Source organism: Metopolophium dirhodum, chromosome 5 (assembly GCF_019925205.1).
Source record: "Metopolophium dirhodum isolate CAU chromosome 5, ASM1992520v1, whole genome shotgun sequence".
In the NCBI taxonomy this organism is placed as follows: Eukaryota; Metazoa; Arthropoda; class Insecta; order Hemiptera; family Aphididae; genus Metopolophium; species Metopolophium dirhodum.
Window position 1 is genome coordinate 35,573,399 of NC_083564.1, and position 230,685 is coordinate 35,804,083.

At 28.5% G+C, this 230,685-nt stretch overlaps 12 protein-coding genes and 1 pseudogene across 15 annotated transcripts; 7 read left to right on the plus strand and 6 right to left on the minus strand.

The window, feature by feature from the left end:
• Positions 1-21,263: 21,263 nt before the first annotated feature.
• LOC132944117 (autophagy-related protein 2 homolog B) lies at positions 21,264-33,426 on the plus strand. Its single transcript, XM_061013294.1, has 30 exons — positions 21,264-21,738; positions 21,817-22,142; positions 22,985-23,153; positions 23,225-23,377; positions 23,707-23,809; positions 23,863-24,010; positions 24,599-24,950; positions 25,032-25,134; positions 25,193-25,236; positions 25,295-25,674; positions 25,739-25,875; positions 27,064-27,172; positions 27,236-27,330; positions 27,400-27,681; positions 27,848-28,195; positions 28,255-28,388; positions 28,458-28,612; positions 28,713-28,863; positions 28,945-29,126; positions 29,201-29,388; positions 29,452-30,175; positions 30,244-30,488; positions 30,566-30,644; positions 30,710-30,850; positions 30,907-31,074; positions 31,137-31,305; positions 31,369-31,735; positions 31,806-32,082; positions 32,158-32,313; positions 32,724-33,426. The coding sequence occupies exons 2-30, from the start codon at positions 21,975-21,977 to the stop codon at positions 32,946-32,948; spliced, it is 5,952 nt and encodes a 1,983-aa protein (XP_060869277.1). The 5' UTR covers positions 21,264-21,738; positions 21,817-21,974; the 3' UTR covers positions 32,949-33,426.
• A 393-nt stretch (positions 33,427-33,819) lies between these two features.
• On the minus strand, positions 33,820-37,407 carry LOC132944118 (molybdopterin synthase catalytic subunit 1). 2 transcript variants are annotated; one of them, XM_061013296.1, is made up of 3 exons: positions 34,575-34,708; positions 34,231-34,488; positions 33,820-34,113 (listed from the first exon to the last, which is right to left on the minus strand). In XM_061013296.1, exons 2-3 carry the CDS (start codon positions 34,473-34,475, stop codon positions 33,915-33,917), a joined length of 444 nt encoding a protein of 147 aa, XP_060869279.1. In that variant the 5' UTR covers positions 34,476-34,488; positions 34,575-34,708; the 3' UTR covers positions 33,820-33,914. The 2 variants fall into 2 exon arrangements, with proteins under 2 accessions (XP_060869279.1, XP_060869278.1); XM_061013295.1 differs by lacking the exon at positions 33,820-34,113 and adding an exon at positions 37,168-37,407 and having other exon boundaries at positions 34,350-34,488; positions 34,575-34,830.
• A 332-nt stretch (positions 37,408-37,739) lies between these two features.
• Positions 37,740-39,846, plus strand: LOC132944119 (protein yippee-like 5). The gene is made up of 3 exons (XM_061013298.1): positions 37,740-38,042; positions 38,161-38,344; positions 39,206-39,846. Exons 2-3 carry the CDS (start codon positions 38,184-38,186, stop codon positions 39,393-39,395), a joined length of 351 nt encoding a protein of 116 aa, XP_060869281.1. The 5' UTR covers positions 37,740-38,042; positions 38,161-38,183; the 3' UTR covers positions 39,396-39,846.
• A 3,030-nt stretch (positions 39,847-42,876) lies between these two features.
• Positions 42,877-49,615, plus strand: LOC132944860 (uncharacterized). The gene is made up of 7 exons (XM_061014383.1): positions 42,877-43,317; positions 46,488-46,705; positions 46,878-47,339; positions 47,404-47,597; positions 48,287-48,452; positions 48,893-48,986; positions 49,062-49,615. Exons 2-7 carry the CDS (start codon positions 46,507-46,509, stop codon positions 49,144-49,146), a joined length of 1,200 nt encoding a protein of 399 aa, XP_060870366.1. The 5' UTR covers positions 42,877-43,317; positions 46,488-46,506; the 3' UTR covers positions 49,147-49,615.
• LOC132944859 (uncharacterized) lies at positions 43,345-46,467 on the plus strand. Its single transcript, XM_061014382.1, has one exon. The coding sequence runs from the start codon at positions 43,979-43,981 to the stop codon at positions 46,133-46,135; it is 2,157 nt and encodes a 718-aa protein (XP_060870365.1). The 5' UTR covers positions 43,345-43,978; the 3' UTR covers positions 46,136-46,467.
• Positions 49,616-73,668: 24,053 nt separating the features above from the next.
• Positions 73,669-75,586, minus strand: LOC132945709 (uncharacterized; annotated as a pseudogene).
• Positions 75,259-86,777, plus strand: LOC132944501 (protein-cysteine N-palmitoyltransferase Rasp). Of its 3 annotated transcripts, none has more exons than XM_061013871.1 (10): positions 75,259-75,888; positions 76,812-76,989; positions 77,067-77,239; positions 77,324-77,521; positions 77,589-77,798; positions 77,861-78,007; positions 78,080-78,300; positions 85,786-85,996; positions 86,334-86,475; positions 86,541-86,777. In XM_061013871.1, exons 2-10 carry the CDS (start codon positions 76,872-76,874, stop codon positions 86,636-86,638), a joined length of 1,518 nt encoding a protein of 505 aa, XP_060869854.1. In that variant the 5' UTR covers positions 75,259-75,888; positions 76,812-76,871; the 3' UTR covers positions 86,639-86,777. The 3 variants fall into 3 exon arrangements, with proteins under 3 accessions (XP_060869854.1, XP_060869856.1, XP_060869855.1); XM_061013873.1 differs by having other exon boundaries at positions 75,259-75,685; positions 75,789-76,989; XM_061013872.1 differs by having other exon boundaries at positions 75,259-75,685.
• Positions 80,319-82,348, minus strand: LOC132944504 (gamma-glutamyl hydrolase A-like). The gene is made up of 4 exons (XM_061013877.1): positions 81,884-82,348; positions 81,709-81,820; positions 81,267-81,499; positions 80,319-80,860 (listed from the first exon to the last, which is right to left on the minus strand). The coding sequence occupies exons 1-4, from the start codon at positions 82,111-82,113 to the stop codon at positions 80,491-80,493; spliced, it is 945 nt and encodes a 314-aa protein (XP_060869860.1). The 5' UTR covers positions 82,114-82,348; the 3' UTR covers positions 80,319-80,490.
• LOC132944503 (gamma-glutamyl hydrolase B-like) lies at positions 82,846-85,038 on the minus strand. Its single transcript, XM_061013876.1, has 4 exons — positions 84,457-85,038; positions 84,279-84,390; positions 83,933-84,165; positions 82,846-83,361 (listed from the first exon to the last, which is right to left on the minus strand). Exons 1-4 carry the CDS (start codon positions 84,684-84,686, stop codon positions 82,992-82,994), a joined length of 945 nt encoding a protein of 314 aa, XP_060869859.1. The 5' UTR covers positions 84,687-85,038; the 3' UTR covers positions 82,846-82,991.
• Positions 86,778-90,126: 3,349 nt separating the features above from the next.
• Positions 90,127-141,520, minus strand: LOC132944502 (trace amine-associated receptor 1). The gene is made up of 8 exons (XM_061013874.1): positions 141,447-141,520; positions 106,414-106,654; positions 105,931-106,056; positions 98,838-98,954; positions 92,670-92,963; positions 91,474-91,629; positions 91,238-91,363; positions 90,127-91,172 (listed from the first exon to the last, which is right to left on the minus strand). Exons 2-8 carry the CDS (start codon positions 106,633-106,635, stop codon positions 90,927-90,929), a joined length of 1,287 nt encoding a protein of 428 aa, XP_060869857.1. The 5' UTR covers positions 106,636-106,654; positions 141,447-141,520; the 3' UTR covers positions 90,127-90,926.
• A 14,344-nt stretch (positions 141,521-155,864) lies between these two features.
• LOC132945769 (prominin-1-A-like) lies at positions 155,865-177,627 on the plus strand. Its single transcript, XM_061015529.1, has 14 exons — positions 155,865-157,009; positions 163,914-164,107; positions 167,974-168,161; positions 172,491-172,586; positions 172,660-172,862; positions 172,948-173,080; positions 173,936-174,106; positions 174,206-174,305; positions 174,969-175,202; positions 175,296-175,527; positions 175,862-176,035; positions 176,113-176,241; positions 176,572-176,730; positions 176,790-177,627. The coding sequence occupies exons 1-14, from the start codon at positions 156,029-156,031 to the stop codon at positions 176,949-176,951; spliced, it is 3,156 nt and encodes a 1,051-aa protein (XP_060871512.1). The 5' UTR covers positions 155,865-156,028; the 3' UTR covers positions 176,952-177,627.
• Positions 177,628-200,181: 22,554 nt separating this feature from the next.
• Positions 200,182-201,363, minus strand: LOC132945816 (uncharacterized). The gene is made up of 2 exons (XM_061015588.1): positions 200,955-201,363; positions 200,182-200,525 (listed from the first exon to the last, which is right to left on the minus strand). The coding sequence occupies exons 1-2, from the start codon at positions 201,313-201,315 to the stop codon at positions 200,491-200,493; spliced, it is 396 nt and encodes a 131-aa protein (XP_060871571.1). The 5' UTR covers positions 201,316-201,363; the 3' UTR covers positions 200,182-200,490.
• A 24,439-nt stretch (positions 201,364-225,802) lies between these two features.
• On the plus strand, positions 225,803-230,249 carry LOC132945711 (tigger transposable element-derived protein 4-like). The gene is made up of 2 exons (XM_061015466.1): positions 225,803-227,185; positions 230,214-230,249. The coding sequence occupies exons 1-2, from the start codon at positions 225,803-225,805 to the stop codon at positions 230,247-230,249; spliced, it is 1,419 nt and encodes a 472-aa protein (XP_060871449.1).
• Positions 230,250-230,685: the final 436 nt, after the last annotated feature.

Consider the following 230,685-nt stretch of genomic DNA (forward strand, 5'->3'; position numbering starts at 1 on the left):
TATATGTTATTCTCTCCTTCTAATATTCTAATGACTATAGGGAATTCCATAAATAATGTAGATTTATTTCACTGTTCACTTAATGTTCTCTCTTCATATATTCATTAGTTTTCAATTTTTATGTACATATTTTTTTTTTAAGTTTTTTCTCTCCTTAAATTATATTATATTTTATTATGTACAGTACACACACAACTTGATTTATATAAATTTATTTTTTTCTCTCTCTCTCTCTCTCTCTCTCTTTTTCCCCTAAATACTCATGCAACTTTCTCGTATATTTAAAATGTAATTGGAATTTATTCTGCAATAGACAATATTATTATTATATTATACATTTTTAATGTTTATTACTACAGGCCCATTGGCCTGTAATACATCTTAATAGTTTTAAATATTATCAATTATCATCTTGTAAACTTCATTATACTAATGTGTAATAATGTAGATAATGTTTATCTTACCTTCAAGTGCCTTCTCTAAACATGAAATGTTTTCGAACAAAATTAAGTTTTAATTGCACATGGGTACAATATTTATCTACTACAATACCTAGGCACTGAGTTAATAATACTTACTTTCTGAAGATTTTGTAAATAGTTCAACTAATAAGTAATAATATTACTAGTTATTAACTATATATTATATAGTTAATACAATTAATAGAAATTAGTAATAAAACAATTTTAATTTTTGGATTGGTATACTCAATATAATATAATATAAAGGTAAACAAATTGATTTTTGTTTTGATACATAATACATTTTAATGTTTTTAATCGCTATTGATTTTTTGTAAGATATTACAGTAAGATACTACTTCTGGTATAGCATAATAGTAAATAGTAAATACCTACCAAAATAAATTTCATTCAGTGACTTTATAATTTGAAAATCGGGAATCTAGATCGTGTTTAGAGAAGTAAATGATTTTGATTCTTAATTTATGATTAATTTACTTCAATAAAAGATAATAACTTATCGTCAAAGTTCTAATATTATATGGTACTACCCAGTGGCCGACTGACGTATCGGAGAACGGATGACGTAATTTTTGTGGTAGGAGAACCCACAGTTGCGTATCAAAAAGTTGATAACATACCTATTTATTTTGTCATGTTTGGAATAGTATCCAAAGCAACATCACTTTATTTTAAACTTCAATACAATTATCCAGGAAATGTATACAATTAATGAATGAAATTATTATAATAATAGTTCATATTAATACATATATTTATGAAGGATGACCTGTAACACATCTCAATAATTGTAAATATTATCAATTTCATCTTGTAAGCTTCATTACATTAATATGTAATAACTAATAATGTAGATAATGATGCTTACAACTCCATTTTGCATCTAAACATTTTTTTTATCAAAATTAAGGTGTCTGACTGCAACGGTACAATATTTTTCTACAGCTATATACTGGGATATTAATACTTACTTGTAGATTTCACTATAAATAAGGATAAAACAAATAATTTTCATCATGTAATAATTAGGCTCCGGATATAAATGCCCCAAAACCGACCAAAAAGTAGCTACTCTTAAAATAACATACAGCGTATTTTGATAGCAACAATCCCCTTAATTATGACCCAACATTTTCTCAATATTTTTAATAGATAAATGATAAATCGGTGGTTTTGAGTGTTGATCGGTGAAAATATCACTTTTGAGGCTTTATTATTAATATAAATTAATATAATATTGTTATTATAATAACAAATAATCATGTTCGCATCTTTTTTTTTTAATTGATCTTGAGCCCGGCAGCTGAGGCCATTAGCTATATTTAGTTTTACTGTAGGTTATTAAATCGGTAGGGGGAGGAACACGTGTGTGTTTTGTTTGGCAGAATTTTTGATTGGGCACCCGTAGGTATCTGCAATGTCCGGGTGGGGGGATGGCGGCACTTGTTCTCCGGACACCGTGACTTGCACGGAGAAAAATGCCGCCCAATGGTCGAGGATCGAACTCGGACCGGCTGTGCCGAATCCGTCGCGTTAGACCGCTCGGCCACCTATATCGATACATAAAATTCGAATGTAGGACGTAGTCTCTTAAGCTACTCATCCTAAATACGAAAAGGTTAGATTAGATTTGAGAATTTTGAGAAGTTCATGACTTTTCATAACACTTTACATAGATCATTCACAGAAATTATTATTCTCACGTGAACATAAATGACGACGAAGTAAATAAAACATAGTATTTAAAATAATTTATAATACAAATGGAATACATCATAATTACCTCCACTAATATAATCAAATATATTACACACTGTAATAGAAACCACAAATATAATAATATTATAACAACTAAAACGAACCATGATTGCGATCGTTTTCAAAAGTTAAGTTATACAATATACAACTGATGTGATCAAGCAAATAATAATATACTGTTTCAAACGTTCTTTTCTAATATTTCCGTTACATTGGAGGTACCTAATGTTGTCTATAAAATGGTATACCTACTATTTACAACAGAATACTCTCGACGAATTTTACAAAATTATTTATTGGACAGAACTACACAATAACAATAATAATAACACATTTTTTTTCTTGCAGTTGAATAGGTATAAGTACGCTGTGATGTTTAAGCTGTTTGTAACATTATATAGACCAACAATTGTTTGTAATAATATTTTCCAAAATTATTCAGCTGTGTAAACAATAAATATACAACTACACAATATTGATTATGTCCTACATACCTATTACCTACACGTTATAATGCATAACTATGACATGTGTTAAACCTAATTGCTGCAGCCCACAGCCCACAATACAAGCATAGACAATTTTAAGTAAAATATTGCACCTACGATCTACAGAAAATTTTAACATAAATATTTAGTCAAAATATCCTTACAGTTATACCTTCATAAACTACACATTGGCGGAAATCGGGGAGGGGGGGCTTAGCACCCCCAAAAGTCCGTCAAGCCACCTCCTTTTTTAGTTAAGTAGGATCGAAGCCCTCCCGTTCACATTGATGTTAATTATATTAGCCCCCCTGCAATTTTAACGGATTTCCGCCTATGAAACTACAACAAAAACATCATAACCGGTGTTATAGTATTTTCATTTTTGTTAGTTTTTCAGCCAATTATTGAAAAGTACCCCAGTATTATTGATGCTTTAATGTTTTATCTAATTTGGTAAAATAAAATGGTCTAGTACACCAATTACATCAATAACTATACAGGGTAGGTATAAAAGGAAGATTAGGAAGACCTAACGAATTGTAAACCTAATCGCTCCGCTCAGAATCTAGAATAACAGTTAGGTATTTTAGATTCTGAGCGATGAATATATTGATTTTACAATGATGTGTGTTTTTTTTAATTTTTTGAAATTTTTTTTTGTGTCTGTCATCACCTTTTAGGACAGTAAAAGTACTTGGATTTTCTTCAAAAGTAACTTTTCTGATAGGAAAGTGAATCTAGTTAATACTTTAGGGGATCAAAAGTAAAAATTTCTCAGTAGTTTTCAAACGCGAGGTGAAAACAAAAGAAAAATTAAGGGAATAATTACGAGAATTTTTACACATAATCTGTTTTCAAGAAAATCGATTTTGGTTTTTGGTGCAACTCTAAAACAAATGACCATAGGTGCATGAAATTTTGACTGAATGTTTATATTAGCATTTTCTATACACCATAAAATTGTCCAAATATTTTGAGCTGTTTACGGACATTTTCAGTTTCCATTTTTTTTAGTTTTTTTTTCTATAAATATCAATAAAATTTTATCTGTTGGGTAAAAAAGCTTGAAAATTTATTAGAAGGCTCCTAGGTTATTGTTTCAAAGGCAGATAAAAAAAATTAAAAACCCTTAGTCACAGTTTTTATTTATAAGCATTTAAAGTTCAGATCTTGACAAAATACGAAAAATCACGAAAATTACCAAATTATTTTGAGTTGAGAATTCATGAATATTTTTCTTTTTAAATCTAAGATTTGAAAATGTAATATAAGATTACTCGTAAGTTTGTCTACCTTTATCCAAAAACAAATGTCTACAAGAAAGTCAAATTACATTTTTATGAGCGTTTAAAAATCCATATTTTTACAACATATTTTGATGTTCTTCGATATCTCATGTAACGATTTTCTTATTTTGTTGTAATTAAAAAAAGGTATGACTTTAGATACTTGAAAATATCACAGAATGTTTATATCAGCATTTTCTATACACGATAAAATTTTGAAAGTAATTTGACACTTTTTTAGCTGTTTACGGACATTGTCAGTTTTCAATTTTTTTAGTTTTTTTTCTATAAATATCAACGTTGCATACAATTTCACACGCAATAGTGTTTATTTTTTTTTCTTAAAGGTATTTACTGCCCATCTTCAAACATACGCAATCGTGTTGTCAAAAAGGACAAACGTACGCAATCGTGTTCTACTCATATAAATTACCCTGAACCCAACTAAATTTAATTTAATACAAATTTAATGCAGCTAATGATGTCAATAAATGGTTTTTTTAGATTCTGAGTGGAACAATGAATGTTAATTTTACAATGTTGCGTGTTTTTTTTTTTTATTTTTGTGTCTGTCATCACCTTTTAGGGCAGTAAAAGTGCTTGGATTTTCTTCAACAGTAACTTTTCTGATAGGAAAGTGAATCTAGTTGGTACTTTGGGGGGGGGGGGGGGGGGGTGTCAAAAGTAAAAATTTCCAAGTAGTTTTCAAAAGCGATGTGAAAAACAAAAGAAAAATTAAGAAAAACGGGAATTTTTACGCAAAATCTGTTTTTGAGAAAAAGGATTTAGGTTTTTGGTGTAACTCTAAAATAAATGACCATAGGTGCATGAAATTTTGACTGAATGTTTATATTAGCATTTTCTATACACCATAAAATTGTCCAAATATTTTGAGCTGTTTACGGACATTTTCAGTTTCCATTTTTTTTAGTTTTTTTTTCTATAAATATCAATAAAATTTTATTTGTTGGGTAAAAAAGCGTGAAAATTTAATATAAGGCTTCTGATACATCGTTCTCTAATACTAGTTGAAAAATATTAAAAATACATAAGTACAATTTTTTTTTATAAGCATTTAAAGTTCAAATTTTACAACATTTATCAAATTTATAATTTAATAATTATTTTGTAGTTAAAAATTTATAAAATGTTCAACTTTCATAGCTAAGGATTGAAAATTGAAAACAAGGCTCCACGTAAGTAGGTTATATATAAATTACTTTATTCACAATAATATCATCAAATATATTTGGTACTATCATAGGCTGACTGACCGTTTTCGCTCAGAACCGTTTTTCTTATACAATGATATTATATCATTGAATTCAAATTTAACACCATCCATTACAGTGACCCACTTGTAACCTACTGTACATCAGAGCGACATCCACTTACCCACTTTTTTAATATTTATATTATTATTTATTAAAGTAGAATAAATTTGTTTCAGGACCCTACGGACTATGACTAAATAAAATATGTTCATACTTTATACTGTTAAAAGTTCATATATTTCATATTTTTGGTAATGAGTTCTGCCTAAGAATGGTAATTTATTATTACTATTGTTTTACAAATTATAAATTATGAATGTATGAAAAACTCATTAAAATACAAATGTTTTTTATATACTTAGTAACTATCCTAAGTTCTTAGGAAATATATGAGACAAACCTAACTTACTAACAAAGAAATGCATGACAATTACTGACAGGTACAGCGGACTACAAACCCATTTTGCTTGAGAAATAATAAATAAAATATAATATAAAATACGCCGCTCGTTGGTTCACGGGCAAGTCCGTGTTGGTCTATCTACCGCGGTCTATCTACCTCGATTTGTGAACAAATTCAATCGTGATGGGCAATCGGCCAACTAGGCGTGGGATGCGGTGGATTGGATACGGTCATATTATACTATATAATATTATATATTATACTATAGGATTTAATGTACTTTGGTTCAATGAAAATTGGCTTAGGTCATAGGTACAATTATCTGTGAAAGTTAATAACATAATATATAAATAACGGGTTTGAGTTTGGGCGAATTTTTAAAACATTGTAATGTGTTTAAGCGATCTTTTTTAATATCCTGGGATTCTGTATTTTATCAATTCATTTTTTCTCTCATTTTGAGACCTGAGTTGTTCATGAATTCCATGGGTATGATTAAAAGTGGATTGTTTTTTTTTGTTGGCGAATTGAAATTATTGAAAATCAAGTTAAAATATTATTAAAATTAAAATAATATGTAAAAATTAAATAATATAAGTGTGTGCAATTCAAAATTGAAATTATGTGCCGTATTTAGATTGATATAAAATTCCCAATAGATTTTATAATATATTATTTTTATCTTTACAAACTTACAATTTAATATTTTATATTGTATCATTTCGCCCAAACGCATGACGCCCAGATTGATAGAACAATCTTAAGCCCAGACTTATACCTACATCATACACCGTGTTAAAAGTCTGTTATTTATAGGCGTCTTAATGATAACACGGTGTATGATGTAGGTATAAGTGGTTTTATCTTCTGTAGACTGTAGAAAATTGTTGAAAATAGTCGCTGTAAAAACGTGACAGATGGCGCGTATTCTTATGTTTTGCTATATTTTCCTCGTTCAATATTCCATTGAGTGGAATTGGTTAGTTTAATCTACATAAACTATGCTTCAAGGTCGCCCCCCCCCCCTTTTGAATTTTTCGTAACTATCAGTCGGCATTTTCTAAATAACAGACAGCTGTCAGAAATTGTACGACTTGTTAAAAACTATTTTCCTAGATTTTCTTAGGTTATAATTTTAATAATAAAAACAAGAACGGGTCCTAAGCAGTAAGCAGTATTTGGATTTCTAAATTGGTAATTGCAGAAGATGACACTTTTAATAGTTTACTATGTTATACAAATTTTAAAATATAAGTGGATATTTATTATTTAATCAATGGCTATTGACTCCACAATAGTGTTATATAAATAAGGGGAAGTAGAACTCCTGGTTTTCCTTATTCCCACTGACTTCAACTATACACGCTATAATACCTATAATAACTTTTTTAGTACCGTCGTCCATCAGTATGCTATCGCTAATCGCTATCTCAAACACCTATCTGTGGGCTGTGGGTGGTAGGCCTATATTGTTATTATTACAATTGGTGGTGTCATTTCAATTTTTAATAGAGGGCGTAAACATTTTGACCAGCCCAAATGGGTAACTTAAAAAACAACCACAGGCAAGCACATATTAATATATTATATGTTCCTAATAAATTTTTACACGGCGCGCGGCGGTGATTTACCGTAGTTCTTCCATAAGTGTAACATGCAGATGACGAAGTTTTATTTTAAATTTTGGTTCCTATAACCTTTATCATATATTGATTTAATAATACACAATTATTAAAGTTTAAATAATCCAGACAATCATGTATACCTGTACGGCTAGCGGCTGTATGATAGATAAGTAACAATTAGTATAACAGACTATATATGTGCATAGAACTGTTCAAAATGTTTTAGTTCAATATTTTTAAATTTTTTTTATAATGTTTTTTAGTATTATATTTACCAAATTTTAATTATTTTAGCACACCTTACCTATTATACAGAAAAACCAGGAATTTGTAACAACCACTTAATTTCCCCTTTGGAGACAGATTTTTTTATATCACATCGAATAACATTAAAATAAAAAAAAAATTATTGTATTTTAGAATTGTTACTGAATTAATTTCGTAGGTACCTATCACAATGCGGTATGAACCAGGAAAATCGATAAGAAAATTGTCGATTCGTATATTACATGTTCATCTTCAACGTTTAATGAATAATGTATAAAGTTTCTTAATCATAGGCAACATCATCAAAATTGTAATGAAATATTGTGATCAGCTGTAAGTAATCACTCATTGGTTTGTCATTTAAATAGTATATTATGTGGCAAGGGAGGAAATTGCCTTCCCGCACAAATCACACATACTATTTTTTGTTACGCTCCGCATTCAATGATCTCGTCATCACGATTCACGGCAAAGGTAATTCAGGCTGGCATCTATGCAACAACCAGACTACTATACGAAAACAGTTTCATGAAAGAAAAATTACCATTACAATTTCCATTACTATCACAACTTTCATCACCATCAACATTTCCATAACTTTTTTCCTATTTTCCATTTTTATCACCTTTTTTCATTTTTATCACCTTTTCCAGTTTTAACACGGTTTCCATCACCCTTTTTCCAGTTCATCACCTTTTTTCCATCACCTTTCCCCAGTTTTATCACCTGCTCCATCACCTTTTTTCCAGTTCATCACCCATTTTCCATCACCTATTCCCAGATTTATCACAGTTTACATCACCCTTTTTCCAGTTCATCACCTTATTCCAGTTTTATCACCTTTCCATCATCCTTTTCCCAGTTTATCACCTCTTTTTGTAATTTTCAATCACCTTTTTTCCAGTTTTATCACTTTTTCCCATTTTACAACAGCCTTTTTCCAGTTCATCACCTTTTAGTAACTTTCAATCACCCATTTTACATCACCCTTTTTCCAGTTCATCACTTTTTTCCACTTTTATCAGCCGTTTTCCACTTTCCGTCACCATTTCAACCACCTTTTTTCCAGTTTCCATCACCTATTTTCCAGTTTTATCACCTTCTCCATCACCATTTCCAACACTTTTTTCATCTCTTTTCCACATTTTTTTTGCTTTATTAATTACCCTATTGACGAATTCTTCACCATTAATAACTTCTCTATGAATCAAATTATAACAACAATAAATAACATGTCCTTTTAAATTCATACTAAAAAATAATATTTTTTACGAAAAGTGCTCTTAAATATATAAACTTGTTAACAATTGCGTTAAGCTATAAATATCAGCTATTGCGTACATGCAAATACAATTTGTCAGGCACAGTTGTGACTGTAAAAAATCACAACACACCTCTTTTATTTCTTTTAATTGCAAGAGATTTGCAGCTGGTAACAAAACCTAGAGAAATAAACGTTATAAAATATAAATATTTTTTTTTGTATATAACTAATTTTAACTATTACTTATTACTTAAACATTATCTTCAGTGACCAGGATCTTTCCCGAATAAATAAAGTTTGCCAAAAGCTGTAAAGTGGAGAAAATCGTTTTCGTATAGTCGACGAAGTCGGATTGCCTACCCGCACCACTGAGGTGACTGACCTGCTAGACACCCTAAAAAGACGGTGGCTATATAATTTGCATAAAAGCCCGAAATGTTTTGAATTTTTTTTCACGTAATTTATTACTTAATTTTGCGTTTTCGGCGACAGTAATGAACGCTGTCCGCGATTCGACGCAGTCGGATTGCATACCTGACGAAGTGACGACGTGACCAGGCCGTCGCAAATTGTCCGCTATCCGAAGTCGGATAGCCTACTCTTATTACTACGGCGAACGTCATTCGAGGTGACTGGCCTGCTAGACACCCATAAAAAGACGGCAGCTATATGATTTGAATGGACGCCAAATATTTTGAATTTTTTTCACGTAATTTATTACCTAATTTGTAGTTTCTGCAGCACTAAAGAACGTTGCATACCTGTTGCCGAGACATATTATTCCAACTGACCTGTTAGACCCCAAATAAATTGAGGTGGCTATATGATTAGTTGGACCATCCACAATATTTGAATTTTATTACTTGATTTGGCGTTTTTGACGGCAGTAAAAACTTACAGCTGTCCGGTTAACTAATTTACCATCCTTATCACAAATCCAAAATCCTTATCACTAATTTTCATCAATAATCCCATAGATAATATAAGATTGGATAGGACATGACTATACCAGTTCCATATGGGGCCGTGTGCTTTTTTGGGGAAGAGAGAACGTAAAGAGAGAAAGACGATATGGGGCTTTTTAAGGTTATGTGCAAAACTATTTTATTAAATAATAATGATAACATGATAGTCAGTTATATTTAGATATTTGTCAGATTGTATTTTGATTGTTGTGCCACTTGTGCCTGGAAAATTACTCTAAACTTTGTTAAATATTTAAAATATTTATTATTATTTATCAATTATCATATCAATATTTGCCCCATATAATCTTAAAAATAGTATCACTAAAGTTTCATGTGATAAGTTCTTATGTCCTATCCATTCTTTTATTATCTATGAATAATCCACCATCCTTATCACTAAACCACCATTCTTATCACAACTCCACCATTCTTATCATTAATCCATAATCCTTATCACTAAACACAGATCCTTATCACCATAACTCCGTATGATGGTAGGGGGCAGTTGTCCGAAAAATGATAAGGCAGCTTATACCACAATACCATACCAGCATATACCAGCATTTTACAGTGACACCAATTTTAAAAAACATCGTACAGTGATGCCATGCTAGCGGCACTCGTCGCTACGCTCCTCGGCGCCGTCGCTCCGCTCCGCAAATCGAAAATATCCCCCGACTTGCTGTGCAACACCACCTCAAGTTGGTCACAGGGTAACCACAGGTTAACCACCGTACAACCACTCTTATCGGTCTTTATCATTATTCGGACAACTGCCAGCCACCGTCCGTATGACCCTTACACCGTCTAGCTCGAGACCGACGACCAGACCACAAGACCACTGCTGCTTCCTACATCGACAACACTCCTCGCCAACCCCGAGGGGTTTGGGGTCTCCCCCAGCGACTCTCGAAGAGCTAGTACTGTATAAAGAATAAACACTAATCACTATATTATAGTCTATAATTTAGTTTTGGGTCGGAAAAAAATTAAGTACGCGAGCGTCGCGCGTCGTATACAAGCCCGGATTAAGGATCAATTGGGCCCCAGGACCAGTGTTCGGACTTATCTAGTTAAATTTATCTAAACGAATATCTAGATAATTATTTGTTCATATTTTATCTTATCTAGATAAATAGTTACAAGATATCTAAACGTTCATCTTAAATATTTTTTTTACTAATCTAAATAAATGCATTTACATACATTTTTTATTGATAAAAATCGCGAAATTGTACAAACACATTTTAAATATTTATACAGATTCTCAAACCAAGCTTATAGTTTATAAATAATGTAATTATTTTTATTTATATCATTATTATTATTATTTTCCTAGTGCCCAACTAAAATATACCTAAATTTAAAACCCATTTAAAAAAAAATTGTATCTTTTTTTTATGTAGATAAAAATGTATTTATCTTTATCTTTATCTAGATAAATATGAGTTAAGTTATCTTTTATATCTATCTAGATACATTTGAGTTGCATTATATTTATCTTTATCTAGATAAAAAAATACTTATCTAATCCAAACACTGCCCGGGACACCATACATAAATACATTTGGTGGGCCCCCTTTCAACTTGAGCTTCAAAATAATTGTCTCACTACATTTTAACGACTGTATATTATTGTATAATTTTGGACTATACAAAAAATATATATTTTAAGACTAATAAATAAATTATTATGTAATAATGCGTTAGTGGTTAATGGTTAGTGTACTACAAACTCCACTCCGTCTGTATAACCACCCTTCAACCATTACGATTGACCGAAAACGCTGCAGTTATAAATTCTATTTTTAGCGTTAGGTTAATTAAGATACCTTCATAGATAATAAAAACTTGGATTGGACATACAAATTATGATATTATTAGGCATCACATGCGCGTAGATCAAAAATACCTAATATACACTATTACCATGTACAATCATAGATAATAAAGATTATCAGCTATGCGTACAACTCCCATCCACACTATCCACTGAATTCTATATAGAAATCTGTGACTTCGTCATAGTGTATCGTACACCCGCAAATTTTTTTATTATCTAATTATTTAATTTTTTTACCTTGCACACCAAAATGTATATAATATTATCTCAAAAAAAATGTCTTCCACTAATTACTATAAATAAAATATAATTTTTTACGATGGACTCGTTAGTAGATTCGATAGCTTTGATAAGCTTACAATTTTTACGCACTACAAAAAAAATATTACAACTCACACAACGGTGGCTTTTGCTGCTTGTTCTGTCATCATATCTGTTGTCTGTGGTCCTGCGCTAGCGATTGCTACGTAAGTTCTTTACCCTCGAAGTCGTTAAAAGGTGATCAATCTTCCAACAGTGGTTCTGATGAATATTGCCTATGTGGAAATCCATGAAGTCAAAACAAAAAAAATTTTCGGAGAAAAGACGGGCTCCTGGACCATGCCCCCTGGTCCCTCTTAATCCGGGTTTGGTTGTATAAACAAATTAACTTTTTTTAGCTTTTAAACAAAATATGTGTTCAACTTTTAACTTTTTATTATTGGTTAATATCCTGGTATATCCCCCCCTTAGAAAAAACTGTGCACGCCACTGGTCTAGTTACCTTAGATTTTAGAATATATACCTATAGGCTTTTATAAATAGAAATACTAAAAGTATTAGGTATTTATTATAGTAAATTATAGTTGATAATCACGAAGTCACGAAGATATCACTCGTATATACATATGTGTCATGACGAACAAGTCGTAATTAATACGTTAAAAATCTTCATATTTAATGCTACTTATCTTAAGTGTGTTATAAATGTACCTATATATAGAACGCGTAGTCAGATAATTGGTAATGTTCCTATTGTTACTTGTTACTTTTTCGTATTTATAAATTCCGTAAAAAGAACATTTTGAAAGACGTCAAAACATCTTCATAATACATTAATACACTGGTACTTATATAGTTATATATAAAAAAAATATATGAGTATAGATAGGTACTAAATTTCAGAAGGCACCTATACCTGTACTTATAGCCTATAGGCTATAACCATTGATTAAATATATATATATATATATTAATACTATAACTTAGAAGTACCATTGATTAAATATATATTTAATCAATGGAAGTACTTATTAGTTATTAATTATTATTGATTTATATATGACATAGTACGAGTCGTATACTTAGGCAGAAATCTAGTACTATTATCTTAACTAACAATAAACTACAAAAAAAAAAAAAAAAATGTTCTTGTTTCGCGTGAAACTACGAACAGTTATTAAAATATATCATTGTAAGTAGGAATATCGTACACAACGCTACAAAATTAATTAGTTTTAGATTCAGAGCGTAGGGAATGAATGTATTGTATATTTTACAATGTCACAAAAATTCAGGATATGAAACCACTTATGAAAAATTCGGTTACCGGGTCCGGTAGGGCCAAAACAATTTTTGTAAGTGGTTACCGGTTTTAGGGGTTTTTAGAATTAGTAGTAATTGATTACCAGTTACCAAAATGATCCCTAAAAATGTGATTACCAGTTATCAGTTTGGAAGCGGTTTTAATTCTTCAAGATTACTGGTAACCACTTCGAAAACGGGTTTTTTTGGAAAATTTTAGTTTTACTTTAATTTACATAAGCTAAATTAAAAAATAAATATGCTTCTAAACATTTGGTTTTTTTTGTTTTTTTCATTTGCTTATAAAAAACGATTGGATAGTGCATATTAAAAAAAAGCACGCTGTTGCACAGATATATCAGTTCTTCTTAACGTGCTGTGAGTATTTGGTAGTTCTACAACAAACATGGTGCGAGAAAAGTTGTCCCGCCCATAACAGTTTTTGCTATGTTCTACATTTGTAAGACTGAGACAACACATGCGGGTGTGACATCCTCTTATTACTTATCATTGCGGCTACAGACAGTATACCATCTTTAATCGTACCTATTATTACATCACATTTATTACCTTGTAAATAAAATTATTAATCAAAAAAATAGAATACAATTTTCAAAAAAAAAATAAAAAAATATAAAAATCAAATATAACGTTAATTTTTTTTTTGATATTTCCGGTTTCGTTGAATTAACGGTTATTAAAAAAAAAGGTTACCGCCACACGTTACCCCTTAATTGAACTTGGTGGTTACCGGTAATTATTAACCGCTTCTGTTTGAGCTATTTATAGCCTTGAGACTTTTTTTAATTTTGTAATTTTTTTAAAATTATTCTCGATTAAAACTTTACAACCTAGTAAAAAGGATTGAAGACTTAACACAAGGGTCCTCATTCCTCAAAAGATTATAGCAGTGCAGCAACATCAAAGATACATACCTAGTCACAATTATTTTTTATACGCATTTAAAATTCAAATTTTAACAAAATTCATCAAAACCCTTAAAATGCATTAGTTTTCTTTTCATAGCTGACATTGGACATTTTAATAAAAGAGTCCCCTCAAGTTTTTCTACAGTTTATAAGCAAACAAACAAGTTTACTGGAAAATGCCTACATTCATTTTTAATGAGCGTTTGAATTTCAATTTTTTACTATATTTGATATTCAGAGGTAACGAATTCCAACTAATCGATTTTTGATATTTTATTCTATGTGTGTAGGTAATACTTACACTATAATTTTCTATATAATACATATAAATCTTGGAAAGTATATTTATAAAGGAAAATAATATTATGCAATTATTTTAGATTCTGAGTGGAGCAATGTATTTATTTTACAGTGATTTTTTCTGTCTGTCATCACCGTTTGGGCAATAAAAATCCTTCGATTTTCTCCTTCAGTATTTTTTCTGGTAGGAAAGTCAATCCATTGGTACATTTTGAGGTCAAAAGTAAAAAGTTCCCAGTAATTTTCAAAAGCGTCGGGACAACAAAAGAAAAGGGGAATTTTACGCAAAACCAATTTTTTAACAAAATCTCTTTTGTTTTTTGTAGCACCTACCTAATTCAAAAACAAATTACCGTAGATACTTAAAATTTTCAAAAAATGTTTTTATAATATTATGATAATTTTCCATGCAAGCTTGAAAATTGAATACAAGTAGGTATTCAATACTATATATATCAAATACTAAATGTTAAATGTCTATAAATAGTTTCAAAATATTTAGGAAATATTATGTAAAGAAAATGATTAAATAAACAATTTGTGAAAAATTCAAATATCTACCTACTGTTACTCGTTTTTGAATTACAACAAAATAAGAAAATATTGTTTGACGAGAAATTATTTAGTCACGAATCTGCAATATTATATTCATTATTAATGATAAAAATGTCGATCGATTTACTCCAGGTACTAAAATATTATTAATAGCTATTGAAATTGACTCGTCAGCGCAGAGCTCAGCAATTATTGTTCGTGTTCTACATCTATAACGAACCGACGCGAGGTAATCACGAAGTTTATGACGTATACATACAACATATACCATGTACAATTAATACTATTATAGTCGTATATTATTATTGTTGAATTTTTATTATTAGCGTCGCAAAATGAACGTGAGCCATTGTGCGTCTACAATCTACATGCGTGTACACATCGAGGTCCGTCGTACAATACTACAAATTACAATAAGTCAATATCAGTATATCACTACAATATAGATTATAGTTATATTTATATATCATATAATATACACTAAGTCTCGTATAATAATAGTAAATACTAAACACAACGATAAATTGGTTCGCGATATTACGAGTTTCGTGAGATGACGCGTACCTATTTCTTAGATCATAATATATATTAGTATATGATCTAAGACCTATTTACGTATAATATAATTATCATAAATACCTGTAACGAGATATATGATGTCAATATGGTACCTACGATTTACGTTTATAAATATGCATATAATATATCCATAAGCAAAAATTTCACTGCAGGGGATAATATGTCTAACATACATGTACGGAGTGTTGGTGGTGGGGGGAGGGAGTGGGTCATCAACCATCATCAAAAAATTATATATATATTTTTCTTTTTTTTATAAACAAAAAATATTATTAAACATTAAAAATAATATAATTCCATTATATAGTTATAGGTACGATTGTATAATTATTATTTATACAATTAAATAAAAATTTATTTATTTGCATGTATTATAAATTAAATTTGTTGTTATATGTATAGACTGTTAGCATATTAAAAAATCTCAAACAACTTTCATAATTTCCCTTTGCTTTTCAGCCAATTTTTCAATAATGTCTGCATTATAAACACATTTTGACAACTGCTTTTCAATATTTTGGATAGTCGAATTATAGTCCGATACATAAGTCGGATGTTGAAACAATTTAAAACCATTAAAGTTCTCGTTCATTTTTTTATTTAGTTATATTATACCTGTATATAATTTATAAGTTATATCAATATAAATATTAACCATTGTTCATCACTCAATAGCTAAATATATTATAGATAGGTAATGAATTATCAATAAAAAAAAAAACATTTGGGGGGAGGCGCTAATTGAAAATTTGGTAGCCTAGCTGTACCTTTTCCACCATCTCCTTCCATAGTCGTACAATTCATTATGTAATGAATTATCCTATATGTAGTATAATATTATAAATTATAATATAGGTTACAGGTATAAGGTAAGCCGTAAGGGAGATAGTATGTATAGATAGCCAGATAGGTACATATAACTTATATAATATCGTAATATAATGCATATTGCATATTAATATTATATTATTATTAGGCGTAAATACACAATATAGGTAGACTATATAGTTATATTATTAATATATATATATAATATATATTAGAAACTATAATATATGATATAGGTATACAATAGTGGTAAATAAATAAATATAATAGTACCTACCTATATAGTACTAGTATAGTAAGTATAGCATGGTACCTACAGCTCCGAAACAATGGCCAACGACGAAAAATCGTGTTTCCGTCTAATTAAACGACCCTGAAATAAAAACCAAATAAATATAATAGGTAATAACGAACGACCATATAATATATAATATAATAATGACGACGAAAAAAATACAACGGTGCGTATGACGGGAGCCGTTGGACGAGAACGGATTTTCTGAATAGTATGACGTGTAATAATATTATAATGATGATGACGATAACATTGAAATTTCAGACGATTGTAAAATAAGTAAGTTGTCCTATTGCCTCCCTCCACCACCAACTATACTGATCTATCGTCGGTGACTATCACTCGTCCATCCAATCAACAAGAACACCTGTTCGGGCTGTTCCGCAAACGAATTTCTTTCACCCATTCACCTGAATACCTGATCTATTATAATTTATAAGTATTAAGCCATTTATTATTTAGGTACCTACCACCGCCACCGCCGCACCTTCACAGACCACCAAGTTCCGTTATTTTATGTATATTATTATGCTTTATTAATCATTATTATAATATCCGTTGAGAGCTTTCCTAACGACGGCTCTACTTTGATTATTTTTCATCTGGGTTGTGTATGCAGATAACACAATTTTTTAATGCGTATAATTTACAATTAAAAAAATTGACTACGTCTTAGTCTTATAACATGAAAAAATAACTGTTATATCTTACAATATCATAAGCATAACATACATTTATTATTTATATGTACATATAGTAGTGTATAGTACAGTCAACACTCAAGAGTAGGTACTATACCTATCTTATATTTATGTATGTGTATACAGAATAAAATCGTGACAATAATTAAAAGTGATAGTACCTATAGAAATCAAACGTCCGAACATCAAAAAGTGACACAAATACCAAAAATGTAATAACGTCCACCAATAGGACGCAACAGTGGACTTGCGCACAGAGTAAGTAATCGTTTCTCCCCCATCGACCAAACGTATAATTTTGCATTTGCTGCACATACCGTGTAGTGTGTACAGTGAATTCTCAGCGTAAACCAGTACCTCATTTTAATCAATAATCATTGTCTTCGCAAAATGAATGTACAGAGGTAGGTAATATTATCATAGTTAAAATATAATATATGAAATAGGAATAGGGAATTTTATAATGTAATACAATATTAAACATATACTATGCCATTATACAATTATTATGATATAGGTACCTACCTACTCATTGTTGCACAACCAAACTCATTTGAACGTATAATTGTATAAATAAATTGTATTGACAATACATTGTTATTACGAAAATTTTTTTTTTTTTTTAATTGATCATTAAGCCCGGCAACTATGGCCATTAGCTGTTTGTTTGTTTATTTGAAGGGGAGGATACTGTTGGTTGGTAAACACGTATATGTAGTTTTTGGCAGATTTTCAAGTGGGCACCCATAGGTATCTGCCATGCCCGGGTGGGGGATGGCGGCACTTGTTCTCCAGACACCGTGACTTGTCCGAAGAAAAATGCCGCCCATGGCCGAGGAATCGAACTCGGGTCGGCCTTAGTCCGCTCGGCCACTCCGTCCCCCTTACGAAAGTTTATCCTAAAAAAATATGCGTATTTTCAAAATTATGTTTTTTTAACCATGTTTCAAAATTCTCACGAAAACTGCCTATTTGTACATTATTATGTGCAGTCGTAGGCCGTAGGGTGTTTCCATTCCCATATAGCCATATAGGCAGAGATCATGCGGAAGGTATATATTAAGAACAAAAGATAAAAGATATAAAATATCTATTAAAAATCGGTTAAGAATACTCTGTAATACTATATTATATTCATATAGTCATGTACCTACTGGCTACTATAAATTATAATCTGTTGTTGGGCACTCGGGTCTATGTACTTTTATATTAGTAAGCCAGTAAGGTATATAAGTATTCAATATTAATAAATATTATTATATGCAGTATAATATAGTATCTCAGTAGGTATATTATGCAGTATGCACCAGCCGAATGCATAAAATGGTAGTGTTTGTTGGTTGGGGGTTTGGCGCAATTGTACCAAGTGGCAAGTATAGATCTACTAAAAAGCTACCGACCATCAACCGACCCGATTTAACCAACAAAAGTTTCAGGAAAACAAGCTAAAAATACAAAAATTGCAAAATACAAATTAATGAATACCTATCACGAACTTTATGGAATTCCATGATAAATATCTACGTACATCAAATATGGCGGAGGTAAATATAAGGCCCTAGGTAGTAGGTACTATACCTATATTTAGTATAAACTATAATTATTAATAAATAATTTTATAATAACACAAGTCACAACTATTATTTTGATATAAGAAACAAATTGTTATGCCGAGGTACATAACTACCCACTAAATAATTTAATGAAATAAAAAAAAAAATTTGGAAGGAACTATCGCAATTGCATATTATGCCCTCGTACTGGCATCCTCTGTATAATGTTTACAGTGGTTCTTAGAGATAAAAACAATTTGAACCCAATTTTCGTGTGAAAATAAATATATAGGTAATGTTAATCTGGTATTCTGGTAAATTGTATATAATGTATACAATGTATATTACTGTATTATATAATTTTCTATAATTTAAAAATCATTAAATCCTGTATTAACATAAAATACTTACTAACAGAAAAAAATCTTATCTCTAATATATAAAGACAATATAATATAGTTACATAATATATTGTGGTAAATTAATATTTCCTCCCCGTAAAAAAAGACCAGTCCACGGAAGTTTTGTCCATAGGACGTTATTGTCCCGGTATTTTAATAATCACTAAATTTAAAAATTACATTTTATTGATGAAAATTATACTTTAGGTAATGAATTTAAATTTAATAATTATACTGAAATTTTATATTTTTGGAAAAAGAATAAGTGATATTAATGTAGGTAAATTAATTCAATATGGTATTGAAATTTTGAATTTAAAATAAATGGTGACTGAAATATAAAAACATGAGTATAATTATATATTTATATGTAAATGTATTCATATTGTACCTACCTAAATGTATTATATTATATGGTTTAATTATATACATTTTTTTTTTATTGAACAAAAATTGTATTTACAATTTGTATTTACAAGTAGTACAATAAGTAAATGGGATGTGGGTTGATTGGGGGGAGGGGGAAGTCACCCAATGGTTGCACCCCGTACACTTATATTTTTTAAAAATTAAATTTGACTAATGACACTTTTATAACTTTTTAAAATGTTTATATTTTATTAATATAATAATGAATCAGCCATATTACGTTTTATAAAAATTATTAAATTTAAATTTAAAAAAAAAGTGATTTAAATTCAATCAGTTAAAATACCGGGGTACCAAACGTCCGTGGACTGGTTTTTTGACGGGTATGAAACGTCTAAGATATCATAATTGTAAATGCACCCTATGGTCCATGGGCCTAGTTAGGGGGGGCATAGCCATGGCCCATATTGCCCCCCCCCATATATAATATTATAATCTTTATAATTCTATATAGTGATTAGTGGTACAACTATGCGTACCTATACTTATTTATTTTACTTAATATTAGGGCTGGGATTTTAATGTCCTAAAAATTCTGAATAATGCACTTAAAAAAAATGCACAATACATTTGTTTTTTATTTTTTATAATTTCGATATAAATTTTAATATAAACTTTGAAGAATTATGAAAAAGTTTTACAGGCAGGTCTGATCGTTTTGGTCTTCTATAATCTGGATTCTGGAAAAACAATTATTTCTTAATACTTATAGTTTGTTAAATATTTAAATGTATATGTAAATCATGTAAAAGCATGTGTCTTAAAATAAAATTTCAAATTCAAATTTTTTATCTAAAAATCCTAAAATATTCTGAAATGAAAATCTTTATCTTAAAATCGTTACACAATGCAAAACATGCAAAATAAAATCCTCGTATTCTGATTCATAGTAAATATATGATACGCGTATATTATATAAAAGGAGTATCGCGTAGTTAGATTTGGAAAACAATGCAAAGTGCATCAACGAAATCTCAACCTTACTTATTAATTATTATACGATATTATACGATATTATACATTTATACCTTCCTATACAGTTATACGACGAGCACGTCGTCGACGAAGAGGAAAATGATTAATGAATAGTTTAATTCCGCGACCGGGCGCGACATCGTTATATTATTGACGACTGACGTTTCGTCTGTAGGTAGAGGTACTCGGTGTACGTAAATAAAATAATAATATAATTTACACAGAAGACAGAAGAACGCAGTACCTATACAATTGTAATATATGTAGGAAGGTGCGCGCGCACCGCGGATGTTTTGATCGGATTGGCCTCAGGCAGTCGAGCGGCGGCGGCGGTCAAATCATATGTTTTTTATTATTGTTTTTGTTCGGCGCGTGTGTGATAATAACCGTGGCCGCGGCGGCGTTCGGCTGGCTGTAGGTCGGCGGAGTGGTGGGGAGGCAGTGGTGGTCGGTGGTACACGCACACACACTGGCACACGCACTGTGTGTGTTTACTGTTTTCCTTTGTTCCGCGCGCACGGCCGTCGACGACGTGCGTACAGTGGTCTATACCCGAAACGCAATAATAATCGCTCGTGTTCTTGTGTCCTGTGACGACTGTTTTTACTTTTTTTTATTATTAATGTAATATTTATTTTTTTTCCGTACGCATACGCATATTATAGTATATTGTCTTTATTATTGTGTGCAACAGTATAATATCCAACATAGTATACCTATTATTATATTATTATAGTTGTTAAGAAAACGACAGTGTACAAATTTTAATATAATATAATATATTCTATAATACGTATATTTTAATATAATATAAGTATTTTTTATACTGCGATGTTTTTGTACGAAAAAGAAATATAATAGTACCTGTAATACACCAACCATTAGATTTCGTCACTGTGATTTTCTGTCCGAAACGTCGTCGCAGAACATTGCCAAAGTCGAACGAACGGCCGCAACGGAGACGCACTCACGGTTTCTATTTGATTTTTATTTATTTATGTAATACTTACGAGTTATAATATATAACTATATACACGTATTTACCCGCAGGGTTCAGATCAAGAGCTGTGCGTGGGCGTCGAGGATTATAGCAATAATATAATATAAATAAATACATATATAATTATATATATATAGTACAATAGCAATAGAGGTTCTGTGCCAAAAAAACCTGAACTCCACAAACTGCCTTACATGTGCTGCACACAATGTCGTGGTTCAATTTTTGCACAGAGAACCTGCAAAAAAGGTGCTGTCGGTACCTCCTGCAGAGGTATGTCGGACGGTTCCTCGAGCACAAGATCGAGTCCGACCAACTGTTCATAAATGTGCTGGACGGAGCTGTATCTATCGAAGAAATCGTACTTGATGTCCAGGTAAGTTTTTGTTGTCTTTCCTTGCATTCAACATCAGCTGTGCTGATATTGCAAACAATAGATTACTAAATGCGTGTTACATTTGTCTGATTACATCATTAGCAATGATTCCATTGGTAATAGATTATATATCCATTGTCTATAAATTGTAGGTATTATCTTAATTTTTAATTTGTAAAATTTAATTTTTAATAGGTAGGTGCCTAACCTATTAAAATAATAGGTACCTAATAACTTTTGTTGTCATTATGTAGCACTATTAGTTTTTACTTTATTAATTAACAGTAGGTATACCCACTCTGCTACTTATTACCTAATATACTTATATTTAAATTATGGTTCAATTGTTAATACTTAAAAATTATTTCACATTTTCTATTATACAGGGTGTCCCGTGAAGATATACCAATTAGCTGTAGAGGGGTACTCACCGCCTGGACAAAAACCGATTTTTTGCCGTTTTGCCATTAAACTAAAAAAAATGTTAAAAATCATGAGATTAATGAAAATTAAATGTTGAAATCAAAATTTTCACAAAAATAAACTCTATATAATAGCTTTCTTCAATTGTTTAAAAAATAAAATAATCATTTTTTTAAACTTTACCAAAAAATTAAATAAAATTAAAAAATAAAATATTTGTAGTCCTTGTCTCTGTAAGTCTAATAAAAAAAACAGATTTATTATATATTTATTATCTTAGAAGTTATCGCAATGGGTAAATACTCACTGGACACCCTGTATATTAAATTTTCAAAATAAATAATTCGACAGACATGGATTTAGGACCAACTACTCATGATTTTAATTTATAATTAAATGTGAATACCTCATATGTTAAGGCACTGAACGATGTGGGAGATGAGCATCAGCTACCATTTGAGTTTGTCAAAGGTAGTGTGCAAAAAATATCTCTTTCAGTACCATGGAGGAACATGCTTAAAGAATCCAGTGTTATACACGTTGAAGGGCTCAGCCTCACTGTTAGACCAAATGTAAAAGAAACTGAAGGTAAACAAAACCCGGCAATAACTTGATTTTTCGAGAAATCAAAAATTGTATCCTTAATTATTTTTTTCCAGGAATACCTAGTTCTATGTTGGAATCTGTTTGGTCGTCCATGTCAAATAGTGTATATTCTTCGCCAGATAGTGATTATGAAGAAAGTTTTGATAATGCACCAGAATCTGAACAAGTTTCAGGACTAGAAGTGTTCACTCAGGCTATAGAATCAAGTAAATTTGTATTAAATTATTTTATATAATATAAGTAGTAGGCCAGGCCAAGTGGGACCCAAACCCTAAGCCACGCACCTTATGTTAAGCCTTAGGCTCCACACCTAGCAAAACTAATCATTTTCTTGGTCCTGAAAATTATGGGGATTGCCTTGTCAGGAATGCAGAATACAACAAGTACTAAACATTTTATGAATCAATGAAGAGCTAATAGCTCTTTAAACATAATTAAGTAGCAAATCAATTAAAATGTATTGTTTTATTTAATTTATCAAATTTGTATATAACTCAGCAAATGTATAGTAATTATATATATTTTGACATTTTAGTATTGAACAGAATAAAAGTGAAATTTTCAAATACTGTGATAAAGTTAGAATATATGCCAGATTTTATGAAATTAGGATTAGGATTACAACTGCATATTATAAGGTAAGTGATGAATTAAATTTTCAGATTATTCAATTTAATCTCTGTTCTTACAGTTTAGATTATATTGATGAAGTGGCAGATGAATCAAAAGAAGGGATATTATATGATAGCTTAGCTTTTCTGACTAAAAAATTAATAATTGAAGGAGTGTTCTTACAGACATACGAGTTAATATGTCCAAAATTTAATAATGAAAAATCTGTAAGTTAAAATAATAATTATTTATTTATTTACAAATCAAGAATCATGTATAGGTATTTTAAGTACAATGTAAAGTACAAAGATTTGCAACTCCCCTGTAGGCATAGGTTGTGTTGCGGAGTTATAATTTGAATTCAGTTATTGACAATTAAAAATGTATAATACTAATTGTTATCGTTCATAAATTAATTTGAGAAAGGTCAACATTATTTAAATACAATTTCAGAGCATTCACAAGTAGTCTGCATAGTCTAAAAGTTATTTAAAACAAATTATATGGTAAGCTGTTAAATATAAAAAAAATTTTAAGTGTTAAATATATTATATATATAAGATTCTGAGAAACGGGCTGATAACTATATAAGTTGTGCAGTGGTTTTTTTATTTATATTCTTTTTTGTGTCTGAAGAAGTTCTTCTAAAGTCGTATTGATTGAAATTATTGTATTTATTGGTTTTTTTAGTAATACAGAAAATAGTAGAATTTTGAAGAAATGTCAGCTAGAGCCCAACTTTATCTGAGTTCTGTCTACTCAAAATCTTTTCTAAATTGTATTTACTAATATTTTTATTTTTATTTTTCATTAAGAATTCAAGAATAAACATGACAGAGCCAATAACTATTGCTGAACTTACCGGTACTCAAATTATCCGAATGGTACTTAAACATAATCCTAGTCTTCCCGGTCCAAAATTGAGCTTGGAAATAAACTTTGGACCTCTTAATGTTATTTGTTCTCCAAGACAACTGTATTTAGTCATAGAAATCTTGCGTGGCATATCTAAGCCTTTAATAGAACAAAAACTAAGTGTTCCTGTACAAAAACCAATGAGTGAATCAGACTTTAATCGTATAGAATTAGATTTATTTAATCATGTTGAATCTAGACCTGATGCTGATGTTGGTTTGAGAGGAATGCAAGGATGGTCAAATTTGCATGGTAATTTACAATAACACAATTTATAATTTTTGTTGTTTTTTTTTGACATTTTCAAAGATAATTTACTAATTATATATTTAGATGATGAAGAAGAATTTTTCCCATTACAAGGTGCCAAAAGTAAACCTTTTGCACCCAGTATGAATTCATCGATGACTTCTAGTATGAGTAGTGTAGCTAGCAGGTAAATAAATATATTCAAATGCTTTTTGTTCAAATATTAATACTTGATGTTTTGTTAGTAAATCTGAATTGTCTTCACGCCACACTAAGCATAGAAATAAAGGTAATTTTTTTATAAATATTAATTTTTTTTTTTGTAATTTTAATAATTTTAATTTTAGGCAAAAATGAATGGTTAGGCGAAACAAACCATTTTAATATACAATTAGCTTCACTATGTGTGGTTTTACTACATGACGATATTCTTGCTGTTTGCCCGGAGACTGATGTTATTACACAATGTTCCCTAAATGAGATGCGTAAAATATCTCATCAATATCTTATGGCTGTTCAAAATGTGGACATTATTAAAGATTGTGATAAGATTACTAAATCTTTAGAAAGAAACCATTTAAAGCTTGTGGCTACAAATGTGATTTTGGAAGGTGATGAAAAAACGAACGAGACTGTAAAAGATGTTAATATAATTGCTTCAGGATCTGATGTATTATTAATGGAAGTTCTTGTTGACACTACGGAAGAACCCACTCAATATATTCCGGTAAAATGTTTTCCTTGTTGTTAAATCATAATTAGTTTTGACAAAAGAACTTTGATATTGGCAGATTTTAAAATTTGTTCAAGATGACAAGTGTTCTCCAAAAATATCAAATATATCTAGTCATCAGCCAGACATTCAAATTCAATTCAAACATAATACTAAGTCTACAAGATATTGTAATCCAGTCTCTTCAGAAATTAAGTAATTTTTTTTTTTTTGTTTTAAATCATTTTTAAAAAAATTAATTTTTTGAATAGATATATTTTTTGTTTAAATTAGTCATATTGTAGGAAATACTTAAATGTTACCTATTGTTATTTAGTAGTTTAGTAACAACATTTTTTTGAAGTTAGTTATTGAATTTTTTCTTTTTTCTTGAAAGTTTAATTTAAATTTATATATGTTGGTTCTTGTTTATAAAACACAGTTTCTTTAATCTAGTCAGTTGAGTACTGAAATATAGGTTAACATTGATAAATGTCCACTATATTATTTTATTTAAAGTGTTTAAAAAAAAAGTTTGTTCATTTATCATTAATAATATCAGTTTTAATATATATTTTGTAGTAAATAAAATAAAGAAAGAATAAAATTAGGGAGAAGGGGTTCAAACGTTAATACACCAATTACTATTTGGCATTTATAGAATCAGATTTTATATTGTATACTTTTTAACTTTCAAATAAGCTAGATGTTATAGGTTTTTTATACCTACAGTTCATAAAGTTGAATAGATAAAAAAAAAACTGTTGAGATTTTTAGTAGCACCGAGGCAGTTAGGTATAACTGTGAAGTAGTGGGATTTAAAATGAAGAGTTTGCTACACCCTCTTTTGTTTTCTCTGTCTTACAAATGCGTAACATGGTAAATTTACGTTCAGCAGATCACATTTAGCTTTGTTAGTTTAAACATCAGAGTGAATCAACTTATTATGATACTTAATGGTAAGAATATTACCGTCAGTGTTTGTATGTTGGTTTTATTATAGGGTTTCAGTTTTTAGCAAGTTTCGTATTTAAAATTGGAATATTTAAAAATGTTCATAACTTGCTTAAAACTAAATTATTATAAAAAACCAATAAACAAACACAGATTATGTTCTTAGCATTAAGTTTCATAATATGTTGATTCCCTCTAGTTTTCAAACTATCGAAGCTAAATGTGAACTACTGAGTGTAAATTTACTATGTTACAAACCTGTGAAACGAAGACAACAATTGCGGGTGTAGCGTTCTTTTAATGCCAAGAGCCAAGATATGGTTCGGACGGTTCGATTACTCAAAAACTTCTTATTATTTATAATTTTTATTTTTTAGCATTTTATATTCTATTGTACTAGTTATTTATATTATATTTTTTATATTAATATCTTTATCATATTTTTTCCAGGATAACTATGCAAAAAGTATTTTCTGAAGTTGATATTTCAATTATTAACCGCTTATCATCATATATTTACAGTCCAGATTTTAATGTTTCTAAAAAAAGTACACTCAATGTATGATAATTGTATTATATATAAATAAACAGTATGTTTTAATATTTTTAAATTTAATTTTAGGTTAGTCAGCCTCAGTTTAATGATGTAATTGAATCTATCAATGATACAAATATAAGTTGCACTTTAAATTTTAGTTATCTAACTATTAAGTTTCGGTAAGAACTTATTGTAATTCATTTAGTGACAATAATACATTTTTATACTACTAACTATTTATACATTAGATTTCCTGTTCCTGATTTACGACCACTTAGCGATATAAATCGATTACCCTGGTGGAAACGTATATTAAGAGATGATATTTTATGGTTGTACTTATCTGATGCTGAGGGTTCATTTACAAAAACATCACAACAAACTGTTACCACAGGTTATGAATTGCAATGTCGGTCTATTGAAGCTTTATTTCAAGAAGGAAACACCAATAATATAATTCCCATTGCCAAATGTAAAGGAATTGATGAAGAATTAAAATCTATTAGAATGGATGCTAAACGTAGACCAAAGTAAATATTTGTTCTTTTCATGTTCATAATTTTTTTTATTATAATTGTTCGGATATTCCCCCTCACAAATAATGAGATAGTTGAAATGTTAATAATTAATTATTTTCCTATAATTGTAAAATTATAAAATTTGTCTCACCATATATAAATTTTTTTTTTTTTTTAGATTAATTTTAAAATTGTGTCCAGTTATTAAATTTGAAGATGAAAGAAATAATGGAAATTCAAACGTTGAACATAACATGACGAGTAGTGTCTATGTTGAGTCATGTAAAAAGCCGTCACCGTTTGCTTCCAAAAAAATTATGAGACAAAGAAATCATCATTCTGACGGTCAAGAACATGAACGGAAATTAGGTGATGGGGAAATACAAGTAGTTCCAGGTTCTAGAGAAGAAATTATGGAATTCGTTGAACATACCAATGCTAATGCTAAAGTGTATTTAGATATAAACTTACCATGTCTATTTGTCACATTACCTTCCAAACATCTATATGAAACTATTTACAACAGGTTAATAATAATTTTCATGCAACATTAATTTTGTACTTAAAATATATTTTTCTTTTTAGATTTACAAATGATTTATTTTTTTGGTCACCATCATTTCCGACTCCTGCATCATCAGGAGGTGATACTAATCGATTATCAAATATATTGGATAAGACTCGTTATTTTGCACCTTGTAAATCCGGAATTCAATTTGGTAAATTAAAACAAGTTTAAGGTTAAAGTCTTTCATTAATATATATATATATATATATTTACAAATTAGATTCAGAAAGTGAATCAGAAGATGAAACACCCACTAATTATTATTCATGTGGACAATCTAGTATGAATATTGCTGATCCTATTGTTAAAAGAACTGAATTTTGTCTTAATTTGAATGTGTCACAAGGCTTGTTTACTATTATCACACAATCTAGGGTAATTATTAATTATAAAATTATTTTTTATAAAAATAATGATGAAATTCCTAAAAAATGTTGTAATAATAAATTTTTGATTACCATAAATATTTTTATAGGACCGTTCGGGGCGAGTTATACCACAACATTATGGTGAATTACAAATTGCATTTGACGATCTTTATTTATACACGGCAGCTGGATATGAAAATACACCTAGACATAATTTTATTTGTATTCAAGCTAATAAATTCTGCTTGAGTCATGAAAGTAAGCTTCAAACAATTTTGATGATCAATAATTATTGATTCAATGTTTATGTATATATCAATATGAAATATGTTTACTTAGATTTTTCCACAAACGGTACTGATATTTTGACTCCAAAAGAAGTTGTGTGTCGAAAAAATAAATCATTACAACGTGTGTTATATAAAATACCTGATGGTATGGATTTTAAAGAACGATCCGATATTAATAAGTCTGATATGTTGACAGTTGTGGTAGAAATATCTGTTTGCAATCATATAAAAGTAATATTATTTAATACATTTTAATTATTAAATGGTTTCATATCCTATTTATGTAAATTATTTATATAATGTAGACAATAAGAGTAGCAAATGAGATCTATGGAACCACTTTGAGGCATATATTTAGTGTTGTTTCACAGAGTTGGTATTATCAACTATCTGATTTTTTTGATGTTGTGGATGATCCTGTTGCTGGATATGAATCACCTCACGTAATCACGGAACTACATCAGCATATTAGCGATTGTATCATTGATTATAGGTTAGTAATTGTTTAGTTCTATTTAAATTGAATCCATTATTTAACCATTGAAAACCCTTACAGGCCACTTCATTTGCCATACCAATGTGTGCTTTCTATTGGCAATTTTAGTTTATCAAGTAATATTGTTGCCAGATCTAAAGCATCAACTCTTCAAATTGTATCTGAGGATGTAACTTTCTATATTTCTGCTCGTTTGTCTAAATCAGAAAATTTAGATTTAGTGTCTCATTATGTTTGTGTAATGGACTTGGGGGTTTTTGAACTTTCTTTGAAGCTTAGCAAAACCCCTAAACAATCAAATAATTTGGTGCAACCTAAAGTCGACTTAAGAATGGGTGTTAATGTTATACACATTAGAGTTTGTGCAGATTCTGCATTTGCTTTTTGCCGTATACTTAGTTATTTGGCTTCTGATGGTGATAAAAGTTCTGTAGAAGAACAAGCAACTGAGTTTGAAGGAGTTGATCAAGAAGATCCCATTTTGTTAGACCAAGCGGATTCTGACAATAATTCATTGTCAAGTCTTATAATGGAAGCTATGCATGAAGAAACTACAGGTTTAAAAAAATCTAAGAACAACCCAGTAGATCCAGTTAAAAAACAAATCTCAAATCACCCAACTTCTAGTCAAAGTGATAAGGGGATTGAAGTATTTTATTTTCCGGATGAAACCAATAAAATAGTTTCCCCTTTGGATAATGAACCATTACAATATGAAGTAGAAGATGATTTTATTGATAAAGAATATTGCTTTGTTGAACATGAAGTTGGTTCAGGATTAATGGTATGATATTAGAATTATAATAAAATATATAAAATTTTGAATTATTAATTTTCATTAATTGTAATTAGCCTCGAAGTAACATACCAGAAGTGCGTATGTTAATAGACACACAATTACGTTTGGTTGACAACTATTTTAAAGCTCCTGTTGGAAAAATTGATATGCTTCAAGCTCCTAAAGAATATCCAACTCCAGTAATTAAATATACATTACGAGAAATGACTCTAATTTTGCATATTTATGGTGGAACTGATTTTAGTACTAAACCTATCCATAATGAACTGACAAAACATGTCACTATAGTATCAGAAACGTAAGTAAATTTGATTGAATATTAGAATATTAAACAACAATTATTTGAATTAATAAAATGGTGGGTATTTTGTTAAGGAATTCTTGTCCAACTTCTCCAAATACACTGAGGCCTTCTCTTTCTCGATATTATTCTCAAACCAATATAAACTCTCAGGTATTTGATAACCATTTTTTTAAATTATGATTCATATTATAATTGTTAATATTTTTTTTTATTAGAAAAATCCTACTTCAAAAAAAGGATCTAATATATCTCAAGCCAGGACAAGATTTTGCTGTAGTGTTTTACCTACTAGTTGGCAGGCAAAGGGTGGTACCGGACGACAACACCATGTATTAATGCAACTACAATTGAACAAGGTATGTTTTTAATGTTGTATTAATTAGAAAACAAAACTATACAATTTTGTTATTAGGTACGATTCCAGCATGAAGTTTACCCACCCCATACAAAACAAGCAATGAGGCAAGTGATTCTGATTCAAGACTTAGAAATTCGCGATAAACTTGCATCATCTAACATCAATAAATTTTTATATCTTTACTCAAGTGAAGCAATGCCCAAACAACAGAATGCTAATATGGTAAGCGAGGTCAATAGGTAGTTAGTTTTTTTTTCTCTAAAAAGTGATAAATATGTTGATAGTTTGTTGCCAAAGCTGTCCACATGCGTCCTGATTCCAATCTAAAAGTTGAAGAATGTTGTGTAAAAGTGTCTATGTTGCCATTAAGACTTAACATTGATCAAGATTCATTGATATTCCTGATCTCATTTGTAAATCAATTTAATGCACTGGGTCAAAAAACCAAAGATGGTATTATAACTTCTCTATTTCAATAAATTGTTATTGTTTTGTTTTAAACTGTGTCTTTTATAGAAATACCAGCTGAAAAGAAAATACCCACAAAATCTGAAGAACCAATTATGACATTAGGAAATACAGCTGACGGCCAGCAAGATATTGCACCTAATCCATTGATTCAGTTAAACGATGAATTTGATCAGCATTTTGGACTAAAAGATATACCTGTTATTCCCAAACCAGACACCGGCACTAGTTCAAGTGACAGTAAAGCTCCTGTTTACATAAGACAATTTGTGTTTTCTCCAGATGTTACTATACGTTTGGATTATGAAGGACGACATATTGATTTGAGACAGGGTTCATTGGCCGGTTTACTAATGGGATTAGCACAGCTCAATTGTTCAGAGATCACTTTGAAACGTATTGTTCACAAGCATGGGTAAGAAAGCATGATAATCTTGTTATACGTTTTGTGACCATAGATTTATATTAATGATTGATTTGTATAGTTTACTTGGATTCGACAAACTATTGACATATGTCACCCAGGAATGGTTACAAGATATAAAAAAACATCAGCTGCCGTCATTACTTGGTGGTGTGGGTCCAATGTATTCGTTTGTCAGACTAATACAAGGCTTCAGAGATCTAGTGCAACTCCCTATTGAACAATACCAAAAAGATGGTAGAATAGTTAGAGGTTTGCAAAGGGGTGCCAATTCATTTACTACATCTACTGCAATGGCAGCTCTTGAAATAGCCACCAGAATCGTAAATCTTATTCAGGTATGTTAGAGTTAAAGGTGTATAGGGGTAAATAAATGGTATTTACTATTTATATTTATTATAATTGTTTTGTAGAGGGTAGCTGAAACTACTTTTGACATGGTAAACCCAGGACCTAGTATGCGTCAACTAAGGCTACAAGAAGGGAAGAAGAGAAATCGTCATAATAAACGATCACATCCTGCCGACATTCGAGAAGGAGTAGCAACTGCTGTTATGTTGGTTAAAGAAGTTAGTGTTTATAATTTAAAATTGCTTTATTGCATCACTTATTAGATATTAACAATAATTAAAACTTTTATATGATGGCGTTAAAAAGGTTAGAATTCCATGGAAATTTGCTTACATAATGACAGTAAGAGTTACTAGTAAAAAATAATTATACAAGTATTTGTGTATGTAAAACCGTATTAACGCCATTATATAAACTTAAGAGGATCCCAGCCTAAAATTATGGAAATATTATTTAATAAAAATGTATTTTATTAAATTTAGCCTCATACTGTATTAATTTAATAATTCCAAAAAACTGTTCATTGATATTAAAAATGAATCAATTATTTTACTATAGTTATGTTTATGTCTAAAAACAATATTAGTCTTTGTCTAAATGTAATTTAATATTGTTGTTGTTGTTTTAGGGTCTGGGTGAAACAGCACAAACTATAGTTAGAGTGGCAAGTGAAGAGCACGAAATCAAGGGTACTGCTGGTATGGTTGGTGGTGTTATGCGGCAAATACCTCCTACTGCTCTTACACCCATAATACTCGCCAGTCAAGCGACATGCAATGTACTTCAAGGCGTTCGCTGTCAACTAGCGCCAGATGCCCGTGTTGAAGCAATGCAAAAATGGAGGTGCGACTAAACATTGACTATACATATCAAAGACCAAAATACTTTTATTATATTTTCATATATTTTTTTTAATTTAATGATTCATTTGTGCATTTTGTTTTTAACAATCAAAACTTTTGTCTGACAATTGAATAATAGAATGTGATTGTAGTATATTTTTGCAAAATCTATAGCATGTTCATGTTCTATGTATTTTATTTTTGAAAAAAAAACTATATTGAATGGTTAACAGTTGTAAGTAAACTACTTAAACACCAAATGATAAATATAGCAAAAATGAAAATGCAATCTAGTATATAATGTTTTTTTTTTCCAATTCTAGTGCCATAATATTGTGGTTCCATTATTTTTAGTCTGTTTAAGGCATAATTGTTTTGATTTGTTATATGTTAAATTTTATACTATTATCCAGATGTTTAATTTGTCATTTTGAACATTTTGTACAGAAAATAGGAGAAAAAAAATAAAAATATTAATTTTGATGATTATTTTGTTGTATTTTTTGTTATAATGTAACTCAGTTAGAATACACGAGTACAAATAATATTTTAAATCAAAACCAGTTTAAGAACTTATCAAGTTGAGCATATAAATTAATATGAATATACATACTACAGGGAAGACCTCAAGGAACATTATTATTTCTTACTTCCCAAAAATTGTATATATTAATACCACGGTTGACTATACCGTCTATACCGTGTTGATAGTGGTTTATACATATTATTAGTCTTATTGTTCAAGAACATACTTTCTGACTTGAGCGTATATATAGCAGCTTGTAGGAGCCAAAAGATTTGTAATTAATATAACTGTACTGTAAACTAATATAAATATCATATAAATTATGTAATTTCTGAACTCAATTTACTATCGAGTCATCATTATTATGGTTATTTTAATTATTAAATAATCAAGTATTCAACTAAGAAGAATGCCCCATTACGTAGTAATATATTAAACGTTTAACAATATATCAATTGTTGCTCTTCCAAGCGCATTCTTCATTAGCTTTCCATACACCACTGCCGTCTTCGTACTGTTCTTTTTTAAAAATGGGAACGGTGGTTTTTAGTCTTTCAAGTATAAACGAGACAGCTTCTTGAGCATGTTTGCGATGAGGAGATGATGCGGCAATCACTACACTAGCTTCTCTGACTTTTACTTCACCAATCCTTACATAGAATACTGGTTATTATTGGTTTTTATTAGACAAGCTACGTTTATTATACATAAAATATAAAAATATAACCCTATCAAGTATGAATGTAATTTATTAATCTTTAAATTACCTGTGATGTATTGCAATGTTCACAACTTCTGGCCATTTTTGTCTAGTCAACACAGTGATACTTTTCATTTCATTCAACGCCATTGACTCGTAAGCTTCGTAAAATAATGTTTTTACTTTATTCCCATTAAAGTGTTCTCTAGTCGTTCCAATAAATATTGATATAGCTCCACATTGTGGCGAGTTGACAGAATTCATAGCAGAGCTAATGTCCAGTTCAGAATTCACAATCTTTAAATCAATCATTTTTTTTTTTAACCTGACAACAAATTCAATAATCAGAAATATTGGATTCTGTTCCTAGGGTTATAAAAAAAACATTTTTGAAATACAATTGATTACTACCTCCACTTATGGGCGGAATAACAGCCACAATATCCTTCTCTTTTAAGGTAATTTGCGAACTGTCAGATATATAATTCTCATTGACAGCTAATATAAATGTGTTTCCTATTGCCAATAAATTAAATTGGTCCACCAACATGGACCGTAAATTGTGTCCAAATAAAGTTTGTGGTAATTGAGCAGTCGTACTCTTTACTTTTGACAACTCACGAGCTTGAGCAAAAAATATAATTGTAACATTTACCTCTGTCATCACCTATAAATATAAAATATATTTTAATTACAGATCCTGATTAATTTGTATTGAAACATTTTGTAAATTATAAAAAGATATATTTGGTAGGTACTTATTTGTTATCTTTTCACTACTTGCCAGTATCGGAATGTTTGGGCTCATCGTATTAAGTATTAACTAATACACTAAGTATTGCTATAATTTTTATATTATAATTATAATACTAAAAGTAAAAACGAATACTATTTATAATAAAAATAAATATATTTTTATGCGATTTATAACCTATTTCATATTTTTTTTATTTAGCTACCTACCTATTGATCTATCGCATTATTTACTAGCAAAAATAAATGGACTAAAAATACCCATACCCTGAAATGATTGCCGTCACGGCGTCACATAAATTAAGTCATCTACATTTTCAAAAACTCACAATCAATGTTTGTTGCCTCATTTGGCTTGACATTTTAGATGTTAGCATTCAGGCCTCAGGGTCTACAGAATTGTATTCATAGTTGCCTGATTTGAGTTCAAACCATAGATCACTCCTGAATTTTGATATACAATTACCAATAATGGTTAAAGAGTGGCGTAAAGATAAACAATAAGTAACACATACCTAATATAAATATTCATGTTTTTAAAAATTTTAAATACTAAAACTTTTATATAGTGGAAACATGGAAAGGCAATATTTTGAAATTTTGAATAATACGTGTAAGAATGTTTTTGAATAAAATATAATAAATATTCACATAGTAATTGGTATGCAGTTAAAATAGTTACATTTTTTTTCGAATTAATTCTTTATTAGTTAAATCTTAATTTTAAAAATTGTTCTATTGGTTAATTTTTAAGACACAGATAGGTAGCTGTGTAAAAATACTAAATTATCTCTTAACATACCTGTAGTTATTTATTTAAATATTAAATTAATTGTATTTAAAAATATTTAAAAAATAAACATTTTTGACTATAAACAAAAATTGTTAAAATTGTTTTAAACTGAAAATGTATAACGGTTAAACATCAATTAATAATAGGTATTTCAATTGTGTATGGTTTGAAATTAGGTAGCCACACCTATCAATTAAGTTTTAATTTAAAAATGTACACTTTACAAGATAAGAGTAAGTACTTACTAGTACTACTAATAAAAAAACATGAAAATTGATATATTTATCTGAGTTTTATCTAAATACCTACTCAAAAAATTTATATTTGTCTTATATAGTGAACCACATTAGTGTATTGCATAGGCTAACTTATGCACCTAACCTCTGAGTCAGATATGGCTAAATTCAATCTGATCACCCACCCTTTTGTATGGTCACACAAGAAAAAATTTATTGATATTTTCACTACAAACTTTTAAGTGACCCTTTTGCTGGCGACTGTGGAAAATATGTAAACAACCAGTTTTCATTATTTCACACATACAAAATTCATTAATATTGATTAAAAATTTTAACTAAATATAATCTAATAAAACAATTTATTCAAAAACGTTCAAAATATAATATTAAAAATTGTCAATTAACATTTATATTTATTTATTATTATAAATTATTCATGGGAAATTGACTTTAGGGCTATTAGATATAAATATTTAAAGTTTAGAGGAGCGGAGTAGTGGACATAAATTTCACGGGGTAACCCCGTACCACTCAACTCCACTCATCTAAACTTTAAATTCTTATAAGTTATAACTATTATAACACAAACTACTCGCCCTAAATTCGATTGTATCGAAATACTTAGAAAAAAAATTCTGATTTAGAATATAAAATTAAAACTTGTTGTCATAAAAAAAATTAAAAATTAGAAGTATAAAAAATATTTTTTTATAAACAATTTTTTAATAACAAAGTTGTTTTGTAAATGACTTGAAACTATGTGAAAAATATTTTCAAAAACAATTACACTTTTTGAAATAATGAGAGTTCAATTTTAAATGAATCACCCTGTATATAGTCTCTCGGGTAAACACAAACGTTTAAAAACTAAAAGGGCTACTTTAAGTCATATCTTCATAAGGTACCAACCCACTCATGTATAAAAAAATCTCAGATGGGGCTAAAGCCCAATCAGCCCTACCCGTGCACACGTCTATGGTGTATTGTAAGTAAATAATTAACTACATAAAAAAAAAATTTAATTGATATCTAATTGAATAGCTATAGATATTTAATTTTTTTTAATTACATATTATTAATACAATAATAATGAATTTATGGATATCTATAGACCGTAGACTATAAAAGGTTACCCTTAATTGTCACAAAAAATAGAACAATCAATACTTAACAATAAAAACAAACTAAAATTGAATTGAAAAAATTAATATTCACTGACCTTGATGAATAATTTTAAACACTCGTTTGTTATTTTTATAAAACAAAATGATTTTTTATTTAATGTTTGACCATTTATCATTTGAAACACTAGAGAACGACAGGTTAAACTGTTTGCCATATTAAATAACAAATTTCCTAAGGCTTCCTTAGTGTTACGTAAGAAGTGCCCAATAATAATAGTCATAAACCATGCAAGTATTTAATTTCTAATTTCTATATTATAATAACTTGAGTCTCTTAGTACCATTGACCTATTATACTATTTCCGATTAAAGTTAACCGGAGTTTAATTGGCAGAATTTGCCCGGTTAAATATCTGTTATCAGCTGATTAAGCGTAATCGAAGTTTAACATTGACTATATACCTATTGCATGATTTAAGATATACATGGTTTAAATATACCTTAGATCATATTATACATAATATGATCTAAGAAATATACTTAAAAAAATGTACTATCATGTACTATGACGTGACTCCTAACCAGTAACCGAGAATATGTCGTAGGTTGTTATTGTTTTGGAAAACAGCTGATCCTGATCGCCAATAGTTGATAACGCTGGAAAGTAAACACAAAAAGACGTAAATAATAGTAAAAAGACACAATTTAATATTTATATATTTTATACCTTATTAGTTATTACGTCTCAATTTTTCGCTCTCGTGTTTGCTCTTCTCGTTCGTAATATTCAATATTATATTTATTACCGAGAAATGTTTGTTCACTTACATTACTGTGAAATTATTTCATGTAGCTCGAATAAATTATTTCGATAAAAATAAAGGTTTTTTTAACTTTCAATAACGATTTGGTCGAACGGTCACGAACCCTCTATTCTATCGGATATCTTGTGGATCGCCGACCATTAGGGGTAGGATATTTGGATATTTATCTTAAACACTATAGATCGGCAACTTAATGACAAATTAACTTACTACATAAACGGGCAGCAAAGTATTTTATTCCTAATTGTTTGACGTTTTTTATAGCCCAACAAGTCGAAACAGATCCCATGGGTCGAATATTCCTTGATCACGTAGGTGGTGATCGACTGTACGCGTGTGCTGCGTGCGACACTAACCTGACTAACCGAGATGAGTTGATTAGTACCAGATTCACAGGTGCAACAGGTCGTGCATTCCTATTCAACAAAGTTGTAAACCTCAATTATAGGTACGGACGTATGGTATTACTAATTTATTAAAACAATGTACATAAATGATAGGTAGATATTCCTAAAATGTTTTTATTTTAATAGGTATTTATGGTAATTAGTTTACTAATTACTAATTTTACAACAGTAAATAAACTAGATAAATACAGTTAACTAAATTCATTTGATTTCTAAATAACTGAAAAGATTAGTCTGTAAATTATAATGCTTATCCATTAATGTTTTTATCTGCACTTATGTTAACAATATATTACTTTATAGTTTCTATCAAAATTCTTCACTCCAATGCATTTCTTTTTGAAATTTTTAATTTCTTGTAAGAAAATTGTATAACTCAACATTACTTTTTAATGACAAATCGGTGGTTAAAAGCAATTTATTTGATTTTTTTTCAAGCCAGTCTTGATTGTTAAAAATACAATACACAATATCTTTTCTATGGACTTATATTGTGACGATGGAATGATTGTTGTTTAACACTTGGTACAATTTATTATAATATAGAACATATTGAAACACTTATGCATATAACATTATTAGATTATTATTTAGTATTTACACATAAGGTACCCATATTACATTTGAAATAAATATTAAATTATAAATCATGATCTAGAAAACTTTCTTTTAGTGTTTAAAAGTAGAATTATTGTTTCATTCATTATTATTGTACTCGTGGTTGTGGCTAATGGATGGATACTGCTGAATAAAATAAAAATAAAATGTATTGCTAAATGTTGTATACTGTAATTAGTTCTATATTTATATACATTTTAATATTTTTAATTATTCAACCCTACTTAGGTATTTATTTATTGTTGCCATTATTATAAACTGAAAATTATCTAAACATTTTTCAGTGATGTGCAAGATCGAGTAATGTTAACTGGTCGTCATATAGTGCGAGATGTATCATGCAAAAATTGTGACACCAAATTGGGATGGATATATGAATTTGCCATGGAAGAAAATCAACGTTATAAAGAAGGACGAGTTATATTGGAAAGGGCATTGGTTACCGAAGGAGATGGTCTTGAACATGAAATATAAACGTGCATCAAGATGTTGATTTGTATAGATTTGTTTTTTTCTCACTAAAATTGTATTATATCGATGTGTAATATAAAATATAATGTACCTATAGCTTAAATCTAATCAAAAAATATTAAATACAAATGTTTTGATGTTCCATACAAAATACCAATAATGGTTATGTTATTCAATATTTTATACGCCAAATATTAAATTTTGAACTTAAATTAATTAATACATTGAAAATGTATGTGTATATATTTGTACTAATTATATTGCATGGTTATAATGATTAAAATTCTAAAAAAAAAAATGATATTACCAGTACGTATTGTACTTTTATAGCATTAAGTATATTATCTATTCATTTATTTGTTTTAATCTTATTTTGTTGACACAATTATTTTTCATGTAATTGAATAATAAAAATAATAAAATGGCTTGTAGTGAGACACAGTCATGAAACCAATTCAAAGTTTTGTGATTTTATTTATTAAATAAGCTTCTCCTCATCTTAGACTTAAACACTACTAACCGATGAAGTGCTTGAAACGCACTGAAGAATCAGTTTTACTCTATTTTCAATATAAGAGCGAATTGGCCTATTATCACAAAAACTAAATATATTATGCAGAGCATATAGTATGATTTTTAAATCTAACATTTTTAAGTTATAATCATTTGAAATTTTAAATTATTTGTAAACTTAAAATGCTCATAACTCATTTCAAAATAAAAATATAAAAATGTAATAGACATATCCCTCATGGATATATTCAATGAACTTAACAATATTAATTTAAAATTATATGCTGGTCCAGGTAACCTCTTCCCAAAATGTTTATTTGAATACCGCTGTATATGATCATATCCAATACACTAACTATTCAACCAATCTTTAACTAATTACAATCTCATTTTAATAAATTCTCATCTTTAAGAAATCCATGTAAAATGTTGAGAAAAAATGACTATAATGAATACTTATTTAATATTCAAAACTCAATAAAATATAATCCAAAATAATTCTGGAAATTATTTAATGATAAAAAATCTAATAATAATATTCCTAACATAATGAAGTATCAAGATGGAGAATTCGAAGGAGGACTATCTATAGTAAAATATCTTTGAAAAATATTTTTCTAGTATTTACACTAAGTCATTACCCCAACCAAATCTAAAATCTGTATATAATAATTATACATTAAATTATATTTGTAATATAGACATATCCCTCATGGATATATTCAATGAACTTAACAATATTAATTTAAAATTATATGCTGGTCCAGATAGCCTCTCCCCAAAATTTTTATTTGAACGCTCTTTATATTATCATATCCGATACACTAGGTAACTATTCAACCAATCTTTAACGGTGTCTTCCCTAGCTTCTGGAAAACAGTTTTCATTTCACCAATATATTTAAAAAAGTGATCAATCATCTGTAACAAACTATCGACCAATATCTAAGATATCAATTACCTATTCCAAAAATATTCACAAAAATTATTAATTCAAAATTATTTCCAATGTCTCAAAATAATCTTATTAATGAACAACGCGGCTTTCGATCGAGTCAATTTACTGTTACTAACTTAGCTATTTTTCAACCAAAACACCTTAGACTCATTCTTGAAAAAATCACAAACAGATGCAATTTACACCGATTTTAATAAATCATTTGATCGAATTGATCATCAATTATTAACTCTAAAATTAAATAAAATGTATAATATTTATGACTTAGATAGGTAATTTTTGCAGTTGGTGCTTACAAAACGGTATGGAATTAAATCTAAGTAAATGTTCTGTAATAACTTTTTCGAAAAATAAAATTCTCTTACATATAATTATAATTTATTAGCACATTCACTTAAACGTACATCACTCATTAACGATTTAGGCATTTGTTTTGATACAAAATTAAAATTCAACGATCATATTAATAAAATAAAAAATAAAGCAGCTTCCAGGTTAGGTTTCCTTAAACGATGTTGCTCTGATTTTTATAACCCATTTGCTTTGAAAAATATATATTACTCTTTAGTTATACATCTCAATTGGAATATTCTGTACTAATTTGGTCCCCAAACACTATAACCTCTATTCAAACTTTTGAATCTATTCAAAATTCTTTTTTTACGATTTCTTTCTTTTTAATGTAGAGTAGATAGACTCCCTCATTTTGGTTGTAATAGGATTTTAGGATTTTTTAATATAACTTCTCTCAAAAATCGTAGAAATTATCTTATCTTAAATTTTCTATTTAAATTACTTAATAATGAAATAGATGTGGTCCTTTACTAGAAAATCTTAATTTTAAAATTAATATTGCTAAAACTAGAAACAATCATTTATTTTTCTTAAAGCACATAAAAACCAATTATATTCTAGATTCTCCTACTAACATACTCATGTAACATAAATGATATTAAAAACATGAATAATTTAGTTTAATTGTATTATATATTAGCAATTAAGAGTACCTACTGTGAACTAGTATTATTATATTATTTTAATTCTTGTCTTTATTTTACTTTATTCTTATATTCTATATTTTTTTTATTTTTTATTTTTATTTTATCTACTTTTGCTCGTTACATACACTTATTATATAAATCACTTATTCACTTTGAAACACCTCATTATACAATACATAATATATTCATACCTAATTAATAATTATTACTTATACTCTTAAATGTATCAAAATACTTTATATGACTGTCAAATTTATACACATATTGTAAATGGAGTTTTGCTTCGTATATTAATAATAAATAAATAAATAAATATCGAATTTCAATGAACAAATTGTTCCTTAACACAGATATAAAAAGTTGCATTGTATTATATCCGTGGATTCATCAAATTGATGTACCTGGTATAATATCTATCGTTTATATTCTATGACAAATCTCAAAATCGTTGCTGCCCTATGAACAATAATATGTTTTTTAAATGTTTTTTTTTAATTACAATGTTGTGAATGTAATGATTTTAACAAAAACATTTTGAATATATTTTTAAAACATTTTTTTTTTACATTAAAAAAAAAAATATGAAAAAAACCTTTTTAATTTTTTTTAAAAACATTTTTCATATGTATTTTCTATGTGCTTATAATTATATATATATTAATGTACATGATTGTAATTATCTTTAAAAAAACATATTAAAGATGTTTTTAAAACATTTTTTTAAATTAAAAAAAATATGAAAATTATATTTTTTTATTTTTTTAAAAACATTTTTTATATGTATTTTCCGTGTGTTATTTATAATTACATATATATAAATAATGTATATAATAATAATAATAATAATTATGTATATAATGTATATTATGTATATAATAATTATAATGATGTAATATTATGATCTACACTATTGATAAAATTACACCTAATAAAATATTATGGGTTTTCTTAACGGTGTCGTGATATTAATATCCGCAGACCTAGTACTGATGATAAGCGCCTAAAGCGCGGACCAAGCGCTGTGATTGGCCCTAGCGCGTAACAGAGTAACAGACATTGTCATCTATCGATAGACGCTGTCGATCGACGCCACAGCGTTGTTTATAATTTATATGATGTAACTGATGTAAGTTTTATAATTAATGTGCGTCGTTGTTGTTTTTGTTCCACCGCCATTTGCGACATACGGATATTCTTATTTCTTTTATACGGTGTGTATAATCGGTTGGTGCGTTCGCCGTTTCGGTATACTTATTGTAACTCGTAAGTTTTGGTTTTACAAACAATCGGTCCGTGGTCGTGTGTATTGTGCTGAAACGCGTGTGCCAACGTCTTACCTCATCAGAACAGCGACATTCCGTTGTGCGTGCAGTGGTGTCGATACTCAATTATTGAACAAGTACCTAGTCGGAACTTGGACAGCGAATGCGAGGGCTTCGACTGCTTCGAGACAGGTCAGTCATAATTAAAGTCATTTAACAAGTGTTTGTTAACACATGCCTCGTGCAGTCGTGCCTACCCCGTGTCTTTGCACAGTCCTGTCAAACTAAAGGCTTAACTTTAGTATTCATCTGCCGTAAAAATGTGCCTACAACTATGTATAATATAGCATAATATATACTTAAGTACCTACATACATACTAACAATTATAACTTACGTGTCTTTTCATATTATATGTATGCAAGCTGGGCAAGTTACTAATTTCTTTCAAATAACTAGTTAAAGTTTAACAAAAAAGAAATAAATTTAGAATTTAAGTTAGTTTTTGAAATTTTCCAAACTTCTATCTATTATAGTTAGTTTAGTTAAAACAGTAGACAACTTAAATTAGAGTAGGTAGATGTACCTAAAGAGTTAGTTTTTTTATTTATAGTTTAAAAATCCGTTGGTTCAAATGTAATGTAAACCTATAACATTAAATTAAAAATTTGGTGATTTAATATATTGTAGTTTAGGTAATTGATAATTTTATCAAATAGTTTGAGTAGGTACTTAATAAATAATGACTTTAATTTTTTAAAAACAAATTAGGTAGTATAATATAATTTATTTTTAGCAAAACAAACAATTTAGGTTCTGATTTAGGTTATTAGAATACATATAACATAAAAGAAATGCCAAGGAAACGGGAACATTTTAAGAACCTCTCCAAAAGAAGTCAACGTAGGCGCATAAATGAAGATTGTCATAAATTCAATGAGGCACCAGAAAGTCATGATGAGTCTGAAGAACCAATGACAAATCTTTTAAATAATGCAAAATGTTCTAATCGAGGTTCTAATTCATTTAATGTTTCCTCAATTGATTTTGAAGCTTTACCTTCTGAGGAATGCAAAAAATCTTCTGATGAAATTTTAAGTGATGAGGTTGAGTTCATTTTGAGTAATATAACTTCTGATTCAGAGTGTTCTTCGGCTGAAAGCACATTTTCTGATGTTCCATTAATAATAGATGCAAATTCTGAACAACCACAAGAATCTCCTTATGTCTTACAAAAGTTTCTTCAAAGATGGTCTATTCAACATAATGTAACTCATAATTGTCTATCTGATTTACTACGGGGATTGAAAGATACAGTTCCTGGTTTAACCTCTGCTTTACCAAGTGATGCTAGGACATTATTGAAAACTTCCAAGACTAAATTTTGTTCAAAAATTGTTTCTCCTGGAAAATATATTCACATAGGACTTGAGAAACAACTTCAAAGAATTATTTCTGGTCCTTTTCAAGATTCAATTCATAGTTTCAAACTAATAATTAATATAGATGGTATTCCAATTTTTAAAAGTTCAAACATACAAGTCATACCAATTTTATTTGGGATATTATCAGATATAAATGAACTACAAAATAAAGTGTTTCCAATTGGTTTATACTGTGGTAAAGGTAAACCTCATGATATGGATTCTTACCTAGAAGAATTTGTTAATGAAGTGAATAATTTATCAGAGAAAGGTATTTTACATCAAAGTGGAAAAACAATACCAGTGAAAGTTGTTGCTTTCTGTTGTGATGCTCCTGCAAAGGCAGACATTCTTGGTATAAAGTCTTTTAGTGGGTATAACTCGTGTACAAGATGTGTTGTTAAAGGTGAAACGAGTAACAACCGTAGAATATTTACAGATCTTGATTGTGTACTAAGAACAAATGAAGATTTTCATAATTGGTCAGATACAGAATTTCGTAAAACTAAAACGTTACTTACAAAAATCCGAGGACTGCATTTTAACAACTCATTTGTTTTAGATATAATGCACCTTGTTTATTTAGGAGTAACTCGAACTATGATTTTAACATGGAGTACAGGAAATATTCCTCACAAATTGTCTAGTAAACTATGTCTTAGATTATCATCATTATTAGTTGAATATCGTTCATGTGTACCTATTGAGATTAATAGGAAACCAAGAGAGCTGAAACTTATACTTCGTTGGAAAGCTACTGAATTTAGAACATTTTTGCTATATTTAGGACCGGTTGTCTTAAAATCTGTTCTAACTAGTAAAAAATATGAGAACTTTCTAACTCTTCATTTTGCAGTGACTATTTTATTGTCACCTAAAATGTGTAAAGATAGTGAGATGCGCAATTATGCAAGATCGTTACTACAGCGTTTTGTTGAAGACTTTATTCTTCTGTATAGTAAAGACTTTATCACTCATAATTTTCACGGTTTAATTCATTTAGTTGATGACTCTGATTATTATTCAGGAATAACATCAAATTTTACTTTAGAAACAATATCTGCATTTCAGTTTGAAAATTATTTGCAAAAAATTAAATCAATGGTGCGAGGATATAATAAACCAGCTGAACAAATCTGTAATCGATTAGGTGAATGTTTTTTATTAGAAAGCTATTTTGAAACTCCTCAACAATCATCATTGCCAAAAATATCACATATTCACTGTGATGGTCCTCTTCTATCAGATTGTTGTGGACCACAATACAAGATTCATATGTTTCACCACTTTCAATTAAGAATAACAAAACCTGATAATTGCTGTGGGTCAAAGAATGGTGATATTATAATGGTGCACAACTTTGCTTATTCAAAATCACTAAAAACTGAAGTTGTCATTGGTAAAAAATTTGTATCACAAGAAGATTACTATTCAGTGCCGTGTAATAGCTCATCACTTGGAATTTATGTCGTTCAACATTTTTCCACCTTAAAAATGTGGCCAGTTTCAGAAATTTGCTTAAAATATATATATTTTCCATACAAAAATCAGTCATATATTGTCTTACCTTTAATTCATCTATGTTAAATACCTATTGTAAATGTAAAGATTATTTATTAGGATAAGTTATTTTTTGTACTTTTAATATTAGGTTATAATATAAGAGTTAGATTTATGAACAATAAGATGAAGAATATTATTCCTAAAACATGTAAAATATTTGTTCATTTAATTTAAAACTTTAATGCTGAATGATGTAAATTTAATGATTATGTATTTAGTTACCTAAGTATTTTGAATTTTAAGTATAAGGTTGTTTATGTTTATTTATGAATTATTTAAGGGAGAGAATAAAATAGAAAATATATATGTCTATAGGTATGGTATATGTGTAGGTACAAAACAATATATTTTTTTAAACTTATTTTTTCCAACTTAGTTTCAGATAATACGTAACAATGTGGTCATTAATCAAAATTATTGATACGGATGAGGTAACATACTATGATGTAGTACCAAATAAGTGGATAGTGAATGATAAACACTGCTTATACCCCGTTGCTCGAGTAAGCACTATAAAAAAGTTGGCAAAAGAAAACACAGATTGCAAAGATGATTGGGAAGTTTTCAATATGGTCATTATTGAACAAGATATTAGTAAGTTTAATTTTAATAATTAATTTAGTAAGAAATTTGTTTTGTTATTAATCAATTTACTTTGTTCTTATAACTACAATATTCAATTAATTACAAAATAAGCATTGAAGCTGGCTACTTTTTATAGTGAGATTTTTAAAATACTTATGTCAAAATTGATTTATTTTTATAGGTGATTATGAGAGAGGATATAAAATGATGATAAAAGCAAATAAAAAACAAAGTGAGTCTAATTTAGATTCTGAGTTTGAAATTAGAGGTAAAGGTTGCCGAAAAAAAACAACTTCTTCAAAGCAACTTTTTGGAATAAGTAGTAGCGATGAGGATATTGCTGTAGATAATAATGATCCACATCCTTCGACCAGTTCTATTGAAAACTTAGGACTACAAGCCAGATTACCAGTAAACATTGAACGTCAGTTTCCTACTCCTCCACCTGTATTGTTGAAATCTGCTACAAAGAGAACATTTAATTCAATATCAACTTTGTCACCTTCTACATCAAGCTCTAGAGCTGTTATGAGTACTCTAGTTGAAGGTGATAAGTCTTCTAAACCTGTATGTCCTTTAATTGGTACACGTTACAGTAAAAACGAACACCGATGCTCTTCATCAGACCTGTGTTTCATTTCTGGTGAGTTAAAAATCTTAAATTATTTTTTTTAAAGTTCTTAATTTTAATTGCACCATTATTGCAGCCGATTTAATGAAACTAAGGAATACTGTTTCTTATATTAAACATCATCTCATTGATAATAAGGATACAACTGATGATAAAAAAACTGTAGTAGTATCTAATTATGAAATGGACAATATATTTCCAATAAAAAGTGAAGATGGTCTTAAGATGTTAGAAAACAAACTTGAAGATATTGAATATTTTCATAAACTGGTAATTATGAAGTGTTAAAGTAGATAGCTAGTTTACTACTTTATATTATTTTCTATTCATAATATGTATTAGTTAAATTATATAATACATTTTGTTTTAATATTTTAGTGCATATATTCTTTTAAATTAATAAGCCAAGGTTAGTGTAATATTATTAGAAACCAATTTCTAAGTTGAAACAATATATATATTGTATAAGTATAAATAAAATAATACCTAAATAAAAATTTTCTCTTAAATAATATAATTTCATTATACCTATATTAAAGGGCATCACCACACTAAATATATATTTTAATATATATTAAATTTTAAATCAATAGCTCGTCTTAAGCACATAGATATACTTCGGCTTATGAAAAACAAAATTCTGAAATACTGTGTTGTAAGTTATTAAAACCATTGTGTAAATCAAAATACATAAACATGTAACACATTGGCGGCTACTCACCCGTCGGTTCTATATATAGCGCCACGCGGCATTTATCGACTCATTATCTTGATAAATAATCATTTTTTTCAACTTTGGATTTTTACTAAAACGTTTTCAATAATTTTGGCTACAATAATACACCAACAGACTCAAAATTAAAAAAAGTTAGTGGTGTGATATTCTTTAATAAAAATATATTTTTTGTATTTTAAAATATGTTAGACCATGCATTAATAATGTACAATTAACTTAATAGGTGTCCACAATTGCATTTACAATTGGTGGGATAAAGAGTTTATCCAAAATGACAACATCAACAATGAGGATAATGTTTTCAGATGAATTTATTGCAGATTATAGTTGGAAGGGGCAAAAAAAAAAAAAAAGTCTTGAAGCAAGTCCAATTCACAAAGTCATAATAAGTAGGCAATATTCATATCAATTATTTTTTATTATTTACAATTTTAATATTTATGAACAAGTTTCGCATCCTTGAATTACAAACAATATTGTTAATTCTCTAAGGTTAGTTCTTATAAGAATACAATATCCAGTTAAAGTTGGCAGACTCTTATAACCGCCAGAATTCTGCCTGTAATAAAATCTATTATCAGTCAGTTAGTATTAACTGAAACTTTACTGGACATTGCGTAGGAACGACTCTAACAGTAATAAACAGTAATTTTGAATAGAGTTATTAATGTTATCATATAACTTGTAGTATTTCTAACACTTTTATATTATAATATTCAAAATTGTAGAGAAGCTTGTTTCCAAATTAAATGTTTATTGCTCGTATTTTGTAGGTATTAGGTACATAATTTTATAGTATATATAATATTGTTTTATATTTTATTATTAGGTGCAATACAACACAAATTTCCTACCACTACAAAAGCTAGTATTATAGAATTTATAAGCCCATGGATGGCTCAGAGCGTAACCAGAATTAAAAGGCATACCTACATTTTCAGTTATTTTACATTATTATAAGATTTATTTTTTAATATGATTGTATTTATTAATTATAGAAATGCCATTAAAGTATCTTCTTTGACTACTTCAGCAATAATAGATGATGATGATCCTGCCACATGTTCTGACCAGCCTATCTGACTTATAACCAGTTATTTGTTACATCTAAGTGTGGTTATTGTTTTTATTTTATTATACTTATAAGTTGTTATTTTCTTTTATAAATAAGTATTAATTCCAAGTGTGGTTATTGTTTTTATTTTATTATACTTATAAGTTATTATTTTCTTTTATAAATAAGTATTAATTTCAAGTGTGGTTATTGTTTTTATTTTATTATACTTATAAGTGTTATTTTCTTTTAAAAATAAGTATTCAAGTATAGCTATAATTATATACATTAATATATACACACTAAATATACATATCTTATTAGGTGTATATATTATTATTTTATTTTGTATTCATTTTATACATATTATTACCTATGCCTAACTATCAAGGTTCTTTATTATTTTATTTAAAATTAATTTTTTTTTTTATGATATTGAATTATAAATTAATACATGTTTTTTTTTTAATAAACAAATTCTTGCAATTCTATAACGGCCTATGTGTGTATATGAAAAATTAACATAATGTACCTATAACAATTATTTTAAATGTTCTTTTTAGCTGAAAACACTGCATTTTTAACATTTATGCATATGTTTAAAAAAAACATTTAGGAAGCTTTTACAAAATATATAAAAAATCTTTTTTGTTTATTTAAAAACAGCAAAAAAATAATTTAAATAGATTTTAAAGACTATCAAAAAATATTTTTAATAAATTTTAAAAATGTTAATTTAATATATTTTTTTTAATGAAAAAGTGGCCATCAAAACATTGCTGCATGTGTTTTAAAAACTTTTTTTTATTCTTTTTTTTATATTTTTAAAAACATTTTTTAAATATTTTATTGCTCATAGGGTGACGACACAGTCGATTAAAAATTATAAAATTTCAATAAGCAAAAAACTAACTGCGTTCCGTATAGTTTTATTTTTCATAAATCACAATAAATCTGTGTTCCGGAGCATTTCCTCATCGGCGTCACAGTTCACACACGTCACGAATTCCGCCGAAAGAGTCGATAATTAAAGTAAGTTAGTTTTCATATTCTTTTGGGGCTTAAATTTACTTAAATTTTTCTAAAATACATGATAAAAAATAAATCATATTTCGCTATAAAAAAAATAATAATAAGTAAAATATTTTAAATTTTCATGGATTCGTGGTGTCCTCTAAGAATGATCCTCAAGGAATATTCCTCTATGGAATTTAAGGCGTCGTCAGGGAATGATCCTCAAGGAAGTTGTGGAGTCCTCTAGGAATGATTCTCATGGAATTTGAGGAGTCTCTAAGGATATCCTCAAGGAATAATCCTCTTGGAATTTGAGGAGTTAAAAAGAATAATAGTCTAGAAATTTGAAAAGTCCTCTAGGAATAATTGCCTAGGAATTTGTGGATTCCTCTAAGAATGATCCTCAAGGAGTAATCCTCAAGGAATATTCCTCTATGGAATTTGAGGAGTCATCAAGGAATAATTGTCTAGGAATTTGACAAGTCCTCTAGGAATGATCCTCAAGGAAGTTGTGGAGTTCTCTAGAATGATCCTCATGGAATTTGAGGAGTCTCTAGGGATGTCTTCAAGGAGTGTCCTCAAGGAATGATCCTCTTGGAATTTGAGGAGTTATAAAGGAATAATTGTCTAGAAATTTGAAGACATCTAGGAATAATCCTCAATGAAATTTGAGGAGTCCTCAAGGAGTGATCCTCTATGGAATTTAAGGAGTCGTCAGGGAATGATCCTCTATGGAATTTGAGGAGTCCTGTAAGAATGATCCTCTATGAAATTTGAGGTATACTCTGAGAATTTAAGGAGTACTGTGGAATTCAAGGAGATGGAAATGAATTTAAGAAAATGAATCATCTTGGAATTTTGGGAGTCCTCTGGAAATGATCCTCAAGGAAGTTGTGGAGTTCTCTAGGAATGATCCTCATGGAATTTGAGGAGTCTCTAGGGATGTCTTCAAGGAGTGTCCTCAAGGAATGATCCTAATCACATTTAAAATGTTATAATTATTTTATAGTTAAAAATTTATAAAATGTTCAACTTTTATAGCTAAGGATTGAAAATTGAAAACAAGGCTCCACGTAAATAGGTTATTTATAAATTACTTTATTCACAATAATATCATCAAATATACTTGGTAATATATAGGCTGACTGACCGTTTTCGCTCAGAATCGTTTTTTTTATACAATGATATTATATCATTGAATTCAAATTTAACACCATCCATTACAGTGACCCACTTGCCACCTACTGTACAACAGAGCGACATCGACTTGTCCACCTTTGAATGTTTATATTAGCATTTTCTATACACCAGACAATTTAGAAAATATTTTGACTCTTTTTGAGCTGTTTACGGACATTGTCAGTTTTCAATTTTTTTAGTTTTTTTTTTATAAATATCAATAAAATTTTATTTGTTGGGTAAAAAAGCGTGAAAATGTAAATAAGGCTCCTGATATATCGCTCTAATAGCAGTTGAAAAATATGAAAAATACATAGGCACAATTTTTCTTTATAAGCATTTAAAGTTCAAAACTTGACAAAATACGGAAAAATCACGAAAACTAGCAAATTATTTTGAGTTGAGAATTCATAAAATTTTAGATTCTGAGCGAAGCGATGAATGTATTGATTTTACAATGATGTGTGTTTTTTTTTTTTTGTGTCTGTCATCAGTCATCATTTTTTTGGACAGTAAAAGTGCTTGGATTTTTTTCTAACAATAACTTTTCTGATAGGAAAGCAGTGGCGTAGCCAGGGGGGGGGGCAGAGGGGCCATGGCCCCTCCATCGACCGTGTTTTTTATTATTATTGTTTTTATATCAGTACGTCCATAGTATAAAAAAAGTAGAAATGTTATTCATTATAATATCATCAAATATACTTGGTAATATCATAAGCTGACTGACCGTTTTCGCTCAGAATCGTTTTTCTTATACAATGATATTATATCATTGAATTCAAATTTAACACCATCCATTACAGTAACCCACTTGTAACCTACTGTACAGCAGAGCGACATCCACTTATCCACCTATTTATATATAATATTATATTATAGGCACTCAAATGTATTCATATGTTTATTTTTAGTTTAGTTGTAGGTATTTAGTAAATAATAATAGGTACCTATACGAAATTGTATTTTCGAATAATAATTCATTGTTTTTATTAGTACCTACACCATAATAAGAAACGTAAAATTTTAATTTGGTAGGTACGTCGTATGTAGGTAGTGCATAAATGATGTAGGTACAAATATATTTTTGGTGTTTTAAGGCTGCTGTAAGATCAATTTATGAGAATCCTTGCATTAAATTGTTAGGATTATTTAATATGAGTAATTATTTTATAGAAGGTACTTACATATATGTAAGTCGATCAGAAACAATATTTACACTGAATGTTAATAGAAAAAATCCATTAAAATATCTATTATTTGTATTTATTTGTTAATAATAATTAAGACTTAAATATTAGCAGTAATCTTGTTCCTTTCACAAAATGTTTTTTAATTATTTTTAATTTAATTTATACGTTTGGCATTTATCCCAAAGTGATCTCTGAATAATAATTCAATGATTCAATTTAATAGTTACATTATATGGATTATAAAAACTACTGTTCCAGCTTCTACTACAACATTATTTTATGTTTTTATTTTTTAAATTCAGTCTGCACCTTGTGTCGGTGATTTTACACGTAATATAATACAATTGATACTAGGTAGTGATGAGTAGGTACGGTTTAACGAACTGTCCGTTTATATTAGTGGCTTATTATTTTTTTGTTCACTGAAATCAAAATATACAATATATTATATTTATAATACAATAGTATTTGCTGAAATTATTAGAATTGTTAAGCGTCGCCGACGAATTTCGACAATTGACGATTGCCATAGATATTATAAAATATATTATTTACTATGATAAATCCATAAAACTTATATATTATAGTATTATACTCAGTACCTACCTATACGGTATATTGATAAATCGTATGTTCTTTTACAGAAATCTTTGTCATCTGCAATGCACCTATTCTGGTTTTCTATTTCAATTATAGTTCGCATGCCAAATTTAACTATACAAACTGGTCCGCAAGTTTATAGACATTCTAATACATTCTCCCGGCAGTGCCAATAGACACAGTGTTTGAGAAGTTATATTTTTTTGGTACCTAATTAATTTACAATATGAATTATTATAAGTTACCTATGTAGGTACTTGTCCAAAACTCTACTACCGGGAAACCATTGGTATTGTCGTATATTGTAGACAGTCGTCAAAATAATATTATTTAATATATATGTAATATAGGTGGGAATATTTCAAATTGTAAATTATTGACATAGGTCAGGCCAGCGAAGCAATATGTGCTGAGGCGACGATAATATTTTCTATATAACACCGCTGTACAAGCAGGCTGCGACGTGCGTGTGAAACGCCGATCGTAGTACGGGCTAGGCGATCTGAATTGGCCAAGTGTTTTATTTATGTTTGTTTTAATACAATAAAAGTGTTTCCGACCTGAAAACCCGAGTTAAACATTATTTTAGTCATTTTTATGTTCTTACCTTTTATATGAACAGCGCCGGGATATACGTACTATGTGTCAATGAAGTTTTATTAAACTGAATAGTGCCAAGGTATATGTAATCTTTGAGTCATTTCAACTAGATAGGAACGAACTAAGAATTGACAAGCGCATACCAAATTACCAACGTACCTCAACAAGTTAACAGTGTCATTCTAATTAACTTTAGAGAGTGTCATTACCTAGAGAATACGAGGGTAAGGCGTATAGTTGGTTTACCACGTATTGTCTAATACGGGTGATACCACAGTATTTATAGTATAGCCTTATGAAGTTCACGATTTTCGGTGTTATACGCACCCGTACAACGCTTAAAGTTTACCGAGCTTAAGTATAACAAATTAATTTTTTTTTAATCTAGGTAAATCAACGTTTTAAAATTGATGGTGCAAAAATAATTCTGACACCCACCCATGGTGGATTTACAAAACAAGTCGAGGGATGTTTTTGATTTTAATTGTTCGAGCAAGCGCAGTGTGCGAGTGACTACACCGGATACATTATATGAAAATACCAAAAAGTTCAATTAGCTATAATATAACTTAAAAATAAGACAGACCGCCAAATTCAGACTTCTCTGTCGTTTTCAGTTAAAAACTAATGATTTTCGGCAGTTAATTTTTGAAATATCGTTCATAATTCGTTGTAACTTGTAATTTATATACCTATTTTAAAAATATTATTCGTGGGTAATTGAAACGTCTAAAATGTATTGTTATATACAAATATGATAATAAAGAAATAATAATAACTCAACTTAACCGGCTACGGTATTAATAATATTTAATAATATCAATATAAGTATAGTATACAATATTCTAGGCTGTCAAATCGTCTCCACTTGGAATCGTTTTTCGTATACAATGATATTATATCATTGAATTCAAATGTAACACTATCCATAACAGTCACCCACTTGTACTCTACTGTTCCAAATTCACAGTCATCCAGTCACTTCCAAATTTTATTTTTTTTTAATTGACCTCCCTTCTTATTTAAATTCTGACAAACGAGTTTTGGTTAAGTACCTACCTACATAATAGGTACCTATATAACTTATAATTCATATTTTAATTTAATTAGGTACCAAAGAAATATAACTTCCCAGGCACGCCCGGAAAACCGTTGTCTGTCGAACTTTAGTACATAGTGTACAGTGATGAAAGAACTGTAATATCACGCGTCTCTTAATACATTTATTTTGGTCAATGATATTATTATTAATTTCGTTAATCCATAGACATAAAAACAACATTTTTTAATTGTTTTATATGCCTACGGTAACATCTTATATTATACTATAATTTATTTCTTCTTACTTAATAAGAGTTTCTTATTTCGCATGAACAAAAAACTGCTGCAATATTAGGTATAACAATAAATTACAACAAGTTAGTCATATATTTATAAATCTTAAATTACGATCTAACTATAAATAAGATAAATATAAAACTATGATAGTATAATTAATAAAGATTTTTAATAATTTTCTCTTTAATTCTAAAATTTAAAAATAAAGTTTTCTTATAATTATAAATAAGTCTTTAATAAATAAGTTTATTCACAAACATGATTCAAAAACAAATTTGAAATTAATTATATTGTGTGAATACACATTACAAACTTCAAACTAAAATGTCCAGAATCTCAAACAGAAAAAACTATTCAAAATATTTAGTTCGTTAAAGAAGGTTTATTCGTATAGCACCAGGTTATCAATGTTTAAAAAATTCGGCTAGAGTTAAAATCATAAAAAAAATTTGTAGGGAGGTGTTGGCGCCCTCAGGCAAATGCTTTTTAGAAAACCAAAAAAAAATGTCGAAAAAATTGTATTTTAGGAATACACATTACAAAGTACAAACTAAAACGTCCAGAATCTTAAAAAGAAAAAAAAATAGTTCATTAAAGATGGATTATTCGTATGGCACCAGGTTATTATAATATTTAAAAAATACGGCTAATGTTAAAATAATAAAAAAAAATTGAAGGGAGGTGATGGCGCCCGCAGGCAAATGCATTTTAGAAAACAAAAAAAAATTGAAATTAATTATATTGTGTCAATACACATTACAAACTTCAAACTAAAATGTCCAGAATCTTAAACAGAAAAAACTAATAGAAATATCTAGTTCAATGAAAAAGGTTTATTCATAGGGCACCAAGTTATCATTTCCAAGTCTATAAAAAAATTCAATTAGTTACATAACAAAAAAAAAATTGAAGGGAGGTGTTGGCACCCTCAGGCAAATGCGTTTTAGAAAACCAAAAAAAAAATGTCGAGAAAATTGTATTTTAGGAATACACATTACAAAGTACAAACTAAAATTCCCAGAATCTTAAAGAGAAAAAACTATTCAAAATATTTAGTTCATTAATGTTGGATTATTCAGAGGGCACCAGGTTATCAATGTTTAAAAAGTATGTACGAAAAATTCAACTAGAGTTACATAACAAAAAAAAAATTTGAAGGGAGGTGTTGGCACCCGCAGGCAAATGCATTTTAGAAAACAAAAAAAAATTTAAAAAAAAATATTAGTGTAGGAATGCACCAGGTTATCAATATTTAAAAAATTCGGCTAATGTTAAAATCATTAAAAAAAAATTGAAGGGAGGTGTTGGCGCCGGCAGGCAAAAGCATTTTAGAAAACAAAAAAAAAATTATACTGTAGGAAAACACATTACAAAGTACAAACTAAAATGCCCAGCCAGAATCTTAAAGAGAAAAAACTATTCAAAATATTTAGTTCATTAATGTTGGATTATTCAGAGGGCACCAGGTTATCAATGTTTAAATAGTATGTACGAAAAATTCAACTAGAGTTACATAACAAAAAAAAAATTTGAAGGGAGGTGTTGGCGCCCGCAGGCAAATGCATTTTAGAAAACCAAAAAAAATGTGGAAAAAATGTTACCGTAGGAATGCACCAGGTTATCAATATTTAAAAAATTCGGCTAATGTTAAAATCATAAAAAAAAAATTGAAGGAGGGTGTTGGCACCTGCAGGCAAAAGCATTTAAGAAAACAAAAAAAAATTGAAATTAAAAACTTCAAACTAAAATATCCAAAATCTTAAACAGAAAAAAACTATTCAAAATATTTAGTTCATTAATGATGGATTATTCAAAAAGCACCAGCTTATCAATGTTCAAAAAGTATATACAAAAATGTCAACTAGTCACATGACTAAAAAAAAATGAAAGAGGGTGTTGGTGCTCGCAGGCAAATGCATTCTAGAAAACCAAAAAAAAATGTCGAAAAAATTGTATTTAGGAATACACATTACAAAGTACAAACTAAAATTCCCAGAATCTTAAAAAAAAAAAAAAATTAGTTCATTAAAGATGGATTATTCGTATGGCACCAGGTTATCAATAATTAAAAAAATCGGCTTATGTTAAAATCATAAAAAAATTGAAGAGAGGTGTTGGCGCACGCAGGCAAATGCATTTTGGAAAACAAAAAAAAATTAAAAAAAAAATATTAGTGTGTGAATACACATTACAAACTTCAAACTAAAATGTCCAGTATCTTAAACAGAAAAACTATTCAAAATATTTAGTTCATTAAAGAAGGATTTTTCATAGAGCACCAGGTTGCCAATGTTTAAAAAATGTATTCAATTTCATTACCTAAAGATAAATTCATAAAAAAAAATTGAAAAGAAGATGTGGGCGCCAGCAGGTAAAAGCATTTGAGAAGGCAAAAAAAATTTTAGATGGCACTGGCTTGTCAGTGTTTAAAAAATCTATATAAAAAGATCAATAGGAATTAAATAACATAAAAAAAATGTGGAAGTGAGCACGGAAGCCTGTAGACAAATTAACATCATAAAGCATACACAAATGAGATAAAATTTAACATTTAGTATTCTCTGAAAACTTACATATTTGAAAATATTCATATTAAAAATCAATTAAATTAAATTTATGAAAAAAAATTGATAGGGGAACGTGGGCACCCGCAGGCAAATTTTAAATAAATCATATGCCACCAGGTTTTAAATGTTTTAAAAAAAGAAATATATAAAAAAATCAAAAAAAGTTAAATATATAAAAAATTAAATTGAATGGGGACGTGAAAGAACCTAGCCAGCCTCTTTTCAAATTATATAGTATGTACACAGGTACTTAGTGTACTCCCAGGTATAGCCGGTTATTGTCAAAAATTATTTATACAAAAAAATCTACTAGAGTTCAATGAATCGAAAAAAAAAATTGTTTGAGAAACCTGGGTGAAATAACACTAACCAAAAGAATACGATGGAAGCTAAATACTGCAATACATGTTAACTACAATCCAAAAACTAGGTATTGTTTACATTATAATAATACGAACAATTATTATGATCAGAGGTGTATCACCGTAATATATGTATAAGAAAATGTATAAAAATGAATGTAATTTATAAAGGATGCAAAGAAATTAAATGAGAAAAAGGTCCTGTACGGACTCTACTATGTGATTGTTATTTATGAAGGACATAAAATAATGTTTAATTTAAAATAATATTGTGTTTGGCTGGGTCCACAGTCAATATTAAATTACGAACTATAAAGTCTAAATGCAAATAAAAACATAGTCAAATATCTATCTACATTTTATAATTTGTTGTGGTAAAAAAATCATTAATTAATGTTGGCTGTATTTAATAACTATACTGGTACAACTCTAGCTGACAGTCTTTAAGACCGAGTTAAAAACTATGATAATTAGTTAACGTCTAATTTCCTGTCCTATTCTCACCTTACTTCATCTAACCAAATTAATAATATTTAAATATTTTCTTTCATTGTTATGTTTACAATATCGAATACCTTGATAGTTAGTAGGAAAAAATCATCGCAAAGCTCACGACCAGTGATGATAGTCGTCTATCATCACCGTAGTTTCAACTAACCATAGGTTTACCTAACTAACCTTCGTAAGACTTATTAGGAAACATAGAATAAAAAAATCCTGAGTTGCAGGTTGCTGAACTTAAGTGTTTGATTATCAAGTTGATCCTTTGATTGTTGACACCTTAATCCATGCTGAGGGGAAGGCAAATTGAGGCTCCTTTATATTGATAGTCGATACTCGATATAGGTATACTTTATTTGGCCTCAATTGTTCCCCTCGAAGACCGCTGATAACACCATTATGTCCTATCCATATCTTTATTATCTATGGTGGAGCCATATCCAGCTCACTCGTGTAAACAATTTGAAACACATAAAAGCGATCAACGAGTCTCTATTAATGATTTATCAGCATCTATCCTCTCACAACACACACTTGGAGACAACACATACACATGAAAGGTTTTTTTTAAAACAACATTTTTAATGATTTTTTTTAGCTTCATGTTTTTTTAAAAATACCTGGATAATGTCGAGCACGGGAGAGCAACTTTATAACTTATTCAATTAATTTTATTTTGGACTTATTGAAACATGCTATGGAGGATGGCCCTTTTGGTCGTCCAATGTCCACAAATATTTCAATTCATTATATGAAATCCCAGCCCTGTCCCCCATACTCTGATATTAAAAGCCCAGCCCACCTTCATATTCTCTATGCAAAAAGTAAATTTAAGACAAATTTGTAAATCAATGCACGGTCTCTCTATTGTATTAATATTTGTGATTTCATTAATTTTCAGTATTTTGTATAATTAGAGTGGGAGAACTTAAGACAATATCATTTACACAAGACTGCGACTAACACAATTATACTTTGATAAAAGTATATGATATAAGTACCTTCTATATTTGAATTAATCGTTTTTTTTTCGGTACTTTATTGGTGAACGGCACTTTAACTACGGTGCCTCGTCCTACTGATGCAACCTTGAGGCATTTCCTTTTAGGAAATTAATTAAATCCTCAAACATAACTCTTAATTCAAGAGTTTGTAACTAATACAATCATAATATAATATATGTTATGATATTTATGGACGACACTTGCACCATGGCCCCTCGATATAGTGATTTGGCGACCCGGCACATCTCTTTTAGATAAATGATTAAATACTTAATCAAGTCTTCCAATTTACTAAACATTTATATTTCGTAGATAATTTGAAGAAAAATTTGAAACTGAAGAGAGACTGTGTGAAATAACAAAAATGTGGTGTGAAATGTACATTTGAACACCTGTTATAATGTATTATATTGAACTTTAGTTAATTTTTTATTATGTACTATAGTAAACATTTGAACATTTATTACAATATACGTATATTATACATAGATTTCAAGTATGATTTTTTTTAGTTTTTTTTTTGAAAGTTACCCATCTACTACAATATTAGACACTTTATTTTTATATTTTGAAGCAATATATGTTTTGGATTATTTACATCTATATAAACTAAATTTCATACCCATAGTTTAGTATTTAAAGTTTGTATGATCAGAGTCGTGGAACCAAATTTGTTCAGACTCTACTAGAATGTTGTAGTTAAATTAAACTTAATACATTTTCTTAATATTTTAACAGAAATTATAGAGCTAAAAATATAGAAATACCTATATTATGTTACGGTCCATAGTTCATAGTTTTGTTTCATTTATAATAATAATGCTTTTTAATATACTTTTTCATAAATTAATATTTATTACAGTTGGCTTTTATGATTTGTTTGTACGTATTTTTTTGGGGAGATCCCTATTATTACAACACCGTTACCAATATGCGTATCACTGTACCCCGGTTCCCACTACAGATAAATCATAACTTATTACCAGGGCTGTGAATTAAATGCACAATTTTTTGCTACACCGGATTCAGCGAAAATCTTATTTTACATAATATTTTTTTTTTTGGTTAGTTCATATTAATTGCATGATTTCATGATTTCTTCGGTTCATCCGTTTAGAAAAATAAATAGGTATCTACCTACCAAGTGTGTAAATAAAGAATTTTTTTTTGTAAACCAATTTGAATCATTATTTATTAGTTTAAAAAATTTTTAATAAAAACGTTTTCATTCAGTATTTTTTTGAATTTGAAGTGCATATTTTGCCTGTTTTTAGTACATACATGCAGACAAATATTTAACACTTTTTCATTGCATTAAATTCACAGCCCCGCTAATCAACTTTACTTCCAATCATGATACCTACCACAGTTAAGAGGACGTTATACCCGCATGTGTTGTCTCCGTCTTACAAGTGCGTAACATAGCAAAATTTACGCTCAGCCAAACAATGTGTAGCTCCGTTAATTTAAAAATTAGAGTGAATTGACCTCTTATAAAATCTAAAGGTAAGATTTTTATCTAGGCTGCCTAATGGGTTTTTTAGTATATTTTAATTTTAAAGCGAGTTATGAGTATTTTAAATGTATAAAAAATTAACAATTTTAAAATACTCATAATTCGCGTTAAAATTAAAATATAATAAAAAGCCCATGATGAGGTTGCCTAGATAATAATCTTACCTTTAGATGTCAAATTGTCAACAATCAACTGCGTCTTCAACTTGATAACACTTAAGAGGATGTCAGATTTTTAGCGCACCATTTATTTCTCTCTCTGACCCACGCACAATCATTTTAGTGTTTTCTTAATCGTACATTTGGTATGCTACGCGTGGATCAAAGATGGAAAACAAATAGTGCGCTGACATCACAACCAGCAACAGATATTTTTATTCTATCCTATAAGTCAAGGTCGTAAACCTATATCAACTGATAACGGTAGTTTCAGCCAAAGAGTCAAGTGGCCTTTGCAATTCAAGATCCTTTCCTACGTATTCGGCATTGTTAACATAACTATTCTACCTTTACACTTTTTCTTTCCCCGTCTCTCACAGCTATATACAGGTTCAGCCACTCTCATTCCACACCTCCATATGATCGGTTTTCTATATCTATTCATCTCTTCTTCAGTCTTACCTACCCTAACCTTACAATTCTTTTTCATCTTTCCGTTTCATACACCAAGCATTCTGAAATCCTGTTGACCCATTTCCTTATATCCGCCATATCACACACTTCCTAATTCATATTCACTCAGTCTCTAGTTACCTACAAGTCGTCGTACTTGATTATCGGTGTAAATATTTAAATATCATTGAGCTAATTCCCTACTCAAAAGAATTAGTTAATAAAATATCATACCACACCAATTTTCTAATTTTGAACACGACTTTATTGATAGCCCGAATAGTGTTATACCAGTATAGTTACAATACAAATATTGAAAATTTTCGGGCAATACATCCCCTGATCAATTAAATATAATAAAAAAAAACCTACTGAAAAATAAGAAAATACATACCCCGTGACGGAATCAAAATCTCCTACGAAACTTAGTCTTCGAAACACTGAAACGCTCACACATTTCAGTCTGCTTATGATATATTATTCCCAGATGGAAAAAGTTCACTGACGAATACCATTTCTGAAATAACACGCATCTTGCAGTAAAATGTTCTACAATATTCTAATGACATATGCGTTAGAGTCTACAGATATTATATAAACCTACCAATAAATACCTAATATTAATTTATATTATACAGAGTTTGTATTTTTAAATGTTGTATTCAAGGATTTATTAGTTTTATTTTTATACCTAACAAAAATTACATTTATTCACAAGTCAGTTATCAACTAGAACTCGATTACGAGTAAGACAGCGTTTGGATTGTTCGAACTGGCGTATAATTTATTATTATTATACATCCTTTGGTAGGTAGTAGTAAACGTATGTGGTTCTACGTTACCGAGTTAACAGATTTTCCGTGACAACAAATATTTAATTCAAGTCTAAAAAGTAAATTTAAGCCCCAAAATAATATGAAAACAAACTTACGCATAAACATCGACTCCTCCAGTGAAACCTAGCTGTACTGCAGCACACGCTGTCGCCGAAGAAACAGCTATCTTCATCCGTCTACAAATCGCTCATTGAAACTTATCTAGTATAGAATACTAGTATCTTTATGATCTGTAATATATTCTGGTTTTCTATTTCAGGGGGGTTGTGCGATGAAAAAAATTGAAATAAGCTAAAAATACATATTTTTTTGATTTTGAATATGAAAGCTGTGAGATGATCGATATGAATTTCGTGAGAAATCTAGAGGTACTAGAAAACTGAGACGAGTGTGTCGAATGAAATAAATTAAAAATTGATTAACACAACAATCGGTTAAAAATTAATTTAATTCAAATAATGAGATGAACCTTATTAGATCATTTAAATTGTACAGAACAAGCCCCCAGTTGTTGGTCGCATGCCAATTTTAACCATATACTAGACCACAAGTTTATAGACATTCTATAATGTATTCTCCTGCCGGTGACACTGTTGGGGAAAATATATTATTTTAGTAATTAAATTACGTAGGTACTTGTCCAATACTCGACTACCAGAATTTAAATTAAAGAATGTGATATACCTATAGGTAACCTATCGATCGATTCTAAAACAGAAACTTAACCTAGACACAATATCAAAATATCAAATAGTGAAATGTGAAAATTTCCCTTAGGTATATCCCGTAAAACCCCCCCAAAAAAACTTACGTTTGAGGTGTTCTCTAGGTATGATCTGCTATGTACTTACAAATCATATTAAATAACATTAATCATTATGTATTTTCTTATTTTATTAGGTAGGTATAAAAACCTACCTTCCTACTTAAAAAAGCATTGCCTAATCATTGATTTCAAATTTTAAAAATTATTCTACTATAACAATTAATTAACAGTTGTAGGCAAAATATTATAATTTAAGGTATTTTTCATAATTTTTGCACACCTATAAAAATTGGAATTTAAAAAATACTCTACGTCTAGCGGTTATATAAGTTTGTCTGACAATAAATATTTAAATTAGGTTTTCCGCTTCAACAGAGTAGAAGGACAAGACTTACGTAATTATTTATTCTTCGGCGAAACGCGTTTCCTTCGAGTGTATAATATTGTATAGTGTCTGCAGAGCTGTGCATCTCCGCCAAGGAAAATGCAGCGCGCGTCTTCATATCTCCCATCCAAAAGTTCAGTCTGGAAGTATTGAGATTAATGACATTTATAAAAAGAGGCACCTAGTTTAATAACCAGAATGGAACGAAATATGTGAGTAAGTATTGGAATCGCTGTTCGGCTCAGACGATTGTCATTTGCCATAGATTATTTATAATTATAACCTCACCGTCCTAATCATAGAAAATATATATATGGTCCTAACCGATGGATGATGGATATTTTTACATTATTTTCAAAAAAAAACATTTATTTGTTTCTACTAGACGCAAATGAGGTAAATTGAATTCAAATTTATAATATAGATAACGGTTTTTTTTACTTGGTAATCAATCATTTATTACTTGGTTTATTAACAAATTCTAATTGATATAAAATAGTAATTGAATAAAAATAGTTTTATTGATCCCAATATTTAAAAATAATGTTTCGAATAAAATAATAAAAAAAATTTAAGAAATACCTATTAATTACCTAACCTAACCTTACAAAATAACTAAATAAATTCGTAGCTTAATAAAATGTCCAGAAAAATTAAAAGTCCAATTTAAATGAATATAAAATAGAATTTAGATAGGTGTATAGGTAGTGTATTCGTTATATTTTGAGTTTCATTATAGCACATCAGTCAATCAGATGCTATTTAATATTTTATAATAAAAAACTTCGACAGTAATTCCATATTGGCAAGTGTTGTTTTCTATAACTGAAGACCGAAGTTATAGTATCGAGCATAATGGGTGCGTAAAAAAATAGAAATATAATTAAAAAAAATTACCTTTATTTAATTGTATTTAATTTTTGATTCTACAATGATGTGTGTTTTTTTTTTTATTTTTTTTTTTATTTTTGTGTCTGTCATCACCTTTTAGGACAGTAAAAGTGCTTGGATTTTCTTCAATAGTAACTTTTCTGATAGGAAAGTGAATCTAGTTGGTACTTTGGGGGGTCAAAAGTAAAAATTTCCCAGTAGTTTTCACAAGCGACGTGAAAAACAAAAGAAAAATTAAGGAAAAACGGGAATTTTTACGCAAAATCTGTTTTCGAGAAAATTGATTTTGGTTTATGGTGTAACTCTAAAACAAATGACCGTAGGGACATGAAATTTTGACTGAATGTTTATATTAGCATTTTCTATACACCATAAAATTTACAAAATATTTTGACTCTTTTTGAGCTGTTTACGGCCATTGTCAGTTTTCAATTTTTTTAGTTTTTTTTTCTATAAATATCAATAAAATTTTATCTGTTGAGTAAAAAAGCTTGAAAATTTAATAGAAGGCTCCTAGGTTATTGTTTCAAAGGCAGATGAAAAAAATTAAAAATCCTTAGTCACAGTTTTTATTTATAAGCATTTAAAGTTCAAATTTTGACAAAATACGGAAAAATCACGAAAATTAGCAAATTATTTTGAGTTGAGAATTCATAAAAATTTTTCTTTTTAAATCTAAGATTTGAAAATGTAATATAAGATTACTCATAAGTTTGTCTACCTTTATCAAAAAAAAAAATGTCTAGAAGAAACTTAAATTAAATTTTTATGAGCGTCTGAAATTTATATTTTTACAACATTTGATATTTACTCGATTTCTCATGTAACAATTTTCTTATTTTATTGTAATTAAAAAACGAATGACTGTAGATACTTGAAAATTTCAATGAATGTTCATATTAGCATTTTCTATACACCATAAAATGTTGAAAATATTTTGACTCTTTTTGAGCTGTTTACGGACATTGTGAGTTTTCAATTTTTTTAGTTTTTTTTTCTATAAATATCAATAAATTTTTATTTGTTGGGTAAAAAAGCGTGAAAATTTAATATAAGGCTCCTGATATATCGTTCTAATAGCAGTTGAAAAATATTAAAAATACATAGGCACAATTTTTTTTTATAAGCATTTAAAGTTCAAATTTTGAGAACATTTATCAAATTTATAATTTATTAATTATTTTGTGGTTAAAAATGTATAAAATGTTTAACTTTTATGGCTAAGGATTGAAATTTTAAAACAAGGCTCCACGTAAATAGGTTATATATAAATTACTTTATTCACAATAATATCATCAAATATACTTGGTAATATCATAGGCTGACTGACCGTTTTCGCTCAGAATCGTTTTTCTTATACAATGATATTATATCATTGAATTCAAATTTAACACCATCCATTACAGTGACCCACTTGTAACCTACTGTACAGCAGAGCGACATCCACTTATCCACCTTTTTTTTAATAAGTTTTTATAATATTGATTTCAACCCATATAAATGTTCTTATTTCATTTTTTCAATTCGTTGATAATATATGAAACGAATTCTTTGCTTGGAAAGAAATGCTTAAAAAATTCAGAAAATGCAGTTTATATTTAAATCCGTGGCCTAATTATAAATTATAATTTCTGATGCATTGATGCTGAAGAGTGAGGGAGGTGCACAATCAGCCGAACCGAAATCTAACATCTTAAACACCTAATATAAACAATTTTTCACACACGCGTCATGGTATGAAAATAAAAAATATTTATAATTCATATTTATACCGATTTTCTACCGATTTATACCGATCTTCTATATTAATAATAATTATAAATAAATAGCAATAACAAATCATTTTTTAGTAGCGGCTCACCGGGAAAGTTCCCAGTATCCCGCCGGCCCAGTCCACCCCTGGTTCATATTGTAACCGAAAAATCTAAAATATAATCTATTATAAACACAGTTACTTTTTACAGATATTATAAGTTAAAATTTGGACGAAATTACATATTAAAACCAAAAATAACGATTTTAGTTATTTTGTTGTAATTTAAAAATAGTAAGTATTCGCGGATTAATGAAACTTTTAGAGTATATTATTATAATTTATAGACACGATGACACTTTCAAATGTTATTATTTGGGCAAATATGACTTTAACCTACCTATCGTAGGTGCTAATGTCTAATAGTAAAATAAATTACTTTAATCTCAATATTATTTATGAGTTAACGATGTCTTTGCTCAGAATCGTTTTTCGTTTGTTCGTTCTGTATTTTAATAATTTATAGATAGATATATTATTATTACTAATAATTATAGTAGGTGTGTTTGTTTTATTTCATTAATTAATTTAATACTATACCAATAAATTATATATTAATTAATAATTTTTGAAACATTGTGTTCGAAAAAATAAAAATAAATGTGATTTTAATTAGAGTCTTGTAATGTACCTACCTATATGTAAAAAATAAATAAATATAATAATAACTGTTGAACTTTTAGGGACATAATAGGTAACACATTCGTGTATGTAGTATTACACTATTTATATAGGTATATTTATATACCTATACGAGTATAATATGAGTAGGTATGTTATTCATAAGTGCGCACACGTCAGGTTAGGCAGTTGACCATTCCGTGAATATTACTTTTATGTATACATGGTTATACGGCCCTAATCCCTATGATATATAATATAGATATGAGGTGAACAATAGAAGTTAAGTATGTGACATTAAATTAATAGCTACCTATAACTTATAACGTTGTATTTGGAAAAAAAAATACCAGTTATTAATTAAAACTGTATCTTATGACTATTATCAGTTATAAGTTATAACATATATTTCTATAAATTAAACCAAAACATATATATTTATATATATTGAGTAACCTATAAAGGTATGCACCTATTAATTATAATTATTCTACGAACAGGGACTGGAAAAACGACGACGACGTTTATATCTCACGTATTTTATACATTTCTAGTTCGGAACTAAAATATGGGCCTACAACACTTGGATAGCACATTTTTCGTGACATTAAATATTTATTTTAAGTCTTAAAAGTAAATTTAAGCCCCAAAAGAATATAAAAACAAACTTGCTTGAATTATCGACTCTTTCGGCGGAATCCGTGACGTGTGTGAACTGTGACGCCGATGAGGAAACGCTCCAGAATACAGAACTTAAAATATCTTCTTTGCTTATTGAAATTTTAGAATTTTTAGTCGAATATGTCTTCTGCAACGACTTTGAGATTTGCCATAGATAAATAAATAAATGATAGATATTATACTAGGTACATCAATATGATGAATACACGGATATAATATAATGCAAATTTTTATATCAAAGAGTTCCGTGTTAAGGAACAATTTGTTCATTGAAATTTGATATGACAATAAACCAAAATAGTTTATAATTTTGATTATAATAATATGATATGGGTATTATTTAAATTATTATTTTCGTTTATCAATGTAATTATTGATTAAGGTGGTGAATAGATATCAGAAGCACAAGAATATTTTTTTAAGAACATATTGTATTTTATGAATTATTAAATAAAAATGTAATTACTGGATTTTAGAGTTAACATAAAGCCATCAACGTATACAGTAAATTCATCAAATACTATAATACCAACTATATTTCTAAAACTGAGCGAATCGATGACTGTATTAATTTTACAACGATGTGTTCTTTATTTTTTAATATTTTTAATTATTTTTTCTTGTGGTCTGTGTAAACGATAAGTATTCGTAATAAAGATTCAATTTTCATATATAATATTATTTTATAGGCACTCAGTATATGTAATCATATGTTTATTTTTAGTTTAGTTTAGTTGTAGGTATTTAGTAAATAATAATAGGTATACGAAATTGTTTTTTCGAATAGCAATTTATTGTTTGTATTAGTACCTACACCATAATAGGGAACTAAAATTTTGTAAATGATGTACCAATGTATTTTTGGTGTTTTAAGGCTGCTGTAAGATCAATTTATGAGAATCCTTGCATTAAATTGTTAGGATTAGTTGATATGAGTAATTATTTTATAGAAGGTACTTACATATATGTAAGTCGATCAGAAACAATATTTACACTGAATGTTAATAGTAAAAATCCATTAAAATATCTATTATTTGTATTTATTTGTTAATTTGACTTAAATATTAGCAGTAATCTTGTTCCTTTCACAAAATGTTTTTTTAATTATTCTTAATTTAATTTACATTTATACGTTTGGCATTTATCCCAAAGTGATATCTGAATAATAATTCAATGATTCAATTTAATAGTTACATTATATGGATTATAAAAACTACAGTTTCCAGCTTCTACTACAACATTATTTTATATTTTTATTTTTTAAATTCAGTCTGCACCTTGTGTCGGTGATTTTACACGTAATATAATAAAATTGATACTAGTGATGAGTAGGTTCAATCAATCAAATTATTTACACGATTTCAATTAACTATAAATTCATAATTGTATGAGCTATACATGTTACATATATTTTTCGAAAAAATTATTTAAAAAAACAAGAATAATTCTCTATTTTACGCCTAATTTAAGTCTAAAAAGTAAATGTAAAATAGTAGGTAATAATATGAAAACAAACTTACTCGTAAACGTAGCTAAAGTGCCGCCATCGCCGAAGAAACAACTATCTTCATCCATCTCCATCTAATCATCTCATTCCGATGAACTGAAACTTGAAAGTATCGAAATACTTTATGAAAATAACCTGATCCTAACGAAGTTAAAAAAAATTGAAATTAATTATATTGTGTCAATTACAAACTTCAAACTAAAATGTCCAGAATCTTAAACAGAAAAAACTAATAGAAATATCTAGTTCAATGAAAAGGTTTATTCATAGGGCACCAAGTTATCATTGTTCAAGTCTATAAAAAAATTCAACTAGTTACATAACAAAAAAAAAAATTGAAAGAGGGTGTTGGTTCCCGCAGGCAAATGCATTCTAGAAAACCAAAAAAAAATGTCGAAAAAATTGTATTTTAGGAATACACATTACAAAGTACAAACTAAAATTCCCAGAATCTTAAAAAGAAAAAAAAATTAGTTCATTAAACATGGATTATTCGAATGGCACCAGGTTATCAATAATTAAAAAAATCGGCTTATGTTAAAATCATAAAAAAAAATTGAAGGGAGGTGTTGGCGCCCGCAGGAAAAAGCATTTTAGAAAACAAAAAAAAATTGAAATTAAAAACTTCAAACTAAAATGTCCAGAATCTTAAACAGAAAAAACTAATAAAAATATTTAGTTCAATCAAAAAGGTTTATTCATAGGGCACCAAGTTATCATTGTTCAAGTCTATACAAAAAATTCAACTAGTCACATAACTAAAAAAAAAAATTGAAGGAGGGCGTTGGCGCCGGCAGGCAAAAGCATTTTAGAAAACAAAAAAAAAATTATACTGTAGGAAAACACATTACAAAGTACAAACTAAAATGCCCAGCCAGAATCTTAAAGAGAAAAAACTATTCAAAATATTTAGTTCATTAATGTTGGATTATTCAGAGGGCACCAGGTTATCAATGTTTAAAAAGTATGTACGAAAAATTCAACTAGAGTTACATAACAAAAAAAATTGAAAGAGGGTGTTGGCGCCCGCAGGCAAATGCATTCTAGAAAACCAAAAACACATTACAAAGTACAAACTAAAATTCCCAGAATCTTAAAAAGAAAAAAAAATTAGTTCATTAAACATGGATTATTCGTATTGCACCAGCACATGGAAGTTGAACCAATGAATTTTTTTTACTTGCTTCACACCGTGCACGATTAAATACGATAAAAATGACAAATAACAGGAACCAATAAATAATAAACGAACTACATGAGATAAAACTATACATTCAAACATTCGATAGCGTTAATTGTACACTAATCGTACACTGTATTAGTGTACCTAATTAATAATGATTAAATATTATTACAACCAGAAATATTTTTAGGTATCTAATAAAAATATATAATAATATTATTATTTAGTATAATACCCGGAATAATATATAATATTATATGATTCACGATCCAGTACAACACTGCTCGCGGCCCACGGATTGGTATCCGCTCTGATCTAATTGATTGGTTAAATAAACATAATCTATTTACCTAGGTAATTTTAATCTCAGGATGACGATTGACGAAATGTTGGAAAAGGTCTATTGTATTTTGATGTTCTCACTTATCGTTGTCTCATACATGTAATAGGTTTGTAGATGTTTATAGGTAATCTTTAATAGTTTTTGAAGGTTTTTTTAATTTTATTAGTTTTAACAAAATAATAATTATAATAAATGTATATCTCAATAATTATAGCTACTCATATCGTAAAGATAATAAAATAATTTTATGTTGAATTCACTTACCCCCTTTTTTAGATTCTGAACGGAGCGATGAATGTATTAGTTTTACAATGATGTGTGATAACTATTGGGAGTTTTAAATTTTAACCTACCGAATGCACCAATTAGATTCACTTTCCCATCAAACAAGATATTGTTGAAGAAAATCGAAGCAGTTTTACCGTCCCAAACGGTGGTGACAGACACAAAAATAAAAAATAATAATTAAAAAAACACACATCATTATAAAATCAATACTGTAAAGGGTAAATAGACTCTACGTATTAATATTATAATATGTTAACCGAGCCACAGCGGTAAATCTTGCAATGGACTATACGTCCATAGACCTGGCACAATGTATATGTTACGGGTAAGGTCCAAAAACGGTTAATTATGTACATATTACGCGGATAATGTGAACCTTATCCATATGAACAGTGTAATGTATACATTATCCACCTTAAGTATGTATTATCCAATCAATTTATACATTATCCGGTGTGCTGTTGATAAAGTATTTGTATTGTAAGTATTTGTAAGTATTTGTAAGCACGAATTTCAACTGATTTTTTATCCTATTTAGGTTTTTTTTTAGATTTTTATGGAAAATTAAAGGAAAGTTAATAAAAAAAAAGGTGGGTAAGTGGATGTCGCTCTGCTGTACAGTAGGTTACAAATGGTTCACTGTAATGGATGGTGTTAAATTTGAATTCAATGATATAATATCACTGTATATAAAAAACGATTCTGAGCGAAAACGGTCAGTCAGCCTATGATAATACCAAGTATATTTGATGATATTATTGTGAATAAAGTAATTTATATATAACCTATTTACGTGGAGCCTTGTTTTAAAATTTCAATCCTTAGTCATAAAAGTTAAACATTTTATACATTTTTAACTACAAAATAATTAATAAATTATAAATTTGATAAATTTTGTCAACATTTGAACTTTAAATGCTTATAAAAAAAATTGTGCCTATATATTTTCAATATTTTTCAACTGCTATTGCAACAATATATCAGGAGCCTCGCATTAAATTTTCACGCTTTTTTACCCAACAAATAAAATTTTATTGATATTTATAGAAAAAAAAACTAAAAAAATTGAAAACTGACAATGTCCGTAAACAGCTCAAAAATAGTCAAAATATTTTGATAATTTTATGGTGTATAGAAAATACTAATATAAACATTCAGTGGAATTTTCAAGTATCTACAGTCATTCGTTTATTAATTACAATAAAATAAGAAAATTGTTACATGAGAAATCGAATGAATATCAAATGTTGTAAAAATATAAATTTCAGACGCTCATAAAAATTTAATTTAAGTTTCTTGTAGACATTTTTTTTTTTGATAAAGGTAGACAAACTTATGAGTAATTTTATATTACATTTTAAAATCTTAGATTTAAAAAGAAAAATTTTTATGAATTTTCAACTCAAATTAATTTGCTAATTTTCGTGATTTTTCCGTATTTTGTCAAAATTTGAACTTTGAATGCTTATAAATAAAAACTGTGACTAAGGATTTTTAATTTTTTTCATCTGCCTTTGAAACAATAACCTAGGAGCCTTCTATTAAAACTTCAAGCTTTTTTACTCAACAGATAAAATTTTATTGATATTTATAGAAAAAAAAAACTAAAATAAATGGAAATTGACAATGTTCGTAAACAGCTCAAAATAAGTCAAATTATTTTGAAAATGTTATCGTGTATAGAAAATGCAAATATAAACGACCAGTGAAAATGTCATGTATATACGGTCATTTGTTTTAGAGTTACACCAAAAACCAAAATCAAATTTGTGAAAACCAAAACATACGTTATGTATATGTCTATTTCAAGTACCTAGGTATGCACCTATTAATTATAAATATTTTACGACCGGGGTCTAGAAAAACGACGACGGTGTATTTTACGACCGGGGTCTAGAAAAACGACGACGGTGTATTTTACTATGTATTTTATACATTTCTAGTTCGGAACTATAAAATATGCGCCACTTGCAGGATAGCACATTTGTCGTAACATTAAATATTTATTTTAAGTCTTAAAAGAAAATTTAAGCCCCAAAAGAATATGAAAACAAACTTACTTTGATTATCGACTCTTTCGGTGGAATCCGTGACGTGTGTGAACTGCGACGCTGATGTGGAAACGTTCCAGATACAGTTGAACTAAAAACAGTGACGTGCATCATAAAAAAATTGGTGTTGCTCAAATAATTTTAGGAGACGTACCCCTCATAATAATTTGTTATACCGACCTATAAAATGACCTATTTTTTCATCTATCAATACCCAGTACCCACCCACCCATATTAAAGGTGTTGCCCGATCAACACTTGGACCCTATGTCCATGTTATGAAAATATTGAAAATACTGAAAATATTGTGATTTATGTAAAATAAAACCTATGGAACGCAGTATGTTTGATTTAAACGTCTGCTTTGCTGGTAACGGTCCAAATTATGCGACCTACGTCATAAATGTAAAATGCAAATAATTTTAACTAACCTATTTTTTATTCCACTTCTCAGTGTCGTCAATAACTGTATTGTTGTGAAACGTCTTTTTCATATCGGTCAAAAAGTCATCAAAAATGGTTTTAGGATTTTGACACGATCTCCACCACTCTTCTTGGAGTTGTCTATCTAATAAAGAAGACGCTCCATTTTTTTAAATATTATATTTGGATTTTATAATTCTCAATAAGCCTTCGATTTGTTGAGTGTGTGCTCCTGTTTCCGGGTCAATGAAAAATTCAGAGTTGTTAACTGTTTGATGAATTTATCCATGATGATTTAATGTTGAGTACACTCGCCATTGGTCACTATAAATTATCGTTCTAGTTTTTATTTCATTTTTAATAATTTCTAAAAGAGTTTCTCGGTCCCGTTTTTTCTATGATAAAAAATCGCTGTTCTAATAATAAGTCTGACCGTAAATTCCAAATACCCATGGGCCTACTACACGATTAGCGTAATTTTTATTTGTATGTATACTATTTCATTTTCGTCAGTCTGGTCAGAATCTTCGTTGTTGGAATTATTTACTTCTCTTAATGGCTGATGGTCCCCACGTTGTAATCGACCACGGTTATACTTCCTTTTACCTAGAAAAAGGGATTCGTCAATTTGGACAATACAACCACGACCACCCATTTTCTCTCTCTTTGAAAAACAATATACTGGTATATCTCTGCAAAGATTATACCAATCAATGATGGTGTTTTTGCTTCTGCCAGTCCAATTTACAGCTTGATATACAGGAACTAAATTAACCCAGAACCAAACTATTTCCATTGTTTCACATAATGATAGCTGACTACAACAACGGCCGTTAAGATCCGAGTAGGTAAAGGAGTCATTATTTTTATGAATCGGTTGGTAAGTCTGGCAACCTCGTTTTGTACATCGTAATGTTACAACTATTTTCATAGTGCCATCACAATTTCGTTTTTTACTATTTCTTACATTTTTGACAAGTTGGCCATTATATACAACACCCTCTTTCACCTTTATACATGTCATCGGATTACCGACTATTGGCCAGTAATATCCCTCTAACCTCGGTACTTTAAATATTGAACACATGTTGAAAAATTCACACGCACAAATTAAAACTCACATAAAAATTCACAAAACGAGCGCACACGAATGAAATCGGACCTGTACTGTCTGAGGACAGTAAATACAAGTATTAATGATTGTAAGTATTGGAAACCAAGAATAAAATAGAATAAAATGCCCATAACGACAATTACCGCGATATAGAAACCTGTAGATCAACAAAATCTTATCGGTAGGTCGAGTAACATTTGTGGGTCGCATATTGGACATAGATAATATAAGAATTATAAGATTCTTATATTATTATCTATGATATTGGACCGTTACCGCTTTGCTTAATGCTTATTGACATTTTAAAATTTTTAATCGACTGTGTCTTCTGCAACGACTTTGGAAATTTCCATAGAATATAAATGCGATAGATATTATAACACGCCATATTGATGAATCCACAGATATAATATAATGCTACTTTTTATATCAAAGAGTTCCGTGTTCGTGTTAGGGAACAATTTCTTCGTTGAAATTTGATATGACAATTATAATCAAAATAGTTTATAATTTTGAATTTCACTTAATTCGTGGTCGTGCATGTTCCCCAGACATGGAAAGAATAATATAAAATAGAAATGTAGATTACAATATTTTAGCGTTTATTCCAAGTCTGGGGAACATTTTATCACAATTTTATGCGCAATGCCGCAATGTTATCGAGCAGCTCGACATGCCTGTTTATATATTTAGTCATGCATTATCTATGCATTGAAATATCGAATATGATTAATAATATTTAACATTTTGAATTAATTAAGAGTTTATGCCGTTTTCCGTTTATTTTATATTTTATACTTTATAGTTGTTATTACTTATTACTACTATGAGTAATTACTTGTTACTTATTGGCTTTAGTACCTTATTGTAATAATACCTTGTACCTATTATTCGAATTTAAATTGCCAAAAATCCCAATAATATCAATCTTTTAGTTATCGGATTTTATTTTTTATATCTTAATGACTTATTAGAAATCGACTATTAATTTTAAATAAATAAACTGAACCATTGAATATTAAACAATTTGTCTACTTGTTAATCTTTTCACCATTGATATGTTTCGCTTTGATGGATTGTGACATATTTATTACTTTTTAAAGATAATTAATAATACTATGCATTAGAGTTTCCATGCTATTTAAATTTTATTTTGAATGGACATTATGTTAAAAACAAGTATTGTAAGTAGATCATAAAATTTATATTATAAATTATAATCAATTCAATTAAAAAAATAAATAACAATTGGAACATTGTCATGTACTCATGTTGCTTATGCAATAGATTACACATTCTTTGATTGTCTATACAGTGTTTTTGCTGTAGTTCAGCTATTTAAAAATCTGATACATCAGTCAAGTAATCTAACTTTCTTAATGAGTGGGTAAGCCTAAAGGTGTATTATGTTATTATTAAGTACACTATGTATACTTAAGTATACTAACAACAATATCAAAAATATTACTTGGTACATACTTGTTATTAAATTACAATGTTTACTGTATACACTTGATGTAATATTATACTCTAACCCGGTGTTGTTAAACTGGTAACACATTGTGCAATGATTTACTCATGGAAAATGTTGTCTTATATCATACTATCTAAACAACTTACATGATGCACATCAGATTATAAAATGTTGGTAATTTTTTAACTACTTAATAATTATGAGATGTGACTATATAAGATTAACCGAGGACAGACCTACAACACTGTGTAGTTTGGCTGAATGGGCGATTGTTTTTTGCTGAGTATGAAATCAGAATTGATACTAATGAAATAAAAAACAATGAGACTGACGTAAACAAATTTACTTTGTTTGTGAAATCATAGACCTATAAAGAAGGTAGATCTTTATAAGGTCTATGGTGGAAATACAAAGGATTACCTACACACACAAATATTGAAATATGTAACTAGCAAATCTTAAACAATCAAACCTATGAAACTGTTAATAGTTTTAATGCTTGTATTTAATGAGTTAAAGAAAATGGGATTACAGCTTGATAATTTTAAGTAAATTATGTGATTATGCTAATAACAAATCATTCCTGACTAAAAAATAATGTCCATAGAAATTTAACACATAATTATTGTTGTCTGTAGGTAGTTGTAATAATTAAGTAACAAATTTCCTATAATAGGTAAACTTTTCCAATAACTTGACGTGATCAGATTCTAGTATTAATTCTACATATTATATTGAATTCCCAAGTATATACTGTATATTTATAAGAGTGAATAATAAATATAATATATTATTTATATAGTAATTTAATACTTACCGGATTTTAATTTTTTTAGGTATTACGTTCCATTTAATTTAAATATATATATATTATATTATATTTACCAATATTTAAAATGAAAAAGGTGGAATATCAATATGTGCCATTGCATCGTTTTGAAATATTTTGCTATATAGTTATATGGGCTTCAGGCATAATTTGTGCTGCTTATAATTTATTAGATGTCAGCTTCAGTAAGAACTTTATGGAATATATTTAATCTTTTGATTTTTCATATGCCTGCATAAACGTATATATTTTAATTTATTAGGTTTGAATAATTCAGAGATACCCGACTTAGTACCTGGATGGTCTTGGCTTGGTCGAAGAAAAGATACTTGTTCAGAATGGAAAATATGGACTACATTTCTTATTTTCTCATTAGGTCCATGGGTTATTTTACATTCGTCAATTCTACTAATAATACAACATTATTTTTCAAAGGTATTTTATTCATAATAATTTATAAAATCTTACAAAGAATTAATAAATTATAAATATTAATAATTTTGTTCTTGTTTTATATAGATACCAACAATTCGTGATGTATGGTTTATTACTGTTACAAGTTTATGTATAGCTTATAATTTTGGATTATTATCAGTCTTCTTATTTTTTGGTCTGACTATGATTTATTACTGTTTATTATTACTTGGTAATCAATTTTCTATTTGGATTACAAGCATATTGTTATTAGGAGTTTGGTCATACAATGATTCTTTATTTGTAAGTGAGGGAGTGAAAAATTGTAAACTTTACTATGTATATATTAATAATTATTGTATGCTTTTAGACCATTTTCGACCCTAGTTCAGATGGAGAGATCGCATATTTATTACTTTTGACATTATACTGGCATCAACTGCGCTGTATAAGTTTTTCACTTGGCTCATTGGATAAAGCTAAAAGTAAAACTTTGCCAAATTGTCTACACTTTTTAGCATATTCATTTTACTTACCATGTTTTTTCTTTGGACCAATAATTATTTACAAAAACATTAATGTAATTTAATTTAAAAATTGATTATTTTAATTCCTTTAATATATATCTTTTTTTTACAACAGGATGCAAATACAAATACTACCATGAAACCATTATATCAACGTTTGACAAAACTCATAATAAATTTGATTAGATACTTTTTTTGGATGTTTTTTACTGAGTTCATACTACATTATGTTTATATTAATATGTTTTTACAAAATATTAAAGTATGTTTTGTTTATCTAATCATAAAATTATATTTTTAGTTGTAATTATTTAATTATTTTTTTTTTTTTTAGGTATTTAAACATTTTGGAATTACTGCACTTAGTGGGTTTGGTTTTGGAATGGGACAATTTTTTTTTATTAAGTACACATTCATTTATGGTACTGTTATTACAGTTGCAACATTTGATCAATTCATTGAACCTCCAAAGCCACCAAAATGCATTTCACGGATTTATTTATATTCTGATATGTGGCGAAGTTTTGATCGAGGACTTTACAACTTCTTAAAAGAGTAAGTTTAAATATATTTATTTTATAAATGTAGTTATATATTATAATATATTATGTTACATATTATATGGAAGTTTCAACCTTATTTAAAATAAAACATCTAATTTATAGTAGGTATTATGAGTTTTAAGTCTTAAAAAAGAATATAATATTTAGAGGGGCCAGTAGGTGCCATTGCACCACTGGGATTATTTAATTAACAAAAAAATCAGTGTATAATAATGTATAACATAAATTTAATATTGCAGCCACTGAGCTGATTTTCTGCAGGCACCCCTGAATATTTAAATTATTTATAATTATCCACAATAATGTACTCAATTACGGGTACATAATAGGTGTTAATGGTAATACATAAAACTATAGAAAAGATAGAATAGTATTTTATTTTTGATATCAGTAAAATATTACTGAGAAATAGGTACAATTGTCGTTTTTCTATTGCTTATCCAATTTATTTACTATTCAGGCGTTCATTAGATTTAGGTATTTTTCCTAAGGTTTGGAAAATATCCTCTATAGCACCTGTTCTGAAATCTGGTGACGCTTCTGATATTCAAAACTACAGACCAATTTCTATAATACCACATATTGGTAAATTATTTGAATCGATTGTATACTCCAAAATAAAGCGTAGTCTTAATCATCTTATTACAAGTGAGCAGCATGGTTTTAGATCACATAAATCAACCGTAACAAGTGGTGTTGCCTTCTCTTCTTATTTATCAGAAGTTATCGAACACAGAGGTCAGGTAGATGTAATCTTTACAGACTTAAATAAAGCATTTGACACAGTGGACCACAATTGCCTCATAATGGTGCTTAAGTCTTTAGGCATTGGGAATCCCCTACTATCTTGGTTGCACTCTTACATCACAGGTAGAAAACAATTCATAAAATTCAAAAATGCAATTTCAGAGTTAGCTGTGATACCATCTGGAGTCCCTCAAGGAGGCCACCTTAGTCCTCTTTTATTTATTCTGTTTGTAAACTCGATAACCAAATGGATCACTAAGGCTAAACTCCTTCTTTTTGCTGATGACATAAAAATATTCCTTAAAATAGACAATCTTAATCAATGTCATATCCTACAGTCAGAACTAGATATTTTTGCAAGTTGGGCGTACTCCATTGGTCTTAGCCTTAATATAAGCAAATGTCATGTTATGTTGTTTTCTAGACAGCAATCTCCTATCTACCACAACTATTCTCTTAATGGCTTAGGTATTCATTACTCACCATCATTAAATTTTGAGCACCATATAAATGTCACTGTAGGTAAAGCTTTAAAAGTATTGGGTTTTATTAAACGCAATACTAATCAGTTTTCTTCTGCTCGTTGTCTCTGCACATTATACTTCTCATTAGTACGTTCTATATTAGAATACGGTGTGGTGGTGTGGCATCCCTACCTAGCTAAAGACGAATTAAGACTCGAGCGTGTACAAAATAGATTTCTTTCCTACATTGCCTACATAATGAAGATACCTCACCCTATGCATGACTATTCCTTAATTCGTAGTTCATTGGGAATACCAATGCTGTCAACTCGTCGACAAGATGCCGATGAGTGCTTTATAACCTCGCTCCTAGGTGGCACCATAGATGCACCCGATCTCCTCTCTAAAATATGTTTTCGTATTCCTTCCTTCTTCTCCAGAAATCACGCACTCTTCCAAGTTCCAACTCACAATACATTATACGGACATAATCACCCCTTGCATAGAATGCTTCGTAATCTTAACAATCTTAATTTTGATTTTAATAAGTAATTAAAAATATCATTGTTATAAATATGTTATATCATATATTTATATAGCTAAATTAAGGTATTACCATTAAGCTTAAATTATGTTGTGTTTTTCCATATGTTCTAATTTTGTGTGTATTTGTATTATTATATTATTGTTATATCTATTAAATTTAAACTTAATCTGATAATTTTAAATTGCCGTTTGGCGTTTATATATTATAAATAAATAAATAATTACAAATAAGATGTTATCAAATTAATATTTTAATGTGGTTAATGTGTCAGACACTTTGTTCATGTGCATAGTGTAATAAACTATTAAAGCATAATTAATAATTATCATTCTATACAAATATAATCTTAAATTTGAATGAAGAATACATTAAACTATTTATATTCATAAATTATTATGATATTTTAAATACACAATTCATACTTTTATTCATCAAATAAGTATACTTGTTCAAAAACAGAACTTAATCTTCCAATATATTTAGTAGGATAATTATAAATTAGTTCATTTTCTAGTATACTATTTTTCATATATCTATGCTTATTTTGACGACATTCATTGACAAACCAATCATAAAAATAGCGTGCTGAATATACTGCTGACCAACTATGAGAGTCATTTCTTTCCCATTCATAAGCATTTTTTTCTGGATGGAATTGTAATCCCACAAATGGATAATTTTTAGCTTCTACTGTGGATATGAATGTCAAATTATTTTCATCTTTATTTACTGTTATGGGATTCCAAAAGCGATCTAACTTCATTGATATAAAGTTCTTTTTTGTTACACAGTAACTGTAAAAAACACAATACCAATTAATACAATTATTAAAACGTAAAAAAAATAATTCAATAAATATATTAATAAAACCATGTTTATCATATTATTAAGTCTAGAAATATTTAATTTGTTTTGCCATCTTTTCTGTAATTATATACACGAACATGATATTATATAAATTGCATAAAATATTGAAACCAATTGGTAATGTATTACTAGGTTTGATAAAAGTATATGTATAGATTAAAAACTTAATAACAACCATGTCTTAAAAATATTAAATTTAAACCGCTTCCCCTAAAATCTGCCTATGTGACTATGATATAGACACTCCTACTGTGTTAATAAGTGATTATAATTCTAAGTGTATCTATAATATTCTAATATTTATATAAAAGTAATTTTAGAGTTAATTCATACTTATGATGATTTGCTGTGACTGGTTCTGTAAGTAATATGTTTCGAATATCCTTTGGCATTGTTTTGAATAACACACTTTTATCTTCCATTGTTGGTATTAAATTTAGTGGTAAATTCACGTTGTTCGAATTACAGCGTATCAGAGGATTTTTTCCACCAATTGATGCGATTAAAAGAAGTTCAAATCCTAGACAAATTCCAAGTATTGGAAATCGATCTCTGTTATCATTTATCTGAAAAATAAATTAATAGCCCAAGGTTTTTTGGAAGTAATTGAAAAATAAAGAAATTAAAAAGAATTTAAATCCCGATTATGAGAACATTATTATTTATATTATTTATTTGAAAAAAACAGACAATATTCAGTCCATGAATAACAAAAGATTTCAACCATGAACAAAATATGTATTTATCTATTGATCTCCTTAATTCTATTATTTACATGTTTTGCAATGTGAAAAATTTCATTTATTGATTGACTGATTCCAAAGCTTATATTTAACGCACATCCTCCTCCTGGGACTAAAATACCATTCACTTTTTTCACTATATCCCTATAACATATTATAATTTTTAATTTTGTATATTGTTTGAAATGTAATTTTACTGTAACATACGTGTAATATTCAGTAGTCCTATTGGTAAAAACTGGTACAACTCGACCACCAGAAGCTTCAATTGCCTTAACATAAGATGCAGCTATATACGAGTTATTAAATGGTATTACATTTTTAAAAGTAGACCAATAAACTTCTTGTGTTAATATTCCAATCACTGGACGTTCGTTACAATATGTTAGTTTTGTTACAAAACTCAAAATTAAAGTAAGAAAAACTGGTAAATACATATTTTTGTTTGTAACTACTCTATGTACTAAATTAAAATACTAATTGTACAAATAAAAGGCAAGTTCAAAATTATTTCAAAATTTGTCTTATGTGTATTAGTTTAAATGTTGTAGAAATGATGATAATTTATGAACTTAAGTCTAAACCAAGAACACCTTCTATTGATAATTTATTTACTGGCTATTTTATCTTACTTTTTACACAGAGTTTCCAATTATAATATTTTAATCAAACATATTATTAAAACCTTTCAATGTCAAATTAATTACTTGTAATTTAAAATTTCATTAATTTAAGCTGTGCATAGTAATAAATAATAATATAATTTATAGTAGGTGTGTACATATTATTCAGAGCTGTAAAACATTAAAAAAAATATTCCTTTTTTTTTATTGGGTTGAGATATTATAAGAAATGTGCTAAAATAAAAAAAATATATTAATATAGGTACTTTACTTAATTTTATACTTATCTGATGATCACTAATTCAATTTGATACATTATGCTTTAATAAAATTCAAAAATTTGGTCTATAAAACAGTTCAGACTCTTTAGAGTTGTAGTGAAACAATTTTTTGTTGATATACTTAAAGAAAATTGTTAAACATGATGTTATTGAAACTCATGTAAATGTTTTTAATCAACCGTGTGGATATAAATAATTGATTTTATAGAAATATAAAAATATTATTTTTAAATTATCCATTGTTTATTATAGTAATAATAACATATTATTGTGTAAAATATTATTTATTGTATTAAATTCTACACTTATTTTCAATAAATATTATAATACTCTAAAGAAATTGAATTATATATTATTTAAAATTATATCACTATTATGAATTATGACATTTAAAATAAACAATTAATACTTTTATTCATTAAAAAAGTAAACTTGCTCAAAAACAGAGTTCAATTTTCCCACGTATGTGGTAGGGTAATTATAAATTAATTCATTTTCCAGCGTACTTTTTTTGATAAATCTATGATTATTTTGACGACATTTATTGACAAACCAATCATAAAAATAGCGTGCTGAATAAATTGCTGACCAACTATGAGGGTCATCTTTTTCCCATTCATAGGCATTTTTTTCTGGATGAAATTGTAATCCCACAAATGGATAATTTTTTGCTTCTATTGTGGATATGAATGTCAAATTATGTTTATCTCTATTTGTTGTTATAGGATTCCAAAATTTATCTAAGTTCATTGATGTAAAGTTTGCTTTCCTCATACATTTACTGAAAAAAATGATAATTACATAAATAAAAATATGTTGAATTAAATGTAGATTAAATAATATTCCTGTATAGTTTACTAAATAAAGTAGAAGTGAGATCTTTTTCAAAATGCCTGGGTACCCCATATCCTTTACAGCTTACATGTACATACTTAACCAGTTAAAATTATAAATATTTGGAATATCTCTTTTATTGGCCTCTACACTAATACTCTTGAAACTGATTTGTTTTGTGATGAGTAGTGTTTGGAGCTACAATAGACAGTATATACATGCAAATTTGCACAAAAGATGTAAGGAAAAATGTACAAATATTATGCAATAAAATATATAAATGAAGAAACAGGGACTTTTTTGATTTTTAAACTCGTCATTGTATAGAATGGCTTTCTATCATGGTTTGCTATAAATTAAAAGCACATAGAAAAATATTTATCTCCTACAACTTCAGAGTCTTAATAATGAGTAATCTGTTATTATTTATACATTTATAACAGAAATATTCCTAATATAATAGTTGATTTTTTATGTTGTTTGAATATATCTAAATAAAATAATTAACTAATACATACAAATGATGGTTTGCTGTGACTGGTTTTGTAAGTAATATGTTTCGGATATCTTTTGGCATGTTTCTAAATAACACACTTTTTTCTTCCATCCCTGGTACTAGTGTCAAAGGTAAATTTAGATCTTGAGCATTACATTTTGAAAAAGGAAATTTCCCTTTAATAGATGCCATTAAAAGAAGTTCAAATCCTAAACAAATTCCTAGAATTGGAAAATGATCATTTACACGGTTTACCTGAAAAACAGACAAAATGTAGACAATGAACAACAAACTATTTTGACTCTGAACAAATGTATTTATCAATCAATGTTCTTCTCCTTAATTTTGTTACATATTATATTATTTACAAGTTTTGCAATCTGAAAAATTTCATTTGTCGATTGACCTATTCCAGAACTCATATTAAATGCACATCCTCCTCCAGGGACCAAAATTCCATTAACTTTTCTCACAACATCCCTATAACATATTATAACTGTTAATTGTGTTACAGAAGAAATTATTATTACCTATATAGTTACACACATATAATATTTAGTAGTCCTGTTGGTGAAAACTGGTACAACTCGTCCTCCAGAAGCTTCAATTGATTTAACATAAGATGTAGCTATATACGACTTAATAAATGGTTTAACATTTTTAAAACTAGACCAATAAACTTCTTGTGTTAGTATTCCAATCACTGGTCTTTCATTACAAATGGTTACTTTCGTTACAAAACTCAAAATTAAAGTTAGAAAAACTGGTAAATACATATTTCGGTTCGTAACTAATATATGGACTAAATTATAATACTAATTGTACAAATAAACAGCAAGTTCAAAATTATTTTAAAACTCGTCTTATGTGTATTAGTTTAAATTTTGTAGAAATTATGATAATTTATGATCTAGAGTTTAAACCAAGAACACCTTCTATTGATGATTTTTTTTTACTAGCTATTTTATCTTAATTTTAGACAAAATTGAAATATTAATCACCAAATATTTAAACATAAATTACCAGCACTTACAAAAGTAGAATGAACATTTTTTCATTGTACTTATATTAATTTTTTAAGCTTAACGATTATAATTTGTATATAACATTGAAGTATGTAATTGATTGGTTGAATAAACATATTTGTATGAGTATATAATCTTGGCTCACAGCGCCACACCAGGATCTGTTATCTTCTATGAATTTTCTCACTGTCTCTAGTGCGTAATAAGTATGTAGATTATCTTTAATAGTGTTTGGAAAGTGTTTTTGAGTTACAAAGTTCAACAACTAGGTATATTACTAATTAGATAAAACAATATTCTCTGACTCAAGAGCATAGACTATCAACCTAACTTAACCCATCTCGTTGCTACTCTTTTAATTATGAAAATCAATTTAATATTCAGTAGTTTTGATCTGCAAGACATTTTTTTTATTATAAGATATTTAGAAAAAAGGTTATTAAACTCACTGGACAATTTTATTTTAGTTAATTTTACTAAATGAAAATTGCTCTATGCATTGGTTTTTAAAGGATGAGTGTTTTTATTATTTCTGGATGACAACTGGAACCTTTTTTGATGTAATTACTAAAAATAATAAAAATATTTATGTGGTGCTTGTTTATACATTTACAATGGAACACAAATATCCCTTCAACTTTACAATAAAACTATTTTAGAATAAAGTAGAATAGATAGTAGAATAAATTCTGTAAAATAAATATTAATTTAAAATATATTAATATACAAGTAGATAAGATATTTATAATATAATATAATTTATTATGTATGCAAATATAAAAATATAGAAAGAATCAATAAATATGTATACTATATTCTCTCTTGTTTATATTTAACTGTTATTTTTCAGGTACATTTATAGACCATCTGGATATCATTCTGAAAATGTTAGAGTTGGTACCAAATTAACTAGATCATTTATGTGTTTTGCATTTATTTTCATTTGGCATGGATTATCATGGGAAGTTTTCTTATGGACTCTATTCAACTTCATAGGCATCACAGTAGAAACCTTAGCAAGGATTTTTGGAAAAACTTCTTACTATTTCCACTATGTTAAAGTAATTGAAATTGTTCATTTTAAAGGTCTTAAGTATAAGATTAGTGGCCTCTAGTTTATGTAGTATTTTAAAATAGATTAAGCGGTGAATATTATCTTGTTGATGTATAGTGAAGTACAGTTGATGTACAAGGTGATGTACACTATATTAACTAATTTAATACTGTTTTCCACATAGCAAACAATATAAACTACAGATGGTTATAGATTGAAAATTTGGAAAAGGATCAATTAAAAACTATTCCTAGTTATAACTTAAATATACTTAAAAATAATATTATTTATTAATATATAGATTAGTCAATTGTTGATAACTATTGTGTATTATATGATTATAGTGCAATCTAAGTGACCCTAATGAAAGGCGGTTTTTAGCACTTATAACCAGTCCTTTAACAATGCTATCGGCCATTTCAAACTTTTTCTTTTTTGGTGGTATTGACGCTGGTTTGAGTTATTTTGAAGCAATATTTTTACTAAGTAAGTAATTTTTACCATCAACAATTTTACAATATTACATTGTTTCATTAAACATTTTTTTTTAGATACATGGATTGAAAACATCATTATTATCATAATATTTTATTCAATGTGTCAAATATCTATAGAATTCAACCATTATAAAAAATCAAAAAAACAATAAATTATATATATATATTATATCTTAAATAAGGTACATATTTTATTCAATTAACACAAAGTATTAAATTTAAAATAAATATTAATCGGTACAATTTATATACTAAATGTACTGTATTACAGTTCCTATATTTGATATTGTATTACTGTAAATGCAATGATTTAATAATTAGTATTTAGCCTACGTATGTATAATAAACAAATTAACTATAAACGCTAAGTATTAGAAATGAAAATCTAACTTATTAAGTATTATAATTTTATTACTAAATAGTAAATATAATAATGATTAACATGTATCTTATTATAATACAGATTCAAATTTCAAAAACGCTTGTAACAATTACGTATTTTTATAAAAAAAATGTTTAGTTATAGTAACTTTATGAATGTATTTATAATTTCCTGTAAATATCTATTTACAAATTAATTGTATAGCTTTTTTATGAATTGTACCATTAGATACTTATGGTATAATATTTTAATAATTTTATTGTTATCATACCTACAAATGTATTTCAAAAACAAAAATTGTTAAGTATTAATAATAAAACATTTTTATGATGTGGACTGCTATTTTATATTTTTTATCATAATATCTATTATTTCTTAGTGTATTTATCCTCTCTATTAAGTGCTATTTAGTTCATTTCAAACTCAAGTGTTTACATACATTTTGTAGAAGACTAAAAATATTTTTCTAATCTTTTTTTTAAGAGAATATGAATGTGTAAAATGTAAATAACAATAGTCTATATCATAATATATTATGTTATGTACATTGGTTTTACGGATTGAAGTAGATTGAGAAAAGAACAAGTGCAGTGAATCATATGCTGGAAGTTGTCTTATTTTTTATTAAGCTAGTTGTAATCGTTTAAAAATATAAATGAATAGGTAGGTATAGTGTGATTAAATTAAATTAAAAAATATTTAATAAACATTGCGAAATACATTTTTATTTTTGAGTTTTTCTTGTTAATAGTTAGTTAGGTAACATGTCAGTTTGTATATTTTAAACATTAAGACATTCACTACTTCAAGTTAAAAAAAATATCAAGTAACAAAAATGACATCTAAAATGCTTTAATCAAATCATTTGTAATGTATAATATTACAAATAATACGTTTCTTTTCTACATTAAAATATTTTGTAAGTAATTGATTTGCTAACAAATTCTTAAATGTTACATATCTAAAGAAGTTGTACACAAGAAGTGGTTGAAATTTGAAAGTCAATTATATTAATGACAAAATAATTGTGAACGCCCTTCTCAAAATTACGCTGTGTTATCACATGCATTTCAGTATGAATCAACAAGTAGATACTATTTAAGTAGGTACCTACTTAATGATCTAATTTTTATATATCTTAATATATTAAGATTCAGTTCAATATACATAAATAATAAAAACTAAAAGGAATATCATATTATTAAACATATATAGATAATCCGAGGTTTGAAATATGAAAACCTCTATATTATTATAATTATATTCAGAGCCACCCTGTTAACTCTACAGCATGGTGGGTTAAAATATGGCCCACCATATCGTTAGTAGTTATGACTCGTTTATTTATGTAAAAAATACAAATAAACGTGTTAGCTGAACGAACAATTTCTCGTTCGGCGATTACCTATATGTTATACAATTTTTTTTTTTTAATTATATTTTTTTCTAAAATCAACGAGTCCTCTGGCGACTAAGACGATGTTTCGGGCGACGTTGACATCTCTGTTCCAATGGATTCTGCATTTTTGGCAATACTGAAATCGGTGATTATGTCGTCGGCGTCCGTCCTTGTCTCGTGTGTGTTTTGGAGGCAAAGGCATAGGTTCTGCGCACCGTGAACAGCACCGCGTCGCAATGTACTCGTCCACATCTATCACATCGCATCGATCTCGCCTTAAGATGAAACGCTCGACGCAACGAACACACTGCTGGTTTAAATTTTTTCCGTAGCTCATATTGTCCTGTAGTGACCCGTCGCCGAAACACACCAGTCTTTCCGCACCGCGACTTGTCTGCATTCAAATCTAACAGCAATCCGACCAACGAGTCTTCGGCTTTCCGTTTTCAGATTTTTCGGTACCACAGCAGTTTCAAAAATTTTGGTTTTGAATACACAGTTTGTGATTTTGCGTGATGTTTCAAACGATACTCAGTGTAGCGTGACGATTCGTCATAATCGTATGCACAATTCGACGAAATGGTCACGTTTTCGTTACACATACGATCGTCGAGTAGATATTGTTCGTAGCGTCCCACGAGTTTCACTCGTCTGCGTCGGATTGACCGTTCGGCGCACGCTGTTAGTTTAAATCTTGCAGTTTTCACTACGACATTTATTTCCGATACGGCGTTTTTGGACATGGAACACGCGCCAATGAAATTAACTACACCGGGATCTATACCCAAAAATCCGAAATATTGGTCCGGATTGTTTGTCCGGGTTATCGAGGTCGCAACAACCGTAGTTTTTTGTTCGGCTTGTTCGGTATTTTTGATTTTATTGAGGTGCCATCACCATATCGGTTCATTGCGATAGAGCAGTATACACCGTTTGTAGTGAACGACATGGCAAACGCCGTGCGCCCCTTGTGCGGTGTGCTGTGGTTCAGGTTGAAATACCACCACCAGTAAAATGGTGTGGACCCCATGAATTTGGGTTTGTTACATTTTTGATTTTTAGACTTACACGCAACAGTTCAAAAAGAGCCATGGCGTTGTACCGCAAGTGTTTTGTTCCGGGGTGGAAAACGAGAAACACTTTAAACGAACGAGATCCACGTTCGGAAAACCATACGCCCAATCGGTGTATGAACGGCACAAGCGACCACCAGCACTTTTCCGAATCTCGGAATCCCCGGAAGTCTTCAGGTAAGTTGAATTTTCGTAGAAAATCAACGATTTCCAAACTACGAGCCGTCCTGTGGTCTGGTGAAAACAATTTGGGGTTTTATGTTCGCAGGCTTCGTAAAAATACAGTACTACCCGGCTATACAAATGTACGCACACGCAATTTCTCATAGTGGTCTCATGTTGTACGGCAATGGATTGTATGAGATACGACCGATACAAATCGTCATATACCGTCTCAGACAATCCATGTTTTTGCCGTAAACCGAAATATTTTTCATCACGTATAACTCGTTCTTTCCGCTGCCGTTTTCCCTGTAAGTGGTAATAAAAATCCAACAAATGGTTGAACGTGAAATCTAGAGGAAACTGTGCGCTGCGGTGTAACAACTTTGTATAGTGAAAATGCACGTATAACGAAGCCTCTACTGCCAGAGCAGATACCTCGGCGACGTCTCGTTTAATGCGTTCACGTAATTCCACGTCTGGACAAAACTTTCCGAAATTTTCTTGTATGGTAAATGTCGAGGTAAATGTGGAAACGTCTTCGTCGCCGCTCTTAACAGCGAACCGTCTTTCTTGTGAAAGTATTCTTTCTTGACATTTTGATGATGACGCCCTGACGTGATCGTCTCAACCACGTTTTTTACACGACATATTTTATACACTAGGAAAAATTATAAAATTATATATATACAATTGCATAACACTAACTTATCTACGACTAACGCACGGATTCGGGATGACGTTAGTATGCCTGCTGCTAGTTGTATAGGAGCCACTACTGCCACCCTCGATCAGTTTAGTTTAACCACAAAATTGTTTTATCGCATATTATTATTGGCATTAAAATTACTGGCTAGGTGAGTAGATCATAAATAAAGCTAAATTGACGATGTAAATAATTATTACCAACTTTAAATTCTTGAGATTATTGATTTTTCTGTTAAACGATTATGTTGTTTAATATCTTTTTGAAAGTTTTTCGTGGAAAAGGACCCCCGCCTGCTCCCAGCGTAAAGCCGTGGCCCGCGACCCGTCCCACCCCGATTCTCAAACATTGTCAACGCCGCCCGAAATATCTTCATGGTCGCCCGAGGAGTCGTTGATTTTAAGAAAAAATATAATGTAAAAAATAAAATCGTATAACATAATCGCCGAACGAAAGATTGTTCGTTCGGCCGACACGTTTATTTGTAATTTCTACATAAATAAACTAGTCTTAACTACTAGCGGCATTGTGGGATATATTGTAACCCGCCATGCCGATCGATACCTATTATAATAATTATATGATTCATATAATAATTGTATAGTGACCATTCTTAAATCACTCTAACTATAATTCTATACACTGATTATATGTACAGTTATTTGATTGATCAACTTTACTTAATAAGTACAATAAGTAATATAATATTACAACTTATTCAGTATCTCCTTGAATGACAATGTTGTATGTCTCCTCTGTGATAAGGTGGCGGCGGGGGTGGAGTTGGGGGAAACCCTCCTCTGTCTTGAGATCCTAATGATTGCCTGTCCACCTCAATAATATCCTCGTTGTCTTTCTGGAGGGCCGCAAAACACATGTCTCTATTGGCGCAACAACTTTCCTGATGTCCAACATTGCAAGACGACGATATCACGCTAGAGTTATATTTTTTACGGCGAAAAATCTAAAAGAAAAAAGGATTAAAATTAATATATTATGAGAAAAACTCGTATCATTGACATTCGTTACTTTGGTTTTGATAATGCTGCGGCTGATACGTCTAAACTTTCGGTTCAAAGCCCAGTATATGAACGGATTCCAAAAGCTATTGCTTAGTGCTATCCAAGTGATTATGAAATCTACAGCCGGTGGCATCTGTGTTCACGGTAAATGCGTAATATCAAATATACATCGTCTTGGTTTATTTCGCAGTATTTATTTATTTTATATTTATCAAAAAAAAAGTTTTAAAAATAGGTACGTACTTTAGTGCCTGTACACGCAGTAACGACTTCTTGAATTGTCCAAGGAGTTACGGCTACTATAAAACCTAATGCTACTGCTCCCATGGCCCTGGTAGTTCGAATGCTTTGTCTCAGTTCTTTCGATGCTAATCGATCGGATGCTTCATCGAGAGTGGTCTAAATTAAATTAATTTTCTCCAGCTAATTATTTAATTTCTATAGAATCTTATAAGCCTAACCTAAGGGAAATCATGCTCAACTATATATAAAATTGCAGTTATCTATATTACGACGACACGACGTGTGCTTTTAGTTTTTTTTACCGGTCGATGTTCCGTCGATATGCAACTATATGTCTATATATATACCTACATTTTTGTTTTAGATTTCTTCGTATTTAAATATCGTCAAAACTTTTTCCACCACTTCGAGTAATCAAAGTCTGAATCGATTTTTAGACAAATAGTGTTTAAACGTTTAAAATTGCATTCATAGAAATAAAGTCCAATCTAATTTTTAGTACGTAGGTACCAATAATTTTCACTAAAAGTTGTTTACTACAACACAAATCAAATATACCCTATACCTGCCTAACCAGTAATCAGTATTATAGGTACATGACATAATTAATTATAATTTCCAGTTGAAATTCAGAACCTATTTAGAATCCGTAGGTAAACAACACCAAGGGAATTAAAGAATTGTATATGACTTTCTAGTTTCTGTCTAGGAAAAAGGGGTACAAGTTACAGTAATTTCAGAGGAAGTTAGGCACCATATATGTATCTACTATGGCAGACTATTTTACGTTGTTATTATATATTGTCATATTGAACGTTTTTACTATATATTTTACAAACTTAACTGTGTTTAAAATATATATTATTATTATTTAACTTGATTACTATAAGCTGTCTAAAATTATTTGCCCTACACTTTTCGGTAAACATCACACGTCCTAGCCTAACCTAACAGCTGTTGACTCTACAACATCCTAATCAAAGGCCATCGCATTCATGGTCGGTGAAAACAACACTAAATATTATATATATCGTGTTTGATCTTGTAATTTTGAACGCGAACATCGATATTGTCGGAGTATAACTCGCACATATTTAAAACTCGATATTGAACATTAACACTACTATAAATTATTATTAATTACATTTATACAAACTGCGTCTTTATAATAATATAATATAATAAGTATAATATACCTTTCCAGCATTATTAGGCAACATCGGTTGCACTAGAACGGCGCATATGTTGATTTGTTGCCTGTGCCGGAGCCTGTCCACGTGTAATGCCGACCCGTAGAAATACATGAGTGCCATTGTCGTGGGGAAGTAAAACAGGCAAGCGGCCAATATTCGCAAACTCGGCCTTTGGTAAAATGGCTCGCACGCCATTAGTCCATTGCCGTTATAGAAATATCCACCTCGGCGGATCACAGCCGCACCGAAAGCGGTTAACGAACCCACTAGAGTCAAACTCAACACCAACATGCAGCCCTGTAAGAACAAAAGTCAAACTAGTTATTGGGAAACGGCAATAACCAATAATATAGTGTCGACCTTTGAACGTTTCAATTGCATCATACGATGTACAATATTATATTCAATGCAAACGTACCAGCTGGAAGTTTATATAGTTAAAGGTAGGTCTACTTAATTGTTAATCATGTTAAATGTCAATATTGTTAATCAAACGCGATATGCAGATACTAAATATTATAACAATAGGTAGATTATTAATTATCCCGGTGAAAACATTGAGTCGAAAAGCACATTGAATTCTTATTATTGTCCATAACACGTGGAGGTGAAAAGAATATTAATTGTTCTTTAGATTTTTTATTATAATAGGTACCATTTATAAATGTGGTTATAATTAATGTCAATCTAAGGTCTAAACTATACTTAATCAACTGAAAAATAGAAATGTACTTCAGTCGTTCTCATGTGGGAGAATTCAAATATTTTTTCATAATCGTAAAATTTCAGAAAATCATAGTTGGTACCTAAGTCTAATGACGACTGACGTTGACGTAGGTATTCTCAGAATATATAATATGTATATTTGAAGTTTAGAGTGAAGAATAAAATATTTTCTTTTTATCACAAAATATATTGATGGCACAATTGTGTATGTGAGTGCTTAAAATGTAGTACGTTTATTAGTTACTACAACTGCGGTATACTTTATATGCATTCTAATGATCATTTATGAATATTACGATTTACGACGTAAAAGTAGGCACTATTTATCAATTATCATAACGACATGGACGGTGGTTGAAAAGTGAAAACTGTAATTGAATCAAGTCGCAAAGGATAACTTCCTTTTGTGGATTTTTCTCAAGTTCAACCCACATGACATAATATGGCTACTATAAGTGGTTATTCTAATAATTGTTCACTATACCTACATGGTTTTAACCATATAGCTGGGAATGCTGGCCTTTTGTCATCAAATTGCACAATACTACCTCTTGGCGTACCTATACCTAAACCTATCAGCAATTCACACCTTTTCTATTTCAAAACTCATTTTTTTTAATTTTAGGACCGGAACTCGATGTTGACTAGCCAGTTCTTAAACCTGAATAGTGACTAGAAAGAGATTGCATCTGTAAAGTCTAAAATTCAATTTCCAATTTATAGAAGTGCTATTTTCTAAAAAGTTACGAAAAAAAAACAATTGCTCTCTCGTTTCAATCAGAATCTTAAATACCTACTCAGCCGTTTAAGTGTTATAGAAAACAAAAATTTGAATTTGTTTTAAATTCAACTATAGGAACAAAAAACCTAGGTAACTACTACTTATATAGTTATACCTACCTACCTACCTACCTACATTGTGAAATTATTACTTTGAAGTTTGAAATATTTAAATAAGTTAGTGATGCAAATAACAAATGAATCCAATGTAGGAATATTGTATTTTATTTTAATATTATTAATGTATGAAGTATTTTGTAATGTTTTAATCGACTACGACTTATGTGGTCTCTAGTCTATTCATCTATTGTCTGAACACTCTGAACTCAGCTGTTGGTTAGATTAGGTAGGTACCGTAATATAATAATTGTCTATTCTTTTATATTTATATTTCTCAATAAAAACCACGCTGAAGAATTTAAAAATAATATAATTTTTTTTTTTGAACATCAAGCTTAGCATTTATGAACTGTACAAATTCAATTAATTTGAATATACATTATTTATTTGATTACTTCTATAAAAGAACCAAGGTGAAAAATATAATTTTTTTTTGCAATTTATTTCCGGAACGTATTACGAGAGAGTTTATGTAACGTCCAAATTTGAATCAATTCAGTAATTACCTACCATACACATCCTTGTAAATTCCAGAAAAAAACTAATATAAATTATAATAAATCTGGAAAATGATGGTAAATATAAAGGTGTTTTCCAAATAAACATTTAATTTAAGAATCTTAAAGAAGATTAAATACCATTACTTTTAAACAATTTGGAAAAATAATACTTACTAATATAGTTACTAAATTAACATTTAACATGATATAAATTATAATCATTATAATTTATACATAATATTATAATTTATAACATAATCGTACCTTTTTTTTTTTTTTTTTATTTTTATAATTTTTATTTACAATCTGTTACAATAAAATGAACAATAAGTAAAATAGATAATAGAATAAGTGGCTTGAGGAAAGGACGGATTTAAGAAGCCTTCCAGTGAAGACACTTTGTGATAATCGTAACTATTTATTTAAAATGTCTAAATATATATTTTAAAACATACATTTACTGATATTTTTCACAATAAGATTGATGTAGTTTTAAACATTACGAGACGTTTTAGTTTGAATTGTATTTATTTTAATAATATAATATAAAATTAACTTTTTAACTTAACTTTAACTTTTTAACTCGTTAATGCCCAGCCTTGCATATATGTGTACATCGATCCTTTGAACTTTTATACATAATATCCACAAATACACAATACATATACCTACATGTTATTATATTATTAATTATACCTATACCTAATATATTTTGACAATCACTATTTTATTATGATATTAATCTATCATCATCACAACTGTCATTTAAATTGTCTATAATATTATCTTAATTATTGTTTTAGTTAAATAGGTGGTATTATTGTACTAATAATATCTTATAGTTATATTGTTTTATATTTTATAATATGGGATAGCCTTTGCCCTTTGGCTTGGCAGTGACCAACCTTTTGGTTTATAATTGTAATTTTTTTGTATATTGTTAAAGCTAGGTACCTAACTGAATCAATATAATATATCATAGCAATATAGGACGAGTCATAATATTATGATATTATAAATTATTAATCACGTATGGGAAATGAATGAACTATTATATTTATTATATGATATAATAAAGGTATATCTACGTATTTCATGTTTCTAAATACTAGAATATTTTTTGGTTGTATAAATTTTCTATAAGTCCCGTTTCATATTCATGAATCACATAAAGAATGTTTTTATTTTTTTTTTATCATTATCTGTTCGCACTTCGCAGTCTCATATATATAAGTAGCATTGTGAAAACACATCACGTAGACCGATCATAAATTATTAGAAAACGATTTTAGAGCTAAAATACCAGTAGATACAAAACAATAAATAATAAATAATACTTTGAGTCTGAACATATTATATTATGTTTTCTCTTCTCTATGTTTAGGCATTCATAAAAATTAAAAATTAAATGCTATTGAACATGTTTTTTTTCTAATTTAATGTATTGTGTTGTAATAATTGTGATATAATTAGTTAAGTACAAAAACTATTATATTGTATAATATATTTTAATTAAAATATTAAGATTAAATATTATAGTTGTGAGTTTTGACAGTCTGCTTCTCTATCAACGTTTTTCATGGAGGTTATTACTTATTATATTATACTGCAAGTATCATAACATGGTTAAAATGTACACGAAACAGTGAACACGTTCTATGGATGCTATAATGATAGCACTGACTATGGTCCGACCTTTCAATTAAGTTTAATGCTGAGAATGATACCTTTTCCTAATATTGTTGTCACTACCATCATACGTTTAGGCCGATGAGAATTTTCAATTGAAACTTCATAAATGGTAATTTCCTTTACTCAAAGTGCACAGATAGGAATTCAAGAATCTAACGCAAACCACTAAACTATTTCTTAGGTCGAAATGGAAAATGTATTAGTCATAAGTTATAACTCAGCTATTTGAGTATTTCATCAAGACATTTTCAGGAACAACTTGCAATATACATATGATGTAAATCGGAAATAGAAATTCAAATGACGTTGGAGGAAATTACACCCGATATTGCTATATATAGTAGTATATAGTAGCAGGAACAAATAAAACTGCAGTTAAAAGTATGTGCAATATATTTTCTTAGTTCAAAATAGACTTTCTAAACATGACTGGTGATAATTGATTAACAGTAACAGAATAATTATACCATTATGTAGATTTATTGACAAAAGATTATATTTTGAAGTATATAAATATTTTTTTTTTACATAATATCAGTATTGAAGAATTTTTCTGAGTAATTTATAATATACGAATGTACCTATAGTAAGATTAACTAAATTTAGTTTTTATTGATTCACAAGATATTATTATGTTACAATCCGTCGATTGCGAAGAATTGTATAACTAATATGAAATAATATAATATTTACAACGATAATAACACAATTTAATAACGTAAAAACGTAAAAACATAAATATTTTAAATAATATATTATATATATTTTAGCATAAAATAGGTATATAGATTATGTTGATCGAGAGAATGGAAAAAGGTCAAAAGAAATAACGACCGTGTAAACAAGCACAAATGTTGCATAATATATTAATATTTTATACTTTAGTTAGTTCCGACGCAAATGATAAATACTTTGTATTTTCATTCTATACTCAATTTTCGTTCACACGAATAAACATTAAATATCCGTGTATTCATAAGTTTATGAACCATTTTCTTTGAGTTTTATTGTTATTCATCATAAGATTTATAAATATGAGTTTGAATACTTGTGTAGTGGTACCTATATCGAAAATATGAGAGACTGAATATAAATGTATCTATTGTATCTTTTACGGATTGTAAATGGAAATTATTCATAGTTTTTAAATAAAATATAGGTACCAGAGCGTACTTTAATTTTATTACACGATTTTATTTGTTTGATATCATCAGTTATGCTTATGCTTTAATTTTGAATAACCTGTAAATGAATCGATGTCTATGACTGGAATACACATTTAAATAATTTAAAACCATGCCCGATTGTGGTAATTTTGTATAAATTCTAGTTCCGAAAAAGTACGATGATAATAATATAATATGGATTTTCAATAAATCATTTTTTTCTTACGTACACATTTTAGGTTCTTGCCGGAGATAAGAAGAATTATGTTTTTAAATTCGATGTTTTTACTTACGATAAAGTGATGGGTCTTAAAATTGTTAGTAAATACATTAGTCCATCCCTATTGCCACGCCTGTGAGTAACTGTGAATATCTGTGATTTCAAAATTGTGAGTAGCTTTAAATTAATATCATAAGTATATTATAGGTGGTTTCTAGTGTTCCTCTTACTTTAGAGATAGTTTTATATTTTTGGAACATGAATAGGTAATTATGTAATTTTTGTAGAAAAAGATTTTATTAATAAGCAAACTGATAAGTAATTAAGTTTTAAAAACAAAATTCTGAAAGATGCTGTTACTTTAGGTATATGTATAATATAGTATAATAATATTGTACAAGTGTATTACTATATTATAATAGTGATGAGAATTTCACCATAAAAAATTATGGTAATTTTTTTTAAGGTATGAGTTTGTTCGTACATAATATAATGTAAATACTACACATAACAGTGTATAGTGTATTATATTTATAAAAATTGAAAGCGTTAGAGTCGAGAATATTAACACGCATCATACTGCTCCGATATTATCTTAGTTTATCTAAGACGTACTAGTGAACCAAATAATATATAAATAATGATATTACGCGCATGAAAACAATTTATTGTAACGAGGGGTGAATCGATTTTATAAACAGAAAAAAAAATGACAGACTAAGAAATCACCGGTAAAATATAACGAGCTCCCATCTTTATGTATAACAACTATTAACTACCAAGCTTATTATTTTTGTATGATTCAACAATTTTGATAATGTACTTTGAATATATCTTAGCTGCAGTTGAATTTCAAATTTTTATAACATTTTGTTAAAATTATTCACTTATCAAACACCATAAACAGCATCAAATATCTATACATAATATGTTCTGTCTATTTGATGATAAATAATTCATAACTTACCTTTTTACTCGAATGTTTGTGATATTTATCTGGGTGCAACATACACGTGTATCTGTCGACTGCCATGAACACTAATATCATAGCATTCTGTTGCGGCAATGCTGCCCTTAAAAGAGCCTAAAAAAATAAAAATAAAATAAAATAATAATTTTTGTTTAATTTCTTAAATAACGTGATTAATTTATTCCTCGATAATATAGGTCATAATCGACGACAAAAATATGGTGCTAAAATAAAAAATCAGATATTTATATAATATTTTATAAGTACAAAAAAGATTATTTTGCCAAGAACGCACGTTCTCCGGAACAGCATTACATCGCATGTTTTTAAAACATACCTACCAGTGAAGGGTTAACATTTTAGTTTTAATAGTTTATAAGGGTATACTTTATTTTTGTATTCTTTTATTATTTACACCTTTTTAAGTGCTTATATTGGCAATTTTAAAATAATGTTTCATCACATACGTGTAGAAATTTATTATTTAACAACACAATATTCTTTATATTTTACATTTAATAATATACATATACCTACGTAATAACTACCACAGTGTCATTGATTACTATTTTTGGTTAACAACTTTGTCAAAATATTTGAATTTTCAAGTATCTAGTTATACGTTGAATTATCTCGTTGAAATAAATTTGAGTAGAATTATTTTTATGTCGTACTTGATTAAAAACTATATAGACTTTCACTCAATAGGTAGTGTATTTAATTTAAAATAAAAATAATGAATAACTATACTTAAAAAATGCTCATTATAGTACAACTTATAATAATACAAGATTGTTGAGTAGGTACATCAAAAAAAAATTTTAATTAAGAATAAGTATGGGTATATTGTAAAAAAATTGGGAAATTGGGAGAGACATGCTTATAATTTTTTAAATGAATTAAAATGTTTTTATATTAATACAATTAAACACTATTTACTAAGTTTTAAGTTTCTATATTTTCATATAATAGATTTAAAGATTTCAATATACATTTTTATGCTCAATACTTGACTAGATTTAAGATACAGGTAAAATACGAAAAAAAATAGTTTACCAATTAATGTTTAAAACCTGATGACTTTTACTTAATAATCTAGTCATAACATGTTTATTATGCATTTTTTTAAATTTGTATAGGTTTAATGACTGATTATGAGACATTTTTAATAAAATTCATGTAATATACTGCAAGTATCCGACTATTTTAAGTATATATGTAATTTTTAGCGTTTTAATTAATATCAAAATTAGTCATTAAATAATGAAGTTGTTTGTTTTGATGTTTATTATCAATTAAGAAATATGTATGCTTGACAAGGTGGTTAACTTAGTTCGTACGTTTAAAAGTTTAATAATATATTTTGGCTTTTACGATACTTATTACTTATACAATACCGTAGTGTAACAACTTTTAGATACGACCCAACTTTGGGCGGATTATATGAGTCTTCGTTAAACCGAATTACCTCTCATATTATGATTTTATTATACAGACATTGTCAATTAATGTACAAAAAATAATAACATCGTCTTTAAATCATCTGAAATAAGCACGGCGTGGAACGAGCGCGTAATTTATTATTTATCATGTTATTACCTATATAATAATATTATATTTCGAGATGAGTTTTAAAAATTGTATTTTTGAAGATAGCAGTTATAGGTACGCCTTATACGCGTAAGCGACGGCTCGTCAAAATGATACATTAGAAAACGGTTTATATAAATTTCATGTATATATTTATATATAAATTTCATGTATATATTTATATATAAATTCACGTCTATATATATACAATATATATATATATTAGGGTATATAGGTGCCTACGCGCAAATAATATGATGGAAGTCCGCGCGAGTATATACCTGATATAATACGACGCCGCGCAGGACTGGATGCGGCGGCGGCGGCGGCACGGTCTCGATGAATCATGTCAAAGCCGTGAATACTCAAAAGCAATCTACTCCCCGACCGGTGTTGAATTTTAAAAGGACGGCCTACAAGAGTGATTACCCGATTAACTGCTAAACGGAACACGCGAGGCGCCGAAATAACGCGGCGGATAAGGTTAGTCGAATAGAAATAAAAAGAAAACCGTTTCTTTTTTAAACTTTCCGGAGAATCAATTGTACCTATGTACATTGTATTATTATCGTTAGTGTTAGTTTCGTCCGGGCAACGCGCTGCGAATGTTAAACAGCCATTGTTCGGACATGTATTTCTCACGTCGTCCTCGTCGTCGTCGTCGTCACCGTCACCGTCACCGGTGCGCACCGCTCGCGCGTATCGGCCAAGTCTGCACGAGAGCGCGGTTTTCCATTCCGATCACGGTCCGCCTGGTAAATTGATAGACTTAAGTATCCATCTCTATATAATATAATGCTTTGTGTGTAGGTCCCGCTGACGACGTAACTACCTATCTGTACACCTGCTATAGTGTTTGGTGGAAATCTGTTGAATTCGAAAACAGTAACAGCGCGGCTCCCATCTCGACGAGATCGGTGGCGCAACTATAGAGTTCACATCTCGGGGGTGCTACAGCAATTATTGTCAATCGCTTCCATATCCCCGACATCATACACATTGCCGATATTTAGTTTATAATATTATTAAAATTATTTTATTCACAATATGCCATTATTAGAAGAAAACAAATTAAACACATTTTATTTTTAATTAAGCACCTATTGTATTTTATAATATTCTATAGTGTTAAACAACATTTTCTATCCGTGGTAGCGAATGTGTTCAGTAGAATTTTTCCGGACCAATTTCATTTGCTAGATCTCTCAATATTCATAACACTTGAGTAGAGTTAGTAAATTAGTAGCTGCTGTGCCAGACTGCACTCTGCCGATTTTTTAATCATATCATAGAGGAAAAACTTCACTTGTATGTTGCAGAACTAACAGACATAAATATGGTTGATGTAACCTGCAGTACATTAATATAAGTTAGGAAATTCTTCTTTTCTTATAATTTTTTTTATGTTATCTGTATTGTTTTTAAGCATTTTTTTTCGTACAAGCATTTGTACTTTTAAACACTCCGTGTTAGAATTTTCCTCAAATCATAGAATATATTATAGCATTTTTCTAAAATCTCAAATTGTAAAAAGGTATTAACGTGAAATAAATTAACTGATAATTAATTCTTAAAAAATAAAATAACATGGTTAAAACTGTAGTCTATAGACATTTGAAATTAAAACGACATTCACCCCTTGGCCTTGCGCACCACCATATAGTTGCACCACTGCGTCTGATACCTATGCATGGTTACATATCATATCTTCTGCGTATATACCTATACGCAGTTACGAATGACTAAAATCTAGAATATAGTTTATTACAACACAATGCCTTATAGTTAATTAGAAATATTATTATGATTGTAAACCGATTGCACAGGAATTATGTAAGTTGCCTAAACACTCTTAACTGTCCTTTGCAATGTTCTAAAGTCAGTTTTATAAACGATTCTTATAACAATTTCTAAACTATTATTATAATTTTTATTTTTTCATGAGATAGCGAGTCTGAAGACCTCGACTGCAGAATCGCCCTGCGCGCACGGCAGTATTTCCTTACACGCAGCTACCAATAATTATACAATATTAATTAACAATTTACTTAATACTTTATATTATATCATAATACGACTTTCACGTGTAGTACAATTTGTTTTGAACTTAAATTTATTTTAGAACAGGTGCAGCATAAGAAGATAACTTTTCCGGAAAGTAGTACCACAGTAGTACAGGGCTCTGATTATAATATGTAGCAATAATAATATTATAATATTAATAATAATAGTGTACTATACCTATTATAGTATACCATAGAGCCATTAGTTTGTAGGTCTATGTAGTATACGACGTATACGTATTTACTACTGTAGGAATTTAAAAAATGTAGTTGCAAAATGAAATGTAAGACTAGGTAGGTAATAAATATGCTTGTCGTGCTATAGTAATAAGATAATATGGAACTCGAAATAATGCTATATAAGTATTTATCCAATTGAAAATTCATTTTAATGATAATTTATTTATTTGTTTAAAAACTAATTGTATCCTTATATAATATTACGGTGCTTAAAGAGCCATATTTCTATAAATAGTAATATAATCTCCTACATTTACTACTAGGCAATAAGCATTGTCATAAAATACTAGGTTGATATATAATATAACATCAATTATACGATACAAAATAGGCGACTTCATAATTATGCGTCCAGACATTTTCTTCAGTTCCTAATTATCATCATTATTCATTGTCACCAACATATCGACTGGTATAAGGCAAAGGGGCTAAGCGGCATTTAGGGGCTAAGCGACATGGTGTATACTACGGGGCAAGTGACAGTTAAAGAATTCGATCACAAGAGCGTGTTCCTATGACCATTTGGTAATGAGATATTTTAATTTCATTTCTCGATACAAACGACGTTTATTTATGAAAGTGTTATAAAAGTAGGGCTAAGCACGTTTTTTAAGAAGTAAGCGACAATAATGAAAATTGTAATAGCCAAGCGATAACCACGTGGCACTTGGACCCCACTATTATCGTTCATCACCCTATATCAATATTATCAATAATTATTAATTAGATACTTGATATTATTATATTATTAGATATCGAGTAAAAACTGTTATGATATTTTTGTTTATGATTATTTTTATTTAATCGTTCTTCATGGTGACTAAATAAAACAGTATAGTTGAAATGGTAAGTTTTAACAAAACGCATTGTGTTTAAAAATTAAGGGGAAAATTTCAATATAACTAGTATCAAGCCATCAAGGTAACATAAAATGGAATCAAAATATATAATAACTTCATTCCTAAAGCTTAAATAAAAACCGAAGCCCCAACGCCAAAGTTAAGAACATATAAAAATGTTGTTTCTGCTCTCCTGAAAAGTAGTAAGACTGTCGCTTAGCCCCTTTTGCCTTTTACCAGTCGATATATGTATACATATAATATATATCGATATATCCTTTATAAATAAGTCATCGTTCGTCGATTCCGAACACATCATCGCTTTGTATAGATTGTTGCAGCCGGTAATTTTCACCGCCCCTGCAGTATAGCAGCTTTCATCATGTCGATTCGTTATAACGAAATTATTTCGATCTTTTCGCTTCTTTTATTATACTCGACGGACCGCGCCGCGCATATTATACGACGTATAATGATAATAATAATAGTAATAATATAATATACACCGCGGCGGTCGTCCATTGGAAAATTCTGTCCACCCACCCATCGTCGCCCAGTAATGGGATCATAAGAGGATTTCGATAACGCGATCGCGATGTACCGTTCGAACGGTTTCGTCTGTACATCTCGTGGGAAATATAATACCGCGCTGAAAAGTGTCTTAATAATTTCCTTGGGACTACGCGTAACGGCTCAATGCCCGGTATATTCCGGTATATTATAGTCATTTGGATTGCATTAGGTACCGTCTATTCGCCTGCACAATAAGGGGTGGTGTGGATTTAGGAAAGCTGCACGGCAACGCTATTGGAAATAGTTTTACTTTATATTATATAAAATATATATTTTATATAGACGAATATACATAGGGAGAGGGGGGAGGGGTGAGCCAGGGGAAAAAGAAGAGAGAGAGAGTTCAAACTATTCTCTTGAGCTGTGTATATATTATATATATATATAAGAACAAGATCATTCTATTCGATATAAATAAATGGATCTTAAAAGTAAAATAACATGTTCAATCGTTACGTTTTAAAGTAATATCACTCGCGGGTCCTATTTAACGAAACTATATTATTATATAGTGGTTTTCGCTATCCTCTAAATTTCGTTATCATTGAATATACTATAATATTAAATAAATATAACAACTAACCAATAATCGAGAAAAACAAAAAACAAAAAACAAAAAACAAAAAAGTCTAATATACACGATGTGTTAAATTCTTTATTTATATTACAACTATCAATAATGCATAACGTATAATATTGATGGTAATCTCGATGCGTATAATATGCGTTGCCTATTGGCTATTATAATACTTTTCGTGGTGTTGTTGTGGGATTAAAAATTGTATTATGATTTTATCTCCTATATCGATTTTGTCGACAGTTTCTCTTGTCGACATCGTGGGTCTCCCATTGTGAGTCATCAAGAGGTAATTTGTATAAGTATTTGTTTTATAATTTTGGTACTTACATAAGCCGTGAATGAAATTCAACGTGAAGTATTTACCATTCTGATATCATTTACCCATGATAGGTATTTTAATATTTACATTTAAATATTTAATTTAGTCTACGATTGTTCGTCATAAGTCATAACCAGCGTTGTTCGGAATTGTTGTACCGTTACTTTTGGAAAGTTTGACGCCCTTTTTAGTTGGTCGATCCTGTTATTTAACGGATTGAAAATTGTACGAAAAACATACAAAACATAGTAAAAAAGGAGCTTTTTTTCGAAATAAAACTTAAAAAAGTATCAAGGTTAAGGAAACAAATGTATGTTATATATTCTGATATATTTAGTGTACTTATACACTTTTTCGACATGATCTTTGCTATAAAAGCATATGTTGAGAATAAACTAGTCGAGTTTTTATAAAAAAAGTTACAAGTATGGGACAGACATTGCCAAATATACATTTATTAACTTTCTTCTATATTTCACTCGAGTTATTAAACTAAATATTAATGGTTTATATTTGGTTATGATATATTACTATTTAAGTACTGTGTTTTTAACAGAAAACTACAAGATCGTACAAGAAAATAACAATAAGTATAATTATTTTCTATATTATGCATAATTTTAGTTTCATGAAATAGTAATCTATTTAGGTACTGCAAATATGACATTGACAAGAATTGTTTACAAAATATCATATTTTTTTCTTAACATCCGTTAGTATTATAAATTCATTACCTATAGATAATATGTGAAAAATACAAATTTACTAATAATTTTAAAATATATGTATACCTACGTTTATAAAAACAAAAAAAATTAAATAATATTCAATGTTAAATTATTTAAACACATTATTATATTGAACAATATACGAATTATTGACTTACTTGAATTTGACATACGATTTCCGAGTATGGCCAACAATGGACTAGAGCCGAAAAAGCAGCTAATGGTGTAACTAGCAGTCCAATGGCCAAGTCATTGCAAGCGAGCGATGTCACCAAGTACCGAGGCTGAAAATTAACGGCAACAAAGTACTATAGGTAACTAAATTATTTATTTGAATACATGTGTTATACAAGGTACCTACATTATATTTTTATGTATAGACTATATAATACATGTATTATTATATTATTTGTTATTATTATTTATTGAGAGTATGTGCTGGTAACCCAATAGTTACATTACAAGAAACATTTAAGTACACTAAATATGAACATTCAAAAAGATACCACAATTAATAACAGCAACAATTAATAATGAACAACAAACAGAAAATATGTGTAATAAGATACAGTTAACTAATTAGAAGAGATATAATAGAATGAATAATGATATTATGTACAAAAATGAATAGAAATGTTTACCTGTGGGTGTATAAACTTCGTATATCTTTCGCTGTTGATCGTGACTATTACCATAAGATTAGCGACGAGTATGGCCACTGTGAGCAACGAGACGAATGCACTCTCTGTAATACCCGATACGGTTATGCGAAATAATAGACCGTTGGTGTAGATACGCGGATGCCAGCAACTGCTATTGTACAAAAGTGGAGCTGTTAGCACTGTTGACCTGCCAGCCCTCATTTTCTTACATGGTTTTATTCTGAAAAAAAAAAATTTCACATGTTGATAAATTGAATATTGTATAATATAATATACAATAATTAATAGTTATTGTTTATTCCTTAAAAAAAAACCACCGAGACCAATAATACAACTCAAATTATTTGAAATATGACGAATCTATAATATATTTAATTACTCAAATAGTAATAGTAGTAATAAAAAAATAAATAAATAAGAAACAAGAAAATAATCGAACTGCTAAGTGTTTCTTCTGTGTGCTGAATGCCTGAATATTATGACATATTACATTGTAATACTTATACAGTATACACTTCAATAATTTCATTTATTATTATAATAATTATAATATATAAATGATAGGTACGTTACTCTCTATCAAAAAAAAAAATAAACGAATACCTATATTAATAGAATAATATGTATTTCTGTCAATACTCAATGCTACCAGCTACTAAATATTGATATAAAGACATGTTATATAGTTACTTAATACTTATTGTATATAATGTATAATATATATGTTATGTATATTATTACCTACATGTAATGATTATATATAATTGTATTTTCATGTATGCCTCCGAAATCATGACCGTTTATATTTTTACGCTTTAATATAATATATAGAACATAGGTATTATGTACTATTATATAGAAATTAAATTAATTATATAGGTAATATTATACTGTTATCGTATCGTACCTACCTATAATCAACGATTAAGTAAAAAAAAAAATTGTTAGATTTCTCGATTTTCGTTTTTTCGCTGTGTAACGAAAATAAATTTTAAGTAGGTACTCTTTAAATTTAGATCTTATAGGTTCTATAACATGTTATCTTCATCTAAAACTTTGATCATTTCCGCGCATGCATACCATCCGGATCAGACAGTTTCAAGTTTTAAGCTTTTTGCAAAAGGAATAATAATAATGCTTTTATAATTTATTTTTAATAATGTTCCGTGGCACTTGTTTATTCTTGTTTATTATTAGATGCCTTTTTATCATCATAAAATAATTATGCTGTAGAACTTCTTTAAATATTCAAGAATGCGTGATAGGTGGTTTTTAAACTTTATACCTTTGACAGAAGGTGGAAAGAAGAAATTATTATAACTATTTCTCTTGTTTATTACATTTTTAGTATTGATTACATAGTAATATTTATTTATTTATTTAGTATTAAACGGGCAAGGCTCTGTTACAATAAACAACAACATAATTACAATCATTATGATAACAGATAGAACAAAGTAAAGATAATAATAGTAATAATGATGATGATAATAATAATAATAGTATTAACAGTTGTAATAGTAAACAATGACAATAATTATATTATAATAAAACATAGCGTAATTATGAGTTAAGAATTAAAGAATTACAATTAAATTTGAATGAGTATAAATTTAGTGAGCTGAACATAATATCAATTTTTAATTTATTAACGCTTTGCATTACTTTATTTGCATAGTTGGTAACTTGCAGTAGGCTTAAACAAAAAGTTTTTGTCGATCGTGTGTTAAAAGTGAGTGTATAGAAGGTTAAACGGCTTCAAAAATCTGGGCAATCAAAATTACCAGGAAACATAATAGTCAAGACTTATACGCGTCTAGGTTTCAACGTCTGAAGATTTAGTATAGATAGGCAGATAGCAATGGATTATAAGTAGTGTGAGATTCTCTAGGTATGGAGCATTTAATTGATATGAAGCGTAAGAGTTTTTGTTGTACTTTAACCAATTTTGTTTTTTTACCTAACTGGTTGGGATGCTATATAATAGAACTGTATTCACAGAACAATGCTAACAGTACTAACGAACAGTAAATCGATTTTAGAGAAAATTTATCTGTAAAGTCCGCACAACTACGATTAATAAGACCTAACAATTGATGCGATTTATTAATAACTATGTGAATATGACAATCGAATTTTAGTTATAATATTATAATAATATATATATATATATATATATATATATATTATAACCAATTTACTTTTGGTTATTATTATTATAATTATAAATAAAAAATAGGGACAATTTTATCCACATACTATGGGTTATATTTATATGTACGGCCACTTAAATTAGTTTGGAATCATATTCAACTTAAAAGTTCGAGTATAGAATATTACAAATTTCGAGTATAATTTTTTTTTAAATAATAATTTTTTGTTTTTAATTTTAATTTTAATTTTAACTTTTAACATATTATTAACTTAAGTATTATTTACATCAAAAGCATACCAAAGGTACATAAAATGTTTTAAGAACTTTTTAACCATAAAAAGTTATTTTTAAAAACATTCCAAAACCAATACATTAAAAAAACATTGTTCGAATTGTTATGTTTAGGTATATATCTAGTACTATATACTTTAAAAGTTAAAATTTAAAGATATACAAGAAAAAACCTAAATTATATTATAGTTATCAATTTATCATAAAATTGAGCAATTTAATACGAATTACCAATTCATTTTTTTAATACTAATTGTATACGAAAAACTACAATTCTGATTGAAGACGTGAGCGTTAGTCTATATAGTAAGTATATTTTATGGTATATAATTATATAATATTGCTACTAAAGTAATTTATTCTTATATTAGTAACAAACTAATACGGTAGGTTGGTTGAATTAATTTTTGATGAAAACATTGCATGTGTAAAAATATACCAAGGTTAGTACGTTCAAAATTTTAAGTTACCATGATTAATATTCTTAAATTTTAACAAAATAGCTAAAATCGTTATTCTTTGTTTAAATATCTACGTTAATAAGAGAATAGATTAAAGTACGAAAATATATTGACAGACGGTAGTAAGTTGTATTGATAATAAATAAAAATATTACAATGAAAAACGTAATTTATTAATTTCCCGACATTTGAGTTTTATTTCTTGTCCATTCAGATTTCAGACTATGTTTATGGCGTTTTAAGACAATTATTAGAAATGACAAAATTTGAATCTATTTATTTTTATTATTTATTCTAAAATACCACGATAATGGTACCTACTATATTCGTTTTGGATTAATATAAATCGAGTGCACTCGTGCATGATAGTGCAGTCGACATTTTCTTAGGTAAATTGTTACTTTTAAATTATTTTGTTTCCTTTGAACTACACAGTATATTATACATTTATACTTATGTAGTCTGAAATGAGAACATATAAAACATATGCACGTGCTGCAGGGCGCAGGTTACGTTTTTGTTTGTTCGGATAATAATAATACAGAATAACAGTTTGTCGCGAAAGTTTAAACATTACAATGTAATGTAAGTTTGTTTAAACGGACTCAAGTTTTTCATTTTATATCAATTTGTTTCATGATAGACATTCATGGCTATCCTCCTTTGTATAGTAGTTTATCAACATTCATTTCAGTGACTCGTCTAGTCGTTTACAGTTTTTTTTAGATTTAATAAATTACGAGTAAAAATTACAATTTATTTTGAATAATCAATTATTCTAGCACTTAGATAGGTACCTCTACCTAAATAATATTCATTTTATTCATTTTTTAAACAATTATTAAACAAATATTAGACTTTTTATGTAAAGTTTATATTTTATAAGAAAATATTTACCTAATAGAATTTCTAAACAACATTATGAGAAAGAACATTAAAAAAAGACATTGACATTGAGAAAGACATTATTATTATAAGAAGGTTTAATTTCAATAACACAAGGCATCAGAAAAAATGTTTCAATGAAAGTCAATTAAAAATCAAGAAAACCTTTTTATTTAATTTTTTTTTACATTTAATCGTATTTATAAAAAAATACATCATATGTCACATACATAATTATTGTAATGTTTGAGTTACAAATCAATTTGATGATTGAATTGTTAATAGTAAAATTAAGATTCTGATATAATGCATAATATTATGGTAGGTACAGTGGTGTACTGTTCTATTATTTAATTTGAAAACTATTTTTATTTTGTTGATGCAGTCTTCCGGTATACTATAGGACTAAACTATATAGGTATCTATTTTTAACTCAAAACCAATGATCAAGGTTTGTGACCAATGTGAACCAATGATTGTGCTGTTTTGGAGAGCAATTTACCTGAAAATTTTCATGATCATTTTTTAAACGGGTGTAATTACACCACATGCATTGCGAATGATACCCAATTAAAATATATATTGATAATTTCCTTGACAAAAAATAACAATAACGTATACTAACATCTTAAGCACGACAAATTCACAGTTTTTTTTTCTCCAGGCTTGTAACAATGATTTGTGACCCTAGGAGAAAGTCACATTAACCCTACAGAAATACATACAACATTGCACCATTATATTTCAAGAAGACCCTCCTCTTTTCGGACTTTTATTATAACTCCTCGGGTTTGTCCGTATTATATACTCTTTTTCTCCCGATGTAACCCGGTTATATTCACCGAATCGTATTTACGACGGTCGGCGCTCAATAAAAATGTCATCGCACTAGTAGAACACGCGTTACTTCGGTGTGAGAGGTAGCCTTAGAAAATGGAAAGAAAGAGTAAACTAGAAAAAAAAATTATCGTTTTACGAGTGGGCGGAGGGTATATTATATGTGTACAATGCAATAATATAATGATGTCATTTTTATTATAGATAATATGGAAAAATTGGGAAATGGTTACGTTTGATTTCATAAAACAGTTGATGCATTTTATACAACTTATGTATACAATGTACATGTTTGTAGAGTTATTATAATATGAATCACTATAGTCATTATCAATTTCCCTATTATATATGTAATATATTACACACATTAATCAAAATTTAAAACATAAAATAAAAATAAATATTTTTAACCATATCAGTAGAATTTTCTATTACGGAGAGTCCTTAGTCTGTAAAAATGGGAAGTAATATGGTTTGTTTTTAATTTTGACACACTTAGTAAAGATTCAATTTGTATTATATTTTAAATTTCAAGGGACATAATTTGTATCCTACTTTAAGACTACCCGGACTAAATTCGTGTTCTAAAAGGTTTTATTGGGATTCAGTTCGTATGCAGTCCTATTTATATAGGTAATCACTAATCACTAATAATTATGTAACTATAAGTTAATAAGGTGATATTATATTTATGACTACGTTTAAGGGTAAAATATAATAAATACAATAAGTAAAAAACGTCCACGAGAGATTTCAACCAGTGTACTTAGGTGACTAAATTGCAACAATAATTAAAAATAAATCTAGACTGGTGAAAAATATTTTTTCGAAGGTAATAAAATATTATTTATGAATAAATATAATATCACATCATCAAACATAAATTAAATACAGATCTCAATTAACTTATTGTTATAGGTTCTGATCGTATTATAATTAACACATTTTAATAATACGCATTCTTGTCAAAGTTTTTATCTTAACGGGTTTTTATAGAGTAATAACTTCCAGCACATTTAGCCGATCGATAACACTTTATATTTATTTTTGGACAAATGCCATTTCCAAAGAACGCTTTATAAAATAATCTAATTAACCGTAACCCTTCTTTTAAGTGCTACTAAAAATTGTCAATTGTTTTGCGCATAGAGTATCCCGGTTTCTTTTTCTACGATTTGCCAAATTATTGATATATTATATTATATATAAATATATGTTGATAGTTGTCATTGCAGGTAGTTATTTTTCACACATAAAAGTTATAATACCATTATATTACCATTAGAATTCCCCACAACAATATCAAATACCTAAAAAACTAAAACAATTTAAGAAACTACAATTTAAAAAACTTATAAATTGGGTATTAATTGTTATACCGTCACTAGCACCTTCTGCTGAGCATAATATAAGTGTATCGTATATTATAAATCATATAAGTGCCAGTTATTAGTTATAAATATACATACTATTATATGCAAAATAATTACACCATTACAGAGTACGGTTTTAAAAATACTAGTAAGTCCTACGATTATTATATAATATAAGCATGCATATAAACAATTTACAAGTACGCACAATATGATCAATTGAATAATCGACCGTAATTATAGTTATTTAATTTAGTTGCACAATAATTTATTTTTCAATGTTATCTAATATTATTCGAAATATTTGAATTACAACAAACGCTAATCTATTATATCTAGTATAATTTGTGTCAAAACTAGGATAAGTCGAATACCCTACACGAAACGCATGGAGCACTATCAATGTCATACATTTTCTAAAAAGAAAATATACAATTATTATACCTACATCACCAATAAATGCTCTATTAACTTGTTGAGACTAAATTGCTGATGAACATACAATCTTGTTTTTTTATGAATTTAATTAGCTCATACAAATTGAGTTTTAAATTTTATAACAATGTTCAAATATTTTATATTTTCAATATCAAATTTGCTCAGGATAATTGTTCATAAATTGAATATTATAAATACAATTAATAGCAGATATTAAGTACTTATAACTTTAATTTTTTTTCATCATATCAAAAACTTCAACAACAATAGTTATTATTTATTATCAGTTTAAAATAATTATCACATTTATTTTTAAATATCTAAATATAATTTACATAGCGGTAGTTGTTAGTTATCTATATATACTTCTCTAAGGTCTATAGTCTATATACCTATTACTCAAAACGTTACATGTGTGTTCGAGATTATTTTAATATTACATTATTAATTTATCAAACATATTTTAGTTGACTTTTAATTTATGATTTTTGTATTAATGATGAGCCGAATAGTATTTATTCATCACCGGGTGGGTACCAAAAGTCAAACAAAATTGTATGGTCTGAAGGGTGTGTAGAAAGCCATGTTTCACCCTGTCAACATAAAACCCTATCCGGTTGTCTGATTTTTCTTCTTATTTTCCCTTTTCTCTCGTTTTTTTTTCCGGCCCGAATTGCAGCCAAAAAAAAATATTTCTATACATAATACAGTTCCCGAGTTCCAGTCGCACGCGTTAGAAAGTTGTATTAGTAACTCGACGAAAAATAACAAATCGCCCCTCACCTTGGCTGGGACGCCAAATAAATTTACCCCCGAGGTCCCCCGACTACACAAGGGACATGCAGACAATCTCTGCTTTTCACCCAAGCCCCGAGTGTAATCCGTTTTTATTCGATCTCGTAAAATACTGAGGTTTTTCTCGTTCTCTTTCCATTTATTGTGGCCGCAAAGCATTCTGTCAGCCAAAAATGGTATATATATTATATACTTATTTATACATACATATTTCTGTATAATATGCATTTATATGTGTTGTTTACGTCAATAGCTAACTTTCAGAAAAACATTCATGGATTGTATTTTACGAAAAGAATACTATGTATTTTGTGTAAAGAATTAATTAAAACATGTAATAGCAGGTCATAGGTAGGTAGGTACCTAGGTCGATTTCAAAAATACAGTTTGAAAGGTTTCATATGGTGTCTGATTCAATTATATTCCTACTAAAACAGATATTACATGCATGGTACATTGGTATCTAATCGATAGTTACATAACGCGAGCAAATAGAAATTATTGTACTTATTCGAGAGAATTAAATTGTAGAAATCAGTATGCAAGTTCATCGTAATTGTATTCATAGAATGTATAAAGTGCAGAATATTAAGACTGAGCTATAGATTTTTTTTCAACCGTGATACAATTATAAAACTGAAACATAAATTAATACACTCAAGCAAAACATTCATATGCAAATAATGGGTTGTAAGGTAAACAAATATTGTTGTTTAGCATAAAAGGGGTTTTGCCGTGAGAATTGAATTTCCTTATAGTTGAGTACAATAAATAATATAAATTCGTTTGTTACTTTAAATTAAACATTCATCCTCGTCGACTATAATATAACTATTATATACACGGTTGTATAACAAAATAATATTTAACTAGTCATATAATATTATTATTTTAGCAATCGCTATGTTGGGAGTCAATGAAAGTATTTTATTTATATTTTTAATTGCAGTCAATACATTTTTAAGGAGTATTTTGATTATTATTTTTATAAACAAAATCTTGATGGTTTTTTTAATGTAAAAACTAATATTGAGTTTCGAAAATTTGTAATTAGAAATAATTTATTTTCATCATCTGTAGTGTCATCATTGAATATCATAAAGTTCAAATGTTTATAATAATGCGATAATATATTAAAATAAATAATTTATAACTGGTTAAAAGGAAAAGGTGGAAAAGGTTGCTGAAAAATGTTTTAAATTACAATTGAATGTCGTCGATTGCAATGAAGCACTTTTTTTTAAAAATATTTTTAAAACCTTTCCATTCACTCGTTGAAATGTAAGTTACCGAAACCTACTGAAATAACAATAGGTATATGTACTCATTTTCGAGACACGCACATACACGCACGAACAAGTATAAAATGTTTATCTTGTATACCTACAACAGCGGGCAATAATCGTGAGAGATTGATAATATGCAATCGTCAATATCAAGGTGAACGTATATTATATAAAACAATTTCCATTTTCCGCACAGCACTGGCAAGTGGTGACATTTGAATCACTCGTAGAGTATATTAGAGTGCACAAGTGGTTTTTTATCTCTCCTTGTCACAACCACCGAATTTGGCGGAAAATCGAAATCAAGCAGACCGATTATTACGCCATCACCTACCATATGTCCATGTTATGTTTCGTTCAATACAACTGTAGTTACCGCTTCAGACTGTTTTCACTGCATATCTACATATTTTGTGGCACTGCAGAGTTCTGAATTTGAATTATTTCAAAATTGAAGACTTCACACTTCTTGAAATATTTCAATAAAATTATGAAAAATATTATTTTCTTTAAATGTATTTAGTTATAGTGGATTAGTTACTTATCAATTTGGTTCCTATTGCCTATAACTTATTAATTATTAATCATTTAACAGTATTCGATATAATAAACGAATTTTTAATAATGTTCTCTTGCTGTAAGTGTATGACTTCACTTTTAGATATACACAATTTTTTTTAATGTTTTTTTCACGTGAATCAAAATAAATGCAATTTTAAAACTCTTACTACAACCATAAAAATATCGGACGGTTTTTTGGGGAAAAATTGACTTACAACGATTTATGAACATTTTTTTCGAACCCCCCCAAATTTTGTTCCTACGTTCGCCCATGATTTAATCACGACATTTTACGGGCCAATCGCGGCCTTACAATTGTATTTATTTTACACACGCCTTTGCTATCATCGCGGTACGTTAATAAAATGTATAGTTTGTAAATGTATATTATTTTATGCGTATATAATATATTATCGTGTGTTCGGTGTATATGTTCATCATTGATGGCGTGTCATTGCGGACCGAATCACTCAATTTGTTCGCGAGTGGCGAGGTGGCTTACACGGCCGGGGGGGGGGGGGGGCAAGTTACGCTTGGTGAGCTGTAAAGTTGCGCGGTTTATGTGACGTCTCTGGGCCTTTTGTGTAACGACGAATGAATCGTGGTCTGTGATTACATGCGTGAGCGGGGGAATTCGTTGCTCGTCGGGGGAATTGGGCTCGTAAACTGCTGCGGCGTTCTCTGGGGAGAAGACGGCGAGTAGAAGAAGCGGACTCGACTGTCGCGACGGACTGAGCGTTTTAAAATCCTACAACAGAACTACTACCGTCATTCTATCCCACCCCCTTTGAACGCAATAATATTATATATAACTTTATTCCCAGAATTTGGATTGATGTTCTTAAATACGACATAATAATATGTGTTTAATTGCAGACAAAGAAACGGACGTTTTGTCTCTTTCGTGTCTCGAACAAATCGCACTATATAGTCGCGAAAATGAAATTTTTTTTGTTTGCTGTTTTTACTGTATACACGTTTATATAATTATTGATTTTGTTTATATCTTATCATCGAATACTGTTTTTTCAATACAATAACATAATAATGTGTTCGTTAGTAGTAGGCACGATTATATTTCCTTTAAATCCGCGAAGTAATATAGAATATATAGTATACCATATTATAACAAAAAAAAATGTTTATATGGAATTATTATTAATCATTTTAAATTGTTTGTTATTTAAAATATTTGAAACTTGTAAATCATTCAAATCGTTAAAAAGTTTTACTAACAATAAATCTCTGAATAAAGTAGTTAAGTGGTAAAAATATTATCTGTACACATAACATTTTTCAAGAGGAATTTAGAACATTTTTCAACAAGGAGTCTATTATTTTACGATTCTTGGTAATAATTTTTTCAAACTATAAACGCGTAATCGAACTTCAGAATAATAATTGTAGTAATCAACATAAATAAGAAATATATACATAAACGACAAATGTCGGCACATTCATCACTATTGTTACGAACAAATCGAAACAATATTATAGACGTAAATGTATAAAAAAAAGTTACACCCATCCCGCCATCATAATATTACTACTATACAAGAGACGTATCTGGTATTCGGGTCATCGATTACAATCCTTAAACAAGGTGATTTTTCAAACCTGATAAACGTTGTTTGAATTATTATGCGTTTGATTAAATTAATATATTTTTTAAATTTAAAAATTTTTTTTAAGAGACATTTTTACGGCACGTTTAAAGTCCATGACGATCACACTGCCACTAATATTTTATGGAGATTTTATTTGGATTTTACAAAAATTATATAGAAAATACATTATGTGTAACTATATACAATAAATTCTAAATAACGGCCACGAGGAACTTGTGAGGCTGTGAATATGATACATTTAGGTGACTGCGAGCGTCTTACCTTGACGCGCAGCCCTATCGGCTCGTATCCGTCGGGAAACTTGCCAAACTTTTAAAGTAGGTACACTTTTATTTTTTATTATTTTATATTCGAATACTTTTAAATATTTTTTCCCGCTGATTTATATTAGATTTTGAATGGTTGGAAATTAATGTTTGTATACAGGAGGTAATTAATACGTCTTCTTACCTGTTAAATGTATATTGTATATTGTACCTATATTGTAGGCGCATCCAAAATATTTATAGTACAACAAAATATAATAACGCTAGTGACAATTATAGAAATAAATTGATTAGAAACATTTGATTTGGCAGATATTAAAAATTATAAAAGCAGATTGATCGATATAAGACGAGAAACGTGAATCGGAAATTGAGGAGAAAACGGTCGGCAGCCACCGGAATTCTATCAGACGGACCGACGGAAAACATCGCAGTTAACATAACATGACCATAACACGGACGGCGGTATACAAATAGCCAAACACCCCGACTGTGGTATAAATCATCGATCAAATTGTCGTCCGCAAACGCATTTTTAGGTCACCATGATGTGTTGTATCCGCCTTACGAACGTAAACATAATATTATAGTAAATTTGTGTTCCAATTTTATGTGGTAAGTATAGCTAGTATCTATCTTAAAAGTATAAGAACATTGTCTGTGTTTTTCATGGGGTTTTTACGATATTTTAATTTCTAAGCGTGTTTATGAGCATTTTTAAATTTTAATAGATTACACACGCGTACCTACATACTTGCTTAGTTAACAATTTAAATATCGCGTAAAAATCATACGAGAAAGCGCAGATAGTTTTTTTTTATCTCTAAGTCTGGTATAAGATCATACTTATCGGTTATCATGGCGCAGTACCTATTATTAAAACTTACTACACAAAATTGGATATGCATCTGCTAAACACAAATTTGTTATGTTGCACGTTTGTAAGACGTCCTCTTAATATTATAGTGGTGTGCATTGTGACAAAATTTTAGGGGAAAAGTGAAGTACCTACGCGCATATGTTTGCGAGCCATACGATTTCCGGTCCGATGAAACGCGTTTCCCGTTTCCCTAGGGCTAAGGATTATTATGCAAGCCTATAATATAATATAAGAATTTTTATTTTTTAAATTATATTTATATTAATTATGGTTAAAGTAAGACGCACTGGGCACATTCACAGATATAGTCATATAGATAATAAACTAGGTTGTTAACTCGTACTAACAAGTGACAACAAAATCCGCCATTCGTGTGCAAGGGTGTAGGCCATAGCTAATAAATATATTAAAGTTTAACGACATTTTTAATTAGTGTAAAAATTTAAAAATACACATGGTTGCCCCTCTCTGATAACATTTCTAGCTACGCCCTTGTTTGTGTGGGAATTAGTATGGGTTGTATCGTCAATCAGTATTTTGGTTATTCTGTGCTGTTGATTATTATTAAAAACAAATATTTACTTATAATAATAATATACTATATTATATTTATTTATAATAGTAATAATATTTCAAAAAAAAAAAAAAATAATAATAATACGTACACATTTTTATGATAGTACCTACTCTGATTCCCTTAAAGATGGCGACCGATGGCATCATTCAACTATATATAATTAGTAATTGCTAGTTTATTGTTTATATCCGTGAGCACATAATAACACCTAAATAATTTATTAAATAATTATTATTCACGGGTTCCTTGTTGGGATACACATTCGTACGCTTCTGCGACGATTATCGGCGATATTTAGAGTTTATCGTAATTTCATATTACCTATGTAGTGTACTTAGTGTAGGTATTATGTGTGTACCCAGATTTACGTTTCTATTTCTGATGACGAATTTGATTAAATAATAGTACCTAGACGATAACGTTCGCTTTATCCACATTAATCCATATTTTTGCTAAAGTAATGAAAAAATAATACAATACATAAACGTAAGCATCCGCGGTATAGGACAACGAATGCTTAAAAACAGTTCTGACTCAAAATAAACTTTTTGAAAAATCAAAAAGCTATTTTTCTTAGAATCTAAAATGATTTTGCGAGAATATATAATATGTTAGTTGCTGTTGTATTGAAATTGTCTTCAACAATTTTGTTTAAAAGGATCTATTACCGTATTAGATAATCCATAAATTGTGATCTGTTTTATCTCATATTCTTACTCTTAAGTCTTTTCGTATCCCATATCAAAAATTATCTCGCACTTTGAAACCTGCAGGAGAACTTAACATAAATAAACATTAAAACATACAAAGTACCAGTCAGAAATTATCTATAGTGCTTTATTGCTGCCATTACTCGCAGATCAAGAATGTTAACAGTTTCATTTCAAACAACGTCTCTACAAACCAAATTCCTACCTTTCAAATATTCTGAGATATTTGCATATAAAATTCATAAAAGAAGAATACTTAGTACCTATATAATGCACTACAAATTATTAAGTACCTACTGCAGTATAGACCCATCAAACAATTTTTAATAAAATACACAATATTAACAATAATCAATATTGCAGTATTACAATGTAAGAAAATGCCAGTTAAAAGTTAAAATTTACTTAACTTTTTTACAAAAACCCTATGTCATTGTGTAAAATTATAAAATAAATGTTAATTTATATAATTGTTTCGGTGCTTAAGCAGTGAACGCGACCACTTTTGTTTATATTTACATAAATATGTAGTTTTATATAAACTAATTTTCAGATAAAATTATTAAAGTAGGTACCTTTTAGATAGGTAGGTACATAAAAAAAGTATATTCTCTACTGACTTAAATTGCTAAAATATGTACCTACTAAATTTAATATTTGCTTAAATCGTAATCCGTAGAATCAAAATTCAAAACTAATGACTCTAGGTTGATATTAGAATGTATAAATATATGCAAACAAATTCAAACAATATCGGTGGTGTACGTCGGTGTCAAGTTTTTCAATATTTTAACTTTGATGCAAGGCGTAGGTATATCAATTTAAGTTTATAACATAATATGCAGTAAAAAATGTAGGAAATATAGTATCATTTAAACAATGTAACAATTAACAATTGTGATGTTTCTATATTTTTATATCACGCAAAATTTAAGTAAGTTAATGTTTTTTAAATGTCCGAATTGTTGTCTGGTATATTTATTTAATACTTTAGTTTTAATAAAAACCAAGAGAGATAAATTTGTAAGCAAATGTTTATTTTATATGAAACAAAAGTTTCTATTTTCGACCATTTATAATTACTACAGTCATTTATTTATTCTTTAGCTTTTGTGCATCGTATATTGAAAGCATATCTTTTTCAATATTAATATAATACTAAAATGAAGAAACTTGTGTAAGATTTTTTTTCCTTTAGTATAAACCTCAAGTATAAAAGGAGAGAAATACTCTAGGTCGAGTTTTATTGCTTTGGTTTTCGATTGGGATTCGCTAGTGTGGTATTGGGTGAAAAAACAGCCAAGCGACTTATACTGACGCCGAAACGTTACAAAATGTAGTTGCAAATTTGCAATGTGTGAGTGTGTGTGTATTTTGAAACTATGTACGTCTTGTTCTGTAGTCATTTAAAATTTTCACATTTGGATAATTGATTTGTTTCCAAATTAATTATTTAAAATTGACTTAATATTCATTCAGCATAGTTACAAGTCATTAAATACTGGGCCCATATGTGGGTCAGTTTTAGTGACCCACTCACACTGAACGTAGAACTCGTAGAAGACATATTATTTTTATTTTTCAGTAGTGTCAATGGAATAAACAGGCCTTTGTGTCTACGTTTTATAATGTTTTATAATGTTTAGTCAACATAAAATAAATATATCGTAAATTAAATTATAAGCTTCACATTTGTATAATTTCATTAATAAAAACATTTAGGTATTTCTTAGCTTTTATTATTTTGATATGAAGAGAGAAATATATTGGTTTTACAATGATTTGTGGTTACCCATTTCATCCCCTGGTAATCGGACTGGTATATATTTTAGAGACAACTTTCTTACATTATAATATACAAACTTCAAAATCTCCGAATTTTTCAATAATTTTTGAAAATATTACGAAAAACTACGAAAAGAATTTTACGATACAACTGTACAAGTATCATTTCAGACTATTTTTATCTTTGAAAAAAATATTAGTCTACCAATAAATTAAGCTCAATTAGATAATTTCTGTAACTTATATATATTTTATAATTTAATAAGTAATAACTATACTCGTACTATTATTTAATTGTATTTTAATGAATAATTAAAATTAAATTCTTCAAAACATAATTAAATATTATAGTTGTATCTCTGGCTCATGATCGTGATTTATCTTAATTTTAGAGATCTTACTATTTATAAAATATTACAATTAAAACACCACGGCTTTGAAGCCTATTTATGATACTAATCAGTAAGTAACGAGTAGTGGGTGTACAAAATAAGTATTTTTGAGTATTTCAAAATCATTTATATGTGAAAAATAATTAGTCGGATGCATTTTCGTGATAAGATCGTTCCAAAGTCATTGGTCTTTGGAGAGTGGTTATTATTTTTTGTTATAATGTCAGAACTCTTGTTATGTGTCTAAAGTTATTTAGTCTGAGAACTTTGAAAGGATATTATATAGTAGTTTGGTTGTCCATGAAAATATACTCTAGGGATTAGCATGATACATTTATTTCATAACATAAATATTAGGTACTGTAAGTTATTCATGAAGGAAAACATATAAAATTATGTAATAATCTTAACATATATATATATATATATTATATTATATTTTAGAATCAGTAGTTAAAGATGTTTAAGTTAACAAATTAAACATAACACAAATCATCATTATATTTTAAGAACAATTAATTTGGCCGTCTACTCATTTTAAGTGTGAAATTTCAATGTAAAACTGTAAAAATAAAACACATTAAAAAGTAAGATTGTGGAAGGTTACCTACTACCATAAAGTGTATTTATTTTATATCAAAACACCAGTAATATAAATATTTTTAAATTAAGTTTAAAAAAATGAAAAAATGTAACATTTTAAATTCTATTTGAGAAAGCTTTTAGTTTTAAAAGGTGTTTCTCAAATAAAATAATAAATATTTCTTGTATGAGATGCGTTACCATAAAATATTTGAAAAAAATTCCTATGTAGGTATCGAGATTTGATTTTTTTAGTGAGGGGAATATCTAACCTTAAATGTGTCTAATATTTTCTTTTGTCATAAAAATCTGTGACACAAAAAAAAATCTCTTTGGTTTTGAAGTTTTTGAAAACCGCAATCCAAAATAAAATTTATTAATATGTCTTACAAAATATCATTTATAACACTTTGACATGGAATATCAGTATATTACCAAACCATTTTTATTTAACATTTATACGATTTGTTTTATTTTAATGTGCAATTATTTTTTTGGTAAATTTGACTTGACACGAGATGAGAAAAGAATTCCAAACTTTTAATATAATATTTAGACTATTTTGTTAGTAGTTTAGTAAAATAAATCGATATCGTTTACAAACATTTCCGGGTTACCCCTTAGCCACTCCAACCCACACATCTAAACAGTAAATGCATATAAGTTGTGAGTTAACTAATTAACTACTAGTTGAACATATTATGTTTATGCACACATATTATCAGAATATTCTGCTAAGAAATATGAAATTAAAAATACATGTCGTTAATTAAAAAAGAAAAAATTATATTTTAAACATAAAATGATGTAAAAAAAAATATGTTTTCTTTAAAAGTTAATACCTTTGAGATAATGAGTAGGTACTTAACGTTAAAATAATTACTATTTACTCTGAGTATATTATACGGTTTGGTAGACAAACCAAATAATTTGTACAATGTAGGTTAGATGGGTGAAAATATGTAGGTAGGTATCTACATAAAATGTGTCTCAAGTCGTGAGTCGCGACACACTATTAACTAACCCATGATTTGCAAATATAATTATTTTTATATGAAAATGAATTTGAACTATAGGTATACAGTGTGTACATAATAATTATAGAATATATAGTGCATATTTTGCATTCATTATCCCCTTTATTTTTTATATCACTGACAGCAGGTGGGACCGCTTGCGCATTACTGCCCTTAATTTCGTTATATTTTAATTTTAAAGTGTAGGTATCTACCAATAATTTTAATTTATACATATGTACCTAAGTACAATTTTTAAACAGCGCAGTTTGCTTCTGACTTTCATTATTCAATATTTTTGAAACCAATTTGGTATGTGGTATTAGAGTTCCTAAATTAAATATTTTTCACAATACTTTTTAAACAGTTTGATTTATTTTTCATGTGATTTATTTTTTTATGTTGATGATTATTCATTGAAGTTTATTAAATTTCTTGAATATAAGACTTCACATTTTTACTTATTTTTACACGTGCAGGTTAGACTAGTTTTTGATTGTACGATTTTTATTCAAACTGAAGTAGACATAAAAGAAAACAAATCAATATAAACTATAAATAATAATAATTTATCAATAGTAAAGTTATACTAATTTATAAACATTTGTATGTTAAATAATTTTAATAGTTTGAGTTATAATAAACTATTGTAAGTACCTATTTATTGCTCAGAAATTAGCATTTTCTACTTTTACGTGAATTACAATTAAGAATAAAAAAATACAATACACTTTTATAGTTACTTATATAGTTATATAGGTACTTTTTTTTGTCAGTTGTTGGTAACATTAATGTAATTAAATCTTAAAAATCATATTTATGTTTGTTGTGTTTGGGAGTATTACGTATATTGAATTACAGAACAAGGAGAAGTCTTTTTGAAGGATAACATTTCCGATGACTTCTCTTATAGGAAGGTAAATTACACAACGGAACTAAATTTAAAAATAATAATATTTAAAAGAAAAAGAAATATTTAGTCGAACGTCATACTCTTTTGAGTCTTTGAGTTTTTTTTTATTCTTTAACAATTCAGATATTATAGTCCATATATGCACTTAACAAAACGAGTGAATTATATGTATGTTTTTTTCGTGATATTATAAGTGTTTGGAAGAACGGCGTAAACTTTGAACTACCGTCTCAGCCGGCATTCGGTGTTGTGTTGTTGAAAAAGATTTATGACCCGAAAATATGACCCTTTTCCTGCATACAGTGGTTGTGTAGTTATTATTTCGTGAGGTTGCACACAACAACTTAACCAAACAAATACAAAGGACAAAAATAAATCCAAAATATTGACATAACTTGATAACGTTTTTATTTTAAATAATTTACGACCATTCCTATATTTGTCATAAATTCTAAACAGTGAAAACGCTGTAGGTATAATCACGTGGTACATGATAAAGAAGAAAATAATAACTCGATGAATTTTTTTTTCCTGGAAATGAATGACCACCATTCCTATATTTTGAATAAAACGTCAATCGTTTGATTTATATCAGTTAGGAGGGACGTTTGCTATCCCGTTGCATTGTTATAAAAGTAAAAATTTACATACGTTGTAGTTGTATAGTTGTAGCGTGGAGCTGCAAATAAATACAATAATAATATATTTTTTAAACCAGTTAACTGTTATACGTTTATTAAAAAGTAATATAAATCAAAACTATTGTATAAAACATTAAATAGGTTTATGCGCATTTATTATCCTCGTGTTTTAGAATGACATTAAAAACGTTACCTATACTTATTATTAATTATAAATTATAATTTAATATATATTATATAATATATTTATTTACGATTAAATTTTTTTTTTCACTTTTGAACATTTGCAGTATGGTATCTGTAATTCATTCTTGTGTTTATCGAATATAGTAGCGGATTCAATTAACTTATGGAAATTAAATCAATATTAATTTATAATACACTCGATTGTTATTCTTGAAGGAAAAACAAAAACATAGTGCACATGTGTATAACATACATATGTATGTGTTGCACACGTGTTATTGCGTGACCCGGGGGAGGTTCAGAGTCAGCGAAAAATTGTCCCACCGGAATCGCCCAGCAGGGGCAGTTCTTTGGGCTCAATAGTGCCCAGCGGACCGTTGACCTTTTTACCCTCTGATACGAATTGTTTAACACAGACGACGACGACTAATCCGCATTGGTGCAATAATTTGAAAATCGTTTTTTCCGGTTCAAAACGTCCAAGGAACGTGTTGGCATGAAATGAAAATGAAAAAAAAAATAATAGTAACAAAATACTCTGTTGGTGAAAAATGGAAACTACAAGAGAAAAAGTAGCGGCATGCCGGAATCGCATGTTTATTGGTTTTTATACAAGTTAACAAATATGTATCATGCAAAATGATATCGCTATTCAGCATTCTTGTAGTATACACTGAAACAAAATAATAATATGTTCGATAGAAAATTATTAAATAATCCGTTAGGCGTACCTAAGTAAATCAAATTTCTTAGAAAATATTAAACAAGACTGTTTGCAAACTTTGAATTATTCAACTACCACTTAAAATTCTGTACCATACGTAACTACAAATGCTGAAAGTTTGAATCTAGTTACTTAAAAGTTTCATACTATTTTTCAAGATTGTATTATATATTTATACAATATATAATATTTTATCAAGTTTGATAAATAAAATTAAATATTATAAACACTTTAACTAAAATTTAAAAAAAAAGACGTCAACCTTATCAATTAGGGTTTTTTTTTTTAAAAACAAAACAATAATAAGTATAATTATTACACGCTGTATAATAGAAAATGCACCTACTTATTTAAAGAAAATTATTCAGTGCCGTTATCTAGAATAAAATGAAACAAAAAGTTCAAAAATGTTCATATAATACACATTCCGGATGTGTACACAATTATTTGCTAAATAATAATTTATCACTGTATAAAGTATAAGACATAAACAAATTAAGTAGGTATATAAACAAATAGTGCAATAGTTTTACATATTATATATGGTCATATGGGTATTAAATGTAAATTTAGTTTACCTTAAATTTCTGTATGCAAATAAATACGTTGGACCAACAAAAAATGACATATGGAAAAACACTATAAAAAATGAAACAAAAGTTTAATTTCAGTACATGTACATTTTTTTTTAATGCGTGACACTTTATGACGAGTAGCATTTTTAGGATTTCACAAAACAAAATATAATAATATATGCTTTACATCATTTTATTGTATAATAATGAATGCTGAGTTTGGTAAAACACATATTATTAAAATCTACAGAGAAATAATGGAAAACATACTTATTAAATAGTATTTTTATATAGATATTTTAAGAATATCCTAAGTATATCTTTAGAAATTTTAGATTTAAAAATAACATTTATCTACTCAAGGGTTGAATACTATAAATCTATTTATTTAATCTTCACAGGTGCCATCAAGATTCAACTTATTACACAACAAAAGTTCGTGTCTTTATTTAATTAATCTATATTATGTTTTTCCTTTATTATTATTTTGTTTTAGATGGAAGTTACTAGTAGACGTATTTACATAACACTATTATAAACGTTACTTTTATAAGCTCAAATAGCCTCAAACTAATACTTTAATGTATAATATTATACATAATAATTAGTACTCGTACTTGAATGGATTAATGTTTTTTTTTTCTAGAAATAATCATTATTGGATATCGATGTAATGGAATTGTATTTACAACTCAAAAAGGGGTGAACCTCAATAATTCAAATTTCGCCTCTTCGTTCATTTCAACATAAATCGTTGGAAAGCTTTTAAAACCGCAATGACACCAATGTTTGGGGGTTTTAATGGTTTTATGGGCATCGGCAATTGAGTTTGAAAAACAATGCACAAAGTCGTTTTTCCGTAATATACCGAGGGAAAGTCTTTTTAATCCTAGTTATTGGTTGTTTTGTTTTTAAACAACTTTTTCGTCAATATACACAAGAGGCATTTTGTCATGTCCACCTTAAAATTTGGAGGGTTGAATGATAAAGTTTTGTAGATAGAATTTTAATTGACAACCCTCCCTGTGCACTGCACAACTCGCACCGATTAAAAAGTTTCGTATACCGTATTAACTTCAAGGTAATGGGTAAATGTGAAATTCTAATTTGAATTATTAACCTAAAAATTACAGACCAAAAGACAACAGTTTTAATTACATGAAATATTCACAAATAAATTATTAACTGCGTGTACCTACACTTGTATCATCTAAGTACCTACAAAAAGCTGTGAAATATTTTATAATAGGTATTAATGTGAGTATTATATTTATTCAATTATAATATTATAGGTACTATACAGTATATAGTAGGTAGTTATTGGGATAATTAAATATTAATAATAATTTATTTCAAAACTATTAATTAACAGTATATAAGAGAGCTTATAGCTAAGACAAAGTATAAACAATATAGAAAAAAAAGTGGGTAAGTGGATGTCGCCCTGCTGTACAGTAGGATCCAAGAGGGTCACTGTAATGGATATGGATATATGGTGTTAAGTTTTAAATTAAAATTCAATGATATAATATCATTGTATAAGAAAAACGATTCTGAGCGAAGACGGTTTGTCTGCCAAGGATATTTTATATTATATTTATATTATTATTATTAATACGGTAGCCGATAAGTTGAATTAATATTATTTGTATATAATAATATACTTTAGACGTTTCATGTATATATCATGAATAATATTTTTAAATTATAACACAAAACTGAAATCGTTATTCTTCATTTAAATTTCTAATTTAAAAATTAAGTTGAAAATTGAAGCACTTTTTCGTATAGGTACTTATAGTGTGAACAGAAACAGATAAAAATTTAAAAAAATTAAAAAAAAAAAAACACATAATTTTAAAATCAATGCATTCATCACTCTGCTCAGAATCTAAAACATAATTTATTGAAAACGGGATAAGATTTTAGGGCAGTAGAAAATATTGTAAAATACATACATTCCACGTGTATACTAGAACTATTATTTTGTACACAAATTGTGATATTTTATTTTTTCTATTATTGTGGTGAGTTATTTTCGAAGATTAAGTAGATTAATTAGATTTGTTATTGTGTTAGTTCTACAGTAAACAGGCCCTTTGAATGATAATAAGTACCTAGCATGTTAATTTATTGTTATTCCGACATTTCAAAAGATGATATACACATCATAGTAAACAATTAATGAACATACATTTTTTTTAAACTATTATTCTTATTGAAAAGAATTTAACAATCTAAAAAAATATTACAATAAGTTACAATGAGAAAAAAAACACGGTACATCACATTATATTTTACATGGTGTAGAAGCTATCCTTTACTAGCGCCTACAATTGTTTATTGTTGTTAGTTTTGGACTTTTGGTTATAGTTTTGTGGTAGTTTTGTAGGAAACATAAAAGTTAAAAAGTAAATCATGAACAATTTTTATCAAATTAAGTCATAAATGAAACATTGAATCATTTTTTTTTCTTATTGTTCAAAAATTATAACTATTATTATATTTTATAAAAATGTAGGTGTATCGGTATCATGTCACACATTTTTATAATTTAAATACAATGTTTTTTATTATTATTTATTCATATAGTTTAAAACCAGGAAACTTGTATTGGAAGTTACATGAAAACTTACATATGTCATTAAACGATATATTTCGGAGTTGACTGTTGCAGTTACGATTTTCCGGACTATGTATGGACATAATATAATAAATGTAGGCACTGCAGCAATTATAGGGCTTGCTTTAGTCTAAAATTATAAATTATGGCAATAGAAATATTAAAAATGTCAGATGAAATAATTTCACATACCTAAAAACCATATTCATAGAAACGATGATAATTGTATTACAATAACAATTATTATCTATACATTTGGTTGAATATCAAGTTTTGAACTCTTGTTAAGTAATATAATCTTATAGTAACATCTGTCGTCCATTAAAAATATTAAATACGTATTTGATTAACTGTATAAATAAATTAGAAACGGCAGACAGGAAACAGAGCCCGGATCTTGGACACTCGTCTTTCAGCTTCACTCACTTCAGTATAAAAACAAATTATTGATTTAGTTCATTATATTATGTTTATATAAAATCAAGTATTATTAAAAAGTAAATAAAATTAGTAGCATAAAAAGTTAAAAAGTAAATAGCATAAGTAGGTTTTTGATAGCTGTAAATTGTAAATAAAATAGTAATAAATAGTAAAAGAATAATAAGTTAACCTATATAAATGCTTGGAACTTTTGATAGCTCACAATATTAAAATATATTTAATTTACATGGATCTGGATTCTATGGAAGTAATTTACAAATCACATAAAATTGGAAAAATAACGTTTGTTTTGTGATGTATATTGTTATGTTACATTAAGCTTACCTAATTATTTACTAAAAATCTTACTAAACAGTAAATACAGATAAAATATTGAAATTCAAAATTAATATAAAAATAACCTCATTACTCATTCTGAAATCTCTTAAATGGTACTACGGATGAGTAGTATATGACGTATTGTGTTAGATAATGAAGGAACGCGTTTAGCAAAAATTGATTGGAAACACTTTTGCTAGTATTGTCTTTTGTAATTTTTTTTTTTTATGAGTTATGTTGAAAAAGCCACAAATTATTAGTCTACATTTAAGAGTTGAGACCGATATAATAAGTTATATAGCATTACAGCAACCATCTTCCTCGAAAAACGAGGGGAAACGACATAAACGTAATAAACTAAAATAAGTGTTGTCTTCAAGTAAATGTTATTCACAGTTTGGATATTTTATTTATCAACAAAATAAACTTTTTTATGAATTCCTTGTATATGAAATTCTATTGATTAACTAAAGAACACTGACATAAAGTATAATTTTGTGTACAGATATTTAAACAACATTACAGTTATTTTTGCCGGTCTTGAACCTTATAATACCTAGGTACTGGTTATTGCAGCGTTGAAATTGAAACGACTAATTAAGTATGTATATATATTTTTCTACGTAGGTGTATAGTTATATAATATAAGGTACGAAATATTATTATGTATAAATACTCAGAGAAAATAAGTAAAACATAAATATAGGTACAAGTAAAGAGATTTAAATTATTAATTGAAATATGGTCTTTAAAAAACAGTGTACATACATGGAGGAAGAAAACACTATATTAAAAATGCTGATGCCTATATTATATCCTGGTATTTATTCTACGTTTCAAGAAAAATCGGTCAGGAGCCGTCGTAACTTATATTTCATGTTGGCACATTGCCTGAAATATGAGATTCCAAAAAAGATAAAGTACAAAAATGTTTACACGATCATCATAATGTTCATGTGTAGAATTTTTCATCCAAACTCTATAGACAGGATTGAAAATCTAAAGCTGATAATGAAATTCAATACATAATTTTGACTTATCTTTTTAATATCCCTAATGCTGCAAGAATATATTCATTAAATAAAATAATGTGCTTAGGTATTACCTACATTATTGTTATAGTTACATATGAAATTATTCGATATGAAAATCGATCATTACTTACTTAGTAGTAGGTAGGTACTATAATATATGTAGTCATATACAATTATAAGTATAAAGTAGGTAAAATGTATACACATAGTTAGTTAACAGTATTTATCTAATATTAATATTATAGGTAACAAAACACTTTTTTTCATATAGTTTTTTACTTTTATTTTATATGCAAAAATGTAATATATAATTTGATACAAATTATACAATCCGATAAACTGTTTGCAAATGTATTTTTTATTAAAACTAATGTATGATATAATAACTACTTTCAAAATTATTTTCTGTTAGCTTTGATATAAATTATAACGTACATTTTAACTTTTATTCAAATATTGTAATTTAATTATGTATATTCATATATATATATACACGTACAAATGATAACCGCAGTTATAAGCCACGTTTTAAAAATAACTTTTACTTCGATGGTTTTATTTGCAAATTATTATACTTTTGCAAATTTTCAAACAGATTATGGAAATAATTAATTGAATAATAGCGATTAACAAATTAGTAATAAGTTGACTCTCAATATAGAAGACACAAATAAATTATTGAACTATGAAAAGTTCTAGAAACAATGTATTATATATTATACAATTAGCAATTCGAAGCATTGTGTAATGAAAATAGTCAAAATTTCTTCAATGTATTATAAAAGAGACAAGACATGTTTTTCTATATGTGATTCGGCAATCATTAATACTCTATTTACTCTAATTACAAAACGTCTATACACTGATGAGCGAATGTATTAATTTGTTTTTTAGTTCAATAATAAATATAAATTATTGTACTAGTAGTATCGTTATTTTATACCTTCGTTTTTTTTTTTAAGAATACTTGTAAAAATTAGCAAAATTCAATTAAATAAGTTGTAATGTGTTTATATTATGCGTATAAATAAATAATAATGCTCATAGGAAATATATTTTGTAATTTAAGTTCGTATTATTAAATGTGAATATGTGATTGAAAGTTTAAATTATTTAGTATTCTTGGTACTTATTTAATATGTTAATATTGTTTTAGAAATTATAGTAGTGAAATTAATAATGCAATAAACTGTTTTCCATATAAGTTCACATGATTTATAATTCAATTTTTCTCGAACAATTAATGTTTTAGAATTTTAAAGGAGTACTTAGGGATGTACTCCTAAGTTTGTGCTAAATACTTGTATACAACATCAACTTACCTATAGTGTTGTGTAGTGACCTAAAACTTTAAATACAACGACTGAAAGGGTAAAGTATTATTGCATATTGCTCTTATGGGAGTTACTACCTTTCCATCGCACATGATTTCGTAATGTTATGATAATATGTATTTTTAATTTTAAGCATTGTTTTAGAATGTACATTTATCGAAGTAACATACATCCAACAATTAGTTTAGAACTATATAAGTTAAGTAAATTGAAACGCATTTTCATTTATTCCATCATTTTCAAATAGCAAATAAATGTTTATAGTTAAAAAATACAATAAACTACATATTGTAGCAAATGCTAGACAAATTCTCCAAAAAATTATATTAAATAAATTACACTTTTTTCTACTAAATTAAATAAACTAATCAAAATATATATTGTAAATTAGAAAGAAATATGCGAATAAAATAGTTAAAATCCAAATTTTAAACGTGAAACTTTCGGCTTCGAAAGTGTTTGTAAATCATAGTTTGGCCGTGTGAACTCAAAAAGTTTAGAGATAATATTTGAACTATGCGTGTGTTGCGTGCAAATAACGTTTCTATAGACTTTTTTTATATTTCTTATTTTAATTATTTAGTTAGGTACATAAATAACCGGCAGGAACATCATTGATCGTTGAGATATAACTGCGGATAGCCCTTAGCCCTTAGGATCCACAGTGTTCATTATTTATATTTTATACGATAGTCTTATCTACGATAGTTTAAGATAACCGAAGTCTGTACTAATCGTATACCTATGACTTATGAGTACCTAATCTTGAATTTGATTGGTTTTTAATGTCCTTTTTTTTTATATGTTCGTGGTAAACAACGGTTCATGGAAAACTTGTACAGTTTTTCATATTTCATGTATTGAAACAACTTGCACTTGAACTTGGACATCGATTAAAATGAATGGGTATTTATACTATAGTATATTGTGTAAAGAAAAAAATATATAATATCTTGTTATTAACAAGTTCATGAATGTCGATAAAACTGTATAACCACACACCTCTACAGCTGAAACTAACATTATATTATTATGTACTTAATCATAAATTTCGATAATGATATTTTATAAAGTATAGATATACATAAACGTATATATTATATACTACGAAAGTCGTTTGAATAATAACTTTTTGTCTAGCAAAATAGGGTAAAAAAGTGCCCTACTTAGTATATTGGAATATAATATAATATATCAAGCCAGTAGGTATAATAAGTATATATACCTAGTATAATTATGCTATTATAGTATATAGTAGTTTATTTATTATATTAAGACAAATGAGTTTTCAAACATATTATGATTTGTATAAAAGAATAAAAACCCATTTTTATCAAGGCTGAATGTTGATATTATGGGACTCGACATTCGGACACTTGACACATTACATGGCAAAGAAAACGTCTGTTTTACAAAAAAAAATAACAAGGAGAAAAATGTCCACATTTTCTGTTTCCATACCTATTTACTAAACATATTTTTCAAACACATGAAAAGTAACATCAAGCTATTTTAAAATTAAAATGATCTAGGTAGTTGTCACTCACTTAAGATTTACAAGTATTTACATGTTCATATAGAACGGCACGATATATAGAAATGTTTTTTTGACATCAATCGTATCATTTTTTAAATCTATTTTGGAATATAAGTAGGTACCTATTCTATATCGTGGTTTTCAGTTGATACGCAAGTACACAACTCACAACCAATAGGTAAATATCATATTCTCCAAGAATGGTGGTCACCTACTAAAAATTCACGAAATTATTTATACTACTATTTTTGTTCTTGCTAAAACTTCAGTTAGCAACCACCGGCTGAACGTTCTTGTGTATATTTCATCATTTTTATTACATACAATTTTTAAGATATTATATTTCTAGATTTTTTAGATCAGATTGCAATGCATATTTACACGTTTTTAAGTGGTATGTGCCTATGTGAGGAATCTTGTGGCTGCTCATAAACATTTAGGTTTTTAACGGTTAGGTTAGGTTAGGTTTGAATAGTTCGGTTTTGCAGACCATTACACATTATTTTTATTTAATTTCATTAATTCTTACTTGATTTCGAAAAAATACAACAAGTGTAAAAATGCATTAACGAATACTTTGAGATTTTGAACCTTGTATACAAATACTTAACATCTTAATATGTATATAAGCCATTTGAGTTATTTTACTCGAAAAAGGCTGATATTTTTCAAAAATTACCTGTTTAGAATGTTTGTATTTTGTTTAAGTATAAACCACCTGTGTTCGATTTTCCATATTTATCATAAGGTTTAAACGAAACTTTCGTAAGTATAGTACTTCTTCTGCTCAGAAAATAAAAATTTACAGATAGCAAAAACGATCAAACCATTTGTAAGACCGATGCGTTTTACTTGCCCGGGTCGTTGACTTTAAAATGCTGAAACCGTACGACAAGCTTTTCGATGTGTCACCGTGCGTTTTTCTATATTCTTGCGGTTGTACATATGTGAACTCACATTATTATAACACACAAAAAATATATAGAGAAATATTGGAGTCGTCATTAACGATAAAACGCCGGATGACCACAGCCAGACGGATAAAGCGATGGATATATATGGTTTATTGTAGTTTCGTCGGAGCTTATTATATTATCGTCTGTCCATCAGCTATCGGCAATATATATAATCTGATCTATCTGCGCAGAGAACAAGAACGTCTGTTCTTGGACTAACAATCGTAATCATTGCTCATACGATTATTACTATATAGACCAAAAGTCTACTTGTGCATATAATAATATATAAACTTACAGGATTTACATCGCGGTGTATATACGTACATAATTCCCAATAGTTTGCACACGCAGAATACCCAATTTGAGAGCATAACCTGACCAATAATATTGTACACAAGACTATTATGGTAGTCTAATATTCTCTTTGAATCAAAAATAAGATTGATTAAAATAACGACCATTATACTATAATTTATTTATCTACCCACCCGCCACAATCGTTTTATTTTTATACCTATTATAATATATTGTGTGTTATTATTGTGAATGCATTTAGTTTATTGATAAATGTGTAGGTAGGTAGGTACCTACGTAAAATTGTGAAATAGGAAATAGAAGATTATTGGCTGAGATAGGGACCAGATTTTACGGAGGGTTTAGAGGGATTTGAACCGACAATTCTCCGGCTTTGTCCAACACAAACGCAACACATGAATTTACACCTAGTTTCATTCCAACGTAGGTTCCGATGGATCTAGTATATAAATCGAAAATAATTATAAACACATTAAATTTACTTCGGTTGATTTGGGGAAAAATAATATGTTTAGTTCCAGATAATGAGCGACTGTGTTGTAAGGTCTATGGTAACAATGGTATTCATCCATAATTTATAACATGATTTATTCGTTATGCTTATTTTTCATTTTAATTTATTGAATGTATGATTTATTATTTATTATTTATTATGGTAATTGTGCTTTTTTTAAAAAAAATATGCGTTTTTAATTTTGTGTTTTAATAATAAATTGTATAAATATGCGAATAAACATATTTTATGTTGTCAGAAATGACAACACTGCTATGATGATGACTGAGGCCGCTCCACCCAACCCCGCCAACCTGTAATGTCTCGTCTATGAGTATAATGTCTATGGCAAGAACCTTAAAAAAATAATAATATAATGTTATACAATTCGAAAAAACTAAAATCTTCTGTTTATTATGTATAGATATTATGTGGTTGTCATGGAATATTTTATTTTCTCATTATCGTCGAAACTGTTTCTTTTTTGATGTCTGGTCTTGCGAGTTGCGGATTAAAAGTTTTTTTTTCGCAGTCGTTTTGCATTTACGTGCATGCGAAATTCTTTATTATATATTTAAAATAACATCAGTCGTCTTGAATTCTCAAACAATACCTTTCTATGCGAGTGAACGCTTATTATTGTAGGTAGGTACTTAATATTTTACGTATTCCTTTGAAATGATAAACAAATAATACGTATCTACTATCTAGTCTTAACATATTATAAATTATTATTCTTGGTCTATATATTTCAAGTAACATATTTTGAGTAGCTCCAGACGAATACATTTGTTGTATATTTTTGTATATTATAGGAACATGAATATATTGAACAATATTGAACGCTAAAAGTTTTAGAACCAACATTTGCAGGGCAGGTACCAATTACCAAAGGTATGTACCTAAGTTATCTACCTATTAGGTACTAATAAGTAATCATGTTCAAGTTTAATTTTTTGAAATATATTTATTAAATTTAGGCACTTAAACGATTTAAACGAGAGTATCGTGAGTTTAATTATTGATAGGTAGGTACCTATAATGTTTATTTTGTATACACTTTAATGACGTAAATTTAACATACTTATATACTAATATAATGATGTGATGATGAATCCGAGGGTAGGTAATAAATTATGAAAAATATTTTGATCGAATTAAATACTTGTATAAGGTTAGGTCAGGTATTTAACTTCCTACGTATATATGAATCGTATTTCAGATTATTAAAATATAATTTTTAGATATTCAACAATGTTAGTAAAATAATTCATTTTGCGTCATTAATTTTACCATGAATTTGTGAGTTATATGCAAACTCATAAAATATTAAAAAAAATTAAAAACTAACACTGTAAAGATGTGTTAAAATATTGTTCGTAAATTGAAGATTGTTGAAGAATACTAGTTACCAAGGTATACCAGATTAATCCATATAATATTTACTATAATCGGACTAGCATAATATATATTATATATTATAAAAATTCTAAGCATTATTATTATTTGTGTTTATTATTTACGATTATCTGAAAATATCTAAATTACTGATTTTCAAAGCTGGGCGTTAACGAGTTAAAAAGTTCAAGTTAAGTTAAAAAGTTAATTTTATTTTAACTTTTTAACTTAACTAGTTACTTTTGGGTTTTCATTAACTTAACTGTTAATTTACTAAATTTCTTTTCTAATTAACGTGAAATTAACGAGTTCATTTTTAATTTTATAAAGTAAGTTAAGTTAATTTATTTTGTTTTTAATTTTATAATATTTCACTATTTCAGTGTATTTCATTTTCATATCAAAAAATATGTATCGTAAATTGTTTAAAGTTAAAAATGTATATCATTTGAATCCAACTTATATGGAAATACTGTATGAAGTATTAACACTTTATATCCTATAATTTAGTTTTGGGTTGGAAAAAAATTAAGAACGCTAGTGTTGTATAAACAAATTAACTTTTTTTTAACTTAATAAAAAGTTGACAAAAAGTGTGTATTAACTTTTAACTTAACTGAGTTAACCTATAGTTAAATTAACTTTTAACTTTTAACTTTTTGTTATTGGTATATATTAACTTAACTTAACTGAGTTAAAAAAAATCATTAACTTGCCCAGCCTTGCTGATTTTAAACTACATAATATTATAATATTACGTATATATTATTTTATGTTGTAATAACTTGAAAAATGTAGACAACTAACTAAACAAATATAAATGTTTTAATTAAATTAGTATTAGGATAGTGCGTGGTACTGAAAGTGTTAGATAAATGTGAAGTTTGTTTATATATATAAATATCCGAACAGGTCTATAAATCATATATATATATATATATACTATTAATATGTCAGCTGTCAAGGGTCAGACGGCGGGTAAATATTGTGCTCTACCAGTCGTTGTAGTAAAGCCTTATCAATTGCTCCATGCAGCATCACCTACCAATGTATAAATTCCTGTTGTTTATTTTAATCAGGTAATTTGTAAGAACTAAGATTCATATTTAAAATAAATAAAATACAATTATATTCCAAAGCTGAATTATTGATGATTAAAATCGGACTTCAAATCTTTATTGCAGCCAGATAGTTATTGAAAAACTGTTGATAGTTAAAAACCGGCGCAGTCACAACGTTATGTATAGTGATTTCGAGTACACGAAATGTAGTTATTGAGTAGGTCACTTTAATATAATATGGTTTACATTTGAATTGAATTATAAATTATTGCATACGCAAAACGGTTCTTAGCAGTCGGGGTGTCCATATATCGTAAGGATAGGTATTATATTATAGTTTACTTAATTTACTAATAATTATCATAATATTATATCATATATTTATGAATAACTGTTATCAACTTATATTTAAATATACCAACGTACCGACGTAGAACTGTCTAAATATGTTCGTAGCACAATTAGTTCAAAATTAATCAAAATATTTTCTAAATTGCATTGTGCACCTAAATACGTAAAAGTTAATTCAAGTGCCTATGATTAATATTTTTTTAATTACAACATAGTATCTAAAATCTTTATTTTTCGTTTATATATTACATTTTAACAAGATAAGAACTTTAAACGCTTATAAAAAATAATTTTATATAAAATTACTAAAGACAATTATAAGTCAATATAAGAATTTTTAAAAAAATTCGAAAATTTAAAATGTCTTCAGTTATCTCATGAAGTTCCAATCTATTTCGAAAGTTGTATCATGTCTCGAAAATGCTTATAATATATATTATATATTTATATATCTTAAACGTTTAGTAAAAATTTAAAGTATCGACGTTCTTTGTTTTTGGATTAAAAAAAAATAACAAAATTGATTTAAAAATTAGTGTTGCTTATAATATTAGGTTATAGGTTATAGGTTTAAGGTTATAAAGATTAAAGGCTAACCTTTCGTTATTTTAATAATTTTTTTTTTAGTTTTTCGTAATTTTTTAGAATAATATGCGAAATTTAACACCTAAAGAACAAGCTAGACCCAATTTACTACTAAAAACCACCCTGAATAATGAAGATCAAAACAATTTTTTTTTATAAAATGTGTATTTAAATACAAAAATTAAATACACAAAGGGGGACGGAGTGGCCGAGTGGACTAAGGCTTCGTGGTGACACACACCGGCGCTGGTTCGATACCTCGGTCGCGGGCGGCATTTTTCTTTGGACAAGTCACGGTGTCCCCCACCCAGACATGGCAGATACCTACAGGTGCCCAAATCAAAAATTCTGCCAAAACAAACACACACGTGTAAACAAATCTACAGTATCCTCCCCTACAGTACCACAGGCTAATGACCTAGTAGTCAAAGCCTTAACCCTAATAAAAAAAAAAACACACAAACTCATTGTTGTAAAACCTATACATTCTTCATCGTGATCTGAATCTAATACGAAATTGAATACGAAATACATGTAAGTACACTTAAGCAATAGAATCTAACTATTTTTTCAATCGTTGCTATTTTCGTAAATTTTAGATAAAAATAGTAAGTGGTTTGTTTTTATAAAAGGTCTACGTTGAATCAAGAATTCATGAAAAAATTACGTCTAGCCAAAAACCGTAACATAATCATTTACCAACCCATGTTCTATAATATTACTTTACGACAAACATGAAACAACATTAACATTGTTTAGGATTTATTTACTGTGGTGTTTAGGGATTGTAAAACGCCTTTGTCTATTCGAATACGCCGAATCCTTTGAATCATCTGTTTGGGTCATCGCGTAAAGGAAGAAAATGCGTAGAGATTTGTGCATCATCCCATGATCCAAACTTACTTGTTTGCGATTGTGATCACCGTGTTTCTTTGTTAGAATAAAGCTATTTGGATATCATCCAGCATGACATTTTAATTTAACGTACTACCAGTGAGTTAATTGAAGGTTAAATGTAGGTATTATAGAAGAGTGGATAGTTAGTAACGCGTTATTAACACACAGTTCACACTACTACCTATGTACATTGTACATTTGTATATACCTACCTACTAGAGTAAATAGTTAATAGTTCAATTATAATTTAGATATTTATTTTCTAGCTACACGAGTTCAAATGATCATAATATTTGCTATTTGATGAATATTCCAAATATCAATGTAAATCCTAATTTAAAAAAAATATTTTAGGTAAAAAAACAATGTTGTATCACTAATAAATTACTAAATTAGAATAATTAGCACAGTAAAATACAATCAGTTGGGAGAAGCATTTAAAAATTATATAATCATTACCTACTGCGAAAAACGTAATATTACTAATTTGCTACAATATATAGGTAAAAATGTTTAAAAATGCTCATATCTCGCTTGGAAAATAAAATATTGAAAATCGTCGATGCTTATTATGCACAAATAATGTTCTTACCTACCTAAAAGTTTGATAATAGGTCAATACAATACAATCAAATATCAAAACTAACAGCACACTAGGTATTTAAACTAGCGAATGAAAATGTGCTATGTCGTACGTGGGTAAGACGAAGACAACAAATGCATGGGTAGCGTCGTCTTAAGGATAATTAAATATATAGTAATAATTAAAACCACGACAAGTTAAAATCACGGCCTACCTTTTAAGGGCTTCATATAGAAGTAATAGGTATATGATAATATTTTAATATTTAATAGTGTTTGAGTCTTCAGAGATGTTTGGTAGTTTGATATTCTTCAAGGTATAAAATATAATGTGTAGTGCATTTAGCAATTCATTGGGACATTACATTTTATCTGTTGACTTTATATTATTATTGTTTTTATTTAATTAATTATATTTTTAAACGTATTAAACTAATTAAATACTTTTTTTAAAATTATAAAATATGTATTATTAAAAAAACGTCATGAATGGTATACCTAATAAAATTATTTTTAAAATAAATTGTTAAGGAAGGGCTAAATATTATTTTAATTTGTATTAATGATACGATTAATTTAAATTTATTTTCTACTTAAGTTTAATTAATATAGTTTTATTTTGAATGTTTTATGTCTTTATGTTTGAGTATTTTATCTTTATTGTGTTATGTTTTAAGTTATAACTATAATAAACATAATTATTTTATGGCACTTCAATACAATTTAAAAAAATAAAAACAAATATTATTTTTATATGAATTGGATTGTTTTTGATGTATTGTCTTAAAAACGATAACTTTCATACCACGTGGTATTATTCGGATAAAATTAAGTTTTAGTAAACAGATAGTAATATAACCAGTACAAATATAAATCTATAAAAATAATAATACACGTTAAGTCGTCAACTGTTAATTAACATTATTGAATTTTCACCTAATTTGTTTGTAAGCTTTTGACGTGTTACAAGTCAATATTTGCATACCATAAATCACTAAATGTACGTAAAAATGTAATTATTTTTACATTTAACATTTTTAAAGTACGCGGGAAAAAGTTGTGATGAGCTCGAAAAAGATTTAAAATAAGTATTAAAATAAAAATATGTGAGGTCATAAAATACTTACCAAACGGTTCACACGATGTTCGTCTATTATGACTTCGGTTAAGGGCTGGCCGTAAGCTCGCGGGGCCAAAGTCGAGAACGCACTGTCCGTTACGCGAGTCGAAACGCCGATTCCGCACCACGAAAAGACAGCAGCGCAAGCGTTCACCATACATGCTGTGCAAAAGCAAATTTACGAGCGAGGATTACTATACAGACTATACGAATGCGTATACACGGTAAAAATTTACACCACACATATTTATTTTATACGTTATAATAGAGTCTCGCAGTTTTCCCGACATTGAATCGATGGCACAAATATTATAATATTAATTATTACATTATATATTATATTATACATTATTATTATCGGGTTTTAAATAGTTGTATTATTGTAATCCACTAAAAGTCAAGAACTCACAAAATGATTACTTCCGGTATTCATTTTAAAATGTATAACACAGTATTTTTATAATGGTAGGTATATAGAATTTATATACCATTCGTGAGATAGGTAGGTAATAGATTAAATAGAAATATTGGACATGCTAAATTACATAAAATATTCATTTATATAAAGAAATAAAAGAATATAATATGTAGCATAATTTTAAGTATTTTTGAATATTATGATATTATTAGATATTATTATGATATAATAGATTATATACCTAACATAAATCAAGTGTTTTTTGAGGATATAAGAAATAACCTAGTAAAGTTTAAACAGTGGCAACATTTTTCAAATAAACGATATGTTTTTAAATGTAAACTATTCATAAAATATGAATACCTATTGCATACAAAAAAAAATAGACCAATATAGAACAGAAATAGAAAAAAATACTGATAAAATTACCGTTAAAAAAGTTTTAAAATAAAAATGGACTATTTCTTAAAACAAATTTGTAAAAATTCACGTTATTTATATGTTTTATGAAATTATAATATTTTAGTTATTAGTTGCATGATACATTGATACTATATAGTAGGATATAAAACTGAGAATGTGTTTTAAATAATTAACAATATTATGTATAATAATTAAAATGGTTTACACTCATCGTTTCACGTTCAACAAATATTACACTCTGAAGTCTGAATATTAGGCTGAATATTAAGCTTATTATAATATTAAAATAGGAAATATTCTTATTTAATAAGTACTTATTAAGTAACGGTACTGGTAAGTATTAATTAATTAAATATAAGGCTTCCAAATATATTTTTCTAGAGGCCAATAACAGTAGTATATTTTGGTAGGTTCTGCGTCACCGAAAATCCAAGCAAATCCAGGCATCCCGCCCGGCCTATAGCGCTATGCTATCACGTGCGTGCCCGACCGTGCCCGTCCTGGCCCCCTCCTATTTATGCCCGGCCTTCCCCATCCTATCTATACCCGGCCTCACACCCCCCCTCCCTCATATCTATGTATATACCCCTCCCCAACGTCTATACTGTTATATATATTTGTAAATAAAATAAAATAAAATATATTTAATAATCAGACGTATATTATATTAGACATTGATACATTGTTTACGACTACCAGCGGATATAACTCCGTTATTATTAAAAGCCAGTGTTCTACTCTTAAGTAGCCTTTAATGACTGCTGAGTAGTGTCGCGATAACCGGGTGTGTTGCGTGTGTTAAACACACGGGCCCAGGGCACCAACCCATGATGGGGGGCCCAATGATAAAAATTTAAAAATATATAGAAAGAAAAAAAGTAAAACCATTTTGTTATAATAATAATTACTAATAAAGATTGAACAATAGATCGGTTTTGTTTTGAACACAACATTATCATACATCAACGTTTCTTTTGCGGACTTTAAAACCGAAATTAAAAAGTTTGGTTGCAATTGATTAAAGTACGTCATACAAAGGAACGCGCATTTTGACCGGTTTAGTGTGAGTGTGTTTACGCGTTTCAATTATTGGTGCCTATTTTTGTTATGCGAGAAAAACACATTTTATAATGCACGTTCAAAAGGCGGGTCTTCTACGGTCGGTGTTTTGTAGTCGGTCAACGAGCTATCCATTTCGATAACGTATGTGAAAACTTAGTTGCGATATTTATTTGAATAATTAAATTTATAAAATAATAAATAAATGATAGCCATAATTTTTTTAAGTGAGTACAGTATTTATTTTTGAGTTTCCAATTGACTGTTAACGTATGGTATGTTCAATTTATTTGTGATTTGATAATTATTTATATTTAAAATGAATAAAAAAGGCTACAAATTATTACATTTATTTATTTGTAAATACATAGGTACCTACGCGTTTTAATTATGTTAACCTTATTTTGTACGAGTAAAAACTCAAAATTCCAAAGTATGTTTTCAAATTTGGAAAAGTTAATTTTACAATAGTCGATAGATTAATTTTTCAATTTTCAAAAGTAAGGGAGGGAGGCCCATTCATTTTATTTACACACGGGCCCAAATTGGCGTAGTTGCGGCACTGCTGCTGAGGGGCTAACAGTCCTTGATAATTATAGATGGTCGAAATTTCTCTTTTAACTTTTATTAAACAGAACTATTAAATCATATTCGTCTACGTATTCCGGAATAAATATGCAGAGTGGTATTTAAATTACATTACCAATAACAATAATATAATGAGCTAGTATTTTTCCGTACATAATAAAGACGTAGAGTGGTGTTTAAATACTACACAGAACACAAATAAATATCATTCTATCTTTTAATATTTATAATGAAATTTATTTTCAAAGTGTTTATTATTTTATTATATCAAACATTTGCCTATACATTAAACATGTATATAAGACTCTCAAAACTTAACATTACAGTATGAAAATACTTTAGATATACTCGGACCTATAGCTATAATGTATAGAAAGTGGGGTATGTGTAAGACCTCATCAGTAGCTATTATTTGAATGATTTAAATGTACCCCAAAATAATTGAAAATATTATGTGAAACAATCATTTAACATAGTAAATTTTAGTAATATTTGGTTTAAAATGTCACCACCACAAAAATATATCGCAAATCGATATTCGCCCAGTCATACAAGTGTCGCTATAGCTGGTCAAGCACACTAATTTCATTAGGGGAGGGGTTAGTACTTCTATAAGAATATAACATAAATAATTATTAATGATATATTGTTATTCAATTATATTATTCTATCGAAATGAAAAATAATAAGACTATACGTGTATAACTTATAATAGCTATTAGCATTATAATGGTTTATATACATTTATAATATATAACGTATTGAAGAAAAAATATTATTAACTATAGGTACTATATTACCTTATATTTTCATATAAATAGTTTATATATACATACATTCATACATATATTATGATTATTTCGACTATTCCAATTTAATATGCATCCACGCTCGATTTATCAAACAATAATCAACTTATCAATCTATCAAGTACTTACATGTAGTACACATTATACTTCAAATTGGTTCTAATCCTGAATTAGTATACAAAATAAATAATATAGGTACTGTACGTCATTACGAGATGTGAAAGTTTTTAACTTATAATTAACCTTTAATACCTGTTGAAATGTTAACAGCCACTAATAATGTTATAAACGGTTAAATTCAATTTAATTTTAAACATATATAGATATGTGTAAAAGTGGGATAGATAATATATAATAAACTAATATTTAATTATCAGATATATAGTTAGAAGAGAATATTACATGTAGAAACATATTGTATTATAACGTGATGAACATTTCTCTACATTATCTCTACTGAATGTTTTTGTCTTTAGTTTATTTTACCTTAGCATGTACTCTTCTAGCTGAACGCTGTTTAGTATAAGTTTAAACTTAAGTCTATAATTATAACTATATTTTCCATGTATTTTATTTCATTATTATCACTTCATGTTAATCTACTAATTGTACAATGTATCTATAAATTGCCGCTTGGCGTTAAATAAATAAATAAACATTTTTAAACTGACCCACGAAGTACATACATACATAGGTTCTAAAAATAATTTTTTAAAGAAAAAAGGGTTTTACATATAAGGGTGGGAATGTGTTTACATAAAACTCGTGGTTTTGTCCGGTATTTATGGGTAGCAATCTCCGTATCGGCCTGTGCAGAGGTGACAGCGTGCGGATGAACGGTATCAATTATTTTATTGGCGGCTTAGCTCTGGATGGCGGTAGCTCGACAATACGTACAATGGTTCGGCGGCTTGGCTCTGGACGGCGGCAGCTCGACGACACGTACAATAGTAGTATAGTAGTAGTAGTCTGGGGATAGTTCACATAGTAGACAACACGTTAGGTATACAAATTATAAAAATTACACAAATTATACATATTATAAAAATTATACATAAATATTTATAAATTAGTATTTGAAAAATAAGAGGTGACATTTTCAACTCTTATTTTTCGAATGGTTACAATTATTATAATTAATATTGGTTACATTATAGGTTATATTATTATTGTATATTTTGGAATTCGTCGAATTTCTCATTGTATATTGTATTGATTCCGGGGGTACTTGACGAAATAACCGATTTTATTGCTTTCCACAAATACCCATATCGTGTGGACTCAGTTGACTCAGGACTCGTATTATTTAAGTCTTTCAATCCCTATAAAAAAAAAAAAAAAACATTGAATATTAGATTTTCACGTATTTTACTAATTTAAAAACGGAGAGGTTCAACTGGGGAGGCAATTTATTTTACTATAAATACAGAAGGAGAAAAGAAAACAGTTTTTGCTATGTATGTAAGTTTAAGTAGTTTAAATAAAGGGTTTTAAGTTTTTACGTGGTTTCTTATATTTGGTGTCACCTTGTACGTTTGAGTCGGATCTGAAATCGATTAATTTATGATCGTCGAGGACAAAGGTACTATATTTCGCATTTCTATCTACCTTTGATAACAAAACTAAAACCGGTTAATTCAAGGTCTTTTTGTTACTTAATCAAAGGTAGATGTATATGGATTGAAAAATACATATACGACAATAATTAAAGCACCCTTAAATGTTTGTGCAACTGCTACGGGAGTAGGTAGTATTAGTCGGTTCTATCCCCGTTTTTAAAATTACAGGGAGATTGAAAAGCGTTTATCCACGACTTTCCCCCTTGAGCGGTCAGATTTGTGGGTGCTTCCTATCCCCGTTTTTAACAGTTACAGGGAGATTTAAAAACGTTTATCCACAACTTTTCCGCTTGCGATGGCATTGTCGTCCCCGGGAAAATGTTTACTAAAAATTAGCAAGAAAAATATTACAGTTGGGTTATTAATAAATAACCAAATTTCAATGATTTTGCTATTGGAATGTAAACTTTCAAAGAAAATTATTACATTAAGTTTAGAAGAATGGTTCACACTTATGTCTGAATCTAATTACAATTCAATTATTAATAATTTGCACACCAAATGTAGACGTGTAAAAATAACTGATAACTTTTCATATTCAATAGTTAAACATAGTTTAATTACCTTGCATATATACGACAGTAAATTACATTAGTTTGACAAACATTGACTTCGCCCGTCTCAAGCAAATACAAAATATATTTATTTAAAAATACATTATTTCGATTTTTAAATACCTATACAAAATTAATAATATTATAATTCTAATGTAAGCTTTGTTGATATTAACTATTTGAAGGTATATTCAAATATGTATAAAAACATTTTACACATTAGTACCGTTTTTTATGTTGACCTCTTAAAGCTTATCTTGTTATATTTTATACGTCAAAATTCATTTCTATGGAAGAAATTAATTATTAGATAATTTGATAACACCTAGGATGAAAATATTATTTTATTTTGTAATCCGGAGATAAATATAGAACAACAAAAAAAAGCTGTATAAAGTAATTTATATTTTTATCCATATGCGAGTTGTGGTTTTTATATTTAATCTTTTTATGACAAAAAAAGTAAAATGATAAATTCTTTTAAATTCTGAGTGGAGCAATGTATTTTTTTTTTGTTTGTTTGGACACTGATTAAATAAATAACTCTTATTTTATACAATCCGTTTAGCATATTGTGAAATTTTTTTGTCTTAAGAAAACTGTTTAAGTGCCGGATAATATTTAAAACTAATTTTATTATATTTTTAAGTCTTTTATATCTATATATTAATAATGAATAATATATTAATACATTCTTTATGTTGATGTATAATATATACTTAAAGATTTAATATCGTTTAACTTTTTTTAAATAAATAGTTTAAAATATTAAAAATTAATTTTCTAAGTATCTAATATATTGTACCATAGATATACTATAAGTTGTGTATGTGTTTTGAGCTTCCCTCGGTCACGAAAAAGTATTCTTAGACTTTTTTTTAATGTCATTGTAAAACCAATACATTTTATACTTCACTCAGAATCTAAAATAGGAATGAAAAAATTGACTATGAACTTATTATGAATTCTAAATAAATAATTAATTAAATAAATAATAAGTATTCATAAAAAATGGTATAATAATACCATCAATGGTAATATATAGACACATCATAATTTGAAATTTAAATTGTCCTTTGTTTATTATGTTTCCAAATAGTTTATGGGTGCGCTATTAATAGTTTACCTACTTATACATAGGCATATAGTATATGACGATTCAAGTCGTAACTACGAATTTGTGAGGTGTATGTACACAAACTGTCAGCTAAAATATTATGAATATTAATCTATAATATTATAACCCATTCAAAATTGTAATCTATTTTATAACTTAACAATAATTATTCATAGGTGAAACTAGGATAACAGTTTAGCCAACTAAAATTAACCATTTGAAACATAGAATGTTGGTTATTATAATTAATTTGAAATAATTTCGTGTTTACTTTAATGTATATGCATTATGCATATTTAGATGGTTTAATAAAAATATTTTGTGGATTTAAGGCTTAAGCTGAATATAATAAAAATGTATAAGTTTATAACCGTCAATAAAATCTTTGCCATCATGTGTATACCATAATATTCTTAAAATTTTGTCATTATGATTTAAAAAAAATACCTACCTACCTAATACTTATAAAATTATAATATTAAAAACTTAAGTACCTTGGTACTTATTTTGATTATTCAAGCTTGATGTTGTTTACTTCGCTTCTGACACCCTTATTTATATATATTTTTAATGTTTATTTAAACATTTAACGTGTATCATATTATATTATTAAATTTAAATTAGACTTTATGATAAGATACTTATCATACTTACACAGAATTTAATAATATTTTAAGTATTATATTACAATATGTTATTAAAAGTTTATAATCTGTTAGACTTAATTCACTATACATCACTTAGTTTTTCAATCTTAAATTTTATATTAGTACTGAGTACTGCATGACCAATGTCCTATAAATCTATAATAATACTTAACTTTTTAATTATGGGTGCATATTATTATGTAAAATGTCTAAATATTGTAATTAATTTCAATATATTATACATATAGGTAGATATAGGTAGGTATTAGATAAACAATATTTTATTAATATAAAAATTGATATTAACATTGTTTAGAAAAAATATTACGGGGACGAGGTGGCCGAGCGGTCTAACGCGTCGGATTCGGCACAGCTGGTCCGAGTTCGATCCTCGACCACCGGGCGGCATTTTTCTCCGGGCAAGTCACGGTGTCCGGAGAACAAGTACCGCCATCCTCCACCCGGGCATGGCAGATACCTACGGGTGCCCAATCAAAAATTCTGCCAAACCCAACACACACGTGTTCCTCCCCCCTACCGACATTAATAACCCACAAATAAACCACTACAGCTAATGGCCATAGTTGCAGAAACTTAAGATCAATAAAAAAAAAAAAAAATACTAACCAATGTTCTTGTGAAAAAACGTCTAATGGTTTCATGCTAAAATATTTAAATGTTTACCATAGCGTCATTCAATATAATTAATGTAATATAATCCTTTAGATAGGTATTAGACATTTTTTGTGACAGCCAATTATTATTTTTATAAATAATAAACAAAATAATATAGTTATGGTAATTTTCAATTGGAATATAATATTATCCTGAATATTATCCAGTACTCACGAGTCACAATCCATCCCGATTTTCAATTACCCCAATATTTCTGCGACCATTGTCAACAAAATCTCGTATTTTTATCTTTATTTTAATATCAGTATATTTTTAATCAGAATTTTGTTTTAAAAAAAAACTTGAAAATTCTTTTGAAATAGTAATTTTGTCAACTTAAATTATTAAAATTTAAAACTTGTTAACAGTTTAATGACATTATAATTTATCACCATATCAAATCATAAAACATATACATAATATACGGCCATACGGGTTGTAAAGGCAATAATCGTACTATGTGGGCACTATTCATAACGTGATAACTTATAAGCAATATTAATTATTGAACAATTTTAACTTATATAAAATTGTATTTTTAAATAATAATGTAAAAGTAATCAAATACATTTTATGGATATATCTTTGATATAAAAAGTCTGAAGTATAGCATAGCTTTATATAATTTATAAATATTAACTAACATTAATAGACACACCTATAAATTAGATATTTAATCTTTTATGTTGGTGTTTTATTAGAAATAATATTTGAATTATCTTTTTTATTTTCCCATGGATACCTATGGAAAAACTAACGCACAATTTTCAAAAGTGAGATATATGACTTAGGTACACTATTTTAACAAAATACATTTTGTTAGACAGTACGTTGGATTAAGTTAGCCGTTTGGCTATATACTTGTAAAATAAACTTTTTGCAATTTGAATGATTTAATTTTTTTTCAAAACTGGCAAAACAATAGATTTTATAGAATTAAATTTATTATTCTAATAACAACAACCTACCAACTTTAAATGCACGTGCAACCTATCCGATAATTTTTAATTTTATATAAATACAAATGATAATTTTACGTAGAATTGTATCACTAATTTACTATGTATATTTTAACTAATTTTCAAAATAAAACATTTATTTCCTCAGGCCTCAAATAAAACAATAATCAATAATCATTTCACAAAATAAGTTAAGTTAATTTTATTGGACTTATAATAGACTATTTATGCTATAGATGAATAAGGTTCATTTGAGAAGATTATCAAGGGGAACATTCATTTAAGATATTTATTATATTTTTTTTCGTTATTTCTTACACCATAATTGGACACGCCACGCTGCCGTATCAAGCCAATATATTTCATCTGCCTATGGATTAGTGAAAGCATTCCAGTGTTAGAGTTCACTGCATCGCTAGGGACTACGATAAAATCTATTTTTGATAAGCGTTGATACTTGAGAATCGTGTTTCCCTTAATTTAATTTTTAAAAGTATTATTTTCTTTAATTTATATATTTTTTTTGTTTATTTCTTTTAATATTTTTATACCTGATTTATTTATTTTTTTAAATATGACGTTATCTAATTTAAGCTATTATTATACCACGAAGTTTTTCACACCGTTCTGGGGTCCTTCGGCATTGATTCCGTTCGACTAATAAATTAGTTATAATTTTTATACGCGATATTTTTCTCAAAAATTAGTTCAACTTACTGAATTGAGAAATAATCTATCCTTAGAAATAAATGCGCACGTCTCCTTCATTCAGAATCGTTTTTTTTCGTTAACAGTGATTTATCATTTAATTCAAATAAATTTTAACACATAATCCTTTACAGTGATCTATACTTACTATGCATTAGAACGATAGTTCTCCGTTATTCTTTCCCTACAATACATTTGAGTGCATACAATGGTCAGCAACGATTTGAAAAAAATTTAATCGTTTTAAGGTAAAGTATAAAATTGCCAACAATAGGGCACTAGAAACCTTTTTCGAAGTAACGAAAAAGTAATTCAATCATTTTTTTTATTATTATTAATAACCTTAAAAGTACCTAGTGACACTTCATTTTTATTCAACTAGTGTAGATGAGGTAGCAACGTATTTGCGTGCTACAAAAATAAATGAACCCTCCACTGCATAGTATAATATATTATTATATGGTGTATATAAACCTATATCTCGAAGAAACAAGATACATAACTATGATACGAAATCATTAAGCTTTCAGTAGATATTATAATAATCTATATACTGATATGTTATGAAACTTTTGACTTAAATTACATTGAAAGTGGCTAAATCATTATATGAGTTCCGTTTTGGTATTTAGTACAAAAGCTTACTATAATTCAACGAAAATGTAATCAATTCGTGTCTAGGTCCTAGGCGAACTTAATTTATAACCATTCGCCTGATAATGTGCGCTTCCATATACCTGTTATACCTAATTGGTGTGTACCTATACTGATTAGTTAGTTTGCAGACATATTATAATATGTCAATGTAAAATTAATAAAAAATTATATGATGCATTAACGCGTACCGTCGCCGTATCAACGTTCTAAACTTACACTGTATGCAAACATCAAAGTACAAATTTTCTACATAACGTACACACATTCTTTATGGATGCAGAATGCAAACCTATTGTATTCCCATGGCAGTGTTTTAGACCCGGGTCAAAAATCGTCGTAAGATACCCGGGTGATCAGGTTTTAATCCGAAATTTGAATAATTTAGCATCGCAAGGCTGCAGTTGTCGAAGTTACAGATCTTGTGCTTTTATACAGTTGACCCTGACCCGAAAAAAATGTATATATGTCCAACTAATATCGTAATAATAATAATATTCAACGACCGTATAATTTTTTATTTTTTTTCATTTGTTTTCTCGTTATTTTTAATTAAAAATTATTAAAACAAATATTTATCATTGATACAATATTGTATTTCTTTTTAAAATGTATATACCGTTTAAATTAAATTTTTATTTTCGGACAGAAATACTTGTTATTTCATAATAAGAATATATTTGGGCATTTTATTTTATGTTATCATTTAAATCAGTATTCAGGCATTCACAAATCGCGAAAATTAAATAGCTGAAACATTAATGCAGATTAATGATCTTGTCAATGTAATTTTAAGATATTTAACAGTCTCATAGCAAGTTGAATAGGATTGGTATACTAGAAAAACGCATACGTATACACGGCCATATAAATGTACCTACTTTTCTTCAATTTCATGCGTAGTTACTTTATTCCATAAACTTTTACAACACAATGTCTACGATTCATTTCATTGGAAATAAGTTTTCAGGGGATTTCTTTTAAAAAAAAATGAACATTTAGTTGCTTCCTTGATAAAGTTTCTAAATCAGTTATAACTTATAAAGTTTTGCATTACTCTGCACTAAAGTAAACTATACGAGATACTAAATAATCATTTGGGTTAGCAAAAAAAAAACCTGTAGGTACCTTAACTTTCTCTAATAAAGTGTATATTAATTCTTCAGCAATTAAATCATAAAATATACCCAGTTTTTTTGAAAATGTTTAATAGTAAGTCCTGGACGATATCTATCGACGGTCAACGTCCAGAATCGAGAAACTAAACTGTTACAAATTAAGAATTTTTTGTTTTTATGTTAGGAACATAGAAACAAATAGCACATATAATAAATCGTAAGTGCCTTGTATAATTGAGCACATCAACACTATACTGCAAACCTCATATTTTTATATTTCTTTTTTTATATAAATTGGTAGTATTGTCTATACCTATACTCTATAATGTGTTAAAAACTAGTTTGAAAGTAATAACAATACATTTACAATTTCAACCTCGAAGTATATAAAATAATACTAACGAAATATTGTTGATAAATCACATCGTAGTTCATTTTCCGTTTCAATGACACATTCAGTATAGCCAGTATACGTATATGTGAATAACTTCATAATGTTAGTGTAAATGGTTTAAAAAATAATAATATGTTGAATAAAAATAAATGTTTTGCTGATTCATAAAGTAAAATATCGCTTTAGGACGCTTTACAGTTACAGGTACAATATAACATAATATGGAAAAAATATTGGTGAATGGAGACGGGACCATTACATGATTACGTTATAGAATTGAACACTCGAGTATTATATAGGTATTCTACATTTCTACCTTCTAAAATCTATAGTAAATTGTTATACCTAGTTAATTATACTTTGAAATCTAAAAACTGAAAATTTCATACTTAATAGTGTTGAAAACGAAAGATGTCAGATAAAATAAATTACCTAGGGCGTTATATCATGTGTATTTGGAAGGCTTTATATCGCCCATACCCGCGCCTAATACGTTTACGATGAGTGCACCCCCAGTCGACTATATATTAAAGAATCATTATTATACAGGCACTAGGGTATAGGCCACCTAGACTAAATTTTTTATTAGTATCTTTACATGTTATATTCTTTTTTACTTCATATTCGTGGAAGCCTTAAATCGTACTTTTTCATCTTATTGAGAAAGTATTATATTCCCCCAATAGTTCAAAATTTGCACACATAAATATATTTTTATAAAACTCACCGACTTGATTCTGTTTAGGTTTAGGTTGTATATACTGAATGGCCCGTAATAATTTTTTAACTTACACGGTGTTTATGGTCAATGGGAATATAATACTTCCTGTTTGACATTAATGTTGGTATACTTTATATATACACTATACAAATTATCGTACTAGGTCGTCTCGCGTTATTATCTCTATTTTATTGCGTATAATATTATCTCTAGTTTTTCATTGTCTTTCTTTTTGCTTAGCGTGTGCTACGACCGTAGATATTTCGGGTCAAATATAAATCATAGTTCTATATAATTTTATGATGGTATAAATGTAATTTTGTAATTTTCAATGTTTTCTATATTGAGCATTGATGTATTGACTTGGATTTTATATACATTTAGGGTGATTATGGGTAGAAAATAATTAATCGTCTTTATATTATCGTTTGTTGCTTTGGATCTACTGCCTTTTTTTCTTTATGACATAAACACAATATGAGGGTTGAATTACAGTTTGCACATTGCTTGACCCAGACATTAGATCGCCAGCCTTTAGTTAATTGCGTATTTACAATTATTTATGGAAAAAAGTTATAATTAAAACAACAGTCCTAGGACGTCAGACCTTTTCACCAACCATGATCTAACTTATACCCAATCAACCAAAAACCGTAATAGTATTAACCGTAATATGTATTACACGTACAATATAGTACGTTATAATAGCAGGTAAGTAATAGACAGTATGCAAAATCGGAACTATACAGACTAACCGAATTTATACTTAAACACTATTCATTAACAGATGGTTTATAATTTAAAGGTTTAATTGATATAGTTAAAAGAAATATTTGATAAGTCTATACAAATGTTTAAAATTTGAGAAGTATACAATAAACAGAGAAAACCAGATATTATTTAATGTACACGTGGAGTGGGTCAGTGGCGCGGTGGTTGCAAAACTGTGCTACCAACTCGACTTATGTGGATTTTGGTATTTTCAAAGATTCGATTATGTCGTCCGTAGTAGTACAGCAGGCCTCGAATGTTATGCATTCCACTTTTATTTGCATAATCCGTTGAAATATATACTCGCCTGCATTGCATAAAACGAAAACAATATAATTTCTCGATAGTGTGTGTATTCATTGTTGTTTATTTTGCTGTTTGTCTTCGGGGGATAGACATTGTGATTTGTCGTTTTCGGGAATAAAGTGTGGGCATACAAATATATAATAAATAAAAAAAAAAATTGTGGAGAAAAGCTCGTGCATACATACGAGTATAATTATTATATATTGCATATATAAGTTGTTTTCTGAACTAGCACGCGAATCGACATCTATCAGTTATCACTATAATAATGTGAAGCGCTATATCTATATTTTTATTCCTACCTTCATCAATACAATAGGTAAGAATAATAACAATAATAATAATAATAATAATATATTAATATGTCGATAAATCACCGCATGTCGTATGTGAAATCGACGGACCAGTAAAAATAACGAGTCTCGCTTCGCGCGTCATTTATCGTAACGACGTGGAGAGGGTATGGAGTCGGGTCACATAATATATTATAGGTCCGTGATTATAGACAAAAAATGTAGAAAAAAAATTGTATTCGCGTGTTTGGCATACTCTAAATTATTATGAATTACGGTGGACGCCTATAATAGGTGTGTATATACATATGGGTATACTGAGGTGCGCCCGTACCAACGTGTGTGGGTGCAGTGTGTCTATATATAACATGTATCTGTAGAATACGTAAGGCGGTCTCGGGCCGAGAAATATAAAATATGTCCGTGGCGTGCGGGGTCGAACTTTGCGGGGACACCGCGGTGGTGGCGGTGCGGGTTTCCCGTAGTTATGCGGTCCGCTGATCCCCGCGTACACGGGAAACCTTTTAAAAACTCGGGCGGGCATCGGCCGACGTAATAATCCACCACGGCGGCCAGTCGTTTCCGGCTTGGCGCGAGTGCGTATATGCGTCTGTGCGCGGTACCTACCTATATATTATTATTATTATTACGTCGTATACCGTTCGTGTGTGGTAGGTAATAAAATACGTAGGTAGGCGTTATATACTTTTATTTTTTAGGAAGTTTCTAAGTTTGATATAAGAAATCCTCTATACAATGGAACGGCCTCCGTCGCTTTTGCCGTACATCTACTGCGCGACGTCGTGTTTGCTGATGATGTCAACCGTGGCGACCGCCGCGACTGTTACCGTTAACGTTACACATCTGTGCGATACACGGCCCGCGGTAGCCTCGGCTCGGCCTACCACCGACATTGGTATGACGTCTCTGTCACCGCCTAATGAGCTGACGACGGCTCGGTCGTCGTCACCGTCGCCTACCGAAAACCCGACATCTTGGTCATCATCGAAAGCTATCGAAAACCTAACGTCTTGGTCGACGGCACGACCTATTGGAAACTTAACGTCTTGGTCGTCGCCGCCACTTCCCGAAAACCTTACGTCTTGGCCGACGTCACCCTCACTGCCTATTGAAAACCTTACGTCTCGGTTGTCGTCGCCATCTTTTGAAAACCAGACAACAGTGACGCCGTTGCTATCTACTGAAAACTCATTATCAGTGTCGTCACCGCCACTTATCGACAACCGGACGTCGTCGTCACCAACTTTTGATAACCGGGCATCGTCGTCACCACCTACCGACAACCAGACGTCGTCGTCACCACCTACCGACGACCGGACGTCGTCAGCGGCCCGTATAACCGAGTTCCTGTTAGCCGTCCGTAAACCGGGGATTATGGGTTTCACGTATGCCAGCCGGACCGCCGTGAGAAGGAGATCGTCCTCGTCGCCGGACGCATCCACCGGACCAGTGGCACTCGAGCAGATTGCAGCGTTCCCCAGTGCCAAGTTCCGCGAAAACGTCAAGCTGGACCAACAGACGTCGAGGTCCGACAGCGGCGAAGGATCAGGGACCGCGGCCGCGATCGACCTGTTCGGCGTAGGGATCGTGGTCGGTGACGTCGGGCTCAGGTTTATCGGCGTGGCTGAGGACGCGGTCATGTGGCACAGCGTGCCTGCCGAGCTCGTCCTTGACCTCTTTAGCAACCCGTATGAATGGGACGTCGTGGCGAAAAAAGTAACGAGGCCGATGTGTATACAATTATTATGACGTCACCTATACGTCACTTATACTGTATAGTACTTACTTAAAACTTTTTTTTTTGGGGGGGGGGGCATAATGAAATAAAAAAAAGTACACAAATAATATATTATAATAATTAACTTTCCAGCAAGCATCCACCCCCCCCCCCCCCCCCCCCCGCCAACACACACACACATAAACACTAATTGTACCAATGAACTGATGACACCGCTATTTATTTCTCCCTTTTCCCGATCATATAATATTTATTGGAATTATGGACTATTATTATTTTGATCTCGTCGACGTGCATAATATTACGTCATATTATGATATTTTATATTTTTATTCGTTTGAGTTCGTGTGAATAATAACTTTTTATTACGTGCCCCTTATTGTACATACAGTGACGGTGGTTTAAAAGGTATTAAGACGATTTATATGTATAATAATATATTATATCGTGTGCAGTATGCAATATACACAGTGGTCCAGAAAATCAGGACCGAACTTTCAAGTGCATCACACACGCGGCTCTATCTTTGTACAATGCACAACAGAAAACCACAATGGAATTTGTTTTTAATCTGAGCTGCTTTTCTCTAAGCTTGGCACTATACAGTACATTATATTATAGTTTAAAATTTAACGCGCACACACCTCACACACACATACCTTTTAAACAAAGTGATCCATTTAAGTTTATAAATTTCGTAGTTTTAACTTTTAGATTTTGAGCGAAAGAATGTAATGATTTTACAACGAAATGTGTTTTGTAGAAAGCGTAAAAAGCGTCAAGAAAAACAAAAGTGGTAATTTTTACGCATAACTAATTTTTGAAAAACAATTTTTTTTTGGTTTTGGTGTAACTCAAAAACCTATAACCGTTACCTTTTAAATTTTTTCCAAATATTTATATTTTCATTTTTCAATGAATGGTAACATTTTTGAAATATTTTGACTCTTTTTAAAGCTACATATAGCATTGAGAAATTTTTCAAATACCTACCTATTGTACATTTTTTTTCAAATTACAGTAAAAAATGCAACATTTAATGAAAGGTTCCTTCATTGGTAAATTAACGAATTTTAATCTATCAATTTTTGATATATTGTCGGAATTCAATTATGAATAACCCTAGACACTTTAAATTTTCACCGAAATATGTTAAAATGACCATTCTCTATACATGTAAAATTTTCAAACAATGTTGACTCTTTTTGAGCTATTTACAACGTACATTTTTAGTTTCATATTCGGAAGAAGAATAACTAATCTGAAAATGTATATGATCAATATAATAGTGGAACAGAGGTGCCTATAAAAAAAATACTGGTCCACTACTCGTCTATTCCGCTCATCAAAACTTTAAATACTTATAACTAATTAAACTAAATATTAAACTTACCAGCTAGGAATTAGTTCAAACTAAGATTTTAGATTTAGCTTCAGGTTATGAAATTAAAAATGCATGTTGTCATTTAAAAAAGTAAAAATTAAAAAAATGATTACGTTAAGGACATGATTTGTTTTTCAATGAAGTAAAAGTATGCGACAAATTACATTTTTAAAAACAGTTAAACACTTAAATGGATCACCTTGTGTATCCGTGATCTACATTCTACACGCCAGGGGTCTTGGAACTTTGTATAGCCATCGCCGCCCTATTATTTTTAAAAAATCTCGCGGTCCGTATTCTTAGTAAAAACATGGCATATTAATTTATTAAACATGTATTCCAAAATATGTATATAAGTATGTTTTAAGTTGTTTAAAACGAGTTAGAGGGCCTTAAATATAAAGACTGCAAGGCAGTCCACTGGTTGAAGATCCCAGCTGTCTACATATAGTATATACGAATGTTCGAAGCTTAAAAGGAACCATCTGTAACACTCTGTATTTACATCTTACATTTTATACTGCACGTATAATAATATTACACACCATAATAAACACCTTTGTGCTAGGTAGGTACCATACATAAAAAAAAAACGTGTGACTGAAAAGGAATGGGAGCATTTCTTTTTTATATATATTATACAATATAAACCCGCAGGAACGGCGACATTGGAAGTGGCGTGGCTATAAAACCTCTATTACCACGGAGTTCAGAAAAATTTAGTAGAAAATTATGCAAAAAAATAATGGTCGGTAACATCTCAATCTATCAGACTTACTTTATTCATTATATAATATTATACCTAACTATTAGTATTTTCGTTGTCGATCGAAACATGTATTCAAATGTTTTCGGATCTTATCGGACTTTCAGCACCATAATACATTATATTATACGTACCCATAATATATTTTGTTTATTTCACTACCGCGACTACGAGTATAAAACGTCGGTGCCGTTTTTACGACTCTGTATACGACTGTTAATCGAGGAAAACGTGATAAAATGTCGTAGTTCATAAATGCGGGGCAACTACTTAGTAGGTATCATATTATTTTTCAATAAATAATAGGCATAGCTGGTTGGTACCATATAAATAATTTATCAATACACTTTCTTTGTATCTATATAGTAAAACATCTAATAATACCTACCCAATCAAATAAATTGTATAAATCTATTGTCTACAGGTACATTATAATTTTCCATCATTTAATATTTATTTTATAAATTAAATTTACACTTGACGCATAAAATAATTTAATGTTCATAAGTACCAAATTATATTCATATTATGAACCCATAATAATACATATTATTGGTAATTAAATGGTACGTATATTATAATAGGTTTTCTAACAATAATAAAGTATTTTTAAACTTTAAGTTATATGTTAGGTATGTCGTATGTTATAGTTTCAAATATTTTGTGTGGTTTTCATTTAGTTTTCATTTAGTTTAGTTATTTATAATTATTAAAAAAACAGGTGTATGGTAGGTATACAATTATTTTATTAATTTATTTGGGAAAACTATAATTTGCTATTAACGTCAAATTTAAATTAAATCATCAAATAAAATACGATAATATACTATAAATTATAATATCGTATATTTTCGATACTGGGGTTCGGACCGATTAGTTTAATAATTATCCTAGAATTATCTAAGCCAACACTGTATTACATCAAAGAATTGGATAAGTACTTCATCGGTCTTCAGTATTTACTATTATTCTCGATAGATCATCTACTGTTTATGGTTACCCGGTAGTCGGTATACACATTTAAAATCTTCAACCCTTATTTTTAACTTGAATAACACCGATGTGCATTCAGGCAGTATTCAGCCATTTACTTCTAATAATAATAAGGGCAAAGGTAATAAATCGTTGCGGGTATAAACCATCGTTTGTTATATTATTATACGAAAAATTTGTTTTTACTAAAGACGTGGATTTGTTTGATATACTTTATATGATAAATAACCTGACCAATAGTCTGCATTTATTATGGAAAATATTACCGACAACACAAACAGTAATTTATTTTAGCCATAACCAAATCGCAGAGCTGAATCTATGCTTTTAAAAGAATTTTTTTCTCAAACAGGGATAATAAACTATTGTAAAAATAATCGAGTACATTACATTGCCGTCCCTTTTTGAATATCATTAGAGGAAACAACAATGCAATATTAAAAATGTTAATGATTCGGAACTCCGACCTGAAAAGAGCTAATAGAAGCAAAAGTTATGACAATTGGTTGTGACGCAATTGTCCGTGAACAGTTGAATACAAAAACCCTTATAAGAAATACATATTATATTTTGATAAAACTAAAATCAATGAATGAGTGTTTGCATTAATTATGATAAAACGGTGGTTTGTTTTTTTTCTACGTTAAACTATCGCAGGCAGTAATTCTGTTGGCTATCCATATATATATTTATGCAAAATGTATATTGTGTTATCGACTCCGCTAGTTACTGACTACTGTCGTGTAAAAAATACTTTTAAAATTGTATTTAAAAACAAATACGAATGCAGAAATATTCATAAGATTCGAAAGATTCGGAAAGATTTAAAATATATTACAACGTTAAATTTCTTGATGTACCTATACCTATAATATTATTATGTTTTGAAAAACCTAATTCATATAATAATATTATTTCAAGTTGCTTGGCGTGTGGCGCGGAGGTGACATTCAGTCACGAAACGTGTTCTGACTTTCTGAGTGCAAGCACCGGCTGGTGTCACTAGTTCCAGTATGGCTGGCCACCAGGGTTTTTAGTGAAAAATCCTTGCCACACATACACACATGTTCCAAACCAACCGCGCGTACCCCACTACAAACAGCTAATGGCCATAGTTGCCGGGTTCAAGTCCAATAAAAAAATAAATTAAAAATTAAAATATTATTTCAAATGCTTATATTATAATATAGAAACGTAATACGATTAATTTGGAATATAATAAGTATAATTTATTTAAAAAATATATATATACCTAGGTAATTCAGAATAATTATTTAAGTAGATCGTATAATATTATGTCTTTACGACGAACCAACTATCAATTCTTTTTAAGTTTATAATAATATTGTAAATTAAAAATATATTTATATTACATTTAAAGTCAATATTTAACCCACCCTCCCTCCCGACCATAAATACGCCACAGATCGTGGGTAATTACTAAAATGTGTAATACTCTTGCCACCGTATTATAGATTCGTGCGCGCGCATAATTAAATTAAAACATTATTGTGTTCCTCTCTACGCATTTGTATGTTTTCAAAAGATTCTTTTGATCACGGTTGTAGAGACGTAAGAGTGCAGAACGGAGAATAATCAATGATGTTCATAGTTCAACTCTTCCTTGCTGTCAATATATTTTAACAACTCCTGCAGTTAGTGGAACCCAAAAGAATGTAATATTAGAAGTACTAAAAAAACTTCCGAACTCAAAACCTACGTTTCAGCGTCACGATCTCACGGTCTTTAGAATTTAAAAATAAATGAATTGGTTTTACAAACACATTTCCCAATAGTAATTTGAAATGAAATTACCAACTATAACGCCGAAGTTTGAATTGACAAGTAGCGATACAAACCAAAGCTGTGATTTGAAATAAACCTTAGAGGCTTTATTTTTAGTCACGGAATTATATTTAGCAGTTTAAAAACTTTGTGCAATTTAAGTTTTACTTGCTAAAACTAAAATCAAATTTACACACTCAGTCACGAAAAACTAAAAAAAAACCAATTTCAACCTTATTATAGTTATTAGGTAGTATTAAGTACTTTAAAAAAATTAATGAGTTCAGGGCAAGGCATTTTAACCGAATGATGCCATTTCTTGGAATGAGAATTTTTATAAAACGAATCATTAGTAATAATAATTATTATTACTATCCGAGATATCCAAAACTTTTTTTTACCATTATTAGAATATGAATACCTTTAAAAAATAGAAACTTTAGTTCAAAAAATTATAAAATATATGGTATAACATAGGTAGAAAGTGTTCAAATATTTTAACGTTTGTGTTGTAAGAAATAAATGCCTCCTGAGAATTGTTACTTGTTTATATAGCTATAATATTATTATAAGAAATAAATCACATTTTAAAAAGCTTGAGTTGTGAATAAATTAGTTGCATGTAATATTTAAAATGTATGTTCTAGTCACATATGACGAAATAAATAATATAAAAAAGTCTTAATTATGAAAGATCGAAACTATTAGATTCGCCAAGAAAAATAAGGGAGGTACCAACATTTTTGTTTAGTATGTAGAAGAAATAAAGAAATAATTTTGGAAAACAATACATTGTAAATGACTTGTCTCACATGTAAACCGTATTATTTAAATAGTTTAAATAAATAGTTTTGTATTAAGTTAATGTTAATAAAAAAAATATTCAACTTAATCCAATATTTAAAGATAATAAATGTGTTCACTGAAATTATTGTGCGAATCGCTGTTAAATTGTTAACAATATTTACAGTTCACTATTATTTTTTATGGCTTATAAGTTAGTTCAATATGTAATCGATGAGCAAAACAAATAAATGATGATATTTGGAAATTTCTTAAAACTAAATTATTAAAATATTATAAAAGTAAATATTTAGGTTAAAATAAAAGGTGCCTCATTAAAATATAATAGTGATATAATGCTTAATGGTTATTACTATTAAAAATCTGTGTTAACTTTTTGAGGGTTCAAAAAAAAATTAAAAGATCTTTTAGTACTGAAAACGTATTCCCTGGTGAATTTATTAAAATCAAAACTTTTGCAGGTATAATAATTTAAGTTCAAAAATTTAACTAACTTAATTTAGAATGAATAATTTACTTTTTTAAGTTTTAAATATACTTGGTAGTTACTAAAATAATTAAATTAAAATATATATATGTATAGGTTCCTCCTAACCGAAAACACATTTTATAATGATGTGATAAGTTAAGAAATTTATATTATTTGAATGTTTAAAACTAATACAAGTTGTATGGTATTTTTTAAATCACGAATACACTTAAAAGTTTTATAAGTCTAAATTAGAATCCATAAAAATACTATAGTAGTTTCAAGAGCTTGACACCGATCATACTAAAATCGATACGATACGGATTTAGGTATATAATATAGTCCAACGATTATAAATCTAATGGTACATCATATATAATTTTCTTATTATTTAGTAATACTATTTAATACTCCGCGAGTACCTACTTTTCGTATGCTTTCTACCGATGACATTTATAAAAACTTATCGATTCTCGTTTTCGTGGTCTGTTGAGCTCGTATATATTATGCCAATCGAATACCTTTACATCTGTTTTATGGTTTCGTGTTAATGTGTCATATATTAATGTACATATTATTATTACCTACCTACGATACAAACATATCGATAACTTTGTTCTAACGACAATATTATCAAATTAAAATTGTCGAGTATTAATAATATTTTATGACATTTTCTAGATACTACCGTACGAATGGCCACTGGCTGTGGTCTGCGCCTTAATGATATTCTGCGGTCTGATACTAGCACGATACGGCGTGTATTGGCAGAGGCGGTACAAAGAGGCTAAGTGGTTAGGAGACACTGGCTGGGAGTCGGGTTGCAAAAAGGGTGTGCTGGTCATTGCCATTCAAATGCTTCTACTAATGTTAGGGTGAGTACGCCACCCGTGAACTAACGGATAATTTTTGTTTGTCATAGTTAATGTTTGTTTGTGACAGTTAATGTTTGTTTGCATCAATTAATGTTTGTTTGTCAATAAGAAAAGGTGATATTATTATTACTATTATAGAGCAAAGTGAGCTATTGTTTAATATTATATGTTTATTTTTTAGTGTTGTATTTTTCAGTCACATCTTTAAAATGATAGAACTCAAAATTATGATCCTTCTACAGATTTTAAAACTGTACACAGATGGTACTCTAGAAAGGCCACTCATGAACGTTCACAATAGTTTCCAAGTAATTTGAAAAATAAACCACAAACTGTAATTGGTATTGAGTTTTTCTTTTTCAATAAAAACTATCTAGTTTTAAATTGTTTAATAAAACCTATATTGATATAATATAATATATAAGAGACTTTAATAATATTATATTTATTACTAACGACAAATATACTTTAAAATGTCATTCGATAAAAAATAAATATACCCCTGTTTATTTCACTATAAAATAATAAGTCCGCTTAACACTTACCACCAACAGTTATTAATCGAAGTGGTAGAGTCTGTATAATATATTATATATATATATATATATATAATATATTATATATATATATATATAAGACTATGAGAGTTAAACAACTTTTCAGAATTTACTGGAATTTGTGAATTAATGGAAACGTTTATAATATACCTACGTTTAACTGCTGTTTAAGTTTGAATTGGAGAGACTTTCGAACATCACATTTATTGTAAATATTCTTCACCAAAAACCGAATACGAGAACTCAACCTTTGGAGAGAGAAAGATTTAAATTCAACCCATTGAAATTTCTATGGTAGGTAGTCTATGGGATGTGGCGACCGAAGGACGTACGAACCCATGACACTGGCAACTATCTGTTTGTCCGTAATAAATCGTTCCCTCTAACACAAGTTGCGCACCCTTTCATTAATTTTGTAAACGGTGTATTAGTGTAGCCAGTATTGGTTGACGACACTCGACGTACGCGTTCCATCATAAAGAAAGCAACAAATTATGTCTCGTTATGTAAATCATTTCTTCGGATTTCCTAAAAAAATTAATTGGTTGTTAAATCTATTACTCGTTAGTCGTTGTACACATAGGTACTATATTTATAATCACTTACGCGCGTATAAATCGTATAGCGTTTCAAAATAATTAATCGAGTTTTCATAAAATATTAATGAATATAATCTTTAATATTGTAGTGATCTATAGACTATAACACCTACCTCCATATACAGTGCGTTGTTAACCCACTGTTTCGAGCTATAGTAAACGATTCACCTCCACGGTGGGTTAGTACGCACTTCTATAGTTCTATACCATAATTTAGATGTAAAATAATTACTTATTTAAAGCCCCCGTGAGCCTCGGTACTGTACATAATTTATGGTGAGTATATGGCTGTGTAGTGACTATAATGGGTATACTTGATCACAGGAAAAAACGCTAGGCTGTTATTACTATGATAGTATAATTGTACCACTGTGTCGTTGGGTAGAAAAAAAAATGATTTTCACTATCTGTAATCATCGTCTCGATCGAAAGAAAATAATATTCTTTTGAATAACCGCTCGTGTACCTATGTTTAAAATATAGACGTATTATACAGACGATGTCACCGTGGAATGCAGAGCTCTGTTTGTGCGTGTAATATCTAAGACCTTTATTTTAGAAATTTCTCATAAGTCTCCTGAAAATTATAGAAAATACCGTTTTATTTCAGCATTTAGGAAATATGAACATAGCCATCCGTCTATCTCATCGCTATCACTCCTAAATCACCAAAAACCCGGTTGTAGAGATATTTTGTATAATATGTAGTATGTTAGCTGCAAGTGAATATTATTCCCGAAAATCCTCCCCCTCGTCTCAAAAGAAAATGATGTCGAGATTCCTTTAGTGAAATTGCATAGATGAAAGCAATATCACCAATGTGTAACTCATTTTTCAAGTTTTCGTGTAAGAATTTAAAAACTAACATAATATAATGTATATTTATGGTTAATTTTTAAATGATTCTACAAGTAGAAATGTCAAAATATCAAGGATGGGCATTAACGAGTTAAAAAGTTTATTTTTTTTTGATTTGTAACTTAACTAGGTACTTTTGGTTTTTAATTAACTTAACTGTTAATATACAGTGTGAACTAATTTTTCATATTAATAAGTAAGTTAAGTTAATTTATTTTGTTTCTTATTTTATTATATTTCACTATTTCAGTCAATTTCGTTTTCATGTCAAAAAATATTTTCCATGAATTGTTTAAAGTTAAAAAATTATATCATTCGAATTTAATTTGTATGGAAATACTGTATAAAGTATAAACACGCTATAGTCTATAATTTAGTATTGGGCTGGAAAAAAATTAAGTACGTTAGCGTTGTATATATAAATTAACTTTTAAATTTAACTTTTTGCTATTGATGCATATTAGTTTAACTTAACTGAGTTCAGTAAAATAATTTGATTAAATTCCTTTTTAAAAGTTAAAATTGACACTAATTGGCAACGATTAACGAATAATTATTATATCTAAATAATGTGTGTTTAGACTTAAGAATAAACAATCAAACAATAAATCACAAAAAGTTACTATACATATAGATTATAGAAACTACCCCTACTAAAATTCTTCAAATCGTATAACTTTCAAACTTAATATTAAAGATTCAATAAATTCAAAAATTTAATTTTGATTTCTTTGGATCACAAATGATTTTAATCGCATTGTTTTATCTTAATATTTATAATGGTACACTTATTTTGAGTTAGTTAAATAAAATATTTTGTTTTGCTTTGCTTTATTTTATTTGAGTGGATTGAAGAAACTTTTCGTTATATTTTATAACGTGTGTTTTTTTATTTCCAATAAACACCTTTTAGTGAAGTACCTACAAGAGCTTCAAAATTGTATTGTTATCCAAACAAAAAATCACTTTGAAATAAAATATTGATTTAAGATTGCACTTTGGTGTTATTTCTAGGTTAGAAAACTTTTACGAAAAATAACTAAGTTTTGTTAACGTTTAACATGAGATCTAAATAATCTAAAGCCATTTTTACGTACACAGATTAATTACCTATTTATTAATACAGGAATCACTATTTGTACACATTTATACTTCTATACGCGGCTACCTACACACGGCCCAACACAAAACTAAATCCTTTAATTTTTAAGCATGCTTAAACAACATACATGCTTGTTAGAACATAGTTAGTATAAAATACAATATCGGTAGTAAATGTGGTAAGTTTCATAAAATTTCTTAGTTACTTTTCAAATTAGACATTACTTATAAATTATAGTTTTCATATTTATAATAAAATATTACTTTGTACAAAATAACGTAGGTACTTATCATCAATATTTAAGCTGTATAGTATATAATATGTCAAAAAAATAAATGTATATTATAGTACTTATGAATGTTAAGTCTAAGATTTCTTTCTGGCTGTGGGTGCCGGGGGAGAAAACGTCTTATAAAATATTCTGTACTAGCGAATACCGAGTGTTGGAAATGTCGTGTATTACTGGAAACAGGAATTCCACCTTTTAAATACTTGGCGTTATAAGACTGTACATTAAACGGGAAACCGGATTTATGGTGTAAATATTTCGTGTCCGGAAATAAAGATACGACCGTTATAAAGTTCACGAAATGAGTTAAACTGCTATGGGGGCTTTGTATGAATACACTCGGCCTTTATATTCTATAATTGGACGGTTCAGTTTAATTTTATTTATGTCCCTTGGTGCATTCAAAATTTCCAATAATACTGTAATTATTCATTATAAATTCAAATTACGTACATATTCAGAGCCGGTGCTTGCGGACTGCTGGTAACAAACGAGACCATGGGATCTGCTGTGTCAAGTGTTGGAGACCTATTAGAATTTGGTGTCGGTGATTTGGTGGACATGTTCTCCATTACTCAAAAACAAATCAGGACCATAACAGTCGGATCAATGGATTCGACGACCGATGCGATTTTCTCAAAATTAGACGGTATAATAACATCATCTAGTAGTACATTATAATGATAAATGATTCATACAATTTCAGTTCAATAAAAGTATACAATATTATAACTATAGGTACCTAATTTTATAAGCGTAATAATACATTATTGTACTGAAAATAATCAACAACTGATAGTAGGTATTCTTGATATCTGGTGAGAATGCCAACTAAATAAACTTCATTGAGGAGTAGGTAGTTTTAAAAATGGATTGCATATAATAGGGTTATTGAAGTCATAAACACACAACAGCCAAGCATAGAAAATAAAAAAGCAAACCTTAAAATATGTTATATAAATATTATTTGAAATATTCGGATAAATAATGAGAGACCGTTTATACATTTTATGATGTAGTTGGCATCTAATCAGTTATAAAAGTTATATTAATTATAGTTAATAAACTTCATCGTTTTTACTGAGATGATTAATTTAGTTTGAAACTACTTAAAAACAAAATTTAAAACAATATTACGATTCTTTTACAGTAATAATTATAAATTATGTAAAGGTCTTTGCGAGCCATTGATATTTTCGTCATTTTTATAAAAATTAAAATACCTATACTTTCAAGACTTCATTTTCAAATTTGAATTTTAAAAACAAATTTGCTTTACAACAGACTTCACAATTTTTTACTTTATCCAATTTTTTATCAAAAATATCTTATTTTAAGTTGGGTAACAACAATAAGTAATCAATACAGAAAATATAAACGTCCTCCGATCGTTGCAAAGTAAACTTGTCTTATAATAATTGCTACTTATTGCTCGTATTTTATATTTATAAATGGGTATAGTTCCGTCGCCCAAATTACGTAATATGCCACTGCATACAGCGAATATAAAGTTATAGCGTCCATTTTATGATATACACAGTCCATTATCATAATAAATCATTGGACATAGAAAAATATTGTTGGTTAGATTACAGTATTACACACTAATATAATTATTTACATTCACAGTTCACACAAAAACATATCACGCCCGCTCAAACAAACATTTTAAGTAAAATATTAAGTACAAATAAATTCGCTATTTTTTAAATATTGTATCGAATACAGACCTACAGTTATTGCGATTTCCATATGCTAATTTATTAAAATATAATAAGACGTACAGTATTGAATTTATAATTTAACAATTTTAACTTCAACTTCTATGTTAATCCGAGCGATCATTTTTGTTCCTCTCGACGTTCGTTTACACTTCAGTCAATGTTAATTCAAATTCAAATATAGATTTAAAAATGGCTTATTTTATTGATGGACGACAGTAGTCATTTTTAAGTACAGAGATAATCTGAATGAATGAACTTTGACGTCACTTCTAATTATTTCTATAGACAATTTTATGATATATATATGACTGTAGGGCATAAAATTAAATTACCCGTCCCAACTCTGTATCCTTTCCCCCTCTAATCTATCATCTTAAACAGATTCAATATTAAAAGTAAGTTTTTTCGCTCGATTTCAACATTTTACGACTTTTCAGTTTTATAACCCTTTGATAATAAAACGTGCTATGTTTAACAAGTAGCTTCCATTTTTTTCCATTTTCTCTTTATGATCAATTACAAAACTGCAACCCTTAAATTCCTGGTTACTTAATTTGTTGGTTCTATAAGCTATTTATTGAAACTTCCTTGCATTGAATTAATGGAAAATGATTATTTTTAATTTAAAAAAAAAAAATGTATATTTATTTTATCAAATAAAATATTACAGTATTCGAGTGAAAATTTGAAAAATATAGTTATAAATAAATAAATTGTTTATTGATTACAACTATGTACTACGATAGTGTGATGGATATAAATTAAAATACGATTTGAAAAAAAAACCATTTCAAAGGTATTGAAATGCACTTGTATTTTGTCAATGACTTAAACATTACGTCATTTATACAGGACGATTCACCAAGCATGCCACCATTTTTTTCCTTCGACAATGCAATTATTTAATATCTGATTTTTCCAAATTTTTAAATATAGTTAAAGGCCATATTATATTCAAACTCTTGAGATTGTTTTTACGACTTAAGGATTATTTTGCGGAGATACAAGCTTTTGTTTTTCAATTGAGAATATTCCTTTTCTACTGTAAATTATTTAGCGGATAATTTTTATGAAAATGTTAGGATGTCAAAAACCAAATTCGAAAAACTAGTTTTTAGTTATTTAACTTTGTGTACTAAGGATCAGGTCCATGATAATGGATATATAGGGGCTATTATATAGTGATTTAATAATGTTAGTAATTGATATTAATCTTTAAACAATTACAATTTTAAAAAATTAAGTACTCACGTACAATAAATACTAGATCCAATATTAAATCTATTCTTTAAACATTTTAATAACTGAAAACTACTCATTAGAATTTTGAATTAGATATATCAACATTTTCAAAAAAAAGATCCACTGAATAATTTATAGTAAAAGAGGAACTCTCATTTAAAAAACAAAAGTTTGTATCGCCATAGTACAAAAAATCACAAGTATTTGGATATATTATGGTCTTTAAGTAGGTATATTTAAAAATTCCAAAACTCAGAATTTTAATAAGTTAATTGTTAAAGGAAAAAATGGGAATGAGCTGCTTGGAGAATCATCCTGTACATGATGCAGTATATTATGTATCATTCAATTAAGTAGGTCACGTGGAAATTTTCGACGCCTTTTTCTGAAAACTCATGTAGGTTGAAGTCATTTTAACAATAGTATCAATACGGTAATATTTTCAAATATTTCTCATTAAATCTCAAGGGGTGTATAAAAAAAGAATTGAACCGTCATAAAATTGATTTGAGTGAATTTTTTTAATTACACCTTAAATGAAAAAAATACATCAACAGATCATAAGATATGAAAAAAAATAGCAGGTTGTAACTTGTAGGTACATAATATTAATAATATAATAAAACAAAATATTTTAGTTTGATGTTGAACAGTTGTACCTCATATTTTCCTCAAGTAGGAAATTATTTGTATAGGTATTCTATCATATCATCTTCCATAAGAAAATTGTGATAAATATGTAGCAACTATTAATAATATTTGTCATCACTTTTAAAATAATGTATAATCATGAAATCATACATTGTATATTTTAATTTAATTTTATAACATTTCTCCTACACTTTATGATTAATTCATCAAAATATAATTAAGTTTAATTTTCAATTTGTAGGTAACCTACACATATTTTTTTATATTGAATGTTCAAATTAATTATTCATTTCCTGAACATTTTTATTAAGTAAATCAAATAAGCAACAACTATTTTATAAATTATTTAAAGCTTAGAGAAGATGAAAAAGTTAAAATGTCTTCCTAATTACACAGCTTTACTCTGCTTATTTGATAAATCGATAAATATGACTATAATCGTAGTGAAATAAACATTATGTCTACGGTATTTCATGCATCAATAACATTGTAGGTATGAAGTGTATAAAAAAACTGCTTATACTAACCTAATTCAACATAAATATTATGGGTACTCCACAAAAACTATTATTATCATTTTTTTAAATTGCATTAAAGTTATAAAACGTGGGTTTTTTTTCTTATCGAATATTGTTAAAACTGGTGTCATGAGTGTAAAATATTATTTTAAGTTAATTTAACTTCACTGTTCATATTGTAAATTACCGAATAATTTATATTATGTTAAAATTATGATTGTAATTTAAAATAAAAATCTTGACAGTTCCTGAGTTTGGTTAATCTGAGCAATTTTTTTTATAATGTTTAAAAAATGCGTCATACATTTTGAGTAAGTAAATTAAAAAATAAAATGTCGTACGTTATAAAAATATGTAAAAAAAACCTTTCGTTTATATAATAAAACAATACGTAGTCCATAAACAAAATACAAAGCGTAAAAGATTAACGATTGGCGTATACTTAATGAGGCGAGCACTCAAAAACATGAAATACGTCTACTGTTTATATTTATATGTTAATTTAATTTGTTTATAATCTGCGTCCTCCTGCAGTTATTTAGTGGTCTACAAATCGTTCTTTTGATTTAATTGTGTAGATTCTCTACAACAAGGATTCGTACTTAACCAACCAACATAAGTAGACCATGAAGAACTAAGAATGTAATTATTTACGAGCTTTATATTCTTTGAAAAAATCTAGATAAGGCAAAATAGGCTTTCTAAACAACTTTGTAATAATACAGTTCCGTAAACCGGTACATAATGTTATGTCCAACATATCTTAATATAATAATACATGTAAAAAAATCAATAACAGTTAATTTTCTTTTCTTTTTTTAAATTGATTTATTTCGTTTTTAGACATAGCAGAACAATTGGGAGGACCAATCGAAAATGATATATACGGCCCTAGTCATAGATATGGTTCCAGGAACAATGTTTCTAGAGTAGTTCAAGGTGATGATTAACCCCTTATAATTCATACAATATGACAATCTATAGGAATGATGTTTGACTATTTGTATTTTAGACTTTCAGAAGATATTTCCAAAAGCAAGGGATGTAATTTCCCAAGCCGAATTAGTCAGAGAAGACATTATTAGGTACAACAAACAAATTATCGAATTGAACGTTGAACTTCAAATGGTACCCGAACGATGCCCTCTTGAAGTTTCCGCCATGTGTGATATGATCTCCGGTAACAAATTGCACCCAGATAATTATACGTACTTGGTGTGTAAATAATACGTCGTGGACGTTATTCCATACTACATTACTACCATTCTTACTGATAAATGATAATTATTAATGTTCACAGGATGATTTGATAAATGTAGTTAGAGGCGTTTTAGAAGTAGAAAACGACGGGCTATCGAGTCTACCATTAACGTCGGCCGAAAGTGCCAACATTCCAAAGGCTCTATACGAACAGACCGAAAAAGAGAGATGGCGTAAGTAAAATGACCGTATACTCACAGGTATATATAACGTCTTTACAACCACTGTGAACACTTATATAACCATTGGGTATTGGCATAATACTGGATATGCATAGATTTTAACGTCCCCCGGATAGGTACCTATATAATAGTTCTCAAATAAAATTTAAAAAAAATATTTTTCCCTAACCTATACTATTACTATTTTACCAGTTTTAACTAAAATAATACCTACACTACGATTGCTTTATATTAAATAAATAATAATATAATAATAAATATATATAATATAAAGGTATTTAATTATAATATATTAACTATGATAAAATGTTTAGGAATAAAAAGAAGGATATAATAGGATATACGATGTTTTTATTTTATTCATATTCATTGGTAAATATGTTAGTCAACTCTTTTGTTGTTCTCGGGAGTAGATGTGAACATTTTGTTCAATTCAATTTTTTTTTTAATTGTACTGAATATATTATATTTATACTTTATTGCCTTAAATACCAACCCCAATTATATAAACCATTGTTATACGTTGTAAAATATTATAGGTAATGCTCTTTAAGTCTTAACTAGCTTATTCTTATACAATATATGTACGTATATGATATAAAATGTGTATGTACTTTTTAACAATTCTGCACCTACTGTCACACCATACCATGTCATGCCAACTTATATATTTTAAAAATAACACTTATTTTGGCATACATTATTTTTTTTAAATAAACAGAATGTTTTCCAAGAAATTACTGGAAAATTGATAAGAGGCACTGATATTGTTATCTGTTGTAACAAAAATGATTATAATTTAAAATGTTTCAATAACCGTAATTTTTTTATTATATCACTGTCAAGGTATAAAACAAGCTTTGATGGATCGCAGACGTCAATTAGAATTTTCAATATATCCGTATGAAAGTCATACGCGTAAACTCGTTTCAAAATTAATGGACATGAAAGAGACAGCTAACAATTACTTTATGCGCCTAAAACAAATAGAGGCGTATAGGTGGTCCGCCAGCATTGGTAAGCTATTAAATTTATGTCAAATATACCTATATTATAATATGATATGATATGTGCCATACTTACATAATTGACACGAATTTTATGAGTACCGTATAGGAATAGCAATCGCTGCACTTTTAGTTTGGATTTTATTAGCATGCAGTATTGTGGTAAATTATTGTTCGCACACGACTTGGGCAAAATGCTACTTCTTTGGGTAAGATAACTTATAATTAGTCTTTAAGCCTAACACATATAACCGTATTGGACGCGTGTTTACTTTTGGCCAAAACGCGCTATGCATAAGTAAATTATAATTTTTGAACACGAAATAATAATTTTTTATTGTGTCGGTTAATAAGTTATGATAAATTCGATGATATTGATAATGTTCTGTTTAAATAATGTATACTTAAATATATATTATGTAATACACAATACAAAGAGATAAACTCGAAAAATAATAAAATAAACACAATGTAAATTACACATCGATTAAATGACTTATGCCACATTGACTACAAGACTTCCTCGAAAACGTATACAACTTTTATTAAAGTTTAATACTATTGATTACTACCAATAACTTATTCAAAGTCTTGCAGCAATGTATACGTATAATGATTAATGATGCACTCGGCTAATAGTAAAGACGTGTTAACCACATTTCAATGATTACAATTCAAAATTATTATCCCGAGCGTATAATCCTTATAAAAATTGTATAATAGAAAAAAACCATTAAAATCAAAAAAATTATATTTTTAGGTAACACTATAACTAGCTATAATATGACTATTATGTATTAACTATTATGTAATGTACGATTAAACAGTATACGGTGTGGTGCCTACATTTTTTTTTACTAAATAAAATTTAGCTGCGTGAGCACAATGAGATTGACCAGTTTGGTACTTTGGACATCGGCATTAGTGGGTTTAATATTGAGCAGCAACGGTGAAGTAAATATTTGCAGACCGTTATATGACGAACCTATGTACGAAACCGTAACAAAAATAATGGATTGCCCGGCCATAACAAATGAACGTGGATTCTTTTCTTGGTTCATCTTTGGAAACGAAACATCCACGGCTCCGTTCAACGAAGTCATCGAGTAATATTGAATCTACGCTTGAATTAATTATAATATAAATAAATATTTGGTATATTTGTATATATATTCCGGGGACTTTCTCCGTTATTTTAGATCGTGCAGAGAAAATCGTACAGCGCACGCAACATTTAATTTAAACAAAGTGTTTAACGTGGACGCAAGTTCAGATTACAACAAATGGCCAGGTCTTATGGATGCTCTAGATAGTCTCAAAACCAAAAGGGTCCGCGTAGAATTGGATCTAAACAGACCACCGTCCACGGCCGATGCATTGAGACCGATTGCCGAATCAACAAACTTGGACTTTGAAAAGTTTCGAAGTCTCGTAAGATTTATTTACGCACACAACTAAAATAATCCATCCTTTGTGCTTGAAATTGAGTTGAAATTTTAAGACGTACAGATAAAAAATATCCTAAAAGTAGAAGAAAATGTATTTATAATGTACTTTAAAATAACAAGTCCGTTGCAGACTTCCTACTCTTAATTAACCACAAAGCTTTAATAATATCCGTTTTCAAGTTATTTCTTTTCATTTTACTTTAAGCCTTTGTTCCGATGTGTGCAGCTCAATCATTTTACTACTCTGTTTATATATTTGATATTATGTCATATCAGTGTACGTACGACAGCCTTAATAATTTAATTACATTTTACAGATTTTGGAGTCTTCGTTGGCTCTTGGACGCGTGACTTTGCTACGCGATCAACTCCGTGCACTTTCGACACAAACCGCCTCTTTCTCCAACATGTTTAAAATGACATTGAAGCGAGTCGTGACAAATATTACAGATTTAGTCGAAAATGTGATGAGCCCAATGAGTCAGAAGAAAGTGAGAAGTATTTTTAGTGTATTATGATCAACTCGTTTGGTCGATGACCTTCAAATCCGTAAATAAATCTGTTACAGAATATTTTACTATATCATTTAACATTGATGGAAGTTGAAATGCAACCGCTATCAGAATCTTTAAACCGGACTTGGGCAAACGCGTATACTAGAATCGAAAATTCCGATTTCGATCAAATACTGCGAAAGGTATATATTATCATAACTGGGTACCCATATTAATAGAACATGCTTAGTTATATGTACATATTATAAAACGCAGTGCCTAAATAATATTTATTTTGTAAGGTTTTACTTTTAAATAATTTAAACGTCAAATTGTTTCGTTCAAATAAATTAGTATAGGTACCTCACTGTACTTGTTGTGATTAAGACAAGTATTGAATTGTGGTAACCAATAATAACGATTTATCCATAAAAATGCATATATTATAATATCATACACTATAAATGTGCCTTTGACATAGTTTAGAAACTAAAATATATTATGTTTTATTATTTTAAAATGTACTGTCTTAGAATATGGCTCAATACACAAACAATTTGAAAGTGCTGTTGGACAAATATAAGGTTCACGTAACTGAAGCAGTAAAAACAGAAGCGGCATCGTGCAGACCCGTATGGAATGTGTATCGAATTGGAAGAGATTTAGTTTGCAGGCAAGCTTTGGACGCCTTGGTGAGTTTTTAACTACTTAAAAAACGAAAAGTTATTTGTTATTACATTATGATTTTCAGAATGGATTTTGGCTTATATGTTTTTTCATCGCAATGTCGGTTACCGTCGCAATACCAGTCGTGAAAAATTTGAAAATATTTCATAAGTCTCCGCTAACTTCTATGTCACTTTATACCATACCTCCACCACCGGCAATGGAACTTATGAGCACGAGTAGTTAACTTTAAAAATGCCAAACGTTCATCAAGTAAAAATATTAAATTAGATATTATGCAAAAGTTGAATAAATAATGTATTAGCTCAAATCAAACTGTACGAAAAATATTTCGAAACCATTATCTACATTAACATAATTCATTCCTACGATTTGTAAACCTATAATAATTAATATATTGTAATATGTTTTGATTAGATTTTTTAATATTTTTAATGTTATCAAAATATAAAATATAGGTATAAAGTCTAATATATTATAGATATACGAGGTAATTGTAATCTATATTTTTAAATGTCATCTGTTTATATAAATTATGTTAAACTAAATAAATTATGTTTGCCAGCGTATTATGATATAAAGGAGTTTGATTGTTAAAGTTTATATTACAGCATGGTACACTCGGTGACGTGCAATTATTTTATCAAACTTTGTAAGTATAATTATTTGAGAGATATAATTTAATAAGCTACCTATTACTATATTGTTTGTTATTCTTGCCACCACACCATTTAATATAATATACTGCACTGCCTTGCCGCTAAGCAATCTGTCGACAGTGTTTATTCTAAAAATTCGAAATTTATGATTGATATTTCTTTGTATCTCGATATCTTGGTAAGTATAATACAATAACCCGTGAACTAATTGTATAAAAAATCAATAAAATCTTAGTAATTGTATTTTTATTTTTATTACGCATTATCATATTGATAAGTCAACTTATTGTCGTTATAGGTAGGTACCTATTGTATAACATGTAGTGTCATGTGCGTAGTTCATTTTAATATTTAATACTGGTGTTCAATTTTTTTTAACAAAAACATATCGTTAAAACCTATTAAATGCGTGACAACTAAAAATTATCTAGAAAATAGGGTTAAAGGATCTTAAGAAAATTGTCATATCTTTAGTTACTAACCATGCTAAAATTAACTTACATAATATTATTATTATTTGAAAATGTTTTATGATACATAAGCAATTTCATAGTACATCGGACAATCGTTTATTGGTTGTGGTACACTGGTACGGTACATTTGGTTCGGGTGCGGTGCAGGGTTATAAACTTATAAGTAGTTTGTATAGTTATAACGTACAAGTAGGTACTTACCTTAAAATGTTTTATGAGGAAAATAATTATTATAACCAATAGTTATAATATAACAGTATACACGTGTACTACACGTGAACAAATAATGTTTCCTGTACCGGGCTACTTAAATTTAGTATGTAGGTATATTTTAATTTGTACTGTAATGAGAAGAGAACGAAGAATATATTTTAAAGGACATATCTTATTTTTTGTATGTACAGTATAAGACGTTATAATGGAAGGTGAAATGATATGAAATATTATAATACAAGAGTCGAGAGTACACGTGTCAAAAGAATAAAATAACTTATGATTTATATAAACGCAATGTAATATAAAGTTGAAGTTGGGACTGTTAAGACTGTTGTATTAAAAATGAGAAGGAAACTATTCACTTGATACTTTTATTTATTATAACGTGATACTGTGATAGTAATATATTTCTTTGTGTAGGTTAAAAACTGTTATAACTATTACAGTGGAATCGCTGAAGCGTAAAATATCAATAATTAAAATGTTAGTAATATATAAAAATAAATGTATGACTAAAGGGAAAAGTCAAAAATCCATTAAAATGTCAGGGGGGCTAAGCCCCCTATAGCTCCCCCACCCCGATTTTCGCCAATGCTTAAAAGTAGGTAAGCCAGCTGATGGTAATACCGTGTAAATTTCCATTGTCGTTCTGAGCCTTAAATTACAATAAATATAATAAACCAAATTATAAAAATATAATAAATTGGAGGTTATCGTTAAACTCAGTCTATGGCAGGGTTGGCAAAAACCAAATGGGTTTTAATGTAAAAGTAACAATGGGTGGTTTAAAAAAAAATTATTAAGTTTTTTCAAATCAATTTAATATTTTAATTGGAAAAATAAATAATACCTATAGGGAAAAATTTCTGAAAATTAACACAAGTTAAAAAAAAAATAAGAGTGAATTTCTATTTTATTCAGAAAACTAGAAAAGCAGCCCGGGTTTTTTTTATGGGTGGGCTTTTTCGTTCCAACCCTGGTCTATGGTCTAAGTAAAGTTTATTGTCTATGAATACCAAAAAAAATAAACTATTGTTAAGCAGTAGCTTTTTTTTAAACCATTGTTAAACCAGGTCCAATTTGACTATGAATAACACTGTATCCAAATAACCATACAGTAGTCCATAACCAAATAAGAATTAAATATAAAATTAAACTAAAGAAATTGATTCCATTTATTTGATTAAAAACGATTCTCGTCTATTACAATTATTATATATTTGGTAAATTTGACTAATAGTATCTTGACAACTAAAAGTTTAAGAAAGAAACTATTTGAGTAACTTAGTTGTATGAACAGAATGACACATATTTCATTTTTTTTTTTTTCATTAGGTTATAAAAAAAGTGTAATCATATTAGTTTAAGAAAATCTAACAAAAACATTTTTGTTATATCTATGAATACTTCTTTTTGTAATCATATATAAACTGAACATAGTGTCTCTATAAAAACGCAGAAATCATAACTAGATTGTGCTTTAAAGGAAAAACGTCATTCAAAGTGTTTTTCTATCTTTTTAAATCTTCTTTAGAAAACGTTAAAACGAGTAAAATAGGTTAAATGTTGGGATGAAAAAAACTTTGCCTTTGAACACTGATTTTTTTGTAGACTATCTAGTTCTAATCGGATTGGTAGAGGTACAATATTTAAAAACTAGGATAATTTTTAATTATTATGATACATATTAAAGAGGATTCAAGAGAAAGGAGTATAATTTTTTGCAGTTGTCATTCATTTAATCATATTTAAATAGTTGAGATATACTTATTAAACATTTTTATTATTATTCAAATAATTAGTATCTAAAAATGTTGTTTTAATAATTAATAGTAAAAAATTTATGATTTATATTTATTTTATAAAAAAAAATCTCACGAAGCTTCTCTAATAATTGTAATTAAGTCGGCTTACTTTTAATTCTTACTTTTGAAAATATAAAATTTACAAAATAATAAAACAAATTAAGTAATAAAATAATTATTGATGAACGAATATAAATTATAAATTCATAAAATCATAAAACCAATAGAAGCGTAATGTTTGTCATTACTTTGTGTGATTATTCGAGTTTGAATTGTTTTTATATAAAAATACAGGTAGTATAGTCATTACTTTCAACAACTTTCATTTGGAATATTCGTTTCGACTTTTTATATAAGTGTTTTGGACTCAAAACACAAAAGTGTAGTGAGCCGTAAGAAATGTATTGGTTTTACAATGAAGTTTATTTTTCATACTTATCTGTGGACATTTTTTTCAGAGAGAACAAGTGCTCAAAAAGTTTTGTCTAGCTTCTAGCATCTTCATGTATCAGAAATCGAGTTTAGATGGTACTTTGAAGTGGTCATTTTTTGATTTTCTCTAAAATGGTAATATTTAAGCATTAAGAAGAACTATTGACAACAACTACAACTGTCATTTTTGAAGAAATGTCAGCAATTCCAAGAAATAACCAAGTTTTGCCCAGAATCATTTCTTGACATATCGAATAAGCGCGATGGTGATTTATCATTGTTTTCAAATTTAATATCAGAAAAAACCACTATACAACGCTGAGTTGAAAGTAGCCTGCAGAAAATTCAGAATATATTCTGTCCCGATTTTCTATTTGTTATAACATATTATATAGTAAATAGTATTAGCTAATATAAATTATCATAAGGGTTCTAAAATGTCATGAAATTTATTTATTTTTAATATTTCATATTAATGAAAGATAAAAAAAAATTATTTTAATTTAAAACAATTGTAGAAAGTACAGTAAACACATCTACTTAGTGAAGTGTTAAATGAAAAATATTATAGAAATATTTCTTACGTAGTAAATTATACAATAATAATAATTATTTTAACAATAATAATCATATATATATATAACATCTTCTTTTTATCATTATCAGGAATTGAATATTGATAATCACTAATCTGTTATGAAATCAGTAGATTCAAAAAAAAATATATTTTTCAATATTTCAAGAAGGGTAAAAGTTTCAAGTTTGAAATATGATCATACAGAACCTCAATTACCGAACGTACGTAATTACCTAAGGCGCGGGTGATGCAATATAGCTGATTGACCTAAAAATGTATTTACAGTCATACATCCTCCATATTCGTACGCATAAAAAGAATACATAAGGTACTAAACATAAGAATATTTTACTTTGATGTCTTGTAAAAATAGTTATGTTTCAAAAATCAATAGTTCCTAAAAATTATTATTCCTGTACCGTATAGATGTAGTATGATTTTTCGGATATAGTAGACTGTAGACTTACAGTTTTGTAAACATATTCATGACAGATACGGACCGATTGATAAAATAATCAAAACAAATACGAAAAAGTGTAGACACAATAATTATAGTTATACATCATAGGACTGATATAGGCACATCATTGACGCACGCCAAGTGAAAAATATAAGAATTATAAATATTTATATATTATGATTAAGTAATAGAACGCTTATATCATGATAGCAAGCAAAATCAAATATTCGATTATTTTTTCTTTATAAATTACCTTCCATTTTATTATGCATAATATTAATCTATATGACTATATACATACGCTTCACTATAATTAATATTAATTTGACATTCGTATAATAATAATTTATTTGCAGTATGTTTCAGATTCATCGATAACTTAATTATCACTTCGTTTTATTTGGATTAAAATAGTTGTTTTCGCTTTTAATAATTCTACTGAAGTATTTGAAGTACTTGAAGTTCAAGTACCTATTTAAATGTTTGATACCTAAGTACCTATACCTATTGACTAGTTTGTTGCGTTCAACATAAAAATAGATATCTTTATTTGCTAAAACCTGTGATTTTAAAGGTAATGAAAATGTACTATAATCTAGATTGTAAATAGTATAGCTATATACATTTGAATACAGAGCATGAAGCTTGGATCTATCCTTACAAATATTAAAATATTTTAAAGAATTTTTTTAACTTATTAATACTAATATTAACATCTATATATCACATCGAAACTGTATTCCTTCAGTGTTAGCTCAAAGCTTATTCCAATAAATAGCTTTAAGTTACGATATTGTGTATTGATATTTGATATTACACTCGAAAAATCATATAGATAATAATATATAGGTATAATGGATTGCGTGACAAACATTTCCAATATAGGTAGTCGAACCACCCCAAAAATATATTTTTTCGTTAGATTTGTTTTCAAGATGACTTGTATTGTTTAAAAAAGCTTAATGGTACTTTTAAATTTGTTTGTTTTATCGTATCAATATACCTATACATCTCTACATGCAATTACTTGTCTAGTGGTATAGTTCAAAACATTTAAATATATATATTTAACGTGAGAATTCTATGGACTATGAGTTAAGAGATAATGAAAAAAAAACAATTGTTAAATACCTCCTATATTAAATTGTATTGCTTAAATTATTTAAAATAAAGTACCTATCTATAATGGCTAATTTAATATAGTTCAAATAAGTAATTATTATTCTTTAAATTCGATCTCAGTAAAAATATTAGGTATGTATATTGTATACCTATTGTGTATACACAATATATTTTCATAAATCAATTCGTTTCAGTTGGTTAGTTTAATTTAATCAAACGAATCACTTATCAGTAGAGATCATGTTACATGAATGAAAAAAAAATTACTGTGTATTGCTAACTGATTTATTGGTTTTTTATAAATAAATCATTGATACACTGATACCATCAATGTAAAATGACGTATACAGAAAAATAAAATCTTGATTGATCATTGATTGTATACACACAATGATGATTCATTGAATCATTGACTGATTTAATATATAAAAAAACTTAACTCTTTAATTTGAAACACAAATCTCGTTTGCGACATTATTTTTTAATTTTAAATCGTTGCTTATACTATTACACGATCAATTACTGCAGTCATTGTACAATGGTTTTTAAAAACAAATAAAGCTATATAACGTTGAGTGCGAATGTTTTAACAAAGTTTTATAATGGGTAACAAAATAACAGTGCTTTTTTTACGAATATTTTTTTTTAACAAATGTCAAATTCTATACTTAACTTCGAAGTGAATGAATTACATAGTACCTATATAAGTGTATAACGTATAGTCTTGCTGTTTGTTCACCCGTGACTATCGTTGCATTGCGATTTCCTCGTGTCGGATATGAGCGCTGCAACGAGGGGATTTTAACTGTGAGAATTTCAATAAATATCTCCCTATTTCTACGCCTAAATAAGTTACAGTCCATAAAGTCATTCACAATATGAAATCATGTGAGCTGTGGAACATTTGGCTAGCGGACAAGTATATTATATTGTGATATATTAATATAATATGAGCAGAGGGACGAGAATCGTCGGGAACACCACAGAACGCGATAGAAACATGGGTATTATTAGAGATCTTGCAAACCGGATTTTCGGACATTAAAAATGTTACTTAAGATGTTTTTAAGATGCTCTAATGCATTAAAACATTCTTTTATTGAGAAATAAGATGTTTTATTTAATTAACTTCAATCGCGAAAATAAAAACATATAAAATTACCTAACAATTTTTGAAAATAAATGAAAACAATTAAATGCATACGTGCCCGAGCATCCGTTGAAATTTTTGAGGGGTGCCAATCACCCTTCAAAAATATTAAAGATTAAATTGATGAGTATTTATTATTTTACAGTAAAATTACTTTTGAAATAAATTTAAACGCAAAAATCGATTTAAAAACGATTATGTTTTGATAATTTATAAGAAATACGATTTATGATTATTGATAAGAAATTTGCTCGTGTGCTGTCTGTAGATACTGGTGAAAATCACCATTAGGTACTGATATCAGAAAATAATTTGTGTAAGCTAGAACAGTTTGTAATTGGCAAAAAAATATATCTGACAGATATTATTTCTTTTTATGGAGCTGATTTTTAACTGAGACAAATTTAAGTTTTGAACAGAGAGATATGTTTTTATATATTGTTGGTACTAGAAAAATTGCAGTAAAAACTAAAAAGTACACAAGGTGTAATAGATTTATTTAAATCAGAAAGCTCACTTGAAAACATTTTAACTGATTTTCACAAAAGTTTAAAAATTATTTTAACAATTCCGCGGTATCTTTTTGCACTACAGAAACGTCTTTCCCTCTGCTTAGAAGATAAAAAACATTTTAAGGTCTATACTGACCTAAAATCGCCTTATAATTATATCACAATATTGCATATATTTTATCGAAATGAAGATGAAGATATTGAAGAAATAGCAAGATCATTCATCAATAAGACCAAAGTACGTCATTATAATTATTAAACAAACATTAATATTGTATATTTGTATAGTATAGATTTATTTTGTATTGTAATAATTGTTGGTAAAATTGAAATTTGTATGGTACTGTATTATTATTTACACATAAACGTAATCAACAGTGAAATGGCTGGGTGAAATGAAAAGCTGACCTTTTTCGTAACCTGGTGCAAAATTTTTTCTAAAAGTTCTAAAAACACGGACATCAGCACAAGAGTGTACCTATTACCTACCTTTTCACCCTCATAAACTCATATTTTCTAAGTATTAGGTGTATTAGCGTATGGTGTTGGAGTTGTACTTACAGCACGATTTCAGATAGTACTATCTTAAATCGTGACTTACAGCGAATTACACCCAAAAGAAATAGAAAAAACACAACTTTTAAGAGTTGTCATTTTTTATTAAAAAATTTAGTTGAAAACCTACGGAGATAATTTAAAGGTTTTTATTTTGCTTATTGGGCCGGGCAGCCATCTTTAAAGGTGACAGTCCTAATCGGCACTCATCACTTTTTTTAAAACCTGGTGCCTATGGAGATAAAAAAGATATATAATTTATATGTCTTTTTAATCTCTATATTTAATAAACTAAAACAGATTAATATAATTTAACCTTAATAACTCGTTATAGTAAGTTTCCACGCAGTAGAAACGTTAAGGGCCATTCCGTTATTATAGGTTTTGGTGGAAAAAAGTCGATGTTACGCGTTTTGCCGTGAAGAAATCCCAACAGAACCGCACATTTGTATTTTCAGACGATCCTTTATCGTTTCGACCCTCCGCGTACACGATAAAATAATATAACTTATCCTTTTTCCTGTATCATTTAAATACTGTTTGTTAATTATTTGTTTTTTCATTAATTAACTCAGGTCATAATATAGCAGTTGCACTTTAATGTACTATATACGCCTACACTGCACGTCTGCACCTCTTAATGCGCTTATATGCACGCAATATACTGCAGCGATCGTATTGTTCGAGTCAATTCTGTGGTGGGGATAGGGGTGTAAGTCAGTAAGTCTGTAGATACGGTAGACTATATAGACTATATAAGTACCACTTCCTTGAGCTCTTTCTTATTTTTATAACTGATATTAATATATAGGTAGGTACCTATTATACGACTACCTATAATATTATGATATATATTATAGTTTAACGCAATACGGTTTTGTTCATTTAATAAAGTGTATAATATAGAGGTAAATATTATATTATTTGTATTGCATATAACATACTCCCGCGTTTAAGTTCAATACATAGTATATAACCCGACATTATAAATATATATATTAAATTTCCTTTTTCCTATACATAAAAGAAAATATAGTAGTAAACTCGACCCCAGGTCTATTTCAATGGCCCCCCCACTTTCGAAATTTGAACTTCTGACCACGCCAAACGTTTTTGCATCGTTTGTGCAGAAATGTGCACCAAGTCCAATCGTTTGAGCACAAAAACTGAAAGCTCTATCCCTAAAACAAAATGAAACGGTATTGAAGCGGTAGCCCCCCCCACATTGAATATTTGGATTTTTGAATGTGCCAAACGTTTGTGCATCGTTTGTGCAGAAATGTGCACCAGGTCCGGACGTTTGTGCACAAAAACTCCCAGCGCTATCCAAAAAACAAAGTGGTGGGGCCATTGAAACGAGACACCCTCTTTTTGGAAAATTTAAATTTTTAAGGTGCCAAACGTTTGTGCATCGTTTGTGCAGAAATGTGCACCAGGTCCCGACGTTTGTGCACAAAAACTCCCAGCGCTATCCAAAAAACAAAGTGAGGGGTATTAACACGAGGGTCCCCCTTTTTTGAAATTTTAAATATTTGTCATATTAATAAATGTTGTTTACGTACCTAATAGGTTTAATAGAATTTTACTATTGCCATGTAAACGTATGACAAATAAAATCTTCAAATATTTTTAATTTATCAAGAAAGCATTATCTTGTTCTAATGTTTTTGATTTCAAAATTGTATGAATAAATACAGTTTTTTCTTTATGCATTTCTTTACTTTATATTTTATATTATATTTTGCTGATGAAAATGTGTTTATGAACCTCAACTCGACGTTGCTGTATGTCCGGTCCAATAATGTAAGTTATAAGTCATTGTGTTTATTTTAATACAATAAAAGCATAGTAAAAAAATAATTAATAGATTATATTAATATAGTACCTACTTAATTAATTGAATATACCTAACCGTACCTATATACATATAAAAATATTATAATAATATATTATTTATGTTTGAATTCATTTGAACAATGGCGTATCAGACGTCGCTCCCAAACCGGTCGACATCCATCTGCACAACTGTGAGTTGAAAACGTCTATATTTAAAAATTGTTTATTTATCTAATAAATTAATTTTCTTTAGCATTCCGCAAGTATGAGCGGTATAGTTTGAAAACTTACCAAAGTTATCTGGTGGATGTAGATACGTTGGTGAGCAGCCGTCGCACATAGGTCTGATGTACCTATGGAGAGTTATTATTGGATAATATTGGTCATAATATTACGTTGAGAAGTTATCTGTCCATAAACTTATTTTCAGATTTGTAGGCCAATTCCGTTGCCATTTTTTAATCATTCTTTGTTTTTATTAAGGTTGAGGTGTAACAGCATTTTAGGGGCTATTGTAATTCCCACTTTCAGGACTTAATCATACATACAGCCGACAGCCCGATGACCTACACTTTTGTGTATTCTGGTCTACCCTATGATGGCCGCGAAGTAACGATCACTTCACCGTTTATCAGATAGCCCAGTTTGAAAGAGTCTCCAACAATTTCATCGGATAGGTACGCCATAAACCGTGGCATAGCGCTGGGCCAGCATCATTTTGTCCGGATCAATATCTACAAAAATGACGTCCCAATTATTAGAAGCTAATAATATAGGACGGTACTTAATATTTATTGTAATATAATATAATATTAAACTCATTATACCCAGTTATTACGATTAAGTAGAAATAATATTTTTCAAATAATATTACAGTGTCTTTGTCGAAGAGTCAGCTGTACGAAGTTTCCGCTGTGCCACAAAACGGGTCGACGCCGGTCGCTGAACATGGGAAGTCCTCAAGTCCACCCAGCATCGTATTGATGAATCAACAATACATCTTACATCTTACATCTATCATTGCAATCTTATAATTATTCACCTGAATGTACAGTTAATTTATTACTACCCATCTACAAAGTCAACACTGTATTAATAAAAGTATTTATTGTTAAAATAAAATTGAGTTCTATATTATTTGTAGGTACTTAAAAATTATTTGGGTATAAAGGAAACATATTTTAATCATACAAAATTAGATAAACTAAAAGACAAAAATAATAAGTAAATACGTCGTGTTAAAAATAATTTTTAATTAATATAGGTAGGACAGGTACCTATTATGTAGGTAGGTACTTATCCAAAACTCGTTTATCAGGAATTAAATAAAAAGGGAGGTTAATTAAAAAAAGGTGGATAAGTGGATGTCGCTCTGCTGTACAGTAGGTTACAAGTGGGTGACTGTAATGGATGGTGTTAAATTTGAATTCAATGATATAATATCATTGTATAAGAAAAACGATTCTGAGCGAAAACGGTCAGTCAGCCTATGATATTACCAAGTATATTTGATGATATTATTGTGAATAAAGTAATTTATATATAACCTATTTACGCGGAGCCTTGTTTTAAATTTTCAATCCTTAGCCATAAAAGTTAAACATTTTATACATTTTTAACTACAAAATAATTAATAAATTATAAATTTGATAAATGTTGTCAAAATTTGAACTTTAAATGCTTATAAATAAAAATTGGGCCTATGTATTTTTAATATTTTTTAACTGCTATTAGAACAATATATCAGCAGCCTTATATTAAATTTTCACACTTTTTTACCCAACAAATAAAATTTTATTGATATTTATAGAAAAAAAACTAAAATAATTGAAAACTGACTATGTCCGTAAACAGCTCAAAAAGAATCAAATTATTTTCAAAATTTTATCGTGTATAGAAAATGCTAATATAAACATCCAGTGAAATTTTCAAGTATCTACAGTCATACGTTTTTTAATTACAACAAAATAAGAAAATCGTTACATGAGAAATCGAGTGAATATCAAATGTTGTAAAAATATGAATTTCAAACGTTCATAAAAATTTAATTTGACTTTCTTGTAGACATTTTTTTTTTTGATATAGGTAGGTAAATTTATGGATAATCTTGTATTACATTTTCGAATCTTAGATTGAAAAAAAAAATTTTATGAATTCTCAACTCAAAATAATTTGATAATTTTCGTGATTTTTCCGTATTTTGTCAATATTTGAACTTTAAATGCTTATAAATAAAAACCATGACTAAGGATTTTTAATTTTTTTCATCTGCCTTTGAAACAATAACCTAGGAACCTTCTATTAAATTTTCAAGCTTTTTTAACCAACAAATAACATTTTATTGATATTTATAGAAAAAAAAACTAAAATAAAATGGAAACTGAAAATGTCCGTAAACAGCTCAAAATAAGTCAAAATATTTGGAAAATGTTATGGTGTATAGAAAATGCTAATATAAGCATTCAATCAAAATTTAATGTACCTACGGTCATTTGTTTTAGAATTGCATCAAAAACCAAAATCGATTTCCTCGAAAACGGACTTTGCGTAAGAAATTCCCGTTTTTCCTTTGTTTTTCACGTCGCTTTTGAAAACTACTGGGAAAATTTTACTTTTGACCCCCCATAGTACCAACTAGATTCACTTTCCTATCAGAAAAGTTACTGTTAAAGAAAATTCAAGCACTTTTACTGTCCTAAAAGGTGATGACAGACAAAAAAATAAAAATAATAATAAAAAAAAACACACACATCATTGTAAAATCAATACATTCATCGCTTCCCTCAGAATCTAAAAAAAAAAATTGAAAGTGACTCTGCTGAACAGTAGGTTACAAGTGGGTGACTGTTATGGATAGTGTTAAATTTGAATTCAATGATATAATATCATAGTATACGAAAAACGATTTTAAGTGGAGACGATTTGTCAGCCTAGAATATTGTATACTATATTTATATTGATATTATTAAATATTATTAATACCGTAGCCGGTTAAGTTGAATTATTATTATTTGTATATGATAATATATTTTAGACGTTTCAATTACCGACGAATAATATTTTTAAAATAGGCATATGTATATATTACAAGTAACAACGAATTAAGAACGATATTGCAAAAAATAATTGCCGGAAGTCATTAGTTTTTAACTGAAAACGACAGGGAAGTCAGAACTTGGCGGTCAGTCTTATTTTTAAGTTATATGTATTATAACTAATTTAAATTTTTGGTATTTTCATATGTACCCGGTATACCACACTACGCTTGCTCGAACAATTAAAATCAAAAACATCTATCGACTTGTTATGTAAAACCACCATGGGTGGGTGTCAGAATTATTTTTGCATCATCAATTTTAAAACGTTGATTTACCTAGATTAAAAAACAAATTAATTTGTAATACTTAAGCTCGGTAAACTTTAAGCGTTGTACGGGTGCGTAAAACCCCGAAAATCGTGAACTTCGTAAGGCTATACCATAAATACCAATGGTTTCCCGGTAGTAGAGTTTTGGACAAGTACCTACATAGGTAACTTATAATAATTCATATTGTAAATTAATTAGGTACCAAAAAAATATAACTTCTCAAACACTTTGTCTATTGGCACTGGCGGGAGAATTTATTAGAATGTCTATAAACTTCCAGACTAGTTTGTATAGTTATATTTGGCATGCAAACTATAATTGAAATAGAAAACCATAATAGGTGCATTGCAGATCACAAAGATTTCTGTAAAAGAACATACGATTTATAAATATACCGTATAGGTTTACTGAGTACTTATATAATAATATATAAGTTCTTTGGATTTATCATAGTAAATAATATATTTTATGATATCTATGGCAATCGTCAATTGTCGAAATTCGTCGGCGACGGTTAACAATTCTAATAATTTCAGTGAACAAAAAAATAATAGGCCACAAATATAAACAGACAGTTCGTTAAACCGGATAAGTTGTAATACAAAATCGCAAATTTCGTTTGATCAGGTTATTTTCATAAAATATTTCGGTACTTTCAAGTTTCAGCTCATCGGAGTGAGATGATTAGATAAAGATGGATGAAGATAGCTGTTTCTTCGGCGATGGCGGCACTCTAGCTACGTTTCACCGGAAGAGTAGATGTTTACGAGTAAGTTTGTTTTCATATTATTACCTACTATTTTACATTTACTTTTTAGACTTAAATTAAATATTTATTGCCACGGACAATCTGTTAACTAGGTGGCGTAGAAGCATTTATAAGTTTAATCCCAATAGCGCAATGTATAAAATACGCGAGACCGTCTTCGTTTCACCACGCCAAGTTTAATACGCACCTTTTTGCATGTTATACTATACGCCGGGTATCACCTTAGGTTTGCGCGAAGTATTTAAAACAATATAATGTTATTAATCTTTATATTTTATATTTTTACATACATAAATACATTATACACCTCATATAATTTATTAGCATACTTACACCTTTTTTAGTGTAGTTTATACCCTAGATGGCTATAGATATAGGTATTAAATGTCTTGCAATTATATATTTTACTATAATTATTAATTTCATTATAATATAATATAACAATACACTCTAAATTAAATTAGTTGTTATCAAAACAGACAGTCTTAAAACCAATTTTTTTCTGGACGTTTTCAAAACGTATTATGCTTAAAAAAAATTGCACAGTTGTCGTAGCAGTCAGTTGCTAGATCAACCCGTGTGACATCAAATAGGAATTATTCTTGTTTTATTAAATAGTTTTTTCGAAAAACATATGTAACATGTAAAGCTCATAAAATTATGAATTTATAGTTAATGGAAATGCGGATGTTTATACTTCATAGATATTTTTTAGTTAATAATCGTGTAAATAATTTGATTAAACAATAAGGTACTTATAACCTACTCATCACTAGTATCAATTTTATTATATTACGTGTAAAATCACCAACACAAGGTGCAGACTGCGTTTAAAAAATTAAAAACATAAAATAAAATATTAAATAATGTTGTAGTAGAAGCGGGAAACTGTAGTTTATTTTAATTTATAATCCAATTAATGTAACCGAGAATGTAACTATTAAATTCATATCATTGAATGATTATTCAGAGATCACTTTGGGATAAATGTAAATTAAATTAAAAATAATTAAAAAACATTTTGTGAAAGGAACAAGATTACTGCTAATATTTAAGTCTTAATTATTATTAACAAATAAATACAAATAATAGATTTTTTAATAGCTTTTTACTATTAACATTCAGTGTAAATATAGTTTCTGATCGACTTACCAATATGTAATAAACCTATATGTAATAAAATAATTATTCATATCAAATAATCCTAACAATTTAATGCAAGGATTCTCATAAATTGATCTTACAGCAGCCTTAAAACACCAAAAATACATTTGTACATCATTTACAAAATTTTAGTTCCCTATTATGGTGTAGGTATTAATACAAACAATAAATTGCTATTCGAAAACACAATTTCGTATACCTATTATTATTTACTAAATACCTACAATTAAATTAAACTAAAAATAAACATATGATTACATACTGAGTGCCTATAATATAATATTATATATGAAAATTGAATCTTTATTACAAATACTTATCGTTTACACAGACCACAAGAAAAAATAATTAAAAATATTAAAAAAAAAAACACACATCATTGTAAAAATATAGTTGGTATTATAGTATTTAATGAATTTACTGTATACGTTTATGGCTTTATGTTAACTCTAAAATCCAGTAATCACATTTTTATTTAATAATTCATAAAATACAATATGCTCTTATAAAAATATTCTTGTGCTTCTCATATCTATTCACCACCTCAATCAATAATTAAATTGATAAACGAAAATAATAATTTAAATAATACCTATATCATATTATTATAATTCAAATTCAAAATTATAAACTATTTTGGTTTATTGTCATATCAAATTTCAATGAACAAATCGGTCCTTAACACAGAACTCTTTGATATAAAAAGTTGCATTATATTATATCCGTGGATTCATCATATTGACGTACCTAGTATAATATCATTTATTTATTTAATCTATGGCAAATCTCAAAGTCGTTGCAGAAGACACAGTCGATTAAGAATTCTAAAATTTCAATAAGCAAAGAAGATATGAGAAAAAAACTAACTGCGTTTCGTATAATTTTATTTTTCATAAATCACAATTTTCTAAGTTCTGGCTGTATTCTGGAGCGTTTCCTCATGGGCGTCGCAGTTCACACACGTCACGGATTCCGCCGAAGGAATCGCTAATTAAAGTAAGTTTGTTTTTATATTCTTTTGGGGCTTGAATTTACTTTTAAGACTTAAAACAAATATTTAATGTCACGGAAAATGTGCTATCGAAGTATTGTAGGCGCATATTTTAGTTCCGGACTAGAAATGTATAAAATACGCGAGATATAAACGCCGTCGTCGTTTTTCCAGTCCCTGTTTGTAGAATAATTATAATTAATAGGTGCATACCTATACAGGGTACTTAATTCTATATCATAGGGATTAGGGATGTATAACCATGTACACATAAAAGTATATTCACGGAATGGTCAACTGCTTATCCTGACGTGTGCGCACTTATGAATAATATACCTACTCATATACTCGTATAGGTATATAAATATTAAATATACCTATATAAATAGTGTAATAATACATACACGAAAGTGTTACCTATTATGTCCCTAAAAGTTCAACAGTTATTATTATATTTATTTATTTTTTAAATATAGGTAGGTACATTACAAGACTCTAATTAAAATCACATTTTTATTTTATTTTTTTTGAACACAATGTTTTAAAAACTATTAATTAATATATAATTTATTGGTATAGTACTAAATAAATTAATGAAATAAAACAAACACAACTACTATTATAATTATTAGTAATAATAATATATCCACGTATAAATTATTAAAATACAAAACGAACAAACGAAAAACGATTCTGAGCAAAGATATCGTTAACTAATAAATAATATTGAGATTAAAGTAATTTATTTTTCAGTAGAAAATCGGTATAAATATGAATTATAAATATTTTTTTATTTTCATACCATGACGCGTGTGTGAAAAATTGTTTATATTAAGTGTCTAAGATGTTAGATTTCGGTTCGGCTGATTGTCCACCCCCTCACTCTTCCGCATCAATGCATCAGAAATTATTATTTATAATATTTAAATATAAACTGCATTTTCTGAATTTTCTAAAACATTGCTTTCCAAGCAAAGAATTCGTTTCATATATTATCAACGAATTGAAAAATGAAATTAGAACATTTATATGGGATAAAGTCAATTTAGAAAAAACTTATTAGAAAAAAATTAAATACAATTAAATAAAGGTAATTTTTTTTCTTATGATTCTATTTTTTTACGTACCCATTATGTTTGATACTCTAACTTCCGTCTTCAGTTATAGAAAACAACACTTGCCAATATGGAATTACTGTCGAATTTTTTTATTTTAAAATATTAAATAGCATCTGATCGACTGATGTGCTATAATGAAACTCAAAATATAACGAATACACTACCTATACACTTATCTAAATTCTATTTTATATTCGTTTAAATTGGACTTTTAATTTTTCTGGCCATTTTATTAAGCTTTGTAATATAAGTGCATTAAATCGTATTTTTAAGGCATTTTTCTTATTTTTAATGCATTTAAATCCACGTCCTATTTATAATTTTACGTTATTTTGTATATACCAATCGATTAGTGTACACAATAAAAAATTTAATATTATTGATGGGTTAATAGGTTGATAACTATTATGTAGGTAGGTGCAGTTTTGTACGTTCAATGTATCGTTCTTAATTCATAAAGTAGCTAAATGAGTCAAATGATTTTGTCAAGGGGTGGGGGGGGAGGATATGGCTGATTTTTTAACATGCACTATTTCAAGGGCTCTTAACCTAAGGGGCGCACCGCTCTAAGGAGGAGTGACACAATTTCGTAAGGGGGGGGGAGGGGGAGTGAAAATGTTTAAAGAAACACGAATTTATTTAGTTATTTTGTTATTTAGGTAATACATATTAATTAATAAGTATTTCTTAAATTTTTTTTATTATTTTATTCGAAACATTATTTTTAAATATTGGGATCAATAAAAATATTTTTATATAATTACTATTTTATATCAATTAGAATTTGTTTATAAACCAAGTAATAAATAAATGGTTACCAAGTAAAAAAACCGTTATCTATATTATAAATTTGAATTCAATTTACCGCATTTGCGTCTAGTAGAAACAAATAAATGTTTTTTTGAAGATAATGTAAAAATATCCATCATCCATCGGTTAGGACCATATATATATTTTCTATGATTAGGACGGTGAGGTTATAATTATAAATAATCTATGGCAAATGACAATCGTCTGAGACGAACAGCGATTCCAATACGTACTCACATATTTCGTTCCATACTGGTTATTAAGCTATGTGCCTATTTTTATAAATGTTATTAATCTCAATACTTCCAGGCTGAAATTTTGGATCGGAGATATGAAGACGCTCGCTGCATTTTCCTTGACGGAGACGCACAACTCTGACACTAGACAATATTATACACTCGAAGGGAACGCGTTTCGCCGGAAGAATAAATAATTACGTAAGTCTTGTCCTTCTACTCTGTTGAAGCGGTAGACCTAATGTAAATATTTATTGTCAGACAAACTTATATACCCGCTAGACGTAGAGTAGTTTTTAAAATCTAGTTGTTATAGGTGTACAAAAATTAGGATATTATGAAAAATACCTTAAATTATAATACTTTGCCTATAACTGTTAATTTATTGTTATAGTAGAATAATTTTTAAAATTTTAAACCAATGATTAGGTAATGCTTTTATAAGTAGGAAGGTAGGTTTTTATACCTACTTAACAAAATAAGAAAATACATAATGATTAATGTTATTTAATATGATTTGTAAGTACATAGCAGATTATACCTATCACTTGGTGACGATTATTTTTGTTTTATACGTTCTTCGTAATTCAGTTTTGTCACGATAGTTTTAGTTTTCATTAAATGTGAAACATACATTTTCTATGCATACGGGATACGGGCATTAAATATTTTGGTTTTACGAGAACACCTCAAACGTACGTTTTATTTGGGGGGTTTTACGGGATATACCTATAGGAAATTTTCTTCAAATTTTCACATTTCACTATTTGGTATTGTGATATTATTTGTACCTAGGTTAAGTTTCTGTTTTAGAATCGATCGATATGTTACCTAGGTATATCACATTCTTTAATTTAAATTCTGGTAGTCGAGTATTGGACAAGTACCTACGTAACTTATAATTCGTATCGTAATTTAATTACTAAAGAAATATAATTTCCCCAACAGTGTCTAGGGCCACCGGCATCAGAATGCATTATAGAATGTCTATAAACTTGTGGTCTAGTATATGGTTAAAATTGGCATGCGACCAACAACTGGGGGCTTGTTCTGGAAAATTTAAATGATCTAATAAGGTTCATCTTATTTTTTAATTAAATTAATTTTTAAGCGATTGTTGTGTTTAGTCAATTTTTTAATTTATTTCATTCAACACACTTGTCTCAGTTTTCTAGTACCTCTAGATTTCTCACAAAATTCATATCGATCATCTCACAGCTTTCATATTTAAAACCAAAAAAATATGTATTTTTATCTTACTTCAATCTTTTTCATCGAACACCAGAATATATTACAGATCATAAAGATACTATTATTGTATACTAGATAAGTTTCAATTAGCGAGATATAGAGATAGATGGAGATGGAGCGAGATGTAGATGGATGAAGATAGCTGTTTCTTCGACGACAGCGTGTGCTGCAGTACAGCTAGATTTCACTGGAAGAGTCGATGTTTATGCGTAAATTTGTTTTTATATTATTTTGGTCTTACATTTACTTTTTACACTTGAATTAAATATTTATTGTCGCGGAAAATCTGTTAACTAAGTAACGTAGAAGCAAATACGTTTACTACTGCCTACCAAAGGCGCAATGTATAATAATAATAAATTATACGCCAGTTCGAACAATCCAAACGCTGTGTTACTCGTAGTCGAGTTCTAGTTGATAACTGACTTGTGAATAAATGTAATTTTTGTTAGGTATAAAATTAAAACTAATAAATCCTTAAATACAACATTTAAAAATACAAACTCTGTGTAGTAAAAATTAATATTAGGTATTTATTGGTAGGTTTATATAATATCTGTAGACTGTAACGCATAGGTCATTAGAATATTGTAGAACATTTTACTGCATAAGATGCGTGTTATTTCAGAAATGGTATTCGTCGGTGAACATTTTCAAACTGGGAATAATATATCATAAGCAGATTGAAATGTGTAAACGTTTCAGTGTTTCAAAGACTAAGTCTCGTAGCAGATTTTGATTCCGTCACGGGGTATGTATTTGCTTATTTCTCAGTAGGTTTTTTTTGTATATATAATTTTTTTTTTAGTATTGTAACTCTAGTTGAATATTTTATATTGACTTGAAAATTGATAACTTGGTGCCCTATGAATAATCATTCTTTAATGAACTAAATATTTTGAATAGTTTTTTCTGTTTAGGATTCTGGGCATTTTAGTTTGTACTTTGTAATGTGTATTCCTACAGTTAAATTTATTCAAATTTTTTTTTTGGTTTCCTAAATTGCATTTGCCTGCGGGCGCCAACACCCTCCTTCAATTTTTTTTTTAGTAATGTAACTCTAGTTGAATATTTTGTATTGAAATGAAAATTGATAACTTGGTGCCCTATGAATGATCATTCTTTAATGAACTAAATATTTTGAATAGTTTTTAAGTTTAAGATTCTGGGCATTTTAGTTTGTACTTTGTTATGTGTATTCCTACAGTTAAATTTATTCAAAATTTTTTTTTGTTTCCTAAAATGCATTTGCCTGCGAGCGCCAACACCCTCTTCAATTTTTCTTTTATGATTTAACCTCTAGCCAAACTTTTTAAACATTGACCATCGGGTACCCTTGAATAATCCTTATCGTTAATGAACTTTTTTATTATTGTTAATTGATCAGGGGATGTATTGCCCGAAAATGTTCAATATTTGTATTGTAACTATACTGGTATAACACTATTCGGGCTATCAATAAAGTCGTGTTCAAAATTAGAAAATTGGTAAGGTATGATATTTTTTTAAGCAATTCTTTCGAGTAGGGAATTCGCTCAATGATATTTAAATATTTTCACCGATAATCAAGTACGATGACTTGTAGGTAACTAGAGACTGAGTGAATAGGAATTAGGAAGTGTGTGATATGGCGAAGATAAGGAAATGGGTCAACAGGATTTCAGAATGTTTGGTGTATGAAAGGGAAAGATGAAAAAGAAATGTCAGGTTAGGGTAGGTAAGTGGAGTGAGAGTAGCAGATATGAGAATAATAGGTAAGGTGTTAAGGTACAAAAGAGGATAGAATAAGAAATTAATTAATTAAGGGTAGTGTACGGTAGTGTACATATTGTAGTGAAAACAAGAGAGAATAGGTTTAGGTGGTTCGGTCACTGTATGATAAGAGATAGTGAGAGTGGCTATAGAAGTTAATTTAACGGAGAAATGATGGGCGAGAAGACTGAAGAAGAGATGGATAGACAGAATACCGATCATATGGAGGTGTGGAATGAGAGTGGCTGAACCTGTATATAGCTGTGAGAGACGGGGGAAGAAAAAGTGTAAAGGTAGAATAGTTATGTTAACAATGCCGAATACGTAGGAAAAGATCTTAAATTGCAAAGGCCCTATTGACTCTTTGGCTTCAACTAACCATAGGTTTACCCAATTAACCTTCTTATGACTCATTAGGACACTTTGAATAAAAAGATCCTGAGTTGCAGGTTGCCGAACTTAAGTGTTTGATTATCAAGTTGATCCTTTATTTGGCCTCAATTTATTGTTCCCCTCGAAAACCGCTGATAAGACCATTATGTACTATCCAATATCTTAATTATCTATGATGGAGCCATACCCAGCTCACTCGTGTAAACTTATTGTCGGTTGGGATGTCAGCGCACTATTTGTTTTCCATCTTTGACCCACGCGTAGCATACCAAATGTACGATTAAGAAAACACTAAAATGATTGGGTCAGAGAGAGAAATATAAATGGTGCGCTAAAAATCTGACATCCTCTTAGTGTTATCAAGTTGAAGAAGCAGTTGATTGTTGACAATTTGACATTTAACATTAACTGTGGCAGGTATTATAATTGGAAGTAAAAGTAATTAGCAGGGCTGTGAATTTAATGCAATGAAAAAGTGTTAAATATTTGGCTGCATGTATGCACTAAAAACAGGCAAATATATGCACTGAAATATTCAAAAATATGCACTTAAAATTCAAAAAAATACTGAATGAAAACGTTTTTATTAAATTTTTTTAAATTAATAAATTATAATTCAAATTGGTTTACAAAAAAAATTCTTTATTTACACACTTGGTAGGTAGGTATGTAGGTAGGTAACGGATGAACCGAAAATATAAAAACATTTTAAGAAAATAAGCATAAATACGAAGAAATCATGAAAACATGCTATTATATTAACTAACCAAAAAAAAAAAACGCATATTGGTAACGGTGTTGTAATAATAGGGATCTCCCAAAAAAAATACGTACTAATAGTTCAAACAAATCATAAAAGCCAACTGTAATAAATATTAATATATGAAAAAGTATATTAAAATGCATTATTATTATAAATGAAACAAAACTATGAACTATAGACCGTGACATAATATAGGTATTTCTATATTTTTAGCTCCATAATTTCTGTTAAAATATTAGGAAAATGTATTAAGTACCGTAAAAGTGCTAAATTTGAGCTATTACTGAAAATATTATATTCATAACAAATTATCATAGAAGGTTAGGTACTGTTATTCCACATACTTATTATAGTTTAATTTAACTACAACATTCTAGTAGAGTCTGATAAAATTTGGTTCCACGACTTTGATCATACAAACTTTAAATACTAAACTATGGGTCTGAAATTTAGTTTGTATAGATGTAAATAATCCAAAACATATATTGCTTCAAAATATAAAAATAAAGTGTCTTGTATTGTAGTAGGTGGGTAACTTTCAAAAAAAAAAACTAAAAAAAATCATACTTGAAATCTATGTATAATATACGTATATTGTAATAAATGTTCAAATGTTTACTATAGTACATTATAAAAAATTAACTTAAGTTCAATATAATACATTATAACAGGTGTTCAAATAAACATTTCATACCAAAAATGTTGTTTTTTTTTTTTTATTAATTAAACATAAGACTTTCCTAGCCTAAGGCTATCTAAATCTAGGGATATTGAAAATGTACATAATTTTTAACATTATAACATGATAATTAAAATTTTTAAGCACTATGGATGATTACAATTGGTATAAAATATAGTATGACATATAAAATTAATGATATTTGTTAGCATGAGCAAAATGTATACAAATAGATAAAATAGCAACGTGTTTATATAAACTAAAGTAAATAAAAATAAGTGATTGTAGGTATGGTCTGATATACGATGAAAAAATAGATAAAAAGGGAAAAACCTGTACACTATGGACAGAAACATTTATTGACAATCTCGGTAAGGAGATTAATTAGTGGAGTAATTAAAGAGTTAAAATTAGAAATAAATTCTGATAAAACATTTGTGATGGATTCCATGGAAGAGGTTACCGTTTTGGTCGCTGCAGCATAGGATTTCCTTGAAAGCTGCCGAGCATGATCTCCTGGGACATCGTTTGACGAAGACTTTGTAGGCGTTGGTACATTTGTATTTTTGCGTTTTTTTGTAACGGATTGATAAACACGGCATCCTTTGTAGTTGGCCGTGTGTACCTCAGAACAGAGCGCGCATTTGGCTGGACTAGCTCGGTCCTTTGTGCAGTTCACGGAGCGGTGGTCTCCACCGCATTTGACGCACCTAGATTCATGTTGACAGTAATTATCGGTATGGCCGTAGGCTTAACAATTATGGCACTGAGGCGGACCACGGCGGGACAGATGAGGTTTTTCGATTATAACTTTGGTATCAAGTAGCGAAGTGATATTGAAATATCTTTGTTATTATTCTGACGATATAAATCAACAAAAAATAATGAGAGACCGCGTCTATTTTTATCTTGGACATTGATAACTTGTTTCACAGAATGTCCTTCTTCCGACAAGGTGACAGAAATTTCCGTACACAATGTGGAATGCTGGAGATTTCTTATTGCGACTCTGAATGAGCAAATAACGCGAGCTTAAAAAGTATGAAAACTGGAATCAGTATTATTGAGATGATTCAGAATAGTGTTGTAGTTGAGTACGCCTCTGGGATATACGATCAGGTATGATTTAGTAGACTTACAGGTAAATGCGTTTGGACCGGTCAACCTTGTTAGCTCATTTGTGAAGGCGGAGAAATTTGAGATGTTGGAGATGTAAAACGGAGGTGGCGTGACGTCTTGTGTATCGAGCGTAGGCTGCTCGATATTTTGTTTTGCAGGACCTGATTTTTCGTTGCAAACTGTCGCACTGTTGGTGGATGTATTAAATATGTTGTCACTAGAATCATCAGAGTACAAGGCGGCATACCGATTAGGTGTAACGAATTTTTTTGACTTTTTATCAGCAACTTTTGGCGAAATTGACGAATTTGAAAAATTGCGTTTGTTAGACATTGATGTCTGGAGCGAGTCGCCACCGGTGTCGTGGACTTTGTCTACCATAATATCGAACTGCGAATGCGATAACGGAGCTCATAAGTAACTACGTGCGTGCACGTTGAGCGTAATAGCCGGACTGAAAAAAAAAAATGTTGTTAATACACACAGTCTCTCTTCAAATTATCTACAAAATATAAATGTTTAGTTAATTGGAAGACTTGATTAAGTATTTAATCATTTATCTAAAAGAGATGTGCCGGGTCGCCACATTACTATTTCGAGGGGCCATGGTGCAAGCGTCGTCTATAAATATCATAATATATATTATATAAGAAATACAAACTTAATATTTCACTAACAGTAAATATTATAAAAAAATATTACGAAATGTACTATACTCATATTATATTATGATTGTATTAGTTACAAACTCTTGAATTAAGAGTTATGTTTGAGGATTTAATTAATTTCCTAAAAGGAAATGCCTCAAGGTTGCCTCAGTAAGTTTAGGGACCGTAGTTAAAGTGCCGTCCACCAATAAAGTAGATAGAGACTCGTTGATCGCTTTTATGTGCTTCAAATTGTTTACACGAGTGAGCTGGGTATGGCTCCATCATAGATAATAAAGGCAATTGCCGAATTCCGTCCCGGGTTGCTGAAAATGACCAAATTCCGTCCCGGGGGCGGAGCAACTATGTCCGAATTCCGTCCCGGGGGTTGATAAACTATGCCCGAATTCCGTCCCGACTAGAATTAGACTCTCATCCCGAGAGAACATTTTTTAAATGATAAAATTATGCTTTGGAAAAGTCAAAACATAGATCGACACCAGTTTGTGTGTCAGGTGTCGTCTAAGTTTTTACCAGCCTATTTCAAATCTAAAAAATAATAATTTAAAAAAAAAAAATGATTAAAATAATAAATAATTTAGGTAAATACTAATTACACATAGACATAACATATATTATACTTATACTCTTAAATTTATTAAAATACTTATATGACTGTCATATTTATATATAAATGGCATATACTGTAAATGGAGTTTTTTTTGCTCCGTATATTAATAATAAATAAATAAAACTATTTTGCCGGATTTCACATTTTTAAACATGCCAGCAAAGTTCGCCAGTCCTAAGCCTGGAGAAAATGTGAAGGAGATGTTATTGCCACCTATATCATAGCGTTACAGGTAGTAGGACGGAATTCGAACATAGTTGCTCCGCCTCCGGGACGGAATTTGGTCTTCAGTTATGGAACCATAGGGGGCCCGGGACGGAATTCGGTACCAGCCATAATAAAGATATAACATAATGGTCTTATCAGCGGTCTTCGAGGGGAACAATTGAGGCCAAATAAAGTATACCTATATCGAGTATCGCCTATCAATATAAAGGAGCCTATATTGCCTTCCCCTCCGGGAACGCAGCCTCAAATGTATTGAACATAGGCGTGGCCTATCCATATCTTTATTATCTATGGGCTCCATCCATAGCATGGATTAAGGTGTCAACAATCTAAGGATCAACTTGATAATCAAACACTTAAGTTTAGCAACCTGCAAATCAGGATCTTTTTATTCAAAGTGTCCTAATAAGTCATAAGAAGATTAGTTAGGTAAACCTATGGTTAGTTGAAGCTATGGTAATGATAGACAACTACCATCACCGGTCGTGAGCTTTGCGATGATCTTTTCCTACTAACTATCAAGGTATTCGATATTGTAAACATAACAATGAAAGAAAATATTTAAATATTATTAATTTGGTTAGGTTAGGTTAGGTAAGGATAGGGCAGGAAATTAGATGTTAACTAATTATCATAGTTTTTAACACGGTCTTAAAGACTGTCAGCAAGAGTTGTACCAGTATAGTTATCAACAACTTAATTACAGCCGACAATAAATAATGATTTTATTACCACAACAAATTATAAAATGTATTTTAAAATATAACAAAATATTATTTTATTAGGGTTTTATAAGGTTTTCAATACTTATGAGTTTTTAAAAATAGAAAATGTATAATATGAATAGTTTTAATTTAATATATGGTTTTGTGTTTTAATACACCTAGTTTTTGGATTGTACTGTAATGTGTATTCCTACAGTTAATTTTTTTCAAAATTTTTTTTTGGTTTCCTAAAATGCATTTGCCTGCGGGCGCCAACACCCTCTTCAATTTTTTTTTTATGAATTATCCTCTACCCAAACTTTTTAAACATTGACAATCTGGTACCTCTTTAATAATCCTTTTTTTATGAAATAAATATTTTAAATCGTTTTTTCTGTTTAATATTCTGGGCATTTGAGTAAGGTTAGGTTAGGTAAAATGCTTTTGCCTGCAGGCGCTAACACCCTCCTTCAGATTTTTTTTTTTTGTTATGTGACTCTAGTTGAATTTTTTGTATATACTTTTTGAACATTCAAAATCTGGTGCACTTTTAATAATCCATCATTATTGAACTAAATATTTTGTATAGTTTTTTTTGTTTAAGATTCTGGACATTTTGGTTTGAAGTTTTTAATTAAATTTTTTTTTTGTTTTCTAAAATGCTTTTGCCTGCGGGCGCCAACACCCTCTTTCAATTTTTTTTTTTGTTATGTGACTAATTGAATTTTTTGTATAGACTTTGTAATGTGTATTCCTACAATAATATTTTTTTTTTAATTTTTTTTTTGTTTTCTAAAATGCATTTGCCTGCGGGCGCCAACACCCTCCTTCAATTTTTTTTTTTGTTATGTGACTAGTTGAATTTTTTGTATATACTTTTTGAACATTCAAAATCTGGTGCACTTTGAATAATCCATCATTAATGAACTAAATATTTTGTATAGTTTTTTTTTTGTTTAAGATTCTGGACAATTTGGTTTGAAGTTTTTAATTAAAATTTTTTTTTGTTTTCTAAAATGCTTTTGCCTGCGGGCGCCAACACCCTCTTTCAATTTTTTTTTTGTTATGTGACTAGTTGAATTTTTTGTATAGACTTTGTAATGTGTATTCCTACAATATAATTTTTTTTTAAATTTTTTTTTGTTTTCTAAAGTGCATTTGCCTGCGGGCTCCAACACCCTCTTTCAATTTTTTTTTTTTGTTATGTAACTCTAGTTGAATTTTTTGTATATACTTTTTGAACATTCAAAATCTGGTGCACTTTTAATAATCCATCATTATTGAACTAAATATTTTGAATACTTTATTTCTGTTTAAGATTCTGGACATTTTAGTTTGTTATGTGACTAATTGAATTTTTTGTATAGACTTTGTAATGTGTATTCCTACAATAATATTTTTTTTTAAATTTTTTTTTTGTTTTCTAAAATGCATTTGCCTGCGGGCGCCAACACCCTCCTTCAATTTTTTTTTTGTTATGTGACTAGTTGAATTTTTTGTATATACTTTTTGAACATTCAAAATCTGGTGCACTTTTAATAATCCATCATTATTGAACTAAATATTTTGTATAGTTTTTTTTGTTTAAGATTCTGGACATTTTGGTTTGAAGTTTTTAATTAAATTTTTTTTTTGTTTTCTAAAATGCTTTTGCCTGCGGGCGCCAACACCCTCTTTCAATTTTTTTTTTTGTTATGTGACTAGTTGAATTTTTTGTATATACTTTTTGAACATTCAAAATCTGGTGCACTTTTAATAATCCATCATTATTGAACTAAATATTTTGTATAGTCTTTTTTGTTTAAGATTCTGGACATTTTGGTTTGAAGTTTTTAATTAAATTTTTTTTTTGTTTTCTAAAATGCTTTTGCCTGCGGGCGCCAACACCCTCTTTCAATTTTTTTTTTTGTTATGTGACTAATTGAATTTTTTGTATAGACTTTGTAATGTGTATTCCTACAATAATATTTTTTTTTAAATTTTTTTTTTGTTTTCTAAAATGCATTTGCCTGCGGGCGCCAACACCCTCCTTCAATTTTTTTTTTTGTTATGTGACTAGTTGAATTTTTTGTATATACTTTTTGAACATTCAAAATCTGGTGCACTTTGAATAATCCATCATTAATGAACTAAATATTTTGTATAGTTTTTTTTTGTTTAAGATTCTGGACAATTTGGTTTGAAGTTTTTAATTAAAATTTTTTTTTGTTTTCTAAAATGCTTTTGCTTGCGGGCGCCAACACCCTCTTTCAATTTTTTTTTTTGTTATGTGACTAGTTGAATTTTTTGTATAGACTTTGTAATGTGTATTCCTACAATATAATTTTTTTTTAAATTTTTTTTTGTTTTCTAAAGTGCATTTGCCTGCGGGCTCCAACACCCTCTTTCAATTTTTTTTTTTTGTTATGTAACTCTAGTTGAATTTTTTGTATATACTTTTTGAACATTCAAAATCTGGTGCACTTTTAATAATCCATCATTATTGAACTAAATATTTTGAATACTTTATTTCTGTTTAAGATTCTGGACATTTTAGTTTGTTATGTGACTAATTGAATTTTTTGTATAGACTTTGTAATGTGTATTCCTACAATAATATTTTTTTTTAAATTTTTTTTTTGTTTTCTAAAATGCATTTGCCTGCGGGCGCCAACACCCTCCTTCAATTTTTTTTTTGTTATGTGACTAGTTGAATTTTTTGTATATACTTTTTGAACATTCAAAATCTGGTGCACTTTTAATAATCCATCATTATTGAACTAAATATTTTGTATAGTTTTTTTTGTTTAAGATTCTGGACATTTTGGTTTGAAGTTTTTAATTAAATTTTTTTTTTGTTTTCTAAAATGCTTTTGCCTGCGGGCGCCAACACCCTCTTTCAATTTTTTTTTTTGTTATGTGACTAATTGAATTTTTTGTATAGACTTTGTAATGTGTATTCCTACAATAATATTTTTTTTTAAATTTTTTTTTTGTTTTCTAAAATGCATTTGCCTGCGGGCGCCAACACCCTCCTTCAATTTTTTTTTTTGTTACGTGACTAGTTGAATTTTTTGTATATACTTTTTGAACATTCAAAATCTGGTGCACTTTTAATAATCCATCATTATTGAACTAAATATTTTGTATAGTCTTTTTTGTTTAAGATTCTGGACATTTTGGTTTGAAGTTTTTAATTAAATTTTTTTTTTGTTTTCTAAAATGCATTTGCCTGCGGGCGCCAACACCCTCCTTCAATTTTTTTTTTTGTTACGTGACTAGTTGAATTTTTTGTATATACTTTTTGAACATTCAAAATCTGGTGCACTTTTAATAATCCATCATTATTGAACTAAATATTTTGTATAGTTTTTTTTTGTTTAAGATTCTGGACAATTTGGTTTGAAGTTTTTAATTAAAATTTTTTTTTGTTTTCTAAAATGCTTTTGCCTGCGGGCGCCAACACCCTCTTTCAATTTTTTTTTTTGTTATGTGACTAGTTGAATTTTTTGTATAGACTTTGTAATGTGTGTTCCTACAATATAATTTTTTTTTAAATTTTTTTTTGTTTTCTAAAGTGCATTTGCCTGCGGGCTCCAACACCCTCTTTCAATTTTTTTTTTTGTTATGTGACAAGTTGAATTTTTTGTATATACTTTTTGAACATTCAAAATCTGGTGCACTTTTAATAATCCATCATTATTGAACTAAATATTTTGAATACTTTATTTCTGTTTAAGATTCTGGACATTTTAGTTTGTTATGTGACTAATTGAATTTTTTGTATAGACTTTGTAATGTGTATTCCTACAATAATATTTTTTTTTAAATTTTTTTTTTGTTTTCTAAAATGCATTTGCCTGCGGGCGCCAACACCCTCCTTCAATTTTTTTTTTGTTATGTGACTAGTTGAATTTTTTGTATATACTTTTTGAACATTCAAAATCTGGTGCACTTTTAATAATCCATCATTATTGAACTAAATATTTTGTATAGTTTTTTTTGTTTAAGATTCTGGACATTTTGGTTTGAAGTTTTTAATTAAATTTTTTTTTTGTTTTCTAAAATGCTTTTGCCTGCGGGCGCCAACACCCTCTTTCAATTTTTTTTTTTGTTATGTGACTAGTTGAATTTTTTGTATATACTTTTTGAACATTCAAAATCTGGTGCACTTTTAATAATCCATCATTATTGAACTAAATATTTTGTATAGTCTTTTTTGTTTAAGATTCTGGACATTTTGGTTTGAAGTTTTTAATTAAATTTTTTTTTTGTTTTCTAAAATGCTTTTGCCTGCGGGCGCCAACACCCTCTTTCAATTTTTTTTTTTGTTATGTGACTAATTGAATTTTTTGTATAGACTTTGTAATGTGTATTCCTACAATAATATTTTTTTTTAAATTTTTTTTTTGTTTTCTAAAATGCATTTGCCTGCGGGCGCCAACACCCTCCTTCAATTTTTTTTTTTGTTATGTGACTAGTTGAATTTTTTGTATATACTTTTTGAACATTCAAAATCTGGTGCACTTTGAATAATCCATCATTAATGAACTAAATATTTTGTATAGTTTTTTTTTGTTTAAGATTCTGGACAATTTGGTTTGAAGTTTTTAATTAAAATTTTTTTTTGTTTTCTAAAATGCTTTTGCTTGCGGGCGCCAACACCCTCTTTCAATTTTTTTTTTTGTTACGTGACTAGTTGAATTTTTTGTATATACTTTTTGAACATTCAAAATCTGGTGCACTTTTAATAATCCATCATTATTGAACTAAATATTTTGTATAGTTTTTTTTTGTTTAAGATTCTGGACAATTTGGTTTGAAGTTTTTAATTAAAATTTTTTTTTGTTTTCTAAAATGCTTTTGCCTGCGGGCGCCAACACCCTCTTTCAATTTTTTTTTTTGTTATGTGACTAGTTGAATTTTTTGTATAGACTTTGTAATGTGTGTTCCTACAATATAATTTTTTTTTAAATTTTTTTTTGTTTTCTAAAGTGCATTTGCCTGCGGGCTCCAACACCCTCTTTCAATTTTTTTTTTTGTTATGTGACAAGTTGAATTTTTTGTATATACTTTTTGAACATTCAAAATCTGGTGCACTTTTAATAATCCATCATTATTGAACTAAATATTTTGAATACTTTATTTCTGTTTAAGATTCTGGACATTTTAGTTTGTTATGTGACTAATTGAATTTTTTGTATAGACTTTGTAATGTGTATTCCTACAATAATATTTTTTTTTAAATTTTTTTTTTGTTTTCTAAAATGCATTTGCCTGCGGGCGCCAACACCCTCCTTCAATTTTTTTTTTGTTATGTGACTAGTTGAATTTTTTGTATATACTTTTTGAACATTCAAAATCTGGTGCACTTTTAATAATCCATCATTATTGAACTAAATATTTTGTATAGTTTTTTTTGTTTAAGATTCTGGACATTTTGGTTTGAAGTTTTTAATTAAATTTTTTTTTTGTTTTCTAAAATGCTTTTGCCTGCGGGCGCCAACACCCTCTTTCAATTTTTTTTTTTGTTATGTGACTAATTGAATTTTTTGTATAGACTTTGTAATGTGTATTCCTACAATAATATTTTTTTTTAAATTTTTTTTTTGTTTTCTAAAATGCATTTGCCTGCGGGCGCCAACACCCTCCTTCAATTTTTTTTTTTGTTACGTGACTAGTTGAATTTTTTGTATATACTTTTTGAACATTCAAAATCTGGTGCACTTTTAATAATCCATCATTATTGAACTAAATATTTTGTATAGTCTTTTTTGTTTAAGATTCTGGACATTTTGGTTTGAAGTTTTTAATTAAATTTTTTTTTTGTTTTCTAAAATGCTTTTGCCTGCGGGCGCCAACACCCTCTTTCAATTTTTTTTTTGTTATGTGACTAGTTGAATTTTTTGTATATACTTTTAGAACATTCAAAATCTGGTGCACTTTTAATAATCCATCATTATTGAACTAAATATTTTGTATAGTTTTTTTTGTTTAAGATTCTGGACATTTTGGTTTGAAGTTTTTAATTAAATTTTTTTTTTGTTTTCTAAAATGCTTTTGCCTGCGGGCGCCAACACCCTCTTTCAATTTTTTTTTTTGTTATGTGACTAATTGAATTTTTTGTATAGACTTTGTAATGTGTATTCCTACAATAATATTTTTTTTTAAATTTTTTTTTTGTTTTCTAAAATGCATTTGCCTGCGGGCGCCAACACCCTCCTTCAATTTTTTTTTTTGTTACGTGACTAGTTGAATTTTTTGTATATACTTTTTGAACATTCAAAATCTGGTGCACTTTTAATAATCCATCATTATTGAACTAAATATTTTGTATAGTCTTTTTTGTTTAAGATTCTGGACATTTTGGTTTGAAGTTTTTAATTAAATTTTTTTTTTGTTTTCTAAAATGCTTTTGCCTGCGGGCGCCAACACCCTCTTTCAATTTTTTTTTTTGTTATGTGACTAGTTGAATTTTTTGTATATACTTTTTGAACATTCAAAATCTGGTGCACTTTGAATAATCCATCATTAATGAACTAAATATTTTGTATAGTTTTTTTTTGTTTAAGATTCTGGACAATTTGGTTTGAAGTTTTTAATTAAAATTTTTTTTTGTTTTCTAAAATGCTTTTGCCTGCGGGCGCCAACACCCTCTTTCAATTTTTTTTTTTGTTATGTGACTAGTTGAATTTTTTGTATAGACTTTGTAATGTGTGTTCCTACAATATAATTTTTTTTTAAATTTTTTTTTGTTTTCTAAAGTGCATTTGCCTGCGGGCTCCAACACCCTCTTTCAATTTTTTTTTTTGTTATGTGACAAGTTGAATTTTTTGTATAGACTTTGTAATGTGTATTCCTACAATATTATTTTTTTTTAAATTTTTTTTTGTTTTCTAAAGTGCATTTGCCTGCGGGCTCCAACACCCTCTTTCAATTTTTTTTTTTGTGATGTAACTCTAGTTGAATTTTTTGTATATACTTTTTGAACATTCAAAATCTGGTGCACTTTGAATAATCCATCATTAATGAACTAAATATTTTGTATAGTTTTTTTTTGTTTAAGATTCTGGACAATTTGGTTTGAAGTTTTTAATTAAAATTTTTTTTTGTTTTCTAAAATGCTTTTGCTTGCGGGCGCCAACACCCTCTTTCAATTTTTTTTTTTGTTATGTGACTAGTTGAATTTTTTGTATAGACTTTGTAATGTGTATTCCTACAATATAATTTTTTTTTAAATTTTTTTTTGTTTTCTAAAGTGAATTTGCCTGCGGGCTCCAACACCCTCTTTCAATTTTTTTTTTTTGTTATGTAACTCTAGTTGAATTTTTTGTATATACTTTTTGAACATTCAAAATCTGGTGCACTTTTAATAATCCATCATTATTGAACTAAATATTTTGAATACTTTATTTCTGTTTAAGATTCTGGACATTTTAGTTTGTTATGTGACTAATTGAATTTTTTGTATAGACTTTGTAATGTGTATTCCTACAATAATATTTTTTTTTAAATTTTTTTTTTGTTTTCTAAAATGCATTTGCCTGCGGGCGCCAACACCCTCCTTCAATTTTTTTTTTGTTATGTGACTAGTTGAATTTTTTGTATATACTTTTTGAACATTCAAAATCTGGTGCACTTTTAATAATCCATCATTATTGAACTAAATATTTTGTATAGTTTTTTTTGTTTAAGATTCTGGACATTTTGGTTTGAAGTTTTTAATTAAATTTTTTTTTTGTTTTCTAAAATGCTTTTGCCTGCGGGCGCCAACACCCTCTTTCAATTTTTTTTTTTGTTATGTGACTAATTGAATTTTTTGTATAGACTTTGTAATGTGTATTCCTACAATAATATTTTTTTTTAAATTTTTTTTTTGTTTTCTAAAATGCATTTGCCTGCGGGCGCCAACACCCTCCTTCAATTTTTTTTTTTGTTACGTGACTTGTTGAATTTTTTGTATATACTTTTTGAACATTCAAAATCTGGTGCACTTTTAATAATCCATCATTATTGAACTAAATATTTTGTATAGTCTTTTTTGTTTAAGATTCTGGACATTTTGGTTTGAAGTTTTTAATTAAATTTTTTTTTTGTTTTCTAAAATGCATTTGCCTGCGGGCGCCAACACCCTCCTTCAATTTTTTTTTTTGTTACGTGACTAGTTGAATTTTTTGTATATACTTTTTGAACATTCAAAATCTGGTGCACTTTTAATAATCCATCATTATTGAACTAAATATTTTGTATAGTTTTTTTTTGTTTAAGATTCTGGACAATTTGGTTTGAAGTTTTTAATTAAAATTTTTTTTTGTTTTCTAAAATGCTTTTGCCTGCGGGCGCCAACACCCTCTTTCAATTTTTTTTTTTGTTATGTGACTAGTTGAATTTTTTGTATAGACTTTGTAATGTGTGTTCCTACAATATAATTTTTTTTTAAATTTTTTTTTGTTTTCTAAAGTGCATTTGCCTGCGGGCTCCAACACCCTCTTTCAATTTTTTTTTTTGTTATGTGACAAGTTGAATTTTTTGTATATACTTTTTGAACATTCAAAATCTGGTGCACTTTTAATAATCCATCATTATTGAACTAAATATTTTGAATACTTTATTTCTGTTTAAGATTCTGGACATTTTAGTTTGTTATGTGACTAATTGAATTTTTTGTATAGACTTTGTAATGTGTATTCCTACAATAATATTTTTTTTTAAATTTTTTTTTTGTTTTCTAAAATGCATTTGCCTGCGGGCGCCAACACCCTCCTTCAATTTTTTTTTTGTTATGTGACTAGTTGAATTTTTTGTATATACTTTTTGAACATTCAAAATCTGGTGCACTTTTAATAATCCATCATTATTGAACTAAATATTTTGTATAGTTTTTTTTGTTTAAGATTCTGGACATTTTGGTTTGAAGTTTTTAATTAAATTTTTTTTTTGTTTTCTAAAATGCTTTTGCCTGCGGGCGCCAACACCCTCTTTCAATTTTTTTTTTTGTTATGTGACTAATTGAATTTTTTGTATAGACTTTGTAATGTGTATTCCTACAATAATATTTTTTTTTAAATTTTTTTTTTGTTTTCTAAAATGCATTTGCCTGCGGGCGCCAACACCCTCCTTCAATTTTTTTTTTTGTTACGTGACTAGTTGAATTTTTTGTATATACTTTTTGAACATTCAAAATCTGGTGCACTTTTAATAATCCATCATTATTGAACTAAATATTTTGTATAGTCTTTTTTGTTTAAGATTCTGGACATTTTGGTTTGAAGTTTTTAATTAAATTTTTTTTTTGTTTTCTAAAATGCTTTTGCCTGCGGGCGCCAACACCCTCTTTCAATTTTTTTTTTGTTATGTGACTAGTTGAATTTTTTGTATATACTTTTTGAACATTCAAAATCTGGTGCACTTTTAATAATCCATCATTATTGAACTAAATATTTTGTATAGTTTTTTTTGTTTAAGATTCTGGACATTTTGGTTTGAAGTTTTTAATTAAATTTTTTTTTTGTTTTCTAAAATGCTTTTGCCTGCGGGCGCCAACACCCTCTTTCAATTTTTTTTTTTGTTATGTGACTAATTGAATTTTTTGTATAGACTTTGTAATGTGTATTCCTACAATAATATTTTTTTTTAAATTTTTTTTTTGTTTTCTAAAATGCATTTGCCTGCGGGCGCCAACACCCTCCTTCAATTTTTTTTTTTGTTACGTGACTAGTTGAATTTTTTGTATATACTTTTTGAACATTCAAAATCTGGTGCACTTTTAATAATCCATCATTATTGAACTAAATATTTTGTATAGTCTTTTTTGTTTAAGATTCTGGACATTTTGGTTTGAAGTTTTTAATTAAATTTTTTTTTTGTTTTCTAAAATGCTTTTGCCTGCGGGCGCCAACACCCTCTTTCAATTTTTTTTTTTGTTATGTGACTAGTTGAATTTTTTGTATAGACTTTGTAATGTGTATTCCTACAATATAATTTTTTTTTAAATTTTTTTTTGTTTTCTAAAGTGCATTTGCCTGCGGGCTCCAACACCCTCTTTCAATTTTTTTTTTTGTTATGTGACAAGTTGAATTTTTTGTATAGACTTTGTAATGCGTATTCCTACAATATTATTTTTTTTTAAATTTTTTTTTGTTTTCTAAAGTGAATTTGCCTGCGGGCTCCAACACCCTCTTTCAATTTTTTTTTTTTGTTATGTAACTCTAGTTGAATTTTTTGTATATACTTTTTGAACATTCAAAATCTGGTGCACTTTTAATAATCCATCATTATTGAACTAAATATTTTGAATACTTTATTTCTGTTTAAGATTCTGGACATTTTAGTTTGTTATGTGACTAATTGAATTTTTTGTATAGACTTTGTAATGTGTATTCCTACAATAATATTTTTTTTTAAATTTTTTTTTTGTTTTCTAAAATAGATTTGCCTGCGGGCGCCAACACCCTCCTTCAATTTTTTTTTTGTTATGTGACTAGTTGAATTTTTTGTATTTACTTTTTGAACATTCAAAATCTGGTGCACTTTGAATAATCCATCATTAATGAACTAAATATTTTGTATAGTTTTTTTTTGTTTAAGATTCTGGACAATTTGGTTTGAAGTTTTTAATTAAAATTTTTTTTTTGTTTTCTAAAATGCTTTTGCCTGCGGGCGCCAACACCCTCTTTCAATTTTTTTTTTTGTTATGTGACTAGTTGAATTTTTTGTATATACTTTTTGAACATTCAAAATCTGGTGCACTTTTAATAATCCATCATTATTGAACTAAATATTTTGTATAGTCTTTTTTGTTTAAGATTCTGGACATTTTGGTTTGAAGTTTTTAATTAAATTTTTTTTTTGTTTTCTAAAATGCTTTTGCCTGCGGGCGCCAACACCCTCTTTCAATTTTTTTTTTTGTTATGTGACTAATTGAATTTTTTGTATAGACTTTGTAATGTGTATTCCTACAATAATATTTTTTTTTAAATTTTTTTTTTGTTTTCTAAAATGCATTTGCCTGCGGGCGCCAACACCCTCCTTCAATTTTTTTTTTTGTTATGTGACTAGTTGAATTTTTTGTATATACTTTTTGAACATTCAAAATCTGGTGCACTTTGAATAATCCATCATTAATGAACTAAATATTTTGTATAGTTTTTTTTTTATTTAAGATTCTGGATAATTTGGTTTGAAGTTTTTAATTAAAATTTTTTTTTGTTTTCTAAAATGCTTTTGCTTGCGGGCGCCAACACCCTCTTTCAATTTTTTTTTTTGTTATGTGACTAGTTGAATTTTTTGTATAGACTTTGTAATGTGTATTCCTACAATATTATTTTTTTTTAAATTTTTTTTTGTTTTCTAAAGTGCATTTGCCTGCGGGCTCCAACACCCTCTTTCAATTTTTTTTTTTGTTATGTAACTCTAGTTGAATTTTTTGTATATACTTTTTGAACATTCAAAATCTGGTGCACTTTTAATAATCCATCATTATTGAACTAAATATTTTGAATACTTTATTTCTGTTTAAGATTCTGGACATTTTAGTTTGTTATGTGACTAATTGAATTTTTTGTATAGACTTTGTAATGTGTATTCCTACAATAATATTTTTTTTTAAATTTTTTTTTTGTTTTCTAAAATGCATTTGCCTGCGGGCGCCAACACCCTCCTTCAATTTTTTTTTTGTTATGTGACTAGTTGAATTTTTTGTATATACTTTTTGAACATTCAAAATCTGGTGCACTTTTAATAATCCATCATTATTGAACTAAATATTTTGTATAGTTTTTTTTGTTTAAGATTCTGGACATTTTGGTTTGAAGTTTTTAATTAAATTTTTTTTTTGTTTTCTAAAATGCTTTTGCCTGCGGGCGCCAACACCCTCTTTCAATTTTTTTTTTTGTTATGTGACTAATTGAATTTTTTGTATAGACTTTGTAATGTGTATTCCTACAATAATATTTTTTTTTAAATTTTTTTTTTGTTTTCTAAAATGCATTTGCCTGCGGGCGCCAACACCCTCCTTCAATTTTTTTTTTTGTTACGTGACTAGTTGAATTTTTTGTATATACTTTTTGAACATTCAAAATCTGGTGCACTTTTAATAATCCATCATTATTGAACTAAATATTTTGTATAGTCTTTTTTGTTTAAGATTCTGGACATTTTGGTTTGAAGTTTTTAATTAAATTTTTTTTTTGTTTTCTAAAATGCTTTTGCCTGCGGGCGCCAACACCCTCTTTCAATTTTTTTTTTTGTTATGTGACTAGTTGAATTTTTTGTATATACTTTTTGAACATTCAAAATCTGGTGCACTTTGAATAATCCATCATTAATGAACTAAATATTTTGTATAGTTTTTTTTTGTTTAAGATTCTGGACAATTTGGTTTGAAGTTTTTAATTAAAATTTTTTTTTGTTTTCTAAAATGCTTTTGCCTGCGGGCGCCAACACCCTCTTTCAATTTTTTTTTTTGTTATGTGACTAGTTGAATTTTTTGTATAGACTTTGTAATGTGTGTTCCTACAATATAATTTTTTTTTAAATTTTTTTTTGTTTTCTAAAGTGCATTTGCCTGCGGGCTCCAACACCCTCTTTCAATTTTTTTTTTTGTTATGTGACAAGTTGAATTTTTTGTATAGACTTTGTAATGTGTATTCCTACAATATAATTTTTTTTTAAATTTTTTTTTGTTTTCTAAAGTGCATTTGCCTGCGGGCTCCAACACCCTCTTTCAATTTTTTTTTTTTGTTATGTAACTCTAGTTGAATTTTTTGTATATACTTTTTGAACATTCAAAATCTGGTGCACTTTTAATAATCCATCATTATTGAACTAAATATTTTGAATACTTTATTTCTGTTTAAGATTCTGGACATTTTAGTTTGTTATGTGACTAATTGAATTTTTTGTATAGACTTTGTAATGTGTATTCCTACAATAATATTTTTTTTTAAATTTTTTTTTTGTTTTCTAAAATGCATTTGCCTGCGGGCGCCAACACCCTCCTTCAATTTTTTTTTTGTTTTGTGACTAGTTGAATTTTTTGTATATACTTTTTGAACATTCAAAATCTGGTGCACTTTTAATAATCCATCATTATTGAACTAAATATTTTGTATAGTTTTTTTTGTTTAAGATTCTGGACATTTTGGTTTGAAGTTTTTAATTAAATTTTTTTTTTGTTTTCTAAAATGCTTTTGCCTGCGGGCGCCAACACCCTCTTTCAATTTTTTTTTTTGTTATGTGACTAATTGAATTTTTTGTATAGACTTTGTAATGTGTATTCCTACAATAATATTTTTTTTTAAATTTTTTTTTTGTTTTCTAAAATGCATTTGCCTGCGGGCGCCAACACCCTCCTTCAATTTTTTTTTTTGTTACGTGACTAGTTGAATTTTTTGTATATACTTTTTGAACATTCAAAATCTGGTGCACTTTTAATAATCCATCATTATTGAACTAAATATTTTGTATAGTCTTTTTTGTTTAAGATTCTGGACATTTTGGTTTGAAGTTTTTAATTAAATTTTTTTTTTGTTTTCTAAAATGCTTTTGCCTGCGGGCGCCAACACCCTCTTTCAATTTTTTTTTTTGTTTTGTGACTAGTTGAATTTTTTGTATATACTTTTTGAACATTCAAAATCTGGTGCACTTTGAATAATCCATCATTAATGAACTAAATATTTTGTATAGTTTTTTTTTGTTTAAGATTCTGGACAATTTGGTTTGAAGTTTTTAATTAAAATTTTTTTTTGTTTTCTAAAATGCTTTTGCCTGCGGGCGCCAACACCCTCTTTCAATTTTTTTTTTTGTTATGTGACTAGTTGAATTTTTTGTATAGACTTTGTAATGTGTGTTTCTACAATATAATTTTTTTTTAAATTTTTTTTTGTTTTCTAAAGTGCATTTGCCTGCGGGCTCCAACACCCTCTTTCAATTTTTTTTTTTGTTATGTGACAAGTTGAATTTTTTGTATAGACTTTGTAATGTGTATTCCTACAATATTATTTTTTTTTAAATTTTTTTTTGTTTTCTAAAGTGCATTTGCCTGCGGGCTCCAACACCCTCTTTCATTTTTTTTTTTTGTGATGTAACTCTAGTTGAATTTTTTGTATATACTTTTTGAACATTCAAAATCTGGTGCACTTTTAATAATCCATCATTATTGAACTAAATATTTTGAATACTTTATTTCTGTTTAAGATTCTGGACATTTTAGTTTGTTATGTGACTAATTGAATTTTTTGTATAGACTTTGTAATGTGTATTCCTACAATAATATTTTTTTTAAAATTTTTTTTTTGTTTTCTAAAATAGATTTGCCTGCGGGCGCCAACACCCTCCTTCAATTTTTTTTTTGTTATGTGACTAGTTGAATTTTTTGTATATACTTTTTGAACATTCAAAATCTGGTGCACTTTGAATAATCCATCATTAATGAACTAAATATTTTGTATAGTTTTTTTTTGTTTAAGATTCTGGACAATTTGGTTTGAAGTTTTTAATTAAAATTTTTTTTTGTTTTCTAAAATGCTTTTGCCTGCGGGCGCCAACACCCTCTTTCAATTTTTTTTTTTGTTATGTGACTAGTTGAATTTTTTGTATATACTTTTTGAACATTCAAAATCTGGTGCACTTTGAATAATCCATCATTAATGAACTAAATATTTTGAATACTTTATTTCTGTTTAAGATTCTGGACATTTTAGTTTGTTATGTGACTAATTGAATTTTTTGTATAGACTTTGTAATGTGTATTCCTACAATAATATTTTTTTTTAAATTTTTTTTTTGTTTTCTAAAATGCATTTGCCTGCGGGCGCCAACACCCTCCTTCAATTTTTTTTTTGTTATGTGACTAGTTGAATTTTTTGTATAGACTTTGTAATGTGTATTCCTACAATAATATTTTTTTTTAAATTTTTTTTTTGTTTTCTAAAATGCTTTTGCCTGCGGGCGCCAACACCCTCTTTCAATTTTTTTTTTTGTTATGTGACTAATTGAATTTTTTGTATAGACTTTGTAATGTGTATTCCTACAATAATATTTTTTTTTAAATTTTTTTTTTGTTTTCTAAAATGCATTTGCCTGCGGGCGCCAACACCCTCCTTCAATTTTTTTTTTGTTATGTGACTAGTTGAATTTTTTGTATATACTTTTTGAACATTCAAAATCTGGTGCACTTTTAATAATCCATCATTATTGAACTAAATATTTTGTATAGTTTTTTTTGTTTAAGATTCTGGACATTTTGGTTTGAAGTTTTTAATTAAATTTTTTTTTTGTTTTCTAAAATGCTTTTGCCTGCGGGCGCCAACACCCTCTTTCAATTTTTTTTTTTGTTATGTGACTAATTGAATTTTTTGTATAGACTTTGTAATGTGTATTCCTACAATAATATTTTTTTTTAAATTTTTTTTTTGTTTTCTAAAATGCATTTGCCTGCGGGCGCCAACACCCTCCTTCAATTTTTTTTTTTGTTACGTGACTAGTTGAATTTTTTGTATATACTTTTTGAACATTCAAAATCTGGTGCACTTTTAATAATCCATCATTATTGAACTAAATATTTTGTATAGTCTTTTTTGTTTAAGATTCTGGACATTTTGGTTTGAAGTTTTTAATTAAATTTTTTTTTTGTTTTCTAAAATGCTTTTGCCTGCGGGCGCCAACACCCTCTTTCAATTTTTTTTTTTGTTATGTGACTGGTTGAATTTTTTGTATATACTTTTTGAACATTCAAAATCTGGTGCACTTTGAATAATCCATCATTAATGAACTAAATATTTTGTATAGTTTTTTTTTGTTTAAGATTCTGGACAATTTGGTTTGAAGTTTTTAATTAAAATTTTTTTTTGTTTTCTAAAATGCTTTTGCCTGCGGGCGCCAACACCCTCTTTCAATTTTTTTTTTTGTTATGTGACTAGTTGAATTTTTTGTATAGACTTTGTAATGTGTATTCCTACAATATAATTTTTTTTTTAATTTTTTCTTGTTTTCTAAAGTGCATTTGCCTGCGGGCTCCAACACCCTCTTTCAATTTTTTTTTTTGTTATGTGACAAGTTGAATTTTTTGTATAGACTTTGTAATGTGTATTCCTACAATATTATTTTTTTTTTAATTTTTTTTTGTTTTCTAAAGTGCATTTGCCTGCGGGCTCCAACACCCTCTTTTAATTTTTTTTTTTTGTTATGTAACTCTAGTTGAATTTTTTGTATATACTTTTTGAACATTCAAAATCTGGTGCACTTTGAATAATCCATCATTAATGAACTAAATATTTTGTATAGTTTTTTTTTGTTTAAGATTCTGGACAATTTGGTTTGAAGTTATTAATTAAAATTTTTTTTTGTTTTCTAAAATGCTTTTGCCTGCGGGCGCCAACACCCTCTTTCAATTTTTTTTTTTGTTATGTGACTAGTTGAATTTTTTGTATAGACTTTGTAATGTGTATTCCTACAATATAATTTTTTTTTAAATTTTTTTTTGTTTTCTAAAGTGCATTTGCCTGCGGGCTCCAACACCCTCTTTCAATTTTTTTTTTTGTTATGTGACAAGTTGAATTTTTTGTATAGACTTTGTAATGTGTATTCCTACAATATTATTTTTTTTTAAATTTTTTTTTGTTTTCTAAAGTGAATTTGCCTGCGGGCTCCAACACCCTCTTTCAATTTTTTTTTTTTGTTATGTAACTCTAGTTGAATTTTTTGTATATACTTTTTGAACATTCAAAATCTGGTGCACTTTTAATAATCCATCATTATTGAACTAAATATTTTGAATACTTTATTTCTGTTTAAGATTCTGGACATTTTAGTTTGTTATGTGACTAATTGAATTTTTTGTATAGACTTTGTAATGTGTATTCCTACAATAATATTTTTTTTTAAATTTTTTTTGTTTTCTAAAATGCATTTGCCTGCGGGCGCCAACACCCTCCTTCAATTTTTTTTTTTTGTTATGTGACTAGTTGAATTTTTTGTATATACTTTTTGAACATTCAAAATCTGGTGCACTTTTAATAATCCATCATTATTGAACTAAATATTTTGTATAGTTTTTTTTGTTTTCTAAAATGCTTTTGCCTGCGGGCGCCAACACCCTCTTTCAATTTTTTTTTTTGTTATGTGACTAATTGAATTTTTTGTATAGACTTTGTAATGTGTATTCCTACAATAATTTTTTTTTTAAATTTTTTTTTTGTTTTCTAAAATGCTTTTGCCTGCGGGCGCCAACACCCTCTTTCAATTTTTTTTTTTGTTATGTGACTAGTTGAATTTTTTGTATATACTTTTTGAACATTCAAAATCTGGTGCACTTTTAATAATCCATCATTATTGAACTAAATATTTTGTATAGTTTTTTTTGTTTAAGATTCTGGACATTTTGGTTTGAAGTTTTTAATTAAATTTTTTTTTTGTTTTCTAAAATGCTTTTGCCTGCGGGCGCCAACACCCTCTTTCAATTTTTTTTTTTGTTATGTGACTGGTTGAATTGTTTGTATATACTTTTTGAACATTCAAAATCTGGTGCACTTTGAATAATCCATCATTAATGAACTAAATATTTTGAATACTTTATTTCTGTTTAAGATTCTGGACATTTTAGTTTGAAGTTTTTAATTAAAATTTTTTTTGTTTTCTAAAATGCTTTTGCCTGCGGGCGCCAACACCCTCCTTCAATTTTTTTTTTGTTAAGTGACTAGTTGAATTTTTTATATATAATTTTTTTTTTAGTATTGTAACTCTAGTTGAATATTTTGTATTGACTTGAAAATTGATAACTTAGTGCCCTATGAATAATCATTCTTTAATGAACTAAATATTTTAAATGGTTTTTTTTGTTTAAGATTCTGGGCAATTTAGTTTGAAGTTTTTAATTAAAATTTTTTTTTGTTTTCTAAAATGCTTTTGCCCACGGGCGCCAACACCCTTTTTCAAATTTTTTTTTTGTTATGTAACTCTAGTTGAATTTTTTGTATATACTTTTTGAACATTCAAAATCTGGTGCACTTTGAATAATCCATCATTAATGAACTAAATATTTTGTATAGTTTTTTTTTGTTTAAGATTCTGGACATTTTGGTTTGAAGTTTTTAATTAAAATTTTTTTTTGTTTTCTAAAATGCTGTTGCCTGCGGGCAACAACATACTCCTTCAATTTTTTTTTTTGTTATGTGACTAGTTGAATTTTTTGTATAGACTTTGTAATGTGTATTCCTACAATATTATTTTTTTTTTAATTTTTTTTTGTTTTCTAAAGTGCATTTGCCTGCGGGCTCCAACACTCTCTTTCAATTTTTTTTTTTGTTATGTAACTCTAGTTGAATTTTTTGTATATACTTCTTGAACATTCAAAATCTGTTGCACTTTTAATAATCCATCATTATTGAACTAAATATTTTGTATAGTTTTTTTTGTTTAAGATTCTGGACATTTTGGTTTGAAGTTTTTAATTAAAATTTTTTTTTGTTTTCTAAAATGCTTTTGCCTGCGGGCGCTAACACCCTCCTTCAATTTTTTTTTTTTGTTAAGTGACTAGTTGAATTTTTTGTATAGGCTTTGTAATGTGTATTTCTACAATATAATTTTTTTTTAAATTTTTTTTTGTTTTCTAAAATGCTTTTGTCTGCGGCCAACAACATACTCCTTCAATTTTTTTTTTTTTGTTATGTGACTAGTTGAATTTTTTGTATTGACTTGAAAATTGATAACTTGGTGCCCTATGAATAATCATTCTTTAATGAACTAAATATTTTAAATGGTTTTTTTTGTTTAAGATTCTGGGCATTTTGTTTTGAAGTTTTTAATTCAAATTTTTTTTTGTTTTCTAAAATGCTTTTGCCTGCGGGTGCCAACACACTCCTTCAATTTTTTTTTTTTGTTATGTGACTAATTGATTTTTTTGTATAGACTTTGTAATGTGTATTCCTACAATAATATTTTTTTTTAAATTTTTTTTTGTTTTCTAAAATGCTTTTGCCCACGGGCGCCAACACCCTTTTTCAAATTTTTTTTTGTTATGTAACTAGTTGAATTTTTTGTATATACTTTTTGAACATTCAAAATCTGGTGCACTTTGAATAATCCATCATTAATGAACTAAATATTTTGTATAGTTTTTTTTGTTTAAGATTCTGGACATTTTGGTTTGAAATTTTTAATTAAAATTTTTTTTTTGTTTTCTAAAATTATTTGCCTGCGGGCGCCAACACCCTCCTTCAATTTTTTTTTTTGTTATGTGACTAGTTGAATTTTTTGTATAGAGTTTGTAATGTGTATTCCTACAATAATATTTTTTTTTAAATTTTTTTTTTGTTTTCTAAAATGCATTTGCCTGCGGGCGCCAACACCCTCCTTCAATTTTTTTTTTGTTATGTGACTAGTTTAATTTTTTGTATATTTAATTTTTTTTTTAGCATTGTAACTCTATAGTTGAATATTTTGTATTGACTTGAAAATTGGTAACTTTGTGCCCTATGAATAATCATTCTTTAATGAACTAAATATTTTGAATAGTTTTTTCTGTTTAAGATTCTGGGCATTTTAGTTTGTACTTTGTAATGTGTATTCCTAAAGTTAAATTTTTTCAAAATTTTTTTTTTGGTTTCCTAAAATGCTTTTGCCTGCGGCCGCCAACACCCTCCTTCAATCTTTTTTTATCATTCATCTTCTAGCCAAATTTTTTAAACATTGACAATCTGGTACCTCGTTAATAATCTTTTTTTTATGAAATAAATATTTTAAATAGTTTTTTCTGTTTAATATTCTGGGCATTTTAGTTTGTACTTTGTAATGTGTATTCCTACAGTTAATTTTTTTCAAAATTTTTTTTTGGTTTCCTTAAAGATAGTTGCCTTTATAAATATTGAATATTAAATATTGATTTTGAAGTTTTTTTGAATTATTCAATAATATTTGAATATGGAAATAGATATTTTTCATAGAATACCTACATAAATTAATTTTTATTTTGGTATCGCCATTCGTATAATTAGTAGGGAATGTCGGTACAGTAGGTTGGGTTTTTTAGTTTTTTAATACATGATAAATTCAAAAATGTGTTCAAAATTTAAATTATTAAAAAATTAATTTGGCGGTAAATTTTCGTTTGTCAATCTTAATGTCGATACTTTTTTGAGAATATAAATTTGATTTCAAGGCTTGGTTGTGTTGAACCTTGAAGACTTTAAGTCGATACGACCAATATTGAATGATTTACGTTTTCGGTATAATACAAATTTGATAAGCATATCAAACAATTTAAAAGGCTTGCAGACTGCATTGTATCTTAAAGACTTCAAGTCGATAAGACTAATATTGATGAAGTTTGGATTTCAAGTATTTTTAAAAAAACTATAAATCTAAAGTTCAATTTTTGGAACTCAGATCAGCTATGTTAAATTCTCATTAAGTACCTACTTGAGCAAAAGTATTTAAATACTTTTTAATCACTTGAATACGCGTATTTTACATACTTTTCAAAACAGGTATCTGTATTTGAATACTCTTAAAAAGTATTTTTTCTAGTAAGTATTATATTAATTGTTAAACTAACATTCTAATAGATTATAGATTTAAATAATAATTTAACAACTGTGTTCCAGAATACAGAATATAATATTATATAGTGTATTATATATGGAGACATTTACGACTTATGTTACACTTATAAGTTATAATATATTCACAAGACTTATATTTATTTATTTGATTTTCTTGTTTATTATAGTCAACAAATAATACCTTTTGGATAAATTAGGTATTCACATATTTAATTTAAAATTATGTTAATAAATCATAACCATTGTTATTACTTATTTGTTAACTGTTTTCAAAATTTACATTACCTACTGTACCGACATTCCCTACTAATTATACGAATGGCGATACCAAAATAAAAATTAATTTATGTAGGTATTCTATGAAAAATATCTATTTCCATATTCAAATATTATTGAATAATTCAAAAAAACTTCAAAATCAATATTTAATATTCAATATTTATAAAGGCAACTATCTTTAAGGAAACCAAAAAAAAATTTTGAAAAAAATTAACTGTAGGAATACACATTACAAAGTACAAACTAAAATGCCCAGAATATTAAACAGAAAAAAACTATTTAAAATATTTATTTCATAAAAAAAAGATTATTAACGAGGTACCAGATTGTCAATGTTTAAAAAATTTGGCTAGAAGATGAATGATAAAAAAAGATTGAAGGAGGGTGTTGGCGGCCGCAGGCAAAAGCATTTTAGGAAACCAAAAAAAAATTTTGAAAAAATTTAACTTTAGGAATACACATTACAAAGTACAAACTAAAATGCCCAGAATCTTAAACAGAAAAAACTATTCAAAATATTTAGTTCATTAAAGAATGATTATTCATAGGGCACAAAGTTACCAATTTTCAAGTCAATACAAAATATTCAACTATAGAGTTACAATGCTAAAAAAAAAATTATATATACAAAAAATTAAACAGTAGTAATATTTAAAATAAAATTGTCAAAATTGTACTTCATTGTTAATGTAGTCGTTAAACGTCTGTGTTAAAATATTTCCTTATTTATATGAAAAAAACATTATAATATAGCCATATAGGTAGTATTATTTAAACATTGTTAATTAATCAAAAGTTCATATTATATAATACCCATTTATAACTTAGAATATAAATTTAAAACCATAGTACGTGCAGTGCTACTCTACCTATGTTGTGTTAAAATAAATTAAATTATTTATCTAAGTAATCACTGTAGCTTATGAAAAAAACAGTCTGTTGTGGCATTGTTCATGTACAAAATGTATCTGAACCACTCAGAACACCCTGAAAAAAAGTTCTAATAATGTGCCTGATAGTTATTAATACAGTATAGTGCAGTGGTCGGCAACCTTTTGAAGAAGGTAAAAAGAAAAAAATAACTGTTTAAAACTTTAAAATAATAGAGCATAAAAATTACAGTTTTTAATAATATAATAATTATAATATAAAAGTATGGAAATTACAACTGCTTTAGGCTTAATTTGATTTTTGTTGTTGGATATTGTTTATTATTTTTTAAATTTTCACATTAAAATTTCTTGTGCTGGCTCGAAGTACATGGTGGAGAATGGAGATGGTCATTAATTAAACGTGAACGGTATGGATTTTAAATTTTTTTCATATGAGAAAAGGCCTGTTCACACACGTAAGTGGATCCAAACATACTGAAGTATTTTGCAGCTATATTTTTAATTTTTGAAAATGATGCCGGAAGTTCAACGAAAAAAAGTAAAGGAGATGCTTTGAATGAGTCTTTTAAGATATCTTGTGACTGCAAATCTATTACAGTAAAACTCGCTTAAGACGCTCTCGCTTAAGACGCTTTCCCGCATAAGACGCTGTTTTTAGTCGGTCCCTAGACATTTCCTATACTAGTCAATGTAAAAATCACCTGTTAAGACGCTCAGTTTTTCTCTGTCTAATCGGGTAAAACGCTCTTTTTTTCAGCAGATTACGATAAATTTTAGTAGTTTTGTGAAAATAAAAATAGAATTTTTAGTATTATACGTGTTCTTATCGTTTTATTTTATCGCTATACCTATTTTATCATTACTTATTATAACAGTTTTACTGTATTTCATCGTCTTATGAGATTTAGTAAGTGCTGTTCGTTCGCATGTGTATAACCGTAATTTCGTTATGGCTAGTGGTATAAAACGTAAAGCGCTAACGATTTCGGACAAACTCAACATTTTGAAAAAGTACGATGAAGGATTGGCTGAGAAAAAAAAACAAAAAGATATTGCTAATGAACTGGGGATACCTCCTTCCACTTTAAGAACTTTATTGAAAAACAGACATGAAATAGAACAAAGCAGCTTGTTAGGTGGCAGCAAACGACAAAAATTAAAACACGGGAAGTATGAAGAGTTGGAAAATATTTTATTGGAGTGGTTTCAACAAGCTCGTAGTTTAAATTATCCAATAAATGGAGGTATAATCACGGAAAAGGCGATGGAGATTGCCGCACGTCTCAACTTAACCGAATTTAGTGGATCGACTGGTTGGCTGGATAGATTTCGGAGTAGGCATAGCATTGTGTACCGGCAAATATCAGGTGAGGCTGAATCTGTTAATAATGATGATATAGCTTCATGGAAAAATAACGTGTTGCCTTCATTACTGCGTGACTATGCTCCTGACGATGTATACAACGCTGATGAATTCGGATTGTTTTTTAAGCTTATGCCAGATAAGTCTTTTGTTTTTAAAAATGAGACATGCCATGGTGGAAAGTTGAGCAAGGAACGTCTCACGGTTTTAGTATGTACAAATTCTACCGGAACCCATAAATTGAAGTTGGTCGTCATTGGAAAAAGTAGGTCTCCTCGCTGTTTCAAAAATGTTCGTACGTTTCCATGTGAATACCTTGCTCAAAGTCGTGCTTGGATGACAGGAATACTATTCATAAACTGGATTCAACAGCTAGATGCATTTTTCGGTAAACAAAAGAGAAAAATTATTCTATTCGTCGACAATTGTCCGGCTCACCCTAAAGATATCCCTACTACCAATATAAAACTTGTTTTCTTTCCACCAAATACTACATCTAAGTTACAACCCCTAGATCAGGGTATCATTAAAGTGATAAAACAAAAGTACCGAAAAAAGTTAGTTCAGCGGTACTTGAGAGACATGGAGAGTACCAACCAAATTTCAACTAAAGTTAACGTTTTGGACTCCATACATTACGTTAGTGCCGCTTGGGATGAAATTAAACCAGATGTAATAATAAACTGTTTTCGGAAAGCTGCATTTGGTATGTTGAACAACTCTGAACAGGCTGATAGCTCACCTTTAAAAGAAGAGGACTTTCAGCTTCTGCAAAATTTTGCTGATTATGCAACAGTAGATGATGAACTCGTAACCAGTAGCACTCGGACTTTAGATGAAATAATCGCTGATACGAACTTAGTGGACAATGAGAAAGAAGACGACGATCAAGAAGAAGAAGATCAAGACTTTCCAGTATCTACTCCTACAATAACTACTGGTTTGCAACATTTATCGGAAATTCGGAAAGTATTATTCTGTGTTGAAAATTCCGAAGAAATGTTAGGTTGTCTTAATAAAATTGAAAACTTTCTTGCTGAAACACATTGTCAGAACCTTAAACAATCAAAAATAGATCATTTTTTTAATAAACAATAATAAAATATGTATGTAATAATAATATTTTTTTAAATTAAATTCAGTAGCACAAAAATATAAGTATGTATGTATATCGTAATTATAATTAATTTTTAAGTGTATTTCTCATTAAATTATGTTTAATAATAAAAAAATAAACTCGATATTTCAACCACATCATTTTGTTTCATTCCCGCATAAGACGCTTTCCCGCATAAGACGTTTTAGAGAGCTGGTCCCTTAAAGAGCGTCTTAAGCGAGTTTTACTGTATTTCCATTTGAAGCTCAACATCAACATCTTCATAATCAATATTAAATGGATTGGCGAGTAGTTGAAAAACGCAACGTTTTACTTTACTGAACAGAATAGAAAATTAATATTATAATCAAAATACACTCGTCGTATCTACTCTAGGTATCTTATCGGTAACTGTCAAGGTATATCTACCATTATAAAATATGACTGATAGAAACGTTCAATTATATATTTTATACAATATGATTTTTTTGATATAATATTCGATTAAATGTCGTTGTCGTAGAATTTAAAGCGGGCCGCCGGTTGTCGACCACTGGTATAGAGTGTACTGAAAGAATTCAGATTTGTTTGTTTAATTAATATAGTATTAAAACAATTTTGTTAAGTTAACATAAGAAATCGATAATATTTTTAATATTTTTTAAAAAAATTAACTTAAATTATAAACTTGCTGTATATTTTATTATGATTGCTTCTAACAGTAATTCAAGAAAGATAATGTGTTTATTGGTGCAAATGTATGTTTTCTTGCCAATTATAAAAATATTGAGTGCTGAGTGGGTATAATATTACATATAAATAATAATGTTTATTTTAGTTACAGTAAAAAACTGTATGAGGAATACATTTTCAATTCAGAATTAAATTAAAAGTGTAAAATTAAATTTTATACCCAAAATACGTATTATAAGATGTAACAACTAATAGTTATTAGGTTAAGTTGCGTTCGGTTGTATACGACTTAAGCAATTATTATATTAATTTATAACTTTTTATTTTTAAGTTAGTATTGCTAACCTGTGGTTATAATTTATAAGCGGTAGTTATGTTTTTAGATATTTTAAATTAAGATTTTTGTATTTGTATTTTAGAAACGCTGGTATTTAATTTTTAAATAACCTAGGAATATTTAAAACATAATATTATTATATTATTCATATTATTATAATACAATACTTAAATATAATATATTATGAACCTACTGCCCTACTATTTCTAGACGTTTACATGGCAATAGTAAAATTATATTAAACCTATTAGGTACGTAAACAACATTTATTAATATGACAAATATTTAAAATTTCAAAAAAGGGGGACCCTCGTGTTAATACTCCTCACTTTGTTTTTTGGATAGCGCTGGGAGTTTTTGTGCACAAACGTCGGAACCTGGTGCACATTTCTGCACAAACGATGCACAAACGTTTGGCACATTCAAAAAATCCAAATATTCAATGTGGGGGGGGGGGGGGCTACCGTTTCAATGCCCCCCCCCCATTTTGTTTTAGGGATAGAGCTTTCAGTTTTTGTGCACAAACGATTGGACTTGGTGCACATTTCTGCACAAACGATGCACAAACGTTTGGCGTGGTCAGAAGTTCAAATTTCGAAAGTGGGGGGGGGGGCATTGAAATGGACCTCTCGACCCCCCTCTCGACGAATCCAATTATTATTACGTCGGCTCCTGTCATTCGAAACCATATACGAAAATACCATCCCCTCAGGACGTCATATATACATATTATATACACTACAGAGTACAGAGTGAGACAGAGTACTGCACGGCTGTTTAATGCGACGGTGATATATATATATATATATTACCTGCAGCTGAGGATCGATTGTCGCCGTCATCTCTTCGGTCTTCTCGCGGTTTACCTCCGGACACTTCGTGTGCCTTTGTGCTAATCTCCGTCCTTGCCCTCGCCCACTTCGCCATCCACCGGCATAGAACTGCAGTAGTTGAATATGGCGTAAATCTATGTGCGCGATTATATTATGTAGGTATATTATATACCTATTATACTATATTATAGTGTTTGTCGTCGCGACCACCGACGTTTATTAATATTATTAATGTTTGCGTGCAGATGTCCGAAAGCCTCCTCGTACGGTGCGCGTTTGCCGCAGTACCAAAACTGGACAGTAATAACTATATAAAATAATATCATAAACGAGTACGTAGGTACAAGTGTCACAAAAATTAATAACTTAAGGGTTTGAATTTAACGTTTTTCCTCTTATATTATGATATATTATATTCATAGTAGTAACTATAGTGGCTTAACGAGATTCATTTTTCCCCCTATTTTATCAAGACACGCTACTTCCAACGCTCATGGGCTGATTCCATTTGAAACGTTACCTATTATGCATATAATATGTTTAATCTAAAGGACATAAATGCACTGAAGTCTCATTATATACGCCCACCCCCGACAAGTGATTGCAAAGCCCACGCATGAAAACTGTTGGCGTTAATATACATTTTTGTTAAATATAACGAGACGTGGGTATATAATACTCTCTGCGTAGCTTACGTAACTAAGCACGCATTTATACCCACCTAGGTATTTGTAGTTATATTATACTTAAGTTTCAAAGAATCTGGGTTATGAGATGAGTGACGTAAACACTATAATGGTGAGTGGTGAAACACCGGTGAAAATTTTGTAATATTATTATTTTACAAAGTAAAGGGATCAGAATTTGATGAAAATTACCTAACCTACGCATAGTAGTTACCTATACTTTATAGTTACCTACTCGTTCAATTTCGTTAGTTTTAATATTGTGGTGAATTTCCCTATTGGTTATTATCAATTGTAAAGGCGACAACAGCAACATAATTTTTCATTTTTTTCATTTTTTTTTTTTTATTAGATTAAAGCCGTAACAACAATGGTTATTGGATCATGACATTATACAGTAATAGGTTCAATGGTTTATAGTACGATTATGATACATTTATATGTGTTATAAAAGATTGAACAGTTTAGTTAATTCTAATTATTTAAGCATTTTTTTGTCAAGATTTTCTGCAATTTAAAAATGGGCTCTGATGTTACTGAAGTTTCAGCAGTGGCAAATTATATGTTTGACAGTGCGCATTGTTATAACTCACTTTGTATCTATATTATAGATAAGAACCACGATGAGAGATCACAGATGTCAGATAATGTTGACATGTTGTTGCATTTAAATTTCTCAATAGATACAAATGTTAATGTAGGTACTACCTATATTTTTATCACAAACTAACGAAACTTTTAACATTTATTTGAAACTATACAACCAGCATAAATGAGTTTACTATAAGCATACTATGTGGAGCCGTGGAGGTAATAATAAAAAT

Coding starts and splice junctions, on each gene's coding strand:
- LOC132944117 (XM_061013294.1), top strand. CDS start 21,975: ATGTCGTGGTTCAATTTTTGCACAGAGAACCTGCAAAAAAGGTGCTGT. Junction 25,675..25,738: donor AACCCACTCAATATATTCCG/GTAAAATGTTTT, acceptor TGATATTGGCAG/ATTTTAAAATTTGTTCAAGA. Junction 28,389..28,457: donor TAAATCCGGAATTCAATTTG/GTAAATTAAAAC, acceptor TTTACAAATTAG/ATTCAGAAAGTGAATCAGAA.
- LOC132944118 (XM_061013295.1), bottom strand. CDS start 37,353: ATGACTATTATTATTGGGCACTTCTTACGTAACACTAAGGAAGCCTTA. Junction 34,831..37,167: donor GTTTAAAATTATTCATCAAG/GTCAGTGAATAT, acceptor TTATATTTATAG/GTGATGACAGAGGTAAATGT.
- LOC132944119 (XM_061013298.1), top strand. CDS start 38,184: ATGGGTCGAATATTCCTTGATCACGTAGGTGGTGATCGACTGTACGCG. Junction 38,345..39,205: donor GTTGTAAACCTCAATTATAG/GTACGGACGTAT, acceptor AACATTTTTCAG/TGATGTGCAAGATCGAGTAA.
- LOC132944859 (XM_061014382.1), top strand. CDS start 43,979: ATGCCAAGGAAACGGGAACATTTTAAGAACCTCTCCAAAAGAAGTCAA.
- LOC132944860 (XM_061014383.1), top strand. CDS start 46,507: ATGTGGTCATTAATCAAAATTATTGATACGGATGAGGTAACATACTAT. Junction 48,453..48,892: donor AATTCACAAAGTCATAATAA/GTAGGCAATATT, acceptor TTTTATTATTAG/GTGCAATACAACACAAATTT. Junction 48,987..49,061: donor AGCGTAACCAGAATTAAAAG/GCATACCTACAT, acceptor TATTAATTATAG/AAATGCCATTAAAGTATCTT.
- LOC132944501 (XM_061013871.1), top strand. CDS start 76,872: ATGAAAAAGGTGGAATATCAATATGTGCCATTGCATCGTTTTGAAATA. Junction 76,990..77,066: donor TTTATTAGATGTCAGCTTCA/GTAAGAACTTTA, acceptor TTAATTTATTAG/GTTTGAATAATTCAGAGATA. Junction 85,997..86,333: donor ACTATTTCCACTATGTTAAA/GTAATTGAAATT, acceptor ATATGATTATAG/TGCAATCTAAGTGACCCTAA.
- LOC132944504 (XM_061013877.1), bottom strand. CDS start 82,113: ATGTATTTACCAGTTTTTCTTACTTTAATTTTGAGTTTTGTAACAAAA. Junction 81,821..81,883: donor AGGACTACTGAATATTACAC/GTATGTTACAGT, acceptor AATATGTTATAG/GGATATAGTGAAAAAAGTGA. Junction 81,500..81,708: donor TTTTTCACATTGCAAAACAT/GTAAATAATAGA, acceptor TTTATTTTTCAG/ATAAATGATAACAGAGATCG.
- LOC132944503 (XM_061013876.1), bottom strand. CDS start 84,686: ATGTATTTACCAGTTTTTCTAACTTTAATTTTGAGTTTTGTAACGAAA. Junction 84,391..84,456: donor AGGACTACTAAATATTATAT/GTGTGTAACTAT, acceptor AATATGTTATAG/GGATGTTGTGAGAAAAGTTA. Junction 83,362..83,932: donor GTCACAGCAAACCATCATTT/GTATGTATTAGT, acceptor CATTTTTTTCAG/TAAATGTATGAGGAAAGCAA.
- LOC132944502 (XM_061013874.1), bottom strand. CDS start 106,635: ATGAGGGCTGGCAGGTCAACAGTGCTAACAGCTCCACTTTTGTACAAT. Junction 98,955..105,930: donor AAATCGTATGTCAAATTCAA/GTAAGTCAATAA, acceptor TTATTTTTTTAG/GCTCTTTTAAGGGCAGCATT. Junction 91,630..92,669: donor TGCCTAATAATGCTGGAAAG/GTATATTATACT, acceptor AATTTAATTTAG/ACCACTCTCGATGAAGCATC.
- LOC132945769 (XM_061015529.1), top strand. CDS start 156,029: ATGGAACGGCCTCCGTCGCTTTTGCCGTACATCTACTGCGCGACGTCG. Junction 176,242..176,571: donor TCGATCAAATACTGCGAAAG/GTATATATTATC, acceptor GTACTGTCTTAG/AATATGGCTCAATACACAAA. Junction 176,731..176,789: donor GGCAAGCTTTGGACGCCTTG/GTGAGTTTTTAA, acceptor TATGATTTTCAG/AATGGATTTTGGCTTATATG.
- LOC132945816 (XM_061015588.1), bottom strand. CDS start 201,315: ATGGTAGACAAAGTCCACGACACCGGTGGCGACTCGCTCCAGACATCA. Junction 200,526..200,954: donor CGGTCCAAACGCATTTACCT/GTAAGTCTACTA, acceptor ACATGAATCTAG/GTGCGTCAAATGCGGTGGAG.
- LOC132945711 (XM_061015466.1), top strand. CDS start 225,803: ATGGCTAGTGGTATAAAACGTAAAGCGCTAACGATTTCGGACAAACTC. Junction 227,186..230,213: donor ATTTATCGGAAATTCGGAAA/GTATTATTCTGT, acceptor TTTTTTTATTAG/ATTAAAGCCGTAACAACAAT.